The 286,679-nt window shown below is 43.0% G+C and overlaps 8 protein-coding genes and 1 long non-coding RNA gene across 21 annotated transcripts; 7 read left to right on the top strand and 2 right to left on the bottom strand.

Annotated features, from left to right (window-relative positions):
- The first annotated feature begins 66,619 nt into the window (after positions 1-66,619).
- On the top strand, positions 66,620-91,491 carry SLC30A5 (solute carrier family 30 member 5). Of its 2 annotated transcripts, XM_030511875.1 has the most exons (16): positions 66,620-66,822; positions 67,072-67,194; positions 69,816-69,882; positions 71,197-71,282; positions 72,707-72,794; positions 74,376-74,463; positions 78,902-78,978; positions 79,827-79,997; positions 80,630-80,918; positions 81,215-81,423; positions 82,512-82,669; positions 83,436-83,565; positions 85,053-85,278; positions 86,289-86,515; positions 88,187-88,315; positions 88,899-91,491. In XM_030511875.1, the coding sequence occupies exons 1-16, from the start codon at positions 66,749-66,751 to the stop codon at positions 89,067-89,069; spliced, it is 2,313 nt and encodes a 770-aa protein (XP_030367735.1). In that variant the 5' UTR covers positions 66,620-66,748; the 3' UTR covers positions 89,070-91,491. The 2 variants fall into 2 exon arrangements, with proteins under 2 accessions (XP_030367735.1, XP_030367736.1); XM_030511876.1 differs by lacking the exon at positions 67,072-67,194 and having other exon boundaries at positions 66,639-66,822.
- Positions 91,492-92,009: 518 nt separating this feature from the next.
- CCNB1 (cyclin B1) lies at positions 92,010-96,121 on the top strand. 5 transcript variants are annotated; one of them, XM_030511868.1, is made up of 9 exons: positions 92,053-92,098; positions 92,219-92,313; positions 92,684-93,205; positions 93,409-93,591; positions 93,961-94,119; positions 94,514-94,750; positions 95,160-95,300; positions 95,557-95,667; positions 95,911-96,121. In XM_030511868.1, exons 3-9 carry the CDS (start codon positions 92,714-92,716, stop codon positions 96,019-96,021), a joined length of 1,434 nt encoding a protein of 477 aa, XP_030367728.1. In that variant the 5' UTR covers positions 92,053-92,098; positions 92,219-92,313; positions 92,684-92,713; the 3' UTR covers positions 96,022-96,121. The 5 variants fall into 5 exon arrangements, with proteins under 5 accessions (XP_030367727.1, XP_030367728.1, XP_030367726.1 ...); XM_030511867.1 differs by lacking the exon at positions 92,219-92,313 and having other exon boundaries at positions 92,010-92,098; XM_030511866.1 differs by lacking the exons at positions 92,053-92,098; positions 92,219-92,313 and having other exon boundaries at positions 92,425-93,106; positions 93,158-93,205.
- Positions 96,122-96,462: 341 nt separating this feature from the next.
- On the top strand, positions 96,463-103,781 carry CENPH (centromere protein H). The gene is made up of 9 exons (XM_030511873.2): positions 96,463-96,634; positions 96,730-96,785; positions 97,415-97,463; positions 97,986-98,060; positions 98,727-98,783; positions 99,671-99,734; positions 100,021-100,072; positions 101,213-101,370; positions 102,945-103,781. The coding sequence occupies exons 1-9, from the start codon at positions 96,513-96,515 to the stop codon at positions 103,026-103,028; spliced, it is 717 nt and encodes a 238-aa protein (XP_030367733.1). The 5' UTR covers positions 96,463-96,512; the 3' UTR covers positions 103,029-103,781.
- A 52-nt stretch (positions 103,782-103,833) lies between these two features.
- Positions 103,834-107,778, top strand: MRPS36 (mitochondrial ribosomal protein S36). Its single transcript, XM_030511874.1, has 4 exons — positions 103,834-103,980; positions 104,793-104,856; positions 106,200-106,387; positions 107,638-107,778. The coding sequence occupies exons 1-4, from the start codon at positions 103,942-103,944 to the stop codon at positions 107,653-107,655; spliced, it is 309 nt and encodes a 102-aa protein (XP_030367734.1). The 5' UTR covers positions 103,834-103,941; the 3' UTR covers positions 107,656-107,778.
- Positions 107,779-108,251: 473 nt separating this feature from the next.
- Positions 108,252-127,005, top strand: CDK7 (cyclin dependent kinase 7). Of its 2 annotated transcripts, XM_030511871.1 has the most exons (12): positions 108,252-108,446; positions 108,754-108,813; positions 111,417-111,450; positions 113,272-113,339; positions 115,231-115,299; positions 116,865-116,975; positions 118,231-118,349; positions 118,857-118,956; positions 119,806-119,892; positions 121,669-121,818; positions 123,486-123,633; positions 126,828-127,005. In XM_030511871.1, exons 1-12 carry the CDS (start codon positions 108,387-108,389, stop codon positions 126,851-126,853), a joined length of 1,032 nt encoding a protein of 343 aa, XP_030367731.1. In that variant the 5' UTR covers positions 108,252-108,386; the 3' UTR covers positions 126,854-127,005. The 2 variants fall into 2 exon arrangements, with proteins under 2 accessions (XP_030367731.1, XP_030367732.1); XM_030511872.1 differs by lacking the exons at positions 123,486-123,633; positions 126,828-127,005 and adding an exon at positions 125,982-125,993 and having other exon boundaries at positions 108,301-108,446; positions 121,669-121,838.
- Positions 127,006-129,205: 2,200 nt separating this feature from the next.
- Positions 129,206-136,129, bottom strand: LOC115601099. Its single transcript, XR_003989232.1, has 2 exons — positions 135,831-136,129; positions 129,206-130,502 (listed from the first exon to the last, which is right to left on the bottom strand). It is a non-coding gene; the product is annotated as an uncharacterized LOC115601099 (long non-coding RNA).
- Positions 136,130-136,165: 36 nt separating this feature from the next.
- Positions 136,166-178,401, top strand: SERINC5 (serine incorporator 5). 5 transcript variants are annotated; one of them, XM_030511947.1, is made up of 12 exons: positions 136,166-136,340; positions 149,480-149,647; positions 156,522-156,700; positions 157,002-157,084; positions 159,227-159,320; positions 160,919-161,130; positions 161,925-162,020; positions 164,787-164,913; positions 166,568-166,634; positions 170,403-170,442; positions 171,116-171,263; positions 171,585-178,401. In XM_030511947.1, the coding sequence occupies exons 1-12, from the start codon at positions 136,314-136,316 to the stop codon at positions 171,730-171,732; spliced, it is 1,389 nt and encodes a 462-aa protein (XP_030367807.1). In that variant the 5' UTR covers positions 136,166-136,313; the 3' UTR covers positions 171,733-178,401. The 5 variants fall into 5 exon arrangements, with proteins under 5 accessions (XP_030367807.1, XP_030367806.1, XP_030367809.1 ...); XM_030511946.1 differs by lacking the exon at positions 136,166-136,340 and adding an exon at positions 136,754-137,148; XM_030511948.1 differs by lacking the exon at positions 136,166-136,340 and adding an exon at positions 145,936-148,063.
- Positions 178,402-181,766: 3,365 nt separating this feature from the next.
- THBS4 (thrombospondin 4) lies at positions 181,767-219,574 on the bottom strand. The gene is made up of 21 exons (XM_030511944.1): positions 219,376-219,574; positions 215,048-215,295; positions 213,833-213,938; positions 207,093-207,175; positions 206,180-206,231; positions 204,663-204,835; positions 201,459-201,596; positions 200,806-200,883; positions 196,987-197,139; positions 195,527-195,631; positions 195,184-195,291; positions 192,584-192,743; positions 191,778-191,896; positions 190,898-190,950; positions 188,693-188,886; positions 188,230-188,408; positions 187,282-187,330; positions 186,986-187,182; positions 186,285-186,457; positions 183,996-184,135; positions 181,767-181,987 (listed from the first exon to the last, which is right to left on the bottom strand). Exons 1-21 carry the CDS (start codon positions 219,506-219,508, stop codon positions 181,926-181,928), a joined length of 2,703 nt encoding a protein of 900 aa, XP_030367804.1. The 5' UTR covers positions 219,509-219,574; the 3' UTR covers positions 181,767-181,925.
- Positions 219,575-228,775: 9,201 nt separating this feature from the next.
- Positions 228,776-242,917, top strand: MTX3 (metaxin 3). Of its 3 annotated transcripts, XM_030470425.2 has the most exons (9): positions 228,776-229,072; positions 229,591-229,660; positions 231,692-231,768; positions 233,293-233,385; positions 237,646-237,828; positions 237,976-238,052; positions 238,982-239,139; positions 239,505-239,593; positions 240,984-242,917. In XM_030470425.2, exons 1-9 carry the CDS (start codon positions 228,992-228,994, stop codon positions 241,092-241,094), a joined length of 939 nt encoding a protein of 312 aa, XP_030326285.1. In that variant the 5' UTR covers positions 228,776-228,991; the 3' UTR covers positions 241,095-242,917. The 3 variants fall into 3 exon arrangements, with proteins under 3 accessions (XP_030326285.1, XP_030326286.1, XP_030326287.1); XM_030470426.1 differs by lacking the exon at positions 239,505-239,593 and having other exon boundaries at positions 228,938-229,072; positions 240,958-242,917; XM_030470427.1 differs by lacking the exon at positions 239,505-239,593 and having other exon boundaries at positions 228,939-229,072; positions 240,984-241,094.
- The last annotated feature ends 43,762 nt before the right edge of the window (positions 242,918-286,679 follow it).

Below are 286,679 nucleotides of genomic sequence, written 5' to 3'. Positions count from 1 at the left end.
TTCTAGGTAGACACTCTTGCCATTCTCTGTTTAAAAAAGCTCCTATGATCCTTTCAGGTCCTAGCGGGGGAACTGAACCTGCTCCACAAAGGAGACTGCTGCATCTGTCAGTGGCTGGAAAGCTGGGAGGGACATGGCAGACAGTGACGTCACCTAGCCACTTAGACCTAGCGTAATGCCAGCTGGTAGAGTTCTGCATTTTCTCCCCAAAAGTTCCCCTCCCTCTGCACAGCACTTCTCCTCAGTTACAGCCACAGCCTGAGGCAGGAGATGGCACTTGTGCTGACAGCACAGGACAAAGCATGTGGCCATCGTTGTGGCATTTCATCCAGCTCGGAATCACCATGGGGTTCAGCTCTGAGCACAGCGTTCGTTCCTTGCGCCCGAAGCTGCACAGGGCATGCAGGAGGACACAGGAGCGTGGCCAATACTGTTAGTGCAGCCATCTGTTAATGGACCTCCTACTTGCATTAAATGTGCAGGAACTCCACTCTTGACCTCCTGCAAATTTGATTTAAATTGACAAACTAGTTCAAAAGTCACCAGAGTGACTGAGAGAGGCTGAGGCTGCGTAAGTTCTGTCTCCCCATGAAAACGGGGTAAGCCATGGAGGAATGAGACAAAGGGACAGAGAAGAAAGATTTTTCTAGGACATTATAGGTCAAATATATGTATATTCTCGCAACCATTCAGCTAAGCAACATGGGTGAACATTAGTCATCTGGTAGTAAATGGATTCTGACTTCTACGGTGTATAAAAAAAGGTGCTTAAGAAATCCTGAAAATCCAAAGTATGCTCTAAAAAAATCACATTTGGCATCAACTCTGAGACAATAAAATGGAGAAAACAATACTGTGGTACAGGGAAAAAAATGAATGGGGAACATATTTCTGCTTGTAAAATAAACTTGGGCTGTTTCTGAAGTCTCTTTCCATTTCCCAGACCCAGAAATGAACAGAAGGAAAAATATGCAAACTCTAAGAGAACATTTATTTTAAAAATTGTCTGGCTATTTGCTGGAACATCAGAGAACTGAATAGAAAAGTACTGTGTGTCGACTGAAAAAGGAAATGACAAATGAACCAAAGTTATTTTTGGTGGCGTCTGTATGTATAAACAACAATAAAAACAAAGATCTCTAATATCAAAAATAAAATTTATTGTGGTTTACCTTCTGACCCCAATCAAGAAAGCAGACCTGTTTCCTAACTGTTTAGTTAGCCCCACCTGCCAAATAAGTAGGGGACAGATCAAGTTGCAACCATTATAGCATTGCCTGGGAAGGATTATTGTCACATAAAACCAATGGTAAAACAAATACTGACAAGTGGTGATGAGCTTCTGAAAAGCTAGTGTAATTATTTTGCATGCTCTTCCTCGGCAATCAGGTATTTTCTTTTGGAGCTGAACAGCTTCCCTAAGCACTGTACAAACCAAACCACACAACCCACTTGCCTACTGGCTCCCCTCTGCACTTCGTCCCCTCCAGTCTTCCTAGGATGTGGCTGAAGTCACTAAGAATGGCTCAGAGTAAAGACGGAACATGATGAACTTGTTCTTCCATGTACCATGGAGTGAATACATGTTTCCATCTGGCCAGCTCATGACTCCATTCTACAATTTTGGGTTTGAAACTCTTTATGATGATCACAGAAGAAATACTGCACTCCTGTCTCACTCCAGCACCGTGTCTGTCTGAGCCTGCTCTCTCCTGTGCCAACAGACTGAATCTAACGCACCCTTCCACCTTCTTCTGTTTCTCTTCCAGATAACAGGAAAATCTGTCAGCAAGATGGCGTGAAGTCAAGAGCACAGTGGCTTACGTTAGTGTATACATTCTGTGTGCAGGTAACGCACTCTGTGTAAAGTGTTTCAGTATGTTCTTCAGGAAGATGTTTCATCATTAGTTTTCTTTCCTTTCTTTTAAAAAAAAAAGGTAAATAATCTGCTATAGGAGTACCATCACCTGAGGTGTTCTTCAGCCTTCCTCTGTTTATGGCTGGTGTGGATCATTACTCGTAGTAATGATGCTAAAAACTCTTCCATTTCTGAACCAATACTACATCTGACTTCTCGTCATCCAGAGATTATGCCAAATGGTAAATGCAGCAGTGCTGTGGTGGGAAAATCAAGGATCTACAAGGTAGGAAAATCACTAGTAACTAGCCAAAAGAAATGCAATGGACGGAGGTCTACTTAGTGATGGGACTAGTAAATGAAGCTAGGTCAGGTGTGGAGACCCAGACAGCTATTTATACCAGCACTTGTTACAGCGGATGGAAGCAACCAACAAGACAGCCACACACAGGCTGCAGCCAAGACATGAGGGTTTGTACAGACTATTATCAATTCTTGTGATGTGCCTTGTGTAATCCACGTCTCCTCTGCCTGTACAAGCGGCCAAGCTAACCGTGCAAAGAAGATTTTCTAAAGCTCTTGGGGATTTGTGGGGCTTTCTCCAAGTGGCTGAAGCTCATACAAGTCAGAGCCCTGTGTAGCCATAAAGTTCAAGTTGAACATATCAGAGTAAAAGCTTCATACTTTCGGTCTGCAGGTCCTATATCCCACTACGTCTGTCCATGTAACACTCAGCTCCTCACTCCTCCAGCCAGAGTTGAAAAAGAGAGAGGGTCACTGGCAGACATTAGACCAGAGGAAAGTGATTTCATTATGGCATACTTGGATTTAGAGCAGGCAGAGAGAGGATGCACACAGCAGGCTGTAGGAGGAGTATTCAAAGTGTAAAAGCTGGAAAACAGAGAGGAAAACTATGCAACTATCTGGGCTTACAGATTACTCGGGCCAGAAGAAGAAAAGCTGAGTGTGAGAAGCAATACCCTTCTTCTCTTCCCTGCCTGCTGATGCAGTGCTTCTGAGATGTCAATCAGCCAGGAAGCCTGGCCTGGGGAATTGCAGGTGGTTGCTCCTCCCCACACAGGCAAGGATTTCTGGACTCGAGCCTAGCTGAGGCAAGGGAGCAGATGGAAGAAGCTCCTGCCAAAATGAGCACTTGCTGAAGGCTCCCCAGAAAGGGAGTCACAATAGTGGGGAGCTCCAGTGGGTTTTAATGGAGAGTTCAGGGACTAGCTGTAATTCAGTAACTAGTCTGGAGAGAATGACACAGCTCCCTCACCACTGTCCTGTACCACCCTAAACCAGACTTTTCTGATTTCAGTTCAATACTGCAAGTGTTTCTACATGATATAAGATCTTTAAAAACATGTGAACAAAAAAGAAAGTGTTGAGCCAACTTCCTACCCACTAGACATAAATTTCCAGCAAATTTTTTCTATTTCCAAAATTGTTTTCTAGTGTGTTTAGAATCACCTTTAGTGCCCAAAGCTAGTTACTAGTGCCTAAACAACTACTAACATTCATTTGATACACTGGTGTTTAATTAAATGTGTGTATTTCAATGTTCTGCATTTACCACTGTACTTCTGCTGCCAACATCCAGCAGAAATCATCTGGAAAATATGAAAGAAGAATCCCTTACATCTAATGCTTTAAGCTGACAACAGGTTCAGAGTGAACAACTCTTAACACATTGGGATTACTATGCTGCTAATCATAGCTTTTAGGTTTTTTTACACGTCTCTGCCAAAATTATAATTTGCCAAAATTATAATTTTTCCTTTTCCTGATTATTTGACGTTGATGTAGAACTTGGACACCTCTCCAGATGCAGTACCCTGCACTTCCACTGTTGAATTTCAGAAGGTTCCTCTCTGCCCATCTCTCCATCCTGTCCTTCTGAATGACAGTACAGATGACAGTGGCTGAGGTGTCAGCCATTCCTCCAAGTTTTGTATTGTCAGCAAACTTGCTGAGGAGGCACTCAGTCCCTTCATCCAAGTCATTGATGAGTAAGTTAAACAATACTGGACCCAGAATTGACCCCTGAGGGACACCACTGGTTACAGGTCTCCAACTAAACTCTGTGCCACTGATCACAACCATCTGAACTCTGCCATTCAGCCAGCTCTCAATCCTCCTCACCATCCACTCATCCAGCCCACATTTCCTGAGCTTGCTCATGAGGATGTCACAGGAGACAGTGTTGAAAGCCTTGTTGAAGCTCAGGTAAACACCATCCACCACTCTCCCCTCATCAATCCTGCCAGTTGTCCCATCACAGAAGGCAATCAGCTGTGTTAAGCATTACCTTTGGTGAACCCATGCTGACTACTCCTGATCTCCATCTTGTCTTCTACATGCTTAGAGATGGCTTCCAGGATGAGCCATTCCACCACCTTTCCAGGGATGGAGGTGAGGCTGGCTGGCCTGTAGTTCCCAGGGTTCTTTTTTTTGTCCTGTTTGAAGACAGGGGTGATATTTGCTTTCTTCCAGTCCTCAGGCACTTTTTCTGGTTGCCATGACTTTCCAAAGATGACCAAGGGTGGCCTAACCGTGATGTCTGCCAGCTCCCTCAGAACTGTGGGTGCATTTGTCAGGGCCCATGGATTTGTGGGTGTTAAGTTTGTCTAAATGATCTCTAACCTAAGCCTTCTCAACCAAGGGAAAGACTTAATTTCTCCAGATCTTCTCCTTGGTCTCCTGGGTCAGGGATTCCTGAGGGCTGGCCTTGGCATTGAAGACTGAAGCAAAGAAGGCATTCAGTATCTCCTTCTTTTCTACGTCCTCCGTTGCCAGAGTCCCTATTCCATCCAGTAGCAGGCCCATATTTTCCCTGGGTTTCCTTCCATATTTGTGTATTTGGAAAAGTCCTTCTTCTTGTTCTTGACATCGTTAGCCAGATATTTCAAATGGGCCTTTGGCTCTCCTTGTTGTGTTTCTGCATGCTCTGACAACACCACTATATTCATCCAAAGCAGCCTGTCCTTATTTCCACCTCCTGTGTATCTCCTGCTTGTGTTTGAGTTTTGACAGGAGTTCCTCATTTATCCATGCTGGTCTCCTGCCCCCTTTGCTTCATTTTTTGCCCAGGGGAATGCACTGTTCCTGAGCTATCCTTGAATTTTAATCAGCTCTTTTGGAACTTAAACTTATTTAATCTAAGATAAAATGGATGTTTTTAACAGCAAGCTTGATTGCCTATGGAACAATTTATCAAAGACTGCTGTAGATTCTTTATCACTTGAGATCTTTTAAACAAGAATGGAGAGTCTTCTCAAAGTCATACTTTAGCCAAGCATTAAATGCTTCATGCAGAAAGCACTTTGTAGCAAACTACTTTGGATGTCTGTGAGAGGTCTGACCTAGAGATCTGCCATGGTCCCATTTAGTTTCAGGTCTATGAATCCATTAGGTAGAGTGCCCCCAAACTGGATTCAGTGCCATTAAAGATTTACATCAATAGACTCTGAGCCAGGGATTGAGTGCAATCTATCCAAGTCCAAGATGCAGTTAAAACGTGTAAAAAGGCTCTTTTTGACATCTCTAAGTTTCAGATGGCATTATTAGAGGGCGGGTACAGTGCAGCCAGCATGCAGTGACCAGAAATATCACTTCTAGCAAGTATTAGGTGACACTGCCCTCAGACGGTCAAGATGGAGTAGGTAAACACTTCCTAATTTTTAAAATAAAACTTTATGGCAGAGCTTCACAACTGGCTAAATATATTTCAAGTAATGCACTGTAAAGAAGTTTCTCCATTATATATATATGAGGAAAATGGTTATCTCTTTCTCTTCAGCCACCAGTACCCTGAAGTGTGAATATTCCAGCTTAATAAAAATGTAGACCTACAACAAGGGTCAAGGTGGGAGACAGGCAGCCCTATCAGTCTTTCAGCTTCTTGAAATTTTTGCTGAATTCAACCTAGCAGGGAGAACAATGCGCACTACATAATCAGACCTTAAGCTGAAAAAGAACAGGAAGGAAATTAAAAGGAAAAATCCTGCTCAACATAAAACCTTTGTACCATTGCTAAATTTGTCTAGAAAGTTAACATTAGAGAAATTAAATGGGCACTGCAAAGTCCCCCATTAGTTGAGAGAATATGATATTAACATCAGATATAGAATATAATTACATTTTTATAGCACCTTTATGCTCAAGGTGTGAGAGTGCTCTGCACAGTGTGATACGGGGGATGCAGTAATAGGTTATACCACAGCTCAGCAAGACTGAGGGGCACCAGGGAAGCAGTCAAAATAGGCAGGGTGACAGGAGCAGATTGAGGTTTCTTCTGCAGATCTGGTATTTACAGGTTTTTTGCAGATTCTACATTGTCATCCCATAAATAGCAATGCAGTCCCTCAGAGGCACAGCAGTGCAGTGTCTCCTCCCAGGCAGTCCTGCCAGCCACGGGCTTGGGATCAGGGCCCCACAATCACCCTGAGGAGGGCTGGCAGCACTACCGACGGGCAAGGGAAGGGCCCCCACCACCTCAGCTCAGCCACTGACTGTACTGGCAGGATGGCAGCACCTGAACACAGGATGAGCCACGCCACTGATGCTGTTCCAGCTCCAACAGGCAACATGTGTTAGTGATCTTGCCAACCTCTGTGTCCTCAGCTTCTGCTGTCTACCAGAGGGAATAGTTAGATCCCCTTCCTCAGCCCCAGTGGGATAAAACAGGGTTCTGGGCTGTGAGCAATGTGTCGGTAGGCTTTGGGGCCAGGTCCCCAGGGACATCAGAGCTGTGAGCACCCTCAGAAGTCTGATGTAGTGTGACACCAACATTTGGACCGAACACCTGAAGCATACATACAGTGTAGTCTAAGCAAGTGTAGGCTGCAATTCATTTGAGCTAACCTATGGTTGTCCTTCAAGATGGGATGAATTACCCTCCCAGAGGGCTTTCCTGGTCATGTGTGAGCCCTGGTTGAGCAATGCAGACAGAGATGGGATGTCGAAGTTTGGGAAACCGTAGACAGATGAGAATTTGCACACTCCCTCAGCTCCATTTAGGACAGTCTGAGCTAAAAATATAATTCACACTTCCCAAAATAGGGCCCAGAAATTCTTTCACACAGGTAGAAACTCAGAGGGACTCTGCTGAAGACCTGGCATATTTAATTCAGAGTGGGAAGGGTCAGAGACAAGTCCTGAGGGCACATTGCACTGTAGTAAGAAACCACTGTTTTCCCTTCCACACTGGTAAAGAGTCCCTTACTACCTTCCTACTTGTCCAGTCTAAACCAAAAAGATGTTTCAGACCAATCCTCTAAATTTTCATGGAAGGTTTTAATACAAACCCTAGGAGAACCAGGTCCTAAAACCCTTTTCATATATATTCTGAGAAAACAAGCAAATAAAATCTCATCTTCTAGTTAAGCAGATTAACAGTGGAAAACATGGCTGATGGCAGGAAAAACATGCCTCTTTCAAATGCTCTCTATAAGGTCATTCCCATAATCAAAAGAAAACTAATCCGCTTCCACTAGATAATAGGATTCGCTAGCCAGTGATTTTCATAGAATCATAGAATCATAGAATAGTAAGGGTTGGAAAGGACCTTGAGATCATCTAGTTCCAACCCCCCTGCCATGGACAGGGACACCTTGCACTAAACTATGTGGCCCAAGGCTCTGTCCAACCTGGTCTTGAACACCGCCAGGGATGGAGCATCCACAACCTCCCTGGGCAACCCATTCCAGTGCCTCACCGCCCTCACTGTAAAGAACTTCTTCTTTATATCTAATCTAAACTTCCCCTTTTTAAGTTTGAACCCATTACCCCTCGTCCTACCACTACAGCCCCTAAGGAAGAGTCCTTCCCCAGCATCCTTGTAGGCCCCCTTCAGATACTGGAAGGCTGCTATGAGGTCTCCACGCAGCCTTCTCTTCTCCAGGCTGAACAGCCCCAACTCTCTCAGCCTGTCTTCATACCGGAGGTGCTCCAGCCCTCTTATCATCCTCGTGGCCCTCCTCTGGACTCGCTCCAACAGCTCCATGTCCTTTTTATGTTGAGGACACCAGAACTGTACACAGTACTCCAAGTGAGGTCTCACAAGAGCAGAGTAGAGGGGCAGGATCACCTCCTTTGACCTGCTGGTCAGGCTTCTTTTGATGCAGCCCAGGATACGGTTGGCTTTCTGGGCTGCAAGCGCACACTGGTGGCCCATGTTAAGCTTCTCACCAACCAACACCCCCAGTCCTTCTCCACAGGGCTGCTCTGAATGTCTTCTCCACCCAACCTGTAGCAGTGCCTGGGACTGCCCTGACCCAGGTGCAGGACCTTACACTTGGCTTGGTTAAACTTCATAAGGTTGGCATTGTCCCACCTCTCAAGCGTGTCAACGTCCCTCTGGATGATATCCCTTCCCTCCAGCGTATCGATGAACCACACAGCTTGGTGTCGTCAGCAAACTTGCTGAGGGCGCACTCAATCCCACTGTCCATGTCACCGGCAAAGATGTTGAACAGGACCAGTCCCAACACTGATCCGTGAGGGACACCACTCGCTACAGGTTTCCCACTGGATATCGAGCCTTTTATCATGACCCTTTGTGCACGGCCGTCGAGCCAGTTTTTTATCCACTGAGTGGAATTCTACTACCTCAGACAAAGGTTCTCTGAATTCAAAGATGAAAAGTGCCTGAAATTTCAAATTGCTTGAAAAGCATTGATTAGAAAGTGAGGTGGGTGGGGTAGATGGTGAGATAATTTTCCTTTCCTTCCTTTTTCCTCTCTTCTCCTCTCCTCTCTTTTCCTTCCCTTTCCTTTTTAAAGAAGGAAAGTCGTTCCTGAGGGAATAAGGACACTTTTCCATGTAGCCTTCCATTATCACCTGGTGTACACTGGTCTGTCATTTGAAGATTGAGCCAGCCTTTTCCAGCAGACACCTAACAAGTGTTATAAAGACATGACTGCGCGAAAGGTGCTGCAGAGGATATAAATTGTCAGTTTTCATGAGGCCTCGTTTCTGTTGCAGTGGTGCCCGCCTGGGCAGTTGTGTTTTGAAGAAATTCTGGTTTAGACTACAAAAGTTACCAAACTTTCCCAAAGCTAGGCAGATGCCTACAAGCTTTGCTGCAGGGGCACTTCACATAACTCAATTGACCAAAAAATATAAAGGATAAACAGCCTTCTCATTAAAAAGATAAAATGGTTGATTAAACTAAAGAAGCAACTCTGAGTAATTCCAGCTGACTTCCTTTCTGACCTCTATCATCTCTCTGAAATAAAAAGTTCAAGACTGAAGCATCTATTCAGCATTTAGGGCAGAAAAATATTTTCCAATCTTTAAAAATTATAGTATTGGAAAACCCATTCTCCAAAATATGTGAAGTAGAGATAATAGTCTCTCTCCCACAGAAAGATTATGGCAGTGAAACAGTACATTATGTTCCAATGCACTTGAAACCCTGTACCATTAAGAAAACTATTGTCCCTTGCAGAAATTCAGCCCCTTTCCTTAGGTTTTCTCAGGCAGCTCTCTTTCATTCCACCCACCACCACACTTATCACCTCCACCACTGCCATTTAGATACTGTTGGATTTCCTAAACCCAGCGCACACTGGCCAGGCTGCCGTGGTGCTGGTTGGTGCTTACCATTAGAAGATAAGCAACTTAACAGAAACAGCAACACAGGAGCCTGGACTCTGAGGCGCTAAGCATGCATCTATACAGCAGACAGCACTGTCATGATAGATCCTATAAACACACCTAGGGGCAGCTCATTTAGCCAAGCCAGCTCAGGTATTATTGCAAGCAGTGTAACAACAACGTCAAAATGCATTTATTTTTTTTTTGCATTTTTACAAAGCTTTCTGTACTGATCACGTGTTACTTCTTCTTAAGTCCTCAGCTATCTCTTGAATGTGACTATGAAATGTAAAACCAGATTGTAGTTGGTTCCTGTCCCATCAATCTAGTTCAGCAATACTTGCATAAACTAGAGACACCACTAACACTAATGACATTTTACCAGATCCATAGTCATAAAGATAAAAGCAGAATCTGGCCTGTATAAATTGCTTCTTAAAAAAATTGTTATTCCCAAAGTTGGGAATAATGTATTATACTGATTCCAGTGAATTTATTCCAGAGATAGCAAAAACCAGGATCAGTGCCTAGGTCTCCTCTCTTGCAAACTCACCCCACTCTATTCAGAAACCTATTATCCAATGTGTTAATATTTTTTCTTATCTTTTCTTACACTGATGAGAAATTAGAATGGTTTCTCACTCTCCTATCTTTCATAAGTTAACAGCCTGCAATATGGTTTTGTATAGATAGAACACCCAATGCATAGGCAGTAAATTATTCTGAAGCAAATGTTGAAATGTGTTGAAATGTTGAAATGTGGAAGGCTAGTGAAATATATCATGGTTTAGCTTGTAAATTAGTTGAAGCTCTTTAATGTAACCTGTGACAAAATTTGCACTTCCTTGGACTGTGATTGAAGTGTGGTTCTACAGCCCACAGGCTGATCAACACGAAGGAGGAACCCAGCTCTGAAATCTTGAAATGCAGACAGCATCAGTGGGGAAGGAATTGTGTTTTCCAGTATGCCTATGCATTTCTATGAATTTATCCTTCTACCCTATGCTCGTTAGGTTTTTGGTTTTGGATTTGTTTGGGGTTTTTTTCCTTTGTCTTTTCTTTTTTCACTCTACTAAAATGTAACAGTGACACAGGCAGGAAAATTTCTATCATTTTGAAAAGGGGTCAGCTGGTGATAAAAACACCAGGACCTGATACAGACTTATTGAATAAGCCCTTTAGAACAAACCTGGACCAGTGCAATCTTGCCAGCTAGCAGTGGGGCTGGTATTGATTTTATGATCAACGATAGGTAGGTCAACAGGCAGGTGAATACACATGTGAGGAAAAGGTGAAGGAAGAGGAGAAAATAGGAGGTTGTTCCCTGGCTTGGCTAACACCAAACTGCCAACTAGCAAAAGTGGTTGAATCCCAGGTACTTTCTGCACAAGTCTTAAACAAACAGATATCTTCATGGCTATTCCCATAAAAACCCACCTTCATATCTCACAGTCTGCTGGGAGTGAAGTCTGTAGACTCCATATTGGATAATAATAATGGATAATAATAATTATTCTCCGTAATAGGGTGATAACTAGGTCTACTGTAGGTAATATGCATAAGCTCCCTTGGTGACTCCAAACTTGCTTTTAGATGACTGTTCTCTCCTGCTGTGGATGTCATTTTAAAGCAATTTCTGAAATGTTTTCTGCTGGGTACCACAGTTAACAGTGGCAGTTGTAGATAGCAGTAGCTGGGGTAGACACTAACCACCATAGGCTGTGCCTGTACCAGATTATGTGCCCAAAAACCCCCTGTTTAAGACGACTTGTTTTGAAGTAAACGTTATGTTATAAGTTTTAATCATCATCTTTTCATTATATTCACAATGAAGGCTGATGTCAGAGTAGTTGCTCTTCCTAAGGCTGTATTGAGACATCTGATTCATCTATCTTCACTTGACCCAAAAACTAGTACTGATGAAGAAAGCCATAAACCAAGATCTTTGAGCTGCTTCACCCTAATAGAGCTGGTAGCTGATCTTTGATCAAGATTTTTGCCCTTGCCAAATGCAGTGCCGTGGTGAGGGCAAGGCAAAATGCCTTGGCTGTTTAGTTGAGGAGGCTGCCCAACAAGGGCTAAGATTTTTCATTCTTCCCTAATTAGGGAAGGTGAGCTGCAAAATCACCAAAATGGTGTGCTTGCCACCCTCACCTTCTTTCATTGCCCAGAAAGGTCTTTTCCACTGAAAGGATAGGCAAGAGCCTCCCCTCACACTACTGAGGCATCCAAGGGTTCCTTACATCTCAAAGCCTAAAAAGACTTAGCTGTCAGTCTATGCTCAGCTGGACTTTCAGCTAGCACCTACTGTTCTTGTAATTACCTTCTTACAGTGCTCTTGTTTCTAGGGGTTTTACTCAGGCTTGTCAGAAATTTGCCCCAAGTGTACAGACAATTGCTATATGCTATGGCTTTGGAGCCGTAGTCTTGATTCTATTGCAGTGATACATGCCTTTTCTAACCTGAGGACCTTTCAGGTTTGGCTTTTACTGAATAGCCCATTTCTAATTTCTTACGTGAGTGATTGGTTTTCCATCAGATTTCCAAGCACTACTGAAACCGTAGTACATGAGCAGCCTGAGCAGTACCTCAGCAGACATTTACCTAAAATGGGAATAGTATTTTTCGAAGTTTCCAAAAAGAACTTCCGTATTTCAAAGCCACAAGCTCCAAGTGCAGATCAAATGCTTGTAGTCTGATCTCTGCCTCCAAGCACTGCACCACTAGCTCTCACTGGTTTGCAAACTGTTGCAGCACACTGGTGGGCAATATAATATACACGAAAATGAAGGAGCAAAATATATGCAAGGCTTCAGTGTTGGTGCAGAGGGCTGGAAAATACCTTGTATAGTACATAATTTCACTGGAATTTCTGATTTACAGGACATTGGTTCTAATATTGTTGCAGTCATAGTGTTTAATGTACCTGTAGTGGAATTCCAACATTAAAAAATGAAAATCTATGGCTGCTAGACAGGAAAGAGTACCTTACTGCTTTTGGCCAGGCTGATTGTCTTAGGAGATATACCTAGCTGTGCCAGGGACAGAGCCTCCAGGTTCTGACCTGGCAAGCACCTGGTAAGAAAACCTATCATAAGTAAGAGTCCTCTCCATCCAAACCAACACTTAGAAATGCTGTTACAGGCAACAAAAATACTCTTGAAGGACAGCACATATTATTTTAAAAATTTGCCTCTATCCCTTCCTCTTTTTGTATTTAGCAACAGTGAAGCTGTGGTGTCTGCAGGAGGGAGACTTCTTTTTGTGAGATGCAGACCTCTTGGTAGCTCCTCAGGCTAGCCTGTTGATTGAAACTCATTTGTTTTATTTAGGGTCATCTCTGCCTGTGCTGTCTCTTTATGTAGTTCCTTATCTGGCCAGTATTAATTGATGCTGCTCTGTTGTGCTGAGGCTGTTGCTGTATGTCTTCCAAATAAAATTAAAATTCAATAGAGGGATACTTAGAAAGGATTCAAATGACACACTCATTCTGATTATACCATTTCGACTGTTGTAAATGGCCTCGTTTTGGAAAATCAGGCACTATTATCCACCAGCGCGCCATTCCCACAGCCACCTCTTCGACAGGACAGACGATTACAAAGGCTGTGTGAGCCTGCTGGGATGAGGCAGTGCAAAACTGAAAGGCAGAAATAACCATTTCTAAGGATTCCTGTGGATGTGTCTCTCCTCCCCTCACAAATGCACCAAGAGGCAGATAGAAAATGCATGGATGAGCACTCCAGCTCCACCAGCAAACTGTTGGATTTGCAAAATACAGTGCTCTGTTCCAAGCCCCAGTACTCCTGTGTGCTTACCTCAGATCTGCTGCTGTGTATCAGCTGTTTATGAGCATGTATCTCAAGGCCAGGGCTGATTCCTGCCCACTGAGAAGATGAAGCAACAAGGCAGGATTATGGCAGAAGTGTGTCCAGCCTGCTCCTGTGATGGGGACAGCCTTTTCCATGTGGCAAACTCACTAGAGAGGCAAGGATGACTGTAGTCTCACTGACAGCACTGCCTAACACAGCAGACAGTCTGGGCTCTGAAATGCTGCCAAACTGCTGTGCAGATCCATCCCAAACACTTCTGCAGAGAAGACATCTGCATCCCTCCCATCCTCTGTCAGCCTGCAGGTTCTCATATCAAGGACACCTCCGTGTGCTTGCTCAGCTTAGTTTTTAAGCCGTCTTCCTGACCTGGATTTGAAAGCTCATGTGTGACATAAGCAATTTGTATTTTTGTCATTGTCTATAAAAACCTTGTATTTAACTTGAGCCCGATCAGGAACACTTTCTCCTAAGTAAAACCCAGGGATCCCCAGAGGCTCAGCCTGCTTATACCAAAACTAGGGCAAAAAGCTCTTCTTTCCACATCCACTTTGTTGGGTCTCTAAAATACAGTCAGCAATTTTATCTGCCCAAAACTCTAATAAAAAATCTACGGCACTTGGAGTAAAATTCTCCTTTATCCTGGATGTGGACTGAAGAAACAATGTCACAAGTTGCAATGAATATTCAGATACAAAATATCCAAAGGAATGACTTGTGTAGGTTGTTACAATGTGCTTCAAACCATTTAACAGAACAAAGACTTTGGCACAAGATAGCTCTGCATTTTGACAGTATCGCTACTTATCTATTGCATTTGGATTCACCTTCATGTAAAACAGAGAAGCTCAGGCAGCTACAGAAGGGAAAGCAGAGGACCCAGGGCGTTTCACGTAAGTGGTCATCAACCATCTAAGTATCTTTGGTTGAAGCCGCAAAATGTCAATAGCAAATTTTGGAAGGAAAAACCCAACCATTCTGCAGGATCAGGTAAAGGGAGGACTCCAAGACTTATGCTGGGATTAATGAGAGGAATTTGTGCCCCTGCCTGGAGCTCAGCGGTGCCCACAGTGGAGAGGAGACCCCATGCAGCCCCAGAGCCACAACAGGCTGCAGGAGGAAACCTCTGCAAACCACCAGCTCCTCACACACAGGAGCCCACCAGGGGCTTTCTTATCCCAGGGTCACTATTTTGCCCTCTATCACCAAATAATGGGGTGTGTGGGTCTGTGCAGATAAGGAGCTATGTGGACTTTTAGCCAATTAATTTCAGAATTGATTCTCTCTTCTGCTGGCATCCTCTACAGCCAGCAGGGCTCTTCGCTGCAATCCAATGCAATGCACACACCTTTGAAAAATGATGCTTTCAAGCCTGCCCTGTGGTGCAGTAAATTTGAAAGTGCTCTTAATAATAATAAGGATCAACATTGACTTTAATGGTCTTCAAACCCTTCGTGTAATTTCATTAGCTACCCAACACAGATGCAAGCAGGGATGATGTCATACTTGCTCTGAAATCTGAGTCAGGCGCCAGAGATAGAAACCAGTTTTATTGCCTGTAATCAGATTAAAGTTTCTGGCAGCTGGTGATCAATAGGCAATTGCCAGAGTAATCTAGAAATACAAAAGGTTCTCAGAGGAGAGAGATACAGAAGGTGAGGTCAGATTGGGGCAAGGGTCTTGTAGACTGCATACAGAGTTGTGGATGCCATCAAATGCGTGTAAGCACTCTGAACCAGCATGGGCAATTTGGCATTTAATAGCATTCGTGCCAATGCGAGCACCAGAAGACAGTGAAGTTTCACAGCATGGAGCAACCTGTGTTTTCACACTGGTGGTGACTCCCAGATCTGCCCTGATATTGCAACGCCCATTGACATGAATACCTCATGCTGGTACTATACCACCTTCACATGGTCAACCTAACACTTATTTCTGTGCACAAATTCTCTCCTGAGCCAAACTCCAGTTATCTTCCTCCACCTGAAATCGTGAGCACCACTGAAGGTCTGAGTTTATCAGCACCTTACTACAGGCTGCTCCCTTTGCCAAGAATGGGAAAAAGTAGTAGTAACCTTGTGTTATCTGTGGATATAGAGCAATGCCATGACCTCCACCCCACCTTGTAGAACTTAGACCCAATGGATTGAAAAAAAAAAAAAGAAAAATGACAACAGCAGCCAAAGAGAAATTAGGAAGTTGGATAAGTCCATGGTCATTGACTGCTTTAACAAGACTTTTTCAATAAGCTGATAAGATGCAATTACCTCATCATCTGAATATTGCAGCAGTGAAATCAATGCTGGTTAAGGAGGCTGACAATCAGTTGGCCATTCTCTAGATATTTGTGAAAGTCAAGGCAATCCTGTGTAAAACATTGATTCATGCAGAGATATCATTAAAGCACCCTGAACTAGTCCCCTAATGGTTACTGAGAAAATTAATTTATTTCCATTATGGAATTCTGATAAAATCAGATCTCTGAATCTTCTTTTTAGCTGGATTAAGTTGGGATTTTTAGGTGAGAGTTCTTCAGTAATATCAGTGTCAAGCTAGAGGCATTCACACAACACCCAGCACATACTTGCCTAACAGCAAGTTAGGATATAGACCAACTCTCTGGATGGGCTTGTTTTATATGAACATCATAACATCAGTATCTAGTGGGTGATGCTGTACAATGCAATTTTGGCTCTACCTCAATGTGTCTGATTAGTACATAGACCTGCAAACACGTAACAGATTAAAATCAAGGTCACAAATACCCAAATCATCAAAATTATTTGAGTCCTTTTAATATCTTTTGATTGGTAGAAGAGGCAGGCATATTGCATGTCTGATTTCAGCATCCCTGAATGCCTTGTGATTTATGGACACTACAGATGTCAAGCAGGAGAACAGATTGCCATGTGGAATCTCCATCATTCAAGATATCTTCAGAGCAGATTAGACAAACATCTGCCATGAATAACGTGGGCATCATTGCTCCTGTGTTCCAGCCTCTTGAGGCCTCCCAGCTCTACAACCCTAAAAAAGTCCCTGATACTCATTTCATTGTTTTCTGATTGTTTAGAAAGTCTGTCTGGACTTTTATCAGATGTTTAGATAGTAAATCAGTATTAATTAAGTCATAACAATCATACCTAGAATAACATGGATCAATTTTATTTCTGGCATGATGTGACTTCTCTGGAATTATATAAGGAATGAATTTATTTCAGCATTTGGATAATTAATAATCTATCACCGTGTTACATTAATGTGCATATTGAGTTATTCTACCATCATTTAAAACAGTGGCATCACTAATGAGACCATTAACTATAGAGATCAAGTCACATTGGATTCATGTTTTCATTATTTCTATCTAAGGTTAGGTTTTAGCTCAGGCAGTTAATAAATGCCAGGGTGATGCTGGCACAGAAAATATGCACCTCTTAATTTTCATTAAGATGTCATGGAGAATGCTAGTAAACAGACAAATGACTGTTTTGTATTACAGGATCCCACTAGACAGAGGAAAGCTTAAAGGTACATTCTCATTTAGACCATGATACACAGCTGCTTTTCACATATTATTTCTGATATTAGTTGACCTGTACCAATTTCAGGACCTAATTAGGATCTAGTTCTGGAAAACACATCAGCTCCTGCTGAACTTCAAATACACAACTACTGCACTGAAAACAACAGCTGAATTTAAGCTCACACCTGAGCATTTGCAGGATAGATTACCATGGCTCCTCAAGTATGATTACAAATACAAATCTTATCCCAGCTCCCTGACAAATTAACAAGAGCTTTACAACCTTTCCAAGTTGATTTGGTTTGTAAGTGAGTCTGAGGTCAGATAGAGGTGTCCCCCCTGGAAGCTCCATCTCAGACTCATCAAACACCAGATCAGACTGTTACGATATTCTTTAACTTCTGGCTCCTTAAAACTCAAACTTTAAGACTGACAAGGTGAGCTGGAATGCAGAAAAAAATATTGCAAGAGCCTCAGTAAAGTGGAACTTTTGAGTGTAAGCTTTAGAAATTACATCATTTGGGGATGGTTTTGCTACTACGTCTCTACCAAAATGAAGTAGACTTCAAAAGATGAAAGTGACACCTCAGTCCATCATATTATGTGCTAGACCTGCAACATAGAGTCAGATTATAACTAGCTGGGCACCAGGCCTATTCTTCATTGACACTCATATAGGATAAATATTAAGAGATCAAGAACAAAGCACCAGTCAAGATAAAGAACAATCTGACCCCTGCTGCACAGGGTGGTTCTTTAAATATTCAGAATATATCCCAGCAGTGATATCTGGGATGAAGTATTTTCTTGGGTACACCAACGAAAGGAAAGGAAAGGAAAGGAAAAGTGAGCACAGTTGGAAAAATATCCCAAAATAACAGGGGCAGCAGTAGCAACATCTGTATGGTCATTGGTAGTTGTGCGTAAGTTCAGACTCAGACTCCATCCAGTGGTTTGCACCAGCTGTAGCCACACTTTAGACCTGGACTTGTCTCTGGCTCATGCCAGCTCCTTCCACACCATCCTTGGTCCTCTGCCTTCCTACTGCTTTACTCTCCACTAGCAAGGCCATCTAGCCGGCATACCTTCTCCTGTTTCCCTGCCGCACCTAACATCGTATGTTCTCCTGTAGGATAAGAAACACTAGCAAAGAGGTTGAACTGATCTATGTCTAATCTAGAGAGCAGCAGTTCCAACATCAGTCAGTGTGTATCAGGTTGGAAAAGTAGAGAAGACGGCAGTAAGGTGCTTTCCAGGAATTTTTCTTTCCATTCCTGTTTTCCCATTCTTGACCCCTTTTCATGATTCTCATCCCTTTTTCATGACCTCCACTGGTAAAGAATCAACATGAACTCTCACTGACTGGTACCAGGCACATAGGTAGAGACACTGGAAAGAATCATGTTTTCTATATTTTCTTGTCTTGTCACAACTTCTCAGAGCAAGGCACAAGTTGCTTGTTTCCCCAAATCCCATCCTCAGAGACATTTCCCAATGAGATGAGACAGTAGCAGGAAAGTCTTACTAATGAGCAAGCAGATTCTTTACTATTCTTTCTGTATGCTGTACTATAAGTCTACATGGAGAATCATGGACCACTAAAACAGGAAATAAACTGACTTTTCCTTATATCTTCCGTGTGGCTTCACAGGTGGAATAGAAGCTTTATGCAGGGGATGTGGCACAGGCCCCCATGTACCTCAACAGCCCTGCTCCCAGCAAAACAGCAAGAAGACCTGGGGGATGGAACACCCTGTTTGGTGCTCCTGAGATAGAAAGAAACCCTATACAGCCCAGATCAGAAGTGGTTGAGTTGTGCCCTCACCCCATGTTTCCCCTGCACTGCTAGCACAACAGGAACAGAACTTCAACATGGAATGCATATGCCCATCACAGTACTTGGTTAAGTATTTCATTAAGGTATCGGGAAACACTCTCTTGCAGGCAAGGATATGTAACATGCTCATGCCCCAAAGATTTTGCACTCTATACTGGTCTCAACCACTACTGTGTTATAGCTTCCTCAGCAACTGAAACTGAGCATCTTGCAGGGAACTCTCCACAGGCTAAGCATTACATGCATAAACAAATAAGGCCCATGCATTAAATCCCCCTATTTTCAAATGTCACTGAAATAATAATTCTGTAGGTCCTGACTTTGAGTGGATTTAAATCTCATTACATGGATTTAAATCTCATGTAATAACAGAAGTGCTGAGAGGAGGGAGAGGGAAGGGATGAATTTATACTTAACAGATTTATACTTAACAGATATCTTAACAGTCTCTTTCAAGCAACTTTGATGCTTGAAAATACTTCAGGCTTTCATGGAATCCTGATTAATAATTTTTAGGCCTAATTTAAGGGTGCAGAGAACAACTGAGTGTTACTAGTCACACTGTTTACACAGCAAAGTGAAACAGTCCAAAAGCCAGTATCTTGTATACAATTAATTGGCTCATTAACCTCAACCAAGGTCAAATACAAGAACCTAGGTGCATACACTTTCCTTCTTTGTTCCTGCAGAAATGTCTCCTGGGAGAGATTTAAGAGAAAAGGAAAAGATACATGATGAGAGAATACTATTAATAAATAAACCCATGTGAGAAAATATGAGGAAGTGCAATATGTGTGTTAGGGATGGCACATTGATTCCCCTGCTGTGCTGGTGGAGAACATTGAAACACACAGGGTCTGGTATTCCAAAGTAGGTTCAGATAAGCCTTAGAAAACCCTTCCAGGTAAAGTCCTCAGCCTGCTGAAATCACATCAGTTTGTCATCTCGTGGTGCCTGGATCTCACATTCAAATCCCGGGATACTTACTGACTTTTCTCTTGGGAAAACAATAGATGGTCAAGCTGAAAAGCTACAGCAGAACTATGAAGTCACTCTGCATTCTTAGTGACTTCAAGAATTAGGTAGCGATACAACCAGACATGCCTTTTATGCCCAGATTTTCCCCCTATCTAACACAAAAATTGTGATGGAGTCTGTCAGCAGGTAGGTGATCCCACCATCTGTGGAGTTATTCCTGGGTTCACCTCCTGGTCTCATCAGTGGGGCAGAAGCAATTATCTCTCACTATTAGTGTAAATAATTCCACCTGTGGAATGAAAAATCATTTAAAAATTAATACTTCAAATAAGGAATCACTGTAATGAAGTAATTTTGTGTGCTCCAGATGCTCAGACTTTGTTCTGGTGCTTGTATATTCACACAGGGTATTCTGACTGTGCTTTCAGAGCATTCTCTGTAATGGTGCTAAATTCTCTTGGGTGTGGATCACGTTGTTACATCTCACTATGTACAGGAAAGAAAAGACAAGAAAGGAAGTCTGTACTGCAATTTCTGTGCAAACTGGAATTCAAAATGCTGATAGCTGACTCTCAAGAGTATCAGTAAAGTCTAACAGTGATAATTGGACCGTAAATAGCCATTTTGGACATGATTAGAGGCCGCATGTTCAGGTACTGAGTAAGAGGAAAATTGCATGCTTGCGTGGGCTGCTGGATGGGCAGCAGTACTAAGCAGAGCCGCACTTAGCATCATTACAGCAGCCCAAGCAGATTCACAGTCAGTCACTCTCATCCTCCAAAGAAAAGATGGGCTCTGTGCCTAAGGGGCTTTCCATCTTTGACATTTCATGGCATGTGCCATCAGACAGCTCAGGGCAGAGAGTGGGAAGTTTATTAGCAGTGGCTGGAAGAGTTTAGACAGCTGTTGCTTTCCATTGCCTTTCTGAAAGCTTTGAAGCACCAAACTCGTGGAGAACGTTGTCTCCAAAACACTGATCAAGAATGCGGCTGCAGGGAATTCAACTTCAAATACATAAAAGGTTACAGCAAAGAGGAAACAAACTGGCTGTCCCCATGTCTGTGGAGCAGCAGACCAGACAGAGTAGGCGTTCTGCAGCAAGCTGGCTGGATGCAAGCTAGACATTGTGAGAAGCTCTCCAGGAGCGAGGATAGCGAAGCCCTGGAACAACTCACCTGCAAAGACTGCCTGCAAAGCCTCTCATAGAGGAATGTAACACAAAAGTAACCCATCTTAACACAGTGAAAGGAGATGAACTTGAGCTCTTGAGGGTCTTTCCAAACTTGCAAGTTTTCATGTTTCAGGGGTGATAAAACTATATAGATATTAGAGTCACACCATATTAATAGTTACACACATCTTAATGTCAGATCAGAAACAGAAAGTTCATTTCAGAGAAGTTTCCCATAATTAGATTCAGCATATCTCAAATGGCTGCCTACTTGGAAGGATTGTGCTGTACCTCTGCCTCCTAGCATTATGCTGAAACACTCCTTTTCCCTAGTCTCTGTGAAGTCACTAGGTCTCGCCTTCTGTGCTCTTCTGTGTCCATGGAGGCTTCAGCTAGCTTACACCACCAGGGAAAGCAACTTCAAACATTGGCAGGTATCAAGGTATCTGGCAGAGTGTTTTGCATGCACCCTACTCCCCTACAGCTTAACAGAGACACTTCAAAACCCTTCTAGCATCTCTTTTTTATAAGAAACTTTCATCTTTTGATGACAAGTATTGGTGGTCATTATTAAAGTAAATCAAGTGGCAAGTTCCTGGCAAGTACACAGCAAAAATTATTTTGCGGCATAACATACTTGAGACTTCATAAGCAGCTAAAGGCAAGCAAAGAGTCTGGACGGAACATTGTGTCCTACCATAGGACTTAACAAACATAGGAGAAAATGAGCCGTTTGAAGCAAGAAGGACTTTGAGGGAAAGACCAGAGACAGTGCTAATAGGAGTTCCCATAGAGGTCAGGACCAGCACAGGGCATAGCAGCCTTGCTGAGTTTATCACATGCATTTCAGTCTCCTTTAAAGGTTGAAATGATCCTTGACCAGATATTTTTTAAAGAAAATCTTTTTAATTGAGGCAGTTTTTTCCGGTGCTAATGAAAACCCCTTCATGATTAATTCAATATCCTGATATTTGAAGAGCACTGATGTTGTGGTATTATATAGCTATCACAGAAAATTACCACTTCAGGACAGATGGTGCAGTGGTGTTGATGAGTAACAATTAAGCCCAATCATTAAGGGCTCTTCTGCTCATTGAAGACATCCACTGAAGACATGTATATGAAAAGCAGATATGACTTTTTTTCTGCTAGCAATATCCTCAAAGACTTTCTAGAGGACCCTTTTTTATCTTTAGATGAATAATTAGAGGGGCTGTATTTGAGTTATGACTTTTGATTCTCTTTCCTAAGTATTAAATGGGTTTAGAATATTTTTGTGTCTTAACCTAGACTTACAAAGTACTTGTAACCATGAAGACTGATCCATTATATCTCACTGTTAAGTTTCTAGTTTTGAACAACCAGATGAATCAGATCTTTAAAACTTTTTATCCAATGAACTCCACAAAGTCTCAAAGAAGACTGGCCTAACTCCATCCCCAAAAGCTACAAATGTGTTGTTATTTCAGTACAACGTAATTTGGGTAATCTGTAAAGTAAGGTGACTAGCTTGGATGGGTTAATGAACAAGGGCATTTTGTATTTTCTCAATAGAAGAAGAGAAAGATGATTGAAATGTCGAATTAAATGGATAACATTGATTTAATATAGATTGAAATACAGGAAGACCCAACAGTCTCTAAGAGCGGATGGATGACAAGCATCTCTTTACCAAAAGGAAGCTAGCTTGGTGACAGGTCTGACCTCAGCCTGCATCATGCATGGTTGCCTGCATCATGCAAGTCCTTGTTTGTTTTCTCTAACACGCCTCTCAGGTTCTGCCCTCAAGCCACACATGGAGGACCAACAACCCATCCCACTTTCAGCCTGTAGTAATATTCCCTCCATGTGCTGGGTGCCCTGCCTGGCTGGAGCTCTCTGAAGGAAAGGCCTCATGGGAGCAAGGAAAAGAGAGGGCATTGCAATGTAAGGATGTTGCATTCCTTGCTGTGAAATAACCACAAGTGACAGCGGGAGCAATGGTGGAGCTGATCCAAACTCTAAGAAGGTCATTACAGTCCATTCCCTTCACCAGCATCTGCAACAAGCCAGGCAGCTGGAGGGGGCATCCAAGGCAGTCTGGAGAGAGAAATCACTGAATTTGGTTGGGGTGATAGGCTTGAAATCCAGCACATGGACTGAGCACTGAGGCCTTTGGAGACACAGGCTCCAAACAAGACACAGCCAGGAGTCCCCTGGCAAGCCAGACACTACAGTGTTGAAGACTGTAATGTCAGCATGTTATAAACAGACTCATTTAAACAAGTCGTCATCAGAAGACAAAACCTGTTCACACTCTGGGTCAAAAGAGGACAAGCAGAGCACTGCTTGTAGTTGCTAGCACAACCAGTTGCTAGCACATCTTGGAGGGAAGATTAGAGCCTTGAGGTCCTGAGCAGAGATGCTGGTGGGAAGGCCAGGTTCAACTTCAGGCTCTCTACAACCATGTCCCTTTGTGAAAGAGAAAAGTTTAAGTTCAGGGGTTCCTCTGTGCCGTGTGTGCTGGTAATAACACAAAATACTGCTGGAGGAAGCCATACAAGTACAAAGCAGGGTGAAATATGCATTCAGATATTTACAGAGATAGAGCAGAATCACAATTGCTTCATGGATGATAGTGACTCATCCCTAATTTTTTGATGAGAGCCTATAGCCTATGCCAGGATCTTGCTAACCCATTGCCCTCTTCTCCGCAGATAAAAGAACATAGGATACGAAGGGGACAGAAAGCACATGTTCAATGGCTGACTTGTGCCTTGCTATTATCCTCCTCCTTCCTACATAATAACCTCCTCTTCTCTATTTATGTTAACATCTATATTTAATGCTCACTGAAGACTACAGACTTGTGTTTGATGTTCAGCTTAAGACATGATTCATCACAGTTCTCATTTTTAGTAATGGAAAAAGGCTGTGGTAGAAAAAAAACAGATGAGACTGCTTTTCATCTGGGTAGCCATATAACCTTTATGTGAACTTGGAAAGTCATACAAAGAATGGCAGCCTCAGCCTATCGCGGGTGATTCACAAAGTTTCTTGAATGCTGCATGATATCCCCTAGTGGTATCTGATCTCTCCTTCTTTAAAGGACACTTGTTAAAAATATACAGCAAATCACCCATTCCTTGGCCTACCACTTCTGTTGTTTTTGACATGAGATGTAAAAAACATTTTATTGATTATAAAAAGGGGTTTCAAAAACAGATGTTATCATTTCTATGTCTGTAGTCCCAAGAATGAAAAACAAGGAGCTTAGGTCAATTATTAACTTGTTTTTCACGCTCTACCCTGCAGCCAGAGCCACCAATGTTATGAGTCCCAACCAGGTGGCCAGAGGAGAGCATGGCACTCCCTTCCTGGCTACCAAAAACAACCATCTAAGAACAACCTACTGCAGGGTCACCAAATGCAAACAACTGAAGAGCCTTCGATAATGACACTACAAAAAACAGTCTAGTGCTCTTCCTTGTGAGAATAACTGGAGCACCAGATGATTTTGTGTCATGGAATATATGTGATGAGACTCTCCTATACAGTCTCACATGGCAAATGCCAATGTTCTTGGGGTTAAAAATATTCCTATGCATGGAAGCTAGTTGCTAGCTATTATTAAGCCTCAACTTTATAAATCTCTTTGCACAGAAAATAGATTTACCTCCCTCTTATCCAAACTAGCTTATTTCCCTTAAGATAACTAACATCAGCCTGTTAGAGATCAGACATGACTGGGTTAGATGACACTATAATCTAAGAATATAATTTAATGCTAACCTTTAATACCAATGTGAAAGATTGAAATTCCACTGGAATACATGAATTCATTAAACTGAAGTTATTTTCATTCTTCAGAATGAAATGTGTTCTTTAAGGAAATATAAAATAGTATAAATGACCTCCAAATTCACAGTTGTTTTTAGGGATATTGCAGTTTTGTTTGAATTAAAAGCTATTTTAATTTCTGGAAAAGGAAAAGCGTGCATCTTTCACGTCTCTCATTCCTGGCTTCCCCAAAGGAGCTTCAGTCAAAGGGGGTTACAGAGAGCAAGGAACTGAAGGACCTGGCTGAAACCACCACCTGTGTGGTGGCAAAGCCAAACCAGAAGGTGTGGTTTGGAGGCCTGATGTGCTACCCGTGAAAGAGGCAGGTGACTGAGACAGGCTCATCTGACAACCTCTAATCACACCCAGCTGCTTTTGTTCACTCAAAATCGCTCCTTGGGTCCAAAACATCCTGGAGATGCTCTCATGCCAAGGAACTGACAACCAGCTCCCAAACGCAGCTCTTCATGGCAGAGAGATGGAACAGAGCCTCAGCCCTGGCAGCTTGTCATGGTGAAGGCAGAGAGCACACGTGGGTGCTCACCCAGGCACACTGCCTGCCATTGGGAAGGGGCTGTGCCTGGGAGCATGGGGACCTGAACACACAGCCTCCCACCACCTGGGAGCGGTGCCCACACAGCCCAGCCCTCAGACCTCACCACGTGCCCCCCTTACATTGATTTCAAATTTTGCAATGCCCATGGAAGTTCAAGTCCCCATACCACCAGTCTGTGACCACCCCCTATCCATCGCTCGTAGTGGGCAATAAAAGTCATTCTGCACAACATGTAGGCTGTAGTTCCTGGCGTCAGTGCCAGTCCTGGCCACTCCTTTCTCCTTCCTCCCTCTTCTTCCTCCTGCTGGGAGTCCCAGCCCTCACACAGCCCCTCAGCTGCACCAGGTCTGCAGGTTGGTATGGGTACGCCTGGATTGTGGGACCAACCCAAGTGAAGCTGGTTTGTTCTGCTGGGCTGCGTTTTGAAGGCTGGTTTTGTGACTCACTGCTGACCAAGGGAGGCAGGATGAGGAGAGCCGGAGGTCAGTACTGCTTAGTTGGCTCTGCTGCCAAAAGAAAGCCTTATCCAAGTCTACCTCAGTGATAACATCAATTGGTATGTTTGGGACTAGGCGCCTCATGCAACGTTTTAATCTGCACTGCCACTTTACACAGCAACACCAGGGTAGGGGTCCTCTTTGCATGTGTACCCTGTACCTCTGGACTTCTTTCCAAGTAGCATGCCATTTCCCACCTCCTTTCTCTTCTTTCCAGCAGTCATCCTCTGGCTATCACTGCCTGTGTGCCTGACTAGTGGGGCAGGGGACCTGGTGCTCGAGCAAGTGCTGTAAAAAGGCTCAAGAGGGGACCCAGGTGATGCAGGACGACACTGGAATGGCTGTGCTAGAAATCAAGGTGATCACAGGTTTTCCCTTCCATCAGCATGGATATTGCAGCACCACATGAAGGAAAATCTGGCACATGCACCTCAGAAAACCTTCCCCCGGATGTATGAGGAGACTAAAACCAGAAGGGCAGATCAGGTGTAGCTCTGTTTTCCTGCTATCCCCATCCCTCCCCACATCCCTATTAAAAAGCAATGATTGAAACCCATTTTCCTCCTTGTTATTCCTGCATTATAATTGTTTGTAAATGCCATTTTTTCTTTAATTACCCCTTTCTACATATACATGAGGATGATAGGGTAAAGAACAATCCAACATTGCAATTGAATTACAAAGACATTGCACACAGCTGTCCTATTAACTTCATAGCAGTGATGCGTTATAAAATGCAAAGTGTAGAAAAGGGGATAGTAATTTGTTTATAAATATGTTAGTTAGGTGGAGCAAATGCCATATTCTATGAGAAAAGAAAATCACTGATTGCAAAGTGTGCCTTCTAGCATGGATTTCACAGGGCAAAATGTAGTTAATAAAACTACCCTTATGTTTTTTATTACAGCTTTTTAGCATAAATAGCTAATAACCAATTTACATTAATGGTATTGGCACAAATGTAAATTAGGATCTTTTTCTTTGTATTGCTGAAGTGCAATTCTATTGCTAGATGATTGTATTTGGCCATTTCATTAACTGGAGAGATCTAAGAAACAGATACACTTCCAGGGCCTGCCCAAGGAATATTAATATGGAGAAGAAATTGCACCGCACACCTGGTTATAAGCTGGGTTACACAAAGAGCCTGTGTGCTTCCCACACCCAAGCCTGTTTCTCCATCACACACGCTGGCATAGAGAGACCACATATCAAGCAGGCTGGTACTGTCTCAAATCAGGTTTAGAAACAAGGCTGTCCAGTCCCACACTTCATTTCAAGATTTCAGCTGTTTTCCTGTTCGGAGTCACAAGCACCAAGGCCTTGGGAAGCTGCTTGCCACCTGCCCTAACAAAAAGAGAGGTTAGGAAAAGCATGGCAGTAGTCTGGGGTCATTTACTCAAAAGAGTGGGGATTTGCCTCTGCAGGCACAGCAGCTCCATTGGAAAAGGCCAGCCAATATGTCAGAGATGGGGCTGTTCCCCCCAATAGGGCTGTGCTTTCCTCTGAGTGATCCTCAGAGAAGGTCCAGCTCGCCTCTACTAGCAAATACTCTTCCATTCCTGACTGATTCAGAGCACCCTCCTCCTTGCCGTAGTGAAACCATTCTGCAGCTGAGAGGCACGTCTTGAATTTTCTCTGGCATAGTAAATGATATGGAACCTTGAACAGGATTTACACCACCACTTCTCCCCATTCCCCAGGTGATGGCTTTCCCAGTTGACCTAGAAAAAGGGATGGTTGCAACATGATTTTTAACCATTTAGATGGAAGGTGGAGAAAGGGGGCTTTACAGCCTAGTAAATCAGTGTTTCTGCTAGCCAAAGATCAAAGGCAAATTACTGGCAAGGCACACAAAAGCCACAAAATCCCATCTGCTATAGCAATAGAGGTTTTCCATTTCAGGCCTCATTCATCTGGGACCTTTTATATTCACAGGGTCTTTCTTTAGTCATGCTATGTAAGCAGCTACTGTATATATTGAAAGCCAATTTTCCCATACACTTAAGCGTGCTGCTGGAGGAACAGTAAATCATGAATGTATTTCCAATTTCATTACCCTTTATGTGGTATTGATACCAAAGCATCCTTTTCCTTCACCTGCTTGTCTCTTAGATATGGGCTGGAAGAAAAACTTCTTCTCTTTATACCAATTGGTAGTTTCTGGTTTCCTTTCATCAATATAGAAGGTGACAGAGATTTTCTACAGCAAGAGGATTTCAGAAAAGGGATGTATGTGTTGGTTGTGTGTTTTTTCGCTTCTGAGCATGTAATACACTGGGCTAAATTTTGCTGCCATCGGCACCAGTATAACATCTCCAGAAAACCTCTGATGAAGACAAAGTATTTTTTTCCTTTTGAACATGAACGGCCATCTTAAAGAATCATTATGTAAATATACATATATACATCAATCACAGTTCCCTCTCATCCTTTCTATGGGCAATATCATTCTAGCAGATGGTGAGAATTACAGTAGATCTCAGCCTTGTACTTACGCTGCACTGCTATAAATCAGGAATAATTTCATTAAAGTTCATCAAATTCCTCCAATGTAAATGAGGTCAGAAATAGGCTTTGTGACCTCTGTGTCTTCTTGCCCACTACATGCATAGAACGTAATGAACTAAGCAAACATAGTAGGCAAGGTAATGCTATTCCTGTAGCATACAAAATATTAAAAGCAATTAACAACACAAAGATTATGAGATGAGTGTTATGAATGGTCAAGACTTACAAGAAGTAAAAGAGGAGAATCACATCTCAGGAAACCTAGCACCAGGAGACAGAACCCATTATATAAGGTCAGCACCCCAAGCTTGTTCTGGTTTGGTAATTACTTAAAGTAGTTACCATCTGATTGCAATTAGGTGGACTAAGTGAAAGACTTCATGGTTTCACTTCCATTCCTAAGCAACAAGACCAGTGCTCACGTGGCTCTCTTGCATATTATGAGCCATACAATTACCAAATTGAGCTAATTATGATTCATGTTAAACTTACAACATCCAATCCAAATCCCATTACCTGAATACAAATATTCCCAAGGGGTTCCATAGGGTTTGGGTCAGATCTACAATGACAAATGCCAAGTTTGTAGGGCTAAAATGGTCTGACTCCTCGAGCGTAATTTCAGCATAACTCTATTAAAGACAGTGAGGCTACTCTGATTTACAAGAGCCTGAAAGAAGAATTTAACCATTACTGGTTACAACTGGAATACAGTGTGCTTCTCTTTTTATAGCAGCTCTAAATATTCTGGGGGTTTTGGAGTTTTTTTAAACCTAATTATTTTTTCTTTCAACTGGAGTTGTTACGTGTTCTCCTGATGGTTTTTCAGAGGTATGATACCCCATTTAATGAGTTCATTATTTCTTACAGTAAAAATATTGGTTACAACCTACAATAGTGCATGAAAGCTTTTAGTACAGTGTAGCCTTTGAGCCAAATTCAACTCTTACATACACTTCAGTGGGATTCTGTTCTCACTTGACATCAAGTAATGTTGCCTGAGAGGAAATGAGAGAGGGGTTTTGTCAATTATACATGTATAATTTTTACTGAACCAGCTTGAAAGTGACAGAAATAATCATTAATGAAGACTGATGGGAAGAGTCTGGGGTACAGAAATAACTATTTACCATTTTACTTTAAAGGCAAGAATGAGAGGACAAGAAATGAATGATCACAAGAGCTACAACCCGGTACGGAGCAGTGTGTTTAGGAGTATACACCTATTAATAAACTCATATGCCAGTATTTCTGGATTAATAATATCCCAAAGCTTTATGCAGCTGCTGCAGCCTCAGCTCACATTTAATGAGAAGGCACCACCTGCTGCTCTGAAGCACTGAGCGGGTTAAAAAGCTGGGTAAAATTACGTTTGCTTCTCCAGAGGCTGGCTGGTTGAGGGAAGCTTCCCTGTGCTGTTGGTGTCAACATCCCCACAGAGGAACTGCAGGGCACAGCAGCCACCTGCACACCTCCCTGACACACAGGAGTCACTGTATTTTACCGGTAAATAAAGCTGTCTGCAAAGAAAGGGAGTTGTCATTTGTTTTCGAAAGTTAGCTCCTGCAAGGAAAAGGTCCATTTCTTTATCCCTGGGAATAGTGTTATTTGCAAGAAGAGAACACCAAATCAGGCTAGTCTTGCTAGAGAAGCCCTATAGACAGATGAACCTCTGGAGAGGTTTGGCTGCTGATTTGATGCTTCTTACAATCCCCCTGAAGCCTTTAATATCTTGGCGTCATTAGTAGGGGATAAAACTGCATATTCCATAAACCTACCTTAATCTGGCAACTTTTACAAGAGCTAAATTCCCTTTTAAAAAGGTGTTAAAAAAAAGTACCAAGGCACATATTTAATAGCTTGGATTTAATCGGTCAAAATCAAGGGCAAGTACAGAATAGCTATTTAAAAAGATCAAATGGTGTGCGCATCACATCCAGCATAAGTGGGTGCAGTGATATATGGTGCAGTTCAGATTGCCCCATTTTCCCAGAGTCACTGCATTACCAGCACTATATCCTAACTTAACTGCTCTGTAAAAGTGCTTTGGAATAGGGAAGAGCGAGAGGAGCCATATAAAACCAAATTTTTTCCGTTCCATTTAAAAGTTTAAGGCACCAGTAAAAAGAGAATAAATATCACTCCTCACTTTATGCAGATAGGAATATCCATCATGAAATGATTGATAAGCCTTATTCAAAAGGCATCCTTCAGGGTGCTCTCTGTGCTGTCTCACTGACAGATGCAGTGCCATATCCACAAGCCATGTCTGCAAAGGTGGTGGGAAGCTCCCTGCCGGCCTCTTGGTGCCCCGGGTAGGGGCAGCCACCTCTGGGGCAGGCTGCAAGAGGCAGCAAGCCTGCTCCGATGTTTTGTCTGGGGGCCTGGGCATGAGCCCTTACGTGTGTACCAGGGGTGGTGCACATGCCACTTGCCACACCTGGACCATTTCACTTCAGAAAAGGAAACAGGGATGCTCCAGGCTACCCAAGGCATTAGAAAGGATGTGCCAGTAACTGCACTATCTCTGTGTGTTTCACTCCTTGGATGCTTTCTTTAGGAGAAAAAACTCTTGCCTGTGATCTTTACGAATCCAGAGTGTGTGCAGGAACAAATAAATCATCTACAGTAAATTCAGATGCCTGGAGACCTCTTCAGTACCCACTTGCAATACCTGCTGGGAGGAGCGAGGGAAATATTTGGCAGACAGCAACCAATCACTGACAAAGCCAAATGCGCCTCAGGAAGAGGACAGGGCAGGATTTGCACAGAAAGGCAAACAACAGGGTGAAGCTGCCACACCCACACAGATTTAAATACCAACTTGTGGTCCAGAACAACTGCCTGTGCTAGGCATCATTAAAAATTCTGGGAAAGGGACACCTACATTAAATTCCTTACCAAAGAAAAATTACCTCAAGGAGAAAGACACTTCAGCAGCCTCCTCCTGGCACTCAGCTTGCAACCATCACTGAGGAAGCCCTGGTCAGTGCCCCCCACAGCCACCACAGCTGTGAGCCCAGCACCTCCTGCCCACTCTGCTGGGCAGCTCTGCTTTTACCTGCTGGCACTCCAGTCTGCAGTTGGAACATGAAAACACAGTCCCTTGAGGACTGGAGCATCGCCAGCCATGGACATGGCCCCAGATGACCAAACAGCATTTGGGCATAATTGCAAAACGTAAATTACTTACTTACATGAATACCAGACTGAAATTGTGTTGGACTGTGTGTCTGTCTCATCTCTAGCTTCTGCCAAATGCAATGACATTCCCCTTGTGCTAGCCTCAGCAGCCACTGTCACCTCCTCACCAAGGGCAGTGAGCCCATTGGACCTGCACACCGACCTGTCTCACACCTGCACACATGTGGCACAGCCATCAGTCTGTGCTCACCCCGACCAGAAACTTCATTCACATTTCCAACTCTTCCCTTCAGGAAGAACTTTCTGAACAGTTTCACTGATCAGTGACTGATGTGCTGGCCCCTGCTGCATGATTATTAATCTCGTCCTCTAACAGCTAGAGGAGAATGGGTGGAATATTTAAAACAGCTTCTTTTGTGACTGTTTTGTTGCCTGCAGTGTAAATTTTGTTTGCATTGTCCATATGGGGATGTTTATTTCCGAACTTTATTGTTTTCTACCCATCTGTGTATAAGGACAGGTGTAAAAGCAATTTCTTATTCGGTATATACTTATGGATATGTTTCTTAGAAATAAAAGCCATTCAAGAAAGTGACCTCATATATGCCAGTCTCAAAATGGGCTTCACTAAATCACAAACATAACAAGTGTAATTAATAAAGATACCAGACTATTTCTAGAGAAGGCTCCCTTCAAAGGTGGAAGCAGTGCAGCAGCCTCAGCAGACCCACATGCTGAGCTGTCACCTGCAGGGACAGGGCAGTGAGCCTCTGAGGGCACCAGTAAGGTGACAGCACAGCTGCCTGTGGCTGTCACATCTGGCAGAGGGGATGTTTGGGCACCTGGTGAGATCGTTCTTTAGAGATCGTCTCAAAGTAAGGCCCATAACAACTTGGTTTATAAAAAACATTGTGCCAATTTAACATGGACCATCTCTACAGAGTATGCTGGGCAGGATTCATCGCATCTGGCCAAAGAGCAGCTGATTTTGGTCTGACTGAGACATTTTGTTCTGTCTGAGCATCCAATCTCGGTATGAAAACATCAAGTAATAGAAACTCCATCTCCTGCCTCCATGGTTTATTCTAGAAATACCACCCACTAAAAGCTTCAGCCAGTTAGGCCTTTCTCTGCTACATTAAACACTCTTTTAATAGCTACTACTCTCTCCCCACCAAAGTGTTACTCGCCACAAGTAAATCAACTCTCTCATAGATAACACAGATAGCAACGCTTTGATCCCAGATTCTGCATGCACTAAATTGAGGTGAGCCTGGTGGGACCAGCTTCTCCACAACCCTCTTTTGAGAGGATGAAGCCCCTCATGGGGGAATCACTGCCTTAACTTTGCCCAGGTCAATGCTGGTGCCCAAGGTGTCCCATGTGGTAAGAAAGGACAGCAGCCCTTCATCTTTGGTGTATGACTTAGTTTTAATACTTGGTTTACTTACTTGGTTTAAATGAGTGCACTTCTTCTGAGTGTGCTGTTGTCAGCAGTAATTACTAATCCTTGTGGCAACCTCCACTAAACCTTGTAGTGGCATAAAATGTTAAACAGAAGCTATTTTACCTTTGGATCAAGGGTCACTGATAACAATGTTGAATAACATGAGGTTTAGGACAGATTTCAGTATTATAGTCACCCCAACTCTGAAATGTTTCCCCATGGCCAACCACTCTTCCAGACCTGAAGAAAGAAAAGGCAGGTGGATTAGGAGATTTTCATAAACTGTGAAGTCAAACACCTATATGTGCTACAACTTTGCAGCCAGGCCATGCAGGAAAATTTGCCCTCTCATCCAATAAGTGTCTCAGAAAATCTTGGGTAGAAACTATGTTTTCTGAAGCCAGCTCTGGAAGTCAGATGGTTGGGATCATTCAAATTGGTGACCACTTCTGCTGCTTCTCAACAAGGGAGGGGTGAACAAGCGCACCTTTGTTTGCTGCTTCAGGGTCATCAGGAGATAAAAGTGCAGCAAGCAAATATGATGCAATGCACAGAAAATGCCTATGTCTCACACCTATGTCTAAAAATAGTCTAGCAAAAACACACCAAAGCTCTTGTTGCTGCTTGTTGCCTCTAACCACATTTCCTCAGAAGCACAAACATGCAGAAAATACATGTTTCCTTCCACCAAATGGCTCTGTTTGAGAGCTAAGTTTCCAAAGGCAAAAGCACTCACACACTTCCAACTGGAAACACTGCCCAAGGGCTCTGCCAAGTCACACCAGGCCCACAAGGCAGACACATTCATGTGTTATCAGCCTGTTGGTTAAAGCTGACCCTTAATGCTAGAAAGTGCCTCTTCTCACAGTCTTGAAGGAAGGATGGTATAATTGTTACCAGATGATTTAGGATTTCGGATTTCCTGGCCTGTAATAGCTTTGTGATCTTCAACAAGTCACTTAATTCCTTCCTGGCAATTCTTCACTCTATAAAAATTGCAAGGATAAAAATGCTTCCCTATTCATGGCAGGTTGCAAGGATAAACACAGCTTAGATGCTGAAGTGCTGAGATGCTGTAGTAACATACGTGCCATAAAAAGGAAAAGTCTCATGAATACATTGAAGAAGACAGAAAACAGGTAAGACTTCAAGGAACAGCATATGTCAGTCTAGCAGTGTACAGTCAGATGCTTCTACATTTTCTGCATGTCTGCTATGAAGGACTAAAACCATGGCCCACTAGCATCATCTGCTTGCCATCAAAGCAATAGTGCTTAGTCGGCAGCCTCAAAATCTTCAGACAAGATCTTAACAGTGCACTAAAAATTAATAGTGAAACGTTCTTGGTGCCTGCAGCCTGTTACACAGAAGCAACTGTGTACAGGAACTGTTTGCAACAGAACTAACTTTATATCATGACCTCCGATGAAATCTCAAAGTTGGAAAGGTGCCATTGCTGTGGAGGAGACGATTACTCGCTTATCACAAAGGTAAGTCTTTCCGGCAAGTTGTATCTGCTTACCACAATGGCTGGGGCCAAATACCTTACCTCTGGAGGAAGGATAGGGCTTATTTTGAAAGACAAGAGATGCTGTAAGGCCACGGTGTTCTAGCAGCCTGAATGATCCTCATGTAAAATTGGTAATGCTGGTCAAAAGCAACCTGAGCTACACCACGTTGGACCTTTGTGTCCAAAAATGACGTCCGGCTTTAGTTTTGTTACTCATTTACTCAGACATGTTATTCTGAGCCCATAGAGTGCTGTATATAGTCCATCCAGTGCAATACATATAGGCTTGACCTTTACAGTGGAGCTATTCTACAACTTCTCAGATTGCCCTTTCTGCTATGACCTTCACAGGATTGCAATATCGACAGCAAAATTGTTGTGATGGTTGGGAATAAGAGTTGTGTTCTCAAGCAAAATAGTCTGTGACAGCTTACAGTTCCAAAAGATAAATAGAAAGTCTGTAATTAGGGAAAAGAAAAATTCCACAAACCTGTAGCAGAGCTTGGTACAAAGTGGCTTGTAAAACCTTCAATTGGGCTATGGAAAAGGAGGTCTTGAAAGATCCTGGGATAAGCCTAGGAAAACAGACAAAAAAAGTTTTGGGATAAATATGATGACAAAATTGGATGGATTGAATATACAACCAGTGTTAAAAGAAGAGTGTATGAACCAGGAAGAAAAAGGTGAAAAGCAAGAACAGAACTGGTACCCCACAGGTACAAGAATGTCCCTCTAGAAACAACATCAAGCTGTCAGAATTTGATCCAAGTGGAGCAGATCTGTGTGTCCATTGTCATGAACAACAAGAGAAGATAAACACAATGAAGAACAGCACAGAATACTGGGCTGTACAAAGTCAGACACAAACACCTGCATCCAGGCTACTCCTGCAGCTTGATCAGAGCATGGACTGGGTTCCTCTGGACACACTAACCCCATGTTATACACTGCTGTGCAGCAATACTTTTGCCTGTCTTCTGTTTTTATCAGAAAAACACAGGCAAGTATCAGCAAAATAGCACCACCTCTGGAAAAAGTGTTTTTCTTCTGATTCTCTACTCTGCACACAAAAAGACAGTGATATTCTCTTGGGAAGCAGATGTATTTGGATCACATAACTTCTTTTTCTTTCTTTTAAAAAGAAGAGGCACTTAAAACAGGTATAGCATCATTTTAAAATAGATTTATGATCCAGTTTTCCAGTATTCTTTAGGCTTTTATAATTGTTAAACTATGAGAATGGGAGGGATGCTCTGTCCTAAGTAAAGAAAGCTCCTTGCAGGGATCCAGGCACAGCCACGTCTCCTGTCCATGCCCCAAGTTCACGGCTTCTTCCTACCAGAGCACTTCAAAAACACAGAGTTGCCTTAATTTTCAGAACACAGGCTGATAAATGCAGGCAGATGGACCCTAATCCTCATTCACACAATGGTCACAAAAATGCTTACATTTTTCAAGAATTTTAAAGGGTCTTTCAAGGGGGCTCATGTTTAACGTTTGCTGCCTTTCCAGCACACACTGCCATATGGAGCAGTGACTTAACAAGTATAATTTTTTCTCCATAAAGATGTCTTTCTGGATGAGCTTTCCAATCTTCTTGTTGGTGTTTGTGATTGAAAGTGCACTGTCCCCAAACTGCCAGTGTGAATCATTGGAGTTTAATTATCACAACTGTTCTCTCCTCTAAGTAATCTCTGGCTAAACAAGTCAATGTGACAAGTAAAGAAGACAGGAGTTTTTACAGACAGCTTGTATGTATCCAGGTAACGTAGACAATAAGTGCACATATAACGCTTTTAATTTCAGGAAGCTCTGTGGGATCAGATCACGTTCTTCATACTGGAACAGACAAAACATGATGCACAAATCCAAGCACCACTCCTTTGTCTTCAGATGGTTGTTCCAATACAGCACTAACAGGATCTCACCCAAACTCATCCTCATGAGGAAACTCCATTGTGGTTCCTTGGGGCATCCTCAGGGGTCAGCTGGATGTGAATGCCCCATCCACATTGGAACTGATCATGGCAAATCTAACAAAGTACAGATGGTAATGAGGTTCTGCAAGAAAGTCAGCAGTTTGGATCTGTGACCTTGGCAGCCTGAGGTGTTGAATATATCTGCTCAGGCAGTCAAAAGGCAAAAATGCGTACATTTGCTAGAAGTGTAAGCATATTTCCGGTTAATAGGCTGCATTAATGTCTGAAAGTTAAATTACAGTCTTCACACTTTCCCTGCCTTCCTCTGAATACTCAGCTCCATTTGTTCATGTACAGACAAGAGAGATTTTGAATTAATAAATGTGGTATTATGGCATGATCCTTTAAGCAACTGGGAGATGAAAGGCTGATTTTTGTTTGAGTCCTAAGCACACTGATATTGGGGGTAGATTTGGAACCTGATGCAAGGGATTCAGCTGTGCATCTGACATTAAAGCTAATAGGACCCACAAGAAAAACGAAATGACATTCTCTTCCTTGGACAAGAAATTAAATACAGATCATAACTTATTCAAAGAGTTCAAAGTCAATTACTTTTTCAGGTGAAATCAATGGGAAGAACTTTCCATTTCAGCTCATCAGGCTTGCTGCATGCTGAGAAGAGTGACTTTATCTGGGATCTTTATCACCATTTGCTTTTCTTGGTTGTTGGGTTTTCTTCTTTCTTTGACTGCTTGATGATCAGTCTCATAAATAGAACATTCATTTCTTTTCCCAAAGGCAATTCCACTGCTTTCGATAAAGGTCTAGAATTTTGAAAAATCACTGGAATTTTCCTTTGAGACACTGATCCAGTGCAGCACTTTTTTAAGGTGTTAAAGGCAGCAAATTTCACCCCAAATGAGATGCAATCTTCCTGATGAAGCAGAGACCCCTGCACTGTAGCAAAGGTGATGGGCGTTTGTTTGCCCAGAGCTGTCAACCCTGGGCTCCTCTTCCCTTGCAGGAGGGAAGCACCTTTCCATCACAGGAACTCACCGCTTCTGGTGCAGCATGCATCCAAAATGATGGGATGCGCCAAGCAGCCATGAAAGGGCTTGATTTTGGTCATATTGTCCATGGAAATCCAGTGCTTCCAAGCAACAGTGGTGATTATATAGATTGTAGGCTTCTAATAACCATTTTTTTGGCACCAGGCATTATGTTCAGGACAGCCTAGTGGCTTGAAGGCTGTTTTGGGGCATTAGAGACATGAGTTCAGCTCCTGGAGACAAACTGCTCAGCCCATTCTGTGACTCATCCTCTGCCTATGCAAACAGAGCCCTTATCTCGCAGGCATGTCCAGAGAACAATGTAACCCAGAGATTACAGTGCTCTCATTTACACCAGTGCTGAAGACCAGGAAAGCCCCCAGAGCTCCCACTCCCACTGTTCACCCAACAACTGGCCCAGGACTGACCACCACCTCCTAAAGTTCAACACATTTAGGCCTAGTTATATCCTGATGAAGCTTCAACATGTGCTTATATAGCCAAGGTTATAAGAGTCTCTGAGATCACTAGGTGAGTTCTAATGTCATAAAAAAATACAGTGAACCTCACCACTTTTCGCATGTCATAAATAAAAATAATAAAGTGAGATTTTTCCCTGAAATATCAACTTCATTGATAAAATAGAGTCCTGTTGTTTGGCTCCACTTAGGATATAGTTCTACATGTACCAAAAGGATAAAGAGGGCAGAAGTCCTCTGTTTACACTATGAAGGTAAAAAGAATAAACATTGTGATCTGTGCAAACCCTCTGAAAACCCTAGTTTTGCTCTTTATTTTATTCCTGCCCTGTATTTTTAAGAACACAGTTGAAATAACAACTATTTCACCTTCTATGATGGGAAGAATCACTGCATTGCATAAGACATAGAAGAGATGTTAATCTAGAGAGTTCATACAGCTTACTTTCAAACAGATCCATTTGTGACAGTATGTAGTATTTGCCCTGTGTTATCATTAGCATTTACTGTGACAGTGTTGAAGTATCTGGCAAAGGGCCAAAAGCACTGAGTGTTGGGTTTCCACCCAAGGGCTTAGGGTGAGGAAGAGAAAGGAGACCCCATGCCAGCCTCGGTGCCCTGCCTGCTGTGAAGGCAGCAGGCTCAGGAGTGCTGGGGCCAAAGCGTCTTCCCAGGGGCTGCAGGGAACATCCCTGCTCCCACTGCCACCCAACGTGCCTCTTGCTGCTCACTGGGTCACTTGGTTCTGGTGGATGAGCCACTGGCAGCAGCCACCCCTCTCTGACCATCCATGGGACTTGTGCTTTGCAGTCCTGTCCCCAGGATGCTGGCTGGAGCCCGGGTCAGGTTTGAAAGACTTCCCCCCACAATGTGCTTTTCAAAACCCTGTCCTCTATCTCAGCAAAATCTCACAAGCTGCCTCATCGTTGGTGTGTAATGTGCCAGTAGAGCACAGGTCCTATGGCCAAGAGCTGTCCCATGCCTCCCTGAGCTGACCCACATGGAGAAACATACCCCTGGCACACCCAGAGAGCCAGAGCCTAACTTGAGCCCACCTCTGCCCTAAACTCTGGGGACATGGACCGATTCATACCTTCTCTATCCTTTTCTTTATACCTTATGATAACATTATTAAAGGAAAAAAAATACCAAACATAAAAACATAATCATGAGAGAGCCCTCTGCTGGTAAATTTATTTCTGGATTAAGGAGAAACAAAATTTTGGCTTGTGTTGGGTTTCTTCTCTACCCTGTAAGCAGATCCATAATTTATACAAAACAGCATCTTTTCATAACCGCTTAAAGGAACAAAGACATCTGAAAATCTATGTGCTGGGAAGACAGTGGTGAACAAGATCGCAGTTTAGGAAAATGAAGTTAGGACAGTTTGCTGCTGATTTCCTGGGGCAGGTTTAACTATTGAGTTTAAACCCACTGACATTAGAAGTGACATTACAATGTAAGCCAAAGGATGATGCTGTGAGATTTGAGGCTGGGGAGCTGAGAAGGAGAAGATGCACTCCCCATCCCCTGCCTACACACTGAATATCCCCATCCATTGTATATGCGATGAATATCAAGTTCTCATCCAAAGCACAAATCTGGGTTGCCATTTGTGCCACATGGGCTGTCATGCAAGGGTTGGGTATGAGCGTTGCTCTCTCCAGTTGCTGCATTTCGGTCCTCCTACAGCAAATGTACTGGTGTACCAATTCTGCAAGGGCAATACTCTCACATTTAAATATTTAGGATTGAAATAAACCCAGGGGAGAGCAGACAGCCAATTAGGCGTAGGCTGGCAGTGGCATATGGCTGGAAGTCAATCAGTGCAGTGCCTCTCTGTGAGCAGGAAGGATCATACCCCACGGCAGGAAGGCAATCCTTCCTTCCTCACGCAGCTTTATCATAACCTTCCCTGGGACTTTGCCATCAGTTCTGACCATTTGGGTATCCATGATGTACAACACAGAAAAGGAAAAGCATGAAAAAGCACAAGAGAGGGATACTATGCTTTGGGTGTTTCTATTATCTTTCTCCACCAAGACATCCATACTAAGAAATGCCCCCAGCAGTCTTTCCCCACCACTGTCAATGGCCGTGCGCACCATGCCGTGGTGATATCCCCTTGGTTTTGGCCACTAGCCACACGCGGGAGACAGCAGCACATCTGAACAGGACTGCACTGAGAAGGGAGATCGCTCAAAACTACAACGTCGTGAGCCCCTTCGATATTTACAAGTTGCATAAACCCTGAGCACCACGTGTTAGTGTATTGATCTAAAAGCTGCTTGATAACACACAGAGAAATACTGCATTAATGACATATGGCAAGGGAAAATACATCTGGTAGATAATGACAACTTGTTGCAGTTTGAAATAGTGACAAAATGTGATTATCTGAGGTAAAATATGCTACTAATCATTTGGCAAGAGGTCAAGCATACTTCAGCTTCGTGGTTCTCCTACTAAGCCCAACAATAAAAAGCAGAGAGACTGAACTGCGTGATGTTTTTTTTCTCACAAAGATCAGCTTTTTATGTTCATCTATTGGATTTTAAAACAGCCAATTTGGAGAGGGAGCCTTAATAAACTGACCTATTCTCTGCAATGCTGCTTTCGTATTTTTCATCTCTTTCCTAATATAATCAATAGTAAAGGAAAAATTGGGCTGTAAGAAAAATTGCTCATGTGGCCAGTCAATGGTAAGCACTGATATGCTTTAAACGCTTTATTTAACATCTCAGGGAGGGTGTTGCAGCCATCAATGGGGCTGGGGTTAGTTCGCTGTCAGCAGGAGTTACTTCTGTCAGACCACACATCTCTCCCATAACACAAATTCCTCTCTTTTTTTTTTTGTGTGGAAAAAAGAGTGCACTGGGTACAAATTTAGCGACGGTTAACTTCTTTTTGCAGGGAGAGTACAGAATGCTCAATCCTTGCTACAGAGAGACAAGCTAATCCCTGCTTTAGGGAGGGCAGGGCAAAAGAGGCAGAAGTATCAGTAGACCCCAAATGACCCATGTCATGAACATCTATTGCCAATAGGACCGAGGCTAGATACCTCTTCTGATCAGAAAATCATAGAATCATAGAATGAGTTGGGTTGGAAAGGGCCTTAAGCTCATGTAGCTTCAACCCATCTGCTATAGGCAGGGATGCCTCACACTAGACCATGTCACCCAAGGCTCTGTCCAACCTGGCCTTGAGCATTGCCAGTGATGGAGCATTTACCACTTCTTTGGGCAACCTGTTCCAGTGCCTCACCACCCCCACAGTAAAGAACTTCTTCTTACATCTTCCTTATATCATCGTTTCCTGAGCACACCTTCTCCTTCCATGGATTTGTGTAGAGGTCACCAAACCATCAGAAATTAACCCATGACCACCAAAAATCCTGGCCACAGACCATCGCACAGCTTTCTTTGATCCTTCAAGTGGGCATGAGGCTATTTTATATCTCCCAGGAATGCCTGCCACACCTAGCAGAATATGCCCAGCAGGAAAAATACCAAGAGAATCTTTTTACATGTCTATGCTGGGAGCTCAGACATTCATCTAAGTGCCATTTGCAAGTAGTGGACGTCGCTGGGGTTTTTTTAAGTAACCTTCTTCAAAGAATTGCACCACAGACCTCAAAATGGATTTTACTATTATTATTTATTTATTAAAATGTGACATTTGCACTTAAAACAGAGAATACTCTCCAGCTGTCATCTATCTTATGCCAATTCATTATTCATAATCCTGATATTAATTTTTTAGATGTTAAGCTATTGTCCAATAGCTGGTTGTGACACTTTGGAGGAGGGTGGGGAGTAGGAATGAATGCTTCTGAAGTGGACCAGACTCATCATACGGGAATTGCAATTGCAAGTATCCCTCAGCACTCCACAGCTAATATACTCCTCTTCTGCAAGGTGATTTCCCAGACCCAGCACTGCACACCAACAACCTCCTTTGCACCCATTTGTCTGCCATCATGTGTGAAAGAGACATAACTTAAAAAAGCATTAGTTGGTTTCTTCTGTGGAAGGTGGAAAGAGGTACCAAATGACACCAGGCTGGAATCAGGTACTTCCACAACCTTTTAATAGTGCCCTGAGGCATTCAGTTGTGAGCACATTGGGATTTTTATCATTTAAGCGACAGTCAGATCTTAGTAATGTGAGGAGTCAGCTGGGCTGTGGTTTAACTATGTCCCTAGCACTGAGAAACTGGGAGGGTTTCAAGCAAACTCCCGTGGGGCCAGAGGCACTGAGGTCCTGTTCATACGGAGGGTTACTGCATCAGCGTATCTCTCCACTGTATAGGTTGGGGACCTCAGTTCTTTGCCTGAACTGATGCCATCTGAGCTTTCTTTTTCCTTTCACACTTCTAGTGTATGTTCTTGGGCTTATTTTCTGTACAGCTTTCTTTAGTCAGCTCATTCCTAACTATCTATCCACTGCTCCAGGTGACCAAGAAATATCACTGAAATAACCACTCAAGAACAAGGGAGGAGATATTCAAAAGCACAGATAAGCATAAGAGTCTCATTCATGCCTTTGAAAATTCTCCTCTTTAGTATTACAAACATATCTTGAGAAGAATGTCCGATAGTGGCAGCCCATATGGCTAAATACCATATGGTTCAAATCACAAAAGATATACTTGCCAAAGCCAGTGCAGAAGCATCACCGGATTACATCCCAGGTGTTCAGTGCAATCCCCTTGGCACTCTCTGCTTATATACCTTTGCCATATGTCAGACCCTTATGCAGCACCTTTTTCAAAGGGAAGAAATAAAACCTTTTAAAGACTCTGGTGAGACACCCAGAATCACTGTTGTAACACAGCACCCACTTTGTGGTGCCTCTAAAACTACGCAACAAATGCAATATTTGTCTTGCTTTCTCATTCCAGTTTCTACTTGTTCCATGAAATTGAAATCTCAGCTCTACACAAGCTTTGCTCTATAATTCACTCTCCAGTCTCTGTTTAAAACTCACCAGATTCCAGCTATAAACTGCTTCAAGTATCCTGAGAACTTCTGCAAAGCACAATGCAAATTTGAAAAGTTCAAGCCTGGTGCTAATGCAATAAAAGAAGGCAAATATGATTCCAGATATACAGTTGGTGTAATGCCTTTAGGAAGCGCTCCATCAGTTTGATTTAGAAAATGGTTGTATTATGTTAAAACAACTAAATTGGATAAGAGGGAGAGGGATTTGTTGACTTAAATCTTGTCTCTGGGTTCCAAACCCCTCCAAGTTAATGCAAACAAGAAAATACATGCAGAGAGAACTGCCAATTTCCTCTGAGCAGATCTTTTTTCAAGGAAGTAAAAGTCCATATTGGAAATCAATCCATTTGTTTATAAAGCAAGAAACCTCTATTGGAAGTCAGTGGGAAGGAACATTGGAAGCAAACCATCAAATAGCAGACAACAAAGGGAAAAAAAGCCAATAACAGCAACAAAAAAACCCCCAAACTCTATATCCCAAACTTACTGTTTTCAAACAATGATTTTGATTCTGACCTCATCAGCAATAAACCGGGAATAACTTGTCATGTGTCAGCCAAATATCACCAGCTCAAAGCAACCAAAACATAATGGAAGAGCAATCATGCATAGGCCAATAGCTTTAGTAAGGGTCACCATGAACAATCAGCATGGGGAAGAAACAAGGCAGGAACAACCCTAGGCAACCAAAATTCTTTGAATGTTCTGCATGGGCCTGAAATGTTGTGTCCTGGTGGCAGTCTTCAGCCTACCAACTGACACTGACAACTATTCACTTTAATATTTATCCTGCCAGAAGAGTCCTGCCAAACAGTATCAGCCTAGTGGGAACAGGTAGACTTGGTAGGTGATGAAGGATTTGCCTCCATTCTGCTTTCCCCTGTCCCTACAGCTCCCCAGAATCAGGAGAAAGAAAGGCAGGGAGCAGAGCCTGCTGAAGGCACCTTTCCAAGGACAGCTGTAATTTTACCAAACGATTCTTCGAGCCCAGCCTTGCTTGTCCCCAGCCTCCTGCTTAAATAGGTAATTGAATATTGCTTGGCTGAATTAAATAGAAGATCTGGGAAATAAGTGCAGCTTCATGCTGTAGAAATGAAGGGAAAAATTATTGATACATACGTCTGCGTAATGGTAAGCAGCTGTCGAGAAGTAAAAAGAAACAAATCTGAAATAACACTGGTTATGCATCCCCATACAAAATTTTTTCTCTATGACCATTACTGCTCCTTCATCTGTTATGCCATCAGGGAAACATTTGCTAGGTGGTGAATTAACTCATTCAGACTATTCAACGCTTTGATTGCTGAGTGATGTTCAGAGGCTGGTTGGTTACTGTCCTTCTGCCCACCGGCTTGTGTGCCAGACTGGTTACTCACAGCCCTTCGTCCGGACGGACAGTGGTGGCAGTGATGGTGACAACTGCCCATGCTCAGTGTAAGTGTTGCTGCAGGTGAGGGGAACCTCAAGTCATGCACTGAGCACAGGCTTCAGGGAAAGAGAACCATTTTAATGGTTGCCAGTATGGAGGTGCCTGGATCCTAGCCTCAACTCGCCCTTAATTTGAGCCAAGTCGTTAGGCAAACAGATGTGAGGAAGGTAGCCGTAAATCCTAACAGGCAGCATGGTTGCAAAGCTTATTAAGGACAGAGGCTGACAGAAATGGAGAAATCCATGCTTCACCTCCTTTGTGTGCAGAGTGAAGTCACAAGACTGTCTTGCCCTTGCAGCAAAGCCACAGGACCTTGGTCACTGTGGGGATGGGGACTCATCCCTGGGACAGCAGCAGGAGCAAGCCCGCTCCAGCACCTCTGCCTGCCTATGCACCACTGCTCCTTGGCCCATTTCAGCCCTCTCTCCCAGCGGGTGACCTCTCTCACTTCTCCAGAAATACCATGATCTTCTTGGCAGACTGGGCATATAATTTCTCATCCCAGTGGTACATATTAGCACCTGCCCTAGCGCTTGAATAAATCTTCAGCACGTTACTGATCTGTTAAAGAGTAAAATGCTCTTTCCTGCTTGGCACAGTAACAGACTGCCTGACAGCCTTAACACAATCAGATGTGGCCTGTGACCATGTAGACTAGTTCCTACATATCGTTCAAGCATCTAAGTAAGACAGGTGATGCCAACCAGCACCACCTCTTTCATCAAGACAAAATAAAAGGGGGTATGGCAATCCATTTCAAAGAGGCTGATCCCACCTGGGTTTTGATGAAGGAAGGAGCAATTATTGTGAGAAAGCAGAAAACAGCAACAGCTCCTCACCAGCTCATGAGCTTGACATGGGCAAAATAAAGCACAGCAAGAGAGAGGGTCTTTTCATTCTTCAGTCTTCAACAAGGAGGCACACCCTAATAGCAGGGCTCTGGTCCCATGAGACCAGGCATGAACCTAAGGGCCAGAGCTCCTGGGTACTGAACCACTAGAGGAAGGGGTTTATGCATGCAAAAGAAAGCAAGCTGTGTGTCTTTCCTTGGACTTAACTGGTTAAAATCAGGCAATCCGGAACTGCTGTATGACAATGGCATCTCAGATCAGGAGAGGACCCAGATTTCCTCACAGACAGGCTGTGGAAAGTGAAGAAATCAGAGATCAAAAAAATCTCACCCACCATTCAGCCAATATTTTATAAAATAAGAATTCTTCTTTTCTCCTTGAGTCCTCACTGATGCTCTTGCACTGTCAGCTTATATTTTTGTGATCCTTCCCAGGGGACTGAAAGAACCTCATTAGCATTAGATAATTTAGTCTTCTATTACTCTGTTTAAGTTGTGGCTATGACAGCATGAGGGGCACAGGTACAAACTGAAATGTAAAGGAAGAGCTAAGCTCACTGGAGGTCTCACTTGGTGTCTTGCAGAAATCCCAGTGGAGAGGCATCATCTACTGCTACCTTACTGCAAAGGCCCACCACTTAACCCACAGCAATTCATGTTTCATCATGGGTGAAGGAGTTGGTTGAGATGGCATCATCACAACTCCATTTTCACCCCAAGGTGAGCTTAGCCTCTACCAGCACTTGTCCTCAAAGCTTACCCTGTTCCTGAACAGTACCACAATGATGTGGCAGTCTGCTTCTACTCCTGCAATGCCCACAATCAAAAATGTAATGGACATGCCTCTGAGATGTGAAAATGTTACTCCTTCTCCTTGCAAATATCTAGGTCAGCTGTACACTGCAATAACACTCCTGGAAGAAAGGGAAAATATGTTCATCCAAAAACCTCAGGTGCTGGTAAGAGGGGTTTTCATCCTAAAACATCTCACTGCTGCCTCTGCTGCTAGCGAGTCATTGTGGCCCTGCGCATGGCCAGCTTTCACCCTTGATAGTGATTTCTTTTCCCAGGGTCACCTGAAGCAAAATCAGAAATAGGAATAAGACATCCTGACTCCAAATCTTACACTTCAATCATATGCCCACTGCCTCCCTCTTTTGCCTTCGTCAATTTTATACTGTCCTGCTTGCAACAACATTCATGCTGTACAGCACCTCTCCTCCAAATGAACATCAATAGAAGTCACTGCTGGTCTAAAAAAATTAAGCAAACAAATTTTTCAGTAACTCTAACAATTGCTCAGAAAGAACAAAAGCACTACAGATACCTGCACCATGCCAGGTTTCTACAGAAGTAACTGTTGTATCCAGACTGCTCCACTTCCCCTTCCCATTTCTACCGTGAGAAAACAAACTCCTACGTTGCACTTGACTCAAGAGCATATTAAGATCTATCATTCTGTACCTACCTTGGGAAAACTTAAAGGAGGAGTTTAATAGGTGTAACAACTAGTTCTATATATGTATCAGCCAGACCTATGCTGCTGGATAAATGTACCATATTAAAATCCCTGGAGTGATTATGGTAACAGTGGCTTATCTGCATGACATTTGATTAACTGAAAAGGAGCTAAACAAAGAGTGGTTTCTCTCTGGCAACCTGTCCTATTTCCTCCTTGAACAGTAAAGTACTGACAAAAGAAAGCAAAGAGCCCGTTTTTATATACAGCAAGTTCTTGCCAATGCCCTGTACCCGCATCCTGGGCAGCTGCCACCCACTGAGAGTGTGGACAAGGAGATTGCCACCACTGCCGGGAGGGACGGTAGCCTGTGTCCCTGCATCACAATGCACAGCACTGCAGCCACCACACCAGGACCTCCCGGGGACCTTCTGCGGTAAGAGGCACAAGGCAAAAACCAAGTTCCCTCAAAATTAATAGCAAAACTTCTGCTGAATTCAGCCAGGTCAGATCCTAAAACTCCTGTAGCAGACACTTCCATTTCTGACTTCATTTACTGCAATAGCTAGTTAAATTCACTTTAACTACGATTCACACCAGTGGCACATCATGTTGTCCAGCCTGGCACCCCAGCTGAGCCTGGGCACATGATTCACCTCAGGGACAAGGAAGACTGTGCTGGCAGCCTGTGGTGGAAGAGTCAACTCTGAAAGAACACTCATGTCTGTGTGAGACAGGACCGGGAGTGTACAATGGCAGAAAGATAATTAAATTCTCCTTTGAGGAAAAAAAAAAAAGAAGTTCCTTTTCAAAACACTCAAGTGCATGTAACTCACACCTCGGGTTTTTGCTAGAAGTCTGGCCTCAGGTTAAGTGTAATGATGCAAATTAGAAAAACTCTTATTTGGGGAAATTAACTGTGCAACCTCAAAAAATTCCTTCACATTAAAGATGTGTTTCTCTTATAGAACTGAAAAAATCCTCCTTGGATGTTAGGCATCTCAGACATCACATTATTTGCATCAAGATGCGGATAGCAGAACTCCTGATGGTAACCTCACACGGATGTTTCAAGGATTTCTTTTTTCTTTTTTTTTTTCAGTTTTCTATGTGCAAAACCTAATGGCTTGTTTTTCTCTTTTCTCAGAGAGAAAAAATGATCCTGATTCAAAGCAGCACTGAAATACAAGGCTCTGCCAGATGTTACATAAACGATGATGTAATGCTGAAATATTTCATTACACATGCAGCTCTGTTCTTCAGCCCAGCAGTGATTTATTACATTCTGTCAATCCCATTTTATGTACCCACATCATTTTTACATCATTTTTTTTCATGACATTGTTACATTCTCACAGAAGCACATAGAGATAACATCATAACAGTGCAGACAATGAAGTTATCATTTTACAAATAATGTTATTAATAAACAAGTGAGGGGAAAATGGTCTGTGTGAGAGAGTGAAAAGCAAATTTACCTTCGAATAATCTGATGGGGGAAGAGGCCATTGGTCCAATAAGAAAATTGAGTTTGTATCCATTCGGAGCATCTTCTGACTTCATGCAGAATGGTGAGAAAATGTTGTTGTTGCATTTTTTCAGCTTAATCTCACATTCTCTTTGTTTTCCTAATGTGTTCTGTGTGCTGCCAGCTAGATCTCATACACTAGCTGCTTGGTCAGATTCATCAGCAAGTGCAAGAAGACCAAGGCTTAAAATCAGTCTGACCCTGGAATTATCAAGACAAAGCATATATTAGGTTTTTTTCCTGATCATCTATCACGGTTTTTTAGAAAAAGCACATGCAGCAACATCACTTCTTATTGGGAGAAAAAAGAATTCCAGGAACTGTAAGCTGAAAAGCTATGAAGGTTGTGCCAAAATAATGCAGCAGGATACCTAAAAGATGCATTCCTACAGCAATATGGTTAAAGAAAATAACTCTTCTAATAAGCAAGATGCCAAAAATCCTGTTAGAAGACTGAAACAGTGAAGTCCTCTTTTCTAGCAGACAGCCATTAAGCTGCATCATATAAAATGTTGCAATGAGAAGCTGCAGTTAATAATAATTTAAAATTTCCTTCTTCCACAGAGCACAGGGTCAAATTTTGCTTTTGGTATGTCACTAGAAAACCAAAGAAATCTGCTGTTTCAAATGGTGTCTCCTCGTTGTGCATATCCCTGTTTTATGCAATGTCTCTGCAGGTCAGTATTTGTTAAGTCAGCTGTTAAGGTACAGGTCAGCAAAAGACTGAAGTATGTGCTTAATTCTCAGTAATTTCAATGGTTAAGCACATGCTTAGAGATTTGGCTAAACCAAAGCTTCCTTCTCCTGTTCTTTGGGATATGTTTGGGCCCTACTCCAAAACCCATTAAAATTTGTCTGAGGCCACCCACCAACTACACTGCATCTGGGGTTTCACTGCAGAGCACTCAGCCTACTCTAAAATGTCAGTGTTTCAGAGAGACGTGCTTCTACACTTCAAAATAGATGACTGCTTCCCCAGTTTGGATATCAAACACAAGAAGTCCGGAAAGGAAACTGCTTTCTGCCCCAGGACATCTCTGAGTAGATGTCCAGCCCACAGACTACTCTTACTGTCTAAAGCAAGTGAAGAGATAAGCTGGGTTTATTTTGGCTTCCTGCTTGGGTTTCAGATCATTTGTAATTAATCCTCTAGTTGCATTGGTAGGTTGGGACTCACCACCTATGATTGTTTGTGTTCCCCAGCTGTGAGCCTCCCTTTTCTGCCAAAGATAAGCAGAGAGTAGAAGTGGATAAACTTCAACACACCATAATGTTTTTCATCTCTAGTTAACACAAGATCTTGCCAAGCTGAATACTTTTAAAAAACAACACCATTCTGCCTTTATTGTTTGTTTAGTTATGGAGAACCAACCAGCCACAGCACTGCAGTAAGTCATGTCTACTGCCATTACGCAGGTCAGAAGACGGGTGGGTGGACAAGGGGAGGCGGAGAGATGGGAAGGACTTGCCCAAGGCCGCACAGAAGATGAATTTCACAGTCGGAAACAAAGCCAGGTCTGTCCTATTACTGGACCTTACTATTACAGTGAAATGCCAATCGAGAGCTCAGTGTCACCTCTCTTAGGTAACTTCAAGGAAAATATTCACAGGCAGTTTTGTAGGACCAACTTTTTGACTGGCTCATCCAGGGTTTCAGGGGTGCCTCAGCAGCAAGTGAGATGCTGAGCAGCCTGTGGGACTGTTTCTGCATGTTTCTGGCAGGGCAGCACACCCAGCCTGGTTCCAGGCATCCCTCACAGACCCCATCTGCTCTGAGGACATTTCCATGGTTTGGTTAAGAAACAGACATTGCCTTTTTTTGGAGGGGAAGGACTCGGTGTTCAGTTGTCTCACAAAGACCACAATAGCTGACAACACTCCAGCAGCACAACACAGTCATCCTCTCAGCCTTGTTCTGTGTAAGGATATCTGGAAACAGAGAGTTTTTAAGGTACTGTGGCACACATGAGGATATGACCCCTCAGTGGGTGAAGGCTGCTTTTATCTTCTCATCAGAGGAAAAAAAAGTTTATTGTCCAACTAGCCATGAGATTTAAACTGGGGCAAATAGGAGTTTGATTTCTTTTCAGATAAAAAAGATGTTACAAATGAGAATTTTATCTTGCATGGAGGCGTGACAAAGTATGAGACAGAATCCTTCTTGATTACAATCTTCCATCATTTTGATTTTATAATTACTGAATGGAATCAATCAGCTTTCAATTGTTACCTTGGCGAAAGATTAAAACATCATTACTTGTCATACATATTTCACACTTTAGCAAATTTTAATAAACTGAATGCATGAGAAATGGTCGTATTATCTTTCACAGCACTGGGATGTTAATGACATTTCTATTGATTTTAATTCACATTTGTTGGTCAAAATAACTCAGATTCAGGCAAGGCACAGACTTCCATAATCAACACTAACAAATGAAGACTGCTGAGCACTGAAATTACTAAAATGGAACCATTAATCAGAAATATCATAAAATAATTGCCAATGAGCTAGGGAGGTCTTATCTTCCTAACGATCATCCTTTACGGTCTATCGATCTGTTTATAAGGGGTACGTGTTGGTGATCTCTCCATGAGAGCCCTAGAGAAGAGGTAGAGGAGAGCACCACAAAGCGGATGGCACAAGATGAGCAGGGAAGCCATCTCAGACACAGCTGCCCATTAGCCATGACAGCCCTTTTCACAGCCTGGTATTTTGGTGGAAAGCTGGGATGCCTCCTCAGGGATCTGGCCTTAGCTTGCGTTAGGAGAGACCTCTTCCTCTTGGCACTCAGCACCCAGCCCAGCCAGGACAAGCCCTCTGGACCCACCAGCAGTGTCCCTGACAAACCACAGCTGGTGCCGGCAGTAGCTTTTACATCTGCGGTGGTCAATCCCATGACACCATGTATATGACAGGTCTCATTCCTGCTGTGCCAGCCTGTTACATGCAAGGTAGCAATGCCTCTTCCATGAATAAAGTGACGGGGACCATGTTTGGGAGGTTTTTTGTGGGTTCTGAATACCTTTTAAATATAAATTATAAGACAGTCTGCTTCTCTTACCACACACACCGTGAGTAAACCAATACACAAGTTATCCAACTAACCTAAATAATTCCACCTATTAATTAAGACAAGTAGAGATACTTACTACTCAATATTCCTGAAAGTTTTAGAAATATTGTGCAACCAACACTTTTTTTTTTGCTGAATAATGTTTTGTTGTTTGAAATCATATTGGTGCTTTCTCTTCTACTTTTAAGCAAGATTTAATAGCAAGGTGATGTAATTATATTTTGAACTACTCAGACTTCATTACTATTATCAATACATTACAGAACATTTACTAATATACTCTGAAATGCTATAAATAATTAAAACTTAAATACATTTGTTGAATTAATAGACACATCTTGTGATACATTTTCTTCCTTATTCTCCTATGGTCCAATACTGGGATGCTATTAGCCTACAGACCTGCAAGCTTTTAAAAATCAACTCATCTCTAAGCCCTTGAGGATAGACAGCTCTACCAGTAGAGCTAGATGCAGCTTTAAAATTGAGCACATGCAGAAGTGTTTGCAAGTCCAAGATTAGCTTTCCTGCCTACAACTGATCTCCTTGAGCTCCCATGTCACCCAGTGGAATAAGGCAGCTTACCACCCCATATGGCAACCCAATAATATTGTCTCAAGCCTTTATTGTTTTAATGCATGCACTCACAGATATATTTCATCAGGCTCTGAGCACATTAGCAAAACTCTAACTTAGCTGAATTACCAGCTGATCTCTGTGATTCCCACCAGAAATCTTAATTGTCCCTCTTCTCATCGTCACCAAAAATAAATATGGGTGGGTAAGAGTACTATATGTCATGGTTTTAATGTGTGTAATTCAAAAGAGTACACTTATTAGTGCCCTTAAATAGGGTGTGTTTGTTCTACTGGTTCTGTGGGGTTTGTTTCAGAAGTCTCCTGCACAGAAGTATGAATGTATAATTGCATCTCTTTGGCAAATATTAAGACTTAAGACCCAGCTTTACCAGGCATAGAGAATGTACACCTACTGTGGTAACCCTTAGAAACCATGCCCCATCCTGTTACATACACAGCATATGCACACACATGACCATTCAACAGTCCCTGCCCTAAAAAATTGCTAACACATCTGCAATGCATCACGCAATAGCAGATAAAGTGGATTATATATATCATTCACTACAAATCACTTAACTACACAAAGAAAGTGAGATATAAGTACTTAGAAAAAAAACCATGGCATATTTCTTGGTATACTCCTGCTGAAAACAAACGACAAATTCCCTGCATTTCCTCCATTGAAGAAATTATCAGTTACCCCGTGAATCTGCCTCCTCCAAGAACTGTGCTGTGAGCAGAAGCAAGCCAGGGTTTGAGGCTCACTTCTACATTGTACAGTACTGAATGAAATCCAAAGATATCAGGAGGGACAGAGGGGACCTCTTTAGAGTTTGGCACGGATGAGTAGATACTTAGAGATGTGAACTAGAAATGTAAGAAAGCTGCACAAAGCTGCATCAGCTCAGAGTTGACTCTCAAATGTTTTAAAAATATATCAGGTGTAAGCTCATGTCACTGGGTCATGTTACAGGCTTGGGTACCACATTTCAAGGCTGTTCAAGTCAAATTTTACTGATATTCTCCCTCTTCTATCAGACATATCTGCTAGGTTAACTAAGGTATTCCTGTAAGCAGCAGAAACATTGCAAAACCCCAGACTTATTTCAAGATTTAACTCTGCTAAGGGTAAAATACAAATATATATGCCAGGAAAATTTAACTGAGCATGGAGCCATAATGAAGTGAATCACAGAAGCAGCCAGTGTTCTGGACAAGCAACACTAAAAATCAATGGATTGTAAATATTAATCTTCTCCCACTCCAAGATGATAAAACATGCTTCCCTTGTCCCCCTGCACCTCTTCAGAATGAGAGATACAACAACCCTCAAATGCTTAGCAGAAACACATGCTATACAGATATTTTTACGCTTACTTGGTCTTAAAAATCACTATATTACAAGTAAAGCTGCCTGTGCACTTGCCTTCAGTTTGAATCCCCAGGGAAGCTCTCCCAAATAACTTGCTCACATCCTTAAAATCAAGAAATTCCAGCCTCTGAATTTCCTTGGCAATGGGTGAGCAGCCAGCAAAACATGCCCTGGTAGCAGCCAACAGGACTTCACATCCTCACCAGGAAAACCTGGTACCAGGAAAAACAAAACCACACTAACTCGCAAGGAAGCCAGCAGCATTTTTTTTACTGATTATAGTGGATTGGGAACAATCAGGCACTGTCCTTCATATCCAAAAGCACAAGAAAAGACAGTAAGTTTTTATCTTGTTGATGATTTGTTGATTAATGGCTCCAGTCGAGGTCATTTACTGCATATCCAACATGACTGATGCAACACGCTGTGGTAATAATCTCAAATCAGAGGGACATCAAAAATGAGCCTCGAGGACAGAATTCTCCTTTTCCTATTCCCATATAGTGGCCACTTATAAAGCTACAACAAGCCTCAAAGTACACCTTGAGACACCAAATTTAAACATAGCACCCTGACTTGCAAAGTAAAATGAATGTAGAAGAGTCTACTCACTATATGTTTTAGCTTTAGAGGCCTCTTACAGTGTCACATTTAAAATTAAAAAATTATGGCAGTGACACAAAACCAATAAAGCAGATAAATCTGGAGTCGAGGAATCACTCTTACACTGCATCAGTCCCTAAGAGAATAAAGTGTATTGCTAAACTAAAGCCTCATTAAGATGTCACGTACTCTTCCTGTTTTCCTTTCCATGGTCACTGGTTACCAGGGTTTCTCCCTTCTAATCAGTTCCTTTTTAATATCTTGCTCATACTGGGTGAAATATTGGCTCCAGAGGCAGTGTGAGATTTTCCATTTACTTCAGCAGGGCCAAGACCTCATACTCAGATTTTATTGTGCCTGTGGCTTGGTATAACCTTGAGATGCCTATTCTGGCCTGCCCTCTGCACACTACCTGCCCTTCCCACCCTTTGCCCACCAGATATCCCCACAGCTCCATCAGCAGCAAGAAATTCCTACCTTTTACTGAGCACATGGGTCATATACAAACGTGTATGGATATGGATACAGATATGGTTACGCATATGTATGTATATCTCTCATTCCAACGAGGGAAAGATAAAGCATATACACCTAAACTAGAGATTCTGAATATGTGTAGGTCCCACTGCTGTGTGAGCTCACACAGTTATCCTGCCCAAGGATACAGCTGCACAGCCCAGGCCACCTCAGAGCACCAGGACACTGGAAAGGAGCTACCTCCTAGCCCCCAAGTTTTGCCTCCCCTCTGCTCTAAATTAGGTGGGACTGTGGTTCCTGCCGGTCTGATATGACGTCAGGGCCATGGCGACATTCCTGTCCTCCCTTCACTGAGGGTCACAGCTTTCCTGGGGCTCTCACTTCAAGTAGTCCTCTGTTCGTCTGGTCTTGGGGTGACACAGGCAAGTCACCACCATGAGAGGAGAGAGACGCAGGTTTCAGAGCTGGGAACGGGCTGCAGCTGGATAGGACTCTCTCGTAACTCCTTGATTTTGCCCTTCTCTATTATAACCATAACACACTTTTAACATCTTTATAGATGGAAGTGTCGATTCTGCTGTTGTTATGTCTTGTTAAAGAACCTATAAATGCCTTATGACTCAAGGATCTCCAGCCAGAAGAAAAGAGCTTAAAAATGGAACAAAACTGCCATCCATAATTTAAATGGCCAGCTCTCCCATTGAAAAATGCTTTTCAATTTAAACTCTATTAACAGGAAATTAGGAGATCTCCCATCACAGTGTTATTGTTTATTTCAAAATGAAACCTAAGGACATAAAAATACTATCAGCACAAATGTTTGATAGACCCAGAAATAAATTAAACCATTTTATTACATTTTTTTACCCCCAATGTTTATCTTATAGTCTCTGGCAATTTAAATTTAATAGACAAATCTATTAAGAAGGTAGCGTCAATTGAAATTTTGGGCCAACTCCTCATTGCTCTGGACTCAACGACAGAACTGCCATTGGTCTCCATAGGATCAGTATTTAGATAGGGTGTTTGTAGTAACGGTACAGATATGCCAAAAGGGGATGACCCTTGACTATTTACATGACCGATCTTCCACTGGTGTCAAGAGAAGAACACCATAATCATAGAATCATAGAATTACAGAATCAACTTGGTTGGAAAAGACCTTTAAGATCAAGTCCAACCTTTACCCCAGGACTGCCAAGTCCACCACTAAACCATATCACTGTGGGCCTCATCATGTGTAAAACAAAAGTTCCATATGTGCTGTCTGAATTCACATGTTTAAAGTGTATCTAGATACAGATGTAATGTGTATGCATTTTAGGATTAGCACATGCGTACATTTGTGTGTAGCTGTCAGTGCAGCTGTGTGTGTGTGTGTACGTCAGCATAAGTATTTGACAGCACTGCCATGGTGGCAAAGAGAATGTAATGTAAACGGCAAGTTGGCTCTGGGAATTTTGTCTCTGTTAAATAGTTACATGCACAATGTAGGGTTCAGCAAAACAAGTAACTCAGTATTCCAGTATACAGAGTTCTATGTTTTTATTTCCAGAGCAACCAGTAGCCTGAGGCATAGCTTTCAAGTGTCCAAAACTACCTGATCTAGAAAAATGTCAACATCACATGACTTTTCTTCCAGGAAAGATTCTGAAAATTCCTCATTTCAATCTGGCCAGAAATATAGTAACACCAATCTTTCTCATAACACATGAGTTCTTCTGTGGTAACGTCTAAAAATAAGAAGTGTAGAGATGCAAAAAGAAGAACAAAAGGGCTAACTTTAATTTTGCAAACCTCAAGAGAAACACAAACTGTAATGGCACTCACAATTAAAATGTTTCAACTCATTGCAAGACAGCCAAGAAAGCTCCTGGCTTTTTGTTAGTCTGAGTATTGTTTTTTATTTTCATATGAACTGTATTGGCTCAGTCATTCTTTGATCTAGTTTTCATCAAAGTCTGCTTTTCCCATATTGTGTTGTTAGCAAAGAATTTCTACATGTTTACAGTAAAGAAACGTGACTCCTTGCAGGATGAGGCTGCTTGTCTTTCTAGCTCATATCACTTGTCATATGCCCTGAGGGAGTGGTCTCCACGAACCAACAGAACCCGAAAGAGCACCAATAAAACCAGATAATAACAAACAGTGTCAAAACATTTAGGCAAATGGGAAAATGCCCTTCAGGGAGCTACACTTTATAGGAGTGCTCCTGAAGAATAAAACAAGTCTGTAGGATGGGGTTGTCTCTTCCATGACTTCAGCATCAAAATCTGCTCTGTTCCCAGGTTCACTCCCAGCCCTCCTCTCCCTCAGAGCCCAGCTCACAACATTCCCACAACACAGCAGCATGCTGTAAATGAGGTGAGCTTCTCCATGTAGTTCAGCTCCTTGAGTGCCAGGATGCCTGTGTGACCCCAGCCAAACCTGCCCTCAGGTCTGCATATCCACTAAAGAGAGTGAGGGATGGAGAAGCAGCACCAGGAGCCACTGAGCTGCGAGAGTCCGGTTTCCTGCCGCTTTGCTTCTCAGGCTTGGGCTTTCTAATCGAGCACAAACTTCAGGTGAAGCCTTCTTTTATGAGGAACATCTAAAATATCCCTTTCCCATGTAGATTTTCTATGGGGTTCAATAAAGGGTGAACACAGACTGGTGTCAGCCTCTCCAAGGAGCCCTCTGTGGCATCTCTGTTCTTTATCCAGGCTGTCATTTTGATGAAAATTATTTGGAATCAATGCTTCTGCATCTATCTCTAGGTGAAATCAGCCCACAGGTCCATGTGACAGGTGCAAGCATACAGAGGTGCACTCTGATGGCTAAAACAGCCCCTTTTTGTGGGGAAAAGGGGAAAAAAGGATGGGTCTTGGCCATTATTGGTACTGACACCAAACTTCCTAACAGTAACACATACATGTTGCTCTCTCGGTGCTGCAGAAGATATCAAGATCTAAGATGTATTAGTTGTCCCCATTAAATCCCTAGGCTTCTTCTCAGATCCTCTTGTGCAATGTGGCTGCCATCAGAGCTGAAATCTCTCTCTCCTGGCAGCTCAGATGTAAGCCCTGCCATCCCTCCTTGCTCCATCCCTTCTGCAGCTTTAGGGTTCTCCAGAGCTGCATCTCCAGAGGCTATATGGTCAACATACCACCTTGGTGAGGGTGCATCACTCCTCTGACATCCCCTCCTGCAAGAAGGAACCTGCAGCAGCTGCCAGGCTGAAGCCAGTTTTGCACCAGCACCATCCCAGACACATTAGACATGTCTATGGGGTAGATCAAAGGGAGGAACTGGCTTGCTTTGCCTCCCTGGCAGGACATAAGCTGTGCCATCTTGGAAGCGTGTGGCCGTATTAGCCTGATGCTGAGCTGACTAGTATTAACACATGCATGTAGCACGCACTTGCTCTGGCTGAGCCTCTCACCACAGCATGCTCAGGCTGAGCTGCTTGGTGTTCGACCAGCTCTGAGTGCAGTAGAGCTAGCACCATTCCTCCAGCCTGCCCCATGGCTGTGTTTTAATGGCTGTAAGCCTCAAGCTCTCCATGTCATGGCATATTTCAAGTGCTTCCAGCTGCTCCAGAAAGGAGAAAAATGAGCCTTGGTAATAGGCTGCGCTGTAAGGACTCAGACATGACATTGCCCTCAGCTCATAATCCCAGTAATTGTTTATCAGGAGACAGAGAGCAGCTTGATCATCTCCATTATGGACTAACTACTTAGACCAGTGCTTTCGCCTGAATTCTGGTAATCTCCTTCTTCCACACCCCATCTGTCTTTACACTCACTACCAAATCCAGACTTGGCACAATAGGCCACTCCGCTGGTTTCAGTGGATATGCACTTGTGGGTGCCAGTGTCAGATCTTGCTCTTCATCATCCATGACCCTACAGGGCTACCCATCGTCCGCTACTCTCCTAGCACAAACAAAACAACCATTCATGCAGGAGCATCTGCTTCGAGTGAGCTCAGCAATCTCAGGCTGTTCCAATAACCTTGACTAAATCCTTTCTCCTTTGCTAACTCCACCTACTGAAGGAAAGGCCACTTCAAAGGGACGCTCTCACCCTGCATGACACCATGGCATGTTGAGATAATTCAGAGGAGCTATGATAAATGTTCTGACTACTGGCATCAAGAAACAAACAACGGGCTCACAGCAACATAAGATTAAACATGTTTCCACAGTTCTCTGGGGAATTGTCTTGCTGACCATGTCATTTCTTGCTATTTTTTACTGCCTGAAACAGGGAACCTTAGAGATCTGTGTGTGAAATACAGTTGCAGTGCTTTAGACCTCCCCCTAAAAGGTAAGGAAGCTGTGTTAGAAGACGGTTTTCACTTGTCAGGTAAGAAAGGACATGTTTGTAACCTCTACACCACAGGCTCTTCTTGCTCCATTTGAAAGGGAAGCAGTACTGCTTACAAGGGCTAATTCTCGCTGCTGGGAGGGTAATGCTGCACCACTAGCTTGGTGGAGGGAGGCTACACTCAGTCAGGAAAGAACAAGCCTGGGTGGCAAAAGCCAAAAGGATTTGCAGTGAGAGGAAGCAGGGCCTGCCAAGCCATGCAATGCAATGCAAGCCTTGATCCCAGCCACCAGCTGTGCCAAAGAGCCTGGTACTCTGTAGCCCAGCCACGAAAACACTCAGCCTTGCCAAAGAGCAAGTGGGAGCAGATGGAGCAAGCTGAGGAATACAAAAACATGAGCTCAGAGCTGTAGGCAGGACCAGATTATGAAAGAAAAAGAAGCAAGTAATTCACCAGACCACCTCCATCTTCATCCAACTGCTCCTTTCTTTGCAATCCCCCCTACTGCATTTTTTCCTTTGGTTTCCACTTCCATTGCTTCTCCATTGCAAGGACTTACCCCTCAGGTTCCCTTCCTTTCACAACACCAGGACAAGCTACCTCATTTGGCTCCCAGCAACTCCACAAACCTCCCTTCTTGGGAGGCCAGCCAGCCACCCACCATTGCACGCTGCCTCCAGCCCACAAGCTCTCACAGCGTATATTATCTGTGAGTAGTCATGCCGATGAGCTTCCCTGGGGCAAGACCCAAGCCCATACCGCAAGACAGCCCAGCCACGTGTGCCAGAAGCCAAACAAATCATTTCACAAACTCAGTCGGTGCCCAGGCGTGTTCACCCCTTAACTGCCTAGCTAGGCTCACTGCTGCTGGATGTGTGCTTTTCTACCAGCCTGCTTTCCTAGGCGTTGCCTACAGGTCATTTCACTGGTTTTGTGAAATTCATCTCCTCCTAAGATACTTTCACTTGTTGGCCAGCCTTAGCTACTGATGGAGCAGTAGAGGCCCTAGAGACATTCGGTTCCCAGAGTTTTGTGAAAATATGCAGCCAGGTGGAGGAGAGAGACCTACACTGGTGTCCCACTAGGGAAGAGTCTTCAGTACGAGTATGACCCAACTACCAGACAATAGAGAATCCACATAGATTAAGACCATCCTAAATGCCTCAATAGCACAATAAGTTTCATTCAGGCTTAATGAATGATTCAGCAGTTAGAAAGTCATTCTAGACAATCTGCATATCATTAATAGCTATGGTTTTGGCAATAAAAACGTTCCTGTGTTCACAGTGCCGTTTTTCATTTTTCTTGCCACTTCTCCTCACCTTACCTGCTTTCATAATGATATTTTTTAAACCCAAATTACACTTGTACTCAACCCTGTGTTCCAATAGGGGCAAAAATGTATCCCCAGCATAAGTCCTGCTTCTCCATGGACCAGGGCCTGTATTACATCTTGTCAAAACAAGACCTGAGGGATACCAGTATGGATGTTAACAAGTAACAATATGGGAAAAAAGCATGATATATCCCAGGACAACATAAAAGAAAACACCTGCCTGTTCAAGCAATACATATACATAGACACAAGAGCTCAACAATGGTCAGAAACCCTCCACTCTGCCTCCTGATAAAGTAGACCGGCTGTCCCCCAGGGGCCTGCAGTAGAGGAGATGAATGTGTAATGTGAATTCTGCCTTCAATTTCTGGCTTAATTTTAAAATAACTGGAAATAAAACATGAAGAGGAATATCACCCACAGAGAGTAGTCTGAACTCTGCTTTCTATCACTTTCCTACAGCTTCCATTTGTCTCTGTCAGCACTGAGAGCTTTCTGAATATGCCAGTACTATGAGTTATTAACTGGGCCAGGCTTGTTCCCAAGGCTGGGCTTGCCCTCCATCCACGCCATACATCTGCAGTCCTCCACAGCCAGGAGGTCCAAGCACCTACTCATGGGCCATACACAGTTTACAGCAGCACAAAGCCAGATACAGTGAGGCACAGTCTACCAGAACATAGCCCAGATGTAGGGGGTTTAAAGCGTATTTTATTATACTTTTTTAACACATGCCATGGGGCTTGTTTTTTAAGCCCCTGGGCACTATCTGGGGGGAGGCAGGAGGGTAGTGAAGCAGTTCAAAAGGTTTATACCATTTATTGCCTTGATTTCACCATGTTTCCATCATCTCCCCTGTTGCTGTTACCAGCTTTCTTCAATTTTTTACTAGTGCTAGAAAACGTAGGTGGGCTGATGTAAACCAATTATTAATGTTTTTATCTCCGTATCACCCAGGAGCTTGAAGAGGACGATGTTTTTATTGCTAATGTTCAGATGACTGCGGCTTCGTAATTGCTGCCTTCAGTCACACTGGGGAAGGGGGAAATTTGAGGCAAAATGCTGTTGAAAGGGGTTTGCATGGTTCAGCTTCTCAGCAGCATGTGTTTCTTGTTAGTCAGGACTGTCACACAGGAGGGAAGACCATACAAAGTAAAAGCTAACTGAAGCTGCTGTTTTCAGATGGAAAGTTAGCATCATGCATCTGTCTCTACTCACACTTAGCCATGCTTCGTGAGTTTCCTCAAGCAAAATTCACTCTGTCAGCAAAACAGAAAATGTGTTAATTTACATCCTTAGGAAGGAAAGCAGTGAATCATTTCTAACGGTTCAGGTGCTCTGCTCATAGCACCTAATTAATTCTGACAGGAAAGTTGCAAAAAACACTCTGAGACGATTTCTAGTATTTATTTCAGCTTCATTATTAGGTAAGTCATAATGAATGAGATATTGACCTTGTAGCTAGATCACTGGTCTAGGACTGAGGTTCAGTCCCCGACTGGCTCTCTGTGAAGCCGCCTCACTGCACTGGCCCTTGCTGTATGTGTTCCCTCCACTAAACTCTTTAGCAAACCACACGCATGACCCTGGGAGATGGTCAGCTCTCTGCATGCATCACCACCAACAAAGGGCCAAACCCAGAGGCAAGGACATGGCATGGAGGACCAATCTCTGAGGTTTCTTGCTTTTCTTGGGGAAAACCCAGGTCAGACTGCAGACTAATTCTCAGCAGGGCCACACACCTGAGAACAGAGCTATGTGAAAGAGGCTGACTGCCCCGCAGACCAGAGGTGCCAGATCTGGCTAGCTCCCCACCAGTGGCCCCATCTGTGCCGAGCATGGCAGAGCAAAAACCGCAATAGAAAGATGGCAAAGGGGCTGCAGCGAGCACCACTGCTCAGTGCCGACAGCCCGCAGCAAGGAGAGGAGGGAAAACCATTGCCAGGGACCTGTGTTAACGAGTCTGAGTAACAACAGCTGCTTATAGCTAAACAAAAGCTTTCTGATAATGTAAAATTAAACTGACAGGAAGCAACACACATGTTAGAATACAGTCTAGCAGACACTCTACCATTTGTTTTATGTAAATTTGAACAGGCACCATCCTCTGTGACCGGTTCGATAAGGAATACAACATTCATTCCAGCATAGCAACCCTGTGTATGTTTTCTCAACTTTTATTTTCTGCTACATTGACCTCAGCTACAAATTTCCCAGCAAAACACAATAGATGGTTTATGACACATTACAGGAAATCATAAAAGCCTCTAGAGTGACCCTGATTTTCAGGCACTTTCCTGATTTTCTATCAGTTCTTTTCTCCCTTCTCACGCCTGCTACATATTTAATACTGCAGCTTCATAACAGGAAAATGTCATTTTTAAGTCACAATAAAGCTTTCTTGCTATGTAATTTATCTTATAAAAATTACTACAGCAGAAGTTTTTTTTTCACTGTAATTCCACTAGCTTACATAGTGATGTGCATGGATATACAACAGCAGCACAAGAAGAGATGGAGATTCACAGCAATCTAAGTCATGATGTTATTTCAGAGACAGCTGCTCTCCTTTCCACGCATCCTCAGACACCAATCCTGAAAATTTTCTGCAAATTACTGTGGGTCAGTCATGACTGAACTGAAATCCATGAACCGCTGATGTCTGTGCACTTCCCCGTAATGCTCTCTGCTCAGTTGTTCTCTGCTATCTGAAAAATGAAAGAGCAAAGCTTGCATTAGAATCAGAAGGAAGAAATGCAGAAGCCAAGTCCCAGCAAAGCCATTGTCCTCTCATGCCAAATCAGAAAGAGAAGACATGTTCTGCCCCTCCAATTATTTAGTTAATCCCAGTGAGCTTTTCCCGGAACTGTATTTGTGTCGCCATTACTCAATGAATACAAAGCTATTAAGATATTTTCTAAACAAAACTCTTAATAAAAGCACAACTTGGAATAAATGCCCATCGGCAGCACAGCTCGGCCAGAGCTCCCCCACCAGGACATCTGCCACTGTTCTGAGGGTGCTCCCCCGCAGACCCGAGTCCAGAGTGGTCTCCAGATAACCACTCTGCGCCCAGTGTGGTGGCACCCACACACATCATTTCCTTCCACCCAGAAAGAAAATGCTTAATCTTTCTTCACAGACCAAAAGCCCAAACTTGAAATTACTGTAGCTCTTCACTGAGCGCAAATTCTTTTGCTTTGAGGGAGATGGTATTTCGGGGGACTGTTTGGTTGGTTTTTTTTAAATCTACCATAGTTAAGTGTAATCTTGAAACAGGAAAAAGAAACACATCACTTAGAAAATGGCACAGGTTTTTGGTTTTTTTCTTTTTCTGCTTCAATTGCCCCAAGATCTCATTTAGTGGAAAAAATGAAAACAATTATCCTCTCAAACTTCTCTCAGCCTTTCTCTTCCAAGTTTCCCTGGGTCTCACTAGATCACTGCAACAATCAGGTTTATTGTTCCACTATAAATGTTTATACCTGATTTTTTGTCTTGATTTTCTCACCATTTCTGTGCATTTTGCAGGCTTTAGATAAAAGCCTTTTCAAATCTCACCTAAGAACCCCATATCCTCCTATGTATGGCTTTTCTTTAATCATAAAGTCTCTGGCTTTGGGTCTGTTCCTTCTGAGACTTTAGTTTCTCTCTCCTTCAGCTGTCCTTGCAGGCTCCAACCTTGCTATAGTTAACTGTCGTTTGTTTTCACTACTCCATTGAACAATTCTAACCAGTTTCACCAGGTGTTTTTCCTTCTGCAATTCTGTTTTTCAGTCACCTGCCCCCTGATTTACAGCAGGGCAGTAGCCATCTATGCGTGCAGTGGTCCTCCACTTTAATATATGAATACCCACTTCTAATTGCCCTCACACTGACCCCTGGCAGGGTCCAGTAATGTGTATTTTCACAACTAGTCAAGACACAGCATGTTTTCAGACATAATAGAGTTCACATGCTGAAATCAAGACACCTCTTGGCCAAACCAAGTACCACTGCACTAGGCTGACAAGCCAGAGGCAGATTTCCAGTATGTCAAGACCCCATGCAGATCTACACACACACAAGCTCGTGTTCTAGGTACGTACAGGTGAGGCAGGACAGCTAATGTGGCTTAACAAGTGCTGAGGATCCATGCCTGCATCCTCTGGTCTTTGCAACATTGTCATTAAACTCACACCTCTATTTTGTCGTGTTTCTCCCAATTCTGGCCCCAGAAAGCCCTTCTCTGTGCCTCTCTAGCCTTTTCCTCTTTCCCTCTCCGCATGGCTCTTACCCAGCGGGTTGATGCTTAGCCTTAGCCCGCTCCCACTGCACTTGGTCTCCCTACTTGGCTCCCGGGCCGCCCACCCACCCCTGCCTTTAGTTTGCAGTGCTCTCCCTTCTGCTGTTTGCCAACATCTCCATCTCCCGGACACACCGCATATGGCATGCAACTAAACTTTTTTTTCATTTATTTATTTATTTATTTATTGCCCTGGCTTCTAACGTTATTGCCACCTTCTGGTTGATCTATGGGCTTCAGGGAACTTCAAGCTGTGAACTGAAGGCTTTTGGACCTGTGGATTAAACGTTTATGGGGCCTTCACAAGGCGGCTGAAACAGCAGAGCCAGCATGCCTCTTAATAAGTTTATGCTTGCCATGCAGAGAGAGGTCTCCACTTGCAATGGGAACAATTTGCAAGTCTGCAAATAAAATAAAAAATAAAAAAATAAAATTAAAAACAAACCAACCCAACACTTTGATTTCTGACCTGTGAGATTCTGCAATTTTTATTTGCCAGCAGCCACACTCCTCTGGGTTCCCATCCCTACAGTTAAAGTCATCCAAGTTCATTACTCCAAAGAAATCAAAAAGAATGCAGCTGGCCATTGCTGAGACTCACTTAACATAGAAGTGGACTTGAAAGGGCAAGGCAGTATTTACATCCCCCTTCTTCTCACCTCTCCAGTCTCTCCCCTCTGAGACACTTGATCTGTACCCCTTTCCCTGTGCCATTCCTCCCCCACTCTGCCTCCCTTCACATTGATTTCTTTGTCCTGCCTCAGTGCTGACCTAAGGATCAAAACTATGCATTGAGATGTACTGAAGCCAGGGACTTTGATACATGACTAGAAGAAAGCTGCTAGCTCACCATATGGACATGTCCAACCTCCTGCCTCAATTTTCCCATAAGTTTGAACTGGACATGTTTGTCCCCTGTGCTCTTCTGTAGCATCTCCACAAACTGTTACACACTTGGTGTGTCACCCAACACATTGCTCCACTTCACCTGTGAGTGAAGTAATCCCTGTGCAGAGACCCCGCTGGCACACTGGAGGTGGGGTGACACCAACTGGCTGTCAGGCACCTCACTGATAAATACCAAAACTCACCACTGTGGAGGACTTCCCAGATTCGTGACTTAACAGAAAACCCTGAGCAACATAGCGCCTGCATGAAGAAACAGCCATACAATGGCTCTGCAAGCAGGATCAGGCTTGGGTAGAAGCATGGTGATGTTGATGCCTTGTCCAAAAAGTGGTGGCATCAAGGGAAGGAGGATAACTATAAACACTGCCACAGGCAGGAGAACCAATATTTGGTTATTCAAACCAATGAAAGTGTTCGGACAACTCACAAGGCACACGTGCCAAGGTTACAGGCTCATTCGTGGAATCACCAGGCTGCTGGGGGTGGACTCCATTTCGGAAGACAGGTCTTGAACAAAAAATCCTACCCCAGCAAGCTGTGTAAATAAAATTTCACCTAGGAAACTAGGACCATGTCAGACTGCTGAAGTTCAAGGAGGAAAAGAAGAGATACTCGGTGAATGATGCGCAGCAATGGTCCTGAAAAAAAAGTAAAAGACTGGACGTATTTTTGGTGGAAGCACTTACTGGCTTGGAGCTATGAGCAGGGAAATCCTCTCCAGCTGCTTGATCCTGACAGTGGCCAGGACTATAAGGCTTTCTACATAATTCAGTATATATTTAGTATAGTAATTTTTAATAGATGTATTTGCGACTCACAGTGCATGAAGATAGTCTTGTCATATTGTTTTTCTGATGCCAGAACTCACCTTTTTCTCACTGAGAGTTATGGCATTAAGTACTTGCTTGTTAAATTTTATGATAGATGAACACAGAATAATTTTTAATATGGCTAATTAAATTCGGTTCTATTTTCTAAACTAGTAACCCTTCCATACACTGGTTTTCAGAAGAATCAGAAATCCATATAGTAATTCATGGTAAAATTAACATGTCTGATTTTTCCCAGTAGAAAATTGAGTATCAGATGGAACTGCTGACCTCAGTTTTATCATTTTAGGCGCAGTCCTAATTAAAGAATTTCAGAAGTTTTTTTGCCAAGTTTTAAATCTCACTGGGATTTCTACTCCCCAACCTCATTCAGGATTATACTGAACGAGTATATATATACACTCATATATATATACACACCATATATATATGTACTCATATATATACCAGTATAACACATAATAAGACAGGCTTGCATAACAAGAAAAAGCAATTCCACAATTCACTTTCCCTTCTAATGGAAACAAATTGCAAGGCTTTACATATTGACCAACTTCTTCAGATGGAAAGGAAGGGGTGACATAATCCACCGCAGCCAACTCCTGCTACCCCCAGATTCCTCACAGAAAAGTCTCCTGTGAAAATGAGTTACTGGTATATATCGCTTTATTAGTTAGAACGACTGCAGCATATCAGCAGATACTATACAGCCCCCTTCTCAGGGTGCAGGGGGACGGGGGAAAGAGGGAACAGAGGAACACGGAAAAGACGAAACCGGAGAAAGGGAACGCTCCCCCCGCCTCCCGTGCCCCGGAACCGCTTTCCCGTCCCCGCCCCTGCCCCTCAGCCGTGGCATGCGCGGTCCGTCGGCCTACCCCGGTTCCGTGCGGAAGCGGTGGCCGCGGAGGATGCACCGCGCCTGAGTGCTCGCACCCTTCCCGCGCAGCGCCGCGCCCGCCCCGCCCCGTCATGGAGGACAAGTACAGCGGGCAGGCCTTGGCCGGCGGCGGCGTGCTGGGGCCCGTGGATGTGCCTAGCGCCCGGTAACGGCGGCAGCGGGGGTGGAGCGGCCGCTCCGCTGGGTGAGGGGGCCTCGGGCCGGCCCCGCCGAGGGGGGCTACCCGCCGCCGAACGTCTGTCTGGGCAGCGGCGAGCATCGCCCTTCATCCTTGCGCAGCCGGCGGCCTGCCGCTGCCGGGCCGCGGGTGGGGCAGGCCCGGCGGCGGGGCCTGGGCCCGGCGCGGCGGTGAGTGCGTGGCGGCGAGTGCGAGCTGCCCTCTCTCCTGTTGCAGGCTGAGCCGGTACATCGCGCTGCTGTGCTTCACCAAGTGTTTGAAAGCCGTGGGGCTGTTTGAGTCTTACGATCTCCTGAAAGCGGTGCACCTCGTGCAGTTTATCTTTATAGTGCAGCTGGGGTGAGTGTGCAGGGGGGGAAGCCTTGTCCACCGACCTAACAGCATGCCTTGTCCTTGTCAGTATCAAGCTTATACCCTCCATTATGTCGTTATAGCATAATCGAGGAGAAGGCATAGCAGTGGATCCAGTAAATACTCTGCTCATAGCAATGCTTTTCCTTTGTATCTCTGCTCACTATAATTTCATAATCATATCTCAAGCTTAAAGGGACCCGTAAGGAACATCAAGTAAAACCTCCTGCTCCTTGCAGGACTACCTAAAACTAATCCATATAACTAAGAGCATTATCCACCCACTCAGTGAAGAGCGTTTTCCTAATGCCCAACCTGAACTTCCACTGACACAGTTTTAATTCCATTTCCTTATGTCCCATTGCTGGTCACCAGGGAGAGGAGACCAGCACCTCCCCCTCTGCTTCCGCCCTTGAGGCAGCTGTAGGCTGTGATGAGGGCTCCTCTCAGCCTTCTCTCTCTAAGCTGAGCAAGCCAAGTGACCTCAGCTGCTCCTCATAAGTCTTTCCCTCAAGGTCTTTCAACATCTTAGTTGTCCTTCTCCAGACACTCTCTAATAGCATGACATCCTTCTGATATCGAGGCACCCAAAACCACACACAGTACTCGATGTGGGGCTGCACCAGTGCAGTGTAAAGTGCGACAGTCACCACCCTTGACCTGCTTGCTATGATGTGCTTGATGCACCTCAGGCCATTGTTGGCCCTTTTGGCTGCCAGGGCACACTTGACTCACATTCAACTTGCCATCAACCCAGACCTCCAGATTAGGTTTGCTGATGTTACAGAGCTGAGGGCAGTGGCTGATACACCTGAAGGCTGTGCTGCCATGCAGCAGGACCTTGATGGGCTGGAGAACTGGGTGGAGAGAAACCTAATGAGGATCAACAAGGGCAAGTGTAGGGCACTGCACCTGGGGAGGAAGAACCCCAAGGACCAGGACAGGTTGGGGCTGACCTACTGTAGAGCAGTTCAGCTGAGAGGGACCTGGGAGTGTTGGTGGATGCCAGGTTGGCTATGAGCCGGCAGTGTGTCCTTGTGGCCAGGAGGGCCAATAGTATCCTGGGGTGCATCGGGAGGAGTGCGGCTGGCAGGTTGAGGGAGGTGATCCTGGTGAGACCGCATCCGGAGTCCTGTGCCCAGTTCTGGGCTCCTCAGCACAAGAAAGACAAGGTGCTACTGGAGAGAGTCCAGCGAAGGACCACAGGGGTGATCAGAGATCTGGAGCATCTCTCTTATGAGGAGAGACTGCAGGAGCTGGGCCCATTTAGTCGAGAGGAGACTGAGAGGGGATCTCATTAATGCATACAGATATCTCAAAGGTGGATGCCAGGAGGATGGTGCCAGGCGCTTTTCAGTGGTGCCCAGTGACAGGACAAGGAGCAACGGCCATAAACTGAAACACAAGAGGTTTCACCTCAATGAGGAAGAACTTTACACTGAGGGTGGCAGAGCACTGGAACAGGCTGCCCAGGGGCGTTGAATGTGCCGCTCTCTGGAGACATTCAAAACCCACCTGGATGTGTTCCTGTGTAACCTGTGGCCCTGCCTTGGCATGGAAGGTTGGGCTACATGGTCTCAGAGGTACCTTTCATCCCCAACAATTCTGTGATCTTCCATGAGGCTGCTCTCCAGCCTCTCACCCTGCAATTAATACAATATTAACCAGGATTGCCCCACCCCAGATGCAGAATCTGGTGCTTGTTTTTGTTAAATTTCATACAGTTGGTGATTGCCCCTCTCCCTGTCTATGCAGAAATCTCTCTAACTCCTCCTTACCCTCAAGAAACTTCAGTGGTTTTGCTACTATGAAACTGATCACAGTATGACAATACTGATTATTGGAAACTTGGGCATGTCCAAATTTTCTTGAAGGTGTAGAAGAAGAGCTTCCTTTCTGGTAATTTGTATTCCTGTAGAGTTTGTGAGCTTCAACTGCTATTTTTCCTCTGATAGAGACCTGGAGTGTAGAAACTGATAGCCAATATACAGAAACAACCTTTGCAGTCACAATCCTGCTTCATGATTAACTGATAAGATATGGAAGAGCATTTCTCTAATAAACTTGGCAGAGTTGAAACTTCTGTAACATCATTTTTATCTTTTATTTCACATTTGTTTACATTTCAGGCCATCTTCCTTGCATGTTCCCCTCACTTGCATATTCCCAACCACCGTAGACTTTTTCCCCATCACTTGAACTCTGGTTGAGGAACGCAAGGCTGTGTGTTCACATTCCGTATATGAGTAAGATTTTGGGTGTATGTATCTTGCTAATGAAAAACAGTATTATTTCTCCTCAAAACTTCTGAGGTATTTTGATTTTTTAAATCACAGGTAGACTTCTCATTAGCCATTCTCTGAAGAATTTGCCTTTAAAGTTGACCAGAACTGAAGCTCACTTGTCATCACCTTTGTACTCGTATCTGACATACGTAATGCAGCAGGGAAAATAAAACCAGTGAGTGTAGTCAGTGTGTCCTGCTCATGAAAAATGTAGAAGATGTTTTGTAAACTGAGCCTGATGTGAAAGACCTGGTTGTTTTGAACTGCATGAATAAAAAACTGACTACTAATACACTAATAGAGAAAACTTTCTCCTTTTAACAGGTCTGCATTTTTTATGGTTTTGTTTCAAAAACCATTCTCCTCTGGAAAAGTGGTAACCAAGCGTCAGGTGAGTTGGTATATGTAACAGTGATTCACATCTTTGTAGATATTTTTGACAACTTGGCTCTTGCCAAAGTGAAAGCGGAACAGAGGTTACTCCACTTGGAAGATACGGTTGCAATTTTCAGAATGGGTGTAACTAACTTTGTGCCTAGTGCACAATAAAAAACAGTCAGCATTTTAGCTTTTGTCAGTTCCTTTTGGGAGTATTGTAAAAAGATTGGTCCTTGGCTCCATACGAGCATCTGTTTTGAGGACTGGATTTTCAAAAAGAGCTTAGTCTACTTCACTGACTTTGACAGTTGAGGGGGGCAGTTTCTGGACTGCCAGAATGTCAGAGTGCTCCAGTCATGTTCCCTATGCCAAAAGAGTGCTTTCTGCATGGTGCGTTGTGATGAGGGGCTACTCTAACTGCTCTTCAGATCTGTGTTGAGTTCCTAGTATCCTGAGAAGTTAGAGCAGGGGCAGGTTGGAACCTGTTGTTTTGTAAGGAACAATTTTTCTTCACCTGCTTCATACTCATCTTCAGTTTATGTATGCACAAAACCTGATCCATGCATAGTGTTATCAGGGTACATGCTAAGTAGAAGGAATCTGAAGGACAGCCAAATGTCAGCTGCTTTCATGATTAGACACATATGGCAGAATTTTAAAGTGTGAACAGGAATAAATTACATCTTTGATTTGTGTTCAGAAAAATCTGTCCCTTTATAGTTTCACTATTGCTAACATTTTTTAAATTCTGGATTTGAAGATGATGTTTGCCATAGGCACTTTGTCTTGTTTAATGTATTTCCAAAAGGAATTACTTTTCTTCAAAAACTTGCATTTAAAGTTAATAATGTATTTAATAGCTGAATTAGAATATGCTTCCTGAAGAAATTATTTAACTTACGCTTAAATATTTGTAGACTTAAGGTCTTAGTCTCTTTATCTTGGATGTTTGATCTAGTTCTATAAATGTTTATCACATATATAGACAATAGATTACAAAATAACCAGCATCTTTGACAGATAAATGAACTTGATATTTTTTCAGCCTTTTTTCCAGGCTTTTTGTTAAAGAGACCTCAGACTATACTAGAAAATCTACAGCTGTGGTAAAAAAGAAATAAGTAATTCTGGTTCGTAATGTGTCCAAACAAACTTTAGTTGCCTGACAAAGTAAGAAGAAGATAATCATACTCTAAATTCTGCAGAATTTGCAGAGCATATGTTTTACACTCTAATTCTGCAGCTACTCTGCTGAAAGGATGCTAGTAGTGGGATGTTTATTTTGAAATTGTGGAGAAAATTATAATAAAATACCTTTCTCTTGTAGTGGATCAAAATTTTTAAGCATGCTGTTGTGGGATGTATCATTTCACTCTTGTGGTTTTTTGGCCTTACTCTTTGTGGACCACTGAGGTAATTATATATTTACAGTGAAAAATGTTTTCTCTTTTTAAGCTATTTTTTGTGATCTTTCCATGTCTTGCTGCATTGTTTTTTGTTTTCTGTCCATCAGCCCATAAGGCCAGCCTCTTGCTTTACCGTTTGAGGTTTTAAAATACATCTTTACGCTTTTTCCTGTGAACTCTGTTGTGCTTGGGAAAAACTATGTATAATTCTCTGTAGAACTTGTAATTTTCTTCATTCATTCTTGACAGGATGCCAGTGAAATTCTTGATAGTGCTTGAACTACTGATGTGGATGATACAAGAGAACTGGCTGTTATACTGAATGTAGTTTTTGTAATTTCCATAGTCTCATTAATTTAACCCAAATTGTTTATTTAACTGTTTGAAGTCCGTGGCTTGACAGCTGGTGATAGCAGCTTGTATTCCTGTACCAGCTGACTAGTACCAGTTTCTGCATTTGTTGCAGGGCACTTCTTTATCTGGTCATGTGCCTATGCTGTGGTGGAATTGGGTAGCATTAGTGCATAGATATCCTCCTGGTACAATCACTAGTGCTGTTTGCTAGCAGTATTGAGTAACTATTAAAGAATAACATGAGAATTGAAAAAATGAAGGTTAATGTATTAGAAAGCATCTTTCATTAGAGAGAGGCAGGTAAAGCCTTAAATTATACATTTTGTGAAGCTGAGGTTTTAGCCTCAACAAAGGCAAAGACATATCAGAGAATAATAGGTTTTCTTAATACTGTAGTGCCTTTCTGGGTGCTGGCAGTCTTCCCAAACACAACCAGTAACATGGGCCCTAGCAGACTGTATTTGTATGCGGAGAATGGCAGAAACACTTGGTAAACTTGACAGTGATTATTACTTTCATGTTCTGCTCTGGAAAGCTGTCAATATAGCTTGTTAGTTAGCCTTTGCAATCTGAAGGAGATGGTGTGAAAGTTAGAATTTCTAATTTTCAGCAATAAAGAGGTTCTGAGGTTGCATAATCTACTAGACCATCAGCACCTCAATAAACAGCATGTAATACAACAGAACAAGACCTCTCTTTTTCTGGGAACCAGAAACTTTGGTTTAGAGGAGGTATTGTAATAGGAATAACAATTCCATCTTGATCAAGTTAGTATCTTGTTGTGTTGTTAGAAGAAAGTACAATTTAAAGCAGTCTATAAATGAATAATATTAATCTCTCCCTTGAGTTAGGAAGTTCTTGTTTCGTGATATGTCTAGCTGTCCACAGCTAGATCTATTGCTGGTGAAGGCAAATAGATTTGCATTTATCCTTTCAAATTGTTTAAATTTGCTGTTGAAATCACAGGCTAAATCTTTGACTGCTGTGTCATTGAATTTTAGCTGAAATAGTATATATCAAGCTTGTGAGGTAAGCTCCTTGTGACTAGACATAAGTGTTTATTTCACTTTTTTATAGGACATTGTTGCTGTTTGAGCACAGTGATGTGGTTGTGCTGTCACTCCTTAGTGTCTTGTTCACAAGCTCAGGTGGAGGACCAGCAAAGGTATTTAAAAATTTACTTTATCAAATGTAAGAAATACTGAATGCTATAAATTCAAGTACTTCTTTACCTGGAACAGTGTTTGGGATCTGTGTTCATAGAAACTGTGCTTTTTGTAGTTTAATTAGTGAAATAATAAATATGACATTAAGAGAGAAACAGTGGGTGAAGCTGTTGGAGATCTGTGGCACATGCCTGAGAAGTTTTTCTGTTTGGGGAAAAGAATATTGAGAATGATTTTTGCACTTCAGCAGTCTTTGTAATGGGATTTGGGGTTCAAACTGACTAGAGGACATATGCGCATGTAGTGGTCCAGCGCTTTAGGCACTGCAGTCCCACAGTATAGTCTCCATATTCTTGCCTACCCTCTTCAGTGCCAGTAGCTTTTAACATACTTTGTTTTTTAATGCCAGAAGGTTCTCTTAAGTACTTTAATGTCTGCATGAGCCTATATGTGCTGAATACTTGGGCCCAGTCCTTTACGTAATCAGAAATCTGACCTTCTGACATCCTTTGTCTGACTCCCATTACATACAATTTCACAACGTGTTCTCTAACTGTGCCTCATCAGCCCTCAATGGAGTAAGCTTATCCCAGCACCAAGGATTCTTGGCCACTTTCACTCAAAAATTGTGACAGTTGGAGAAAGATGCCTTACGATGTCATATACCCGAGGCTAGAGTACTTGTTGTGTAAGAGAAAGGCTGGCTTTGGTGCTGCCTTAGGCTGGGAGTTTTGAAATCTCTGTCTCATAACTGCTGCTGGAGTCCCCTAATCACTTTTAGGCTGCTCTTAAAGTGAATAGCAGAGTGATCTGCTCTGACACTCCCGCCCCCCTCAAACTGAGATACTGTGGAGATCAGCATGAATTTCTTCATCTAGAAGACAAATTTTTTCTCCAGCCAGTCACCCAAAGGTAGAGCTGCTTTGTCAGTCTGTACCTTAGTGGGCCACACTTGGCAGTTAAGCTGCATGTGTGAGGCAGCAGAAACAAGGGAGTGATACCCCTGTCCTCTGAATATTTCAGCTTTATGAAGTGAACTGTGGCAAAAAGAAGACCGCTGACTTTCTGGAACAAGAATGTGATAGCTATATTTGGCTTCAGAAAATTAATTGTAATATTATTTTTTAGGTGTAGAGCTCAGTGTCGTGCCAAGACGATGACTACCAAAATTGCAGTGTTTTAAGTCAGGGTGGTGAAAGCTCTACAAGCTGGGATTTCGTACTTGCTTCTGTCCCTTCCCCATAAAAGCACTCGCTGCAGAGCTTTGCTTACTCAGAGCCTTTGCACAGTGCTCTAGCCTTTACCTCCCCTAAGACAAAATTCTACAGTTTGTCCACTAGATCTTCTTCACAGCTCCTTGATGCTACAAAATATTAAATCTTTAGGCTTAAGTAGCAGGTTTTTTCTCATGTTTTCTTACAGAACTAAAATACATTTACCTTGATCGGGGGGAAGGGAGGGAAGAAACTGATTTCCCGAATTTTTTTGCATTAAACCGTTACAGCACATTGTAAAAATATTCTGAGTGGTCTTTGTTTGATTTTTGTGTTTGGTTTATTTTGTTTTGTTTTTTTTCACAGACAAGAGGTGCTGCATTTTTCATCATAGCTGTAATCTGCTTACTGCTTTTTGATAATGATGACCTCATGGCTAAAATAGCAGAACATCGTATCCTTTCTTGCTACATGTTAAGAGCAGTTGCCTATTATTACTGGAGCAGGGAGAACATAAAGTTGAATGCACTGAGTTAAATATGCTTGCACATTTCTTGATAGGAATCTTATCTCCTAATAATGTTCTAGCATAAGATCTTACTTTTACATCTAAATATTAGTATTTACAGCCAAATAAATGGCATTGATTACTTTGATAACTTAGAACACCGCTGTAGATTTTAAATCCCTGCCCATTTGCACATACCCACCCATTTAGGATCGCTAGAAACTTTTGATCAGCTCTTTTAATCATAGAATCATAAAATGGTTTGGGTTGGAAAGGACCTTGAGATCATCTATTTTCAGCCCCCTGCGATGGGCAGGGTCTCTTTACCCTAGACCATGTCACCCAAGGCTCTGTCCAACCGGGCCTTGAACACTGCCAGGGATGGAGCATTCACCACTTCTCTGGGCAGCCTGTTCCAATGCCTCACCGCCCTCACAGTAAATTCTTCCTTATATCTAACCTGAACTTCCCCTGTTTAAGTTTAAACCCATTACTCCTTGTCCTATCACTACAGTCCCTGATGAAGAGTCCCTCCCCAGCATCCTTGTGGGCCCCCTTCAGACACTGGAAGGCTGCTATGAGGTCTCCACGCAGCCTTCTCTTCTCCAGGCTGAACAGCCCCAACTTTCTCAGCCTGTCTTCATATGGGATGTGCTTAAGCCCTCTGATCATCCTTGTGGCCCTCCTCTGGACTCGCTCCAACAGCTCCGTGTCCTTCTTATGCTGGGGACACCAGAACTGTACACAGTGCTCCCAAGTGAGGTCTCACAAGGGCAGAGTAGAGGGGCAGGATCACCTCCTTCGACCTGCTGGTCACGCTTCTTTTGATGCAGCCCAGGATACAGTTGGTTTCTGGGCTGCGAGCGCTCACTGAAGCCGGCTCATGTTCAGTTTCTCGTCAGCCAACACCCCCCAGTCCTTCTCCGCAGGACTGCTCTGAATCTCCTCTCCGCCCAGCCTGTATTTGTGCCTGGGATTGCCCTGGCCCAGGTGTAGGACCTTGCACTTGGCTTGGTTGAACTTCATGAGGTTGGCATCGGCCACCTCTCAAGTGTGTCAAGGTCCCTCTGGATGGCATCCCTTCCCTCCAGCGTATCAGCTGAACCACACAGCTTGGTGTCATCAGCAAACTTGCTGAGGGTGCATCAATCCCGCTGCCCATGTCACCAACAAAGATGTTGAACAAGACCAGTCCCAACACCGATCCCTGAGGGACACCACTCATTACTGGTCTCCAACTGGACACTGAGCCATTTACCACAACTCTCTGCGTGTGGCCATCCAGCCAGTTCTTTATCCACTGAGTGGTCCATCCATCAAATTTATGTCTCTCTAGTTTAGAGACAAGGATGTCATGCGGGACAGTGTCAAACGCTTTGCGCAGTCCAGGTAGATGATATCAACTGCTCTGCCCCTGTCCATCAGTTCTGTAGCCCCATCATAGAAGGCCACCAAATTGGTCAGGCAGGATTTGCCGTTAGATCTCAAACCTGATCCTCTCCTGCAGTGGGATCTTCATTCTCACAGTCCGTGCATCTGCCTTCCAAGACCTGAGCGGTGTGGTCAGAGCACTTGCGGGTGAAGACTGAGTCAAAGAAGTCATTGAGAACCTCAGCCTTCTCCAAATCCAGGGTAGCCGGTTCCCCCGTTTCCTTCTGGAGAGAGCCCACGTTGTCCCTAGTCTGTCTTTTGTTAGCGACATACCTATAGAAGCCCTTCCTGTTATCTCTGACATCCCTGGCCAGACTCAACTCTTAACTAGGCCTTAGCTTTCCTGATCTGATCCCTAGCTTCCTGGACAATGTCCTTGTATTCCCCCCAGGCTGCCTGTCCTCGCTTCCACCTTCTGTAAGTTTTTTTCCATCTGAGATTTCTCAGCAGTTCCTTATCCATTCATGGAGGCCTTCTGGCCGCCTTGCCCCATTTCCTTCTTGTCAAGATGCAACACTCCTGTACTTGGAGCAGGTGATCCTTGAATATCAGCCAGCATTCTTGGGCCCCCCTGCCCTCCTAGGGCTTTATCCAGTTTTATCCTTTTTCATTAGAAATTCTAGACATAATGGCTGTAGCCTAAGTGTGTGCAGTAAATGGCTGACAGTCTGGCTGGCAGCCTTTTCTATACATCCAGAAAGATACATAGAATCACAGAATAGTTTGGGTTGGAAGGGAGCTTTAAAGGTCATCTAGTACAACCCCCTGCAGTAAGCCAGGACATCTTCAACTAGATCTGGTTGCTCAGAGCCCCATCCAGCCTGACCTTGAATGTTTTCAGGGATGGGGCATTTACCGCCTTATATCTAGTCTGAATCTCCCCTCTTCTAGTTTAAAGCCATTACCCCTCCTCTTACTGCAACAGGCCCTGGTAAAAAGTCTGTCTCCGTCTTTCTTAGAAGCCACCTTTCAGTATGGAAAGGCCTCTCTAGAGCCTTCTCTTCAGGCTAAAAAAATGGAACCCTCTCAGGCCTTCCCATAGGAGAGGTGCTCCATCCCTCTGATCATTTTTGTGTCCCTCCTCTGGACTTGCCCCAGCAGATCCATGTCCTTCCTGTACTGAGGACACCAGAACTGCACACAATACTCCAAGTGAGGTCTCACAAGAGCAGAGTAGAGGGGCAGAATCGCCACCCTCAGCCTGCTGGTCACGCTCCTTTTGATGCAGCCCAGGACACGGTTGGCTTCCTTGGCTGCAAGCGCACACTGACGGCTCATGTCCAGCTTTTCATCCACCATTACCCTCAAGTCCCTCTCCACAGGGCTGCTCTCAATCCCTTCATCCCACAGCCTGTATTGATACCAGGGGTTGCCCAGACCCAGGTGCAGACCCTTGCACTTGGCCTTGTTGAATCTCCTGAGGTTCACATGGGTTCACTTCTCAAGCCTGTCCTGATCCCTCTGGATGGCATCCTGTCCCTCAGGCGTGTCAACTGTACCACTCAGCTCCGTGTTATTTGCAAATTTGCTGAGGGTGCACTTAATCCCACTGTCTGTGTCACTGGCGAAGAAATTAAACAGTACTGGTCCCAATACGGACCCGTTGGGGACACCACTCACCACTGATCTCCATCCAGACCTTTGAGGTGTTGACCACTACTCTCTGGATGCAGCCATCCAGCCAGTTCATTATCCACTGAAGTCCATCCATTAAATCCATCTCCCCAATTTAGAGAGAAGGATGTTGTGGGGGACCAGGTCAAAGGCCTTACAGAAGTCCACATAAATGAGATCTGTAGCTCTTCCCTTCTCCACTGATGTAGTCACTCCATCACAGAAGGCCACTAGGTTGGTCAGGCAGGACTTGCCCTTGATGAAGCCATGCTGGCTGTCTTGAATCACCTTCCTGTCCTCCATGTGCCTTGGCACAGCTTCTAGAGGATCTGTTCCCTGGTTTTCTCAGGCACAGAGGTGAGGCTGACAGGTTAGTAGTTCCAAGTTCTTTCTACCTTCTTGTAAATGGGTGCAGTGTTTCCGCTTTTCCAGTCTCCAGGGGCTTCTCCTGAGTGACAGGACTTCCCAGATATCACATAGAGAGTCTTAAAGACTGGCTGTGCTTTTGCAAATGTGGTAATCTCAGTTAATCTGCTAGGCTGAAAAGTGATGTGAAGTATCCTGCAGTAGCTCCGACAACAGTGGACGTTAAGCTGCAAAATGGAAGCTGGCTAACGTGCTTTCAAAGCCACTGAGTAAATTGGAAGTAATTCTGAAGTAAGTTTTCAACAGGTCATCTCAACATGGTGAAGCATACTGCCAAAAAGTGGTACATCTAACGATGGGCAGTAAAAACAAACAAGGTGACAGTAAACTTTGTCAAGGAACGATGAAAACATGGAATTAAAGATGCAAATAGTATATTCAGGGATGGTATCGATTAATCCATTAAGTTTTCAGTGAGTAAATTAATTGTTAAAGTGCCCTCTAGTTTTCCCAAAAGCTACTATTATTTTAATATTTGATGCATTGTGTTTGTCAATTACTCTTTGTTTTCCAAAGTTTAAATATTTAGAAACTGGAAAGATTGAATTTTAGACACGTCACTGTTTTAGTGCTTTTTATGAAAATTGATCTAATTTTTAATGCTGTTGAGTATGTTTTTCAAAGTCTGGTTGCCAAAATTAACTTAAATCCTGTACCATGATACTGCTGTGCAGTATTTAACAGTGACTATGGTCTTATGTTTTAAAATATACCCCCTCACATATTTTTAACTACTTATTTTCTGTGGAAATATTTTAATCTTTACTAAATTTTAAGGATCTGACAAACCCTAAAACTCAGTTTGCTTACTTCTGCTTTCTGTGGTCTTATACTACCTTTACCTGTTCTTTGGGTTAAAGGAAAAAAAAAAAGATCATCAAATTAAATTCTTCCTTAACTTTCTTTTGCTTAGCTGAGGGTCATCACGATAGTGCTCTTACCCATGTTCTGTACACAATCATTGCTTTCCTGGGTGTTGCAGATCACAAGGTAAATAACTTGTATTTTAGTAGGTTAATATTTATGTAAGTTTTGTAGGTAACAGTTTCACCAACTCAGAGCTAATCCAAACCTAAATCAAAACCAAGAAGGTCATCATCCCCACCACATATTGGAACTGAACTAGCACTGTAATTTTTACATCCTGATTGATTATGAGCAGCTTCAGTATCACAAGCCAAACCCTAGCTTAGTCTTGTTGATAAAGTGGCTGCATTGAGGACTAAACCAGGGGAAAAAAATGTATATGGAGCAGCTGAGAAAGTATTTATGTAAAAATAAATCAAATGTTAAGAGAGACTGTTTAACTGTGTTTAAAGCAACTGTGAGCTAAGAGAGATGAGATGCTGTGTGTGTATCTTGTGATTCATTTATAGAATAGTTTTGAAAGGAAATATTGTGAAGAAATACGGTATAGTGCGATTAAAGGTAAGTGAATGAAAAGGTTAAGAAAAGCTTAGAGACTAAGGTGATGTGGCACTTTTGGGGTTTGTGTATGCTTCCAACACGTTTTTTAATGATGGAAGATGGAAAACTACATTTCATGTGGTTTTTCTTTTTCCTCGTGTGCTCTTCACTACCAAATCGCTGCTGTTGTATGCGGATTAACGCTATTGAGAGTTTTAAACTTCAAGTCATACCAGGCTGTTGTGAATAGTGCTGAGGTATAACCACATAGGCTGTGCCACTGTTTTTAACTAGAGTAACAATTACAGGAAATAGCCTGTCTTTGGCTTCTGTTGATAAGTTAAGGAAAGCATATTAATCTTTTTTCAGTCACTTTGGAGTGAGGTATTTGGCTCTTAAGAAATGCTAACAGGATCCCTCTGTGTTTCCAGGGAGGAGTACTGCTTCTCGTACTGGCATTGTGCTGTAAGGTTGGTTTTCACATGGCTTCCCGAAAACTGTCTGTAGATGTAGGTGGAGCCAAGCGTCTTCAAGCTTTGTCTCATCTTGTTTCCGTCCTTCTTTTGTCCCCTTGGGTCATTGTCCTCTCTCTGACAACAGAGGTAAGATAGCAAGTACAAAAATAGATCATTCTTTATAATGCTGCTTCTTATGAAGTTCAGTTGAAATCTTTCCTTTAAAATAGCTTTAAAATTACCAAAGTTGCCATCTTTATTTTTGTAGTAAGCTCTGTTTGAATTTTTTCCTCTATATTTTGGTGTATATCTTTGTGATATCTTAATTTCCTTTTTTTGTGTGATAACTTTATTTCATCTTTCTAGCTCAGATACTATATCCTGGATTCATATACTATCATAGCACAAGTATTGACAACTGTATAAATACAGGGCTCTCTTATTCCTGAGGAGTAGATTGTTGTAATTTAAATACATGTTTGCTATGTCTGCATGTTTAGGGGAGAGTATACTTGCAAACGTGGTGTTGCATGTAGCATTGCTTGTAAGCACATGAAAGTATTTAAAATAAGGTACTGTGCTGCATATTAGTTATATGTGTCTCTCTGTATCTGGAATGTTGGTTTTATATGATAAATTGAAAGTATAAAAGTATTTATGTTCTGATGGATTGCTGAAAACATTTGTAATGAAAGTGAACTATATTTAATGCTAGTTAATATACATACAACCACATACAATGGTGAACGACCCTGTTTGAAATGTATTTTTTGTTGCAGAGTAAAGTAGAATCTTGGTCTTCTCTCATCATGCCTTTCATAACAGTCATCTTTTTTGTTGTGATCCTGGATTTCTATGTGGAGTCCATATGCTCTGTCAAGATGGAAGCTTCCACGTGTGCTCGATATGGATCCTTTCTTACTTTCATTAGTGCACTGCTTTTTGGCAACTTTTGGACACATCCAATAACAGACCAGCTTCGAGCTGTGAACAAGCCACCCCACCATGAAAGCACAGAGCATGTTCTTTCTGGAGGGGTGGTAGTGAGTGCTGTCTTCTTCATTTTATGTACGTATTCTTATTTATCTTTTAATAAATCTGTTTTCCATGTGACTGGGGAGCCAGTCAGAAAATGGATGTGTGCAGAATTCCTTTGGATGAAGAATGTAATAGGCCTCTTGTGTTGAGGAAGTGATGATCTAATCTTACATAGCAATAAAATCTAATGATAAACCTCCAGATGAAGTTGACAATTACTTTGCTGCCTGCAAATTTCCTGTAAGCTTTGATTGCTGGTAAAACACGTTATAAAGTAGCTGTGAAGCTTAGAAACAGCAACAAAAACTTCAATACTTTCCTTGCAGCTGCCAATATCCTGTCCTCCCCCTCCAGGAAAGGGCAGAAGGGTACCCTTATTGGCTATTCCCCTGAAGGCACTCCTCTCTATAACTTCATGGGTGATGCATTACAGCAGAGCTCTCAGTCATTACCTCGATTTATTAAGGAGTCACTGAAACAAATCCTTGAGGAGTATGATTCTAGGCAGATCTTCTATTTCTTGTGCCTAAACCTGGTAAGTGCATGGGGTTTTGTTTTCTTATTTTCAAACCGAATCACAGTAGTACATACATAGTACAGTAAGAAGAGTTACTCTTTAAAAGGTTCCCATGATTACTTGTCTTTAAAGTGACCCTTGATAGTGTAGTTTCATCAGATGAAATGTTAAAATAAAATATGATAATCTAAAGGTGAGTGGAAGGTCATTTTGATTTGTTGTCACAGTGCAGCTCTGGTTCTCTGTGTAACTCTTATAGCAGTAAGTAAATACTTGCATGGTGGTACATTTAAGATAGAGGTCTTACCAGCAGATAAGCTGAAACTGATAGGGTCTTCAAGGATGGGGACGTGAAGTAGTAAGTGTGGGATTAGTCAGTGTCATTCTGGAGTAGGATGGTTTTATTTCTAGTTTCTCTCTTTATCAAGTAGGAAAAAATGATTCAGTAAGTAAGATTGATAGGACCTCATTTGCAAAGATCTCTCTTTGTACCTTGGCAATTATCCAGGAAAATAGGGGGAGAAGCTTGAAGTATTCATGATAACTTTAAGGAATTACATTATGGAATATGAAAGATCAGAAAGTTTATAGGCATACCAATTAATAATAGTAAACCATACAGGGAAAATGTATGTATTAAAATTGTTTGCTTGGGTACCCTTCTCAAAACTAATTCTTAAGATTTAAGCAGTCAACTAATGGTCAAGAAAATTCTTACAGCTGTGTAGACAGCACTGTGTTTGCACTAATAATAGACCACATCAGAGTTGTTACATTGTTTAATGACAAAATGCTTAAAATTTTGTGCACACAACATTAGTTTAAAATTCTAAATGAAAACTTAAATTTACTCCTGCAGAGGGTTGTTTCCGTAGGTCTAAGGCTTTTGAGAGGGTGGGTTCAGAAATGTCTCTTCGTAGGCTTGGAATGTGTCACTTACATTTTGTTGGAGGAGAGAGAAAATGTTCTAGAAATACTTTGAACAATACCCTTCAAAACTATGGAGTGTCCTATGAAAAAAGGAGTGTCCTGCTAGCTACCAAGACATCAAACTACAAGTTAATATTCAAGGAGAAAATAAAGCTTTCTTTTTTTTTTCATTTCAGGCTTTCACTTTTGTGGAGCTCTTTTATGGCGTATGGACCAATAGCCTTGGTCTTATTTCTGATGGATTTCACATGCTTTTTGATTGTTCTGCATTAGTGATGGGGCTTTTTGCAGCTCTGATGACAAGATGGAAAGCAACTCGCATTTTTTCCTATGGGTATGTATATTAGGTTCTTAAGGACAATCTGAAAATTATTCTACTTGCTCATTTTCAAAATGCCCTGCTATAAAGAATATTTTGGATGTTTTCATGGTACATGTGTCTGCCGGTGTTTTGCTGTGTTTCTTCTGTTCCATTTGAGTTCGTGCTGTTCCTCCCTTACCCCTGTGAAAGTGTGTCTGCAATGTCATCTTCATTTATCTCTACAAATAAAACTCTATCACTGTTAATATTATTTAGAAATTGTCTTGCTCCATGTATGTATGTATGCCAAACAAAGATACATGTTGAAAGCGTTCTTACTAGGATTTCAATGTTGCTGACATAATCAAAATCTGTACAGTTAAATTGCATAGCAGTCTAGCAGTTTCAAGTCCTGAATGGGCACACGCACATATATTTTATATACTGTCCTGGGTTCAGCTGTAGCAGTCATTTTTCTCCTTCTTAGTAGCTGGTGCCATGCTGTGGTTTTGACTCTAGCCTGAGAACAGTGCTGATAACACACCGATGTTTTTAGTTTTTGCTAAATAATGCTTACTCTGATCAAGGACTTTTCAATCTCATGCTCTGCCAGTGAGGAGGGGCACAAGAAGCCAGGAGGGAGCAGAGACAGGACACCTGACCCTGTGTCTTTGAGGGAAAAAAATCAAAGCCATCTTAATGTTGTATTAAATGTATTGTAACTTTACATATTATCATTTTGAAATTTGTTTAAGAGTACCCATTTTTCACTCTCAAAAGTACATATGTTTGCTTTCAGATATGGACGTGTAGAAATTCTCTCTGGTTTTATTAATGGACTTTTTCTGATGGTAATTGCTTTCTTTGTCTTCATGGAATCAGTGGCCAGACTGGTGGATCCTCCAGACATAGATACAAATATGCTAACTGTAAGTTTCGTCATTCAGATTGAATGTTTTTTGGCAGTTAGTGGTTCATTCGTCTTAATTTAAAAAAAAAAAAAAAGGGAGACTACAGTTGCATACTAAAGAGATCTAAAGTGTGCCTTGACTTTCTGACATACTCTAATTTTAAAATCCAAAATACATCTAGTTTTAAAATACAGAAATAGGTAGGGGTGAATATAATTCAATTATGACAGTTAAATTGACTTTTTTCCTAAGATGTTACAGCTCTAACCTTTTTAGATGGTGGTCTTTCTATAATGAAAGATACTAAGGAAATAATCTGTACAAGACTAAATTTGTTTCTGCTCTTACATATACCAACGCCAGTTATTACAGAAAAGATTTTGTATTAGTCTCTGAGAAACCTCAAAAAGCAGACAGGATTCATAACATTATGGTGGGTGTGTTAGTGTGGCATAGACAATCATGAAGCTGTGTGTAGTTAATTTAACTACACCTGTGTCTCTACCTTTTACAGCCTTTTCAGGGGCTCCCCACTTAAATTCTCAAGCTTCCATACCTTTCTTACAAATGTAATGGCTTATTTTCTTCAATACTTTTTTAATTGAGTTCTGCAAATCCAAGCATTCATTTATCACATTTCCAGCTTCACTTGTTTTGTCTCCCCACACACACACAAGAATTTGTGCTCTCCTGCTGTCTTCGGTAACAAAGATTTTTGTGTAGACACAGTGAGGAATGTACATTGCTGGAATCAAGGCCTGATTTTTCTTTCTTTCTTTTTAATCTTTAATATTTGCTCCATTTTCACTACTGATTTTGTTTCTTGGGGAAAGGTTACCCCCCCCATAAGAGCACAGGTTTGCATAGCAAAGGAGAGGCCTAATTACTCCCGAGTAGGACTTGCTCAACTCCTTTATGAGCTGGTGTTACTCTTACACTTTGCTAGTTTTTCAAGGGAGAGTAGAAAAATAGGCAGAGAGATAAACTGGTACAACTTGACCAGTAAAGCAGTAGTTGGTTTACTCTTCAGCTAAGTACAATTTCAGATTGGTGTGTGTGTCCTAGATATAATATACAATTTTTTTTTTTATTTTTTTTTTAGTTTTTTGCCAATGAAAGCAAAGCAAAGCTTTTATTCAAACCACTTCATCTCTTTTTGAAAGTAAATAAAATCAATCACCGCTTCTTAAAACTAAATTTGCTATCTTGCCCTGATTTGTGAATATTAGGTTTTGCATTCTAGTGGTGGTTATTGGGTGGAGTTTTTGAGAAGGTTAGGAAGAATTGGATCTTTTTGAGAGGAGAAGATGACTCTTTCGAAACCAGCTTGTCTACTGAAAGGAATATGATGAGGAATCCATATTAGAATAATCCTCTGTTTATGTTAATGCTTCCACAGTTTTCCTTAATTAGGTGCACAGTGACTCTGATTACCAGGTTCTAGAAAGTAAACTTGAGTACCTGGGAAGAGAAAGTGAAGTTAATGACTTTTCTCCCTCTCACAGCCAGTCTCTGTTGGAGGACTGATCGTAAACCTTGTTGGTATCTGTGCCTTTAGCCATGCGCACTCCCATGGGGCTTCTCGAGGAGGCTGTCACTCACACGATCACAGCCATTCTCACCATGGGCACAGCCACAGCCATGGGCACGGCCATTCACACAGTGACCATGGGCATGGCCATGGACATTCCCACGGGTCATCTGGAGGAGGCATGAACACCAACATGAGAGGCAAGTACAGATTGTTGGACCATAAATGATATATTTATATGGTGATTTCCAGCAGACTTTGAAGATTTTCAGAATCGGACCCAGTGCTATGCATCATTCCTGAAATCTCTCTCCAGAAGCAATCTGACAGCCATTTATTGTGGTATACTAAATATATATATATACTAAATATATATTGTATATCTATATTTTTTATTTATATATACACTAAATATATATTGTCATTGTCAACATTACTGAATAAGCTTGAAGTCCTTGTTCCTAAGTTCCATTTGGAAATTAAAGTACAAGGTCTCTTATCTATAAAGATACTACCTTGCTTCTAGGTATCATGTGACAGCTGGTTATAAAAACACTGGGAGAAGGGATAAGAAGTAAAAGAACAAATGCAGACCAGCAGTCTAGAATATGCTTCTATTTGTGGCTTAGAAGATGAGGTGGTAAAGATGAAACTGTCTTTTTCAACTCTAAAATCAGAAGCTAACCAAGAAGGGCAATATATATAAAATTGCAGCATAGCTACTTCTTGAAATTTTTTCCCTAGTAGTTAGAAAGTACTTATTTACCAACTGTCTGGCTTATAAAAAACTATAAATGATGAGTTTTTTGTGTAAGCTTGTCAGAGCAAAAGTATTTTAGTGAATAGTCTTATATTCCATTGGTTGTTTTACATCCGAATGCTTCTATACAGAGTTAAATGATGATGCTGTGTAGTACAAGTCACACCAACAATTTCAAGACTGTTCACATTCAGTTTAATCTGCAAATGCCTGCCTAGGTCATTGCACTAGTGAGTAAAGATGGGTGTAAAAATTTTTTACGTTGATTTGTAATTAAGTATTAGAAAAGATGTTTTGTTTATTTTTGCACCAAGTTAGGAAGATAGTTGCCTCTGTTTAGCTTGAGGGGTGTTTATTATCTTTATTAAACCATACTGTGTTTCCTCTATTGAGCATATAGGTACCTTTTAAACAGAACTGTTCAACTTAATCAGTTTATTTTGTTTTCAGGTGTGTTTCTGCATGTGTTAGCAGATACTCTTGGCAGCGTTGGTGTTATTGTATCCACGATATTTATTCAGCAATTTGGATGGCTCATAGCTGATCCGCTCTGCTCTCTTTTTATTGCTACATTGATTTTTCTTAGTGTTATCCCTCTACTGAAAGATGCCTGTCAAGTGCTTTTGTTGAGGGTACCTCCAGAACAGGAGAAAGATCTACATGCTGCTTTAGAAAAGGTCAGAACTACAATTCTAAATGTTTTCATACATCCAGAGCTGTAGCTGCTTTTAATAATTGTTAAACTTGAGCAGTTCAGTATGACAGCCTTTGTTGTCTTACATAACTTCATGTATCGAGTTGTTTTCAATCTATTCTACAGAGATATGACAGGATTGGGAGTTCTGCTGATTAAAGTTGTTTTGTAACTAAAAGAACTTGAACTATTTTTTTGGTTTTATGTGTAGTACTGTGATTTCAGATAAGTATGGTAACAGTGTGGGAAAAGTACTTAGTACTGAGAAAGTAACATAGCAATTCCCAAAAGCCTTCAGTCTTTTAAAGTTGATGTGTACAGTTCAAGCTACAGAATTATATCCTGAGCCTGTAATTGCCTCTTAATTAGTAGAGAGGGACAGGTGTACTTGTCTGCATGAGAACACTTCCAGGAGGATCTGCTCCATGATCTTGCAGGGCAAGAAAGAATAAATGGAAATTGTCTGTGAGAGGCTTGTATAGTGAAACTGAGGCGCAGAGTGGGGTTTCACTTTATGATGAGGGACAACAGCAATTCTGGGAGAGTGAGGAAAAGTAAAATACTTACTGAAAACAATCAAAGAGCAGTTCATTAAAATATAATAGGAAAAGCATTTAAAAAAATACATCGCAGTAAAACAATATGCTTGCTGTAGGTTAACCCCAGCCAGCAGTCAGGCATCCATCCACACAGCCACTTGCTTGCTCCCCACTTTACCACCACCACTGCCAGTGGAACAAGGGAGAAAACAAGAAGAGTCACAGCAAGAAAAATCGGGGAGCAATTTAAACTTAGTTTAATAGGTGAAGTGGGGGGGGGTGAAGCAGTGCACCGAGTTGCACAGCAGACAGTACCCAGGCAATCTCTGAACAACAGCCATCGTGGAAGCCCCAACACCCCCTTCTTCCTCTAGCCCAGTCTGCTGCTGAGCACAGTGTTGCACGGCATGCACTATCCCTCTGGCCAGCCTGGGTCAGCCACCCCAGCTGTGTCCCCAGCCCAGTTCTTGCCCACCCCCAGCCTCCTTGCTGAAGAGCAAGAAAGCCCTGACAGCACCCAAGCGCGGTTCAGCCATAGAGAAAGCACTGTTCAGCCATAGACAAAACACTGGTCTGTTACCAGAACACAAATTCAAAACACTGGGTCTTATTGGCTGTTGTGAAAAAAAGTTCAATCCATCCCACACAGACCAAGTACAAAAATCAATTTTCAAGAAGTGATAGGTTATGGGAAAATAGTATGTCTCTGAATTAAGTCCAGCTATGATAACTAAATAGCTGCTTATCCTGGATAGTGAGGTAACAAATGCCCTAGAAAGAAGTAAATACCCAGCCAGCTTTGTGGTTAATCTGTCCATTGATGTGGCTGGGATCTGTACACTAAATTGTGAGATTGTTTGGGGGTTTTTTCTTATCCTGTTTAGTATTGCACTTTTCTGGGGTTTTCATTTAGTTTTACTTTTAACTTCTAGTCTTTGACAGTAGTAGCAAGGTGACCTTTCAATTCTACATATTTCTGAATATATCTTAGCTGGAAAGCTGCTTTGCTGTACAGCTTTGTTTCCCTGTGAAATATTTGCCACCAATATCCATGTACATACACAAGTTTAAAATGTGTTCTTAAATTAAATGCTGCTAATGTAATTTCTTTACAGATTCAAAAAATAGAGGGAGTCATATCATACAGAGATCCTCATTTTTGGTGTCACTCTGCAAGTGTTGTGGCAGGTACAATACATGTGCAAGTAGTATCAGATGTGATGGAACAGAGAATTGTACAGCAGGTGAGTGCAAGGTTTTTAGACCCTGATGTTTCTAATTTCAGTCATAGACTGAAGTTTGAAGCTGCTGTTGCGATTAACAGATGTGATTGACACCTATTAGTTAATATCTCAGAGCTGGTCTCTAGTGCTGTACTCCCCTTGCCTGCTAGCTTGGAATTAGTTGCATAAAGAGCTATTTGAAAAGGTGGGTTGCTTTTTTTCCTTCTCCTTACAGTTGAAAGTGGTACTACATGTGCTCTGAGAAAAGTAGGTAAGGTGGATTTCATGCTGCAAAACAGGCAGTAAGCAGTAGGGATAGCTGGGTGCTAGTCATGGGCTTAACACTAGCTTACTAGTATCTGTCTGCCTTGGGTTTTTCTTTTCCTTAAAAGGACACTTACTTCCTATGCAAGACCCTGAGAACTACCCATTATGCAGAAGTTGCAGAGGCATACCCTCTGGAGCTAGTCGTCTCTTTCCAGAAAATTGAATTCTTTATGATGATATTTTTCTAATCTACAGTACTTCAGAGCCAGAGTGCTGCAAGTTACTGTGAGATGCATATAAAATGTGATATTAGTGTTAACCATACTGTTCTATTCAGGTTACAGCAATTCTGAAAGATGCTGGTGTAAACAACCTAACTGTCCAAGTGGAAAAGGAAGCTTATTTTCAACACATGTCTGGACTCAGTACCGGATTTCAGGATGTCCTTGCAATGACCCAGCAACTAGAATCGATGAAATACTTCAAAGATGGTACTTATATCATGTGATACAAAGTTGTGTTTGCCAAAGGAGGTGTAAATGGGGAAGCCATACGATTCCATATTCATATTTTTGCCGGGAGATCTTGCACATACATGTACAGGAACAAATGTACTATATATTTGAGATTTTTAAGCATTCTGTCTTTATTAAAATTGCATCAAGATGCTTTTATAAAGGAAATAAGATGGACTTGAATATTTGCTGTATATGTGAAAATAATGCAGATCTTAACTACTGTACTTAGTGTTTATTGAACAGGAGGCTTGCAACTTGTGGATGAGCATGGATATATTCCATACTTCCTCTTAAGTATGGAACATCATGATTATCATTTCATGTTAGCAGTGGAAAATGGAAACTGCAAAATAAATTCCAATTTATATTGGAATGCAGCTGAAAAATACTTTTCTTTCAAACGTAGCATGAAGACTCTGGGTGAAAAACAACGTTTATTATGGGGAGTAAAAACCAACATGAAGTTATGTGGTTTGCACTCTTTGGTAGATAATATAAATACTCAGTTTTTATGTTATATTTCTGCAAACGGATCTGATTTCTAAACTTTATTTTAGTGAGCAAATAGATGTTATAATTGAAAATTTATATCAAATTATGTGTTTTAACGAGAGTAATCTGCAGGTTAACAGCAAGAAATTGGGAGGAGAGAAAGTTGCAGACACTTTTCTGTCTCCTGAGAAGACTCAGAATCAAAAACACACCCTGTAAAATAATTTTTTTGTACTTTCTCTGTGAAAACTGCAAATGCAACAGTTCAAAGCTTAAAGTAATTAATCAGTGACCATCCTAGCACTCAGCTGAACTTCACCTCTTCAACATACATTACTGTGTTGTTGACATGATTTTTTTTCATAATACCGTAGCAGAGCTGCAGGTGTACTGTAGCCAGCTGTACCTTCGAGCATTACCAAAGGAAGCAGTCCAGGTTTGGAATGCTGAACTGTGACAGTAGTCTGGGGCTTGACAGGTTGCAGAAACAAACTATAAATTCAGACTTCTTGCCTGGAAAGAGAAAGAGTGTGTTTAAGAAAGAATTGTGTGTGTTGAGGTCTTCATACTGTGAAGAAAACAAATCTCTGTCTTTAGTGAAAACCTGTCAACTGGGTAATAACATATGTCTTCAGAGGTAGTTGCCCTTATATCTGCTTACAGTCTTCCTGTGCCCCCTTTTCTTCTTGTCTGAAGCCCTTAAATATTTCCCATGGAATTCAGCAAGTCAGTTCAGTGGGTAGTGAGAATGAGTACATCTTTCATCCATGTGCCGCAGCAGTCTTACTTTGTCATACTGGTTTCTTGTTCTGGTATTTAGGATATTTACCTGAGTATCATTATAAAAGCCAGACTTGATGTTAGTGGAATTTAAGGGTAGACTGATGTAGGAATTACATGATCAGACCCACCAGCAGCGCAGTTTGGAATGTCCTTGAGCAATTTGGCTGCTCTTGTTTACACAGACAGTGTAGTTTCTTCCATGACTCTCACACAAACAAGTTTACATTCAATTCTCTTCCTCCGGTGCTGTGTTAAACACTGTCTGCAGTACAGGACTGACTTGAAAAACTGTGCTCAGAAAGTTTCTGGAAGTTGCATTGCTTTTGCATAGAGTGATGAACGTTGACTGCACAAATCACAGTCCCTCATTTCTCAGGGTAGTGCTGCAGAACCAGCAGAGACCCCAATGCTCAAGCCTGTGTTCTTCCAATTCTCACCTTTGGCAGTGGTTCTCCCACCTCACCTCCTCCAGAAGGCTCAGGTCACTTGAATAACAATACTGCAATTACACTCAGCCTGTAAGCAGGGTAATCTTTTGGCTTTGAAAACCATTCTTGAACAAAAAGCTTTAGTTACTGTTTACATGTGCCACTGGTGTTTGCCATGGCGGGACTGGTGCTGGCAGCATTTCACCAAAGCAAGCAGTAGCTCTGTGGGGATAGATAGGTGGTTTCTTCCTACCTTTTCAGTCTTCCTTTTTCAAATCAAGTTAGCATAACATCACTGAAAAGCCTTCATGCTCGACACAACTTCTCTGAGCAAATGCTGATTTCCTACTTCAGCTGCTAGCAACAGGACCACAAACAAATGAAGGTGGCTGGGAGCTCATTGGATAGTCATGGCAGTGAAGATCACCTCATGCCTGGATACTTCACAGGCAAGTGAAAACCTGCATCTTCACTTGCATTCGGTAGCTCTTTCTGTGTGACCCCAGCACATGCACAGTGGTTTTCCAGCTATCCTGACAGAACAACAGCAATGAGCATTGTCTATCTTAAATTCGTTTTAGAAGAGCCTGTATCTGGCAGTAATCCTTCAAAGGAGGGTTTAGGCTTTCCCTCCCTGTGAGATCTATTAGAACTGTGCTCTAAGGGCAGGTTTTCAAATCAGAGGTATAGGCCAACTGATGTACATGTTGTGTGGGGGATGCTGTGGTGGTGGGGGAGTGTTCAGGCCAGTCACTTGGTTTGTGTGCAGACAGTGGCAACAGAACACTTTCAAAGACAAAACAAAGGTTTACAACAAACTGGCAGCAAGCGATCTATGTACCTGTAGCAAGGAAAGAATAAATGTGGTGTTCAGTACTGGTTTACACAGTGCACCTTGACTTTCCTGCTTAAAACACCAGCCGGGATGTACACAGCATGGTAAGAACCCGCCGGTATGAATGCCGCGCTCTGGCTCGCTTCCGGCCGGTGCCTGTACCGGTGCCGGGGCTGGTGCCGGAGCCGGAGCCGGAGCCGGCCCAAGGCAGGACACAGAGACGCGGTTCTGAGCGCCGGGGAGGGCCCGACCTCGGCACAAGGGCGCCCCCGTGAGGGCCGCAGCCCCTCACGCTAGTCGGCACGGGAACGCATTGAGGCGGGGCCGGCGGCAGCCAATAGGAGGCAGAGGCCGGCCAATGAGCGGCGGCGGGCGAGCTCTTTAAATGGGCAGCGGTTGCGGGGAGCCCTCCGCTGCACTCCGCTCCGCGCTGCGGTGCGCGCCGCGCCACTGCCCAGCCATGTCGCAGCGGGTTCTTCGGGTAAGGACAGGCCGGGCCCGGCGGTACATGGTGGGAAGGATGGATGGGTGGATGCTCGCTCTCATGCGAGGGTAGCGATCCCTCTGTGTCTTGCTGCCTCTTTCCCTTCCCTGCGCCCAGAAGCCCTGCGGGCTCGCAGGCAGGTGCGCCGCAGTGGTGCAGCCCTCCTGAGCTCTTCCGCTCGCCCTGGTCCTCTGTCAGCAGGGAAGGTGGAGGTAGGCGGGCGCACGCTTCTCAAGTGCCTCCTCGGTCCCTCCGGGCTCCTCTTCAGTTCTTAGGGTTGGGGGCAGGAGCAGCCGCACAGCCCCCCGGGGTCGCGTCTGTAACCCTCCTGCTTCGCGGGTGTGTGCTCGTGTACCCTGCAGCCCTCCCGCGGCTCCTCTCCTCCAGCACACCAGTTTCGGGATGGGGGGAGGCGGACAGCGCGGCCCGTGCAGCATTCACCCATCCCTCTGCTCCTTATCGCCCGTTTCGGGGGTGCAGCCGTGCAATCCCTCTTCCCTCCGTCTCTGCCCCGTACCCGCTGGCAGGGGGCAGCCGTGCGACCCGGTGCCGCTGACCGCCCGGCCGCCTCTCCCCCCGCAGCGCACCCGGCAGTCAGGCAAGGGTAGCGCGATGCCGGTCCTCAAGCGCTCCGCGACGGTAGCCCGCAATATGAGGCTGCGTCCTCGCACCGCTCTGGTGGACATCGGCAACCGCGTCACCCAGCCGAAGACATGGGGTGCTGCCAGGAAGCTGGCGACGAGTGGGGGCTTGGAGCGGGAGCCGGGCAGCGGGCCCGTGAGCTCCAGCCCCGAGAGAAGAGAAGAGAAGCAAGGTAGCAGGAGGAAGCGGGGAACCGCTCCCACGGAGGAGGTGCTGCCGCCAGCCCCGGAGCCGAAGCGGGGAACCGCTCCCACGGAGGAGGTGCTGCCGCCAGCCCCGGAGCCGAAGCGGGGAACCGCTCCCACGGAGGAGGTGCTGCCGCCAGCCCCGGAGCCGAAGCGGGGAACCGCTCCCACGGAGGAGGTGCTGCCGCCAGCCCCGGAGCCGAAGCGGGGAACCGCTCCCACGGAGGAGGTGCTGCCGCAAGCCCCGGAGCCGAAGCCGGAACCGCAGCCCCAACAGGTACAGCCCAGGGCCGTGCGCCCTCTCCCCCGCCTGGGTCAGTGGCGGGGCCGTGCTGAGCAGGGGCCCTCAGTCATGCCCTCACATAGAGGTCGTGAGCGGCTCAGTGACTTGCTGGGTGCAGCTTACCAAGCTCCTTTGCTTGGCCCGCACTGGGCTGAGGAGGGAGGTGCTGCCTGGGCTGATCCCGAATTTCCTTGCAGCTGGAGTCTCATTCTCCAATCCCCATTGAAATACCTGGATGTGCACCATCAGACGATATGCAGTGTCAGGCTTTTTCTGGTGTCTTGCTTCATGCGGAAAATGTAGTTGCTGAAGATGGTGACGACCCAAACTTCTGCCGTGACTATGCGAAGGACATCTACAAATATCTGAGAGAGCTTGAGGTTGGTAGGAGTAGGTCAGAGCCCAAGGGACATCTCCTGACACTTACACTAAACCTGTCATCATAATTTTGGCTTGGAGCTGGTATTCATTTTCACTCATGAATTTTTCTGAGGCACTAGTAAGTGATCCCCCAACTTAAAATCTAAGATTAAACTGAGCTGATAACATAAACAGATACTGGTTATTAGACCAATACCATACTCTTTCTAGCCCATCTCTAGTAAACAAGGAAACCTTGTGCCCTGTGGCTTACACCTGTAGGTTGTGCCTACACTGAACTCTGATAAGCCATAAGATGCCACAGAGGCTAGATGTTGCAATGCTCTAGCTAAGTGACTAGATTTATTAACCCTATTCCTTCCACACAGGAAAACCACACTGTCAGACCCAAATATCTGGCTGGGCAAGAAATCAATGGGAAAATGCGTGCCATACTAATAGACTGGCTTGTGGAATTACACATGAAGTTCAGACTCCTGCACGACACCTTGTACATGTCAGTTGCCATCACAGATTGCTTCCTGCAGGTGAGTGTCTCTGCCTTGTGTCAGGAAATTCCTTCTTCCCTAAGCAAAAGCACAGGCAGCACTGATCTGTAATACCATACATAGACATGTAACCCTTAACAAAATACACTTGACCAACAAAGGGCATTTTGATGCTGAATTGTATGCACCACAATAACCCCCTCAGCTATGAACAGGGACTTGATGTATCAAAACTGCTTACTCTTCTGCCTGATTTGATCTCAAAGCCTTGCAATACCCCTGCAGGTGGCTGAAAGATATCATGTACAGTTATTCTATATATGCAAGTATGAACATCCTGCCATTGAACAAATCTTACACTGGCTACCTTGAAAGGCTGTGTTCTGAGCTCAGTTCAATGATTCATATAAATCTCTACTGCTTATTACTACAGGACAATGCTGTTTCCAAGAAGATGTTGCCACTGGTTGGCGTCACAGCTATGTTAATTGCCAGCAAATATGAAGAGATATATCCCGTGTGTGTTGCAGACTTTGTCTATATAACTGATGGCGCTTATACAAACAGCCAAATCTGCCAGATGGAGATTCAGATCCTGCAAGCCCTGGAATTTCATCTGAGTCGTCCCCTAGCTTCGCACTTCCTAAGGATGGTATCAGAGGCTGCACAGGTAGAGCTGAGAACGCATGTCAATATAAGCAGCATCTGAAAAATGTGGCAGCTTGTTTAAAAGGTTCAAAACTTGAGTACTACAGGAGTTTAGCAGCTAAGGTTAAGGCCTGTCTCCCATGTAGAAACAGGTCTTGTTTGCTTTCAGTCACATGATCCTAATCCACCCAAAACCAGAGTTAAAATGCCTGCCTGGTACTGCAGGTAACTGCTAGACCACCACTGAGCGGTCTTAGGCTGAGCAGCCTAATACAGCTCAGAACTGCTCTGCAATTAAGCCACTTGAATTTCAAGCCTCTAGCTCTCAAAATGTTTGCTAAGGAAGTATTTCTTCCTGCTTGATTAAACAAAGGCTTGACACGATGCTCTTGCCTCAGAGATAACCAATGCTCAACTCTCTCTTACTGTAGGTAGACAAGAAACAGCATGTTCTGGCCAGATACCTAATGGTGTTGTCCATCGTGGACTATGATATGGTTCATTTCCCTCCATCCAAGACTGCAGCAGCTGCTTGCTGTTTGTCTCTGAAACTCCTCAATGGATGCGAGTGGGTAAGCTGTGCTTGTCACACCACCTAGTTGGGGACTTAGTGTGCCTCTGCACCAGCTTAAAAGGCCAAGTGACCACCTCCTGCTGCCTTGTGGTATTTCAGCATTTGCTTGTCTCCCAGTGGCCCATTACAAAGGGACAGTAATTGTTAACCCTCCTCTGGCAGGCAGGAGACCACAATTGCCCAAGAGAAGATAAAGAAACCACTGTACTTGGGTTGTTCTGGTAAGGTTGTCTAATGATCTCCCTTTCTTTCAGACACAAGCTCTACCATGCCACACATCTTATACTGAGTGTGACCTCCTCCCAGTTATGCAGCACATAGCAAAGAATGTAGTTCTTGTGAACAGGGGCATCACCAAGGAGACGGTAGGAATCATGGTGCAGATGGGGAGTATGTGTGATTAAGTGTCAATGTGTGGTGCTCTGAAGCTGGCTTAGCTGAGCTGCTACTGGCAGACTTCAACTGAAGTTCTTGCCAAAGTGGTGTGAGCCAGCCATGAACTGGTTGCGTGTGCCAGGATGGGCTTGGCTTGACCACCAAAGGCACAGGTAAGCGGGAATACTGTAAGTTTGTGAACAGGGTAAATTTAATCAAACTTACCTCTGCAGGCAATTAAGAACAAATATGCTAGCCCTAAAAACACCAGGATAAGCACCATTGAACAGCTGAACTCACCTATCATCCAGAATCTAGCCCAGTCTCTGAAGAAAAAGCGTTAGCTCCTGTGCAAAATCAGTGCCAAAATTGTTCTTCTAAACCTTTGTACATTATGTATTATTTGTATGTTTTGGGATGTCTAATAAAGCACTTCACCTTCTACTCTGTGTTTTGTAGTAGTACACAACGCTTCCTACAGCTGAGGCAGCGTGGAGGAGGCTGTGAGCAGTGCTGGGGCGGGTGAGCTCCCGTCTGATGCGGTGCCTGCACCAGTCGAACTGCAGCGCAGCTCTGTTACCGCCGTATTTATTCACTGTAGCAGACTTCTGCTAACGACCTGCAGCTTCCTCCCGCAGAAAACGGCTCCGAGAGTATGACCTGCTCCCGGTGACATGGGACAACTCTGCTCTGCCTGCCTCCTTCCACCCGCGCCCGTCCCCGTCACCGCGCCCCGGCTGCACCGAGCCCGCCCCGCCCGCCGCCGCGCGCGGGCTGTCGGGTGTCCCCGCCCCGCGCGTCTGAACTGAGCGCGGGCCGTTTGTTCCGCGCGGCGATGGCGGCGCGGGAGCTGGCGGCGGCGGTGGCGGCGGCGCAGCAGCAGCGGGAGAAGGACAAGGACAAGGACAAGGACGGGGATCAGGTCGTAGCCGCGGTGGACGGCCTCTATCTGCTCCGGTCAGTGCTGGGGGCCGGGTGCCGCGGCGAGGCCCCTTCGGCACCTGCTGCTCGGGGCCGCGGCGCGGGGCCTGACCACTGTCCTTCTGCTGCAGCCTGAGGGAGCAGATAAAGCAGCAGTTCCTGGAGTACAGCGCTGTAGCTGACGCCGGTGAGCTTATCCCTGCTCTGGCTCCCTCCCCTGAACGTCACGTTCTAATATACTTAAATATTTTTAAGTTACCAGAAGCGTTCGTTGCAACAATGAAATGTTGTTGTTGGCCGAGCAGCTCACTTCATTTTCTAGACAGCTGTTGGAGACATGTTTGCTGATAAAGCTGCCATCCGGTTATTGCCCACTGCTCTTTCTCTTCGGTTTCCACTTTCGGCCTCTATGGCAATCAGACAAGTGATGACTGGGTTTAGGAATCCGATCACTGGGGCTGAAGTCTTAACAAAAGTCTGCCTAAATGCTTGGCAGCAATACTGACTTAAGGCGTTTCTTCTTGTTCCCACCGTGTTTCCGCTGCCTGCCTCTTCTTTACTGAACCAGCCAGGCTGTATAGATGGAGCAATGCTGCCAGCCAGCTCTGGCATGTCTAAAAAGTGCTGTAATGGAAATAGAGTGAAGCCTAGTGATTCCTGCCATACAGCTCCCCAATAGTGGAAGAGATGATAAGGTGTAGAGGGAGAATTAAGAAATACTTTGTTAATATAGTCATCAGGCTGCTTTATGCTCTGTAGATTGCATTTAAAAGTCTTTGTTGTGCTTTTTTTGTTAGTGACATTCTTTCTTTGCAGGTACACCAGCTGCTGCTGATGACGCTGCCAGGGAAATGTCTGTGCTGAAGTATGTCATTGGGTGACTTCAAACTTTTGATGCATTTTAAATGAAGAGAAGGGTTAAGAACTGAGTTTGGAGGTTCTCTAGTTACTGCTGCATAGTAAATCTCTGGATTAACTATCACTACTTTGCAGAAGTCTGGTGAAAATAAAGGAAATTAAGGGAAAGTATGGGGAAGAAATATTTTGCTCAGTCTCCTGATGTAGTTTTGTATCTGATGTGGCTTCTCAATTTGCAGTGCTCTTTGCAGATGGCTAGAATTCACCTATATAATTCTACATGCTAAAATACTCCTACCCTTAATAATTTGTGGTTTACAGGAAAAAATCTTTAGACACTTAGAGAGCAAGTTAAAGTTGTGACACTGCTTTTAAATTTTTTAAATTAATATCTTCACAGTGTTTAGGATTCTGTTTTCTTGTGGTTTTTTTGGGGGAGTTTGTTTTTTGAGGTTTTTTTTGTTTGTTTGTTTTTTTATTTTGGTTTTATTTTTTTGTGTGTGTGTTTGGTTTCTTTTTCTTCCTTCAGTGCCATAGAAGATTGCAAAAAAGACATTGAGAAAGAAAAAGCCTCTTTCTGGAACAAGACATTAGCCTTGCAAAGGTAGACTTTTCTTCCTGTTTATTTGGAAGTTTTCTGTTTGTCTGTGCGTACACACATGCTCATATACATAATTCTGATTAAAACAGGATTTCAAAGTGATAGGGGGTGTGGTACAAACGAGTGATTTTAATAATGTTGAACCAGTGGGAATGCAGCGGGAGATACTGGGGGGTGGGGGGGAAAGGGGGAATCAAGTCAAAATGTGTAAACTCAAAGGTTCCGGCAAAATTGTGAAAGTTTGACTGTATAAATCGGTAAACATATTTCTTGGCAGCATTTTACAAATGCATATGAAAAGGTACAAGTTGATAAGCTAAGTGTCACACATCTCCTGTGTTACATGCCTGTTCATTTCAATTCCCACCTTTGCCCAGCTTACCTTCTGCAGACTCTGGGATTAATGGTGTTTTGGTGTGTTTGTCAAGACAGAAAGCAGTTGTCACTCACAAATCATCACTGATACACCTTTTTTGTCCTGAGGGTTAAGCCCCTGTATTTAAGAAGCATGATATTTAAAAGGCACTGAGAATTTTGTATGTATAATCCCAATACTAAAGTAGCTATAAATGGAACCTAGGAAATATATTTTCTGTTACTTGTCTAAATCTATTTCTCCCAGTTTCATGTCAGTTCTCATCAGCTTTGTTTTTTCCCCACACTATGCAGGATCCAGCTTATGGCTGCCGTGAGAGACCAAATGAAGCTAAACGATAATGACTCACAGTAAGATGTTCTTGGGAAAAGGATAGCTGGAAAGGAATGGTCTTTATACAGTTTTATCTGACGTATTCCTACGTTACTGCCTTGTACCTTTTTTAAAAAGCAAGCTTCTTTCTTCTAGTTCTGACTGAATGATATACCATCCACCTTCTAGCTGGCATCTGCATGATCAGAACTGTTATACCCAGGGTGGATTTACATCTGAACTAACCAATCTTTGATTACAGAGATCGTAATTTTTGATTCACTAGTGAGAACTGTTTGTAGTTAGGAGTTTTTTGCCTTTTATACATGAGTCACCTGCATTTATAATAGCTAAGCGTGTATTACAGGCTTATAACAGGGCCTTGGCTCTGCTTTGCTGCCTTCATTAATTTATTGTGTAGAAGTTTAATGTCCTTGAAAAAGAACAGAAAGTTTTGAACATGTTTAGAATCAGCTTTTAATTTCCTGCCCAATATTAACAGGTGCACACATCTGAAGTGTAATATAAGAAATTTAATTTCTGTCAGAAATACAGCTAAAAACACTGCATCGTCATGATGTCTCTGCCCCATGCCAGAATTCAAGAGCTTCAATTCTTAGCCATTCTCAAGTGGCTAGGCTTCCCTGATGCCTTCCAAGCTCTGTGATTTGAAATGTTAGACAGCCTTAACTGAAACTGAGAAACTGGGGGAAGATAATGAGGCTATTTGGCTCCTCCAACAATACTTAGTATAATAACTGTAAAAAAAAAAAAAAAGAAAAAGTATGCAATTTGCAAAAAAAAAAGGGGGGTGGGGGGGAGGGAAATTGGGATTTTCTTGTTTAATCTAAATAACCTTGATGAAAATATTTATGCTGTTGACTCATTAATAGTCTTAATGTATGCAACTGTGTTCCTTCCTTAGACTGCTGCTGAAAACTCTGCAAGACATAGTAAGGCTCAGCCAGGCAGTAGTTGCATATCAACAGGTAAGTGGCAGTCATAGCTTCTGTTGCAGTTGTTCGGGTCCACATGGGCACAAACACAGTTTGAAAGTAATAAGATTGCACCAGTCCTTTGAAGCTAAATGTGTGGCCCAAAGGGTGCAGTGCCTACTGGTGTTAAAATTACTGAAATGATTACTTAAAGTGAGTATATAAGAAAGTCTGTTTCTAGAGCTGCCCTTAATTGCTTTTGTGATTTGAGATAGCATTTTTCAAATTACTTAGGAGCCAAGAGTGTAGGGAATACTTTTTTTTTTTTTTTTCCTTTCAGCAAGCACGTGTAAAGGAACAGAAAGTGACTGACATTAAAAGGCAAAGACTTTGTAAGTGTGTTAGCTATACTGACTTTATGTTTGAATGTACAGTTCATATTTTAAGGTTCCTGTAGCAATATTAATTTACATCTGAAGTAACTGCGAGACACAGGTATAAAACTTCTGGAAAAGAGTAGGAAGTACTGTAAAAATGAGCTGGTGTGTTGTCTACTTGATCATGATACTGACCATTAGAATGGGAGGCACAAAAAGATTCTCAAGGAATGTGGTGGTGTTTTATCATTAGTGTAAGCTCCCCAGGAAATTACACATCATTTAGTAATTTAAATCAGACCTACAACATTTAAAGGATCTTTTTTTGTCAGATTGCACCTTTATGAAATGTTTGCAGAATAGGGGATGGGATTTACTTGCAAAGAACTTTTGTAGTAGTACTTATGTTGGTATTCAGTAGGCTTGTTAAGAGTGGGTCAAATTTAGATCTTCAGAATATGTTGGTTTTTTAATGTTCCTACTGTCATATGACCAGGTTTGTCAAAAGTTTTAACAGTTACTGTTTGTTTCATGCATACAAAGTGGTGTATATGTTGACAGTAATGAAAAAATGCAATGAAGTATCTGTCTTCTTAGAAAAAGTGAACACTCCTAATATCTTCGGAAATAAGGGGAGGAATGCTGTGTCAGCATTCTTTCAATATATGAACTGTCCCTGAATAACTTTATTCAGTCTAGTTTTTAGCCTGGCTTCCTATAAAACACTAGTAATATTCACTGATGTGGTCCACATACCCCTTGTACCACTTTGGTTTCAGTCAAATCTGAAAAAGGGGGAAGGATCTTAAACACCTCTGACTATGAAAGTTGTGACAACTGGAGGTGGGATGTAGAGCAGATGTTCGAATTACGGTCCATGTCTGATGAAAGTAAGAGACAGTATACAAAGTACTTTCTGTTTTGCTAGCAGCCAGGGAAACAATCAATGTACTTTGATAGGAGGTAGCCACAGGATGTGTTGCCTCTTGTGTGAAAGGAGTATGTTGACGTAGACTGGGGGGAAGGGATGGAGTGTGAAGTTAGGGGTATTGCACTGGAAGTGCCTTGGATGTCTGTGAGATAAAAAGCGGATCTTTAGTTCTACTGATCACCTTACTACTCCTTAACACTTAATTTTCCTCATAACGGAAAAAGTATTAAAAGAAGTTGGAAGACAGAAACTAATGCAAATCCATGATATGAACAAACTAAAGGAGGAACAAACAACTGGGAAAATGAAAATGCTGGAAGAGATGCATAATGACTACAAGAAAGAGAAAAACTTAACTACAGTAATTCAAAATCTATTCCAGGTAAGGTGTTTCAGCTTTTAGAAGCAAGATTGCAGTTTTGCATTACAGTCACAATAATTCAGTGTCTGGTAAATGTAACTTCAGGCAATATTCTGTTTTCTAATAACTTTAACGATAGTAATGGAAAAACTGCTCTATGAAAGGAAAACTTTATTGCTTTAAAGGCTGCAAGCATGAAATTGTCACAGGTTTTTTTGAACAATTATTTATGGAGTTTCAAGACAGTCTGTCTTACTCTTTTGTTCCCTTAAAGGTATAAAAATAATGCATTTTCTCAGAGAATATCTGTTACAGCAGTGGCTGTATTTCCTTGTACTGAAAGTCAAGTCACCTCTACACACCCCCAAATCAGTTCCCTTATCTGATGGTTAGGAAAAATAAGTAGGTCTTAATCCCATGATACCACTGAGCCAGGCTGCTGCTCCTCAGTCTGCCCCTTCTGACCACATGTGCTTCTCTGTGTTGCCCACTGAACCCTTGTGAAAGCCTTGGCCTGCAGCCACAGCTCATCTCCAGTTACTTTCTGTGGTGTCTTTTGGTTACCCTTTTGGTATCAGATGCTGCTGACTAGCCTGAATCCACATAGCTGGCTGGCAGGTCATCTGGACTGTGGAGACACACAAAGTGAGGAAGAAAAGCTCATGGTTTGGGATAGGGTGGAAGGGCCTCCTGCAGCATCCTGTGCTCAGAGGGGCGCTCCACTAAAGGTCAGTACGCTGTGTGGCAGTCAGGTACTCTGCCTTTCATTGTGTGGCTTGTCCTGGCTTCCTTCGCCTGGCCCCAAAGATCAGTGACGTAGGTACAAAGATGGGAGGCACAGTGAATTTACACAGTAAATTGTAACTGCAGTGTTCCTGAGTTTATCTGCAAAGAGGTTATGGAATCCCAGTCAAGCATGCACAAAGTTTATTTTAAAAATTTAAACTGGGGAAAAGAGAGAACATATTGGAGGGCTTCAGGTAAAGACAGGATATAATCACGCTGTGAATTTGGATGATCAGAAGAATTTCAAAGACAGAAAAGAGAGCCCCATGGTTTTGTGTTGCATGCTATCTACTACCAGCTTGCATTGATAAACAAGGTTACATCTCAAATTGAGAACAAGAAATTAAACATTTTAGTGGGGTTTAGATTAGATCTCCGGGTTTTGTATTCCTGAGATCTTCTGAGCCATAAGTAAAGCAAATCTTTATTGGTTAACTTCAGTAATTCCCTTTTTCAGTCCAGAATGGCAGGGTGAGAATGTCAACTGTGATATCGTATGTTTGAGGCAAACTTTATATGTTAAAAAATAAATCCTCTAAATTCCTATGTTTAAAATAGGGATAGTGTGCAAGCACCTCTGGGGAGTTCAAAGCACCACTTTTTTTTTTTTTGCCTATACATTGGCAGTAGGATCTAAAATACTTTTCCTCTTTGCCCCATCCCACCTATTTCAAATACTGCTGTGAATTTCAAGGGCTTCCAAATTAAAAATTAAAAACCAGACAGATTTTGAGAGAATTTAGTGGGAATAATAATTTTTCATGGCTTTTTTTTTTTTTTTTTTTTTAACCAATCTTCCTTTCTTACAGGCTATCATAATTGGAAGCAGAGTTAACTGGGCAGAAGATCCATATTTAAAGGCAATTGTTCTACAGCTTGAAAAAAATATCTGAGTCAGGAGAGATGGTGTTTGATTTTTTTTCATATAGTGTATGTAATCAATCTGCTAAACCTGATAAATTAATACACATTATGAACCTTTCTGGAAGCACTTGTTCACTGAAGAGGCTGAGAATGTAGCCACCCAGCTCTTCGAAATGAAATTTAGTTCCTGGTCCATAGCAAATGTTTGAACAGGTAGCATGGCTGATAAAACTATCTGAAAAGACCCTTCGTAGCTATCTTCTCCCAAGTAAAAAAGAATCATCATTGATATATTTCAAGATTTTATGTAAAATTCAGCTTAACCCAGGCCCTGTGGAAAGTTCAAGCTGGAAGAGGAAGTTAAATCTTTGAGGTTTATTTTCCTTTTTTTTAATTATCGCTTTATGTATGCGTTTAGATTTTTATATGCTCTGCTTTACACTGAATGTTTTCTGCTTGTAGCAACTGCTTGTGACTGTGCTATGTGCTGCTTAGTTACAGCTGGGTTTCCAGCATTAGACACAATCCATGCCTGCCATCCCACACAGCAAAATATGCCAACCTGAAGCAAGGTGCAGGTAAAGGGATGACTTCGTGCTAAGCACTAGTTAGACTTTTCTGCTAAAAACCCCCCATCTTTGTTTTATGCTTGACAAACTGAGCACATCATAGCACGTAACATGTTAAAATACGGTCAGTTTTAACTTTGTAAGTGACTTTTAAATTTTCGGAGGATGGACGGGGCGTGTCATGGTCCAATAAAGATAAAACGCTGACTTAGACCTGGTTTCAGTCAATGCTTTACGCCGGGTTTTGCTATGTATTCCGGCACAAGCCTGTGCCCGGGTCCGGGCCCGCTCTGGGCGGAGCCTCCCGCGCTGCGGGCGGGGCCCGGCGCTGCCCCTCAGACGCGCGCGGTGGGGTGCGGCGGCGGGGGTCGCCATGGGCAGTAAGATGGCGGCCGCTGCTAGGGTCGTTCAGGTAACGGCGCTCGCTCATGCGGCCTGCGGGAGGGGTGGTGGGGGCCGGGAGCCCGGCTCTGCTCCGGAGCGGGCCTCGCTTCGTGTCCTGCCGCCGAGGCCTGGGGCGGCCGGGGCCTGAGGAGCCGCCAGAGACGCCGGTGTCCTTGGCGCGGGAGGAGAGGCGGGCGGCAGGGCCCTCTGGTGCCGCCGGTTGTCGGTGCTGGTGCCGGGTTCTGTTACCGAAGGGCTCTTACCTGTGGGGCAGGCGGCACCCGCTGGTGCGGTGTGCGAGAGGGGAGGGCGCTGGCCGGCAGCTCCTTTCTGAGCCATCCGTCTTCAAGGTGAAGGTGAGACGTGGAGTCTGCTGCAGAAGACATGTTTCAAGAAAAAGCAGCGTGGCTTTGGCTACAAGCTTTATAATTTATAGGGCTTTTTCTAATGGAGATTGTCAGTTTTGTCCAGCCAGCTGAACAAACATACAGGCAGAGCACAGCTAGTAATTGCATGTGCTAAAACTTCATATTCGCGTTTGTGTGACAGCGGTAACAGTTTCTGCACACATACACATACAGACTGCAGTGCGAAAAGGAAGAGAACACTTGTTCCTGCTCTTGATATTAGGGTGGAGGAATAACTTTAAAGTTGACATGTCTCCTGCGGTACATACAGAATTTAAATAGGTAGTAAGTGTATCAGTGGTGGTGCAGAAAGCAGCAGGATAGAAGTGGTTGTTCAATACGTTGTATGTTCCATTTTACTATTGTGAAGGTAATGTGTGTCCAGAAGTATATTTTACTCTCATTGTTTCTCCCATACTTTGCCTTGTTCTAGGTAGTCAAGCCACATACTCCGTTAATTAAGTTCCCTGACAGGTTGAGTGGTCCCAGACCTAAAAGTAAGTATTTCAATTGTAGATCAAATCTGCACCACTTTTTTTTTTTTTTTTTTTGCATTAACTTTTATTTAAGAATTGGCACACAATTTTTCTGTTTCAACAATGCAAATCAACTGATTTTGACCAGGGTTTCTGAAGCATGGTTGTTTTAGTTGAAGGCAGCTCTTTGACTCTTCAGACTATACGTGGGAATACACATAATACATACGTGACTTTATTTCTTGGTCAAGACAGATTCAGGAAGATTTCCGGTGTTGTTTTCCCACTTATGTATAAAGTCCCATTTTTCCAAATACTAATATTTGCCTGAAATCATTATGCCCAAGTCAGTTTGTATCTGCAGAAATTATATTGCATTTTCCTCATCTTGTCTTAGTCGTCGTGTGTGCGATCTGCAGTATTAAAACCGTGATTATAGCTGTGTGTTTTAAAAAGTATTTCCTTGTGCTACTAATTAATGCTAAGGAAAAAAATTAATTGCAATCTTTGACATTATTTTTTATACATACATCTATGTTGATACTTACAGGATTCCAAATACTGTTACATTTAAATGTCAAAGTTACATGAGCAATATTTTGTTTTAATACTCCTTTTGAGTCAGCAAAGCATTTGAAACTAAAGTAGGAGACATCTGAAGAAGCTGTTTCAATATTCTCACTTCTTTATAAATGATACCACACCATTACTTGCCACAGTATTATCACGTTTGTGGCTTAGCTTCTTTAATGTGAATTCCCTAAGCCTAGCTCCTGGCCCTCACCTGTGCAGTGCTTCATGTACTCTGTGGTCTCTGCATTCGTTAACATTGATTGTTGATACCTGGTATTTGGTGGTCATTCTGCACATCATTAAAAAATTTGATATGATGCCATTTTAAAATGTTGGAAATGGGTACAACACTGCATCGCATGTTGTAGTATGTTTTTTCACTTGTCTGACTTCACAGTCACAATAAACAAGAAGCATCATCTCAGTGGATCTTAGTTATTTATCTTAGTTATCTTTCTACCTAATTGCCTCCACACACTTAATGCTTTCTCTCTAAGTACAGCTTCCCAGTGAAAAAGCCTGTTATGATATATGCTGATTTATCTTCTGTTCCTGCATCAGTATTTGTGCCACTTGAACATGCGTTCTCCTACTATCAGAATTTTTTCACTATGTCTTGATATATTTAACAAAAATAAAAACATGCTGTGAGAAGTAGAATGTCTAAATCTTTTAAGTATTTGTTACAATGAAGGTAACTGTTAATAACTGGCAATTTTTATTTGCTGCTTATTAATTAATTTTGTAGTACTGTTATATCTGTGTAAATGGTTTTGCAATCTGGGTTTCAGTACAGGAATCTCAACCAGCAAGTGTGCCATCTCTCCATGCTTCAAAAGCACAGGAGTCTCTAGGAGGCAGACCACCACCCTCTGTTAGTAGAGTACAAGGTACACCAGACACTTACGAATTAGCAAGAACCTTACCTCAGAAATACAGAAGGAAACTTATGACAGATGAAGAGATTGGCTATATTCAAGTAAGTTTCATTTATTAGTGTGTATCGTCTGTATGTATGTAGCATTTAGGTTCCTTCTACATCTTTTTCAAACTTTCAGATATTTTACTACCTCATAATTCTTTCTGTGTATGTACTCTGAGCTTCATGGCTTTGATGCACAATACCCAAGCCACAAATTCTTAATACTGAAGGTACCCAACTCTCACTAATTAGTAGCTTGCATATTGCTGAGTAGAGGGATACAGACACAAAACAGACATGCAGATAGCTGCTGATAGTCACAGCCTGCATTAATCACCCTCACTGCAGCTGTTTGTGGCAGCTGTTTTATGTGTATTTTGAATGTGCTGGATGGGAGGACAGGAGTCCATCCTTACAGCACTGAAGGCTGTAAGTCCAGAATACTTCTCAAAATATTTTTTAGAAGTTATTTATTAGTGAGTTAACTCTTGTATTTCTGGTAGTGGAAGCATTTCATTAAACTTGATACAGGTATTTTCTGCAATATTTGCAAATAAGGTATCGTACATGAAAGGCAAGAAAACCTGCTCTGTAACAGTTCTCTACTGCAAACACTGATGCTTAAAAAGGGAGAATGCACAAAATACGAAGAAATTGTGAGATGGTTGTGAGTTTGATATGAACAGAAGCTTGCATAGCTTTGGTAAATAAGGACGCTCTCAGTGTAACCATGTTACTAGAGGAAATGAGTTTTTTGGTGTGTTTGTGGGTAGAGTATGATAATTAGAAATGAATGAGTTGCTTCCCATAGTTATATATTCCTTGATCTCTGGCATAATTTTTCTAACAGTGAGGTAAATCATAAAATAGTTTTGTTGGGAAAATACGAACTGCATACCTTTCTGATTTCTCATAAAGATTGTAATGGCTGACCTTGGCTTTGGTTTTACTTTGGAATAATTTTACTTTGGAAAATAATTCTAAAAGTTATGCTCTTTACTGCTGTGGTCGCCAGAGCTTTCTAAAGTGAGTCAAAGTCAGGTTTCTTTAGAGACGAAGTGGACACAGCTGTAATTGTAGATTGCATGTGCTGATCTTTTTGTATCCTCCCCTGAGAAAAAAATGAGCTGTTAGTGGTGGATGCTGGTATTTGACACTTTGCACGTATTCTTATATAGATTAAAAATCAACATGTACATCAGAAATTAAAACTAGAACAGAGTGTTAGGCTGCAACAGTGCAAAGATTTAATCTCCATTTCCTGTTCTTTTAGTGGAATGTATTTAACTCTTGCTTTTCTTTTACAGCGTGGAGGTCCAGAATAAGTACGGAAGATAGTTCATGAGCCACTGTTGGAGAGTGAAGTATTGTATTCAAAATAAAGACATTTCCTTTAAGATTAAAAGCGATGGTATACCACTAGCTTTAATAAAATCTCGTGCGGCAGGCGGGAAGGCTGACACAGTACACTATATTAATCTGTGATTTAGGAGGGCTTTCTGTTGATGGCTAACTAGCAATTGAGTGTACTTGATGTCCACACCATTAAAATGTTTTCTAATTAGCCATTTGCACACTAGACCATATAACTAAGTCATTTATTTTTCTACTTCAAAAGATGCGGATGTCTCATGAGGACCGATTTTGGGGGGCAGGGAGGGAACGCTGCCGTGTTCTGAGGGGTGGCTGAGCCTTTGCGGCCACTCCCGGCAATGACCTGCCATCAGGCCCGGGTCTGGGAGCACAGTGAAACCGGGGTGCTCCGGCGCCGCGGGGGCTGCTGGCCGCTCCCGAGGACGCTGCGTGTGCTCGGCCGCGGTTGCGGACCGAGCTGCTCCGCTCCCTGCCGGGCGGCCACCATTTCCCTGCGGGTCTGCACTGCGCCTGCGAGGAGGCGGGGCCCGGCGCCACAGGGGCCACTTCCGGCAGCGCTGTGCGCACCCGCTGCCTGCGCGCCTCTCGGGGGCGGGGCCGCTTGTCCGGCCGGAAGCGGTTGGAGTTAAAGGCCCGCGGGAGGCCTCACGGCTGTGACGGCACCGCCGGCTCCGCCGCTGCCATGGATGTGCGCGCCCGCGCCAGGCGCTACGAGAAGCTGGACTTCCTGGGAGAGGGGCAGGTGAGCGGCGCCGGGGCCGCTCGGGGCGGGGCGGCCGGGCGGCACCGAGCGGGCCCCGCCGCTCTACGGGCTGGCCTAGCCCCGGCTCGCCTCCCCCACGGCGCGGCCCCGCTGTGAGGCGGGGGGTGCCGCGGGTGTAAAGCGGAGGTAGCCAAGGCGGCTGGAGAGGTGGGTGGTCTCCGGGCAGCCAGCCGCAGCGGGGCTCCGTGGCCGCCTCCTGAGGGAAGGCGCCAGCAGCTCTGCGGCGGAGGCCGCGCGGCTGGCGGCTCGCCTGCACGGTAGTGACCTGGCTTCTTTCTCCCCTCAGTTTGCTACCGTCTATAAAGCGAAGGATAAGAACACTGACCGAATCGTGGCTATTAAAAAGGTGAGTGTCGGAGTATTTTGCTGTTGTGTGATTGTCCTGGGTTCAGCTGTAACAGTTATTTTTCTCCTTCTTAGCAGCTGGTGCAGTGCTGTGCTTTCAGCTTTAGTCTGAGAACAATGCTGATAACACTGTGCAGTATTTTAGTTTTTGATAAGTAATGCTTACTCTCATCAAGGACTTTTCAGTCTCATGCTCTGCCAGTGAGGAGGGGCACGGGAAGCCAGGAGGGAGCAGAGACAGGACACCAGACCCAAACTAGCCAAAGGGGTATTCCATACCACACCATGTCATGCCCAGTATAGAAACTTGGGGGGAGTCACCTGGAAGGGCAGATCGTTGCTGGGGTCGGGCTGGGTGTTGGTCGGCAGGTGGTGAGCAATTGCATTGTGCATCACTTGTGTTTATTATTTTCTTCTTTCTCCTTTTAGTTTTATATTCTCTCCCCTTGTTATTTCCCTTATCATCATTATTATTGGTGGTAGCAGTAGTGGGTTTGTATTATACCTTAGTTACTGGACTGTTCTTATCTCAACCCGTTGGACTTACATTCTTTCGATTCTCCTCCCCATCCCTCTGGGAGCAGGGGGGGAAGAAGGAGGGGAGTGAGCGAGTGGCTGCGTGGTTCTGGGTTACTGGCTGGGCTTAAACCACAGCAGTCATCAAGTGTCCGGTTGCTCTTGACCTGCCTAATGATCTCTTTTTTTTTTTTTTTTTTTTTTTTTTTTTTTTTTAATTTTTTTTTTTTTCCCCGTTTAGTGGGTAACAGGAGAATATGTATTCTTATTTCTAGAGGGTTTTGTTTAAGTGATGTGGTTAACCTGTCTTCAGTGCCTGTGTCTGAGTTTCTAAAAAGTAATTAAAAGTTACTAAAAGTTTCTAAAAAGTTTGCAACTTGAAATTTGGGATATTTGTTGGATTTCTAAAAATAAAATAAATTAAAACCAACAATAACCAAACCAACAACAGAAAAAAATCCCCAAAACAACAAACCACACACATTTCCAAACTTCAGACTTTGTTAGTCCCTGATAGTGTGCTAGTTTGCACCCCCCCCCCCCCCCCCCCGCAATCTTGCCTCCTGCTGCCCCTGATTTCCTTCAGTCCAGAAATGTTTCCCCTGGTTGAGTTTGTGGTAGGTTTTTTTGACAAAATGATCTTTTAATATACCTGCTAAAATATAAATGTTAAAAATGTATGTTGTCGTAGGGTGTTTTGAAACAAAGAAAGTGACTCAACAGCGCAAGGTACTGTTAAGCAGGTATTCTTTATTAGCGGTGCTGGGATAGCACTGCGGATTCTCCTCCATAAGTGCTCCCGAGTAATAGCTATCAGTACATAGTTTATGTTTTCTTACTTCACACATATACATAAACTTTCCAAGAATTAGTTGGCATGTCCCTCCCCATTCCCAGAACTATTACGGATGCAAGAAGTTCGTTATTTCACGGTCTCTGGTGCCATCTATTGACTTATTAATGGAACTTCAGTCCCTCTGGTGGTGGCTTACTTCCTCAGGTGGTCTTTCCTTCTTCATCACTTGTCCTTTAGTTACCTTTTAGCTTAAGCACGCGCAGTTTCCGTTCTGATTATATAAGCTCCTTGGACTAGTTTCAACATTTGTTGCGATTGTTTCATGTGGACAAAGAGTCTATTTTGTAGTGTGATTACATCCTAATCTAGCAGTGTCGTTACATTTTGCGGGCCTTTCAGTCTTATTTTGCAATATAGTTACATCCTATTCTAGCAATGTGGTTACATTTCACAGGCCTTGCTTGCAATAGATTAGATATGTGAACAGCCAAGTGAATTAAGCGTTTGACATTTACACGATTTAACAGTTTCAATGGAAAAATATTAACATCTTGTTTCAGTTTCAGTCCATACCATCTGAAGAGATTGCAGGAAGTTTTTGTATTAAAAACCAGGTGATTAGCTCTAGTGCTTTTGAGGGATGAAAAATGCACATTGCAGTGCTTTGGTGAGTTAAAGAGCCTGCTTTACTGAGCAAGTTGAACAGTATCAATAGAAGGTAATTTTGTTTGATACACTAATCCCTTTTAGCATTATGGTACTTTACCTGTATGGCTGCTACTGGTAGCACGTTGTGTGAAGCATTCTTGTTTCTATCAGAATATTTTCTTAACTTTCATAATCTGGAAATATCAACGGTAGGGTTCTGGACTTGAAAATTTCGGGATAGTAGATGACTGAGGTAGGACTTTAAGCCAGCTCCAGTTTACAGAGTATGCTGATTTTACTACAATCATTCTAAGACAACTGTCGATTACTTCACTCTCATTTTTCCCTGAGGAGAAGCTCGTTAGTAGTATAATAAAGCTTTGTGGTTACAAGGGATTTTGTGCAGCTAGTTCGCATTATGTCTGTTTTCAGCACCATCATGACTATTGTTAAGCTTTTATAAAAATGCTGTAGAGACAATTACTTTTAAATGAAAAAAACCCAAACCAAAACCAACCCTAGCTGGTAACATGCTTCATGGTACTGAAACTCATTGTGTATTAGAAGAGCAGTGCTAAAGAATGTATCCCCTACTGTTGGGGCAGATGGCTGAACCTTATATAATACGAATCATTTCTTTTCAGATTAAACTAGGACATAGATCAGAAGCTAAAGATGGTGAGTAATAAAACAAATTCTTGCTGCTTTGTTTGCTTCGTTGGTGTAAATTGGTTCATTTTAATAAATTGGTTCATTTTAGTTTCCCACACCATAACTTGGCTGAGAAAAATGAGCTCAACTCATATGTAAGGCTTAGTAGAGAATTGCTTCCCAAACTGCAGGGACAGAAAAAAGCAGCAGAGCTATCTGCATGCCTGGTAGGTGTCTAAATATGAGCATACAACCACTTAGCTTTCTCAGTTTAAGATAAACACAAACAGGAATATATAGCATAGAATAATAATCTTTACAGCACTGAGTTTAGAATACCCTTTGTATTGATGCATGTCTCTGTCTTAAATATTTTAAAACAAATGGGAGTATTTATCTCTGTTTTCAGGTATTTCCTTTGTTCTATTTTTGTGATTTTGATGAGGCAAAGGTTGATAAAAACAACAATCTTATAACTCTTGTCTCTGTGTGGGTTTGTTTTCTGTTGAGAAATTGGGTCTTTAGAATAGTGTCCTTTGATGATGTGCTCTGATTAGCCACATGCCTTTAGGCATGGATATAGCAAGTAAAAACCCAATAATCCCGGTCTTCTCTTACAGCCCGTGTGGTGCAGTAGAATCTTGTATGTGTGTAGGCTGCCATTCTTCAGGCATCCTGCATCAGGTTACCAGCTTCCCAATGAAGAACCTTTGTACTCAACTCTCCAGTTCTGTTCTAAACAGAAAATTTTTAAGAGAAACTGGGCACTCATCCCAGAGTCTCACAGCTGAGCAGACTGCCAGAGAGTTGTGATTCACCTGACCTCCAGCGGGCTCATGTCCTTTAAGGGCAGTCGTTACTTCTCGGCTATACAATGTCTAGCTATAGTTCAAAGATGTTATTAAAAATAATGATCGTATCTGCTTTCCCTGTATTATCTGATAACCTGGCGTACTCTTTTTTTAAAATCTAAGGCTTTGCCTACTCAAAAGCAACCATTGTCAACTTGATTCCAAAATAGGTAATTAAAATTGGTAAAGCAGGGAGTGTAAAGTAGCTTTGCCCAAAACTTTGGTAGAGTCTTATGTTTTGAATTATATCCCAGGTTTAGGGAGAATGGTTTTTCAGCTGATGTGCAGCTGGAACTTCCTGTGCAACATATCACACGTGTTTGCTTGACAATTAGTTTTTGTACAAACCATACATACCAGCATTTTTGAAGGAGGAATTGTTACCCCGCAGGAATCATGGTTTTAATGCAGTGCAGTCAGTATAACTGCCAAATTGCATTGTTCTCCCCTGTGTCCACCAGTTTTTCCTCTATAAAATCTGTCCATTAAAGGATTTAGGCAAGGATGAACAGGTTTTGGCCACTGTATGAATATAGTATATGAATACTGTTTATGCCACAGCATGAATATAGAAAAGCAAACATTATTTATTAAATAATGCTGTGTCAAAAAGAAAAGAGATATATTGACAAGGTTTTTCAGTGTGTCTCCCTCTGGAAGCAAGACGCATTGAAGAATGGTATTTACAAGACCTAACTTTTCCTCTTTGCCAAAGGGGGGACATGTTGCTTCATAATCTAAATCACGTTACTGTGGTGTAGAATTTATTTGCTGTGGAAAAAAGTGTACATTCACTTTTATTCTGCAGAAATCTCACCTATGGCAATACTTGTTATTTAACAGATTGTTGAGTGGTGCGAAAGTTATGTTGTAGTACTAAATTGTCCATGATTAACAGAATGGGAGATTTCTTTAGAACTAATCCAAAGTTTTAAATTTTGTTCTGTCTCTCATCTTTGGGGTTTTTTCTTCCCTTTTTTTTTTTTCCCCAATGTAGGAATCAACAGAACAGCCCTCAGGGAGATAAAATTGTTACAAGAGCTAAGTCATCCAAATATTATTGGCGTAAGTAAAATGAATGCTGCTTCTAGATTCAATCCTCTAATACTTTTGGTACATACTCAGACTGAAATGTAGAATTAGTTGTGTCATGGACATGATACCTCATTTTATTTGAGCTATTTTTTCTAGCCCAAAAGTGGGCAGTAAATCAATTGTTATAGCAAAGGGGGGGAAAAAAAAAGGCAAAACTCAACTGTTTCAATAACAAGGACAAAGTAGTTTTCTTTGAAATCCTATTACTTTTTAGACTGGGGCTATGTGGATATTAATGGTGGCGAGAATTGTGGAAATTTAGATTACCTGATTTTGCATCTCTCTTGATAGACTTGCAAGTGAGTACAGTGGTGGATTTACCTGGTTGCTTGCTTCATATGGAACTGGTGACAGCTTAAAGCAGGCTTTTATAAGCAGTGGTAAAATGGGATTCATGTGGCTTATTAGGTTTTTGTGCTGGTATCTAAAACCTCTGTTGGAAGTAAAGGAACAGGAAAACCTGTACCTTTTCAGTTGCATTTAGGTTGACTTCCAGCTACAGATACCCAGCTGGAGCTAAAGATATTTTAAAATTAGCTAATAGTGATGATTTGAAGGTCTGTCATAAATATTAGACCAAATATGAGTTTTTCAGATACTTTATTTAACTTTACCAGAGTGAAAATATGGTTCTCTTCTGGATTGGGAACTTAATTTCAAAGTGGTTGCTTTAGCTGTCAGAGTTAGAGAATGTGCAAAGAAAGACAACTAAAATGGCAAAGGGGTGGAGCATCTTCTTTATGGAAAAAACTCTCTGATTCCTCACCCTGGAAAGGAGGAGGCTGGGAAGGGGGAGTTCTACAAAACTGAGGTGGTAGGTAAAGTGCATGCAGAACTGATATTTACAGAACTCCACAGTACTAGAAATAAGAGATGCATTTAAAACATATTTGTATCAGGGAGCAGGGACGGTGGAAATTGTGCTGCTTTACACAGCGTATAGTGAATTCCTTGAATGCGTTGCTGCAAGCGTTGTAAAAGCAGATAGCATCAGCAGTTGGAAAAAAGAATTGGAGAAATTTCTGATCAAGGGCTAAGAAGGGTTGTACCTTTCTCAGCAGTCCTGATAAAACTGTTGTGGGTATTAGAAGTGTAAGGTGTTGGCTCACCTGCATAGTATCTCCTGCTACCGTGGTTTCAGCAGGGGCAGAGCATGAGCACAGTCACTGCTGTTATAGACTGTGCAAATTAATTCCTTGCAGTTGGGTAATTCATGTGGTTATCATGCTGAGACTGTGAGGAATGAGCCACACCATGGAGAGCCTATCTTCCTGATCCTGAGGGTAGAGTATCAGGCAGGACGATCTGTTGTTCTTAATTATTGTCTTATCTCAAATAACACTATTGTGTTATCACAAATTAAAACCCCGTTCTGTCATTATGCGCTTCATCCTAAGAGAGGGCCATTTGGATGTTCTCCACAATTTTATTTATCTTAGAAAGCTTGCTACAAAGATGAATGCATGCTAAGAATATCTTTGAAAAAACGTTAGCAAGCCTAACACTTAAAATTTCTAAATACTGCACGCTTACAGGAAGAAGGTACACGGAGCTGAATCCATGGGAAAACTTAGTCTGGTCTCACGAAAGGATAGGAGTTTTGTAGAACAGCAAAGTTTGGGGAGAGGACAAGGTGTTCATTAGATTACCTGTTGTAGCTAACACGGCGAAGTTAATTTTTTAATTTTTTTAATAATGTGAAACTGAATTAAGAAGCTAAACTAAGAATTTTTGTATTGCAAGTTGAAAAATTTAAACCAGTTCAGCAAGCTGAAAATCCACATGCAGACTACAGTGGTGCAGAAATTTAGAAAACTGGAAGTACGAGAGTAGCTTCATCATAATGTATTTGGTTTTACAGCTTCAAGATGCATTTGGACACAAGTCCAATATTAGTTTGGTATTTGATTTTATGGAAACGGATCTAGAGGTAAGATTTTTAAAGACTTTTATTTCCATATCTTCAAATGTTGGGGGGTTTTTTAATACTGTTTAACAAGTTTACGTTTGCCCATGTTAGAAAGGTGACTTACATTGTCAATTGATTACGATCGTGTCTTAAGAGTAGTTTGAATAATTAGACAATTTTTGTGAGTTCTCAGCTGGTAATGCCTTTACTTTTAAATACTTGTCAGCATGATCTTCAGAAAACAGATTGTTTGCTATGTTAGTTTTCTAGTACCTCAGTCATAGAATATGCTCTTAGAGTATAACTGCTAAGCATAATATCATCAAACGTGGCCAAATAAGTGCGATACTAAAGTATACCAAGTGATGAGCTGGTACTAAAGTCACATGCACCTGAACCATTCTTAAAAATGTAATAATGCTAAGTACTTCTAAGACAGTATCTTCATTCTCAAAGACCTTAAGTCAGTTTGGTTTTGTGGAAGTCTTTATATGAGATAGTGTGAGCCAAGTCTTTTCGTTTTGGAAGACGAATGGCAGTTCATGTCAGATCTGTATATGCACACATTATACCTACTCTGGACTGAAATTAATGTAGTTGCTAAGCAGGCTTATTACACATGCTGTTAAGAACTACGGATTACATTTAAAATATTAGAAGAAAACATTGACAGGCTTGCTGAAAGCCAGACAAATGCAAGACTGAAATGGTTAGATCGGTTTTTTGCTGATAGAAGTTAATGAGCAGACTTTCTAGAGGATTCATTCTGTTGACTTAGTAGCTGTGAAACATTTAGAGCTGAAGAGGATAACAGTGAACAAAGAGGAATAAAATACTTCTGTGCTACATAATGGTATGTGCAGCATTTAACTGTGTATTGCGGTATCACTCAGGCCACCATTTCGGTCTGCAGCCTGTTGTGATTGGGCATGTGCTGTGTACATGAAAATTTGTGTAGTCTTAGCTATTTTGTTAAGCCTCCAACAACTTAAAGCTTAGGAAATGCTATTACTGAACTGGACTGTAATATTAATAAGCATGTTGGGGCGTAGTATACTTTCAATTCTATGTTTACATAGAATTTTCATGTTAAAAAGCAAAGAATGTAGAAAACCTAAGTAATTTTTTAAAATGCAGTAAAGTGGTCATACTTCCTATCTTCTTGGAAGTAGAAGAGGTAACCATTGCATTTACAAAGATCAGATGCTTAGGTTGCATGAAAAAAGAAGGAATAAGTGGGAACATAATTTCAACTTTACTGACACATTTACCATTTTTGTGTGTACATCTTTGTCTTGTAAAGCCTGGGTATCAAACTGGAACAGAGATAAAATAATATACTTGCGTTTCCCCCCTATTTTCTCATTTGCCTGTTTTGCAAAGTTCATGTAGGAGTCTGGACTCCCCATTTCAATTTCTGATCTCCAGAATAGACATTTTCCTGGAAAAAAAAGGTGAGAATGGTAGAAAATACATGATTGCCAATTCAAACTTGGTCTTAAAGGATGAAATAACTTTTGATCTGGAAGAATGAAAGTAAGTTAATCTTGCATGGTAAGCCTTACTATCAATCTAACACTTTACAGGTTATTATAAAGGATACTAGTATTGTGTTGACACAGTCTCATATCAAGGCATATATGCTGATGACTCTTCAAGGATTAGAATATTTACATCAGCACTGGATTCTACACAGGGTAAGCATGTACTAAATTGACAGCCTGGATGCTGTAACAAAAGTCACATTTGATGGAATTTGAGTCTAAAGTCTAATGAAGATGGTTTTGAAGTTTGGATGCTGTTAGTCCATAAGCATGCATGCTGTCTGGAGAGATGATAGCAGTGCCAGAAGTGTAAGAATTATTGATGTGGTTATTTAGATGTTTACATAGAAGTGTCTCAAGTTAGATGTGACTTTGATAAGCACTGAAGTGGGTCTGCCTGGGATGGATTGAACTCCTTTCAAAACAGCCTGTAAGATGCGTGGTGTGTGTTGTTTTATTTTTTTATTTGTGCTTGGAACAGTTCTGGTAGCACACTAATGTTTTGTCTGTGGCTGAACCGCGCTTGGGTGCTGTCAGGACTTTCTTGCTCTTCAGCAAGGAGGCTGGGGGTGCGCAAGAACTGGGCTGGGGACACAGCTGGGGTGGCTGACCCAGGCTGGCCAGAGGGATAGTGCATGCCGTGCAACACTGTGCTCAGCAGTAGACTGGGCTAGAGGAAGAAGGGGGTGTTGGGGCTTCCACAGTGGCTGTTGTTCAGAGACTGTCTGGGTACTGTCTGCTGTGGAAGGTGGTGAATGATTTCCATTGCATTGCTTGCTTGCCTTGTTGGTTTTTTCCTCTCTCCTTTACCTGCCATAATATTGCTCCCAGAGTTTTCTCTTTTGCTGCCCTTGTTCTCTCCCCTGTCCTGCTGGGGAGGAGGTGAGAGAAGAAATCAGAATGGAGTGAGCAAATGGCTGTGTGGGTGCATCTTTGCTGGCCAGCCCACTATTACTGTATTAAATTGTATTGCTTCCATGATTTCTACAGTTAATTGAAATATTTGCAAGGTCTTTCTATTATCCATTTGGCAACTATGTTGTTAAGATAGTTAAGGTAGTAAGTTAAGATAGAACTGCTGTTACTTCTTAAAAGCTGAAACCTATTAGGAGGCATTGTTTTGTTGTGGTTTGTTTTGTGGTTTTTTTTTAAAGAAAAACCTCTGCAGCTTAAATATGATAATATTCAAATGGGTGTGTTTCACTGTGATTTTCGTGTATGATTAAATACTTGATTTCCAGGGTTGGTGGGGTTTTTTTAGGGTTTTTTTCTTCATAATGTAGCCTTACAATGGAATCAGTAGCCTGTATATTAGAATACTGTGATAGCACATCTGCCAAGAGGTTCATTACATGCCTGGTTTTTATCAACACTGACAAAAGTCATTCTTTGCTTTGTGTACTGACAGGATCTGAAGCCAAATAATTTGTTGTTAGATGAAAATGGGGTTTTAAAATTGGCTGACTTTGGCCTGGCAAAATCTTTTGGAAGCCCGAACAGAGTTTATACACACCAGGTAGTAACAAGGTAAGACATTCTACTTTTTTCTTATATAGTGATTGTGTAGCTGTTTTGCAGTGTCTCTTGAAATGTGTCATACCAAATCAACATCATGAAAGTTTGACATCCAGCTCATGTGATGTGGCTGCAGTAGCAAGAGCCTCCCAAAGAAACATAAGAAAGCATTGTTTAGCGAAGTGTCTGTAAGAACTGCTACAGCATGCATCCATGGGGTTGTTCTGGTGCATGATGCTCTTTTGAAACATGTGGAAATAATATGTATCTGCCTATGATCCTGGCTTTCAGAGCAAGGCAGCTGTTACTTTGATACTTATGACACTTGGAATCTTCTTTTTGTAGCTATTCACATTACCTACTATGAGACAAAAGCTTGACCCAGTTAAAATATTTACTAATGTTTATGGCATGCTTATTTAAGATACGCTTTAAAAAGCAGGTCTGCAAAATATGTGAAGTATATTTTGCAAATGTATTCCCTTTTGTGATTTTTCCCAAAATGTGTTTTCTTTTCAGGTGGTACCGAGCCCCAGAACTATTGTTTGGTGCTAGAATGTATGGTGTTGGTGTTGATATGTGGGCTGTTGGTTGTATTTTAGCTGAACTGCTTCTTAGGGTAAGTCTTAAAATGTAAGCATTTTGTATTTGCTCTTCAGTGCATTACAACTTTGTGTGGGCTTCCTCTCTCCTGCTAACAGCAGCAGGCAAAGGCAGTTAGGCTATTTTGGAAAGGAAAAAAAGGAGGGAGAAAAAAGCTTCCAAAAGCTTGGTAGCTGTGAGAAAAGTGAAGATTTGGCATAGACTAAGGTTCCATAAGCATCACAGTCATTGGAAGTCTCTGTTCATTACTGCCTCTAATTGCTTATAATTTTGCTTTGGCTACAAAGTCCCTTTTTCCTTGGCATTGGGTACCTGACACGCAAGCTACAAGTTGAACTGGACAAGTAACCCCTTTTCTGTCTTCTGCTTAGTTTAAGTGAGATGTGACACTGATTAGGCAGCTTCTGTCCTAGTGGGTCACTACTCTCCCTCATGCTGTGATCTCATTCCATCAGTCTTAACTGCTGCTTGTGTAATCCAGTTACAATTCACTTTAAATGTTTTGATTATATATAAAACCTAACTTCAGGGAGCAGATGATGGAAAGATCACTGTGACCAATGAACTTTAAACTGGCAAATGAGATGTAAAACCTTTCTTGTGTTTAGTTATTTTACATTAATGTGCTGGTGGTTTAATCTTACAGTTAGCTTTCTGCTATCAAGTCAGTGCCATCAAACCTGGGTTGCAAGAAACCTTCAGAATCTATTTGGACATTGTTAGAAATCCTCAAATATTGTGTATCTTTGCAGGCAGCTGATACACAAAGATGTTTTGCGCTGCAGTTATGAGGCATAGCTTACAGGTTTTCTCTAGAACTGAAATTCAGAAGTTAATTTGGTCAAATTTTGTTGCCGCCTTCTAGGTTCCCTTTTTACCTGGAGACTCTGATCTTGACCAGCTAACAAGGATATTTGAAACACTAGGTACTCCAACAGAAGAACAGTGGCCTGTAAGTTCTTTGGTTTGTCAGACTGATATTAGTTTTACTTGATAACTCTCTGTTTTAGCTTTCGAAATTAAAGAGTGTACCAGAATACTCAAGTAGATTTTCAGAAGGCACCTGCCTGACCTCACAAAGGAGGATAAGCAGCTGAGATTTATTGTTTCTCTTGGTAAATCTTTGGTCAGTATAGCAGTGTTTCTAGCATTAAGCAACAGTAATGAAATTTCTTGGTTACCTTTCTGTGTGCATCCAGTTTCCCATGGATGTAGGTATGAAATTATTGTTGCTGCGTTATGTTTTTGAGATGCTAGATTAATTAGGCTGCTTTAACCTGAAAGCCTTTAATCCCTTTCAGAAGTAGGAACAATTTGTGGGGTCTTAATTTGGTCTGGATAAGTTACAGGTTTGGGATATAGTAGAAACACCAGACCAACAGCTTTAGGGAAAACAGTTTATCTCAGAGTAATGGTACTGTAACAAACACAAATTAGTAATACAATTATCTCTGAGGTGACAATAAATTCAATAATACCAGGTCAAACATAGCGTCAGGGCACACAATGACCTAACCTAACCATAGTTATTAGGCAGACTGACAGGAAGCAGGGCATGGCTTCTTCAGATGGGCAGCTTGGACCAGCCGATGGGCACAGGGGGTCTAGAATTCCTTGATCAGACCATCCTTTTTTGTAATTGAGTTGTGGAAGTGCGCTCTGGACTTCAAGAAGTCATCCCATCCCACCTCTGCTCCTTCTCTGTGCCACTTTTCCTTTGTGTAAATGGTGCTCGAATGCTGTAGTAAGCAATCACCAAATGGAGCTATGGAGAAATACCGTGTAAGGCATTTGTAGCGCCACACAATTCTGTTGTTGCACTGGGATTCTAAATGAAAGGCATGAAGATTTTGCAGTGACAGGTCTGCTTGCTTTGAAGAGGAAGAGTAAAGCTATAGGTGGGGAAAGGAGAGAACAGGAGATACTAGCATGACAGAGATGATGCATTCCCAAATTAATTTGCAAACCCATGCCTTTCAAGAATTGAAAGCCTTATTGTCAGGATTGTTATTGAGCACATTTTCCACTTCAGTGTTAATATTGTATTTTGCTTGGATAAACGTAATGAAGTGTGGTGATTAGAGATTTAAAATACTAAAATATTATATTTGGATAATTGTCTGCTACAAGATAATTTTTATGATAGAATTTGAATACAATGGGATTGATTTCATACCCACAGGAGAAAAAAGCATGCAGTTCATCTGCTGTTGACTGCTTGGTCTGTTTTCTTTCTATCTCCGTACTCGACAGATAAAAAGTTTCAGTTGTGCATTTCAAAATAGTCATGATGATCAGCTAACTTGGAGGAGGAGGACAGTGTATTATTAACTTGGAGAAAATGCAGACTGTCTCTTTTGTGAGTCGTGTCTCTTCCGCCATGTCAGTTCACAAAAGAAAAAAAGTTCTACATCATTTGTCTGCATTCTAAAGTTTTTTCATACTTCCTTTCTTTGTAGCAAGCTTTCCTTTTGGACTGGTCACCACTAAAGCAAGGAAAGGAAAGCACTTAGAAAGGGAATGTGTGAAACAATTGTAACAGTAACTTTTTTTTTCTTTTTTTTTTTTTTTTTTTTTTTAAAGTCTTTAGGACCTACTATTCCTAAGTTAATTTTATTTCAGTGACCAAGAATTAGCAAGGTGTTTTGAAAGATAGTTTGCTTCTGACGGACAGCAGTTCTCTGTGCTGACTTGAAAAACGTATGTTCTGTGTTATACACCTTTCCAGGGAATGACAAGTCTTCCAGATTATGTCACATTTAAGTCTTTTCCTGGAATGCCACTTCACCATATCTTCAGTGCAGCTGGTGATGATTTGCTTGATTTTCTGCAAGGCTTATTCACATTTAATCCTTGCACAAGGCTTACAGCTACTCAGGTATAGTAGATTTGCATTATGTCCTAATGTTTGTTAACCTGCCATTAATATTGGATACAAATGTGCTTTGAAGCTAGTAAGCCAGGTTTGAAATGTAATGTCATATAGCTTTGTCCATGAAATGCTAGAAATATATTTCCATAGAGAGAACTCTGACAGGCCTGAATAATGCTGACTGGCCATCCGTGTTCCAATCCAGAGCAAAGGTAGACAACTAAAATTTGTATGAATCATGGCATTCAGACAGTCATAATATTTGACATTCAAAATTCAGCCACCTAAAGCTTGAAACTGAAGTGTTAACATAGCATGTCTTGTTCCCTGGGTTTGAAAGGTTTTCATCCTTACTTCATCCAGTCTCTTTTTCAATTTCATTTAAACTTTTTTTGGATTCTTTTTTAACATGAAATTCTGCGATGACTTAAACCAGAACTCTGATCTGAATATCCTTTTCCATTATACTTGTGTGAAACTGATCTTGATTTCACTACTCCTTGATGGGAACAAATGAAGGATTTTGAATGAAAACCTTGCAGAATGTTCTAATTCAGAATATTGCATTCTGCTATGAGGAAGATACAGCAGTTGCCAGTTCCAAAACCATATTCTGCCACCTTGTACTGTTAGGAAAGCATGTGAGAAAGAGTTGTCCCCTGAAGGGCAGGATACCCTCATTGCTTGTTAAGCAAGGCAGATCCAAATCCAGGACATTAGTGCACGTATCTTTTTACTAGAAGACTTTTCCAGAGCACATTCAGGTTTTTTTTGGTCACCATCTTTAGGAACTTTCAATATACATTTCTAACTAATTAGTTCTGCTATGCTTGGGACACCTCTGTACTAGTTTGTACATATGAAGTAATTTTACAGGTCATATAGTAGGACAGTAACCTGAATATTAAATGTACATGATTTTTCTAGTCTAGCATTTTTATTGACAACACCGCAGTTTAAGGCAGGAAACAACCTGCACTTGCTGTTTTAGCATAATTTATAGCTGGCATTGAATGCCATGTAACAGACATTAGCAAAAGTAATGATTACCTAAGAGAGAGTTTAGCCTCTTTTCCTTAAACAAAATTTATGGAAGCTCTGGAATTCTGAAATTTTAAAATAGGGTTTGTAATCCCACTACATGAAATTAATCCTGCTCACTTGTGTTTATGCTCTAATTCAAATTAAGTTTTTCTCAGAATTTACAATGAGAAATAGCACAGTTAAAGTTTGGGGAAAGACCTATCTTAAAAGCTAGCAGAACAGCTGGTGTCCAGGTCCTGGATCAGATCAAGACTTTGGATATATTCTAGTCTTTCTTCGTTACTACTTCTTTATCCTCCTGTCCTACCTGGCTATTCAGAATGTAAGCTCTTCAGAGCTAGAAACTTGCTGTTTGTAGAAAGCCACCTGCAGTGTAGACTAGAGTTCTGTTAGGATGTCTGAGCACTAGTCAAAAATAATTCTTTTTTGGCTTACAAATCAAAGTGCTGTGGGTAGTCATTGAGATGACAAAATCTTGTTTTGCCCCAAGGTGACCTTCTAGTATAAAAGTATCCAAGTAGTTTTGAAGTCCCAATTGCAAGTGCTTTATTTCATTGTAACATCTTTATAGATGGTGCTCTGACGCTTTACACTAATTACTTCATGATTTTTCTTCCATTGTCATTAAGGCATTGAAACAGAAGTATTTCAGTAACCGACCAGGACCAACTCCAGGAAATCAGTTGCCAAGACCCAACTGTCCTGGAGAAGCTGTGAAGGAGCAACAAAATGCACTTTTAAATTTAAAAAGAAAAAGAACAGATGGGGTAGATCAAGGTAACCTCTTAATGTTTCACCTGTTTTGAAATAGGAGCTACATGCTCAGAGAAAATGTGATACTTGCAGTGTTTCGGAACAAAAATTCTGAATGGACTACATCCCTGGGCACCAGCACCAGCCAAAGCCTTTTAATGGTTTATGATTTAGGATAAATCATAAACCATAATGGTTTATGATTAAAACCCTAGATTTATGCACTGGGGTGGGAGTGACTTAGTTCTGTCTTCTAACGGAGATACTACAAAAAAAAGTATGTTATGATGCTTAGGAATCTATTTGTTAGGAGAAATATCCAATTCCATTAATTTGTGTAATGGGGTTTGGTACTACCCAGTACCAAAGGCTATTATGGTATCCCACCCCATTTTTTTTCCCTGAGACATCTTACTGAGGTGGAAATAACTTTACATCACTTAAAACAAAAAAAAAGGAGGGGTGTGAGAGAGAGAAACATAGCATGTTATTCTAGCAAATGACAGAATGGTAAAATGTAAATTGGATTCAGAAGACATTTCTGCGCTCTCTTAGAAGTGAAGAAGCAAGTGAAGTGTTAAGACTGCTCTGGGTAAGGAACAGTAAGCACATTTCAGTGACTGTTCTAAAAGGCAAGCCTATTCCCTAACATTTACTTCTATATGGAGCCTCCAGTATTCTTCTAACAAAAAGCTTCCCCTAAGAATAGCTCTGAGCACTCAAGACCTGTATCTGCCATTAAATTACCTAGAATTCCTAGTAGAGGGGCAAATATTGGTTCTTAAACTTGGAGTTGGTCCTCTTAATAGCCAGAATATGATAGATAGCAGCTGTCATGTTAGCATCAGCTTCTTGCTATTGCCAGTATAAGATTGTTTTGATACCAGAGTAATACATTTTTGGAATGTAGATGCTTGCGTGAAAGTGCATGTCCTCTCAAATTCACAGAGGCAGCTACATTATTAGAGTCTAACTTATTTTTTAGGCACTTCTTGTTTCTCTGTCTGTGTCAAATTAAAGAGTAAAATGCATTACTTGACTGTCTTAAGATTCTAATCTCAAAGAAAAATTTAACCAGTTGACTCTGGCTGACCCTAGTACTGTGGTTCAACTGACATGTTGGAATTTGTCAAGTTACCATAACATAGGTAATTCAATTAAGCTTGTTAGGTCCTTTTACAAGGACCATGTGAAGGTCTATGATTAGTGTTTTGGAGTACAAGCGCTAAAATACGCCTTTTAACTAAAGAACAGGAATGAGGAAGAAATGATTCCTTGAATTGTGACTTAATCATCTGAAGTCTTGCACTTGACAATGGGCAGTTTCTAGATCTGTATCAAGCTAGAACAGTAATTGCTTTAATGTCTTTCCAAAAGTCTCATCTTCAGCAAGAGGAAATCAAACTTGTGTGTTAAATGCCAGGAGTTTCGAGATTGGCCATAACAAAGGTGTTTAGGAAGTCAGCATTACTTTTTGAGACATTTGAGTATCAGTATAAAAAGGAATATCATGCAAATGGAAACATAATGGATTTTCTGATGTGAATTTTCCATTATGTTCTGTAACTGCCTTAGCTGAGCTGACAGAATCAGAGGGTCTCAAAGGTAGATCCTCTGCTGCCAACAAATGTTAAAGGAGAGAGCCAATGTTAGAGCTAGCAAACCTGCTACCTTGGATTCCATTTGACATCCTTACATGGTGTTATCATCTAAAGTTAGAATCTGAATATTGCTTTGGAAGAATATCATACAGTGTTTGTTTAAATAAAATTCAAAGCACAGCACATTTTTATTGGTATTAAGAGTGGAAATGTGCAAAAGTAATTTCTAAAAAATAAGTTGGATCCCCTAAATTCTTAGGCTGGCTTGTGCTTGCATCCTATCCAGTACATTCTCTTTCCTTCAGCCCTGTTGAGGTAGCACGCGGGAACTTAGCAGGATGAACTGATTACTGACAGGTACCCTCTTATAAAATGTTGGTACCAGGGGCTGGCTGCCAGGAGAGAAAGATATATGCCATCAGTGTTAAGTGCTGCTTTTCACAAGAACAGACTTCTGTAGCCTGTGGGGGGTGTTCACCAAGCTGCAATGTGCAACAGCTGTACTTCTCAAGAAAGTGTATTTACTGTCAGGAGGAAACTATCATTAGATGGATGACCGCCTGTAAAAAGCGTTAAGCATGCATCATTTTTAGGTCATCACTTATTTCTTATCAGTGAGGTATATGGAGACACTGATGCTAGAATGACATCATTGTGCATCTTCTCCACTCTGGCAAACATTTAATCAAAGGCAGCCCTGCTTCCCAAGGACACCAATTTCTAATCCTATTAATCTGCATTTCTACAGAGTTGTAGTTTCACAAAACAGAGTATAAAGGATACAGCACTAAACTTTTTCCTGAGTTAATGCAGTATAAGGAACCTGTCTAATTTCAGAACCATTCTAGGCTGGTTTGTGGAAAAAAAGCCACAACCTTGTATCGAAGGTTGAGAATTTGTATTGTTTGGGCATTCATTTAAAGTTCAAGGGTGTGATTCAGTGTTCGTGTGTTTTAGAGGAGACCTCTGCCTGTAGGGCAGGTAAAAACTCTTGGATCCTTTCCTAATAAGCTTCTTGTCCATCCCAGAAGGCAGCTATGGTTTATTCTACCTACATTACAAATAAGTAGCATATGAAGAAATGACAGGACAAGATCTGGAATAGAATCAAAAAGTACTGCTGCCCTCATAATCCTTACAGATGATACTAAACAAAGATGTGATTAAACAACAAGGCAGACACTAAAAGGGTTATTACTTCCTGCTGACAGCTTATTGCTGGGTAATGACAGCACCTAAGAAAAATCATTGAGTGTATGTGTGGTGGGGCAGGGTTAAGCCTTAGAACAGCTTGCGTTTCTTAGGTTAAAAAGTACAACTAACTGCCTAGGTTTTTAAACCAACAAAGAGAAATACTTACATGTATCTCAAATGCAGTTAATACAATTACAGAATTTGGGATTCATTTGAAGTATACATACTGATTCAAGTGAGCTTGGATTCTAGCACTCTTTCATAGATTCACTGGGAAAAGTCATCATGTACTACTGCTGCAGCAAACAGCATTAAGCAGCTCAGAGTAGATGCATCTCAGGAATGGTATTAAATGAATACTAAAATCTTGAGGAGGGGGCTGTACTCCTTTAGTTTGGTAACAATGTGATTTATATTTTTCAGGATTACCAAAAAAACTGATTTTTTGATTGCCGTGGATGGTGGATGAAAATAAGTGAAAATGGCTCAAGTCCCAGTCGTTGAAAGAAAGCTGTAGTAGTCATTGGATGGTTATTTTGTAATATTTCAGTATGTAAAATGTGAATTTAATATTTCCTTAATAAAACAGTGGTTTCATTAACCATGCTTTTTTAATTGAAGTTTTTAACCAAGACAAGAAGATTCCTCTCTCTGTTTTGATGTCTTGTTACTTTGACTCGTGCTGTCAAAACTGCTTGATGGCTACATCAAGCCATGGGATTTACACAGCCTAATTCTGCAGAACCTTTATGCCGAATCACGTACTATAACATACAGATGCACACCTTATGGAGGAAAACTACAAATAACACCCTTCTCACCTGAATCTTAGATGTACATATGACTGTCTGCCAGCCCTATAATAAATGTTGGAAAAAATCTATCATTATAAGGGAAGGCAGGTCAGAACTCTGGAAGTAGTATTTGGGTCATCTAAATACTGTTTAATTTGCAACTTGGTTACCTTGTAAGCTTTATCATGCTAATTATGTTTCAGCTTTGACAATCTCTCTTTTATCACATCAACTTACTGAGTGTACAGCTGCTGCAATCTACTTGGCTTCTGCTCAGAACTCCAGCTGTCAAGGATGGTTTGTCTTGAGCCTTCTTGTGTGTGCTTGTGCACACTTGTGCGGACTGGAACATTCAGTGGAATAAAAGAACATCTGAACACCTCTCTTCAGTTAAGACAGTAGTTCTGCCCTTACCAGCTTTTTATTATGAGTTACTGCTCTTTCTTCCTGAAAGGTTAGTACTCTTCTTTGCAAACTCCATGTCTCTTACCTTGAGACTTGATGGAATTTGAGCAACTTCTGTGCATTGTCCTGATAGTGTTTATACAATTAAACATTTGTTTTCTTCTTGCACTTTGTTGCCGTAATGTATAACAAGTACGGAAGGGGAAGTTCACAGTGAGTTTTGCTACATTTATTGTGGCAACAAGGTGCAAGAAAGGGAAGGTGCTGTCTAAAATAAAATTGATTTACTTTTCTCACATATCCTAGGATTAGTTGTGGTGGCATGGAGAACAAGGACAGCTGTCACAGCCTCATCTTGTCTCCTGGTTCTTGACTGGTGACAACACTGCGTAATCTCTACAGTCCTTTTGTTTTGACAAAGAAGGCTCAGAGCCAGATTGAGTTGTAGCATACAGTTGTTGCTTTGCAGTTGATTTACTGACTTACTGCATGAACACTGCTTGCTTAAATCCTACTCAGCTGTTTCGTCTGGTGCATGAATGTTAATGCTCCATGTGATCCATTGCAATGATTCCTTTACAGAGCAGGTTTCACCTGCGACCTTTTAATACTCATTTGCTTCTCTGAGAGAAGGGAGGGATGGTTACAAAAGAGGCTGTAATTAGGCCTTCTTTTCTTTGAATTCCTGTGCTCCGACTTTCATTCCATACTCAACTATGTCAACTGTGTGTCTGAGGTAAAGTATTCTCTCTACAAGACTGTAAAAAAACTCACAGGATAAAACAGGAATAGGTTAGGATGTAGCTTGTCAGGTTGAGATGGAGAAACTTCTCAGAGAGCTAAACGGAGTGCTTTAAGTGCTTTTGGCAGGCTGTGTTTTGACATACACCTTTGCTGATACCCAGTAGTGTGAGAGGCTGGGGAAAAGACATGCATGGCTGCAATGTCTTTTTGGCTCCAAAATACAACACTGCCTAAGAGAACCTTCTGTTGATTCTAATCTTCCCAAGGACCTGCTGAGAATTAGATTTGTTCCTTCTGTATCCCACCACCACTACCAGGAAAGGTCCAGAAGCAGCTCTGTTCTTGCTAGCTTGAGAACTCCACATGGCAAAACTTTGTTCAGTGTGTAATGCAAATTTCTCATTCTCAAGCTTCCCCAAGTACAGCTGTAATAAAATCTTAGTTTTGATGCCACTGAACTAGCCTCGTATAATGTGTGTTCAATTCTAGGTTTTTTGGTTTTGTTTTTTCTATTTGCAAGCAATTTATTCAGAAAATCTTCTATTTATTTCCTTTTAGAAACTCTTAACTCTTTCAAATAAAAGATCAGGGGGTTGTGCATGGGTTTCTGTCTTTTCCTTCCAAAGAATCCACAGGCAGACAGGTCCTGCACAAGTTTTTTTCTAAGAGGCTTGCTGTGGTCAGCTCAGAGGCCATCACTGTTGTGATCATTTCCTGTAGTGCTGTCAGCTCAAATTGTGCCCAGAAACCTTCATACCAACAGCATTCATTACTGTGATAGGAACAGAATGGTACACAGAGAAGAGAGGAGGAGAGCAGGCATATCACTCTACTGATTCAAAGAACTTGCCAACAAAGTTTAAGTTGACAAGCAGGTATTCTTTATTGCAGCTCTGGGAGACACAGGGGATCTTTCCTCCTAATGTGTCCCACCTGAGCGTTAAACAGACTGTGTTTATATTGTTGGTTAACATACATATTCATTGCATTTCCAAGAACCGCTTTACATAGATCTGCACCCATTTCCGCATGCGCACAATAACGTGGTAGTGGTCTTTTGGGACCCTTGGTGCTTGTTTCTTCATCATCTTTGTCTTCATCACTTCGTCCTCTAGTTGAACTTTAGGTTTGGAAAGTCCCGTTGTCATGTCAGCAACCACTAGTCCAGCTCTGGCTGGTTATTGTGAAACATTTACCCAAGATACTTCCTCACTGTCATCTATTACAATAGCCTGCTTTTCCAATGTCATCTAGTGCAAGGCCACAAAGCCTAACTGAATTTAACTGTTTACAAAAGATTTGTACTTCCTTGTCTCATTACTCATAATTAGAAAGTATTAGTGAAATGTGGTATATTGTCTATTACAAGAGATTTGTGCCACTCCGGTAGGGACATTGACAGTTACATTAAGCTGACTTTAATAGGTGGTGTGAGCTGCATGCTTTGGTTTTGGGAAACCTTGAGTTTGGGCTAGGCTGGTAAGCAGTTATCCTCAAAGCATACTTATGCTATCCTGCATGGATTTGCCATCTGTGAATGAATATCTCTCTCTCCAGAAGAAGTTCACGGGCAAAAAATGAAGTACGGCAATCTGGCAATTCTGAAGTCTAGTGCGGGGTTGACAAATCTCAAACCGTCTGTTTCTTACTACTTGAAACTTACCCATGTGTCAGAAGCTTACTCTGATTTTCTCACATCAGCATCCTGAGGAAGTCAGCAGTGCAGAAAGACAGTGCCATCATGTTTTTTATCTTTATACATGATGGTAGAAACAAGTTTTAATCTATCAGATTTAATTGCAGGAGTTGAAATGCTGAACCGCACCAGTTTTCCATGCCACTAGGGGCAGTGTCTGACAGAGGAATAAGGCAGATGGTCGGATATGATAACAACTGTCTGATCTTAACCCAACACTTCTGACTCCGAGAATCACCACTGCCAGCTTGAAGCTCCTTGTAACGATGGAGAACCGGGCTCTCTCTCAGCATGCAGCTTAAGCCTGCTAACCTTCATATTCTTGTAGAACTTCTTTAATTGTCTTTATCTCATAACTCCGGGGCATGCAGTTTTCCTTCCTTCCTTCCATCTGTCATTAACTCCAGTAAGACTTCATGCCTCAAGGCAGCACCAGACTCCTTGCTGCTGGCTGGTTACCTGCGTGTCAGAAACATGTAAATGTGCTGCGAAAAGCTGCTGTCTCTTCTGTTAGCACCACGTTTCCTTAGTGTCACCCGAGTCAAAAGTCTGTGTCAGTTATTTGCAAGGTAAAGGTATTAGCTGTGATTAAGAAACCCAAGACATGCTAGAATAAAATCCTGATTTAGGAGTGAAAAGCAATACTGCACACAGTTGCTGGGAGGTCAGAAAGAATGACATTTATAATTGGCGTTACATGGTATTGCGCTAAAAAGGGTTAGCAATGAGCATGCAAATGCAGCACTTGGAGAGTTCAGTGCAAAGCTGTATAACACTACTCTTCTGTTCTTTGGTAGCAAAAATTAACCTACTCAGAAAGGTCTAATTGGTGTGCTTCCTTAACAGACAATGCAGATTTTAATCCACTTCAAAACTGGAGTGAAAAACAACTAAGCAACCAGTTTATTAAACTATCATTCTCAAAATAAAAGGTGAGGTGTTTGGGGTTTTTAGCAGATTGGCCTGGAAATACCAGCATTGGGGATTTTTTTCATATTAAAATATTCAAATGCTATGAAATGATTTCTTTCAAGTCCGGTAAGTGATTTAAAACATTTAATTTGATCAAAATTAGCCAAATTTGACTACTCAAGTGCATGGCGCTTTTTTTTTTTTTTTTTTTTAAATTTGTTTATTTAGTTTTAGTGTGAATTACAGACCACTAATAAAGATATAGTAGAAGACACCACCATTTAGCATTACGACCAATGTGATATTCTGGAAAGGACAGTTACACATGCGTCTGTCCCCACATGCACCAATGGTCTCTCTTCTCAGCCCCCTCTAGGAAATCTGTAGTTGCAAGTTGCTCTTGCCGTGCACTATCAGATCATTCAGTGCTCTCTTTGCTATTACAGTTGCTCTGAGAGCCTCCCCGCACCTCCACAAACTTGAAGGTGGTCATCCAACTATAGTGGTAACAAATACTGCTATATTTGATATATGCTGTAAGGGATTCCCCCTTGCTTTTTGTCAGTCTACAGCTGGGCTATACTGTGCTGTGGCAGCTGGTCCTGGCATGATTCCTGGATACACTGGCTTTTGGAAGATGTCCAAAGGTCATGGCTTCTGGAAACCTTTGGCTATCTAAGAGGATTTGAGGAGAAGTGGTCCACAATCCAGGTGCTGGTGTATACTTGGAAAAAAAATGAGAAAGTCATGCGTTTATCATGGCCTGCAGCCACCCAGGCTGAGAGACAAGGATGGTCTGATCATGCCTCTACATGGTGCTCCCCTTTACCAGAATACCTTTTCCACAGAAAACCATTCCACAGGAAACCATTCCAGCAAACATCGCAGCAGTCAGGTCATTAGCTGCAAGAGAGGTCTAGCTGGGATCCGAGCTGTGGTTTCCAGAACGTGCGCATGCATGTGCACAGACATTTCCCCTCCTTCCCATAACCACATTTGACTAGTGTCTAATTACTAGGCTCAAGCAAAACAGACCTTTACCTGAAAAGCAATTTCACGTCTTTTGTATTTTAATGGGTATATAAAGTCTAAACTTACACTATAAAAATGAACTAATTTTACGTAAGTGGCCACCACAATGTGTCACAATCTGGTTTTGTTTTCTTTCTGAATGCATTTAGGCTTGGAAAGATTTTCTGTATTTCATTACACCTGAAAAACAGCCAAGTGGTAGATTTCTCCTTCTCACTGGATGCACACTTTTTGTGCTCTTCTTTTTGCTAGTTGGCACAAACTAAAATCCTTTAATTACTGAAAAATCTTGAAATCACAGAACATTGAAAACATCATTCCAAGTTGCAGCTCAATTTCAGAAGATATGAACAAAATGGCATAATTCCTGATATTCTTAACCTAAAATACACTTAGCTGGTTCATACTATGCAAGTACTGAAGAAGCAGAGAGTCCTTTAGCATTCCTGGTAAATTACAGTTTCCCTGTGCTATGCCAAAAAGCTTTCTGCTTCACCACTAACAACTTTTGAGCTCTCTATGGAGGTAGTAACATTGCATTCTTCTCACAGTGAAGGGGGACAGTGAGAACCTCTGCTTCTATTACAGTCGTCCATGCAGAAATGAGTAGGGAATGAGTAAAGTGGGTGCATGTAAAGGTGTAATGCCTGCAAGTGAAACTGCAGTTGGGATCCAAGGGCAGTAATTTTCCTGGTGATCCGAGCAAAGCTGATATGCCATGGTCACGGGTACGCATGCAACTGGGCTGGATACCTTGCAGGCAGAGTTTTGTAGGCTGCGTAAAGGTAAGTGGCTTGAAGGGACATGCTTCTGGGGCTTCAGGTTCTGCTACTCTGCTCTGCTTGCACGCGTGCTGAGTGACAAAGCAGCTTGCTCCCAGGGAAACTGGCTTCTTACCAGGGGGTTTTCTGGCAGGTGCCATGTGGTTACAACTTCTAACCGAGTTCTATCCTTCATGCCTCGCGCTCTGGCACCTGAACTGAGATCAGCGTTTTAACTTGATTCCTGCTTGCCCCTTGGCTGATTTACTTCCTATGGGGCCACTTCTTGCCCCCATTCTGCTTGTCTCTTAAATCCTCGTAAATGTATGTTCATAAAATTCCTTACACAAAGCAAGGCCGAAGCATCTTGCCTTTTTCTGGTGATGCTATGGACTCCCTGTCACTTGAAAGCCCTAAACAGGATTTAGCATCTCTTCAGAGACATCCTGCCAAAATTAATAGTTTGAGGCAGGAATTATGAGTTGAAGATTTCTGGCCAGTGAATCAGATTAGCCTTCTTTGGTTTCAGAATATGTATTTGATGGGTAAACCTTATTCTAAATGCATTGATAGTTAGAGAGTGACAGTTCTTTTCATGCAGTAACAGCTGCTCGTTACTCTGCGGTTAGCCTGCTTCATGCCCGCCAGCAGCACAGCAGGAAAGTTCAAGCCTTTCTGGTGACGAGTTTTTCACTCAAAAAGCCAAGGCGCGCATCCCAGGCCTCTGGGGCGCTAACTGACTGGGAAGTGCATTACAGAGCTCTGCTCTTCAGTGCAGAGGCTGGCATCACTCGTGTTGGTGATAACAGTGCTGGATGGCACTTAACAGGGCTATGTGGAGCAGCGAATTAAAGGTGTTCCCCACCCAGTGAGCGCTCCTTCCTATTGCAGACGTGCTGATGTGTGGTACAGCCACTTAGTGCTCTTCCACCATATCCATATGTCACCTTCACCAGTCTCTCTTTGCAAGACAGTTTCATTTCTATATCAAACGTCAGATTCTCCTTCATGTTTTGAGTTGATTTTGCAGATGTGGAAATTAAGCAAAGCCTGACCAGTCAGCATCTCGTGATTGCGTAAGAAGCTTAGACAAGAAATAGAAGATGACTGCAGTGTGCTGAGTTGTTACTATGCCCTGGTGCTCACGTTCCCATGCCTAACCATGTGCTTCAGGAAGCTGACTATGTTTTGAAGTTAAAAACAGCACTGTTTTTCCATTGCCTGTTTGCTGGCCACACTGCTTTCCTGTCCGTTGTTCACTTCTTGATTCTGTCTCTTCAGCCCCACCTCTGGGGAGAGGAGCTGCAGATCTGAGATGGTGTGCTGAGACTCCAACCTCCAGTCCTGACCTGAGGCTGGGGCTGCTCCTGCTCCTTCAGGGCAGGAGCATCAGCCCCATCAGTGCCTGCACTGCGGCGCGCTGGTGTGGTGTCCTTTGAGCTAAATAACCATCTGCTTGACAGAATTAATCTTGTATCAGTGGTAAATACCCTGTCTCTAGCGGAGTGTGTGCAGATATTAGAGCACCAGTAAAAACAAAGCACATGTCTGCTGTTTACAAACTGTACCCTCAAGGTAACACTCATCTCTTCAGTCCCCAGTATAACACTACATCATCTAACAATGATTCATTGGACGATCCTCTTCCTAAAGCATCAACTTCTAATTTGTTTGCACACACGAGGAATGAGGAAGGGGTTTTACACAATACATACTGCAATTCATACCGATGTACTTTTTGGAAGGTGTAGCTATATTATCTACATGTGTGTACCTGTATGCAGTTTAATGGCTTTTAGCCACACCAAATTCCTAACTATTCGTAGAACTTGTTAAGAACTTGCCAACGAAGTTTAAGTTGACAAGCAGGTATTCTTTATTGCAGTGCTGGGAGACACAGGGGATATCTCCTCCTAATGTGTCTCTTCTAAGCACCAAACAGACCCTGATTATATTGTTACTTAACATACAAATTCATTACATTTCCGGTAAACGTCATACATATTCATTAGTTGTCTGAGGATCGTTCCACGCCCATTTTCGCATGCGCATAACAACGTGGTAGTGGTCTTTGGTGGTCGTTTTGCTTCTTCCAACAATCTTCATCACTTGGCTGTTCCTTGAACTCTTGTTCTGGTAGTGTTTGAAGCACGCGCAGTAGATGAGTGCTTACACCAGCTTAATTGGTTTGGTAACACTGCTGACATAAGTGAGTGATTTCTCCCTGTCCTTCTATTTATCAGTTAACTTCGCTACACCTGAACATCTGCTAGTTTCAGATACTCTTTAGCTACAGTCCTGTTTTGGTTACAATAAATATTGTATGAAGGTCATAAGGTTCTAAAACTATGCCAGCTACAACAATTTATCGCATATAAGGATCCTTATTATGTTCTTTTGGTTGGGCTTTTTAGGTTTGGAAAGTTTTGTTGTTATGTCAGCAACCACTAGTCCGGTTTTGGCTGATTATTATGAAATATTCACCTAAGATACTTTCCATTGCTATTGTTACAGAGCCACCAAGCTTAATGTTACTTAGAACTGAATTTTCATATTTACAAAGGATTATATTTTATTTTGTACTTCCTTGTCTCGCTAAAGTTAAGGCAGTTTAAGACTATAAATAAAGTTCCAAAAAATTATTTTAAATATTAAAGTGCACACACACAGAGGCAAGAGAACAGACAGGATGAGGGAGTCTTTCCATAGAGACCTTCATCTCTTTGGCTTCATCAGCAAAGATACCTACCACAACACAGGAAAACAGGAAATCCTCAACTGCTGCCTAGTGCTACACCTGGGTCCTGGCAACTGATGCTGGAGAGAGTATTTTGGAAGCACTGAGAAAGCTCTCAGCTTCTGCTAGGAAAGCACAGCCCTCAAGCCGCCCTTTGAGCAACCACGACTTTTCAATGAAGGTGTTGGGCTGTTAATGGCCGTGGGGTGCCATAAAGCAGTTTGAACCCGAGGCTGGTGCGCTGCAGTGTTAAATTTGATGCCTGGTGTTTTAAGATCCACCTGTTTATATGCCTTATTCAGCGAATTCATGCAATTCCGATTACTACAAAAGCAGGTGCTTTACCGGGTGTATGAGCAGGCAAGTGATCGCAGCAGCGTCCTTGGGACTGGCACAGCCTGGCGGGGACTGTCCCGCACGGATTCGCTCCGACCGCAACAGCTGCAGACGGAGCAGCCGCTTGTGCCGCCCCGGGAAGCGAAGCGGCCAGGCTCGCCCGCGGCGCACCGGCTGCCGGGCAGGACAGGGTGCGGAGCCCCGGCCGCCCTGGGGGCACCGAGCCCTCCGCCGGCGGCCGCGGGGCCCGGCTCGGGGGCGCGGACCGCAGCAGCACCCGCACGGCGTCCGCCACGCCCGGTGCGGGCGCGGGCCCCCCCGCGGCGCGGGCTGACGACAGCGGAAGCCAGGCAGCGGGGCCGGGCCGAGGGCGTCGCGGTCGGCGGCGGGGCAGAGGCAGTGCCGCTTCGCGCCGTGCCCAGCCCGGCCCAGCCCGGCCCGCTCCCGCATGAGAGAGGCAGCGAGGGGGCCAGGCCGCGCCGCGCCGCCGGCATGTCCGCGCACTGCTGCGCCGGCCAGGTACGGGGCTGGGCCGCGGGAGACCGGCAGGTGCGCGGAGGGAGGTGCGGGACCCGCCAGCCGCACCGCACCGCGCCGGAGCGGGGCATCCCCGGGACATGGCGCAGGGGCCCGGCCCGCGGTGCGGCGGCTGTCGCGGGGAGCCGGCGTATCTCCGGGGTGGTGACGGCCCGCGGCGGGGCACGGAGAGCCCGGGACGGTACGGGTTAGAGCCGGGATCCGCGTCCCTCCGCTGCCCCTCGGCCGCAGCTTGGCGCTCTCCGCGGTGAGGATCGGGGGAGCCGTCCTCCCCGCGCGGTCCGCGCGTTAAACTGGCGCGGGGGACCCGGGTGCCGCGGGGGTGCCTGTCCGTAGAGCCGAGCTGTTCGGGTGCTTCCAGCGGTGCCTTAGCGGAGGGTCCTGGTGAATTCCCTGTGTGTTTCGAGGGGAAGCTGAGCGCTGCCTGCCTCCCCCGGGTGCGCTCGGGCAGCGGAGAGCCGCCTGCGCCGCGCAGTGGGGTGCGGGTGGGACGGGGACACTGCAGCCTGCACTGCGAGGAGCAGCTCCCCGAGGGGTGGCGGATCACTCGGAGGTACGAGCGGCGGTCAGGTAATTGCCACTGGTGCCTGGGAGGTGAGAAGTATAAGAAGTGGAATGGACTTAACATCTCTTTCAGCTGCTGGCTGCCTGGTGCTCCTCAGACCCTTTCACACACTCCTTCAAATCTTGGCTTGTGGAAAGATTCAGCAAGTGCAGGTGCTGGCGGAGAAAGTGAGAGATGAGAACAAGTGGTGATGGAGGGCAGTGCAGGACCTTCCACATCCATGGGGTGAGGAGTCAGTGCTCCACGTCTTACTGTGGTTGCCTGATTTCTTGACTGCATCACCTCGATGGATGAAGGACCATGGACTTGCAGGAGAAGGGCGGTCGTGAGGCCCTGTCCAGACCTCCTCCCTGGTGGCACCCCAGGGAGGGACTCCTGTCCTTGCTAGTTGCCTCTCTAGTGTGATGTTAGACCACATCTCCTACAGGCACTTTATTTTGTGCTTCATTTTCCCAACTCTCCACTTCTGCAGTAGAAACGCATTACTGCATGTGTACTGCTTACTGCCCTTGTCCCATATGCAATGGACTAGCCAGTTAGTATATTCCTGTTGCTTCTCATATTTAAACACTTTGTGGTTCTAAATCTAGTGGTTTCTTCTTTGATCACTCTGCCCACCCTCAGCATGTCATTATTCTCTTGCTTTTGTGTGAACCAACTGGAAGAAAGCCTCGGATCTCTCCTGAAGCTTGAATCCTGGGCTAGCTTTGGTCTTCTGGCTGTGGTTCTTGCAGTTTTCATTGGGCTGGGAGGATTGCTGAGCATGCCTCCACATGCCTGTCCTCCAGGAGCTCCCTCATGCCTTGCCAAGCAGCCCTGGGTGGTCGCAGGGGACAGCAGTAACCAACCGCGTTTGCTGATGTTCCTGTTAGAGCAGGGCGCCTCCCTGCCTGCTGCTTCGCGTCTGTTTTGGCAGCGTGTGAAGCAGCTTCTGGAGCAGCTCACAAAGTGCTGTTAGTGGGTGCTGTTACTGCCGTGGTTCGTGGCCGTTTGCATTTGCATGGCTTTGTTTCGGTGCAGCTCTTGGAGAAGTAAGTTAATGCCAAGAGGATGGAACCGTTGTGAGACTCGTGCAGTGAATGGTATGACTTTAGTGTGACCAAACTTTCAGACATTCTTAAAGCCGCTGCGTAGTAATATCTGATAGTAATGCGCTTTATTGGCACTGATGTGTCACTGTGGAGTCTGTAAATAAACTGAACTCCTCAGTGATGCTGGAGCCAAAGCAAAAGCCCTGAAGTGGATGCAGTCATAGCGCCAAAATTATATAATCCCCCGGGGAGATCTGTTCTGCTGGCTGAAGCACTATTCTTGATGTAAGACTTATCTGTGCTAAGTACAGCATATTGCTAGAGTTACACCAGCAATCTTAGTGTGGGTAACCTTTTTATAGGCTAAGATGATAAATGACATAAAGCACATTTCAATAGCATGCAGCGTAACTTTTGTTAAAAGAAAAATGGTCTGCTTTCATGACTTGATTTATTCCAACCTTGATGAGGGGATGTTTGCTTAACATTAACCAGAAAAACAAAAGGGATAGAAGTTCTTCTTTCTCTCCCAGCCCAACTTCCTCAGGCATTTTATGGATAGTGTTAATCAAGCTGGAAAACTGAGAAGGAATTTGGCCGCTCCTTAAATGTTCCCCTGAAGATGAAGTTAACCCTGTCTCCAGAAATGGAGATGGTATGCTTGAGAAAAGATGGAACTTCATACAAGTCCCGAAAAACAACACTCAGGATGGGTCACTCCTTTTTCCCTAAACTATATTAGTTGAATGGGCTTTATATCACATGGGGTGAGGGTTTTTTATATGAAGTACTTTTGCCCTGTATATATCTTGTATCCGCCTCTGTTTCTGTGGATCTGCTCTCCTAGAACTGCCTGAAAAATTTGGTATTGTCCTTCTGAGCTGTGAAGCTGCAGTTATCCCGTGTGGATGTCTGTAGCTGATATCAGAGTTTTGTTGTGAGTTAACATCACTTGACTATCCATTTTATTCTCCCTGCATAGCGCCAGCAGATTTTCCTAGTGTGAAGTAGGCGCTGAGCAGTCTGTACTTTTGGGTCAAACCCTGCTAAACATCTAGTTGATGGAGCCTGTCTGAATAAATGAATTCAGGTTTCATAGCCCCTATTCCTGTTGTTAAAGGATACAGCGGCAAGCTGCCAAACTTCAATGTACTTCGGTTATGCTGATTTTTGCACTCAAAAATTATTTAAAATAGTCTTAATTAATGTTATTGTGTGACTTGTATCCTTGCCAAGGGGACCCTGGGAACTTGGTTTCAGGGAACTTGGCCATTTATAAATCGTAATTTCTGAAGTTGTCTTTTATCAAGCAGTGTACAACCTTGTTTTGAAGAGAACTGCAATTTTTAGGTTTCTGAGCTGTAATAAGCTTGCTAAGTGTTTCTTCTTTTGCTAGTGTTTCGTTGGTAGGCCTATTTTGAGAATGCAGTGAGAATACAGTTTGGCTTGGGCCTCCACAATGCTTTTGATTACATAAAAACATCTGCTTAAATTGACAGGAAACAGGATTTTACATTTGGCTTTTCTTCAGTAGTTATTCTCAAGAGAATAAAGTTGAGATCATGGTTAAGAAAAGCAGCTGTTGCAGAAACTCTTTATTACAATGAATATGTTTTTTCCAGAGTTAAATAAATGTAATTTAGATAGTCAACATTAATTGCGGGGGGGGGGGAGGGCAGTATGTTGTAACTGGGTTTTTCAAGAAGATGGATTTTTCAATTAGAACTGCTAGCTATCAAAGCCTATAAAGCTATTTCTGAAGGTCTGTTAAATCTTGAGTGCTTTTCTTAATATCACTCTGCACTTCAAAATCATATGATGTAGTAAATACAGTAAGATGTGCTGCAAGTTAGAGTATAAGATTTTTATTTATACCCAGACCTCTTTAGGTTTGGGGTTTTGTTTTTGTTTTTTGTTTTTGTTTTTGTTTTTTTAATAGAAAATAAATGCTTTATTTGTAAGATTGGCTTCAGCCAATCTTACGACTTCTGGGGCTCAAGGCTTTTGAGGCAAGGGAGGGGAGCCCTGCTGTGCGCTCCAGGGCTGCATGCCTCTCTGGTACAGTCTGTTTGCATCTGCAGACCGAGCAGGGTCTTGCAGTCCTGTCCTCATGGTCTCCTCTTTTCATCACATGGTGAAAAGGGTGGCTCTGTCATCCTCGTCCAGGTTTGCGTCCTCTGGGGATGGTGGGACATTAGTGGGTGCATGTGTGTGGTGTGATGTGCTGCAGCGCTGTGGGATGGTTCCTGGCTCCGCTCCATGTGGTGCTCCCCAAAACACATCCTGCCTTTTCAAGCCACTGCCACCACTATTAATCATGACTGAAGAAGCAGCTAGCTGTCTGTGGTCTGTACTGTAGTGCATTCCACTTAAATACAGTTAGGAAAAACAGACTTGGGAAGAACATTTTTCTCTTGTTTGCAGAAACATGGAGGTTTTGTTTTAAATAAATGGCTGCCTGAACAATTGAATTAGCAAAGCCTAGTTTTCTGCAGCTTTGCCCATTGAGTTTGGTATCTTACATCTATTCCCTTTCTAATAAATACTGAACTCGTGTTGCAGCCTTTTCCTTGCTTGGGGCTGAGAGATCATTTTTCTCTGCTAAACCTTTTGCCTATTTTCTAGGAAATTGTAAGAATGTAATATCTTTGAGGCCCCCATCTGCCTGCTGTAGCTGGATAAAATTTGCTGCTGGAGTCAAAAGTGATTAGATGATAGGGAAGAGCAACCAAAAGACAGTGAGATCCTTGAAGTGTTGTATCATTCGACACTTGCGTCACTATGTTGGAATCCTTGCCCTGGCACTGCATAAGAGGCAGAAGAGACTCTGCCTCATTCCAGCAGAAGATAGTTTTTCTCATTCCTGCTTAATCTTCCATTGCTGCATTTTATATATATATATATTTTTTAGCCCTTTTCTCTCACATCCCACAAGTTGGTTGCATTCTGGGTTTAAAGAAACAGCTTAAATATCCATGGGTCCACAGCTGTGGATTGAAGTCAGTATAAGAGTAGGGCCTTCACTTTTAAGGGCAAGGGGATAATTTTCTGAGAAGGATAAGTCCTAGCGCTGCTTTTATTTTAATTTTTGCAAGTGTAGGTATTCCAAGGTGCTTTTGCTGTTACTGAGACTTTTATTACAATGGATGCTCTCGCAGTTGGGGGTGCAAGACATTCTTGTTTTAGGTGAGCCTGAAAGCCTGAGCTATGACTACAGGATAAGCTGAAGGTCTCATATGGAGCTGTCAACTGCTGCTGACTACTGTCATCCCAAATAGCTGCTGAGGCTAGGTGGTGTACTCAACTTAGCCATGTTAAGATGCCTGGACCTTAGGTTGCTTCCAAGGTCCTTCTCATCCTTCTCATACCTGAGTTAATGGCACTTCCATTTCTTTCTCAACTGTGTGGGCTCTAATATGTTTTTACATGTTTATTTCCTGGCCTCCTAGAATTTTAGGCTGTGATCGACCATTCTGCCAACTGAATTTGGCCTACTGCATTGTTCAGGTCACCCAAGAGACAGGCTTCAACATCAGCATGTGCTACAGCATGAGACAGTGAGGGACTGGGGCAGCCAGAGCTGAGGATGACAGTAGTGTTTACCTGTGATAGCATACAGAGGAAGGTGGCCCTATGTTTGTTTTGAAGGGAGTTCTGACACACCCAGCAATCTCATTGTCACTTTAATTAGTGATAACTATGCTGGGACTGATGTGTGCAGTTTAGCAGTTGGAGCTTCCAGCAATTAGAGGTAGCATGTGCTCAAGTATTTAAACATACAAATGTTCACAGTTGGGAAATGAAAAGTTTTGCACTTCTTCCTGTCTAGCACAGGGTTAATCCAAAATTTGTCAACCCGTCATCTCTTTCACTGAGTTTTAACAGCAACCACTCTCAGCATTTTCTGTTAGCTCGCTCAGAAGTGAAGCTGTTGTTCCAGCTATATGCTTTTAAGTCTATGCATACAGATGTTTCATTTGAACTGCTTCTTCACTGCAGTGGTACATGGACTTAAGCAGTTACTGCCCTGCCCTTCAATCTCTGTCCCTGGCTATGCACCACCCTGGCTGTTGCATCTGTGTGTGCCACTCTACCTCTAGAGTCCTAGTCTCAAACATCGGAGCTAACTTGGAGAAAACCTGCTCGCTGTATGAAGTGATGGCCTGAAGTTGTCAGACTTTGCATTGCTGACTTGTCTTTCATCTTGCAGTTGCTCTGTTAGCAGCTCCTCTGCTGTGAAAGACAGAGGTGACTGCAGCACGAGTTGGAATGAGAAAACTGTGAAACATGAAATGACAGGAAAGGACGATTGAACCTGTCACCCAGCAGAGGTTGCTCTCAGTGAAGATTGTCAAAGAATCAATGCAAAGAAGCTTCAGATCAGGTAACTGGTGAAAATAGTGGTCTCTTTTCAGCAGTAACCTGAGAGTATGCTTAAAATTGCTCCCAAAAGCACAGAGGAGTGATTGAAGAACAGGTAGAGCAAAGGGTGCTGTTGAACCAGTGCACTAACAGAGTGTTTGGCTTGCTAGACGCTCTTAAATGTAACCCCCGTGGCATGGCCCCAGTGCAAATAAAACTCACCTTTTCAGTACAGCCGGCTGGCTGCCTGTGCAAGGTGTGTGTGGAGGGCAGGCTGCTTTGGGGGAGAGTCTCACCCCCTCTGTGGCTGCACGCATCAGGGAGAAGAGCCAGGGTTGGGCGCTTAGCAGTGGACCTGATGGTGCTGCTGTGATCTTGTAGGAGAAATTTGAGGGGATGCAGGGAAAAAACCCTAACAATTTAGGTGCTGGGAGGAAAACTCTGAAAATCTTCAAATGAGACTGAGGGTAAATGGTTTGGGTTCCTTCTTTGATGAGCGGGGAGAAAAGACTACATAATTAAACGGCCCTGTAAACTAGTGGAAAAAGCCGCATGAAGAACAGTGCCTAGGAACTGTAGCAGACAAATTAGAAGCTGGGAGGTTTTTTTTCCGGTTTTGATGATAGTTGTAAGTAACCAGGGGGACAGACAGTCCACCTCATACTGCTGTCAAATCCAGATGGTCTATGCTAATGGAAAATAGTTATACTGCTGGGGAGCTGGGTGATGTGATGCATTGCGAGGCTCATGGCAGACTAAACAATTGTCTTGATTTTTCCAAAATCATCAGGAGAGGAGCAGTTGGGCAGTCTTGAATTTAGACATTTTGCAGTGACATTATTGTCTAATGCTGAGCTGAGTCACCGCTTTGTAATGTTTGAGAATGTTGAGTAACGGAGACAGAAGGGAATCCTCCCCAGTTCAGCTAAACTTCAGCTCTGCCGGTGCCTGGCAGCAGCTCGCCTGCAGGTTAGCTCTTGGCGTGGCAGTCCTGGATGCTGCTTTCTCACCTAGGTTCTGTGCTGCTCGGTGCTCTGTGGCAGTTCTGCCCCGCGGTGCAGGGCACAAGCCCTTTGCTTTGGAAATGCGGGGCAGGAAAGCCTCACTGAAAGCAGTGTTTGGGCAGTGGCTAGGCTGGCGTGACTGTGCTCTGAAGCTGGTTTTAATTTTGCACAGTGTGCAGCATGAGGTGCGCTCCCAAAAATAGGTTGTCACTTGGTTAACTGGTATGCTGGTCAGAAAACGTCTTGTCTTAAGCCACATGGTGAGTCTGAGTAGTAAAGCAGCAGCAGTGAAAAGCCAGTTAAGTCAGACAAAGGATAGAATGAAACCTCTTTGGTGAATTTAGTTACTTCACAGGACAAACTACTGTGTGACCATGTGTCTGGTTGAAGAAACCTTTGCAAAATGTGTGTGCGTAACAGTGGTTTCAATAATAGCCTGAGCCCAGCTCCTAACGCTTGGGACACCTGGCATCAGGCATCTTGTTTTCGTGAACCAGTGCACTAACAAAGTGGTTGGCTCTTGCATGAAAATAGAAGTCCAAGGGCTGGTGTTTAGCTGCTTCAGGACGTTTACTCACACAGGGCTGGCTGCTTTGCTTTTCCAGCCTGCTTGGATGCTGCATGTAGCTGTGAGAGTAGATGTTTGGGTGTTTTTGATAGATGTTGCTGTTAGCAGCTCAGTGACCGCATTATCTGCACATTTTAGGGCCCAGATAATGCTGTTATCAAGCAGTGCATGAAAAGCTAAGCTGCTGCAGGCCTCCTGTGAAAAGAAGCTTCAGCAAGGCACATTCCTGTCCTCTGTGGACAGGCCAGAAGGCATGTGGTCTACCAGGTTGCTCAGGCTGGGCAGTCAGTTGGGAGGAAAGAGATGAAACTCTCTTGAGTCTTCCTTTCATTAAAGTATGCACTCTTTTTTTTTTTCAACGCTCTTCTTCCCTTTGATTGTTACCATTTCTGTTGAAGTCTCCCAAAAGGAAGAGTGCTTTGTTGTGATAAGCTTGATACTTCCCTATGGTTTGTATAATTTAAAAATACCATAGGCTGTTTTGGGCAGGGATCCTGAAAATCCTCACTTTGTTTTAATGGCTACGCAAAATATTTTCTGAGACCTCTGAGACTTTTTTGGAAACATATGTGGAAAATACCTTCTAAAAATGTCACTGGCTCTCTAAAAGCAGTAGGCAGGACACATTCACTTCACTTCTCAGTCTTGTATGTAAGTAGTTCTGTGTGTGCTTAACATTACTGTCACACCTCATTCCACTGATCTATCAGATTGGATCACAGCTTGCAAAAATCAAGTCTTGTGTGTGTGCATGTGGCAGATGTTAAGTGTATGTTGGTGGAGTATTCATTGCAGGGAGCTGATAGCTTGTGCTTAAGTTGGTAGGCCTGCTTTTACCTTGTTTTGTTAACTTGTCTAACTCTTGTTAACCATAGGAACTGCAAAGGCTGGCATAGGATGGGACTGTGCAAGTACGTTCAAGCCTGCCTATACTTGTAAAAGTGGTTTGCACAGGTAGGGCTGTTACACAGTCTGCTTGCTTTTCCTTCTCGCTGTGTGGATGTAGAAATCACTGTTCTTCTGCATTGGCAGTAGCCTACTACACTCAAATCGAATGGGGTGGTAGGAAAATGCCACTGAAACATCTGTTCAGAGAATGGTCAAAGCACACAGGACTCCTTTGGGACATCCACCTCTGCTCTCCCCTCCTGCCTCTGCACTGTGCCCTCACTTGAAGTGGTAAAACGGTTTCTGCCATTGTGCAATAAACCAGCAGCTGAGGAGGACTGACACGGCATTTTCTGCACCTTTTTTGTTCATTTTAGCCAGTGGGTTGCTCTGTTTGGTCACCCCCTGCAGCAGAAACAACTGTCAGGGCTATGAAGTGCGATGCCGGGGTAGGAGTGAGTGAGTGAGTGGCCAGCAGAGGAGGAAGGCTGGGGGGAGCAGCGGCTGTGCAGCCAGCACGGCCACCATTAGAAACACCTTTGAGACTGCACTTTGACTCTTTTTTGACAGGAATGCTCACCACGCAGCTTTCCCCAGCTGCTGCTGTGGAACCAGTCAGGTCAGCCTGGCAGTTCACATCATGGCGCAGTCTGCTTTCAAGTACACTAACTAGATTTTCAGGTTTCAGGATCTCGGGCAAGCTGGCGCTGCACCCTCCTTGAGCTCTGAAAGAGTAGCACCGAGCACAGCAGGCAGCTGGTGCACGCTGTGGGTTAGCGTGAGCTGATCCCAAGTATTTGTGGAAAGCATAAATACTTGCGTAGTGCTTGTATTGGTTGTCAGACTATGGTGTTCACATGGAGAGGGGATGTGAAGCTGGGGCGGATGTACTTGCTGCCTGACTTGTGGAAGCCTTTGGATGAGAAAGATGAAGCCAGAAGCTGCTGCAGCAGGATAGACTCCTGCCAGAGCAGCCTGGCCTTCGGATGCCATTGACCTGCACTCGTAGGGACCCTGCCCTTGGAAGGAGCTTTGTAGATACAGACCAGGATTTCCAAGGCCTGCCAAGGGCAGCTATCACAGACCTTGGGTTGCCTGGGTTGTCTCTGTCCTGAAAACTGCTGATGGGTTCCTTCTGCAGAACCCATCCTTTGGAGGAGCTTTTATTTAATGACAAGCTAAACCTGCGAAAGATTTATGACATTAGTTGCTGTTTTTTCACAGCCTGCTTTTTTAACATGGGAAGGATGTGTTACTGGCTTGCACTTCTGCACCAGTGGTTCCTCAGCCCCTGGGCAGGTCCTCTCTGCAGCTGAAAGGCAGGGGCAAGGTGAGATGCGCCATGTCCATGGTAAAGCGGCTGCGTAGTTTAGCTGCATGTTGACTGCAACTTCTTACAGAGAACTTGTTGTGTATGTGGGCTTTGAAGCCTGCCACCCAAAGATAACATCTCTGACACCTCTCGGGTCAGTGGGTTGTGGTCAGCGTCTTACTCTTTGGGACAGAAGCTGTTTTAATTTATTTTTGGGTAACACTTATTTCATGGTGGCCCACTATGGAATGTAGTTAGTCATAACCGGAATTTAAAAAAAGAAAAAAAAGAAAAAAGAAAGAAAAAAGGGGGGAAAAAACCCCAAACCACCCAATTTGGGACTGTGGCTGAATAACCTAACCAACTTTCTGTGGTTTCCATGGCTATTCGAAGTACTTAAAGGAGTGCTGAAAAAAGATGGAGACACTGGTATTTTTCACAAATATTGCCAATGTATAGGGTATGTGCTCAGTATTGGAAACTATCATTAAAGTCTCTCTAAGTAATGTGAAACAATGCATAAATTGAGCTATATATTCTATTTAAGTATTTGTTCCTTTAAATAGCAGCTCCAGGGACCCAGGACTGGAATAGCAGACACTTTGCTGGATGCAGATGAGATTTCACTGGCAGAGCTCTCTAGCGCCTGGCTTAGGAAAATGTTGTTCCCCTTATAAATGCCAAAACTGCATACCTTTTTACTTCTGTACTGTAGTCTTTAACGTTATGGCAAGTGTGGCCAGCAGTTGAAGCTCACTGTGGAATCTTTGGATCTTGCTGATACAGTCTGAAAGGACCTTTAGTCTTAATTTTTTTTTTTAATTTTTTTTATTTCCCTCCCCCACAATTCTGAAATGGATGGATTATGCTTGTCTGGTATGCTTTTGTTTTGAAATGCTCTTATTCCATTTGTTTGCTGAGTCAGTAACTTAGGATAGATTTCTTATTTCTTGGAATTGTATTGGTGCTGTAAAAGTTAACTTAATTTCACTACGTATAAAAAATGAAATTGCCACTCCGCCAGCACTGCCTTCTATTTTGAAAGTATACTTGCATGATGTGCTTATGCACGTAGTACTTTTAATTTCCAGCTTTGATGCCAACACGAGCCCATTCTGCTTATTCCCCACAGTTGGAGTTTTGTGTGTTTTGGGGAGGATTTCTGCTTTGCAGCACCAGCAGTTTTAGCAGCTGTGTGCTTTGAGGCCCCCATCTCTGCTGGCGTGAGATCCAGTGGTGGATGGAGGGAAGGGCAGCATGGGAGCGGGGTTGGACTGTCCCTCTTTCACATCTTCTGCAAACCCAAAAGCTGTTGTCGAGTGAGGCAAGGGCCTGTCTGCCACCCGCTTTCTGCAGGGCTGAAGGCGGGAAAATGGAGCTTGGGTGTTGCAGCAGATAGTCATGGCAAGGAAATGATAAGCTGGGAGTGATTTCAAGATATTTCTTCAAAATGATTTGGGGCTCTCTGATCAACCAGTTTGGCTGTGAGACTCTGTGGTCTTACATCAGATATGTGTGTCTGCAAACAGGTACATGAAACCCCCTTTTCTGGGTGGGACAGTCATTGGTGCTGGAAGAGGAAGTGTCCTGAGAGTAAAAGGCTCACACAAGCCAGCAAAGTGTGTCTGGTTGACTCAAATGTGGCGCTTGTGCATTTTGAATCCCTTGTCAAGGGCTAAGAAAACCCATCCCTCTTGTACAATTGCTTGCTAGACAGCAGGGAATCCTCTGATCCATGGTCCCTCCAACGGCTGAGGGAACACTGGGAAAAAGCATCCTTGGTCTTCTCAAGTCCCTGGCACTGGCCACACACTGCCCCTGTGCTACACACCAGCCACAGTGAGACCCTCAAAAATGGGAGTGCTGAGGGCTCGGGTCGCTCTGGGTTGGCAGCAGTGAGACCTGAAAGAGAGGTTCCCTGCTCCTAGCTGCCTGATGATGTCCAAAAATGCCTCTTGTGGTCTCGGCTGCTGGGGTGAGCACACGAGCCATATGAAGCTGCTGCCTATTGCAAGGACTGGCTTGGCCAAGAACAGTGCTGCCTTATGTATAAAAATAAGGCTTATATTTTTATAGATGACTTTTCTAAATGTAGAAGGCAAGGAAGGTGAATCCAGCTTCTTCGAAAGTTATTTATACCATTAACAGTTAGGGAATAATAAGCATTAAGATAGATCCCTTGCAGGATTTATTCAGTACCTTTTCCCTGTTGAATAAGGCAATTACATGCTTTTTGCTGTGCTTCCTGGTTTTTATCTTGATGGACCCGCAGTTGCAGGTAAAAAAGAACTAAAATACACAAGGAATTCTGTCTCTAATAATGATTAAACATTGGAGACAGTAGCAGTTGAACTGTGATTTGCTATTATTTTCCTTGCAGCTGTGGATTTTTTTTCCTTGCCATCCTGTATGTGGAATCACCATTTTCACCTTTGCAAAGTGTATCTAAATAACTGTGAAGTTGTCTTTCTTCTCTGGCTTTCTTCAGTACAGGATGGTGCCATTGTATTTTGGGTCCTCCAAGCTCAGCTGTCTTTGTTTGCAGCAAGCCCAGTATTTCCAGAGTCTTTCTCTACTGCCCAAAATATTCAGAACTTTTAATGTAGTTTTTTTTTTTTGTTGTTTTGTTTGTTGGTTTGAGTTTGTTTGGCTTTCTTTGTAGCTGTTGTCTGTTTACAAAGTCTTCAGCACAACTATCCCAGAGTGTTGCTGAATGTTTTCCCAAGAGTTCCGCCAGTTTTCCCTCTTCGCTTTGATTTGCTCAAAGTCTTTAGTAGTATAAAAAGTTCTGTAGCAGAAATTACAGAAAAGAAAAAAAAATTTTTTGTTTGTGTGTGTACCAGAAAGGGGACATAAAAAAGATCGTCTGGTTGTGGTGAATTGAAATGGATCTGTACAGCTTCTTTTGAAACAAAGCCTCCAGCTTGTCTTAAAAACAAAATTATTTTGTCTTTATGTTAGAAGTAAACAATTCGGGGGTCTGTTCCCCTCTTGCGCAGATTTGGTTTATCACTACAGAGGAGGGAGTGTGTATTGCAGGAAACAGAGACTTAGCGTTGCAATTCCTGTCCTGCTGGGTGAAACGTGTCAGGACCACGTGTTGCACAGCTATAGTAAAGAGCAGGATAGTAAAGAAATCTGGAGCAGTTCCTCCTCATCCTCCTTACTCTCATCTTTAGCGTGTGGGAAAGCTAGAAACTGACGTGCTTTAACCTATGACTTTTGATAAACAAGACAGTCTGCTTCCACTTAAATGCTGCTCAGCTGGGAGGAGAGGACTTAAGAAATTCTGGAGTTATACAGGAAGTCTCACAGATTCCCTGACTGACTTTTGCAACAGAAACCTAAAGGGGGTGATGGAATGACCTGTGTTATTTGTCTTCCTTTCCAGTTGGCCTGCTGCTGCGGTATTGCCGCTTGTTCCTTGTGCTGCAAATGCTGCCCCAAGATCAAACAGTCAACCAGCACCCGCTTCATGTATGCGCTTTACTTCATGCTGGTGACTATCATCTGTTGTATCATGATGTCAACAACAGTAGCTAATGAAATGAAAACGCACGTAAGTAAGAGAGATGAACCCACTGCTGCCCCTGGGAGGAAATGGGTCTCCTTCCTGTCAGTTCCTCACCTGTTGCGTGTGTTTCACAACATAAAGAGTCAAGGAACACAGGACTAGCAGTCTTCCTCCTCTTTCATTGTGCTGCAGTGAACCCATCCCAGGTTTGCTGCACAGGTAGTGTCACTAAAGCCTGTTAGGGAACATGTTATAGTAGAACAAATCCATTCAGTCCAACTTTGAGTTTGTCTCTGGCAACTTGTTTAGTAGCAGAAGTAGCAAATGAGAAACCAACTGTTCAGGTGTTGCATTTATAATTTTAATTCTGTGTTCTTGGTGCTGTGTGACAGACTACTGCAATGCATAACACTGCAGATCTTTTACAAGGGATTTTCTTAAGTGTGCGTTGAGTCATCTTATTCACATGGTCTGTAACCACAGCAGATATTGTTCATCTCTAATTGTCTTTTTAATTAAAAAGCTTCTAAAGCATGAAAGAGCTGTGGCTAGAACTAGATTTTAAAACTCAAGTTTCTGTCAGAGTCTTAATATAACTTTCCTAAGCTAAATGCTCAGCAGCCTGCTTGCACTTGCACACTGGACCTGATGTACCTCATCTTCGGTTTTGTTTCTTCAGCTGCTCAAGTTGCTCTCAATAGCATAAATCCTTTCTCTCACCCCCTACAAACTACAAGAAGAAAAGTTGTTTTTTAAGTGGAGGGAACAATGGCTGGATTGCTTAATTCTTAAAATTTAGGTTTCTCCACCAAACTCAGCATTGGGCCTGCTTCAAGGCTGCGCTTGCCCTGGAGGTTCAGAAGGCTTCTATCCCCTCGATAGAAGGTTATCTAGTTGTTTTGTGTTACCCTCCCAAGAGCGAGTGCCAGTGGGTACACAGTTAAGGCTGTTTCCTCATTTAACCAGTTGCTGGTCAAGCTTACCTTCTGCGCTTGACTTGCAGTTGTCCGTGAAACGCTTACGTCTGCATCATTCAAGATCCAGAAGCTGGTGGTTGCACCCTATGCCTGCAACACGGATGAACTAGCAGGCTTATGATAGGGCTAGTTTGAGGGTTTCTGTGCTGTGCTGACAGTGACCTTTCTTTCTACCCATTGTACCCTCTTTGTATGTTCTGTCCTAATTTTCTTTCCTTTAATAGTACTTTGCTTGAGTTATCCTACCACCACCTTCTTACCCGTGGCTACCAGAAGTTGCTGACAGCCCTGTAAGAGTAGCCAGTACACACATGATGGTTGCCTGTGAGCTGTGGCTTAAAAACTGCTCAACATGTGCGTGCTGAATTTGCTTGCCAAGAATTACTTTGACTTACTAGATGCTTAGCTTGGCAAAAAAGTGAATAACCCAGGGAATTCAGCTGTGTGGGAGACAAATTACGTGCTCATATCCAAATTTCATAAAGTCATTTTCCATCAGTAGTGTGGTTTTAATGCAGCTTGTATCCCTAACAAAAAATACTCTCTCTTTATCCAACAGAAAAGTGATTCAGGAAGCCTTCAACAACATCCTTTTCAGTATTGCCAAATTTCTTTTCCAGTTCATAGTCTTGAAAGCTCAGTGTGGGAAGAAATAGCACAAAGTAGCTGTTAGTGTGAAGTGGAAGGATAATCACCCTCTTCATTTAGAGCATTTGATGTCTTTGAATGGTAAATGCACCATCTGAAAGCAGGCTTTCTTTATCTGCTCTCTAATTTAATAATTATGTTCAGGGCTGTTAAAAGTTCAAAGACTTCTGAAGCTAATTCAGCCCAGTTGTCATAGAGTGCACCTTGAAAATATTTATTCAGACTAACCAGTCCTCAGTTTCCCCGTGATGAACTGTGTTTTGAAAGTGTTTTGAAAGTGCTGGGAATTTACTGATGCCTTTGCTTTTGGCTGGATTGTGGAGCACTCCTAGGCCCTGAAGCCAGACTGTAAGCACACTGTGCATGATGCTTTCAGGACCTCACTCCCTCTTCCTTGAGAGGAGACAGACTTTTAATTAATTTTAATTAGATTTTTTGTATTTTTTATTAAAATAAAAGATACAGTTTTAGCACAGTCCTCTATGGAGCCATAATCTTGGCAGGGAACCATGTCTCTGCTTTACCAGTTTAGAGTTGAGATACACTGATGTTACGTGAAAGGAATCTCTTCCTTGTCAGTGAGAGGGTTTTTTTGGTTGATTAGCTATAAATTCCCAAGTCTAAAGTAGTTCTAAAAGTATTTATTGTAGCACTTGGTCCTTTGGCGTTATCTTGAGAGGAAGCAACAGTGAACGTACATCTCTTAAGGATGCCTTAAACAGACTTCTAAAAAAATGTCTGTATTTGTTTTGTGGTATTAATCTACCCCCACGTTCATGCATTCTATCTATTAAAACACATTTATGACAGTTTTCCAGACTCTGCAGGTGCCAGCCTGGAGCTGGGGACCTCTCTGTGCCCTGCAACGTGGCTGGAAAAATGAGGCCCTGTCACAGGGGTCTCAGCTTCCACATCCTCACCAAAGCTGGCAGGTAGATGAAACCATGTGTCAGTGGGAGGACACAGTACCTGGTTATGGTTTCAAAACCTTGGTTCCTAGTCTAACCAGCGGGATTTTAAGGAAATCGTATTTTGCGACGAGCCTTAAGAATCGGGCACTTGTCTTTTGTAGGCGGAGTTTTTTCTCTGTTGTTTTCACTGTTCTTCCCTGTCTCCTGAGCTGTTCCTGCACCCATGGGACACCAAGAGAGCCCTAAAGGGTTAAATTCTGAAAAATGTCCAAAGAAACTAAGGCATTTGTGTTTGATTTCTGTGGAAGAAGTAAGAGGCACTGGAGGGGTAGGGAAGGAGTGGGTAGTTTTGACCAGGAAATTCTTTTGAATAGTGGCGTGTAGAGCAGATTTCAGAGGAGCAAGGTTGTGTATCAAGCCAAATGATGGGGTAGAGCATCAATCAAGACATGAGAGCCTTAGTGATGCGGACAGAAACACACAAAAGACCAATATGCAGTTACATGAAATGGTTTAGACACTTGATTCTGTTCCAAAATGAAGCAAAGCAGCATCCAACTTGAAGTGCTTCTATGCCTATATCCATATATAATTTATTTTTTTCCACTAATTCTGGGGTTTTTTTATTCGAAAAGGATTCAAAAGATTAATTGACAGAAGAAAAGGAAGAGAATTGTTTTGGTCTATTGAAGTAGTGTATTGAAGTTTTTTTAATTACATTTTTAATGTTAAACCTGTTTCAAAACTAGCAGTTTATGCTGAAAATATCCAGATCCTACTTAAATAATTGAAGGAAAATTAAGAAAGATGTTTTCAGGAAAACAAAAACCAGTAACAACCAGTTCAGTTTTGTCAAAGCATTTCAGTTCTAGATGGCTTCATGTTCTGGCAGAGCATGGTTTCAGGCTTGTTTCCCTAGCCAGGTTTGTATCTTGGCCCTTAACTGCATTACAATATGCTAAAATCCAAATTTCCTACTGAAAATGGGTTTTTTAAATGCGGATACCCATTGTCTATTTCTGATGAGAATTTAGCCATAGATGCAAGATGGCATGAGTTTTATTCCAATTTTTTTTTGTTTTGTGTTTTTTGTTTTGTGTTTTTCTATTCCATTTCTCAGCCACTCAAGACAGGCAGTTTTAGCTGTGTTTTTGCCCTTGTCTCCCCACCTACACAGATTTTCTTTCATGCTTCCTCTGTTTCTATAATGAAGTTCATCTGCCACATTCTCCCTCTGTTGGATGAGGACATCCGGACGAAAGCAGTCTCATGCTGGCTGTTCAGGCCCATTTCCACACCCTTCTTCCTTCCCGTTCCTTCTCTGATGCCATTTCCTGCGCTCCTGCATTTACATGTTTGGCTGCAGGCAGACCCAAGCTCAGAAGTGACTAAGCCTCAGTCTGGACATTGTGCTGCTGTGTTGGCTTGATTCTTGCACTGCATTTATTTCGGGCGGCTGCAGCTCGCAGTGAGGGGAAAGCAAGCTCAGGGCTGTCTGCCCCTGTTTCTGTAGATGTTGGTATTGTCTCAAAGGGTTTCACTGCGCTGGGAAAATTGCCGACTTTGCTTTGATAACATCATCGTGTGCAGCAAACGAGGCGTTTACATTATCTGAGCGGATACTGAGTTTCTGCAGCAAGAATGCTTTGTCCCCTGCTCAGACGCCAAAAGATTTAGCTTATTATGCTTTTAAAGGTTTAAAGTAAATATTTCACTATATCAGACTTGGCAAATAGTTAATCCATGATTTAACAGCTGGCAAAACTACCCAGCAAATGGGAAGCCTGGTAAATCACACAGGCTGGGCAGGCTGTTCAGCAGCTGAACGTATTTCAGAGACAGAGAACCTAAAAAAACCCAACAAAAAACCCCTCCCCAAAACCCACTCTTTTTTAACTTTTAGTGAAAAGGTCACATAAGCCTTGATAAATTGTTCCCAGCAGTAGATCATCCTTTCACGAAAACATGCCCTTTTTATTACATCAGCCCTTTCGTCCCCAGCATTGTGCTTGTGTTTATTATCTGCTGGGGTCCCCAAGAGTTTGGTTTTATTCTTGTTCTGCTCCTTCAGGATCATGGGTCTCCAAAAAGGGTGTTAAATCCCACAGGACCGTTCCTGTGGCCATCACTTATTACTGCATAGTGTTGTGCATACTACATGATGGCTAAGGTCTTTGTTGCTTCTGTAGGCGCAAGCTGATCTATTGTTCTTCTGAATCCGTCCATTTTCTTTCAGCCAGATCTGTAAAGAAATTACTACTAAATGGAGAAAAGAACATGTAGGGTCAAAAACCCATCTGTGGAAACCTACGCAATTAAAGAAGATGCCCATTTACAGTTACGCAAGGATCTGGTTTTAATTCAGTCCATTAATCAGGTGCCAGGGTATTTTTTTGTTTTGTTCTGTAAGTCTCAAGCAAAATGCTGCTTGGTACCAAGTACAGATCTTGCAGAAATCTGTCTCCTTGGTCATCTATATCAAAAAAATCCCCAATTTTCTCAGAAATATTGTTAGTTCGATATTACACATTTTGTAATCTCTGCTGACTGATGGTTATCATAAGCAAAGAACTGGAAAGCATTAATTGATAGGCCAGTTGCTTTCCCTGGCATTGCTATGGCCTCTTGGCTTGCCCTGGCTTCACTGTGGCATTGATAGGTCTCTTAATTATTCCAGTCAATCCATTTGCTTGTTTTGAATGCTGGCATGTTTGCCCAGTCTGATACTTCATAGCCTTTCAAGACCTGGGAAAAGCATTGCTGCTGCTCCAGGCAATTTCTCAGCATCTCTCTAAAAACTCTTGGATGCAAGTTAGCCACAGCTTCTTGTTTACTGTCCAGCTTCTCACGCGGTGGCTGCTCACCTCTGAGTTACTGAGCTGAAAGAGCATTCTCACAGTGGTCCAGCTTGAATCCGTTCTTGTAACACCATGCAGCTGCTTTGAGACCTGCTTTTCATCTCCTTGCTGGTTCTAGCCCATCAAGGATCAGCTCGGTACTGTAGTTGTGTTTGCTACCCTTAGCACAGCAACCTAACATTGCTGTGAGCTGCTAAACTATTTGCTCTTTTTGGGAAGCTGCTAGGAGGGTTGTTGAGCTCCTGACTGGTTTGGGTTGCTGGCATGTCAGGGGAAGTTGCATACCCTGCTGATAGAAGCAGGCTTTCAGGGCCTAGTGGCTGGAAGCCTGCAGTTTACATGTTTACCCCTTGTTTCCTGCATCTCGGATGGCTTTCTACCCAGCTGGGAACACTGCCCGATCACTTGCTCTTGGGTCCTATTTGTTCTTTCCTGTCCTGGTTTTGTGTACTGACCTGCCTGCTGAAGGAAGGAGTGTCTGCTATTTTTGCTAATTTCTTGGAAATATTCGAGGATGGTGTTGCCCACAGTCTTTGTGTATTTTTCCTAAGCAAAATCTGGCCTGGTTGAATGCTTTCTGAAGTCTGATTCCCATCTCCCTTGCCCAAGTTACTTATTTCTGCATGTTGTGTCCTGGCAGACGTGTCTTCTCGCTCTTCCAGTGACCTGTGCAGGTAGCAGCAGTTAGCTCCAGGGGGTTTGGTGTGCTGTTCGACTGGTCTCACCAGCCTCAGCTGAGATCTGTGGGCATGCAGAGAGGCTTCTTCTTTGAAACCAACAGTGGTTTTCTAATTAAATGCCTGCATTTCTGCACAGCTCAATGGCTCCCTGACTGTGAGGGGGATGTCTACATGGAGGCACCACACAGGACTGAGTCCTGACCACACAGACCTGATTTTTTGAGCACCCAGTATCATGTCTGCCTGGTGAAACTGGAGCCAAAAGGTGCAGCTGTTTGCTTTCCCCTCATGGCAACAGCAGGGCCTCAAAGGCAAATATTTAATGAGTCAACAGAAAGGTGGAATTTTCCTGACTCTCTGTTAATTTAAAACAAAATCAGGGCAGCTGGCACAACTCCCTTTCAGAGGCTGTGATGGAGAGGATGGGGTTGCTGCCCCTGTGCCACTTGGGTGTGCTTCAATCTACATTTCCATGGAGGGCAGCATGAGCCAGAGCTCCCTGCCCTGCAGCCGCATGCATGCCTCTCCTTGATTACTGAAACAATCAAAGTCTTCTGCTGTGAACGATGGGAAGGTGGGAGAGGGTCTCTGGAGTGAGGGCAGTAAAGGAAAGAGTACCCCCAAAGCATGTGGAGGGAGTTGAGACTGAAGGCTCTGGAAGACTCCAGTCCTTTGTGGTTTACATTTCTGTATGTCTCTTGAACCCTTAAATCCAGGCAGAGGGATATCAAGAAAGAAAGATGTTAAATGAAGCCAGTGAAAAGTTGGTGGTGAACAGATGTAGACATGCTTGGTTACAAGGAGCCTTGTGTCCTATCTAACAGCTTGTAACGTGTGCTTTTCAGATTCCCTTCTACAAGCAGATGTGCAAGAGTATTCAGGCGGGTGAGATGTGTGAGAAGTTGGTGGGATACTCTGCGGTGTACAAAGTCTGTTTTGGAATGGCCTGTTTCTTCTTTTTGTTCTTCTTATTCACCATCAAAATTAACAGCAGCAAAAGCTGCCGAGCATACATTCATAATGGGTGAGTATTTGATTGACTGCTTCATTTCCACTTCTCTTTACTGGTTTGCGCTGCCTGCTTTCCAGCTGGATGTAGTACTAAGCAAAAAAAAAAAAAGAAACCAAACCAAAAGTTGAATTTACTGCTTTTGTCAGAAATAATGCAGTCAAGTGAAAACTAACTAAAATGGCAATCAGTCATCAATGGTGTTTTTTTTCTCTTGTTGTTCTTTAAATAGAGATTTCTCATGGTACTTGACTTGAAGACCTCTAATGCCTGTTGTAACCAAATAGATTTCTTTTCCGCCTCTCCTCTTGTCTAGATTCTGGCTGATTAAACTTATACTTCTGGCAGCAATGTGCTCAGGAGCCTTCTTCATTCCTGATCAGGACACTTTCCTCAATGGTACGTCCTTCTTGTTTTGTAATGCTGCTTCATTCTGTACTACCTTGTGAGTGGCTGTAAGGCCTAAAGGTCTGATCAACTTGGAATATTGCCATGTTTCTTCAAGTAAAGTTTGAGGGGAACTCTCTGTCTACAGAGTACATGGTCTTCTCAAGAAAATGCAGTAAAGAGCACATTTTTTTCTGACCAAGAGTGGGCCAAATGGGTAGGTAAAAGTACCATGGCAGTGCTGTCTTGTAGATTAAGAGGCGGGGAGCTGTAATGGCGCACAGGAAATGGTTCTCTCAAGAGCATAGAGCCACATGTTAGTTTGGCTTGCGCAGGTTGCTCTGCTGCAGCGCAGCAGCCGGATTCATGCTGCGCTGTGGAGGTGTTTGCTGCTGGAAACCTGCAATGCTGCAAAAGAATTTGGGGTGTTGTTAGCTTTGAGGCTGGTGGTGTAAATGCGTGAAGGTAAAATTAGACTTTTTGGGGTGTTTTGTGAGTGCTCTGCTGAGGATACTGTGCCTTGAAGCGTTTCCAGTTTTGGAAGGCACCCTGGCACCATACAGGCATGCTGGTACTGGCCCAATGCTTAAATGCCAATTCTGGCAGGACAACTTCTCACAGGCCTCTAGTGGCCTAGGAGCAAAAGTAATCCTGTGATTCCAAGATGAGTTTGTGCTCTTCATTTTCCAGGTACTTGTCAGCCCTTAAGTTGTTGAGTCTGGGCAGGTGGAAAGGGATAGGATCAGTAATTCAAAGGAGTGGTTGTGCATGCTGCCTGCTTTTGCTAAGGGTTGCATGGTTACCTCTGTGTGTGGTTACCTGGTATTTTCAACACCAATCTTGTCTAGCCAGGGTGTTTAAAAGGGGAAGAGGAAGGAGTAACACAGGGGAAGAGAATACAGGGGGCAGACATATTATGCGGACAGTGCTCTGAGAAACTAAGGTAAAAACTGTTTCACATAAACCACTGCTAGGTGTAATTCAGCTTCTTGCTCTTACTAGCTGTTTGTTCGGTCCTGGTTCAGTTAGATGCCCCAGAAGTGAAGGTCTCCTTATCCCTGTTCCTCTCATCTATGAAGTCACGGGATGGCTATATGTTCTTGTCCTTAGTATCTAATCACTGTTTTGGATTAGAAAGATGTACTTGTGCAATGCATTGTACTCATAAGCAAGCGAGACTGCTTATCATCTTTGCAAGAGACCCTTTTCATGGTGAAAAGTCTTCAAGAACTGAAGTGTCTGGGGAAAAGGGAAAGCAGAGCTCTTTGTCTTGGTTAGAATGCTGTTTCTCAAAGGCAGCCTAACCCCGTGTGGAGATACAGCATAACAAGCTTTCTTCCCCAAATTACCTCCTGACTTCTCTCTCTGAAGCTGTAGTCTGCACATCCCACTAAACAGTCAGCCTCTGAATTTGAGTTTTACAGATGGCATCTAAAATCAGCTGCATACCTGGAATCATGTACAGGCTATGCACTGCACAGCAGCACAAGCTGTTTAAGCAACTAAACATTTAAATAGGTATCTGTATTTTCTCAGAGACTTCTGATGTTGTACATAAGAAATCTGTTGTCTGAAGTATCCAAACAGCTACCTAAATACAGTATATGTAGGTGAATGGTTAAGTAGTCAAATAACCTGTCTTAAAACGAGTCAGTGAATACCAAGTGTTCCCGTCTCTTTGGGAGTGGCTCGGGACAGCATTTGTAAATAGATAAGCTCCACCTTTGTTTTTCTGTGGTGCTGGAATCTGGATGGGAAGAAATTGCCCTTTATAGTACTGGGTTACAGTACCTTGCAATTTCAGGATTTAGATTCCTGTGAAATGCCTTCACGCCACCAGTCGCAAATAAAGGTTTCAGTATTTTCTGTCTGAATATAGTAACTCGTAGTCTCCACAAAAATTCTCTAGGTTATGGAAACTCAATAAATGTCCTAACGGGCTTCTTTTGAAAGTGGAGCACATTGCAAGCTGAATTCATGAGGGAGCTAATCTTCAGTTAGCTGAGTTGGCTTTTCAGCTGAAATCTCCTGCTGCATCTGACGGCTTGAGATATTCAAACAGCATTCACGGCTTCACTGCATAGACAGTAATCCCATTTTATCTCAAGGGAAAGGCGACTGCAGTTTGACCTATTTTCTGCCTCTGCTTTGCAGCCTGGCGCTACGTAGGAGCAACAGGAGGTTTCCTTTTCATTGCCATTCAGCTCATCCTGCTCGTTGAGTTCACACACAAATGGAATAAAAATTGGTATGTGTTGGGCAAGTAGTTATTTGCATAACATTATAGTGGACTCCTGAACCTTACATTGCTCGTAACAAGGAATTTAAAAATAGCACGGATGTAATTTTTGAAAGAAGACCCTTTCATTTCAATGTTTAGAGCTGTTCACCTTTGCTTCATCCACTGTCTCCTTCCCCAAATGTTTCCTCTTTATTCACTTCTACTCTGCTGATCTGTTCTTAAATTGAATTGTTCAGCTTCCAATAATCAGTAGCATGTTAGGATGCAAAAGCCTTGAAGTTGTTTTATATTTTATATGAAAACAGATCTGCTAAGAAGCAGTGGTGCAAGAGGATAAAACTGGATTTGCAAAATGTAACAGTGAAACTGTGTACAGTGATATAAACTGGTAAATCCTGCTTTTTTTGTTTCATCTTAATGCGCATCAATTTTTGTTGTTTCTTGACATGAGAAGTGCTACTTTCTCTTCAACTTTTTTCATCTATATATGCAAGATTCCATTATCAACCCACGTATGCCTCATTTTGGTATTGACTTCATCTCTGGTTCAGGCATATTTGCTATTAGCTTCCTAGCTCTTAGCCTCTCATAAATTTAAAATATTTAAATTGTCCTCCCACATATATGCAAGAACTCCTGCCTCCACCTCCATCCTTTCTGTTTCTCATTTCTTTCTCTACAATCCTTTGCAGTCCTTTCTTGTTCCAGTTAGCATGACTGCTGTTAGACTGACTGCTAAGAAAGAGTTTTAGCAAACCTTTGGCTTTGTTAGATACCTCTTTTCAAGGAGGAAGAGGTGAGAACTCCTTATATCACACATATTTTTACTGCTAATTACTGTAGCTGCTTTTCTTTTCTAGCAGCACCATTTAACTTTAGCATTCTCTCCAGTAGATATTCTTTTAAAAATAAGTCATGTTTGCACAAAACAACAATAAGCAAAAAAACCAAAAACCAAACCAAAACCAAAAACCTTCCGTGCACCAAAAAGCCCTTTGTGCCAAAACAGCTTTTTTAGTTGCTACTCCTAAAAAAACAGTGATCTTTGCAAGAGGTGTTTGGAAGGTGAAGAGAAGAATACAAGATGAACCATGCTTTAGTTGAGGGAGATTGATGAGATAGACTCAAACGGAGATGAGGCTTTTTGAACGAAGGGGTGGTAAAACTGTCAAGGTGGTGCAAGGGGCAAAAGAGAGGCTGTGCCAGACAACATGCCTTTGCTGTCCTTGTGTGAAGAGCACCGTTTGCTAGCTGAACGTGCGGCACTCTGAGTTCCCGCTGAAGAAATCCCTGAAGTATTGAGCTGAGATGCGCTGATGGGCTGATCCCAGAGATTGGAAGTTCTAGGAGTCATGCTGGGCTATAATTACAGAAACAGCTGGCCATGATAATACAGAAGATAAACACTAATGCTAAGGAATGTTTACATCTGTTTCATGGGAGGAACTTTGCAAGGGCTTGTGTTGATGTAGTGACCTACGCGTTCCGGGAAAGTAAGCGCTGTCTTTTGTGTTAGAGGATATGAACAATTCAGCTATTTAGAATTTAATTTTTTTGGGAAGGGAAGACGAAGATAAGGTGCTTGTCTCTCTCTCTCTCCGCAGGACTGCAGGTGCAAAGCACAAGCAGATGTGGAATGGTTTGCTTGCTCTGGTCACTCTCATGTTGTACTCCGTTGCTGTGGCAGCCCTGGTTCTCATGGCTCTTTTCTACACACACTCAGAGGGCTGCATGTACAACAAAGTCCTGATTGGTGTTCACGGTGGCCTGTGCCTCTTTGTGTCACTGGTGGCCATATCACCCTGTGTCCAGAATCGTGAGTCCGCTGATCTGTTTCTCCTCTTGGATTTCTGGTGCTGCCACAGGTGTGTGCCTGGAGGCATGAGCCATGTCCAGGCAGAAAGTCTCAAGATAGTTCAGAGCTGGTGCTGCTCTTGCCCCTGTCCTTTATCTACACCATGAAGTGCTGTTGCTGGTCATCAGCTCAACTGCTAAAACTACAGAAGTGTGAGACATTTTGGGTGTGCTATCAGGCAGTCATACCGTGAAGAAAGCTCGTCTGCTGGTAATGTGTTGTGGACCTTACACAACTCTTGCAGTGATAGCAGTTGGGTAATAGCTGTCAAACTCATTCACCATTTACTTTTGACTGCTTGTGATTTACCATCTGTAAAGTTTGGGCCTGGGGGAGTTGACAGCAGTATTTTATGCTTCAGTATATTATATGTGCGCTGTTATTATCTTGCATATATTGGACTTGGAAATAGTAATTTGAGTTACTCCAACACAAAATTTACAGGCAAATAAAACTATCATGGCAGCATGTCAATAGCTTTTGGAAAGCTAGTGCTTTTGGTGAGAATAGAGGGGTGATTCACTACTTACAGGGAATCTTTAATGCCTTTCTAAAACAGCCATCAGAACTAAAGGACACTCTTTTCTCTTTACATGCCAGTGGAAGTGTATCTAAACTGACTTAAAGACATATGAACTGCTTTAAGTAAAACACTTCTGAAAGATACTGGTGTGCTATTCTTTAAAGGATATGGATTTCTTTTTGAGTTGTTAAATTGTCTGTATAAATAACTTATTTTCATCTTTCTTGTAAAGGCCAGCCCCATTCTGGTTTGCTGCAGTCAGGAGTTATCAGCTGCTACGTCATGTACCTCACTTTCTCAGCACTGTCCAGCAAGCCACCAGAAACTAGTAAGTTATCTAATGCTTTATGTAAATTCTTTTAGACATGTATTAAAAGCTAGAATTTAGCAAACACGAATTAAAAAATTCAGGGATATAGGAGTGCTGGTTTTGGTCTGTTCTGGCCTATGGAGAAGAAATTGCAAACACAAAAAATAAATCTGTGCAGCAGAGAAACCATGCAATTGGAACTCTCTGTGTACCTGTTTCCTACCATCAAATTTCCTAGAGTCTTGTAGCCTATTCCTTCTGTGGCAAGTGCATGTTCTCATACAATCTATAATGTCTTTGGTCACATCATCGGAAAGGAGTTGGAACAAATGGCTCTTAGATGCCTCTGGAAGATGCTGTGTAATCGGTTCCATCCAAAACTTTGCTAGGTTCACCAGCAGTTAGTGAGTGCTGGCCATCACAGTGCATACTAAAATCACTTCTAGAATTGGTATGCTAGATAGCTTTAGCTAGGGACTCCTTATGGAGCAAAAACTTGAATACCGCTCGTCTTCCAGTTTGAAAGAAGACATTCTGAGAAAGGTCTTGGAGTTATGTTGCAGTTGTTTGAGATGATGATGTTCGTTGGCAGAGTTACTGTATTCCTCTTGCCTTCTAACCATTGGCATTGCAAACCAGGAGAAGGGAACTCCCGGGAGTTTTAAGTTCTTTATGCTACAAAAAACCAAGAAGACGTTACAAACACAAGTCAAACTTTCCTTTTCCCAGTTAACCATCAGATTCACCTGTTTGGACAGGGAGCATTCTTTTCACTTGAAGACGACTTTTCTGGTTCAAATTAGTAATGCTAACCCCCCCTTCTTTGTTATTGCTCAACTTGAATAGTTGAAACAGTAACTAGAAGAAAACAAGTCTGTTGGCAGGAGAAGTTTTTACAGATGCCTCTTAAGAAGAAAGGGGAGATATGGGAGAAAGAATCTCTCTCAAACTTGTGTAGGCACAGGCACACACAAAAATGTCCTCTAGAGCTAAGAAGGACAGGCAGTATTTAGGTGGAAGATTTATTTACGTACCTTAAGCAGAGTTTACAAATGAATACAGAAGGTAATTTAGAAAGCATCTGAATTACTCACAAGACTTGACACGACATAAAAAGAAAAAAGAAGAGGAAGAAAGTGATGTGTGGTATTAAATCATTGGCCTTGTGTTATTTTGTGCTTGTGACAGACAAAGCCTTCAGCAGTTAAATGAATGCTATGATTCTTCCTCTATGTATTGCAAGTGTGGTTATTGCATTGGTCAGAGTATGCATCAAGCACACTGTCTCAGACCTCCTGAATCAATTGTTCCTCCTTTTCTCAGGTCAGAGAATTCTCATGGCTGTCACCCTCTCTGAGGTGTTCCTTTCTTCCCTGTCTTTGTGATAAGGACTTTCATACTGGCCTGTGCAGCTTTTACACTGGCATGTGCTGGACAATGTGTGGGGTGCTGGCACTTACTAAGATGTCCCATGGCCTGTCACTCAGATTTGCCATGAATTTATCTAATGCTGATTCATTCCTGAAGGAGGGACTTTCAAATAGGCCATCTTGCAATTTGGCCACTTTGTAAACCAGGCCTGAAGTAAATGAAAGCCACAAGTATTTATTTACAATACCCAAAAAGCAGAGTTGTAAATGTCTTAAGAAGGAATGGGCAAACAAAAGGTATCTGAACAGGTGTCTGCTGAACCTGTGCTTATCACAATGTGCCTTAGTTTTTTGGTGCCAGAGTTAGCTAAAAGGCCTGCCACACTAGTGGACCTACCTTGCTGCAGAGGTGTCTCTAATGGGGACTCTGTACATTTCTGGCCCTGGTGTTCCGTAAAGGCTTGTTGTCCCTTCGTTTGCTCCCACCTCCATGCTGTCCCTGCTGTGTGTTGATAAAACTGTTTGTGCAGTTCTGCAGGGACATGCAAAGTCCTCCCTCACCAGGTCAGGAGACTGGCTTTGAGTTTATTTTTAACTGGGGTGTAGCCTTTACTGCATTTTGCCCTCTGCCTCTACAAACAGTTGTGCTATCCCAGTGGAGATGCAGTGTGGCTGCTGGAGGAAAGAGGAGATAGGAACACAGTTTGCCTTAAACAGCATTGGCTCAAAAAGCTCTTGATTTGAAATCAGGTGTAGAGGTCATCTCTGGCTTTGAGGTGATGCTGCAGGCATTGCCCTTGACTTGCCTCTGCCTTGCCTTGATTCCAGACACCAAAAAGCCAGATGCATCTTAGAACATCAAGGACTGAATTAATTTCATTTCAGGGACCTAGAAGTAGTATTTGTTTAGATGTTAAGATAAAATCTTGCCTGTAAGTGCTGCATCTCCTTTTCTTTGGTCCTCTGTATATATGTCTGAGAACAGGGCAACTACACACCACCTTTTTTCACTGAGTATGAATTTCATAGTTGTCCTTAAGGCACCTCTGCTGCCAAAGAAATGTATGGTCTTGTGACTCTACTACCTTGGTCTTATATGTTGTCTTGGATGAAGTGTTGGTAAACTTCCAACTTCCTATTTCATAGTTCACCAGTCTTTTTTCTTGTTTGTCTGCTCTCATCAAACAAGAAATTTAAGTACACTACTTAGCTGCATTTTTGTTTTGCCTGAAACACAGAATATGCCAGGTCAGAGTTACGTATTTTTTTCTGTGTAATCTTTTTAGAAGATAGAAACAACTGAAATATACCAGTGTCTGAATCAATAAAAATACATTGCTGAATACCTCAGTCTGAAGACTACTTTGAAATGAGCTTTGCTAACTGTTCTTTTTGTTTGTTTTCTTTTGTGAAGTCCTGGATGAAAACAATCGGAACATCACAATCTGTGTACCTGAATTTAGCCAAGGCCTGCACAGAGATGAAAACCTGGTTACTGGCCTGGGTACGACCATTTTGTTTGGCTGCATTTTATATTCTTGGTAAGTCTGGGGGTTTGCACTTACCTCACTGTAAATGCAATGTCATGGTCCAACTAGAGAAGGCGTATAGCAGGCCTCATGCAGACAAAGTAACGGGGAGAAACAGAACTGAGCTGGAAGGTTCATATTCTCCCCAGTTTCAGAATGGTTAGATGTTTTAGTCAAAAATGTTCAACAAGATAGTACAACTTTTGAAACAAATACACTTCATTAAAACCAAGTAGAGCAATTTACATCTAGAGGTAGAGGGGAAAAAGTTTTCAGCTGTCCAGGATCTCAAACAGTCTCAGGGTGGTTTGATTCTGTATTTACTCTTTCTGCAAGAAAACCTCTATGCAGTTATGACTGTTCCTTGAGGGTCTTTCAAACTAACAAAACTGTTTGGGAGGGTTTAGGGCTTCCTTTGAACAAGTGTTGAGTACAGTATTGCCATCAGGATTTGCCAGTGATCTCCTTGTCTAGAAAAATCTGTTTGTGCCCATACAGTGGTGATGCTCACCTTGTATTATTGCAGCTCACATCAATAAATTCAGTCATGCTTCAGGACAGGGAGGTGGGGAGTTGCTTTTGATTGAAAGGTGATGTATCGCAAACAACCTGTATTGCTTGTTTTGGCTGTGCAGGTTAGCAAGAGACAGCACTGCCTGTCTGCTGCAGGTTTTTGAGCAGGTTCTGCATCTGAATCAGTCCCCTTCAAAATTCACATACTGAAGCCCCTTTGTAATTTTGAAGTGAAAACTAGACTTTCTGAAGAGGTATATTTGATAGCTACTCTTCTGCTATCAAATATGCATGTGTTCCATTTAATTCTGGTATGAAATATATGCTTATCATGTGTCTAGTTTGCATTAGAACGTTATTTCCAGTGCCTCAGGAAGGTGTTTCAGGAATGCAGACAACTTTTATGTAGCCTGCAGGGGAAGTGCACCATGTAGCTGGGTAGATAAGGAGGCCTTCAAGGGGAATGTTTTGAAGTATTGCTTACTAAGGCTTAACGTGTACAGCAAAGCAGTAACACATCTCCCTGTGGGTAATGGGAAATCTGCATTACACATTCTGAAAGGGGAAGACTGGGCAAGAAATGTTTATTCTCAGAAGAAACTAGAAAGGATTGGGCTCAATGCTCTTAAAGGTCTCTTTCAACCTAAATGATTTTATGATTCCCCCCAGACAACTACAGTCATGCAAGAAAGTGATTTCTGGGAAACGTTGGTAATTTACTTTTGAAATCAAACAGCTGCCAGTGACCTGTTCCTTAGCTGGCAAAGCCTTTACAGAAATGCTGAGCCAAAGTGATGGCTGTAAAGTTAACATAAAAGCATTGGTTGTGCACAGCAGGGGAGATCTCTTTTGAATTGCAAATTGGAGCGTTTAGCTGTTTTCTGCTGTATGATTGTGATGAATTCACAACCTTTCAGGAGTTGACCTACTTTTAAACTCATGATTCAGCCTGAGTTGGCCAGTGGCTGGCTGTGGCTGGTGTATACTCACTCGGAACAAACTTTTCACATGCTTAGTGCTTGATGCCTTATCCAGGCAAATGCTTAGCTTAGGCATGGAAGTAACTATTTATGTTTGCTATGGAGTTGAAAAATTACCCTGTTGGGCTCATACTTGTGCTGAGGGTTTTGACGTTATCTTCTTTTGCTCCTAGTTTGACCTCAACAACACGTGCAAGCTCAGAAGCGCTGAGGGGGATATATGGAACACCCGAAAGTGAAGTGAGTTCTTGCTTCGTCCCGCGAGATTTCTGTGCACACTTCCTCGTGGTTTTCTTGCCATTGTTTTCATGGCTAAGTAATCTATAAGTAGGTGAAAACAAAAGCTTGTTTATAGCATGCAGGTTCTGGTTGCTAGACCAGACCAGACCAGACTATACCCTGAGTCCACACCAGAAAACTTGCTCACATTGGCCCTTCTGCAGGTCTTGCTGGTCCCATGGAGATGCCTTTATGTACTCAAATAATCTGCTGCTCTTGTGGTTTATTTAACATCCTGCTCACTTCCTATAAATTTTCCTCTGCCCCACACAAGCTCATGTCCTCTCATTTAAAGGAAAAGTCTGCTAGGAAGACTCTATCCTAGGAAGACTCTATCCTAGGAAGACTCTATCCTTTTTCTCTATCAGAAAAAGAAGTGGTGGTGTTCCTGAACACTTTCAGTACTGGTTGCCTGTGTTCTCATAGCAACTGAGTGATCCCAAGTTCCTATCTCTTATTTTTATTTCCACACATAAGTACTTCCTTTCTTTTTGCCTGTAATTTCATCCTGGAAAGTTTCTTGTCCCTGTTTTGACAGGACAGGTTTCTTCATTCCACCTGCCTATTTCTTTGGCTGCCTTATCCTGGAAACACCCAGGATACACTGGGAAATGTGTGGTGTTTTGCTGTGTAACAGTTACCTCTTAATTAGGCTTGCTAGTGTCTCTCTTCAAACGTGGATGTGAGTGTGTTTGGAGGATGATTCCGTGGCTCTCTTGCTGTTGGTGTTACTTACATCTGCAGTTTTAACTTCTGTTTTTCAAGTCTTTAATCAGAGTGTATATGAGAATCCAAAAGTGCAGAGGTCTCCGCTAAGCACTTGGTGTTTGCAGTAGCTGGGCAGGAGGAAACAGAACACATTTCAGTGTGGGAGCATTTCTGTTGGAGGAGCTTCCCTCTGGCAGGGCGGTGTGACCGGACCGGGCGCTGGTGCCCGTGCTGCGGAGCTCAGCGCCTGATCCTCCCTCGGAGCGGGCCCTGTGCTGAGGAAGGGCAGGCTGGGCAGGGGGCACCCTTCACGCCTTCCTGCGCCTACCGCAGCCGAGGCCTCACCCGCGGGGCTCGGGGCTGGGAGCGCCCTGTGGCAGGAGCCGCGGTGGGGCTGGGCAGCTGGCACGGCGGGCCCTGGTGTGCCCCCCTCCCCGGAAGGTGCAGCTCCTCCGCCCCAGTGCTTGCCGGCAGCATTATTTCCAGGCCGTTTGGTTCTAAAGAGGGGTTCTAAAGAGCCGCCAAACATAAACATAAAGAAGTGACTGGTGAACAGCAACTAATTGCGCTCCGATTGCCTTCCCTGTTCCAAAGGGCCTTTGTCTCCTGGCCAGGAGCGTGAATGTAGCTCTGCAGTTGCTTGTGGCGTAGGAGGGTCTGTCTGGCTCTGTGCTCAAGACAAACAAGCGTTACAAGGGGCTAGCAGTATGTGTGTCAGCATTACTAATTTCATCACTCTGTGTGTGGACGGACTTAATTGCAACTGATTAAAAGGTTGCAATTAAGTCACATTGCTTCAGCATGTGAGTGCGGCCCGAGGGTTGCTCAGGCTGGTGCTGTAGGTGAGGCTTGGCACAGCAGTAGAAAGAGATGCACAGTAAGGGTTTTATTGAAACTCAGCCAGTCTCTCAAAAAAGAATAAGCTTTTTGGCTTTTCATGAGTTTATGAACCCAGTGAGTACATGTAATTGTGGATACGCAGGGTAAAAACTGCCATTTGATGTTTTCCATTGAATAGTTTACCTTACAGGCTTACTGTCTGATGATTGTGTTATCGTGAAAGTCGGTCAAAGAACTCGGACTCAATTTGGAGCTCTAGAAAGCAGGCATCCTTTATTGCAGCGCTGGACACACAGGGGATCGCTCCTCCTAACATGCATGCATGGCGGTTTAACTGTGAGGTTTTTGTTAGGATAAACATACATATGCATTACTTTTCCAAGAAACCATTAGCATATTCATAATTTTCTTAGAACTCATTATTATAATGTAAACGTTCTATATGCATGCGCACACAGTCTCTGAGGTGGTCGTCAAGGGTCCTCTGGTGGTCTTTGATAGTCTTCCTCACTGTGCCCACTAGATGAACCCCGTTCTTGTGCATGCCCTGTTGTTCCCTGGCTGTTGTTTGTTACTGTTTCTTGAAACTTGCTGATTCCAACATTTTGGTTTACTTTTGTTGGTATAGTGTCCCATGACTTCCTTTTATCTTGTCCAGGCACAATAACTTACTTATTCTTTATCAGGGTGGTTAGAGTTCTCCAGGGTAGGTATCAGTCGGGCATTTTAGGAAAACTTGCAACTGGCCTGTGCCGACCGAGGAGAAAGGCTAGAACACAAAGTATAGAATTACAAGGGTAAATATTTATTCATGCACATGAGGTATCCCAGACAAATGGGGGCATCCCAAACGGTTTACACAGGGTCCTCATACCATCCTCTTTAAGCATTCAGGTGTAGCAGTATTTGACTAATCACAGACACCCACACCACTGGGTGTGGTGCGTTTTACTAGTCATAGTAAAACTTTGCAAAACAACTATGTTTCTGCAGTGTTCTTGTCACTTGTCTATTGGATCCAGACATCCCTGGAGTCAGTCTTGCGATACTTACTTATCTAGGATGCTTGGGAGGGTTTCAAAGATATGTTAGAGGGGCTAGGATGCTGGCATTATCTTCGTTATCCAGGGATATCTTTTATGCTTAATGGACAGCTGTAACCTTCTGAGAAGCAAAGTCCTTCTTTCCAGGGCTGGGCGGTCCTGAGGTTTATTTTGCTTAAGCATGAACAATACCAAACCCTCCAGTAAAACTCCACTACTTGATTACATTGCAGTGTATGCTGTGAACTAATATATGTAAATGAAGTTAATACACTTTCATATTATAAAGCCCAATTGATATAATAGTTAGGGAAGAGAATATTCCTAACAGAGTTCATTGTCTTCATCAGACCGCAACCAAAATAAATCCCAGAGTAGGATTTTATCAGAACAAGTAATGTGGGTGATACACTATAGAAGGTGCTGACTTGCGCTGTGGTCTGGTGCAGAAAATTCACTTATATTTATTGGATGGTCAGCATCCTTTTTCCATTTACATTACCACTCAACACAAGAAGTGTAAATTTCAGCTTTCCTTTTTCTATCAATTAAAAAAATCTTCATTTATATAAAGCAGTAAGGCCAGATTTCTGATTTTACTTAGTCTGCTTGTACTCATTCTGGCTCCTTTTCAGCAAAATCTCACAAAGATAAGTACATTTCTGTCTTACTTACACTTGTGTAGTTGTGATTTCCAACCCATGTGGCAAGGTTTTAAAAGTTTCTTACCCTTTCATTTCAGTAGAGAAATTTTTTATTTAAAAAGCACTTAGGTGCAAGTCTGAAGAAGTAAGCACTCTCTGAACTAGTAATGTGCAACTGCTGTACTGTAGCTGTTCCACCATTTCGTCCTAAGTATTTGCACTTGTGTTTGACCATAAGTTATGTAAAATGGGTAGAGTAATTCTTAAAGAATGGTTAATTTGCTCAAAATCTTACTGAGTAGGTTTTTCCAAAGCTTAGAAACTGTTACAAACTACTTGACAAGTCCTAATTTGGGTTTTGTCCTGGCTGGAAATGCAAACCAGACTTGTCTACGTTAGTGTCTGTAACATAGACATAACAGACCTTCCTTTACCAACTGTTCTGCTTCTTTGCTCTAGCATAACTCTTACCCTTCCTGTTGTCTGTTCCACAGGTAGCTCGTTGCTGCTTTTGCTGCATGCCTGACGGAGATGGTAATTACATTTTCACCACACAATTTACCTCACTTGCGGCTTTCAGACCAAAGCCAAGAGAATAAGGACACAGCTTCACATGGAGAGCTGCTTGTACCGTTGTTCTGTAGCATATAAAACTGAAGCAGCTGAAGTGCTCAAAGTTAGGCTAGGGAAGGAAGCAGGAGATGTAACAATACCATTTTAAAACAACAGGCTAGTTAATAATTTCTTAAAGGACATTTCATTAATGCAATATACACAGAGTAATCACTGCTCTTTGCATGCTTATGGGTGTGACTGCCTGCTAGATTTTTGGCTCAGCAGCTCTGCAGAGATTGTAGTTCAGAAGTGAGTGAGGAAGGAAGTGCCCCATTTACAGACTTGGTACAATCAGGGTTATCAGCTTGGACTTGCTAGAAGAGTATCATACAGGTAGAGTGCTTTAAAGGCCCAAATTCTAAAAGACTAGCTAGTGGGCCAGAAAGCTGATAGAAGGCAAGATTTCAATGGCAGTCCAGTTTCTTTTACTAGAGGCTTAGGTCCATGCCCTGAAAGCAAGCAAGGTGTTGCTCTGTATTCATTCTTTCCTAAATCACAGCACAGATGTTTTGCTGTGTTCTTGGTGAAGCCAGCTGTTGCTTTAATTTCTCATAAAATTTGCAAAATCTTTCTTCTTCCTGTCTCTTACCAGCTGATGCTGAAGAGCACGTTGAAAAAAGGGGAGGCCAGTCTGTGATTTATGACGAGAAGAAAGGCACGGTGTACAGTTATGCCTACTTCCACTTCGTTTTCTTCTTGGCTTCACTCTATGTGATGATGACAGTAACTCACTGGTTCCAGTAAGTGTATTACTCTAAAGCTGAGAATTAATTAGTTGATTAATTAATGGTCCTCTGCACTGAGAAGGGAGATGTGAGCAGAACTTCTGCCATTAGCGTGTCTCCTCTCCTTAAATTAGAAGTTGGAAGAGACATTCCATGTCTTTCCTGGGTGATTCCTGTGCAAGGTCTTGCTCTACAAAGGGCTCCTCTCCTCTGTTTTGTGTCTGGGTTAACCTAGTTGAAGTCTGCGAGCCATTTGGAAAAATAGGGGATGCTGCAGTCTGAGGTACGAATAGTGAGTTTATTACTTTTTTTTTTTTTTTTTTTCCCCCAAAACAGTTATGAAAGTGCTCAGATTGAAAAGTTCTTCACCGGAACCTGGTCCATCTTCTGGATTAAGATGGCCTCCTGTTGGGTTTGTGTCTGCCTGTACTTGTGGACTCTCATTGCTCCACTCTGTTGCCCAACCAGAGAGTTCTCAGTGTGAACACTCAGAAAGTCCTTCTGTGTTTTTATAATTTTTCTTTTTTTTTTTTCCCCACTGTTACAAATATAATACAAGTCATTTTGTAATGAGAAAACACCTATTTCCCCACTTGTCATAAGGTACCAGTTAGTAAGTTTTTAGTCAGACTAAAGACATGATTGAAGACTTTTTTTACCTTTTTTAATTTTCACGAACAAGCATTGCCTAAGGAAACAAATGTCTTCTAAATCTTTGTAACGCTGATGTTTGGAGTGTAGGAAACACAGTTGTTGCATAAACTGAAGTAAGAAAAGGCTTTTCAAATAACTGACAATCTTTCTCTGGCTTCATTGGCAAGAAAAAAAAATCATGGTGCAGATGTATCTTCTTCCTCCCTGTGAATGTTGGATATCTTCTAGCAAATATGCATTCCTTTCCATATTCTTCTATTAACTGTGTCCTTTACAGTTTGCAGTGATGATTTGGACTGCTGTTCTGTACAGCATATAATTCTTGTAAGTATTATCCAGATAATTTTTTCCAAAACCGTAACTAAATACTTCTTTAGAAATAGAGAATATGTAAGAATTTGATTGCCAAAGCATCTACTAAAAATTCTTTATCTAAATATTAAATATATTAAGTTATTGTATACCTAGGTTGAGAAAGGAATGTACCAATGATAATAGAGTATTTATTCTATTATAACTTTTAAAGGCACCTGAATATTTTATGCAATTCAGATCTGATCCAGTGGTTAACAGAAGGGGATTTCTACACAAAAATTCTTAAACTCTGAATTTTGTCCAACTTTGCTTTGCCAGCTCTCCTAAATTGCAAGTTGTATGGAGTGCACCGGGATTTAAGATACGGTACATTCTCTATTCAAGATGTTTGCTGTTCACAAAATGCTAATTACAGGAGCACTGCCAGTTGCTGTCATATTTAAAAGTGGAGTGCTCATTTACTTTTCTACCTTGCTGTTTCAACTTGTGTCTAAAGATCTCCCAGGATCTTCACTTCTGTTTCTGTTACTAATTTTATAATATTTTAAATGCATTGATGGTCAGAAAAGGACTGTTGTGCGTCATCTTCCTTTTCTGCCTGTGTGTTGATTGGATAGTATTCTTTCTAACTGCTGTATTTTTATACTCCTCTGTTGATGTTAGTTTTGCTGTTGGGATGGGATTTAGCCAACCAATCCGTTAATGGAGACTAGACTTGTTTTGGAGACTTTCCATTCCAAGTAGTGGGGTAAGCAGTCAGAAAAAATAAAACCAGAAGACACAAATGTAACAGCAGCTGCTTTAGTACGTATGACTGACTTGACAATATTAAACCTTACAATGTCACTTTTATTGGCTTTAAGCAGACGACGCTGTGGTAGAACAACAGCTCAGATGCCCTAAATGCTGAATAAGGTTGAACCTAGTATGGTTGTCTACATTCCAATGGGGTGAATTTATGACTTAAGTAGTCTTAGAGGTTTTGTCTTCTCTCTCTCTACATATGTATATATATATACACACAATGTGAAATATGCAGGATATAAACAAAATCAACAGATTTAGCAGTTCTTTTTTTGATATATGAAGGAGCCTTAAAATATTCACCCAGTGCTTTCTGCAAAACAAAGAAAAGCACAAAATAGAGGCCAATAAGGTGGCCAAAATATTTGCATGCCTTATTTGATCTGTTGCAATAATTGCTGATGTACACCTGGAGAGTAATCCTAAAGTAACAGATCTCAGTTCTGCTCTTGTTTTCATTACCATTTTTACCTGCCTTGTTACTATGGTTATCTTAAGGCTTCTGTCCTGCTTGGAGCTTGCTAGGGATGCGATCTTCCCAATCCCCTGTACTCTTACCTCAAACAAAATCTACAGGTCTGCAGTCCTGTGTACTTACACCACCTACCCCAGTGATTAGAAGCCTCAAAATACATGTCATGAGATCTGAGGGAAGGAAGAGTATGTCCAGAGGTGACTCCCCTGCTGCTCTTCCTGTTTGTGCCTAGGGGAAAAAAGCAGTTGAAGCTTAGCTTGGCCATGGAGTTAGAAGAGCAACAAATAGCTCTGGAGAGGAAAGCAGGGTTTTTTCCTTTCCTTTTGCTTCTGCTGGGAGGTTCTGATCTTGCCAAGAGCTCTGCTAGCATGGGGGCCTGGTACTATGTCTCTGTCTGCATTTGGAGTCCAGCCACACAATCCTTCTGCAGGAGAAGAGGGCCTTTGTTAATGCATTGTCAATATAGAAGCCTTTATCTGTCTCATCTCTAAGATAAGATAAGAGCTTACGGGCTGTGTGATGATGACTAACAGTTGTCCCACCTAACTCATAGCAGTTATTCTGACAAACAATCTTGATCCAGTGCTAGAGCTGTGAGCTGCAGCTGAGATAGTCCAGGCTCTTGCTCCTCCCTTGGCGAAGGCTTTCCCTAAAGTATAGAGGCTCGCAGGAGTTGCCTTCTATTGCCATGTGTGTTGTACTATGAGAAACTAAGCTTTGTTTTTTTAAATTAGCCATGTTTTATATAACAGAACAATCTGGGCAAGGAGCTCTGCAGAAGGAGGCATGCACTATGTCAGGTTATAAGGCAGGGAATGGTAACTGTTCTCTGGTTCTCATAGCAGTCACAAATGTGGATGACCTTAACATGCATCTTGGCCAATGGATGTTCTTGTTTGCAGAAAGACTTATTTTATGTAGGCGGTATCCGCCTGCATGGGGACTTCCTGCACCTCATTGTGCTCAATTTTTTTATACTTTGTATTTAAGGAAATAGGTTTTGCACGGAGGAAACAGGGTTGTAAGAGTAAAGTCCACAGTGAGGCATAAGTCCATTCTTCTTACACAGCACTTGCCTCACTGAGTTGCTCCTTCATCATTTCCTTCCACTATTGACCTTAAGCATCTAGATCTGCTGGTATAGGTAGGGTGGGAATGGGGCAGTGCCTGACTACACTGCTTTGTCTACTTCTGAGCAAACATTGTGGGAAATCACCCTGAAAATAACTTTGAGGACCTCTTTGTTCATGCTGTGGTCCGAGATCCAGCTGTGTATCTCCAGGTCTTTCTAAGGAATCAGTAACTGGTGGCACCTGGGTGTGCAACACCCCTAGTTCCTCAGTGAGGCACGGCTTCCTGCTGGCCAGGCAAGTGTTACAGCCTTACCATTCACTGTAAAATCTGTACTGTGAACTTCCATGTGCAACTACTTAACAAAATCCTCAGCAAGGGTCGAGGATTCAAATGCCCAGTTTATAGATTCCAACCAACTCACGCAATTGGGCTTTCAAAACCTTCTAAAGAAGTGCCTTCATACCTACTGCCATGATAGCTGGTAATTCAGGTGGCACTGGAACTGGAAAACCTGAACTGAGCCTGTGACTGGGTGATGCTGCCTTGTGCGTTACACTGGTGTGTACAAGACTAAGGCAGGCCCATGGTGCATATGGAAGACCAAAATAATCTGTGCTTGACAAACCTCTTGGGGTGAGACTGTCTCAGATATTACTGCGCAGTGGAAGATGATCTGGGAAAACTCACAAATAGCCCGATGCTTTCGTAAGTAAATGAGTAGCTGTTGCTTACATTTACATTTAAACTGTAAACAGTTAACTTTCTCTCCCCATATCTGAAAGTGCAGGTGTCCGCTCTGCTTGAGGCGGTTAGCTGTGTGGTGTCTATCCTGCCTTGTGCCACAATTGTTCATTGAATTCCCAGAGGTAAGCAATGCAGCATTTCTGGCTCCTAGTATTTTTGGGCTGTGTGAAGTGAGGAAGCTGTTGTTACAAACACAGGAAGACTAGAGAACATGTCCTGTACTAAGTTTCCTCTAGTTGATACTAATGGTATCGTTTAATGGACTCTTGGAGGAGCAGACTGTTGGCACAAGTTAGTTCTGCTGGGAAGGTGAAACAATTTTATTAGCACCTTCCTACTTTTTCAAGTTGTCTGTCCTAAGAAAGGATATTTGGAGCCTCAGTGCTGCACTGCTGTCTGAGACTGGAAAAATTTTAGTTTTTCTCATGAAGGCAATCGAGAGCTGCAATCGTGACTGGTTCTTGTTTGCAGTAAAATCAGTGGGATGGACTCAGAGAGCAAATATCTCAATCCAAATAGCTGGACTAATATGTGAGACCATAAAAACTCATTAAGAATGTTTGGAAAGCAGATGAGTATGCTCGTTTGCTGTTTACCACCTAGTTCCTCAAAGCATGCAGGCAGCCTTTGCAGCTGGATGCCAAGTAAGGAACTCCGTGATCACAAGTTTGTGATACTCTTAGCTTTGTACTTCAAGCGTTTCCATGGGGTTCAAAAAGCTCGTTCTTGCCCAGCTAGTTTGTTAAATCCTGGTTGGGTTCGGCCACTTTCATCTGAAATGGATAATTCAGTGTTGCTCATCTAATGCATAGTACAGAAGGAGGGCTTGTCCCCTCACAGAATCATAAATACTGCATGTCTATTTATTTATTTATTTTGTGTTTTAGCACCTTTTTACAGATCTAGAAGCGCTTTGAGATTGTAAGCTATGCACCTATAAATGCTTCATCAGCCACTGGTGCGGCCATTTCTGGGCTAGAACGTTGGGATTAATGAAGCAACCATTGCACTCGTGAAAAAAAAGTTCTTCTTTAACAGTTCTCTGGTTTTGACCAGTGCATCAGGAAAATTTGGGAGCTCAAGACGGTGCTGCTTGAACTTTGTCTAGCAGCCCACAGTATCATGGGCATCTCTGAAGAGATTGGTAACAGAATAATCTGCTGACTGCTTTTAAAACATGCTATAAAGATTTTATGCTATCAGCTGTTAGGCTTTTCTCCTAAGTAAGTTGCTGAAGCAAGATACCACAAGACTGTACCTATGTAGCTAGATGAGTGAGCTCAAGTCTCCATGCAGGCTTAAGCTAAAACTTTAAGCTACTGTTTTGCTCTCGTCTTTCCTTCTGGGCTTTAGAAGCAATGTCTTTTGCTTGCTGGTTGTCTCTCCTTGTTTTATTTGTGTTTTTCTCCTTTGATTTGTTTTTAAAGGCATTGTAAACCCGCTTCACTCCCATTCTGCTTCCTGTCAAGTGGGATATCTTTGGTGCTAGAAACTAGCAAAGAATTCTTTGCTATGTCTTCTTGATCCTTTTATAGCAGGGCAAACTGCAGTGTTAAAGTCAAGGATCATAGTTTATTATATGGATCACTTTTCCTCTATGAAAACTGCTTCTTTGTTTTTTGAAATGGCCTACAAGTTCTTGTGGGAGGAAAACACATAATCAGTGCCATGACATCTTACTTTGTGTTTTTAATTTTGTAAAAGTAGTTTGAACTGAGCGTTTCACATGACTGTACAATGGAATGCCAGGGGTTGAGTGCTTAGAAAGCTTTGGCTTTTTGTACTTGTAACAGAAGGCATAACTTGGGAACTGGTGTATCTGTGTGTTTTCATCGTCCTGATAGCAGAATGCCCACGTGCCCAAGGATGGGGATAGAATCATAGAATGGTTTGGGTTGGAAAGGACCTTAAGATTGTCTAGTTCCAACCCCCCTGCCATGGGCAGGGACACTTCACTCTAGACCATGTCGCCCAAGGCTCTGTCCAACCTGGCCTTGAGCACTGCCAGGGGTGCAGCCACACTGTGCAGGGTTTGAAGTAGAAACTTAAGGAAACTGGCATGGTGGCTGCTTTCTAATGCCAGATGAAACTCTGTAGGCGTCAAGGGGGGCTTAAATCCAGGTTGGTTTGGTTCGTTTGTTTTTTTAACCAAACCTGTCTTCCACTCATTCCACACCTGTTCAATAACGTTACTTTTTAAAGTTGGAATTTATTTCAGATGCAAGCCCCGTTTGCCAGTCTCCAATAGCTCCCAGTGCTGTAATGTACAGCCATTTGCACAAACTCCTTCAGAGCCACAGTCATCAGCTTTGAGACCATTCCAGCAGCTGAAAGCTTCCAGGGCTTTTGCTCAGCAGAGCTGCGGGGTGCACTGCTGCAGCCACGCTTTTGCCAAAGCAGCCTCGGGGTGAAGCCAACAAGAATTTTGGAAAGCTATGGGGAAATAATATCTTTTAACTCATACCAGGGCTTTACTTCTCCTTTAACTGACACATGTCCAGGTGCTTGGGTGTCACTGGACATCCATACAGGCAGACTTACTTAAGGCGAGGAGCATTGACTTTCAGAGAAAATTGTTCAACTTGCGACATGCAAGATGAGAAAATAGTGACTAAGAACATAAGGGTTCACTGTCTGCTTTTTGTTTACCACGATGAGCAGTGTCCGGTCTGGTATATGCCATGTTCAAAAACTGGATGCAAAGTAGTCAAAATGTAAACACATTTTCTTTGCGATGAGGGGATTTTAATTAGTCTTTTACAAGGGTCTTAATATCTCAAGGGAACTTTTTTGGTGTGTATGTGTGGTTTTATTTTATTAAGCTGTAGCCCAGGGAAGTGGAGGTTTGCTAGTTTATTTAACTTTTTTTGCGAGTTTTTGTGATCTGTAGTAACTGTAACACTTTGACTTTTAAGGATTGGTAAAGATCCCAGAATTTTAAAATCTTAATTGTAAAATAGTCAACAGCTTTGCCTTTTTTAAAGCATGTTAATGGTTTTTATGGACACTTACTTTTGTATACCGAGTGAATGTATTGTTATAGATTTATTGTTTAATGGGCCAATAAAGTTTTTCTTACATTTGAAATGAATTGTTGTGATATATAAAAATTGAAAAGTCAGTTTATTCTAGGAGAAACTTGAGACATATATAAGTATATGAGGTAAGGAGTTGCTGAGGCAGTAATGGTAAACTGGTTGATCATTTTTGTTCACTACATTGGGACATTGTTTAACAAAAAAATGTTGGCCTATAGAATATTACATGTCTTCCCTGTCCATGTTGGTCTTGTATCCCTCCAGAGCATGACCTCATGAGATGACAGGTTGCACAGATTCATCTGTACAATTGAGCTCCGATATGTGTCAGATACCTCTGACAGTACAAACAGAATATTCTCCAGGCCAAAGATAGCTCTGAAGCCCAAACGCTTGTTTGAAACAAGGATCTCTCATTTGTTTTCTCACTTGCCCAGATGGTGTGGTGGGCAGCAGCTGAATATGACACCTAGAGCCGCACCAGGGAAAGTGCTGCACCTCCCTGCACCCTGGTCCCTTGCTTCCTGCCATCCACGTTTGGGCTGTTGCAGAGTCCTGTTTCAGCATGTGCTGGCTGCAGCCTGCCTGCTGGTGCTGGTTGTGCCCATGCCATAGACCCACACCAAGACACGGGCTCCCTGTGGTTATGAGAAGCTGCTGACCAAGTTTCACAGGGTGGAACGGTGGCTGCCATTCTCTGTGCAGCTCTGGTGCATGTAGCTGGCCGGCTCTGCATTTTGACCATGGTGCAAGTGGTTCTCAAGTGGTGCCAAGGGTCTGTGAGAGCAAACAGCCTTTGCTCAGCAGCCTGTCACTGGTGTGCCCACCCCTGCCTCCACCTCACCCTGCCGCACCATGGCAGGATGTTCTCTCCTGGAGTTTCAAACCAGGGGATGGTCTTCAGGGAGCAGAAGCATTTGAAGTGTGTTTGTCGCGGTGTTTGTAGTGTGCAGGAAAGAGTTAACCTGTGATGAGACGTTAGACCCTGGTGCAGGAGCCCCAGGACTCCACAGCTGCCTCTCCCGCTGAGTGCTGCTCTGCTCTGCAGGTCATGGGGGCAAGGGCGAGCTACGTATTCGGTTTGAAAGATGTGGGATTGCAGCATCTTCACTTGCCAGAAGCCACACATGGAGCTACATCTGTGTTGCACAATCATCCAGACAGAGGTGGTGATGCAAGAAGAGCTTGTTTAAACACTTACACACAGGGACTGTGCTGTTTCTGATGGGAAGGTGAAGGGCAGGAGGTTTCCCAAGCCCAGACTATGACCATGGGGCAAATGTTTTGTCTGCAACAGCTGGACGTTGCTCTTCCTGAGCTTGCAGGCTACCCAGCAGTTGGTGTGTCAACACAACAGACAGTGAGCTCTGGCAGCCCGCTGTAATGTCCCAACAGCACCTTCTGAAACGAAGAGCTCGGGCTGCCTGAGCTGCGACTGGTTTCTGTGGCTGCCAGTTGAGAAAGCCAGTGTGTTTTCCATTGTGGGCGGGTTGGAAGCTCACAGCTTCATGCAATTTCCTTTGAGAGCCTATATCTTGCCTTCCAGCCTCCAGTGGCTGTGGCATAGACTGGAAGAGAGCCTGGGAATGGGCAAACTTGAAGGCAGCAAACTGGTGTAGCCAACAGCCGGGGTGCTCCCTCCCAGCCACTGTACCAGGAGGAGAGCCTCCAGCCGCAGGAGGGGACACACTGGGCAGGGGTTCGGAGGCTGCAGGGGTTCCTATGTTTCCTGATGGAGATGATGTGCGCTGCCGTGCTCTGGCCAGCACATGCTGCAGGCAGGGCAGGCTGGGCCAGGCCTGTGGCACCCACTGTGAGGAATGGACCACTTGTGCAAGATGTGCGCACTGCCCCCATGCCCGTGGTGTGTGAGCACAGGATGAGTAACTGCTCCTGCCCAGACTGCACCCAGACCATCCGGAGAGCATTCCTGCCTGGAGAAGGGTGGCTCCATCCAGTGAAATGCAAGTGCATGATACGGAAGACATAAATTTGCTTTATAGTCTGTGTTCTCTTTCATAAACAAACAATACTGCAGTTACAGCCTGTGTTCAGCTAGAAAAAGTTGTTTATTCTCATCTTCTAAGCATAATGTGACACTATGCTCTGTGTTGCTCCAAAACAGCCTTTCAATCCTCAGTTGAAAACCTGGTGAGTGACGCTGGGTTTGGTGAAGCCAGGGAGAAAGGAGGACTGAAACTGGAGGCCCTTTCACAATGAAGTGCTGTGCCAGAGGAGTGCTCCTGCATTGTGCTTTTTGCTGTGTGACTCCGGGATCCCTCATGGAGCAGGTCCCAGGGCTGCACTGCTCCCAGAAGCCTTGGCGATGGTGGACAAGCCCACAGTGAAAACTTTTCCCATAGCCCAAGCCTTTGATAGCACCATAAACCTTACGGGTATTTTTACTGTACCCAGAACCGGACACTTCTTTTTTTTTTACTGTTTTGATGCACTCATCTGACAGTTTAACTCAGCATTTCCCCTGTGCTCTCGCGCTGGGAAGGAGCCATGGCAGCTCATTTTCTCAGGGCTACTTCTGATTTTTAAAACCCTCACTGTACTCCCCCTCTGCTGAAGTATTGTTTCCCATTGTCCTTTTTAAAGTAATTACCCCATAGGCTGCAATATCCTTCTCTTCAGCTGTTCTTGGAGCTTGTCCTCCCTCACTTTCCTAGGACTATTTTGAAGAATGTACTAGAAATCCCCATGGTATCCAACACCTTTTATACTTCACATTACAGCGTGCATTGTGATAGGGTTTTTTTTTTACTATTTGTTTTCCAGTCCTTTCTTAATGGTTGCTAATGGTTAATGCAGTGGTTTGGGCTTTTAAATTGGTGACTTATTTTCATGACTGCAGTACGTGCTGAGAGAGCTCAGCTCTGAGTGGAGACAGTGGGTCAAAGCCTGGCTTTGCATATGTGGATGTTAGTATCATTTTCTCTCTATAGGTGATTCTGCATTTATGTCCATATGTCTTTTTTTTTTTTGTTTAGTCGCATGCAAGTAGTAAGCTGCGAATACAATGCCCCGCAGTCAGCTTTTTTGCTTTAACAGGATGTGACAGTGTTATTCATAGTTTCCTGGGAGTGGGAGGGCAGGGAGGTCTGATGGAGTTCTTAGAGGAGGTCTGCCAAAGGAGTTGAACTGCTCTATAGGAGAGAAAACTCTTTCCTAGCAGGACCGGAAAGGTACTAAGAAGCCCTTGGCTTGGCCAGACTGTTCCCAACCACGTCACGCCTGGCTGCAACCCGTTGTTTCTGACACATTCCAGATAGATAGACAAAATTGCACTGTCTTTCCCATCCTGTTTAACATCGAATCCGAAACTTTTGCTGAGAAACCAAGTATCACTCCATTACATACTGCTCCCTAGATTTTAGGGCAAATTCAAAAACAAGTGAAGCTCCAGGCTGTTTTGTCTCCTTTTTATTTTTACTTTTATACAAAAAAGTCTGACATAGTCACATCAATGAGAACAAGCTGCGATGTGCACTCTGACAACAACAATCATATAAGGATTTAAAATATATTGTTTGATTGTTTGCAATAGCAATGTTAATTTGCTTGTTCTTAAATATCCCCAACTCCAAATTGCTGAGCTTGAAATTCTTGAAAGTCCTCTGGGATGGTGTCTGAAAATAGGAAAATATGCATAAGTTTAGTCTCTTCTGACAAAACCAGGGAGCACTTAAATTAATGAATTATCCCCACACTCTTTTTTTTTTTTAGGTAACGTGCCTTCTCTTTTGTTTACGTGTTTCGAATGAGCAGGGACTGCTCTCGGTTTTAGCTGTACACCACTGTAAAGCACAGGGAGGCTAACTAGGCAGCGCATGCTATGGCACCAGCCCATAATGGAACACTACCAACCTTCAAATTACATTTCCACCCAAAAATTTTGTGGCTTCCACATCTGTATTTTTATTAATAAACGCTGACTGGAAAGGCAGAAAATGTGGTTGTCTTGCTCTGTACCCCAGATACGTCTGTATGTCAGCATCTCTATTTCTCATGGGTCCTAATTCAACTTCCCTGCGATGGTTTCCCATGCCACAAGAAGGGACTGAAACGTTAACCCAAGGACCAATAGCAGCTGGTAGAAGAAAACCACTGCAGCACTGGTGAAGGGAGCTGGAGGTGGGTCAATGTCATAACAGCGACTACAGTTCTGTTGGAAACGTTGAGTTTGAGGGTGCCTTTGCCAGCTCCCGTTGTATCTGGAGAGCTACAGAGCTAACCACAGAGCTAAAGCTGCAGCCCAAGATGGAGCCTCAGCAATGAAGCTCAACTGAGTGACCTCAACTTTATTTTGATCATTTCCACCCTGATGCAGGACAGGTAACTCAAAAAGGAAGTAACTATGGAAATGCACACAGTACATATAGCAAAAAAAGGCAAGTTCTTTGCTTTTTGTTGACCTTTTTTTGAGGCTTGAAAATTCCTTTTAGGCTTTTTCTGCAAATGTAGAACTTCTGAAATGAAAGCAGGATGCCTGGGGACCGCAGAGACTTCTCTGAGTGGGTTTAATCGACCTACTGAAGTGCCTGCAGCAAAGCCACTGCCTGCTCACTGCCAGGACAGTATCTATATGACTTCAGCAGCAGCTTCGAAACGTGATTTCTGGGAAAGCACATATGTCTGGGAAACCACAGACGTAGGAGTCTGTTTTCAGACTCTTATCAAGTAATTTAATTGAAAGCACCTCTGTCTAGAAGTTTCCCTGTTTAACCATGACCTCCAAGCGTTAGCATAAGCGTACTGAGTGCCCAGGAACCAGAGTCCCTCACTGGCACACACCACAGAGCCAGGGTCTGGCTGTGCAGCTGACTGGCTGTGCCCACTGCAGACCTGGGCTTGGCTTCTTGGAACCACAGAAAGCAGACAAACTATTCCAGCTTGGCTGGTAACTTGTTTTCCTAAGGCTGCCTTGGTCAGGTGGGGGTTGATGCTGAGAGGAGTGGGGCAGCCCCTCCAACCCCACTACAACCTAGGTGAACTACTGCTAGGGCAGAAATGCCCTGACATGAACAGCTTCTGTGTGAGTGACCAAGGGTTGAGTTACTCCATATAGTGGGAGATCAGGGCCAAGCTGGGAGGCTCTGACCCCAAGAGGAGTAGGCCAGCATGCTCCCACAGAGTCTGAGAAGGATTCCTCCATGGGACAAAGCACATCTCACGATCTTGTCCTCCCACAGACAAGAGCAACCAGCAAGTACACATGTGACACTGATGCCTGGTGACTGATCCAGTGGCTCTCCAGATTTCTTTCACGCTGTATTTACAGCTCAAGGCATCCTACATGCATGATGGCCTCAGAATGTATATTTTGTGTGTACAGCTCATGGTTGGTTGGTTTTAAATAACGTTTCTAATTCTCTGATGACAGCTATACTACTTAGTTGGCACAATCTCTGCAGCAGAGTGACTGCTTTGGGAGGAGCAGTTGTGAGGTGTTAGTTCCCATCTGGCTGGGCCGCAGCATGCTGCTGGTGTCAGGGGAGGCGTTTCACAGCTGTGAATAACTTGTAAATGAAAAGCAAAGGAAGGGATGCAAAATGGCTTAATCCAGCAGCCACACTACCACACCACTTCATGGTCATTTGCTAGTTGTTAGCTAAAATTATGTAAGAGCAACATTACCATTGCAGCGGTATTTCAGGTTGGACCAAATAATGTTTTCCTGAGAGAAGCAGAAAACTCCAAGCCGTCCTCCACGCATCGTGGTGTCTATGGTTACACCAGAGTCTGCCACTAGGTCAGAGCCTTCATAAAATCTTGCCCTTAATGAAAGCAAACAGAAAGTCTTACATCTTTTCCACAGCTGCAACATTCATAAAAGTAATCTCATTATCTATGGTGACTCCAGCCTTGGACATGCTATCCTTCCTCTTGTCCCAGGGAAGAAAAAGCAGCTAAGATAGCTCCTCTGGAGGCTGGGGACTAGAATAATGCTGCATGCTGTCAAGAGCTGGGCAGGACGGGTGTTTTGGTGGTGTTTGGGTTCTTCTACACAACCTACAACAGCCTTGGAATATTTTTTCCTGTAGTCAGTCAGGCTGAGAGCTTTAACTCTTGAATATTTCCACAGTCAACAGTTATAGGAGAAAGGGAGAACCAGATTAGATCAGTTGAAGAAGGCCAGATGGATATTGTCTCACACAGTTTGAAGCTGAACTTTTTTTTCTTTTTTTTAATAGGCAAATTTTCAAACAAACCATTTTGAATGTTAAACTTGACCGTGAGTTTCTTTAAGAATGTGACTGTGATTAATTCCAGGAACAGCTCTGATGATCCTGCATCTCATTGTTAGACAGCCCACCGGCAAATTCCCAAGCAGCTCTGGGAAGAGCTGTGCCCTGCCAGCTCCCCAGCATGTGCCCTGCACTGCGGGCTTCAGCAGGACTGTGCTGCAGCCAGCTGGGATGCTGCAGCGCTGTCTGCACCGAGTCCTCAGCCTCTGGAGTACTGGGTAAGCAACTTAGAGGATGATGAGCCTGCAGGGCCCTGTTTTGGATGAGGACCCTGACATGCAAGAAAACAGCGAGTGGTGAAGGGAAAGAAGAAAGTTCCTGTGTCTTTTTATAAAATAAGAAAAAACCACCCCCGACAATTCCTGTTATGTTCCTGAGTTTATTTCCTGATTTGCTGAGGCAGTTCAAAAGCATCTGTACAATGAATAGAACTTGTTGTCCTTCAAATTTCTGTGGGAGAGTCTTGGCCCAAGTGACTTTTTCCTATGCTTCCTTGAAGCCTCAGAAAACCTTTGCTAGACTCATTATGGCCTGTGGCATCTGGCCTAAACAGACCACAGCAAGATGTGGACAGAGAGCTGGCAGAGGTTCACTTTAGGCCTGGCTGCCTTTAGTTTCTGAAGGACTGTGACACTGACTTTGCTAGCTTTCCCAGTTGCAGGGGGCATTAATCAGGCTAGCTAGAGAGACTGCAACCACAGGCAGATGTTTGCTTGTGAAGCAGCTTCACAAACAGCTTGGTCTAAGTGGAAGTTGCCACCCAAGATCTATTCACAACTGCCCTGTGGCTGGGACACAGTAATTGACAGAATAAATGTTCTTAATCCACTTTAGCAGAAAGTCAAACATGCTCTTTCCAATTATCACTGAAGATGATGCTCTGCACCAGAAAACTGGAATAATTATAACATCAAGTTACTGCACCTCAGCTACAGGGTGGTGATTTTTTGAAGAACAACTGACTTACCGGTATTTCTGTTCTATTACAATGCTGCAAAACTGAGCTGATGCCAGAGCAGTTTATTTTTTTATGCATTTTAACACTGTCCTTGATCTACAAGTGTAATTCCTGCTGACCTGGATGGTGCAGAGTGAAATGTTTCCTCCTGAGGGGTGAATTTTTTTTGTTTGTTTCAAATAACAAAATAGATAACATGCATTACAAAGCTTTGACAAACTTTCTGAATACGTGCTATGTAATCTCAAATCTATCATGTCAGGATAATCACTGACCTTAGGATCACAACCTTTTAAGTGGACAACTTTTATCTATTCTGTTATCTCAGGATATGTAAATGAACTATCACAATTCCAACAAAAATATTCTAAAGGATCAAAATTAAGAAATTTTGAAATGCATTGTTTTTGAGATCAGTGGCCATCAGTAGCTTGGAAAACAAGGTATTAAAGCCAGAAAAGGGCTTATTAGGGTAGAGCCCCGTTACAACAGCCAGATGGTAGAATACTTAGGTTACAAACAGGCATAACTTGGAATTATGTTTCCTAGGAAAAGTATTGCAGGCTGAATTTCAAAAGTCTAGCCTATTACAAGCCTTCATCAATGTAAAGGTCAAACATCTCACAGATTCTCAGGTTATCATCTGAATTAGGTGTTGAGAAACAACAGTTTAGGCAGACATGTTTCTGTACTCACCATATCTATCCTTTCCTCTCTTACCTGATATAACCGATCTGGGGTCTGTGCTGCAAGAACCAGCGGTAGGAGACTTTGTCTTTCCACCCTACATTTCGGGGGTCCTTCCACAGCAGCCTGACCTGGTCAGTGGTGTCCCCCGTGTGCCAGAGGGAGTTGCGGAGGTGCTCACCAGGGCCCGTCTTGGATTTCACAGCCTGTAGAAATACAATTTGCCAATGCCAATCACAGAGAAATGTGATTTTCAGGAGCTCTAAGTCTTTCTGTAACAGGGAGCAGGTCCGCAGAAGTACCCTCCCTCTTGCTCACATGCCCCTAACTTCTCTTGTATAGCCGGAGCCACTGTTTGCATGGAAAAACAACTAAATACCTGGACCTAGAACAAGGAGGCGGTTTGACCAGCTACAGTCAGAGCACAATGAGAGCAGAGACTAAACCCTCCAGCTGATGAGTAGGGGCAAGGCTGGAGATTAATTTCCTTAACAAATGGTGCTATTTAAAGGGCTGTGCGGCAGCCACCTGACTCATCAGTTTTGTGCCCGTTGCAGGGAGAGAACAGCAGTCAGGCAGAGCAGACGCCATGCAGCGATGGCTTGGGCAATGCACAGCATGACGGCTTAGCCCATGGCAGTCAGATGGTGGGGTGGCACAGCAAACACATGGCAGGATGGCACAGCCAGGCTGTGGTGACTGCTGTGTCACCAGATAGGAGCCACGACCAGTACCTTTAGCTGAATGCCAGGCTCTGCAACAGCTCTGAAGGGAGTCGCTTGCCAGTACGTCTGTTCAGTCTGTTTCCACATTACCACATAAAAGCTAGAGCTGTCTTGATAACCAAAAATAAAGCCAGCGTAGTCATCATCTGTCACGGTGTTCACATGAAAAGTGCCCTCAAAGTCAACGCCGTTAAAAGCTGTGTAACCTGAGGGATACACGTGGGTTAGGAACAAGTTTGCAGAAAATGTGTTCACATGCTCTAAGGTTTTTGCTTTAAAACTTGAATCTCAGAAGAGGTACACACCAACAGCAAGGCCAGGATCGCTGTTCATAGTCTGCACAATTTCCATGCCCTGTAAGAGTAAATTCAGGCTGGTTAGTGTGCGTGATGAGCTGCACCGGGTAAGCCTGGCAGCCCCTTATGGCCTCCATCTAGCACCCCCTCCACTCATCTCCTCCCTTTGCTCACAATATGTCTGTAACACTTGCAGCTCTGAATTAAAATGAGAACTATAATCAAATACTAATGTTTCAGCTGCTTGTGTGCCCTGAGTCCGGAATGATTTGCCTTTCCTACTGCAGAATTTGATTCTGCAAATCACTGAACCAGAACTGGGGGGAGGAGGGATGTCAGAAAGAGGGCTGGGGTGGAAGAGAGCTTTTCCTAGGCTTGGCTCATACAGTTTGATCATGGAATTTGGGATTAAACTGACTGCTAGGACTGGGTTAAGGAAGGTGTCTACATCTCAGCTGGCTTGGCAGCGACTTTGGCAGTAGGAATAAACTGCACATTCCCTGTGACTCAGAACACATTAGCCTCCCGGAGGCTAAAATTTGTTAGTGTAAATAACAGTTACTGGACTCCACCTAGAGTAAATGCCCTGCAATACAGCAGGTCAGACTTTCAACTTTTGGGAAGGATTCATGAAATTGTTTGCTACAGAAATACTTCAATAATGTGACACAAAAGTCTTGTGTTTGCCTTCTTGGCAGCAGCGAAATCCACACAGAAAAAGTCGGGTAGTTATTTTAGATTATTAATTTAGATTACTATTTTAGATTATTAGAAGCACCAAAGCTATCATATGCTAAAAGGAAGTTCCTTCGTTAAAACTCCTGTAAAATAGTCAACCAACCAACAGCTTCTACTTTTCACTTGTTTGCCAGAGGTCCGGCAGTTAAAGAGACAGTTTTACTGTGGCTTTCAAAAGATCTTTCTCAGCTAGGTAAGGAAGACCAGAAGTATTTTTACCTGGTTCAGAACCACCCAGTTGGGATCAATCTGCGCATCCCCTTCTGGGTCCAGCACCACTGTCTGATAGGCCCTGAAGTCTGTCAAGGTGATCTCTGCATTCTCAGGGCACACATCGATCCGATCAATCACTGTATCCTGGTCAAAATCAGACTCACAGATATCCCCAACTCCATCACCTGAATGCATCAGAGAAGTGAAAGGTTTATGGTTTAGCAAGTAGCCACCTCTGAGTGGATCAGGGTGTTTGAGAAGCAGGTGGAGTCTCAATCCTCATGGCTGCAGTGCCTAGGGAGCGGACCTGAGGTCCTCTGCCCGGGCCAAAGGGCCCCTGTGTGCTGGGTTCCCTCCTGGGATTAGTGTATGCAGATGCGGTGACTGTGTTGGATCCTGGTGCATGTGCAGTGCCTGGAGAAGGATGTAGTGCCTAAGCACTGAAATGGCTCCTGAAGGCCCATCTTACCATTATCATCTTCCTGCCCTGGGTTGGGGACCAGCCTGCAATTGTCAGGGCCGGGGGGCAAGAGGTCAGGAATGCCATCATTATCATCATCCTCATCACACTCATCACCCAACCCGTCCTTATCTGTGTCCAGCTGGGAGCTGTTGATGACGGTGGGGCAATTGTCTGTGCTGTCCTGGTGCCCATCGCCATCACTACGAGCACAGAAACAAGAAGAAACGGCATGCCAGCATCAGCTCCTGCCTCTGCATCGGGACAGCATGGGTGCCCTAGTGGGAATTGCACTGGGGGCACCCCAAAGCAGTAAACAGACCAGTGGGGCACCACAACCTGGTGTCACTCAGGTGGCTGAACAGCAAGGAGACAAGCAGCAAACACAGACCATATGATAAGGTAACAGGAATGTAAAGACTAAGCCTGGAGCTATAAAAATACTCAGATAAGGAAAACAAAAAGAAGCCTTACGGGGAGTGGGAAAAGGTATCAGAGCCTAAGGTTTCAGATGACATCCACTCCTAAAGGATGTGTAAGACACATCCAGCAAGTGTAGTGTCACCAACCAAAAGGCACCCAGGAGACAGCAAGTGCTCAACAGCTGGTGTCCCTTGTCAGACATGTTGTCCACAAGTGTCTTGGTGCTCATGAACATACAGGTGTAAGCGTGAATGAGATTTATGGGAGACTCCGCACGAGCACGGGAAATCAGACTGGTTTAAAAACAAGCACCACTTTCCGCCTCCTGCATAGCAAGTTTTGTTGCATTACAGACCCGCAGGGGAGCTGCACAGCGAGAAACAGAGAAGTCTGTAGCTCCCAAGCACACACCCCCAGTATCAGGTAGTGATAGCGAAAAGTCACAAGGAACAGGGACACACACTACAGAAAAGAGTTTGGGAAGTTATGGGGTGGCTGCATTGTTTCTCCATGCCAACAGTTAAGTGCATCAGTGCAAAAAAATGGCCTTGAAGTCACGTGTGTCTTGCACACACACCATAAATAAAATAGTTCCTGATGATAAGCAGGCATGTTTCCTCTCAGTAGCTTTATGCTGAGTAGAGGCAGAGTAGGGGACGTGCAGCCAAACCAGGGCAGTGCTGCAGCTTATAGCTATGCATATTCCCACCTATCTTTCACGGCTTAAGAAAAGTGCTTTAATTTTAGGACAGAGCAACTACTGTTTGCACATTCTTAAGATAAAATGCAATGAGGACCATGCACATACATTTACTGCAAGGTTAACCTCAGGCAGAGCTACAGCATTTCTACCAGGAAATGCTTCATACATATTAGTTAGGCTTGAGGAAAAGAAGAAAACACATCCCTTTTTAAAACAGGAAAAAACCAAGGCCATATCTACTTAAAAGAGCTCCCAGCTGGGGCCCTTTGCAGCTACTGGCCCAAGACTGGGAATGCTCCCTGCAGAGGTCGGGAAGTGGGCTCCCTGCGCTTATTGTCCCAGGCAGCAACACCCACCAACCGCCTGGGGGGTGAGACCTTGCAGCCGCCTGCGGCTGACAAAATGCTATGCCAGCACAGGATTTATCACTTCCCTTTCTTCTTGATTTAAGTGAGGAGAGCAGGGGAGGACTTGTCACCCCTAACGCTGGTTATGCAGACGCCGCTTCCAGCCAGGTGTGAGCAGTTTGTCACGGGACGTGCCCCTGTGAATGCTCAGGGCGTGTAAAGCCACAGAGGAGCCTTCCCACTTTTTCTGTGCTAAAGCAAAGGGGTTTATCTTTTTTTTATTTTACACTTGGTAATAAAATTCTGTTTCTGGAACACTAGGTTCTTACAGAAAAAAATGCAGCCCTTCACTGTGAAATTTCTGCTAAACTGAAAAAGAAAGAAAAGAGGGATGAAAATAAAAGAAAACAGCCTTTTACCTCAGTAAAGCTCTGAGCAGGGCTCTGAGTTTTACAGCCAGAGAACTGCTCTGAATGTCACTTCCACAGGAACTCAGAGGCAGCCTGTGTGAACGTAGGGCTAAAGGTGAAAAGCTCTTAACTGTATTGCTACAGGGAAGTGACCCAACAAGGCTGATGGTTCAAACACTGTTTTCTGAAATAACATCTCTTTGAGGAGGTATTAGAATTAAATCCAGGCTAGTCTGAGGGATTAAAGCTCTCCAGGAAACAGTAGCATTATTCAGCTCAAGACAGGCCTCTCCCCTTCCCTGCTGCTGTTAAAAGCCATAACACAGCATACCTGTCCTGATTGGTATCACAGGAATCTCCAATCAGGTCGTTGTCAATATCTGACTGCAAAAGGAAACAGTGAAAGTTCCAATATCAGCTGCTGAGAGCATCTATTAAAATGGCAGTATTAAACCAAAACACAACTAAATCAAATGCAATTAAAATAAAAGCATGGAAAAACATTTGTTTTACAAAACATATTTTCTTGTTTGCATTTTTCATCTATTTAACCAAAAAGACATTTTATTTAAAGGAAGAAGAAAAAAACAAAACCAACAGACAATAAGTAAACAGGGTTAAACTTGATTAGAGCAGTTCAAGCAAGTTGAGTAGTTCAAGCAAAATTCTTCAACTACTGGAAATAAGTATCCCTCATTTCTAACCACAGTTGATGTCTTCAGCAGCTTTGAAAATTTACCATGTTTCTATAAAGTTTCCAGCATTTTTTGTTAGTCACAAGGGGCTTAATCAGAATTCAAAACATATGAAAAGTCTCACTGACTTCTCACCTAGGAGCAACGAAAAGTTTTACTAAATAAGGACACTGAGATTTTGTCCTAAATAAAGAAATATCAAGTGTAACTAAATCACACCACTGCGTTGAGTCTGGCATTGGACTCTGTGGGACTGGAGCATGCCCATGTTTCAGAGCATGCCAGTAGAAGATACTGTCAAGGCAAAGGTGCTAATGACATCCCAAGCTATGAGAATACACCTGGTACCTCCCCTTTCCCATTGTCAGGAGAGTTTGAAGCTCCATAAAACTTTCCTGAATACCTACTGTTAAAAAGGTAAACACCCTGCATGAGCTGCTTCATTCTCTTGCTTCTTTTTCAACCTCAAAAGTACCTCTCCCTAAATGAGGGTACTTTTTCCTTCTGCCTGCTAACCTGATTTGGGTTGCTGATTGTAGGGCAGCTGTCACAGGCGTCACCAACACCATCATTATCTGTGTCCTCCTGGTCTTGATTGGGGATCCTCTGACAATTATCCAAAAGGTTCTTAATACCTAGCGAAAAGCGGACTGGATGTTAGTTAAAAACAATTCCTTTATTTGTTACTGGACAACATAAACATCAAGAACAGTAAAGACACTATTCCTTTTCAGCACCTACTTCATCTTGCAATGATATTGTAAGCCTGCGCAGCAGATTCTTCTTATGTGTGCATCTACTCACTTAATAGAAGTTAGAAACATCTTGCCAAAGAACAGCTTTCAACCCTATCACACACACTTCATTAATTATATAAAATTCATTCTATCCTGTTCCTGTTTCACAGCTTAGAGGATGAGACGTTTCACCTTTGTTATTACGTTTGAAGGGCTGTGATTTTTCTTCCTTCTTTCAAGCCTCCTACAGCAATGAAAATTATGTGGCTCTTGGGCATCTGGGATAGGCAGCAGCTGGGTACTCTGGGACATGTTTGTACCTTTAAGGAATTACTGAATGACTAATGACCTTAACTTACACATAAACCATGGCTAGGTTTATCTGTTACAGTGTTTGGGGCTTCCAATGAAGGCTGAAAGTTATATATTAATGTAAATGAAAAGGATTCCAAACACAGGTTTCATGAAGAAAGACAATGTGTTACATGACACTTAGCAGCTGGTGACAGGAAAACTCCTAACACACAGCACATTCTGGGCAAGTTTCAAGAACATCAGAGCAGCTGGAAGTGAAGAATTACTAACCATCTCCATCCATGTCATCATCACAAGCATCTCCTTTCCCATCACCATCTGTGTCCCTCTGGTCATTATTCAGAACATTGCGGCAGTTGTCACAAGCATCTCCAAAGATATCTTGGTCGCTGTTTCTCTGATTAACATTGGGAACCAAGACACAGTTATCCTGCAAGAGACACAGATCCAAAACAGGCATGAACCGGGTCCCAAATACTTAATTTCCACTTTAGTGGATTTATATAACTCTTACATTATTTCTACTTTCACAAAAAATGATTACTGTGAGCAGTTTATATTTTATGTAAATATTGCTGATGACACCAAGCTGTGTGGTTCGGTTGATACACTGGAGGGAAGGGATGCCATCCAGAGGGACCTTGACATGCTTGAGAGGTGGCCAATGCCAACATCATGAAGTTCAACCAAGCCAAGTGTAAGGTCCTACACCTGGGTCGGGGCAATCCCAGGCACAGCTACAGGCTGGGCAGAGAAGAGATTCAGGGCAGTCCTGCGGAGAAGTACTTGGGGGTGTTGGTTGAAGAGAAACTGAACATGAGCCAGCTTCAGTGTGCGCTCGCAGCCCAGAAAGCCAATCGTATCCTGGGCTGCATCAAAAGCAGTGTGACCAGCAGGTGAAGGAGGTGATCCTGCCCCTCTACTCTGCTCTTGTGAGACCCCACTTGGAGCACTGTGTGCAGTGCTGGTGTCCCCAGCATAAGAAGGACATGGAGCTGTTGGAGCTGTTGGAGCAACTCCAGAGGAGGCCATGAGGATGATAAGAGGGCTGGAGCACCTCCTGTATGAAGACAGGCTGAGAAAGTTGGGGCTGTTCAGCCTGGAGAAGAGAAGGCTGCGTGGACACCTCATAGCAGCCTTCCAGTGTCTGAAGGGGGCCTACAGGGATGCTGGAGAGGGACCCTTCATCAGGGACTGTAGTGGTAGGACAAGGGGGAATGGGTTCAAACTTAAACAGGGGAAGTTTAGGTTAGATATAGGGAAGACATTCTTTACTATGTGGGTGGTGAGGCACTGGAACAGGAACATCCCTGGAAGTGTTCAAGACCAGGCTGTACAGAGCCTTGAGCGACATGGTCTAGGGTATGGCAACCCTGCATATGGCAGGGGGTTGGAACTAGATGATCTTAAGGTCCTTTCCAACCCAAACCAATTGATGATTGTACAATTAGCTCTAGATCAGGTTTCGTGTGTCCCTTAAAGCTCTCCTTTGAACCATACTGTGAGAACTCTAAACATAAACATGCAGATTGTAAGGCTTTAATGATAACTTTGACTTCTGATTCTCATTTTGTATCCATCCATAGTGAGTAACTGAGTAACTGGTTTGGTGCCCTGGCTTCCTTACATGGTCCTTCTCAAAAGCCGAAATTCACGGACCCTGACAGGATTTGTCAGATGCTCTCACTGAAAGGCCATTGCCCCCTTCTGGTAGAAACCCAAACCAAAGCTGAAACACTTGGAAAACCATGACTTTCTGACGCAAAAATGTACAAGTTGTTCTGGTAGGTTTTTGTTTGTTTTTCTCTCTCTCGTTTTGTTTTTTGTCGAATTTTTTTGTTTGTTTTGTTTTTGTTTGGGATTTTTTTTTTTTTTGGTCAAACAAGCTGCTATTTACTCTCTTAAGACCATCCAGATACACATAGAGAAGGCTTTACTTCAAACTGGCGTAAACTTTCCCTTGCTGTCTAGCACACCCATGACCTCATCCTCTTGCACACAAGGAGACAGAACACAGATTACCAACCATACAGAAGTTACTGGTTGCAAAGGTGCTGAAACTGCAGATAGATTTACAGTTAAAGGAGGATTTAACATCTTTCCTTGTAGAACATTAATAAAACCAGTTGCTTCAAGCTACCTGAATTTAGGCTTGGCCTCTGTGGCAGAACAGCCTGGGACAGACCTTCTGTGACTGCCAGTCTGCCCTAGCTCCACAGGGACGTTTGTAATCTGAGTAGAGTGTTCTCTTTGTCTGTCTTGGAAGTGCATTAAGCAATACCACAGAAGGATCTTAATGCAGAACAACAGTGGGCTTGTGAAGATAGGGGGTATACACAGAAGAGCTTTTATGGTCTAAATTTAACTGCTGATATATTCTGAAGTAGTTTACCCACATGGAAATCTCTTTCACTTTTAGAACATGACTCAAAGCTTTTTTCAAGCTATTGGCAAGACACCCATTAATTTATGTGGGGTTTGGATCCCTCGTGGAATACGATGCCAGATAAACCTACTCTTTAAAAAGACACTAATGCAAGTAATGTTCCTGAAGGCCATGCTATGGGAAAATGGTGACAAGGACACAAGTTCTGTATGCAAAAAGCTCTAGAATTCAATGGTAAAATATAATAATGGAGCATACCCTAGTGGGATTTAAGGCTCTGTGAGACAGCCTGGGTTTTTTAGGTCCTACAATAGTGAGCATTCTATAAAAGAAAAAGACAGGATTTAGACACCTGCTTGCAGTGATGGTATGGGATAATCACTGGCAAATAGTAGTGAGCCATAATTCAAAATCACTGACTATTGCAGTAGTGTGAAATCCTGCTGTTTGCACAGACCCCCACACCCGGATCTATACACAGCACCTGCTCATTGGAAATGCCATCCCCATCTGCGTCATCGTCACAGGCATCTCCAATCCCATCACCATCGGCGTCTTCTTGCCCAGAGTTTGGGACAAATCTGCAATTGTCCTAGACATAAAATGAGACTTGTCTAGTGTTCCATGGGTAAACTGGATGCCTTCGTAATTTCAATTACTTTTTCTATTATTGTGTTAATTAATCAATTAATCAGATTTAAAACAATTTAGCCAGATAAATTCAATTCCTTGAAAAAAGGTTAGTACATCTAGTCATGTTTCTTCCATTCTTCCTCTTTACCCTTCCATGCTCTGAATTATTATAAGATTAAGAAAGAATTTCTTACTTTTCTGCAGTTTTCAGCAGAGCATGAGAGTTCTTCGTTAGGGTAGCCATCAATGTCAACATCTTTTCCGCAAATATAACCATCACCAGCCCAGCCAATGCCACACTATCAATAAAACACCATGATAGTACTACCAAAAGGTTAATGAGTCACTGTAGCAATATTCAAGAAGGAAACCCCACATCAGTCTTGAAAACACGAATGTACAAAAGGCATGGACTGTTCCTGAAGTGCAGTGAGGTACACTTCACCATCTTGCAATGTGGAAAGAAAATTTTTGTTTCAAGCTTTCTATACCTAGACACAGCTAGAAAGAGCCAAGACTTGACGCTAAATGGAATGTGTGTCTGCAACACAATGGTTTCAGTGGAAGCTATAGATTTCTTTTAGACACTGACTAGGAATGAATTTTGGTTCTTCACCTGCATGTGGAGAAAAAGAAAAGAGGGGACCTAGGCAGAATATGCAGCTAGTAGTCAGTAAGGGGCCCATGGCTAGATGGGATGGCTGTGTTTTGTTCAGTATCTCAAGAATACATCTGCAACTAGAGGAAGTTTTAAGATAGAACTGCACTGACAGTTACTAAATTTGCATCAGCAAAGCAAGTGCATTTGCATGCAAGTTTCTCCTAGCCAATTAAATTGGTACTGTTTAAAAGTAATGCTTAATTTGTGTTGTAACTAAAGATACAGACATAGAAGTGCATGTCAAACTCTGTCCTCCCCTGAAAATGAGGGCTTGCCTAACACAAGTTTCTAGCTATCTTACCATTACAGTATGGACTTAAAATATCCTAGATTCTTTTTGAAACAGATGTACTTAAAAATGAGACCAAAACAAGTGCCAGCAAAAGCATGCACTGTATCCAAATTTAGGACACAGGATTAGTCTCTAGTTTCTCCTTGCAAGCTGGAAAAACTAAGTAATATACTTCAGTTAGACTCTTACAATGGAAGTTAATGTGCCACTTGGTGCTCCTCTGCTTCCATGGCTGTAAAGCACAGTACAGCCTACCTACGCCTAGAATCTGTGGTCTTGGTCTCACTTGGAAAAACATCATCTCTGTCAGCAGGCAAGTACAGGCACACTACGTACGCAGACAGGATCCCACAGCTATGCAGCTGAGCACCAGGATTGGAATTTGTCCTTGTGATGTCTTCTGTAGAGTGACACTCAACAGTCCTTTCTGAGGAGACTACAGAAAGTCTATAAAAGCCATTCTCAAAAGATCTAACTGGACAGACACAGTAAATACGGTAAATGAGTATGGCTGCCTTACAGACATGCTGCAAGAAGAAAGCAATTGCAAGATAGACTTAGCCTGGTTATTTTCATAGCTGGTGTGGGCTAGTATGCCCAGTTAACGATCTAGTTAAAATACCCAACACAAAATTTTTCTCAGTTCCAGCCTAAAATGGGGGTATTTTTCACTGTACAAAAGCATGAATTTATGAACTCACAATACATGTCACCTCTCCTCTCCTTTCCTCAATACAACGGGCATGGACACTGCACGGATTGAGGGCTCGATTTCTGCAGCTTCTTTCAGCCTGACATCCCCTGATTTGGTCTCCTGTGTATCCTGGTTTGCACTGGCCACAGTGGTAAGACCCCTGTAAGAACAAAAAGTTACTAGCCAGCCCTTTAACAGGACTTTTCTTCTAAAGCAAGCATGTGAGCAAGATTCATGCCACACTGCTTATGCTGTGCAAGTGTAGTTTTTCATCCACTGAGGCCTCCTTGCACTGTGAACAAACTATTTCTTACATGAAAATCAGGATTGGCTCCCACAGTGCAAGCTGAAAAATATGCTCAACTGTTGCCTTTTAGATGAGTCTTTTGTGAAGCCAGAGAAAAGTCATGTAGCAGCAAAATCTTCTTCATGATGCCTTGTCCCTGCCAGCATCACTCTGAGCTGTTCCCAGGTAGCCAAAACGTTGTGTAAAATTGTAAGCAGCACCTGTTTGATCAGACTGGATGCTCTTATTTCAGTGTAAAGCAGACCCACCAGTTTTTTCTAAACTCAACTGGGCACAACGTTTAATCAATGAGAGACAAGAAAGTTCAGCATGTCTTTGCCCCATTTTTTTTTTTTTAACTTCTATCTTTTTAAGCCAATTTGAGTTAAATCTTGTTCTTCGGAAAACAATTCAGGAGTTGAAGACACAGTCATCCTCATTTACACTGCAACAAGAACATCCATGTCACCTTTTCCAGTGGTTTACCTAGATGCATATATATTTATATTTTATATTATGCCAGTCTCTTGTGTAAACAAACCCAAAGGAACTAAGCCAAGGAAGTGTGTGCTGGGATGATCACCATATGAGATACAGTTGGATAAATGCTGGTAGGAAGGAGTCTTCTTTTGACCCCTAATGTTGCTTTTGTCTCAAAAAAAAAAAAAAACCCCACCAAAACTCACACTTTTATAGATTTGTAAGCCATGACACAAAAGTTAATTGAAAACAATTTTCTTTTCTTATAAAGAATAATTATTTTTGACATGCCGAGGAACAGAAACAGATCTCTGACAAACTTGTGCATCCATCCCGTTGTAAAATTGAGGCGCTTTTCACACCTTCACTCTTCCCATACAAAGCTTGTAAGAGGAACTGTCAGGATTGTCCTAGTCAGCCATCGCAGAGATATACATTTACTAACCATCTGGGTATTATTTTTGTCCTATGTTCCTAGCTTCATTCCAAACTAATTCTGTGCTGTCTGCATACTTTCAGGCTGAAGATATACAGATGTCTGAAGAGTAAAATAATCACTGGGCTATGCAAATGGTATGGCCTATATAAAACATACCAGCCTGTGCACTTTCTCCTAATGGATGCCAGGCTAGTATCTTCTGGAGTCTGCTGAATTTACTCAGTATATTCTGTCCTATATCAAGCCCTGGTATGCATTAAAATAGCGTTTAAGGCAGCACTTCCAGACCAAACTGTTTCTAAAGGGAGACAGGAGTAAGAAACCCACACTGCTGTTTTGACAGATGGCAGGCCACTTGTTGCCCTTTGCAAACAGGTCCTGATGACTTCCTGAAGAGGACTACTTATGTCTAGTCATGCAGTAAGATATAACATGTGACAGAAATGTTCTAGATATTAAAAACCCCAAACTAAAAACCACACAAAAAAACCAAACCACAAACCATACTGAACATTGAAAATGGTCTTAGAAAAACAAGGTTATTCACAAGGAAAGCAATCATTTCAAACACTACTGGTAGCCTCAACAATACTTAGCTGCACAAAGGACCACCTTTACACCCACAGGATACTTTTAAAACCTTTCCCTTGTAATGGAGAAAGCCTGCTTTGTGCACGCAGCTATAGCAGAACAGTATTTACAGCGGCATAAGTGGCACATATGGGACAACCAGGTGATCAGGCCCAGTCAGCATGGGTTTATGAAGGGCAGATCCTGCTTGACCAACCTGATCTCCTTCTATGACAAGGTGACCGCACAGTGGATGAAGAAAAGGCTATGACTGTTGTTCACCTGGACTTAGCAAATCCTTTGACACCATTTCCCAGAGCATTCTTCTGGATAAACCGGCTGCTCATGGCTTGAATGGGTCTGCTCTTCACTGAATAAAAAACTGCCTGGATGGCTGGGCCCAAAGAGTGGACGTGAATGGAGTTAAATCCACTCAGCAGCCAGTCACAAGTGGTGTTCCCCAGGGCTGAGTACTGGGGCCAGTTCTGTTTAATGTCTTTATTTGATAGTAAATCAAAGTAATCAAAGTCTTTTCTTTGATGTGGATTAGAGGATCAAGTTCACTCTCAGCATGTTGCAGACACCACCAAGTTGGGTAGGCGTGGTGATCTGCTGGAGGGTAGGAAGCTCTGCAGAAGGATCTGGGCAGGTTGCATCGATGGGCTGTGGCCAATGGTATGAGGTTCAGCAAGGCAAAGGGCTTGCTGCGCTTGGGCCACAACAACCCCATGCAATGCTCCAGGCTTGGGGCAGAGTGGCTGGAAAGCTGCTCATGGAAAAGGACCTGGGGGTGCTGATTGACGGAGGTGAACATGAGCCAGCTTGTGCCCAGGCAGCCAAGAAGGCCAACGGCATCCTGGCCTGTATCAGCAATAGTGTGGCCAGCAGGGCCAGGGCAGTGCTCATCCCCCTGCACTGGGCACTGGTGAGGCCGCACCTCAAATATTGTGTTCAGTTCTGGGACCCTCGCTGCAAGAGAGACATTGAGGTGCTGAAGCAGGTCCAGAGAAGGGCAACAAAGCTGCTGAAGGGTCTGGAGCACAAGGGTGTTGAGGAGCGGCTGAGGGAACTGGGGTTGTTTAGCCTGGAGAAAAGGAGGCTCAGGGGAGACCTTCTCTCTTCCTACAGCTACCTGAAAGGAGGTTCTAATGAGGTGTCAAGAGATAGGACAAGAGGAAATGTCCTCAAGTTGTGCCAGGGGAGATTTCAACTGGGTATTAGGAAAGATTTCTTCACCAAAAGGGCTGTCAAGCACTGGAACAGGCTGCCCAGGGAAGTGGTTGAGTCACCATCTCTAGAGCTATATAAAAGATATGCAAATGTGGCACTTGTGGACATGGTTTAGTGGTGGACTTGGCAGTGTTAGGTAAATGGTTGGACTTGCTGATCTTAAGGGTCTTTTCCAACCTAAATGATTCTATGATTCTGCGATTCTAAGTGAAAGGTCCAACTTGCTTCATAGCATTAAAAGGTTCTTTTGGAGCCTAACATCTTTCAAACCTTTCAAAGCATAGCAGTTTCTACTTCTGCTATAGTGGCTCTCCTAGACTAAATACCTATGGGTATTAAAAGTGTTGTACCAATTGCAGCTCTCCTCCTCTCTATACTTATTTAGAAAGATACCTGGTACTCTATAAATACCCTAACAAAGTGAAGACGTTACTCCTATAAAAAGAGCACCTAGGAGAACAGCTTAGTGCAGCAGTTCCCAAGCGGGAAGAGGGGAAACAAAGATTTAATCTTTCAAAGGAGATTCCTTGCAATAACATACTCATAAACACACATAACTGGATGCTGTGGAGAGAAGAGTCCCTGATATTCCTCAGGGAAATCGATAAGGATACAGCTCAAATGGACATGTTAATGATAAATAAAGTATTGGGGTTTTTTTATTAATAGACAGGAAAAGAGGAAAGGATTCTTTGGTTTAGATGAGGCCAACAAACAAACTGTATTATTCAGCTCATCAATCAGAGCCATAAATCCAATCCTAACCTCAAGGAATTTTAGAACAGTCAATTTTTTAAAGCCACAAATGAAAAGGTGCTTACCAAAGTGTTTATGCAATGGGAATTTGGAACGCAGAGTCCAAGTCCACCATTCTGACACTCATCAATATCTAAGCAGACCTAGCAATAAAACAAATCATCATGTAACAGGAAAAACGTCAATCTGAGATGGAAGTCTCAAGAAAAGCCACTGAAATTTAAGTCTAGAAAAGAGTCATAGACTCTCCTGAAATCATACTCAGAATGGCACAGACATACCCATAGGCTAACCTTGCAATGGATCTCTGTGATACAGAAAATTTCAAACTTAGTACGGGCTTCTGGTTTGCTCACAAGAGCTAGACAATTGTAGGGCACTACAGAAACATGCAAAAAATGACAGTAAAATAGGCCTTTTCTATCACACTCTTCCTAGTTCAAAGCCAATTTACAGATATCAACAGAGTGTCCTTGATCAGAAATACCTATGAAGATAATGACATTTTTTCTTGTTTCTATACCAGTCCTGAGTATTAGATTCTTAATACTCCCATTAAAGCCAAGCAAACACAGATCTTCTGATTGAAACACTGAGCTCTGCCTAACTGCACAAGGCATTTATGGAATGACTGAAGTATAAATAAAGTACAACACAAATGCATTAATATAAACCAGCAACTTGCAATGGTGGTTGCCACACGGACGCTGCCACTCACCTGCTTATTGCTCTTGGCATAGCTGAGGCCTATTCCTTGCACGGTTTGTCCTGTATATCCTGGGGGACAAGACTCACATCGGAAACCTGGAGAAGTGTTCACACATCGCACTCCAGGGAAGCAAGGGTTGTAACGACACTGCAAAGAAAAAATGAACCGAGCACATATTTGTGCTTCAGTAACATCCAGACCCCGACTATGTGCACAGACCTCTCAGTCAAAGGCATCGCTACATGCAATGTCTGTATGTCTTCTGTTCAGAACTGGCTTACAGAGGAACAGGCTCTGCAGGTATTTCTGACCCCAGTAAGTCTTCAGCTATCTGTAATTCAAGTAACATTTGCAATCTTGTATTATAGCCTGTAGTTGATGCCCTAAGCTCTGATCCCCAATCCTTCCTTTTGCTTGGTAGGTTCAGCTCCCTTGGAGGCTGAGAGCCCTCCGAAGGGTCCAGACCACAGTATCAGGACAGCTGTATAACTCCAACCCACTAAATGATCCTCCAGTTGTGTTTTGTGTACACAAAAGTGGCAGCAGCATCCCCCCTCGTTTAAATTTGGGCAAATCTCATAGCCAGAAGTAACCCACACATGAGCCAGATGAGCATGGATGTGCCAGTGGCACCTACACATTTCTAGACTGGAGGCCCACAGACAACCCTTGGTACTTCTCCCAAAATCCCACATGCTCACAGCATCACCTTTGGCCTGAAGGCACCACTCACTTCACTGCATCATGCAGTTTTACAGAACAGCATGACTCATTTCACTGGTCTTGGGGGTGCCAGCTCGGGAAACCACATCGCACATTGCTGCCTCTCCATGCTAGGTAATATTTGTAAGGGTACTGAAAACTTCAACATGCCATCATACTATGCATGGCTCAAAGACAACAGTAAATAAGAAACATGAGAAAGAAACAGAAAAGAGCTTTAAAATGCCTTTTTCTCCCCTCCTTGATCACTAACAGAAAAACATCTGCAAGATGGAGGGAGAGCAAACCAGAAGAAACCCTTCTACAACCTACATACAACTTGTAGCCAAACACACACACAAAGGAGCAAGAAAAGATATGTTTAATTTCAAAGCATGTTTGAGGAAAAGATCTGTTAGAAGTAGGCCCACAACTACCATAAGGAAAACGTAAAACCTAGGACAGACATTTTGTGCTCCTTATTTGCTGTGGATTTTTTATTGTAGGCAGCAGAGGGCACTCAAGTTACACCAGCCACAGAGCAGAGCTGCAGCTCCCAAGATACAGGATATGAAAGCAAGGTCTTCAAACTGGTAATGAATAAGGGAGCATATTGCAGAGATGCTAAAAGCCTCAGAAAAGATGATGGCAGCTCTGAGTGAGGCATCTTCTAGATTTTTCTTTATCAGAATTTGTATATGAGCTTCTTTTTAAATGCCAGTTACGAGGAAGTATAGAAATAGTTTATTCAGTAGAAAGGTGCTCTCCCAGAAGATTTCTAAAAAGCTTTCAAAAATAAAAGAAAAAATTACTTCATAGTCTCAGCTAACTCAGGAAAAAAAAATATGACACATCCTCTCTTATTAGACAATGAAAATGAAAAGCTGTTGCCATTTATTACCTCTTTCCCCCCCTGTGCAACCATAAGTGAAAATCCAGCTGTTAAAAGAGATATTTACTGGTGAAAAAACCCACACCAGATTCGGTGACATTTTAGTAGCAGTGTTCATGTAAAGATCTCATATGAGAAAACCATGTCACTACAGACCAGTCTCGATTTGTTTTCCTACCACTGCTGTCATGAGTAGAGTTGCTCCAACCCTGAAAATGGCAGGGAGATTAGAACCATGCTCTGCCTTGCTCTGGGTATGGCTCAGGAGGTGGAAACTATCTGTACTGGTGGGCTCCAGCTAGGCTGGCTTGGGACTCTCACCATGGTTATCTGTGACATGAGACTCACACCACAGCTCTTTCAGCTTCACCTCTCACATTCACATTTCAGGGCTTCACCTCCATTTTTTGCACCTTCTGTTGCAGCAGACACAGTCCATGTCATGTGAGGCAAAACAAAAGACAGCGCCTACAACTCAGGAAACTGCCACACTCAACCCACTTACTCTCCCCAGTGTTTTTCACAGACAGATACAAGTTGGACACATTGCATCCTTTCTGCTGATGGCCTACAGGAGGAAGTAAACCAAAAGAGCAGTCAAAGCACATCTCCTGTTGACTGGGAAGGAGAAAAAAGGAATTGCTTTTGCTGTTCTACATCTTTAGACAGCTACGTTGGTAGTACTGTGTTCTCCGCAGGCACAGTTAATGACTTAATTCTCCTGGTTCCCTGGTCTACTACATCCAGGTGTTTTTCCAGAAAAATCACTAAAGAGCAATGGCAAAAATCATCATACAGAAAAAAATGTGGTGAAGCTGGAAGTGGTTTTGTTGTTTGTGTTCCGAGTGTCACATTCCAATTAACACAGATTTTATTTAATTGCTTAAGATATTGTCAATTTATTAACTCAGTCCTCAGTACAAGCAAGGTCTGACTTTCTAACACATAACACAAGGAAAAAAAAAACCTAGATTTAAGTCAACATTATCAGCTTTCAACACAACCATAAAGAAGAAAAAGCAACAATAACAATAAATGTTTATTTTCTTTCACGGACTTTTAACACAAGGCTGAAAAACATTGCTCCAGTCTGGGTTGAAGAGAAGACTTTGGTCTCCAAGGCTGGTTCAGAAGCGCTACAATTTAAAGAAACAAAGCCCATATTGATAAGAAGGGCTTCTGCAGCCTTGTAACAAAAGCTGCTGCATCTTCTGGGGAATAGAAACAACTACGTCAAAAGCTTGTTTTGTTTGGGTTTTTGGGGGGCTTTGGGGAGTTTTTGCCTTTTTTGGCTTTTTTTTGGTTGAGTTTTTTTGGTTTGGGGGTTTTTTTTGGGTTTTTTCCCAAACTTTAAGGTCCTTTAAGTGACTTCTCAACTCACCAGGGTATATCAAGTTTTCGTACATATAACCTCCATAAAGTTGCAGCAACAGCAAAATAAGAGGTGGAATCAAATCAGAATGAATTAATATTCACTGTGCAAGCAGTCAGCAAATGCTGAAGACAGCAAGCATCGGCAACCCATTGATATGTATGAAACAGTTGCTTTTTATCTTATTTTTTTTGCCCCTCCCCCTCCTTTTTTTCTTTTTTAAATTCAGTGAAAGTCACTATTTTACCTCATCAATATCTGAGCAGGTAACTCCATTTCCTGTGAGTCCTTCAGGGCAGGGGCCACACTGAAATCCCTCTGCTGTCTCCATGCACCTGACTCCCCTGAAGCAGGAATTAACGTCGCATTTGGGTTTACTGCGCCTAGGAAGCTGAGTTGGAAAGTTCACAGTTCCCAAACCTTTAATGCAGAAAGAACAACAGTTTCAGCGATTGAAAGAAACATCCTTCATGGCTTTCAGCTGGCAAGCACTCTGAAGAGAACCCCAGGACGCCGCGCAGCAGGGGCTTCGTGTTCCTGCACCGCGCTGCTACCAGTTGTGCTGTGGCTGAAGAGACTTCCTGCAGGGAATGGCCCAGGAGCTTGCTGTGTCCCCGGACAGGGGAAATTAAGGCTATTTTGTTAGATCCACGTGCTTCTCCTGGCTACACATGGGAGCCCTCCTGCCAGGTTAGTCCCAGCACAGATCTGCTTCTGGCTGTGGGGAGGAAATTCTGAAACTCTCAGACAGCACAAGGGACCCATGTGTCATAGTACAACACATTTCTCTGGCTAAATTGGCACCACTACCACTTCATAAGAAAAACAGTGCCATGACTTTTGAAGCGCGCATCTGACAGTCTACGAGTAAGAAGAATAAAGAAGCAGCAGCTGGCAGCCCACAAACACACAGCAGGACATGCAAGTACACTGGCTTTGGCGCACAAAGACCAGCCCCAGAGAAGAACAGTTTTCCTGAGACTCTGCCAGGTGCTGAATCTTGGTACTCATGCACGCAGGCCTTAAAGACTTTTTCTTTGTCACTTACACATAAAGGTTAATCTGTCTGGAGCTCAACTTGAGTTCTGATGATGCTGACAGATTGGGAGCAGAAATAAACTAAAAGGCTTGATAAGTTTAAAGCCTTTCATCCCACCCAGTGAGAGGGTATTCTGGTTTTTATACTGATTGCATGTATGTCCTGATTGTCAGTCGTGGAGGAGGTCCATGCAGTGGCATTTCGGAAAGTGTTTATTGCTTCTATTTAGTGAAAAGATGGAGACCATGTTTTGGATCTCCCTGCTGTTCATCAGTGACTGCCTACTCAGAATCAGATGACTTTCAGGTGGACTGCATAGGACCTTCCTCGGACTGGCAACACCAGCTAGAGCAGAACATGATTCCTCCCTCGTCCTCCTACTAAGATTGTTCATGAGATTCCTGGTAGGCATTGTCTCCCTCCGCAGGAACATGTGGCACAGGTTTGTGGCAGAGCAAGAACTGACAGTACAGGGCGAGTGGTACTGCTCGGTTTAGTGGGGGTTTATTCCCTGCTAGATGATTACCAGGTCTATGGAAACTGAAAGCTTTTCCTCTAATGAAAATCTATTATAAATTTGTGTCCAATACATCTAAAACACTGAACATAACATTTTTAAGAGTACTTCTTAGAAACCACATAAAGCTGATGCAATCAATACTAGTTTTTAAATGACTGTACATCTCATCTGATTGCCTTTTACTGGGAAAAACAGGAATACTTACCACATGCTTGGCACTCAGCTATGGTATTTCTCAGAAAAGTTGTTTCTTTGACCTTGAGGATATGGAAAAATAAATGTTATTTGTATACAGGCAAGTTAGTTTGCGCCTGGCTGCCAGAAGAGCCATTATCACTCATCAGGGACTGTAGCAATAGGACAAGGCATAACGGGTTCAAACTAAGATAGGGGAAGTTCTGGTTAGATGTAAGGAAGAAGTTCTTTACTGTGAGGGTGGTGAGGCACTGGAATGGGTTGCCCAAAGAAGTGGTAAATGCTCCATCCCTGGCAGTGCTCAAGGCCAGGTTGGACAGAGCCTTGGGTGACATGGTTTAGCATGAGGTGTCCCTGCCCATGGCAGGGGGGTTGGAACTAGATGATCTTAAGGTCCTTTCCAATCCTAACTATTCTATGATTCTATGATTTCTTCCCCAAGATATCACTCCAACCATGCAATATAGATAGTCTATCTTGAAATAGATGTTCTTTATATCATAAAATTAAGGGCAGTGATAATGGTAGCTGTACTTCAGTTCAGCCATCATCAACAGACCTTTAGGAACGACATAATTAACTAAAGGCTTGTGCCGCTATGTTCTGATACCCACAAGCAAGTGAAACAAATATAATTTCAGTTCTGATAGATCTACCTCTATCTAAAAGCAGGCGAGGATGGTTACTCTAGTTCCTCTCCACTTAAGACATGAGATTTGCTGTATCTGAATAAGCACTCCTACATTCAGTGATCCTCCACAGCGATCACAAGGTACCAGGACCTAAACGGTTATTTCTCCTGACTGTGTCATACCTCTGAGGCAGTGAACTCTACACAGGAGTTTATTGCTTATGTGAATTCTTCTCTGACTATCAAAAGTGGCAAGCTTGGGATATTTCACACTGAAGCTTTTATACAGTACCTGTTGCCTGAGAAGGTCTTTCACATCTCCCAGTATTTGGTTCATCTGCATCATCTGACCCATCAGCTGCCTATTAAAATCACCTGCAGGGAAACAGCAATGAAAAAGAGTGCACACAACTCTCCCTTATTTGCCATGATAATTTTGAGATACAAGATGGAAACACCATGAAGAGCCAAGGAGGGCACACATTACTGTTACTTAAGCCCTGTACGAATCCTTAGAGCAAACACAGTATCTATTTCCAATTTTTATAGTGATTTGCATACTCAAGGCTTTTCTGGACTGAACTCCACTGTATATCACAGAAACGGGCAAAGCAGAAACCTCCCCATGGAGAGAAAACCAGTCTGTTTTTTCTACCATTATTTCAGTGGCAAGGCTCTCTAGTACGGCCTAACACCACTGGCAACTAATGCCACCAATGCTACTGGTTCCCTCCAGGCCTGCAACCAGCAACCTTAAGTGAAACCTTAGGATTTCAAGTTTTTCATGATAACCCATCTGGGGCACGAGGGCAAGGTGGGCATGAAGTATCTGTGGATAAATGGGAAGTCACCCTCCATAAGCGTATTCCATGTCACCATAACTGATTCCTGCATACTTTCAAAGTGAAGTTACCCAGCTTTCTGAGCAACCTCACTGTGCAGCTCCGATCATGCACCAAGAGTGCTTGCTCTGATGAAAACAGTCCTTTTAAGACCTGCAATTGGCTTTTCTTCCAAGAGGCAGCTCATCACACTGTACACACATTTCATGGCTGCCTTTGCTTCTAGGGGGTGCAGAGTTTGCATGGATTCACAACATGCTATGAATTCACATCAAAGCCAGTTCTCAATAACAAGCAACAAATTAAAGACCTCCAAGACAAGACCAAAAGTCACATCTGTCCATGAGCCAAGATCATGTGAGACTCCCGCCTGTTAACTGAAACATTAGTTTTGACCGAGTGACAGAAGAGAAGCAGAGAGCATGGTTAGTACATGAGCTTGCAGCACCTTCTGTTTGTAGCTCACTGCTGAGCTTGTAGCTCTCTTGAGCAGCCATTTGTTTACTTCTCTAAGTCTCTATGTCAAAACAAATTTCAAAATATATGCTCTTTTGCATTCTAATCAGGCAGGGTATTTTGATATTACGCCCAATGGCTTCAGGGAGGTTTACTGACGTGTCACTTTTGCGAGTACTGAAAAATTATATGAAAAACACTTTTCTTTATGTTTACCTCACTGTTTCAAACTTCAAAGCATGTCTCGTGGGAATTATCCCACTCCTAACATACTAAGTTTCCTTTATTTCAGATTTTCTCATCAAAACACTGAGTAAGTTTAAAAACTCGTGAACCACCTGTTCCACAACCTGCCTCTGTTCTAGACCCAACCTTGTCTTATCTTTATTTCGGAGAAAGGCACAGGAACTTAGTATCATGGGTATTTCACAATCCCATACTGGAACTTGGCACACAGGCTGTTGGGACAGATGCTAGGGTCTGTTCTTGCTTTGCTTGCTGTTTGCTGGGGTTGGTTGTTTTTTTTTTTTGGGGGGGGGGGGGGTTGGTTTGTGTATGTGTGTGGTTTTTTGTTTCTTTGCTTTGTCTGCAGTATAGACTCATAGTATGGTTTGGGTTTGAAGAGACCTTTAAAGGTAATCTAGTCCAACCCCTTTGCCATTGCAAGGACATGTTTCACTAGGTCAAGCTGCTCACAGCCCAGTCCAACCTGACTTTGAACGCCTTCACTGGCGACTTCGCTGGCCACCACGTTCCAGCTCAGGGACCTTGGCTTTAGAGAGGCCACAAGCTCCACTGCACAGCTAATTGGTCAAGGCAGGGCAAATGCACAAACACTAGCTTGTGTAATTGCAGGCCACAGTGAAATGCCTCACAGATACTTCTAGCTCTCTTGGGAACAATACTGGTTCAAGTACCCTCCTTGCCCCCATCTGGCAAAGTCAGAGTCCTGAAGTGTCATTCAAGACAAGAGAACAGTTTCCTGTCAGCCTATAATCCTCCACCAAAGAAGCTACATACAGCAGTTGCACATGGAACTACAAAGAAGCAGGTTCAAAGTAAGCAGAAGGAGGTATCTTCTCAGACATGATGAATTTCTTACCAGGAGACATTCTTGACCAAGCATTCAAAACTCACTGGACAGACTCATGGAACAAAACACACAGAGTAGGTTTAAATCCAGCCGGTAACTGAGTACCATGCAGCCACTCACTCACCCCCTACTTCCCACCTCCCTGGGCAGGATGGGGAGAAGAACTGAAAGAATGTAAAACCAGTGGGTTGAGATAAGAACAGTTTAGTAACTAAAGCAGAATGTAATACTAACACTACTAAGGGAAAACTAAAAGGTGAAAGGAAAAAACCCAATAAACACACGTGATACACAATACAATTGCTCACCTCCTGCCGACCAACACCCAGCCCGACCTGAGCAACAATCAGTCCCTTCCAGGTGACTCCCCCCAGTTTCTATACTGGGCATGACGTGCTGTGGTATGGAATACCCCTTTGGCCAGTTTGGGTCAGGTGTCCTGTCTCTGCTCCCTCCCGGCTTCCCATGCCCCCCCCTCACTGGCAGAGCATGAGACTGAAAAGTCCGTGATCAGGGTAAGCACTACTGAGCAACAACTAAAAACATTGGTGTGTTATCGGCATTGTTCTCAGACTAAAGCTGAAACACAGCACTGCACCAGCTGCTAGGAAAAAAATTGACCAGGACAAGCACAAAACACAAAGACTCCACCTCTGAGGGAGGGCTCTGTATACTGTGAAATGCTGGAAAACAGGAAAGCATTCAGGGAAAAAACACACTATAACTCCACTCTTACTTCTTGCCCTTGGGTCTATATTGGCATACTCTCTAACAGTAGCTAGGTTAAAAGAACCTTTGGTCTGGTGCAACATAGCTATGTTTTTTAAACTATGTCAGACTCAGGTACCCTAAGTGAACTAGATGGCCTCCAAAGATCCCTTTTGACCTGAATGATCTTATGATGATGACTACATACAGCATATTAATCTCATTTACCAAATGAGCATCCACAACTTCTCCGGGCAACCTGTTCCACTGCCTCACCACCCTCATAGCAAAAGAATTTCTTCCTAATGTCTAATCTAAATCTTTCATCTGTCAGCTTAAAACCATTCCCCCTTGACCTGCCACTATATGCTCTCGTAAAATGTCCCTCTCCAGATTTCTTGTCAGCCTCACTTAGGTACTAGAAGGCTGTTATAAGGTCTCCCCTGAGCCTTCTCTTCTGAAGGCTGAGCAAACCCAACTCTCTCAACCCCTTCACAGGAGAAGTGCTCCAGCCCTCTGAGCCTCTTCATGGCCTCCTCTGAACTTACTCAAGCAGGTCCATGCCCCTCTTGTGTCGTGGGCCCCAGAGCTGAACTCAGTACTGCAGGTGGGCTCTCACGAGAATGGAGTACAGGGGGAGAATCACCCCTCTTGACCTGCTGCTCACACTTCTTTTGATGCAGCCCAGCATACAGTTGGCTTTCTGGGATGTGAGCACACACTGCTGGGTCATGTTGAGCTTCTTAGCAACCAGCACCCCCAAATCCTTCTCCTCAGGGCTGCCCAGCCTGCAGTTGTGCTTGGGATTGCCCTGACCCAGGCACAGGATCTTGCTCTTGGCCTTGTTGAACTTCATAAGGTTTTCACTGGCCCACCTCTCCAGCCTGTCCAGGTCCCTCTGGATGACACTTCTCTCCAGCGTGCCGACTCCACCACACAGCTTGCTGTCATCAGCAAACTTGCTGAGGGCGCACTCAATCCCACTGCCTATGTCGCCAACAAAGATGTTGAACAGGATCAGTCCCAACACCAACCCCTGAGGGACACCCCTTGTCACTGGTCTCCACTTGGACATTGAGCCACTGACCACAACTCTCTGAGTCTGGCCATCCTTATCCACCGAGTGGTCCGTCTGTCAAATCCACACCTTTCCAATTCAGAGACAAGGATGCCGTGTGGGGCAGTGTCAGATGCTTTGCACAAGTCCACGCAGATTATCAGTCGCTCTTCCCTTATCCACCAATGTTGTGGCCCCATCACAGAACGCCACCAGATTTGTCACAGGAGTTTCCCTTAGTAAGGCCATGTTGGCTGTCAGCAATCACGCCCTTATTGTCCATCTGCCATAGCATAGTTTCTAGGAGGATCTGCTCCCTGACCTTGCCAGGCACCAAGCTGAGTCTGACTGCCCTGTAGTTCCCTGGGTCTTCCTTTTTCCCCCTTTTTAAAAGTGGGGGTTATGTTTCCTCTTTTCCAGCCAGCAGGAACTTCGCCTCACTGCCACGACTTCTCAAGTATGATAGATAATGGCTTGGCAACTTCATCTGCCAGTTCCCTCAGGACCCATGGATGTCTCTCATCAGGTCCAATGGACCTGTGCACCTTCAGGTTCCGCTGATGGTCTCAAACCTGATCTTCTCCTACAATAGGCTGCTCTTCACTCTCTCAATCTCTGCCTTTGCCTTCTGCAACTTGGGCAGTGTGACTGGAGCTCTTGCCAGTGAAGATAAAGCAAAAAAGTCATTGAGTACTTCAGCCTTCTCCATGTCCCGGGTAATCAGGTCTCCCGTTTCCTTCCAGAGAAGGCCCACACTTTCTGACGTCTTCCTTTTATCCCCGGTGTACCTGTAGAATTTTTTCTTCTTGTCCTTAACACGGAGAAGTTTTCCCTAATGTCCCTGGTCAGATTTAATTCTGCCAGGGCTTTAGCTTTCCTAACCTGATCCCTGGCTGCTCAGACAATTTCTCTGTCTTCCTCCCAGGCTACCTGTCCTTACATCCTCTGTAGGCTTCCTTTTATGTGCTTGAGTTTGTCCAGGAGCTTTTGTTCATCCACACAGGCCTCCTCCTGTTTTCGCCTGACTTCCTCTTTGTTGGGATGCATCATCACTGAGCTTGCAGGAGGTGATCCTTGAGTACTAACCAGCTTTCTTGGGCCCTTCTTCCCTTCAGGGCTTTCCCAAGTATTTTCCAATTAATATGAAAACACATGATTTTACCAAGATACTTAGGTCTCATATCCCTATACAGCTAAGCATTTGCATTCCAGCTTTTTCTGGCTCAAGGCAAATTGTGGTTATCTGATATATTGCCCCTGTAAAAGGACACCATGAAGCAAATACAAAGTGCAACGCAGCTGAATTAATATTGCTGTTGGAACATTTGCGCCTTCCCTTTGGTGGATTTGACTATGTAGACTTTGAATATATTCATGCAGGTTGTTTTATTATTATTATTAATATGATACTAATTCTACTTGCAGGTAATAAGCAACTGAATTTGAGAGGCTCAGCCAGGCGGAGGCAGCCAGGGAGAGATAATATGTCTCTGTGTTGCTACCATTTGTATTATTGATTAATGAGCAAAAAGTTACAAATGAGAAAGCTGCAAGTCTGCAACCTGGAAACCTCATTCGCAGAGCTGTGAGTTTCTCCAGGAGCAAACACTGAATTGCCCTTCCTTTCTATGTGCAAATGCCTGTTGATTTAGGGGAAAAAGAGAAACCTTTGATGACAAAACTCTATTTTTTGCCTGTGTGTATATATATATGTGTGTGTGTGTGAACGAGCAAGAAAACAGAAGCACATGCAATTGAGGATTTAAATAATTAAAGCGCAAAACAGATTCTGTTACCGCTGCACACCACTGACTCCTACATTCATATAATATACTCAGGATGCTCTCATATAAAATTTGTGTATCTTGCCTCTATTCTAATCGAAAGTAGCAATGCTGCAGGGTTGCGTTTGGGGGGGCAGGAAATGGCATGAGAGAGAGAACTTCACATGGAACCTATTTCAAACCTGGAATCACTTTTCCCCCCACTAGTTGTCACATGTTAACATACTGCATGCATAGTGTGAACCCACTCTTCTCCCTCACACCCACAGCAGAAAGGCAGACCAACAGGGACTAGGAAGGAGTACAGATGGGGCAGTCTAGCCCAGGTTTACTGGGTTGAGAGGTTAGAGAGCACCCTTGCCCATCACAGAGGATTTCACCCAGCTCCTGGGGAGCCGCAGAAATCCCAGTACCTTTCAGCTCCTTCCTTTCCTCCCTGTTCCCAGCTCAGTCTCCATAATGCTCAGCACAGGCAGAAAAGGAATTTGTTTTGGAGCAGATTTCCAGTCCAGCAGGTGACACAAGCCTTGGCTAACTTGCAGCAGGGCTAGTGCCTGCCTTGTGATGGCTTTCTCCTCCTGCTCTCATGGGCTATGTAGCTGTAGCACCAACACACTCTGCAGTCTCCTCTGTCCTTCTTCATGCCCAATTCCTTCCCTCTCTGGTATACTCCAATGATCAACAAAAAGTGAATACTGGCCACTGTACTGTACATTGACAGGTCTTGCTACTCTGTCTATCTAACTATTTTCATAAAGCCTGTAGCAGCGTACCACATTTAGGACTATTTCCTACCTGCAATTTGAATACTTAAAATATTATTAAATTGACACAAACAGATCATGATCACAAAAGGCTGTCTCTAAATTAGGCTAAAAAGCCTCTTTTAATCATTAAGACTCCTCCTTCACTAGGAACACTCCTCATTGCTTTATCACCAGTGATAGTGACTTTTTTCTCCAAACTGAGCTATTTCTAAAACATTTACAGGATATTATCATGGCTGTAGTTCCACAATTTTAGTATTCATCACATTAGCTTCTTGCACTGGTATCCTAAGGAACAATTCAAACTCCTGGTTGCAGGCCTTACCTGTGTACTGAGGAACAGGTTCAATTTGTTGAAGAAAACAATCCTGCAGGTTCCCCACTTGGGCAAGTGTTCCTCCAGTTACTAGCTTCAGCTCATCTAGTGCCTCCTGGAGTCATGAGAAAAACAGAGCTCACAATTCTGGGACAATGGAAAAAATGTGAAATATCAGACAAAGTAAATAATTTTTTTAGAGAGGTTGTCCATTTCCTGAGCATGCAGGGCTCCTACACCATCCCTTTCAGGACCACCCATCACCATCTGAATTGTAACAGAATTCCTAATCTCTGCCTTGCAGATTTTCACATAGCTGTGGTTTTATTTTGAACTATTTGTTTTACTATTTGGATTCATAAGATCTCACACACCAGGAAGTTCACATATTTTTATATTCGTGACATAGAAGAATGATTTTTTTTGTTGTTGTTGTTGAACTGAATCCAACGGGGTCTTTCCCTCGCCACTCTCAAATAGGTTTACATTCATGTCAGGAACATGGGCACCTTAGCAATTCTCCATATAAACAAGCTCATTTCCAAGCCCGAAACGAAACAAAGCAATGGGGCAACCTGGGGGCAGCATGCCTTCGCACCTTCTAATGCATATTTTGCATCAACAACGATGGAACCTGTTTGTAGAAGATACTGTTTACCTCAGACTGTTTATATAGAGCTGACAGGAAGCTATGTGAACCTCAAACAGAGAAAGAAAAGCTATTGTAGTCAAACAGATGGGGATCGGACCCTTACACCATCTCCCTCTTCTCTTGCCTTTTTAGTCCATGTGGCTTATCATGAAGAGGAAAGCCATGTCGCAAAGCCAAGGGTTGCTTAGCCATGTTGCAAAGCCAAGGGTTGCTTATAGTGAACAGCTATAAGAAGCTGATGAAGAGCTGCCATTACTGCATCAGGTAAGTCCCTGCAAAAGGTTCAATCCCAAGAAACCTAGCCTGAAGTAAGAGAGGCAGTAACTTAGTTTTTTTAATAAGCTAAAAATTGTGTTTAAAACAAATAGCATAACTGTTACAGGGTTCAATGAAACTAAGATTTCACCTGCTTTATATGGAACTTATATTTATTTCACAAGTTAATACTCAGGTTACTGAAGCACACTGTACAAAGCTTGGCCACTGCATGGGCTGAGGTCTGGAGACAATGATCCAGAGGATCCCAGGTGATCCCTTTAAGCATTTGGCCTGCTCCCAGTTTTCCTACTTACCTGTGGCTTCTCCTGGAAAGTGCGCAACTCTACCACCGCCAATATCTGAGACAGTGCTGAAAATGCTTTGGGCAGGTCCTGAATGGCACCTACTTGCAGGCAGTCCAGATACAACTCTATTGTGCTTGATCCCTGCTGCAGGCCACTCAGCCACAAGATGACAGCATGGGGTTTCCCATCAGCCAGCTGGACGTTGCTAAAGATCACTGAATTCAACCTCCCATCACTCTTCAGATAGCGCAGCACCACTAGTACAAAATACACAGAAGGACTATCAGAGGGTAGCAGATAACCCAAGGTTGATCAACGAAGGTCATGTGGGAATCTGCAGTTCTTCTGGTATTTTTCCACATCAGCTTTTGTAAATGCATTCCATATGAAGATATAAACGGTAATAATAAATGAGACACTGACTTTCAGAGCAGGATTACCAGGAATCTTGTGTGACTCCCCATCTTTAAAGCATTGCTGCCTGCAGACTGTGTTTCACTGCTCTGTCCTGGCCTCTCTAACTGGCTTAGCCAATGTCACTTTACAGGCCAAAATGTGCTAAAATACAAGTGCTAAAGCAAAGGGTGTAATGGACACCTTGCAGTCAGCACTTTGATATCTGATAGACCTAGAAATTCTCTGTAGCAGAAACTTACAACTAGAAAAATCAGTTACAGTGATGCATATTGCATTGAGTGAGGCCATCTGACAGTGTATTCAAAGGCAGCATTAAAGAAACCAAAGGAAGCATGAGTCCAAGCCGGTAACCAGCAGTTCTCTGCAACAAATAGTAAAACCAAAATATAATGCAGAGAAGACATATTCCACCCTTAGAGATGACTAAGCCCCTTCTCAACTATTCTTTAAGCCATTAGTGAAGGATCTACTTGATAATTCACACAAAAGATTTTCATTTTATGAAGTAAAATTCACCTTCAAAAAAACACAACAGCAAACAAAAACTCTTACTGCGTAATACTGAAGAAATGTCTCTTTCCTAAGGAAATTGAATCAGTAAGCCAGGATCTGCAAGCTAAATCTCTTAGACCAGCTAGCTAGTTCTCTCTACAAAATCTCTCCCTGGCTCTCCTAATGCATATCTTCTGAAGCAATGAGCTGAGCGCATCTAGAGAGTACATAACTGCTCTACAGTGTTAGTCAGACCTTGTTTCAAAGATCCCACTGATCACCAGCCTGTATGTCCCTTATTTCCTCATGAAAAGTTATGTGCATTGAGGAGTCAAGCTGCACAGATGCTGGGCACCTGAACAGTTAAGTACTGGCTCTTGTGAATATCTGTTAGAAGTCCACAGAGGGCTGCTACTGTTGCATCAAGGGAGAGCTCATAAATACTCTGACCTTCACGAAACACCTACATTAACATGAGGTCAACTAAAAATTGTGTATATAGTGAAGGGGAAAACTCTTTACTAGCTTCAGAGCTAATTAACACCGACTGAACTCATCCCATTTCTATTCATTCAACAAATTATCTTTCCATCTCTCAACTACTAATGTACCCTTTTTGATGCTGCAATACCTCTGTTTGTCGGTGACCTTCTGAGTTACTGAGTACATGTTCCCTACTATTTTTCTAATTGTTCAGCCTAATGATTAAAAGAATTCAGATTTATACCAGCATGAACAGGTCACGGTATGCCTCCATCCTTAGAGTCTACACTAGTGCTAATATCCCAGCAGCTGTGATCAATACCAGGAATGTTTTCACTGCTGTCTATGTCAAAACACTGCCAGAGCTGAGATTTCCACCAAGATGCATGAGGTCACCTGTAACTTGCTAAAAAGTAGTGTTTCTTGGCAACTTCAAAGATCTGGCAGGACAGAGTACATTGCAGGCATTACATTTGTGTGAATATTATGCACGCCTGGCCACATGAAAGCAAGGTCTTTGGATCTTGGCCCTACATTCAGAGTGACCAAACACAGCAGTATGCTAGAGAAAGAAAGAGAAGATGGTGGCAGACAGAATGGACCCTGCTAGAACAGTTTCGGGACAAGGAGCAGTCTGGCTTGGTAGGTGGATCAAATACTCCTTCCTCAGGCAGAGCCAAATATCCATCTGGTAAACTAGAGTAGGCTTTCGAAGGGAGATTTTGCTGGACCACAGCCTCTGCCTCTGTAAGATTTAACTCATCCAAGCCCCTGCATTATGTGTTTGCTGCTATGATATTCTACACTGACATTCATTAGAGTAAGTGGCTCACCTGTACTGTTTAAGAAACAGATTTTCAATGAAACTAGTAATCCTGCAAATAAATGGGAACTGTTTCACAGAATTGTTGTTACATCACTTATGCACTTACTGCTGTTTGTTCCATAACCAAATCATTCAAAAAAACCCCACCGATGCTATTTGCCTCTGAAAAGTACATTGGTCTAACCAAAACAAGCTAAGCAGTTTCCCAGTAATTCAGATCTGTGCTTTAAAAACATTTAGGCGCTATGAACATTTTACTATCAGACCACAACAAAAACAGAACAAATCATTTGGAACACAGCTCTCAATGTGGCACTTTTAAAGGATAACTAAGGACTGCTTTGGGCTACTTAGATCAGAACTGGGTGCATAAGTGGAAATACCATGCAGAAGAAGCACTATGCATATACGCACCCTTCCAAAACCATAGATATTTAGACCCTGCATTTTGCTAAGACACCAACATTGCCTGACCACTTAAGTGAGGATCTGTGGTCTGGAGAGGATCACAAACAGCTCCCACACCCCATACTTTCAGCTCACACAACGATCTCCTGGATGCAGTTTAACTTACTGTATAAAGTAGCCATATGGGACACTTGACACTTCCAGAGAAGTCACATGTGTAACCACCACCTACTACTCGCAAACTGCCACACACCTTCAACAAGGTGCACTGAAGTAATAAGGAGGCAAAGAGACCTTTACAACTGGTAGGTTACAGATCTTCCCCATCTACTCAACACTGGTCACTGACAGGACAAGTTCCTTCATGTTGTTGCCTATCTATATGCCACCATCCTGTCACAGACACTTCTCAAATACAACACTAACACACTGAGGACAAAACCAAAGGAAACCACCTAACCTTCCCCCAGGAAGTCTCTTTAGTCTGTTAGTTAAAGCATATCAGCAACAATCAGGTAGGCAGGAATTCCTGAAAATCAAAAAAAGAGTTTGATGTATTCACAATTGTATGGATACAGACATATGTGTGCACACTTATGCAGTCCTATATATAAAATTCACACATATAATTTTGTGTGTATGAGACGGCAGGCGGGGAGAGAGAGGATGTATGTGTGATCGACTATTTCTTTACCAATTAGGTAAAGAAACCCAACACACACATAGGACAAATGTTCTTATTCCCCAAGCTCAGAAAGATTTTGGCAGACCTGATGAAACTACCAGTGTTTTCTCTAACTCATTCCCCTACATTTCCCAAGCAAAAGGTGTGCTTTTCCTCAGCACACAGAATTATTTTCCTATGTATAAACTAAAATTTATCAGTAGAGTTTCTCAGTATATTGTACTTAGCTGCCTGCTTACAACATTTGCAGCAGCAAATTATCATGGCAGTAGTGAAGTCAATAGAGCAACTCTAATTTGCATAATTCACCAATTTTTCACTGAACCTTAAAATTGCAATATATCCTAGGTCTGGTCTAGACAGCAATGAAAGCTCTCCATATGTAAAAGTCTGCCGAAGTTCCTACTCTGATTCCTGATTAACTGATTTCAGTAAGAGAAGAACACACACTTTAATTCACCCAGTAAGTGCTAGGAATGTTTGTCTTGCTTAGTCACATCTAACCTCCAGGGTCAGCAGAACAAGAACCTGCCTTTCATATGCATGAGGCAGCATGTGCGTGTCCCCCTCACATTCCTTAGTAATAAGAACCAGTGATTGTCCCAAAGGGGAAAAGAAAAAAAGGGAAGTAAAAAAAAAAACAAACCGGAAACCACAAACCAAAAAACAAATCACCAAAAAAAATCCCCAAACTGACTCCTTTCTCCATACTCCATTTTTTAACTCTTCTCAGGATTGTTCAGAGCATTTCCAAAGCAGAGTGGAGATACCAGGTGATTGTCAGGTTAGCTTCCCTTGGCCAGGAAAGAGCAGCATCCAGCAAGAGGAAGGAAAGAGAAGGGGAGTGAGAAGGGATGTAACCAACACTTTCATCATGCCGCCTAAGTGATGACAGCATGCAACAGGAATGACTCAAGCACAAAGGTTAATCACACAGTTTTCAACATCCATCTGTGACACACCAATAACTATGGATCCAACGCTAGTTTTCCCCTGCATACTTCATACATACTTCAAACAACTCACCTTTATTCATTCGTCCCATTACTGTAAATTCAAAATACTTGCTGTTGTCAGCTGACGAATACAGGCCAAATACGGTGGCTGTGCTCTTCGGCTGCAGTTGGAACGATGAGAGCAAGTACACATCATTCAGCATAGGATCACTAAGTGCTTGTTGCAAGAACTTTGTTACCACTCTCTCATTGGAATACGGAAGAAGATCAAAAACTGAAAAATAAGCAAGTTTCAACAGCAATTTAAAAATAAAAACGACCAAAGAAGAATGCAGTCTGAAGCCAACCACTGCAGACTGCACACTCTTCACTATTTCCATATGGATATTTTAAAATGAACCCAAGTTGTCCTACCTAAAATAAACAATATGAAAACAAAAATTAATAACATTAATGCTATCTTTAAAAATCAGCTAGTCCAATCCCCTGCCATTAGCAGGGACATCTAAAGCAACCTGATCTAGTGAAAAATGTCCCTGCACATGGCAGGGGCATTGGACTAGATGATGTTTAAAGGTCCCTTCCAACAAAAACTATTCTAGGATTCTGCCAAAATATCATACAGATTTTGTTGCAATGGATCATCTTTTAGCAACTGGGGTTTTTTGGGTTTTTTTGGTTTTGTTTTTTTAAAAACAGGAATTATTGCTAAGTTACTAATATAGAAATACCTATTCTTCTGTATCTTGCAGTACACAGCATTTTCAGGTAGATCTATAATATTTTTCTCTCCTGAGGATGCACCTCAGCAGAAAGCTTTTCAACCTATTTCTGCTATCATAATCAGAAACTTGTGTTCACATTCCAATTAGACTGAGGATCCAGCATCAAAAAAATTCAGATTTCCAGTGTACTTATCCTAAGAATCATTTTGATGACATCTACAGTGCACCATTATAATTCTGAAAAGCCAAGTAAGCAATATTGATGTTCATAACCTCCTTCTCACTTCACTGACTTCTAACAAGCTATATTATATAAATAAGACTTATCATTTCCTTCTGGCACAGATAACAAAGAAAGACAGAACTGACCAAAAAAAAAAAAAAAAAAAAAAAATCGAAAAAACCCCTTGAACACATAGTGAAAGCCATTTCAAATTTTCCTTGCAATTTCCGCACAATGCATCAGCAAAGAGTATTATGACATATATATGACATTATGCTCATACATATGTCAGCTACCCCCCCTTACAGCACTGAAACACGAACTGGGGATCTCCTCAGCGTTCCTAAATCCATGATGTCTCCAAACTCCATAAACTATTTCACTAGGTTTCTTGATAATCTCCTAGTTCAACCTACTATTACTAAAGAAGTGTATATATTATACCCTTCCAATAAAGTCTGATGAATGACTATGCACAAGTGTTATTTAAATATAATGGCCCATTTAGCTACTGTATGCTGCTGCCACTCCACAGGCCTATTATAGCTGGGCCATATTTTTCTCCTACACCAGCAGAATACTGTAGAGCTGCGACTGGAGAAGAGCCCTGAACACCAGGCAGACAGCAAAAGCACATGACGGCACACTGTGCCTTACCATGATTGAAGAGTGTGGTTGTGCCACTTCAGTTTTCCAGGCCAAAAAACAGTGGACCTTTGGAGAGGAGTCCTTTCTGCCCAGCATGACCTGAAAGCTGTCTTCATCAACTAAGATGATGGGGTCATCCTACCCCCAGTGTTTCCGTATGCTACAAGCAGGAGGAGACTGAAGAGCGCTCAGGACAATCCCACAGGCACACAGACCTACACTCAGCCATGGGGTATACCTTTATATTAGGCCCTGGGATCACGCTGCTTCCACTGCTCATTCTGGAGCATCCATTCATTTAGATAATAATGTAATTTCCAAAAATGAAGATATTTTTCCCTTCATCTCAGGAAATACACTGAATACAGATCATCACTTAAGTCTACACTTGGATTGGGTCCAAGGATGCCATGACTCTATGGATACATTTCAGGACACATTACAAAAAGAATCAGGCCCTTAATTTGCATGCACTTGTAATACTGTAGTCAAACAACTAAGAAACACGTATCTAAGATGGATCTGGTCAAAGAACTTCTCTTTCAATCAGTTCAGATTTACAGCATCCCGGGACAACTGCTGCTCTCACTGAAAGCAGCGACCCAGATAGCAGAGGCAAAAGGCTGGGCATTTCACCATGTTCATGGTACAGAGAGCAAAGAAATTGCCCAAGCAAGGGATTGAATGCAACCCACAACTGTGTACAACATCATTTTGCAGGTAATAATTATTCATAAAACAGAACTGTATCTTCTCAGCTGGAGTACCGCAATACCATACTTATGTCTCAGACAGCATAAAATATAGCTATACTTTTTATCTAGTCCTTCTAGATCTGTTGGCAGATTTTATATCAATTTCTGTGAGACTAATTAATCCCTGCTACAGTCAAACACTTAAAAATAATTGAGAGATATTACAAAAGTAATGACTAAACACTGGCAAATGCCTGTCTAATCTTATGGAAAACATTTGCTGCAATTTGCATATTGAAACCAATGCTGAAATTGGTTTGGTAGTTGTGTTCTATAAAGCACATTGCTTCAACCGGATCCTTCAGCACCGTGTTATGGAACCCTCTCTTGGGATATCTTTGCTGACTGGCATGTAGATGCAGTCCATGTAAGGATCCATCCTTAGTGTAAATTACACACATGCTAGCAAAAGTGGCTAGCAGAAGAGCAATAGGGTTATGAAAACTAATTTCATACCCTCAGTAGAGTTGGCAAAGAGACAGCTCTTAGACCATACAGAGATGCTTGTTTGGAAGGAACAAGATAAAAAAAGATTCGCAAGGATTTCAGATTCAATCTTTAGAAGAATCTCACCTTTCTCCCTTTGTCTCTCTGGAACGCTACACTTAAAAAAATGGATAGAAAAGGACTGCCAATGCTGTAAGGCACAAGCAGCTGTTTTCAATCCATGCAGAGAGAGCAAAGACTCAGGCATGCCTCGGAGCACAAGTATGCATATCCACGGGGCTAAAAAGAGCCTACTCGTGAGACTGACCAGGAATTCTCTCCCTCACCTGCTTCCTGCGGTTTTTAGAAGGGAGCTGCTTACCTTCCTATGAAAATGCTAACAAGGGATCAGCTACACCTTGAGACAGTGGCAAACCACTCTCTGGAGATCTGCTCAAAAAGGCTAGCCCTTCAGATGGGAGCTAAAAGACAGGACATAAAGCCCTAAGAGAAGGAGGCACAGAAGAGGGAAATTAGTGGCACAGAAGAGAATGGAGTTCAAAATAAAAGACTCTTCTTTCCCTTAATCCTGCTGCCATGTCACACCAGCTTTCTGAGACCCTCCAAGGTTCCTGTCTGCTCACAGCTAACCATAATTGTAAACATAAACACCGTTCAGCACTTTTCAAGGTAACTAATGATGGCTCAGGCAGCTGAAGTGAAACCCTAACTCCACTGCAACGGCTTGTGATGACTGTGACAAGGTGAATACCTTACATGCTGAGAGCGGCATCTTTCACAGGCCACTGACCCTTACAAGCTGGAGATCTGCCTCAGTTGTTTGGGGTTTTTTTTAAGTGTGGCAATACCCTACTTCTCAATATAACAATTTTCTGAGATGTTTTTACATCAAGAAGGACTTTAACAGACGCTTTTGGTAATACAGGTAAATTAATCCGATTGGCTGTCTTTTAGATCTGCTTCACTTAAATAAGGAATGACCGATTAAAACGTCAAAGATCATTTCATAAGACAATGGAGGGGTTAAAAACGCACAGAGAAGCCGATTTTTAAGGCTCCGGGAGCGGCATCAAGTTACACTAACTGCTGCATTTGGTAGCTGAGCTGCTTCCAGTCAGAAGCGACTGCTGGATAGCAATACCGCATACTTTATGCATGCTCTAAAATAAAAACTTACTACGTGCATAGTATTACCAAAGTAATTCTGGATTTGGATGGTAACCGTTTTCTTGTGCACTTTATGAAGGAGTTTTCCAAGGAGTTGTCACAGCTTAGCAACTCGCCTCTCGAGAGAACTTGAAACTGAAGAAGGGCTCTTCAGACATTCGACACACCTACCAGCACCTCTGCTGCTTATTTCGAAGGGGTGGCTGATGGAGCGGCTACATCACCGCCCCCTCTGGCTCCCACCTGCGGCCGAGCCAGGGGGCCGGGGCAGCGGGCGGCTCCCGAGCGCTCTCCGCGCCCCGCCGGCCAGCACGGACCCGGCTGCCCGCGACGGCGACGGCTGCGGCTGTGCACGTGCCCGCGGAGCTGGCGACTCCCCAGCGCCTTCCCTGCCGGCACAGGGCTTCCGGCCGGGGCGACGGGGCACCGCAAACCCAGAGCCGTCCTGGATGAAGGAGGGGACAGTCAAGGGTGCTAACGGGAGGGAAGCAGGGTCGGCAGGGTCCTTACCTCGGGGGGCGGGCGAGGCGGCGCGGCCCGGGCACAGCTGCAGGGCGAGGGACAGGAGTAGCAGGGCGGCACCGCGCCCGCACCCCATGATGCGCTGGCCGAGGAGCGCGGCGGAGGACGGCAGGCCTTCTGGTCGGGGCACCCCCGTTTAAGAGCGGCGGCCCCGGGTCCGGGGAGGGACGGCGGCGGGCGGCAGGCCATTGGCCGGGGCTTCCCCGGCCCCCTGGGCGGGCGGGGTAGGGTCGCGCCGCGCCGGGGACAAGGCGGTGGTCCAAAAGGCGGGGAACAGTCGGTGGCTGCGCTCGGAACGACCGGCATTGGCGGGGGTCTCAGTGCCCGGGCAGAGCCGGAGATCAAAGTGTGATAGAATGATCTGTGTTGGAAGGGACCTTAAAGATTCATCTAGTTCCAAGCCCCACTGCCACGGGCAGGGACACCTTCCGCTAGCACAGGTTGCTCAAAGCCCCATCCGCTGGCCTTAAACACTTCCAGGAATGGGGCAGCCACAGCTTCTCTGGGCAACCTGTTCCAGTATCTCATCACCCTCAGAGTCTTGCTGAGGTCCAGCAAAATGACTGTCTGTCGGGATCCTGACTGGAGTCTGCCCGTTAAGGAGCCCTGGAAACTGAAGCATATTTAATGGCATTGAATTCAAAACAGGTGGGGATGAATTGGTGTGTAGGCTTGGTCTGGGTTGGAGTTTAACTCTTCCACTTTTCCTTATGCAAGAGTGTCACCAAAAGGGGCCGTGCAGACTGCACACTGGGGCAGGCTGGGCTTCTAGAAGACTGACTGGCAAAGTGAGGATTGTCTTATCTGCTCCTCCATTTCACTATGAAAGCTCAGGAGCATTGGGAGAGCTCAACCTGACGGGGTTGAGGCTATTGGAAAAGGTTGCTTGTCTTAACAAACCCCCAAACCTGATGACTTTACCAAAGTCAATTTTTTAAAAGACTTCTACTTTCAACTACAACAGTTTTCAGTATTGTGTGTGCCTCCAGGGTGTCATTATCCCACTGTTTCCCCTCCAGTCCAGAAAATTCTAGCCTCTGCATCGCTGATGTTTAGAAAGGATGGGAGAAAGGGAGCAAGTAAGCGCATGAGCAAGCCCCTTTGGGGCTGAGCAGTGCCACCAGTATCTTCATGCCCACATGAAACCACCCATCAGGCAGCTCCCCTGCTCACAGGAGGAGTCTTCCACACGACCATATGGCAGCAGAAGGGCTGCAAGGTGCTTCTGCCACTCAGCAGCTGACAGCACGTAGTGGGCTTCCCAACCTGCTGCATCACCCTCTTTGTCCTGTGCCTCTCTGTGTGCCTCAGCCCTGCAGACTCTGTCACATCAGAAGAAACCCAGGAAGCCATGGTTGGTCCCCTTGCAGTTTGCTACCTACCCAGCACACAGTTGCAACAGCTGTAACTGTCTGATATTATTTACATCATAAAAAGAAAGGCAACAATAGGAGGGAAATTTTATGTTCGGTGAGAAAAGTAGTGTTGATTAATGTTCAGTCGCATCAGGCTTGGCGTATACAGCTAACAAGCACCACGGAGATCAGCCCTTGGGGGGCTCATTGTGTGGAAGGCAAGAAACAGCACGCTACAGGGCAGGGGCAGCACAGCACACTGGAGGCTCTGCCTCCACACAGAGCACGAGGGCGGGCCAATGCAGCTGTGATGAGATTTCCAAATACCTCCTGCTGGACCACACTCACAAGCGCTGTAGTTGCCTGCCCTGCTTGGTATATACCCTGTATGACACCCTACTTCTTATATTCTCTGTGTAACACAGACCCACTCCTTCAGTTACTTATTCCTTCCCCTGCCCATTGCCAGGCTGGACGGTGCTCCCTGGTATCCAGTGTCTCCCAGCACACAGCTATTCCTCTTCCTCACGCTGCTGCTCTTCCACATACATGTCCGCGCACTCAACAGGAAATGCCTTGGTTCCACTTCTACTATCTTTGCCCCTGCAGTGGTGACAGGATGACATGGTGGTGTCATTAGGCTGACAAGAGAGCTGCACAGTGGAGTGAGAAAAACAGTGCAGCAAAACAGAGCAGCAGGTGCTGAGTGCTATGGGCAAGGAGAAGGAGGGCAGCTGAAAGGGGGTAAAGCAGGAGGCAAGGGTGTGGAACAAAAAAGGAAGGAAGAACTTAGAGTGCCACAAGCTCCCTAGAAGCTTGTGTCTCAGTTCAGAACTCCTCCCCAGCCTAAAGGATGGAGGTGGCACAGATGCTGCAGAGGTTAATACGTGGAGCTAGAGCAGTGTTGATGTTGCTTTACTATCTTTAAGGATATTTAAGGAGAAGACCTGCATCACCAAAGAGCATTCTTTGAAAACAGAGGCTTAAATGCCCAACACAAAAATATCTGCAAAATCATCACAGTTACGTATTAAAGCATTTACTAAGCAGACCAAAAAAAACCAAAGGGGGATAAAAAGATAGTAAAGTGTTTTGCTTTCACCTATCTAAGAGAACACTATCAATTTTTTCAACCATTCTGTCATTTGAGTTTATCAAAACAGAAATATTTTATTTAAAAAAAAGTCAAAAATATTTGTTAAATAATTATAATAATTTTTCACTTCTCGTTTAACTACAGAGAAGTCTCTTGCACTGGTGCTTATCAACCTTATGGGAGGAGGAGGATGTTTGTAGTATTTTATGCATTGGTTAGTGTTAGATTTCTGAGGGTCATATTCTGGTTTTGCTCTATATCTGCTTATTCTTTATGCTTATTCACCAAGAATGCACATGGAAGCAATATGGGCAAGTACAGCATGCTGCAGAATACAATATAACAGAAGGGAATCAGTTCACAGTGTCTGTAAACAGAAGCTTAAGTGCATGGTTAGATAACTTAGCTAGTATACATACAGCTCACTGCAGTTTTTCCAGTTTTCATTTCTGTGATGAGTTTTATTATTGGAGAATGTTACAGACATACTCCTGAAAGGAATTTTGTGTTCAAGCACAACCTTCTTTAAAGAATTTTCACAAAGTATAATGTTTATATGCTGTCTGGAAGGGGCTATTTGACCTTCTAATTGTCATTTTCAATAAAAACAATGGAATAGTAGCTGTTATCTTCTCACTCTTGTGTATTATCTGAAGTACATACTCCAGCTTAACTTACTGGAGGTTAGTATCTTGGATACGAATCAAAATGTGATTATTAAGGCATTTTGTTTTTAAAGAGACTTTCATAAAGCCAGTAACATTTTGTAAGGAAGTTTCTTACAGAAATATATATGACTTTAATTTTATATGTAGGATCCACAGGTAACCTCAACTGTTAAAATATTTTTCCTGCTTACTTTACATAAATCAGTAAAATTCTAAGCATGCAGAATACAGAGAAGCTGCCAACATCACAGAATTTGCTTTGCAGAAGTGCCCATGACATGCTCAAACTCCAAGTAATGGGGTAGGGGAAGTAGAAAGGAATCCCTGCTGCTTAATTCAGCTTTCATATTTTGCTCCTAATATGAATCAGGAGACTCACTGTTTTTATGGAATTATATGGATGATTAAAAATCAGGACTAATGGGCAAGAGTCCATGAAGATATAGAGTCTTAGTTAATGCAAGCAAAATATCAGCTCTAAATCACATCCTTCCATGTTTGTATCAACACTTCTGGGATTGATCCTGCCATGTTTTCATAAAAATTTTGTAGAACACAGGGGTTTCAAACATGGGTGTCAGAAGAAATTTTGCTTTTTCAGACACACAGATTGGATTTAAGCTCTACTTTTTCAAGTCAAGGCATATATCCATTCTCAATGCACCTATTAACTTTTCATTTACACTAATAGGAATTCCACTCAGGCAACCAAGAGGAAAAAGTTCCTGAAGAGCTTTCGGATGGGGGAGGGAAGATGCAGATTGCCTTCCATCTTTGCTCTGGGCTCCAGAACAGCACAGAGATGAATTGGGCCCTAAGGCAATGCAAAGAAAGTTTACTCTTCCATTTACTTCCCAAGCCTTCTTGCAGCCTGCCTAAGAAGATCCTGCCAGCTCATCCTCCTTGTAGAAACAGATGATTGGGATCATGGCTGTTCACTGTTCAGAACCACCCTTGCACACCCCTGTGAGGGGATCGGGCCAAAGCATAGTATTTAGAGACAATGACTAGAAGTTAGCTGGTCTCTGTAGGGCAGGAAAGAGAAGAAAGGTATCCTTAAGACTATGTACCTTAAGTACTTCTTTACAGGGAGAAATGTAGCTGTTAAACAAAACAAAAACAAACAAAAAAAAGTGATTTTTTTTTTGGGGGGGGGTGTTGGTTTTTTGTTTGGTGTTCTTTTTTTTTTCCTACTGTTAACATTGCCAGTGGTGTGGTTTTTTCTGAGGAAAAAAATGCGTACGTGTTTCCTCTCCCCTGCTCCTTATAAACTGGAGCAGAATGATCTCAAGATCTGTGTTGTAGATTTCTATCATGAGTTTCTGCCACAAAATTCATGCAGATCTGAAGCCACAGATCTGGGGCAGGGAGGGGGGGCAGATGAAGCTTTGACCTTGTTCTCATCTCTTCATACATAGAAGACATGAATAAGGGTGGTCTGCGCAGGTTTTTTTTTAAGTCAATTGTGTGGGAAGGATGGAAACATTTTACTTGATGTAATATATAGACATGCTCTGGCATGTCTGCACCAACGCTGAAATGAAACAGCTGACAATTTGATGCCTCTAATGGTCCACAGCAAGAAACCACACTAAAAAGGTTATCATTATAACCTGGTTAAAACTGGTACCATATGATCAGAATTCCTAATTTTCAAATCCAAACTGCTGGCGACTGGTCTTCACATTTGCTCGAAAGCCACAATTTTCGCCCTTTCGGAAAGTCACAGCTTCGTGTGTAGTAACGGAGCCAGACAGCTGGGTTCAAGCAACGCGGCAGCCGGAGCCGCCGAGTAAACCGATGGCGCCCCAGGGCAGGCGGCGTCTCCTCACAGCGAAACGGCTTGGAGCCGCCGACGCCCCTAGCCCCAGCGACGCCTCCAGCGGCCTCGCCCTCGGGCCTCGGCAGCCGGCGGCAGCGATCGGGAAGGTGCGAACACCGTGACCGCTGCCTGCCGGCCGCATAGCCCCTGCCCACCCGGCGCCGTGTCCTTCCCCGGGACTCGGCCGGGGGCGCTCCGGTGTCGCCATGCGAGGGCAGCAGCGCCGCGCTTGCCGGGCTGGCGCGGACGGCGGACAAGATGGCGGCTCCCATGGAGCTGAGCTGCTGGGGAGGCGACTGGGGGCTGCCGTCCCTGCACCCGGAGTCTCTAACCGTCATGGTAACGGCTGCCGGCCGCCACCCGCCCCGGGAGGGAAGCAGGGAGGGAGGGAGGGAGGGAGAGACGGCGCCCCGGGACTCGCCTGCCGCCGGCACGGCTGGCCGCGGGACTCTTCCTCCCGGCAGAGGCGGCGCCGCGGGGCGCGCCCGCCCTCGTCGCCGTAGGCCGGGTCTTGTGCCGGGCGAGGGGCCGCCGCTACCGCCGTCCTCGGCCGGGAGTAGGTGGGGGGTGAGGGCGGATGGGCCCGCGGTGGGGCCTGGCGGGGCGGCGCGGCCGCGGCGTCCCGGGCTGCTGCCCTTTCTGAGGGCATCGCGCCTTGCCGGGGGCTGCCTGGCCTCGGCCTTGGCGGCCGGCATTGCCTGGGAGTGCATCAGGGCACTGGCGACCGGCTAGAAGCAACGGTCGTGTTGTGCTTCGCGTCGGTCGTCAGGGCCCGCAGCTGCTTAACACAACTCCTAAAGTGCTGCCTTACACTTCTCTTACACACCGGACTTACTTACCCTCAATCTTTATTGCAGGCTTATGCCAAATTTTCTGGTGCTCCCCTGACAGTGAATACTATAACTAACTCATGGAGAGCTCACAAAGGTACCATGCTTGAGTTCTTTATTCTTTTAAACATAGCCAGGTTATAAATGTGGGTTCCACGTTCTGTGTTCTTCCAGCATTTGGTTTGGTTTTGTGTTCAAGGGTGTAACCTGGCCTGGTGAAGGCTGCCTGCTTTCACCACACATCAATAAATGACTGCAGGATCAAGTGTGATGAATCTGTGGTAATAAAGTAAAGGAAGACAAAGTGCCTCAAAGGACACTTTATTAAAATGGGTATGGGTGAAGCAGCGGGCAATCAACAAAGCAGTGGTGCCAAGGACATACCTGTTCCTGTCAGCAGTCTGAATTGTTGGTATAATGAAAACAAATTCTTAAGCTTTTTGCACCGTGCCTATTTATGATGGTAGTAACTAGACTTGTGTATGGAAATAGCGTTATCTAATTAAAGAATTATACATAATTTAATGGGCTGGTACAGCTGGAAGTGGAATGTGATCCTCAAAGAGTATAAACTTGCACCAGCTGGGATGTTTAGTACTGTGCTGAGATAGAGAGGAAGACTCAGAAAAGGTGACTAACAACCTAGTTACTGGGGAAGTTGAAGATCAGGTATCAGAGAGGACTTCTTTGTGTCAGATACTGCTACGTATTGCTAATGTTTGCTCGGCACTGTCTTGGTGTATTCCAGAGAGGTAAAATCACTGCAGGGTTAAAGTACTCTGTCATTTACACTTACCACATTATCAGTTTAGGTGTTACTATATCCATGCAGAAGTAGTGCCTTTGGCTCTTGCTTTTAAGCTTACTGTTTTCTGTTAGCAGAAAATACCAAGAACTAGCTGGGTGTACTTGCCAAATACTTAATAGCCAGAACACATAACATCCGTTAAGAAAAAGATCCAAATAGTAAGTGTTGCTGATAATTGTTGCTTTAACAGTATTTAGCAGCACAGCCATGTGGCAGTTACGTTGTGAATGTGCTATAAGATAAGCCCTGTTACAGAGATTTTACAACCTACAGTCTTTGATCCTGCAATCTGATGAGTAACGTCTGGCCAGTAGGCTTCTGGCAGAAGGGGAGTACTTGGTTCATGGTTATGCAGTGGTAGCGTGGGCAGTGGTTCTAGCAAGGCTAGAGTACTGTGTGCAGTTCTGGTGTCCCCAGCATAAGAAGGACATGGAGCTCTTGGAGCAAGTCCAGAGGAGGGCCACGAGGATGATAAGAGGGCTGGAGCACCTCCCGTATGAAGACAGGCTGAGAGAGTTGGGGCTGTTCAGCCTGGAGAAGAGGAGGCTGCGTGGAGACCTCATAGCAGCCTTCCAGTATCTGAAGGGGGCCTACAAGGATGCTGGGGAGGGACTCTTCATGAGGGACTGTAGCCATAGGATAACGGGTAATGGATTCAAACTTAAACCGAGGAGATTCAGGTTAGATATAAGGAAGAAGTTCTTTACTGTGAGGGTGGTGAGGCACTGGAACAGGTTGCCCAAAGAAGTGGTAAATGCTCCATCCCTGGCAGTGTTCAAGGCCAGGTTGGATGGGGTTTTAGGTGATATGGTCTAGTGTGATTTGACCCTGCCCATTGCAGGGAGGTTGGAACTAGATGATCTTAAGATCCTTTCCAATCCAAACCATACTATGATTCTATAATTTAGAGAGGAATGGCGGGGAAAAATAGGAGTAGAAGGAAGGAGAGGCCCGAAGGTGAGTGAGTTGAGAGCGCAGTTGGACTGGATTAGAATTTTTATCTTAAGATGAACATCTGAAATCCAGACAAGTAGCCTGGTTCTCAAAGTATCAGTGATTTATCAGAAGACATTGGTTTCAGTCTGATTTGACATGGGCTCTTTCTTAAGTGTTGTTATTAATGAAGGCCTTAATGCCCTAAATGTATTTGTGACCTTGGCAGAACTCCCCTACTAGGTAAAGCTTAGTTTATGCTTACATGTTAGTAAGATCAGAACATGCTATGGAGAAGAGGAAATTAAATGAAGTGACTTGATTGCTTTCTAATTAAGTTAGAACTAATACATATAAATTTTTGACTGTATTATTTATGCCTTCTAGGGGATGTGCCAGTCCTCATATCAGAAGACGTTGTTATTTCTCAGCCAGCAAAAATACTAAACTTCTTAAGAAAGCAGGTAGGTCTCTTCCAAAAGGTTTGTTCTCTTTGCCTCATAGTGGCTCTTCATGTCCCCCATATACAATGATACAGGCTTCTGAAAACTTGGAACTCAGTTCAGACCCAGAGCTTTCCTGTTACTCATACATGCATGAGAATTGCAAAATGGTGGATTGTTGTTTGAAAGTTTGATGGTTAGTTATGTGAAAGATATAAAAATAGGCACAAGAAAAATATTCATTGAAAAGGACAACAAATTTGCCTTAATTGAACAGTTTCTCACTGAGCACCCTGCTCCTAATTATAACGCTTTTAACATCATTACGACTTTGCAGACTTAGGATATCACAGTTTAGGAAGTGTGGTCTTAACTGCTTAAATGGATAATCATCTGTGAGTGCTCTTTTTTTTAAAGGATAATACGGCGTTGGTTTTAATCTACATAGTTTTTCTATAGCCTGTAGTGTAAAAATGTCTGCAAGCATTTCTTGATGCACATCATGTTCTCGCGTACTCAACTCTTGCTTGCCTTTTGCAGATCTCTTCATGTTTTATTCACAAAGAATAAAGCTATGATTTCTTCTTTGACAGAGTATAAAGATGTCTAGTAAAGCATTGCATCATCTTTTATTTCTAAGATCGTCTTCCAGCTCACTATTCTGCTTTTATATTAGAAATTCAGTTCCTGCCTAGTCAAGATTTAAAGTGAAACTTTAAATCTTTGGGTAGAAAAGCAGAATTTGAAACCTGCCTATCTGAGGTGGGATTTTAGACAGTTGTTTTAAAATTCAGAAGTTTCATAGTAATTTGAATACCAAAGATTCATTAATGTTAGGAAAAATCCCCTCCTTGACTTAAAGGTTAAGAATAATATGCTGGCATTTCAGATATCTAAGGGCCAGCACTGACCATTTGTTGCTAAATTGACTAAGTGCATCTCCCCCTAAAAAACCTTACCAACTCTTTAAATATACCTTAAGAGGATCCAGTGTCAGAATTAAAAGCTCCATCAGCTGCAGCTGCATTAATTTAGCTGTGCATTTGGTCTCTTATATTGTTAGCATCCAATTTCTCAACTTTTAAAATGGTAATTAAAAGCAAAAGATGAGAATACATGCCTTTTTTATGCTTACTCCAGCTTAAGTGCCAGATGCTTCTTCAAAAATAAAGATGAGGACTTTCCAGAGATTTGCTACATCCCTAAGTACTGAAAAAATGCCTCTGTATCACTGGACAGTTGCTTGGAAAGCAGTGGGAAGGAGGCATAAGAGTTATTTTGGGAATAGGAGGGCCCAAAAATCTAAGAATGGGGATGCAGAAAAGGGAGATGCAAGGAAGTTTGACATAGCTGGCCTGAAGAAGAAAGGAAATTCTAGTGAGTGCATGATTTTTGTCCTGAAAAATGTTGTTATATTTGCTGACTTGATACCTGTTAAGTTTAAAACAACTTCGGGTTGCACTGTTCATCTTTTTGGAAAGTTCCCTGTAACACTCTTTGTAGTATATAATTTGTATTTATTTTTATTTTCCTTTTTGTTTTTAGAAATACAATGCTGATTACAAATTGTCTGCAAAGCAAGGGGCTGATACATTAGCATATATTGCACTACTTGAAGAGAAGCTGCTTCCTGCTCTGGTAAGTATTGATAAATACTTTAATGGTCAGAATTTTTGGAAGTGAATGCTACAGGAAGTGCCCGCTGTGAGAGACATTGAAGTCTCTCAGCTAAAGTCCCTGTTTAGAATTAGTGCAATTTTGGAAATACTGCCTAGCAACTTCTGTAAAGGAAAGAAGAGTGTATTTCATGGAAGCATAGAATGGTTTGGGTTGGAAAGAACCTTAAAGACCATCTAGTTCCTACCCTCCTGCCACAGGCAGGGATGCCTTACACTAGACCGGGTTGCTTAAGGCCTGTCAAACACTGCTCCTTGGGCAGCCTGTTCCAGTGCCTCACTGCTCTCTGTCGTGGTTTAAGCCCAACCGATAACTTAGAACCACGCAGTCGCTCGCTTGCTTCCCCCTCTTCTTCCCTTACCCCTGCTCCCAGAGGGATGGGGACGAGAATTGAAAGAATGTAAATCCCATGGGTTGAGATAAGAACAGTCCAGTAACTAAGGTATAATACAAACCCACTACTACTACCACCAGTAATAATAATGATAAGGGAAGTAACAAGGGGAGAGAATATGAAGGTAAAAGAGGAAAAGGAAAAGAAAACAATAAACACAAGTGGTGCACAGTACAACTGCTCACCTCCCGCCGACCGACACCCAGCCCGACCCCAGCAGCAACCCCAGCAGCCTCCCGGGTGACTCCCCCCAGTTTCTGTACTGGGCATGACGTGCTGTGGTATGGAATACCCCTTTGGCCAGTTTGGGTCAGGTGTCCTGTCTCTGCTCCCTCCTGGCTTGTTACACCCCTCCTCACTGGCAGAGCATGAGAAACTGAAAAGTCCTTTATTGGAGCAAGCGCTCCTGAGCAACAGCTAAACCATCAGTGTGTTATCAGCGTTGTTCTCAGATTAAAGCTGAAAACACAACGCTGCACCAGCTACTAAGGAGGAGAAAAATAACTCTTACAGCTGAACCCAGTACACCGTCACAGTAAAGAACTTCTTCCTTACACCTAACCTGAATCTCCTCGTTTTAAGTTTGAACCCATTACCCCTTGTGCTATGGCTACAGTCCTTAATGAAGAGTCCCTCCCCAACATCCTTATAGGCCCCCCTCAGACCCTGGAAGGCTGTTATGAGGTCTCCATGCAGCTTCTCTTCTCCTGGCTGAACAGCCCCGATTTTCTCAACCTGTCTTCATACAGGATGTGGTCCAGCGCCCTGATCATCCTTGTGGCCCTCCTCTGGACTTGCTCCAACAGCTCCATGTCCTTCTTATGCTGGGGACACAGAGCTGCACACAGTACTCCCAAGTGGGGTCTCATGAGAGCAGAGTAGAGGGGCAGGATCACCTCCTTTGACCTGCTGGTCCTGCTCCTTTTGATGCAGCACAGTTTACAGTTGGCTTTCTGGGCTGCAAGCGCACACTGCTGAATCATGTTGTCTTGTCAACCAGTATCCCCAAGTCCTTCTCCGCAGGGCTGCTCTGAATCTCTTCTCTGCCCAACCTGTAGCTGTGCCTGGGATTGCCATGACCCAGGTGTAGGACCTTGTACTTGGCTTGGTTAAACTTCATGAGGTTGGCATTGGCCACCTCACAAGCGTGTCAAGGTCCTTCTGGATGGCATCCCTTCCCTCCAGCATATCAACTGAACCACACAGCTTGGTGTCATCAGCAAACTTGCTGAGGGCACATCAGTCCCACTGTCCATGTCGCTGACAAGGATGTTGAACAAGACAGGTCCCAACCCCGATCCCTGAGGAACACCACTCGCTACTGGTCTCCAAATGGACATTGAGCCGCTGACCACAACTGTCTGCGTGCAGCCATCCAGCCAATTCTTTATCCCCGGGGTGATCCATCCATCAGATTTATGTCTCTCCAGTTTAGAGACAAGGATGTTGTGCGGGACAGTGTCAGACGCTTTGCACAGGTCCAGGTAGACGACATCAACTGCTCTGCCCCTGTCCATCAGTTCCATAGCCCCATCATAGAAGGCCACCAAATTGGTCAGGCAGAATTTCCCCTTAGTGAAACCATGTTGGCTGTCACCAACCACATCATTGTTTTCATGCGCCCCAGCATGGTTTCCAGGAGAATCTGCTCCAAGATTTTGCCAGGCACAAAGGTGAGACTGACTGGTCTGTAGCTTCCTGGGTCTTCCATTTTCCCCTTCTTGAAAATGGGGGTTATATTACCCTTCTTCCAGTCATCAGGAACTTCACCTGACTGCCATGATTTTTCAAATATGAAGGACAGTGGCTTAGCCAACTTCATTCGCCAGCTCCTTCAGGACCCACAGATGGATTTCATCAGGTCTCATGGGCTTGTGCATGTTCAGGTTCCGAAGATGATCTCGAATCTGATCCTCTCCTGCAGTGGGATCTTCATTCTCACAGTCCCTGCATCTGCCTTCCAAGACTTGGGTGGTGTGGTCAGAGCACTTGCCGGTGAAGACTGAGTCGAAGTCATTGAGAACCTCAGCCTTCTCCAAATCCAGGATAGCCAGTTCTCCTGTTTCCTTCTGGAGAGGCCCCATCCCTAGACTTTCTTTTGGTGGCAACATACCTATAGAAGCCCTTCCTGTTATCCCTGACATCCCTGGCCAGACTCAACTCTAACAAGGGCTTAGCTTTCCCAACCTGATCCCTAGCTTCCCAGACAATGTCCCTGTTTTCCTCTCAGGCTGCCTGTCCTTGCTTCCACCTTCTGTAAGTTTTTTTCCATCTGAGTTTTCTCAGCAGTTCCTTATCTGTTCATGGAGGCCTCCTTGCCTTCTTGCCCCATTTCCTTTATTGTCAGGATGCAACGCTCCTGAGGTCGGAGCAGGTGATCCTTGAACATCAACCAGCATTCTTGGGCCCCCCTGCCCTCTAAGGCTTTATCCAGTAGGACCCTACTGAGCAGGTTCCTGAAGAGGCTGAAGTCTGCACTCTCGAAGTGCAGGGCAGTGAGATTACTGCATGCCCTTCTCACTGCCCTGGTGATCTCAAACTTCACCGTCTCGTGATCACTGCTACCAAGGCTGCCCTGGAGCATCACATTCCCCACCGGTCCCTCCCTGTTGGTGAGCACAAGGTCAAGCGTGGCACCTCTCCTTGTTGGCTCCTGTATCACTTGCATGAGTATCATGTAGTTCCAGCCCCCCTGCCACAGGCAGGGACACCTTCCACTAGACCAGGTTGCTCCAAGCCCCATGCAGCCTGGCCTTGAACACTGCCAGGGATGGGGCAGCCACAGCTTCTCTGGTCACCCTGTGCCAGTGTCTCACCACCCTCACAGTGAAGATGTTTTTCCAGATATCTAATCTAGGTCTACCCTGTTTCAGCTTGAAGCCGTTCCCCCTTGTCCTGTCTCTACATGCTCTTGTAAAAAGTCCTTCTCCAGATTTCCTGTAGGCCCCTTTAGGTACTGAAAGGCTGCTCTGAGGTCTCCCCGGAGCCTTCTGTTCTCCAGGCTGAACAAGCCCAGCTCTCTCAGCCTGTCTTCATAGCAGAGGTGCTCCAGCCATCGAATCATCTTCATGGCCTCCTCTGGACTTGCTCAAGTATCCTGAAAGCAGCTTATTGTTGTTTCTTTTTCACTTGGCTGGTCTTAAAAAGGTGTGTTATGTCTGATGTGGGGTGCACAACTGTTTAAGCCTTTTGAACAGTTCGTTAGAACTTTTGAGAAATCAAAATAATTTCATTTCTCATTTCTAAATAACACATGGCCACATGCCGTCACCAATTTAGTGTAAGTATATTACAGCTATAAAAATCCCCAGACGTCGGATCTCTTGGATGACTTTGGCTTCAGTTGTACAGGAAGAAATATTCTGACCACATGATACCATAGGCTAGCCTCTTCAGCTGACCTGCGAGGTTGCAAGTCACCATTTATAATGTTTTAAGATTTGTATAAAATTAAAAAATACTATAAAAACTTCAACCTGATCTTGTATGCCTGCAACATTTTTTGTAATATATTTTCTATGTATAGTGTGTGTGCGTGTGAGTGTGGATATGTACACATACATAAACATGAGTGTGTATGTAATTTTATGCATGTGTATATAGGCCTGTAATATCTTCGTTGTTTTTCTTTAGGTGGAAGGTAGCTGTTGTCTTAATTTTATACTCCTACACTTAGAGTATAGTCTTTTATAGAGCCTGATTGCTTTAAATTATAGTAATTCCTGGTGCTCCTGCTTCTGTGACAGAGGTCTTGCACATCAAACTTTTAAGAAATGTCTACTTTTTTTACTCAAATTCCAGTCACATTTTTCCTTGTGTTGATACAGCTGCACACTTTCTGGGTTGATGCTGAAAATTACTGCAGTGTGACAAAACCATGGTTTGCCTCAAGGATTGCCTTCCCACTGAGTTTGTATCTGCCTGGAAAGATGTCCAGGGAAGCGCTGAACAGGATTTTGCTGACAAGGGGAGGGCCTCCACTCTACAGTCTCGCTGAAGTGGAAGCACAAGTATGTGTTGTGTAGTAAAGAATTTGTAAGTTGATGCTGTCAAAGACAAGAACTGAAACAGTCTAGCACACTGTCAAATGATGAATGATGCTATGCATAGTAGCCTTGCTAAACCTAGGGCTCTTAGACAGTTTTGTGTCTTATCAGATATACAGGGATGCCAAGGAGTGCCTAAATCTCCTGTCGAAGAGATTGGGAACATCTCAGTTTTTCTTTGGAGATACGTGAGTGTGTTTTTTTGTTTTGTTTTGTTCTGTTGTTTGTATTTTGGTTTTGAGGGTTTTGTTTCTTTTTAATGACTAATAAAACAGGTACCACATGACTGTGTGAACACAATTTTTTTTTTTGTTTTGGGTTTTTTTAATCTGTCAGAATGTAAAAAGTGCTGCACGGTAGTTTCACATCTCACACTCTGCTTTACAGATAAATCTGAATAAATAAACAGGTCACTAACAAGACATTTGGAGTAAGGCAATGTGGTGTCTCCCTTATCCTGAATTTTTCCAGAGAGGCAGACTACAGCTGCTAAGAAAATGTGGGGTGCTTGATGAGTTAGTGTTGCACTAAGGAATGCTTTTCTAGCCTCTGAATGTCACCTCCTGTGCTTGTATGTAGAAAAACTGCTTTAAGCCTGGGGTGTTACCAGCACCTTCATGGGAGGAGGGTGTATGTCTGGGAACACCCCTCTTTCTGTGGGGCGTCCACAGAGCAGGAAACAGATATTGCCAATGACATAGTGCAAACAGTTCCTAAAAATGATGATCTGTTCCTTTAGCCAGTGAAGTTGGACCACTTTGTGAGAGAGGATCCTGGTCCGCTGGCATACGGTTTGGCTTTTATAGTGCAGAAATGTGATTTAGAGTGGCTTATCAGCGTGACAGCATGACTGGATTTTAATGCTGAAGTTACCGTTTCAGCTTGCCAGCATGTCTCTGGTTCAGAGGTGGTGAAATCAGTAGATCATCTGTACATTTACCAGATTGATTTGAAATCAAAGCATTTAACAGATTTATGTGAAAAGATGGAATGCTGGAAAAGCTGACTCTCTTCTGTCCTAAGTTGTGTTTGACATACACAGAAAACGGTTATGTTGTAGCAGTCTCAATGTCTTAACTTCAGTCACTTTGGTTTTTCGTTTTGTCGCTGTTCTTAGGCCTACCACCTTGGATGCCTTTGTGTTTGGTTTCCTTGCACCAATTTATAAAGTGTGCTTCCCCAGAGTGCATCTACAAGAGCATTTGAAACAGCTTCCCAATCTGTGTCGATTCTGTGATGATATTTTAACTTGCTACTTCAGGTTAACTGCCTCAGGTAAGCTTTGTTTATTTTCCTCTTTTTGTCATCTATAGCCTTGTTTGGATTAGGACTCCAGTATTCCATCCGAGAACCAAGGCAGAATTAGATTTTATGTAGTTTATGCTAGAGCTTCTGTGGGGAGATGAGGTAGAGAGGCTTCTGAAGTTGTGCTATGTCAAGCATTGGTAAAAATGCACATGTATGCTGTGGCTTATGCTTAGTACTCCTGGTTTTCTCACATGGAATGGCTTTTAGACTTAAATTCTTGTTTGCGTAAAAATACTGCATGAACTTTCTCTCCAATGTGGGTTTATTTTTAAGGGTTTAAAAGCTTTTCTAAATACCTTTTCACTCTTCATCTTTCTGCCTTCACTCTCCAGGCCATTCTCCAGCTGGACAGGATACAGCAGATGCTAATCTGCAGAAACTCACACAGCTTGTAAATAAGGAATCCAACTTGATTGAAAAGGTTACGTTTGCTTCAGTCTCTAATTTTCCCGCTTCGTTGTGGTTACTTGTTCACAGATACTCTTGCGTGGCAAATGCAACTGTATGGTGGACATTTTATTTTTACTGCTTCTTTTCTAAATGAGTTACTTTGTGTAGAGAGGCAGGAAGAATTATGTCATTTGAAAATAATAATGAAGCCTTGTACTTCAAAAGTATTTTCATTACAATCAAAAGCATTATCTTGCAAGTGTGCATACGAACAAAAGGGTGTCTTTCTGCAAGTACATTCCAGGAAAGAAATCAAATGTATTGATCAATATCCAGAAATGGCCCTTCAAGTTAAGACCAGTTGCTGGCTCTCCTTGCTCTCAGCTGAACGCTGTAGTCACTAACATACAGTCACTCTTTCTTCTGCTTATTCTACATCCAGCTTTTATTTCGTTATATTCTTTGTCTCTAAGGCTGCGTCACTCAGCACCTATCCAAAGCTATACAACTCATGTGAAAAATACTTGTAAAGAATTAGTCTTCTGATGCAGACAGAACACTTTAACTAGAAGGATAGAAGGCATTTCTTCCCAAAAAAGACCAGAGTAGGAAATAGATCATTAACTATGAACAGCTTCTGTAGCTTTAGGTATGGATTGTATCTACTCTTGAGGTATTGAAGTAGCTGTGGAAGTTTTAAAGACTCCTATCTTGAGGAAGTGGGATGGACTAGACAACCTCTGGAGATCTACCCTGTGCTGTCTTCTGTAATTCTCTTTATTCTGTAGTAACTAGACTCTCTTTGCTACCACATTACACACAGGGCCTTAGATTGATTTCCTATGAAAATGTAAAATCTTTATATTTCAGACATTAATTTTAACATGTCTTTGAAAAGGTCTTATCACAAGTACTTTATTAAATACTTTTTGAAATCAGTAACTAATCTAAATTCACCCAGCGCCTCCAGAACATTTCTAATTTGAAAAAGATTTGTTCTTGCAAGGTGCTGAACATGCCAAATCATCCATTGATATTACCAGTTTGACTTTTGATCAGCTTGCTTTTTTTTTTTTCAAATGCTGCTGCATTTGGCTATTGTACAAAATTGAAATTTTGCTCTCTTAGAAGAAGTTAGCAGTGTTGCTTTCTTCAGTAATGCTGACAAAATTATTTGAGCAGAAGCAACCTATTTGCCCTTTGGGTTTGATGCGCCATATGCTTGTGGAATGAATAGTTGCTTTAACACAAGCATATCTTTGGGAGTGGAAAGGAAGCAAGGTGTCAGTTTTAGCTGGGCCTGGAGTAATGGGAAAAAAATACCCCAAACCAGCATTAATGATAGCAGCGCTGACAAACAGGCAATTGTATAATCTGTATTCTACTGTTTGCCAGATCCGGCTCTCATTATTTCTCTGCAGATGGACGACAACCTTCGTAAGAGTCCCCAGCATCCTCCTCGAAAGCTGAAGACGCTCAAGCTTGCTGCAGGTGGAGAAGAAAGCAGTCTATTGAACCGTTTGTCACCTTGACAACTTTTGTTGCTCATACACCTGTGTTTGCCTTCAACTCTTCTGAGCGCCACAGTAAATTTTTTCACATGAATGTCATTTCGTAAGGGAAGAATCTGCTTATGGGTACAGTAGCTGGGAAGAAATAGAGCTTTACAATCTCCTATCTACCTGCTCTTTTAAGAAATTGCATAGTTCAGGCTGACCACACACTAAGCTGAGGCTAAAGTAAACAAGAGGCTTATTCTTGCAGATGTTAAAGTGGTTTTGTACAGCATATTTTTGCCTTTAGCCTAGCAGAAATGTTGACCCAAAGTTTAAATTCCACTTGCAGAATGTTCACCATTATTTTATTTTGTGGCTTTTGATTTTACTGTAATCATGTTACTATATGTGAATGGATATACTCTTGTATCTGTCTGAGAATTACAAAGTCCAGTTGCAAAATCATTGAAAAAACTGGGGGGGGGGGGGGGGGGAAATGTTGCTCTTTGTGGCAGCCAAGAAATGAAAAGCAATGGGAGGAAGTTAAATATTTTTATTGTACATTCGTGAACACTTCTGTGTTTTAAGGTTGGTTGTATTTTTGAAAACATTATCATGTTGTACTTTGAGGGGGATTGTTGGAAAGTGCGTGCAATGTGGGAGTACAGTGATGTACAGTACGAACATTTCACAAGTACCTGGTATTAGTCCTGAGTGAAACAGGCTTAGCCTGTGCACAAGGTAATGCCGAATGCTGCAGAACTGTTAAGTGAGAATTAGAGAGGACCAGTATTGAGATGGAGAGATTTGATTTTGTCCTGTCAGGATAAGAGACTTGACTAGCAAACACGCTGTGGCTCTGGATTGAAAGGGACTGATTAGGGCTTTATGAGAAAGTTGATGTAGGCTTTTAAGTTTATCACAAATGCCTCATATTAGTTTTGTCTTAATTTTTATAAGCACTACAGTTCATTCAAAAACTAGAATAAAAAACATCTAAATTTTTTGTTGTTTGACAGTCTAGTTCAGAGTTCTTTTATCTCTGCAAACTGTAATACATTGCAGTGCATAGATCTTCTGTTCTAATTAAGGGACTTATGTCTCATTACATATTCTCTTAGCAGCAGCCTTGCCAGTTCTAGAGACCCAAGCAATTCCTTTACAAGGGAGATGCTGTCATTCTCTACTGGCAACGTGCTGGCAGATGCTTCATGAGTGGGTGAAGTATCTGCCAGATACGAATTAATCAAGGAGATCGGCCAAAATGGCAGTTCTGGGGATACAGAATTCCCATATCTGTATGTATGGGATGACTGGTTTTTTTTCCTTTTTTCAGGTCAAATCGAAATAGTCTTTAAGCTTCCCTTCAGCTACTAGTCATGTTTGAGATATATAGATAAATTATTTCCTATTTATATAGACAAGACTGTAGATTGTGTACATACTGTACTTTCAGACTTGATATGTAAGGAATGTAATATCTTTAACATTTCTTAATTATAATTGATATGTTGGGTTTCTAAAGAGCACTTTAAAATAATGTTTCTGCTCCATGCTCTTACTGGAGTATTTGTTTCAGTGATTTGAAATTAATCTAGCTCATACTCATGACAGTTGTATAAACCAACAGTCCACTACATCTGAAAGTAAGTCAGACTTTTAGAATTTTTACTGCTTGTATCTTGACAAGGTTTAAATGCGATCAAGTCACAAGGCTTTTCAAAATCTTTTAATTTCTAAACATGGCTACAGAAAACATGCCTTAGTTTGTTGCTTTTGTGAATACGTACACTCAGTCTCTAAAATCTCTTTGTAGAAAGGTCATTGTTCCAGAATTAAAATTTTGGATTTTTTGTGGAGTTTCGGTAGTGGTTTTTATGGAAATGGTGTCAGGGTTTTGGAACACTTTTCTTTTTCCTTATGAAAAGGTTTATTAAATTTTAATCACAGCTTTTCAGTAGCAATCTTTTCTTTCAACAGCTGCTTGGGGGGGGGGGGGGGGGTTGTGTGGGGAAGCACAGGTTTTGTAATCTTTCCATTGTCCTGCTGCTACCAGGGCAGCTGATGGGCCTCCTCTTCCCTGCCCTCCTCCCGGAAGGTGATGATGTCTGGGAACAGGTTATTACCTCTAGAGCAACTCCAGCCTGCCATGCTTTCCCAATGGAGGTGACTGCCAACTGTAAGTGGGCTCAACTGCTCCAGAGGTTGCAAATTTAACACACCTATGCCCAGGCAAACTTGCAGTGGAAGTGTGTGTAGGGCTAATCTGTGTCTTTCTGTCAGCTGGCTGTAGGAACATGTCTATTCCAGAAGAAATACGATGAAAAATGTTACGAATGAATTGCTGCAAATATGGTATATTTAGCATTTCCAAGTCAGCTTTAAAATGTCTTTTCCCCTTCTAAAAACATTGTTGCATTAGGCTTTTATAAACACTTCAACATTGCGAAATCACATCACTTTTGCTAATGCAGCTTAAACTCCATCAAGAAAAACACCCAGTTGTATTTGATTCCTGGTTAAAATGGTTTCCAGACTCACTTGAGTAGCTTTCTTCTCTCTCTTGGTATTATTCTTGGCATTGCAGTAGGAACCATTCACAGTGCTGGGTATTCTTCATACAGAAAGGTGGACCAGCTTTTTACAGTGGCCTGGCAAACTATGCTGTGGCTCAAATCTGGCTGGGTGCGCTGTTGGCAACAAGTTGTCCAATCCCTAACACGCTTAAAGACTCTGTTGACTAACAAGACACTGCATTAAAAAAATGTACTGTTTCACAGTACAAATGTCCAGTTTCACAGATCCTTTCAGTCTGTTGTTAGTGGTTAGCCTGATTCAGCTAAAGGCTCCATAATCCTGCTTAGTGCTAACCAGAGCCAGTGAGTTGATGGATTTTGGTTTGCTTGCTAGAGCACTGATTCAGGATCAGGCTGTTCAGCATGGCACGTGGTATTAAAGAGCCGCACAGAGGGTTAAACTGGTCAAATCCCAAAGCACACAGCCCAGAGCTTTCCACTTGCTCAGCCTTAACTGTGCCAGTGGAAAAGCCACTCCCCTCCACGTGGCTGCCTCAGGCATTTTAGCCACCGTGGGTGCTCTGGCCCATGTTGTTGGGAGCTGCCAGGCGTGTGATTGCTGAGCAGCAGCTTGAAGCAGCTTCAGTGCATTAAGCACTTGCCCCCAAAGTGGGTTAGAGAGCACCCATGGGGCAGCTTTGCCTACAGAGCTTGGGAGTAAGAAGCTGGGGAAGTGGCTGAGCATGGGCAGGTTTCTGGGTGAGAGGCTGTTGTCCCAGCTCAGCCGCTTGGCAGGCATATGCCCACGTGCTGTCTGGCGTATAGGCCTCCTGTTAGCACTGACGTTCTGCGTCTGTGGGAGACCCAGCCATTCAGGGATGATGATGATGATGTGGGGCTTGATGTTCTGGTAGCACCTCGTGCCCTGGATCTGGGCAGCAGAGCAGAAGCCAAGCTCCCCTGTCCAGGTCTACTCCTTGCACTGGGGAAGCCTGCCCAGCAAGGGGAGGGCCAGGGGCAGCCTGTTACGGAGCAGAGCTCCATATCAGAGGTAGCTGCTGGGAAGGCAGGTGAGGCTTTGTACCGCCTCAGGGATGTGTTAAAGCAAAGAAGGAAAGAAGGAGGTCCAGGAGGTATTCCCTGTACCACACTGGTTTACTGTTTATGCCCGGACTAAAGCTCTCAGGAACAGATCCCAGGTGCCACATGAAATCAGATCAGGTTGGAATCAGAAGCTGGGAAGGAAAAGGAAAGAAAAGATTAGCAAGGGAAAGGCATCAGGGGCATCTGCTTTCACCGTCACTGACCTGTTGCCTGAGAGACTTATCAGTATCACAGTACTTGGGACCGTGAAAGACTTCCTCACTAAGTGTGATGGACTGCTCTTGTGGGCAAAAGGTGGGGAAAATCCAATGACTTGCTGCAGGTTTTATAAAGAAAAAACAAACAAAAAAAGGAAAATTACTTGTAATCTGCTAGGCCAGTGTGGCCTAGTGCAAGATTGAGCAAGCAAGATTTACTGAGTTTCATTAAAAGCTAAGCTGAGACCAGCAATTAGTGGAGGACAGCTTTAGTTCCACGGCAAGTAAGGTCTTGCAGTAAATCAGCCTATGGCACAAAATGTTCCTAAGCATTGTTCATCTCCCTTTTGCTCATTCCCTCATTAAAACTGCGTGGGGTATTTTTCATCATGAACGTCAATGTTCCAATTTTTTCCAATGTTGAAGTATTGCATGCGTGGTCTGTTGGTGATTTACTGTTATCAAGATACAGAATGTATCTGGTCCTTCAGTTTACTAAGAGTTCAGAGAAATTGCATGCCTTGGGTATCAAGTGGCTCATTAAGTAGAAGCAGTCCCTGTGTGAGCAATTCAGTACTCAGCTCAAATTTGCCAAGCCATTTTGACAAGGGTGGCCAGGCAGCCTGCCGGTTCATACAAACACTTCAAGGGTTTTGTTTCCAAGAGTGTAGAGGTGAAAGAGGGACAAGGAAGTGCGAGTTTCTGCAAAGCTACAACTTACCAAAAGCATCCCGGTGGAGGGGGGAGTCCAGCTCCACTCACATTGTCATTTGCTACAGTGAATGATCATTTATCAGTCTCTACCAGCCAGTTTACTGTTGGCACAACAGCAGCTGTGCAGGTGGTAACAGTCATGTTGGGAGCTGTCCTCGACTGGAGGAATGGGCTGTTGTCCTTACTGTGCAGCAAACAGGGTCCTTGTGTCTGCCCTCTTAACCTTGGTGCACCACTCTCGTTTGACGTCTGTGTGGCTGTTATCACCTACCCATGCTCTTGTCTAGTTTTGGCACTTGCAATTATTCTTATTTAGGTAATTATTTCAAACAAATGTGGCTGATTTTCTTTTCCCTATGCATTTTAGTTGTTTTTATTTTAAATCTTAAGTCTCCTTCTCCAACCTTTTTCCATTCTTGCAGACAGTTATTTCAACTTACATTTAACTTTCACTTGAATGTCATAGCATTAGAGAGTCAGATGCTGAAGGAAAAGTTTTTAGGTTTTCATATGGGCTCCAGCTATATGTTGTCTTGGTGTTCTGAGAATTATTAAAAGCACACACACAAAAAAAAAGAAAAACAATTTTTTCTTCTCACTGTTAAAAGGCAAGACCAATATTTGGTTAAACTGGGCTGCGTACGTTCAGGTCAGGACTTCCCAGTGAGTTTTGCTCTTAGTTGTGGCCACAGTGAGAAACATCTCAAGAAATTCCTTCCATGGGGAAGAGGAAGGGCTGCAGCACCTCCGTGGCCGGTGACATGTTCTGCTGAAACTGTTGCTGTTGGAAATGCAAATTTTTGAAAACTATATGTTTTACAAAAAAATGTACTGTTTTATATAGGAAAGATTGCTCATACCCACATAGGAATCTGGGGGGAGAAAGGAGGTGGAAGGGGACTGATGGATACAGAACAGGCACAAATTTGCCTGGAATAGCTGATTCCCCCTCCCTGATTACGTGGGAGAGGGATTTCAGCTCTCTCTGAATGAAAGAAAGTGAGAACTCATTTTGGCTGCTCCACAGACCTAGTCAAGTGTCTGAGCCAGTGGATTAGTAGTTTTTCTGCAGTGGGCAGAGATACCTTATTTTTCACAAAAATCCTTGAGAGGTCCTCTTTCCTCAGCGCAGGATATGAAAAACTCAGAAATCCCTCTGACTTCCACAGGATAAGAAAGCAGTTTCCCATCTGTTCTATTTGCCTCCTTATTTCAGCTGAGCCAGGTACCTGTCTCCACGGAGGGAAGACTAAGTGTTGAAGTGCTGTTGGCAGTTGGTGGCACCCAATGTAGAGAACATAGCAACGGAGTGACATGCTCAGAAGGACTGAAGCAGGCAAGATGCTTAATGTTTTTCTGCTGAACTATGTTTTGTGGGAGTCACGGTGCCCGCTAGATGCCACCTCCAGCAATGGGCAGTTCTTGAGAGCAATCTCCAAGAGCTTCGTGCTGTTTGCAGTCCTGGCCAGTAGGCATCAAATGCTACCACAGAGTCCAGGGAGAACAAGGTCAGCTGGGATTACAGTCCCCCAGTGAAAGACATCGGAAAGAGTAGGGCATTACCCTCATTACTCCTAATATTGCCATCTCAGCTTTCTCTCAGGCCAGCTTTCGGTCACCTGGCATAGAAGGCCGCTGGCATGTCTTGACACCGGCATGGTGCCAGTTTGCTCTCCTGAAGTCTCACCAGTCTGCAGAAGACCGAACCTAAATCTGCCAGCTGCCCATGCAATTGCTTATCGGCTTTGGTTTGGGAAGTTCCATCACCTGTGAGGATGCTCCCATCACTGCTTTTACAGCTTTTGTCCTGGGATTTAATGACCAGTTGGCAATAGGACAGTAGGCAAAAACAGATGCCCTGTCTTTTTCTTTAGGCATCAGAAATTCACCCATAGCCATGACATGTGCTGACTCTGAACCAAGCCTGATGCAGAACTGAAATGAGAGAAACTGGGATATCAGTGACAGAAAAATGGGGGCCTCTTTTAGTGACTATGTAGTTGACAAAGGAAAACAGTTGAAGAAGAGTCCATGGCGATTTTAGGGCCTTTTATTTAAGGGTCAGTGTAGACTTTGTTAGGAGGTTTTGCCAACTTTTTTTATTGTTTTCCCTTTTATCAAGATGGTATCAGCCCTCTGCACTGACTATTACCAATGCTTGTTAGCTGGGTTTCTGAGTAGGCCAGATTCCTGGAAGAAGGCTCCTAGATGTTGGCTGACTCATAGGGTTGCAGGAGAGGTGGGTGTTCCTGAGACATAGGAGAGGCTGCTTTCCAGAGCTTGGTTAAAGCACACACCAAGTTTATACAGTGATTTGTAGGTGGAAAACCTTTGCAAAGTATGAGTTTGCTGTTTTATGTGGCAAAGGAAGATTTCCTTACCTCCTCCACAGTAAGGGCACATGTAGAAAAGTCCTGCCCGCATCTGTATAAGACTGCATTTTCCATGCTTAAGTTTCCAACTCACAGTTCTGTCACCCCAAATCTTTGCATGCCTGTTGGTTTCTTGTGCTTGGCAAACTCTGATGTAAAAGAAACATCAGTTTTGAGAGGTGCTTTGTTCACCATCTAAGTAAGAAAATTGTCCTCTGGCACAGAGGGAAGTGTCATGTTTCCTGTATCACAAGAGAAAGCACCTGGAGAAAGCAACATTAAGGGTCAGAATGACATCTTCTCTCTGAGTTGTCAGACTGGATGAAGAGTTTTCCACAGCCTTAGCACCTACATTGTTTCACTCCTCTGCTGCTCTGTTGAAGCATTACTGAAGCTGTGTGTTGCCACAAGGGAGCTGGTACAGAACAAAACCAGACCACATCTCTTCCAAAAAACATTTGAATGGAATAAACTAGGCTATGCTCCTGGAAGTTACCCACAGGATGCAAACCAACTGATTTTCATTAAGCAATTAGCTGCTAGTTCTTAACAACAATAGTGATATCTTTTGCGTTCTCTTTCAGTCAGTTCAGTGTGGTCTGAGGTTTTAATAACTTTCTTGTGTGTTTTCAGTGTTGATAGCACTACCTTCACTGTAGGCTTACCAGATGTCTCCCTGCTGTTTGGTTTGAGATAATTCCTACAAAAGTTTAGATAATTTAACATATGAAGGTGACACACCCTGGAAAGAATTGATAGAGACATTTTTAATCAATACAAATGCATTTAATTTGCCTACTTGTTTGTTCTGATGGCATCTGGGGCAGATATATTAACTTGTTCCCACTTTCTCCTCTCCCATATTTTTACAAAAATCTTTCCTGATGCACTTTTGCAGAAGCCTCTGGTGCTGTCACATGTCAAACATCAACACTGAATAGATAGGATAGCTTGGCCTGGCATAAGCATTTATACCCTTGTGCTCCTCAGGTCTTCACACATTTTCAGCACCTTCCCAATTACTTGGTAGCTGAATTCTGGAAGAAGTTACTGGTAACTTCAGGTACATCACAGGAAGGTACCCACAGTGCCTGGCGGGGTGTTGCCTTTTGGAAGGAGAATAGGATATTTTCCTAGGGTCTCCTTTGCCATATGGATGAGGATACAGTGAACTAAGTATTTTTACAAAGAAATGGATGCACTTTTCTAATTTCAATCCCAGAACAAAATTACACGACTTCTGACATCACTCATCAGGTATATGAGGAAAGTTTATTGAAAGAGGCAATGTTTTTTCTTGTAACTGCAGCTTATGATATTATCCTTACAAAATTGTATGCACTTAGAACTTACCTGCATTGTTTCTAATTGTGTTTTAGTCTCTCCTCACTAATGCACTTGTACAGTGAAGCAAGACAAAGAAGAGTCTTTAGTGCTTAGTTATGTCTATCTAAGCCGAGCTGTAGGCTGGGCAATCATAGAATTATAGAATGGTTTGGGTTGAAAGGGACGTTAAGGATCATTTCATTCCACCTCCGCTGCCACAGGCAGGGACGCCTTCCACTAGACCAGGTTACTCCAAGCCTTGTTCAACCTGGCCTTGAACACTGCCAGAGAGGGGGCAGCCACAACCTCTCTGGGCAACCCGTGCCAGTGTCTCACTACCTTCACTGGGAAGAACTTCTTCCTAAAGTTTCATCTAAATCTCCCCTCTGTCATCTTAAAATAATTCCCCCTTGTCCTGTCCCTTGTAAAAAGTCCCTCTCCAGATTTCTTGTCAGCCCCTTTAGGTACTGGAAGGCTGTTATAAGGTCTCCCTGGAGCCTTCTCTTCCCCAGACTGAACAAGCCCAACTCTCTCAGCCTGTCTCCATACAGGAGAGGTGCTCCCGTCCTATGAAAGGCATGGAACAGCAAAAAGAAAGACATGGAGTAGCAAGCAGCATGTCCACAAAGTCAGAGAATGGATCCTGCATGCTGACCTAGTAGCACGTTCATCACTTACAGACTGTAATCCATGGGTCTGTAATCCCACTGCCTGACTTTTCAAAGGTGTGCTATAGGACCTCATGCTGAAAGTGTATTCTTTTTCAAATACTTTGGCACAAGACAAAGGTATTCAGAGTACTGGAAAGTAGAGTTGAAGTTTTGGTTGATTCCTCAAAAGAGCAATCAGGTAGATATTCTAAAACATGTGTTCTCTGTTTGTTGAACCAACACAGTAATTTATTTACCACAGAAAATTTAATGGTAAGAATTACCTGGGGCTTTTGACAAAATGATTCAGAGAAACAACAGAATTATTTCTTGATAGAAGCATTTATCTTGTTACTTCATAATGATTTAATACTCACCCTTTGAGTTTCTTTGAATAACGTTAGTTGTGATAGAGCATAAGTGAATGTTATTTTCTGCGGTGTCCAAACCTCTTCCTTCATGGAAAACTGAACATAATCGCAACTGTCTTCCTGAGGAGTCAAGCATATGAGGCAGAGCTGTGGGATTTTTTTCTAGTAGGTATTTTAAAGTACTTAGGGCTTTGGAAAGAAGAGGAGAACTTCAGTTGCTGTGGAAGTGCCAAGCCTGACAATGCCTTGTCACAACAACTAGTCTCAGTTCTCGGCAAGGCTTGAGCAGAGTCACTGCAGATTTTTCCAGGAAACAAAATGCTGCCTGTCACAATATGAGCAGTAAATTCATTTCGATTCTGTTCAGATTCCAGAAATCAAGTTCTCAGTCATATTAAAATTCAACACTTACTTAACAAAGATTTACTGCATGTTAATGTCATGTTGTTATGTATGTTTACTGTACATTAACTGTATGTTAATGATCCAGTTATCAGGCCCCATGCTTTGTGTCCTAAAAGTTAACCAGAGTGCCTCAATGTTTCAATACTGACTCAGAAGATAAAACTTCTTTTCTCTTGAATCATTAGCTCTATAAACAACGAGTATTCCATCCATAGGACATTTTACAGCTACTAACACCTGTGGTTTAGTTTAAAAAAATTGCAGTGTAATGGTTGTGTAAGAAAGCCTATTTGCAACTTAAAGGCCATTGCACCATTTCTCTCTAAATTTCAAATTTAAAACTCCATTTGTGGCATGGATGCTCTTAGCTAGTGGTATTTATTTAACATGAAACCTTTTTCTCCAGTACAATACTCCTACAGACTAGTGAAAGAGAACCTATACCTGATATTTAATGACTCGTGGTGATCTCTGAGCAGACCTGTTTGAGCTATTAAATGAGTCACTATACTGATTTTTACAGCAGCATAATGAAGCTCTTTCACATTTCCAGGTATCAAGAGGAAGTTACAAAAATATTTCACTTGCAAGGAAGAGTGTTCTACTCATTAGACCTTTCACTTTGGACAAACAGGAAAGAAAATTTCTAGTTTGTAGAACTGTATGTTCTACTGACTGTTGATCACTGCTGATATACAGATCCTGCTGGACTTGAAAAAATACACCTAGAAATGAAATAGGCTTATAAATCATACAACAAAACAGACCTTCTTGTTGGCTTGCACTTACATGTAGTTGAAGAAGATGGGGTCCTATATTTCCTTATCAATTAGAGCTTTGTAAATCTTGACCAGCATCTCTCTCACACTGTCTTGCACAAAGAAAGTAAGAGCTGTATAAAGTTTAACTATTGTCCAAAAGCAGAAACACCAAAGATACTTTTTCAGTTGCATCAAAGAACCAGTATGAGAATAAAATTACTGAATAACAGAATGCTTTGGATTGGAAGGGACCTTAAAACTCATCCAGTTCCAACCCCTCTGCCATGGGTAGGGACACCTTCCACTAGACCGGGCAGCTCAAAGCCACATCCAACCTGGCCTTGAACACTGCCAGGGATTGGGCAGCCACAGCTTCTCTGGGCAACATGTTCCAGTACCTCACCAACCTCCCATTGGCTGCTCTCAATCTAGTCTCTGCCCAGACTGTATTTGTGTTTGGGACTGAGGTTGGCATTGGCCACCTCTTCGGCCTGTCCAGGTCCCTCTGGATGACATTCCTTCCCTCCAGCGTATCAACTGCACCACACAGCTTGGTGTCGTCGGCAGACTTGCTGAGGGCGCATCAATCCCACTGCCCATGTCACTGACAAAGATGTTGAACAGGATCGGTCTCAACACCAACCCCTGAGGGACACCCCTTGTCACTGGTCTCCACTTGGACATTGAGCCACTGACCACAACTCTCTGCATGTGGCCATCCAGCCTGTTTTTTATCCACCAAGTGGTCCATCTGTCAAATCCACGCCTTTCCAATTTAGAGACAAGGATGCCGTGTGGGGCAGTGTCAGATGCTTTGCACAAGTCCACGCAGATTATCAGTCGCTCTTCCCTTATCCACCAATGTTGTGGCCCCATCACAGAACGCCACCAGATTTGTCACAGGAGTTTCCCTTAGTAAGGCCATGTTGGCTGTCAGCAATCACGCCCTTATTGTCCATCTGCCATAGCATAGTTTCTAGGAGGATCTGCTCCCTGACCTTGCCAGGCACCAAGCTGAGTCTGACTGCCCTGTAGTTCCCTGGGTCTTCCTTTTTCCCCCTTTTTAAAAGTGGGGGTTATGTTTCCTCTTTTCCAGCCAGCAGGAACTTCGCCTCACTGCCACGACTTCTCAAGTATGATAGATAATGGCTTGGCAACTTCATCTGCCAGTTCCCTCAGGACCCATGGATGTCTCTCATCAGGTCCAATGGACCTGTGCACCTTCAGGTTCCGCTGATGGTCTCAAACCTGATCTTCTCCTACAATAGGCTGCTCTTCACTCTCTCAATCTCTGCCTTTGCCTTCTGCAACTTGGGCAGTGTGACTGGAGCTCTTGCCAGTGAAGATAAAGCAAAAAAGTCATTGAGTACTTCAGCCTTCTCCATGTCCCGGGTAATCAGGTCTCCCGTTTCCTTCCAGAGAAGGCCCACACTTTCTGACGTCTTCCTTTTATCCCCGGTGTACCTGTAGAATTTTTTCTTCTTGTCCTTAACACGGAGAAGTTTTCCCTAATGTCCCTGGTCAGATTTAATTCTGCCAGGGCTTTAGCTTTCCTAACCTGATCCCTGGCTGCTCAGACAATTTCTCTGTCTTCCTCCCAGGCTACCTGTCCTTACATCCTCTGTAGGCTTCCTTTTATGTGCTTGAGTTTGTCCAGGAGCTTTTGTTCATCCACACAGGCCTCCTCCTGTTTTCGCCTGACTTCCTCTTTGTTGGGATGCATCATCACTGAGCTTGCAGGAGGTGATCCTTGAGTACTAACCAGCTTTCTTGGGCCCTTCTTCCCTTCAGGGCTTCATCCCATGGTACCCCACCATGCAGGTTCCTGAAGAGGCCAAAGTCCACTCTGCTGAGGTCCACGGTAGCAAGTTTGCTGTGCACCCTCCTTGCTGCTCTCAGGATCTTGAACCCTGCCATTTCATGGTCACTGCAGCCAAGGCTTCCCTTCAGCCTCACATTCCCCACCAGCCTTTCCCTGTTGGTGAGAACAAGGTCCAGCATAGCCCCCTTCCTAGTGGCTTCCTCTGTCACTTGGAGAAGGGAGTTACCAACAACACATTCCAGGAACCTCCTGGATTGCTTATGCCCTGCTGTGTTGTCCCTCCAATAGATGTTGGGATGGTTGAAGCCCCCCGTGAGGACCACGGCTTGTGAATGTGAGGCTGCACCTATCTGTCTATAGAGGGCCTCATTCACTTGGTTATCCTGGTTGGGCAGCCTGTTCTTCCCATTACATCTCCCTCTGTGCTCAGTGTTAACAAAAAAAGCACTCCAAATAGAGTCACCAGCAACTTTTTAAGAGTCTTCTCTATCTGCAGGGTGAAAGGAACTAAAGATTAATTTTGTAGTCACCGGTATTGGTAAATAGCCTAACATGAAAATTAAAGTATCTGCTCTAGACATGGCACTCTTTTATCTATGATGTCAGCTGTTTAGCTGTGATCTTAAATACTGTGTAGAATAATGTAGTATCTTTATAAAACTGTATTTCCTTAGGCTTTTCCCCCACAGCCACCACTAACTTAATTAATGCAGTTGGCAGGGACTAGCAGGAGCTGATTATACTTAACCTCTATAAACATTTGCAGCATGCAGGGTGCCTACTCCTCTTTGAACCACTTGTAAAACTTGGATAGTAAACCATCTGTTCTTAGTGTTTTCCCAGGGTGCAAATGTGATCCAGGAAAAACAGAATGTTTTGCTAACTGTAAACCAGATACCACAATGGTGATCAGACTCCTGTTTCCTTTGATGGCTTCAGAGTCTTTAAATATGAATCACTTAAACACATGATGACAGTAACATGTATGCAAAAAGCATTAAAGCCAAAAAATAAAGGCTTATTAGAACTGATGCTTCTGTTCAGGAGTAACAATTGGAGAGCACTACTTCATTATGCACTCATTATTGTGTTCCTCCAAGAAAAGACGTTACACAGATGTCTCTGAAAAAGGGGTGTTTTAGATACCTCAGTTAAATTTAAAGGTTCTGTCTGAGCAGGCACTTGCTGTGCCGTGGCACTGCTTGTGGCTCCTTCCTCCATAGAAGCATCCTGAGTTTGCTTGTTACATAGCTCTGAGAAGGCAGAAGAGGTGTCCAGTGCTCAGGCTTGATGTGAGCAGTGCCACGACTGCTGCCTCAGTGCCCAGATGTGCCCACAGCTGGTGGTGAGCATGCTTTGCAGGGGACACGGCAGTCCCGCTCAGGGAAATGTCTGTAGCAGGATGCCCAAGCCTGTAGGGAAAGAGAGGAAGGGGCCCTTGGGGGCAGAGGCTGCCTGCTCATTGTTTCCAGGTGGAGACTGTTCCCTGCAGGGTCATTTAAAGGGAACCCAAGGCCTGGACATTGCCTGCAGCTGGAGCAGGAGCACTGTGGTATCACCCTGCCTGCTCTGGCACTCTAGGTCACTCTTCTCTTGTTCCTCCAGGCCTGAAGCCAGTCTGCAGCCTCCGAGGCCAGGGTGGTCAGACTGTGGCACAGAGCACCACCACAGCATTGGTTGGAAGGGACTGCTGGAGGGTTCTTGTCCCTCCCCACTCAGAGCAGGGCTGTTGCTAGGTTGGAGCAAGATGTGTCCAGCCAAGTCCCACAAAACTTCCAATGAAGTGGCTCCCCACTGTCTCTGGTGAGCTGCCCCCCAGGGAAAGGAGGCTCTCCCTGTGTGCCATTTGAACCCCTACAGGAAGACCATTTGGGGTGTTTATCTCTTCCTGTTGAGTTTCCCAAGTCTGTGGGCTGAAATTCACTGCTATATTTTCTTTCTACTCTGCTTCCCAACCTACATGCACGCAAAAAAAAATGCAAGCAAAAACTCCATCCAAAGAAGCACCTCGAGTGTTAGAGGATAAGTGGGCATATATAAGCAAGCGCAATTTCTCCTTCAAAAGATCATCATAATAGGTTTTTCCCAGAACCTTTTCAGGGTTTGGTACGCAGAAGAGCATGCTACAGAGAAGAGAGGGTGAGCTGAGGATTTTATTTCAGTTAGTAATACCAGATTTGAAAGCTCTACAGAACAAGGAGAAAAATCCTTGTTTAAGTGGTACATAATCAAAGCATTAATAAGCCTTCACAATGCTGGGAGATAATACATATGGTACATTATTCAGCACAACAGCTTATTTGAGTGTGCAACATATGCCAAGCAAGATGACATCAGATCTCAAGAATCTACATTGCACATTGCTAAGCTGATAACCATGACAGTTCTGAAAAGTGGGAGGAAAAGGATAAATAGAGTTTTGAGCAGAGGGTGGCAAATGAATTTCAACAACTGGAACATGAAAACAAAAAAGTTTACTTCGTGAAATAAGGAAACTCAAGTAGCTGGGAAGGAGTCTGTCCTCTTGGGGTGTCAGAAAATTGCAGACATCTAGATTGAGGTTTGGCCACTGTTGCAGAGGCTAAGCTGTGGGTTTAACTGTCCTGTTTTCAACGGAGAGAGATCTCATTTCTTATGGTTAGCATAAGCATGAATAATCTTTCAAAGAACTAAACATTTACTATTAATAACATGTTGGAGTTACTATAAATTTCTGTCGTGAGCTACTAGTATATTCAGTAGGACAGTATAAGCCCTACGCTATGTATTACAATGAAGTTTTTTCTGGTTTTGCTGGCTTGCTCCCTTCAGCACATATTGGTTTGTCATTGCAACCCCAGTAGTGATGGTAATAGCTACCACTGAAGTGGATCCAAGTATATGCTACATAACACCCTTTCACCCACCACTGGGTACAAAATAAAGGAATTGTTCAAGTGTATGAAGTAACTATTTAAATCATATTTGAACATGAAATAAAAACCATGCTGTAGCCAACTGAAACAGCATGGAAAATATGTAGAGTTAGATGGTAACTGCCTGAATTGGAGTCCAGCCAGTAAATCCAAGCTAGCATCCTGACGCAAAAGCTTTACTAGACACTCACTCCTACAGAGAGAAAGGCACTCCTGAAATAGGAACAGCAATAAATGGTGAGGACTTCTCTTTCATGCCTTATGTCAAAGACCTGCAGCATACTCCAATCACACTCTTTCAAAGTGGACTTTGCTTAGCCAGCCACTGCCACCACAAGTTGCAGCTTGAGGTAGTCCTTGGAGGGCTGTCATCCAAACACCATCCTGCTTCATTGGCAAGAGATGACAAATGATGGGGTGGTTGCTGTTGACATAAGAGTTACTACATTGCACAGATGCAGTCCGGCTGAAATAGTCTGAAACTCTAGCAGATCCCACTCTGACGACAGGCTAGGTGGAGGCACTGCCTTGAGGAGCACTGCCCAAGGAAGTCTCTATGTGGCAGGCATGGCTGCACTCACATGAAAAATGCTGGTTGAAAGCCAGTGCAGAGCTCCTCAGGCAGTCATGCTCTGCTGTTTATTAAGCACTGAGCTTCTCCTTTTGTTGGAGCAGCTCTGGCAGGTGAGAGTAAACCAATGAGCTCAGCAGGTCAGACCAGCATGTCCCAGAGGCAACCTTGGACAATCACATTGTCCATAATGGTCATCACATTACTCCCTGGAAATGACAAAGACCAGGATGAACCTGGACTTTCCTCACACTGAAATGCTGAACATAGGTATGATAGCTCAGGTTCACACACTGGCTTCATGACAATAGTGGGACTCCCACATGGTGAAACATGGGCCAGCATGTCTATGTCCAGCCTGCTAACTATTGTGGGGCCATGCTGAGCACATGGCTGAGATCTTTCCTAATGTGGGGTTTTAGATGCTGTTGCCTCTTAGATATTATTTCAGTTTCATCTCATCTCTATTCTAATTTTCATCTCGCATTGGCAGTGGAGACATCTAAATGATGGTGGCATGTGATGGTGACACACACAGATGGTATTCATGGCCCTGAAAACCCAATATCAACCTCCCAGTGCGCCTGAGAGCCACAAGACACACACCACATACAGCAGGGAGCTGAGGTATGGTTAAGTGACTGGCAGAGAGAGGATGACAAAGGCTTATTGCTTAATTATAGGCTGGGGCTGTGCACACAGCTGCATCCCAGGCTGTGGGACACTGGAGTCCTTCCTGCTGCAGATCAGGCCACCCAACCACTGCGCACCAGCGCACGTCCATGGGACCAAGCCTCCTGTTTGCACAGCTGTTCCTCCAGAGATGTGGCCAGCCTTCTCTGCCTCACAGCATTTGAAAACCAGCATGACGAGCTCTCACAAACTAGCAGCTAAAATTCACTGGTTTCACACATTTTTGCACAGTGGAATTCCTCCCAAGAGAGGAAAATCAGTGGCTCTAAATCTTGTCCCTTCTTTGCTCCCTTGGCTTCTCAGTTTGTCTCCCTGCTTCTAGTAATGGTCACGTCAGGGAAATGGAAAAGAGACATCACCTTCTAGATAGCACAGGGGATAAAAACAAACCCAAAACCAAATGCAGGGTTCATGCTCCACTTCAGAGTGCTGCCTTCCCTGTGACTGCTGGTGAGGCCTCCGAAAGCGTACAGAGAGCGCAGCAACATGTCACATATTCTCCTTAGGGACAGTGTGTCTTCCTGGCTGAGAATCAGATGAAAGAGTAATCTTTTTCTGAGCTGTTTCCAGAAAAGCCCAGTTCACTCCAGCACTGACCTAGCTGTCTACTCAGCTTTGCTGGTCTGTGCCCAGAATGTGCACTGTTCACTGCAGAGCTCTGTTCCATGATCTGGGTGGCACTGTGGTATCAGAAAGGCTTGGGTGACACTGTGACTTGCAGGAGGATGCATTTCATGAGTTTTCAGGTTGGGAGTTTAGGCATATTTTGATTGATTTTATTCTCTTCAGCAATTGCTATTCTGACCAATTGAGCAGAGAACTCCATCCTCCCTGTATCAGACCTCTGCTGGGAGATCAAACAGGACCCCAGTCACCCTTTTCCGTGCAGACTGGTGGTAAATAAGCATTTAACAGTGGTCTGTGGGCCTACTGATGTTCTTTGGGGGATGTTTTGGTCCACAGTATCAGCAAGCATTTCACACTCTTGGCACATGCTTGCAGGATGCTGGGCTCAAACTCACTTGAGGCTAACTGTACTCTGGTGGGAAATGATGAAGACGACTGGTGTGGTTTAGAGGTAACTCAGCTTACAGACTCAAAAAAAGAGAGGAAAAAGTGCAATAGAAACTATTAAGGAAAGAAATAGAGGAAGAATTTATCATCAAGTGGAAAGGCAAATTCTTGAGGAATTCTTGAGGAATACAGGAAATTGTATTCGTACTGCAGTCCTGTGGAAACCAGAGATATTTCAGAGCAACTAGAAGTTTCACTTGTTATTTATTTAAATACCAGTAGTGCTTTTCTTATGCCTGTTACCCAGCCAAGAAAAAAGAACAACTGATACCACGCTTGAAGCTGACAGTGCCCAGCTTTCCAGGGGCTCCTGGCAAGTATGTTGAATTCATAGAACCATAGAACGGTTTCGGTTGGAAGGGACCTTAAAGATCATCTAGTTCCAACCCTCCTGCCACAGGTAGGGAAAATTCTCTGATGTCTACCTGGTCGTTTCTTCACACTGTTGGAGAAATCTCCACAGAGGGGTTCTGGAGGCTCTCCTGTTCGCATGGGCTGCCCTGTTCTGTGGACAGGAGTGGGGTTCGTCCTATGGGACGAGTTGGTTATGTCGGACAGCCTTTTCCCTCCAGGTGGAGACAGTGACCAGCTTTGAGTTTGGTTTTTTTTCCCCCCAACTGGTTCCAGGGACAAAATGTTGATGTTGTACCTGCATTTCTGCCCGCTCTGAAAAAGCAGATGTGCTTTTTCAGATGAGCAGAGCTGATTGTTGTATAAACACTCAGCATTTTATAACAAAAACACCCTTTGCTTCTTCCTAAACAAAACCACTCAGCTGTGTCCCTGCCGCAGGCAAGAACATCAAACTTCTCAAACATCAGCACTTTTTGAACTTTTGGAAAGTTAACACCAACTGAAAACGCAACCAAAGTGTTTTTGTAAGGTGATCTTAAGTATATGCCTTAGCATTATAAGCCCTTACCATTTCTCTGACAAAAATATAAGCCAGTATTCATTTGGAGAAACATGTTTTTCAAGCTAGCTAGCTTGATGGGATACTGAACTAAGAAAAGGAAAAATCTATTTTTTTCCCAAGGCAGAATTGCTTTGGACACCATTGCAGAGAGTTTATAAACTGTGGAGCTAGTGAGTCCTTCAGCAGCAAAGGAAGATGGGGTGACAGGTGTCCTGGTGGTGTCCTGCCCTGCCCGGCTGCGACTGCAGGGCCGCACAGCAGCCACCTCTCTGAGCCCAGCACATTACTCCATCCCCAACCCAGAGTTCCCCATTCCCTCCTACAGCAGAGATGCTCTGTCTCTTGCCAGAAAACAGTCTGGAAGTGGCAGGGTTTGTCCTGCTGTCCATCGCCCTGCAGGGCATGGTGGGGCCGAGGCATCAGTGCTACGGCAATTTCACTGCCCCCTCCTACAAGCCTTCTCTCTAGGGCTTTAGATCAGTTGTACTGTACCTAGAAGAGAGTAAAACCTATTGCAAATTCAGTGTGCTGGGCTTGACCAACTGTGGATTTAAAATATGAGCAGATGGAGAAAACCTTCATATTTACTTCTAATTACTTCTCACGTTGTTAAAACCCTCCATAGAAAGCTAAACTAGAAGAAATGGTGAGAAACATGAGATTTTAGATTTTACAAGGCACAAAAAGCCTCCCCAGTCAACATGGTTATACAACAGTCTTTTCTATTTACCTCAGCATTTAAGGATTATCACCCCTGGAGCTAACCAACTGCTCTATGACCCCGCAGTTTGGAAACTGCTACAATAAGAAGACACACATATACCTCTGTACAGTGTCACCTACACTGGGCCATGTACTACTCTGTTGTACTTGGATTTCTTATCATCTCTCTGTGCTGTACATCATTGGACAGTACTGCACCTCAAGAGTTTCCCCATTATGAAATGGGCCAAAAAATAGCAAGAGAGTGTTGTCACATACTCGAGATTTCTTTGTTTTGTTTTTATCCTTGAAAAATGTGATATTCAAGGTCCCAATCTTTGCTGATGGGCCTCACCCCCCAGACTTCTTAAGTCAATCCAAAACTACTGGTAATGGTTTAAACTCATCTTCGGATACCAATTGCTTATTGTCCTGCTCCTGACCTGGTTATTTTACCTTAGCACAGCCATTATTCTCACCACAGGTTTTGCTTACCTTACTGAGATTAAGTGCCAGGCAGTGCATTACTACCCGAGAGCCGTACTGCAAATGACATACATGGTTGATATGGGAACGTATGCTACAGTTCTTACTGGCACCAGAGATAAGGTTCCCCTTGAGTGCAATAGGAATGGGTCATCAGACCCAGGGACTATAATTTGCTACAACTTTGTGTCCTGCCTAATGTTAAAGGGTCCCAGCCTACCAGACATTCAAGGCACCATTGCCATGAATAATACTGCAGCAGCAGGAGTTTCTGATTAAATGAGACACATCCCAAAACAGGTAAGAGTTTGTAGTGGTCTCAGAGTCGTCAGGTGGCAATGACCATCCCTCCAATAGCTGGTGCCATGCAGCCCAACTGGTCTCAGGATACCTCTTTCAACATCCCCCCCCTCATGCCATCGACAGAGGGGAGGGGGAAGGCTGTGCCAGTTATAACAGCTACTCTCAGTGTGAGGAGCAGTGGGATTTTCTTTGTGTTAGCATCCCTTCATCCGTGCTTATAAAGTGTTCTTTCTGGATTTACAGGATAACCTGGCAAACGTGTGCCAATACTGTATGTTAAGTGGCAAATGTTGTCCATTTTGGGATACCAATGTCCTTGGCTTATTGAGATCGTCACTGAAAAAATATTCCCATTACCTTGCTTTGGAAAAAGCTCACTTTCATTCTCCACCGTTTAACTCCTGTCAACATATACAGTGTAAAAGCCTTGTGGTTTAACACAGCTATTTTAATATTGATTCAACATATGTCAGCTGGGACTGGATCTCTCCCCAGTTCATCTATTTGCCTGTCTTATCCATCTGTCTATAAATCTAATTTGCTACGCAGACATTTCATTCCAATATGGTCTTAATATATACTATGGGAACATCCTTTGCTGATCCATCCTCCAAGCAGAGAACAGCACTTAGGTTTTCAAAAGGGTTGGCAGCCAACAGGGCAAATGATAAATAACAATAGAGGATCACAGATGAACCAGTACCTAAACACAAGAAAAATTTAAGAACAGCTTTCTTAAATCTCAGCAGAAATGTGGATGCGCGACATTCTGGGTTTGGCTGTTAAAACGGCCTTGTATGTATTTGCATTCAAACTGTTGCAGTCTTTAATATGTTGTGAAGGTAGACACAACAACAAAAAATGAGGATAGAGCATATGACAACACCTTCCTGACTAGATTTCTCCATTGTTTGTTTTATTTGCTTAATAGCTCATTACGCAGAATAAAGAGTGAGTTTTCAAAGCCATAGATTTAGTTACCCAATCACTGTAGATTTAAGAGGCAGAGATTTAATAAATGCCTGGGCAGCATTCTTCAAGCATAACACCCAGAGATTTGAATTAAAAAAAAAGCTATATCAAGAGCTGGGCAAAAATATTTCTAAGAGTTAATAAACCAAATTATAACATTAACCTATACAGTATGAACTGTTCTATAAGAGTGAAACTATTTTAAGAAATGAGAATGTGATATATTCCTCCTTCCCCCTTCCTGGAATTAAAATTATCAGGTTATTTTTGAAACATTAAAATAAAAAAACAGCTCTTAAAATTGGTTTTGCCATAAACAGTACCAGTTCAGATCTATCCCTTTTATTACAAATAAAGTTATCATAGTATAACCCCAAGATCTACCACACATCTTCGCACATATAGCCTCTCCAGCATTTGTTGATAGAAAAAGGAGCAAAATGTGCCTGTTAGTCTACAGGCTTTAATTAGCTCAGATGAACAGCACATCCACAGGATCATTTTAAACATACAGGAATAGTAGGTTTCTGAAAGAAGCAAACCAGTGATGACATTTGGATGAATTCTGATGAGAACTCTCTGGGAGCTGAACAGGCTGGAGAAAGTTCATATAGCTTGTTCTGCTTTCCACAGTTCTTACACTCATGCCGATACTAATTAATTCCTTTGGTAGTCAAAAGGCAAATGAGAAAAGACATTGAGGTATATTTTACAGACTTTAATTCTGCAGTGCTTTTAGTATCTTAAAAAATACAGCATTGCTGAATGCAGAATGGCCTTTGAGTGTCTAACACGCTGCTGAGGCTATGCCAGTTGCAGAGATGGGCTTGGATGTTGTTAGCACAGCAGTCACAGCAACCTAGGGCTTACTAAAGAGCCTGGGTGAGCACGGCAGTGATGAGCCCATACAGATAGCAGCTGGGGCTAACTGGTTAGCTATCTTCAAACATGTTCCCATGCACCTGCAGAGGAAGCTCAAATGCTTCAGCTGTGTAAGGTGGCCATCCCTGTGTCCATGCACTGCCTCCTGTGGACTGCATGGGGGAGAGCACCAAGGAGAGGCTCTGGAGCAGATCCCACATTCAGTGCAATCCAAAGCACCCTCTTCTCCATCTGCATTACTATGCACTGTCCTCTTTTGTAACAGTCCTGATACTCAGTCAAAATGGCAGCAGCTACAGGAGAGAGAGAAAAAAGGGAAGGAAGGAGCTGAAGAGTAGTCACCCTCCCTGCTGTTCCTGGACTGAATAACTAATACACTTTTTATATTCTATCACATTGCCTGTTAGCAGCACAGATGGTAAAAAATACCCCCGAATGCAAAGGAGTGCAAAATAAAGATATAACCATGTGGAACCTAGACAGGCTGACTGTGTGGGGTAAGCAAACACAGTACATTTGAATACAGCTAAATGGCAAATCATCCATTGAAGACTGGAAAGCATAGTGTAGGTTTGCAGGATAAGGGAAGTCATCCCAGCGGCTTGAAGAAGGACGTGGGGTCATGACAAATATTTAGCTAACCACAATCTTCCTGTGTGACATGGGGCCACAAGTGCTAAAGGAGAATGTGAAAATGGGCCTGCATCCAGTGCAGAGAAGTTGCCATATGTATGTCTTTGACACTGGTGCCAAGTCCTGGACTGCTCAGGTGACTCCTGATGCCTGCAGTTCAAGAAGGATGCTGGTGAATTAGAGGCTGCCAGAGCAGAGCTAGGACTGGTTGACAGATCAGAAAATGCTTTCTAGTAAAGACTGCTAGAGCTCAAATCTGTGCAGCTTAGAAAAAAAAGGGGGTTTTGGATGTTCTTCATGACAGTCTAAGAATACTTGTAAGGGCACAGAAATAGGTTGTTAATTTTCATTGTTCTGACAGAGAACGATATAGACAGATTGAATAGCCAGATACTGAGATATGATAAAGTCAGCTAGAAATACAGCACTGAGTTCTTAATAGGGAGAATATTTAGGTTTTGGGACCTCTGCAGTGTTGCAGTGGTTCCACCTCCACAGAAATTGTAAAATGGAGAGTCCTGGTTTTCTAACTGGTCTGCCGCAATGCAAGCTGAAATTAATTCAGGTTGCTTATCTGACCTGAGTTTTAGAAAAGCTCAGACTGGATGATCACAGCATGTCTTCTGCGCTTTCAGCACTGAGATACTGAGCTTCCCTGGCCCAGCTTTCTTGAGGCTACAGCTCATCTACATGCACTAGGCCACTTGGTCCTGGAAGTAAGCCACTCAAGGGATCTGGCCTACAAATAAGGGAGAAATCAAAAGGTTTCAGTGCCTGAAATTAGATATTGCTATTGTCTGTAGCAGCATGCAACTTGTTTGCTAATGAGCTCATTAATCCTTCACTCTCTGAAGATCTTGTCTTTCAGCGCAGAATAAAAGCTTTTCTCCCAGGAGATTTCTTCCTCGGCTGCTTTTCTTTCCCAGGAGCTAAGGTGAAACCCATGTAGAAAGGTGTTGTGTTTTGAGTCAGGAGTTTGGCATTTGTTGAATAGGGCAGCTACGGCATTCCCTCAACATCCCAAGTCATAGTAACACTGGATAATTTCTGATCTTAGCCCCTGAAAGCTTCACTTTGCTTAGAGTGGGTGGCTGCTGAAACTGTTCAGCAGTTGGAGGGGAGCTGAATCTTATTGGTGAGATTGTGCTCCTGCTCTTGCTTCCTAACCCTGAAACTTGGATGGATCACAACATCTGTTATGGGGCCCTAGAGCAGGTGATGCAGGAGTAAAGCCGCGTGCGTTATGGACACCGCTATTTTTTCTGCTGCTTCAAGCCTTTGAGAGGAATCCACATGAATATTTCTAAAGCCCCCATTAGGATTAGTTTTTACATCTGGCCTATTCATGCTGCTGCATTCTTGTTGCCTCCTTTTTGAGGGACTCCAGAGGCCAGAGGACTGGAGTCTAGTGGTGGGAGTGAGACCATAGTCTGTATAGGCGCAGGAACTCCACAGGGACAGGGCAGATCTGCTGAAGATCGAACACTGGGAGATAAACCCCTTACCTATGTTTCTGTGGGCAAACCTGACGCGATGGCTTTGCTACTCCCCAACAACATACTTGTGTTTCCCTGAAGGGGAGGTTTTGGCTCTAGATTTGGGGTGTGGGAAGGAAAACAGTTGCACTGCTCTGATCGGGAAGAACTCACCAGTAAAGGTCTGATCTTTACATTAGGGTGGAGGTGGGACTGAGAGGCAGTGGGGAGGAGAGAAAACCTCAACTATTTTGATATGTTAAAGGTGGCAGGTGCCTATTTTCTAACACTGTTACACAACCATTTTGCATATCCCTTTTCTCCTGGCCCTCAACATATGGGAAGAACATTATTTCTTCCTTTTTTTAAAACAGATGGAGGCTGCTGGTCGCCACAGCTCTGTTGACAGTCAGTTCACTATTTGGAACATACATGGACTTGGTAAAATATATTCCTCTTATGAACTGGCTAATCTTTGAAACGTAAGTTTCCTGAGTTTCCGGCACCATCTTCAAAGAAAACAGTCAGTGCTTTTTTCCACGCTTTTAACAAATGCTCTGGAAGTCAAATAACTCATAAAACAGGAAATTAAATGAATTGCTGCAAAATCCTGCAGATGATTCTAATTTTGTTTTTACAGCTAATAAAGGTATCATGTTTTTATACAAAACCATAGAATAACTACGCTGCTGGAATTTTTTTCTGCATATGATTTATTTACTTACACTATACTTAGTGCCAGAGTCCTTTGACTGTAATCTTTATTAATAATAAAGAAATAAAACGAAATAAAGAAATAAAAAGAAAACAGGTATCCTTCACATAAGGTCTTTGCAGCATATGTCTCACAAGGACTTCACCATGACACTCTCTGGAAGCTTTCCAACTTACCAGTGAGATCTTTTGAGCTCAGTGGTCAAGAAATAGGGTTCTACACACATACCAGCAGAAACAGGGGCAGTTTTTAAATAAAGACAGGCCCAGTGATGATTCACAGAAGATTAAGGACAGATCTTCTTAAAGAATGAAGGAAGCTCTGCTAACAGATTGAAAGTATTACTACTTGCTGTACCACTCCGACATTTCTGTTCACCGAAAATGATCGGCATACCTCTGCTGCCCTGAAAACAGCAGATGGCACAGTGTGCCTGTTCCTCTGTTGGGAATGTTGGTCTCAACCCAGGCAGGTATCATCACAAAAGCGGTCGTAAACTGCTTCATATCCTGGCTGAAGCTCCAGCAGAGAAGTTTACATCCACCTCTGGATGTAAACAACAAATGAACCAACCTGAATTGTGGCTTCCTACTGGCATACCCCTCCAATTTAATTTTCAGTTGTTTTTCTTAGAAGAGACTTCTCCAGGCCTAGCACCTTCCATAAGTATCAAGAATTTGTGGCTTCTTAAAGAATATAAAATTCTGCTCAGTATTTTGTGAAAACAAGTACCAGTGAGATTCCCAGAGTGGGGTTGTATTGGCATTACTGTGTGATAATGGGACTACACTTCATGAGAAACCCGCCATATGGTATGCTTTGAAAGTCTTCACCCCCAAGCTAACCTGATACCTCCTGGCAGGTGCAGAGATTTGTAACAGAAATATTACAATTCTAAGATGAAGTGAAAATATGTGTGTGAAAGCATGAGAAAAAACCCAACAGAACAAGTGTTAGAAGAATGGCCTGTGCTCATAACCAAGGACATGACTGTAAGAGATAAAGCCAGTAAACACAGAGGAATGTGTTGTTTACCAAGACCAGATAGATAGCCTGTGCTCTGATAAAGCCACGCTCTGGAGCCAGGAGGAATGACAACAGAAGTACACTCTGGTGCACTTGCCGTTCTTCTTCAGCTCTCCCAACAGGACAACAGACCACAGCTGCACAGATAACAAAAACTTGGAAAGAAAACAGTGAGGAAAATTTCCTATATGTCTTGCTGCTTTGGAATATGTGTTTGTGAGAGTGTCAGTGGGTATAGGCAATTTACACAGAGATTTGTAAAATAAAATCTTATGCCTCTTTCATAGGGTCTTGTGCTTAGTCTTGCCACACTAATTTCCTACACAGACAGTAAACAACACTTTAATTTACAACTGGGAACTTCACCTAAAAGAGCCCAACCCTGAAGCTTTGAAACGAGATACTTGCCTTTCTCAACATTAGTTCTCAAGAAACAATAACTGACAAACACTGTTATACCCAGGGGCCATGGCAGCTAGCTCCCACCTGCAAGACATTTTGATTGTTGATTGAGAAGGATGACAGAAGGTGGGTTAAATAAAAAAAAGGCATATTTGCACTTTCAAAATGTCATCAGTCAAATGGCAGTCTAGACCTGTAACTCCAAAGATGTAAATCAATGCCCGTTTGGGAGCTCAGGGCACACAGTTCTTCTCTTTCACCTATTAAGAAATTATCAGAAGCAGTCAGAAGGAAAACTCCCTGCTGTTCCTGACCTGGAAAGAATGCTGGGGCTGAAATGCTATTGCCTGAGGTGCCAACACAAATAGCTAGAAGGAAAAGTCAACTCCACAGCATGAAGGGGTGGGAGAAGGGAAAGAATGGAGTAGGTTACCACAGTAGCAGTGAAAAGATTCAACACCACAGGGTTCTGTTCCAGTACTTAATGAAAATGGCTTCTGAATGAAGTGAGAATAAACAAAGTGCCAGAAATCAAGCTTTACGCTTGATATGTCTCATTACTAGCTGGAAGGTACAAAGGCACAGAGAAAGTGTTTATAAAGAAATGGGAAAAGTGCCCATACTTCAGAAAAATAAGTAGAAATGTCTTTGCTAACTGTGAGGCAGGTAGTCTGAAGGAAGCGAGTAGTAGTAAAAGGGGGAGCTTGCCCTGGGGCCTGGCTTTCTTAGTGCTGAGGTGTGTGCAGAGCAAGTGCTTTGAATCTGGGTACAGGACAGAGGCAGCTGTAATGAAGACCCTACAAAAGGTGAGGTCTGTCAGATTACTAGAAAAGCACGGAGTAGCTCACTGGAAGACAGAGTGAATCAAAGCAGACAAAATAGATCCCAAGTAAGGGTGATAAGAGCGTCATTCCTGAGATCACTGCTGAATTGCAGAACTCCTCAGGAGAAGTGGCATCTATAGCTTGACATCTGCAATATTCTTTTTATATTCAAAGCAATGCTCATGCCAGCTGGATTATAACGAGAAACCTGGAAACTGTTCAAAGATGAACCTCAGCCCATGACTGGAATGACTTGGGGTCACATTCCTTGGTAGCTGGAGGGGCTACCTTGAATCAAGGATGATTCAAAACCTTTGGCAAGCTGCAAACGCAAGATGCATGCTAGGTCTGAACAAAGTCTGTACGGATTTAACTGGACCATTGAAACAGAATGGAGGTTTTGTATTGTCTATTTGGCACAAATCTCACTTGCATACAATATCAGTGTGTCACATGGGCTTCAGAAACTCTTCAAAGGAGGGCAAGTCTAACACCACGGAAGGACTGAACCTCTGTTTGTGTGATTTTAGGTAACGGAAACCATCGCATTCATAACATGCAGTTAGAAGACAATTGAAGACACTCATCAAGAATTATGTGAAAGAAATGCACATCATCCAGAAAAGCCAGCTACTATTCTTATGGCCTATGACTGGTACATGAAGAGAAGAGCACACCCAAAACGGGTGAAACCTGAAATGTGAAACCACTAAAGTGTGTCAGAACTGGTGCAGTCCCCCATGATACACACTTCTAGAAGAATATAATGATTAAGCTCATCTCAGATAGTTTCTTGAAAGAACACCCAGAAATGCCTGTGAGGATTTCTCCTGACTACATCCTGCAAGCTGTATTTGATGTCATTTGCAAGCCCACATCCACTGTAGCAAGTGTCACTAGTTCTGCTGTTGGTCAGTGCAATACAAGCTATGCAGATATGAGTGGAAGCCTGGACCGAATTGTCCAGCTGGTTATCTGGCACTAAATATTTAGGCAAAGAATATTTAGGGATCATAGAGCTACCTGTGAGATACTTGCTAAGCCAGTGTAGATTCTCAGTATCTTCACCGGCACAATAGGTCACAAGTACCTTGTAGCTTGAATAGATAGGAACTGAATAGACTAAGAAGCTGTGATTCTCTCACAGTATTTTCTTCTAACCCACAAGTAAATGAGCTGCCAGAGAGTGAAATGCATGTCCATATTACAAGAAGAAACAACAATAGTTCAGAGACTTCATCTTGCTTACCAGAACAACCCTTTTATATCAGACATCATTACATGGCCAGCTCAGTAGCTATAGGCTGAAAAGATCAGAACAATGTGCTACACAGTTTTAGGGGAAAACCTGATCCTGCCATAGGTAGTCCTATATAAAGCACATGGGGCTGAGAGACACCAAACCTGCAAAGATTTAGGCATGGTCATTTTTAACTGTCAGATGGCAGAATATGACCTACCCAGGCTTAAACAAATTATGATGAAAGCCTGGATCATCAAAAAGTACTACACAGCACTGGTTAAGAGCTGCTCACAGGGAACACGCCTAACTGAACTACAGCTGAGCATGCAATATGCAAGCTGAGGAGGAATTTTCTGATGAAATACTTTCTCTCAAAACCTGCCCACTTCAGAGTAGCCAAGAACTTGCTGGTCTGAGCTTGCAATAGGAATTGCAATATGGTAGTTCAGTTGCCTGTTCTTAACAACAGCAACATCATTGAATGGTATCAACTGGAAAGGACGTCTGAAGGTCATCTGGTCCAACACTTTGCTCTAACTCCATCAGTTCTCTTCCCTGGACTTACCAATCGTATTTGCTTAATGCTGTTTGAATTTCTGCTAACAATTAAGTATCAGAGTCCCAGGGACTGGGACTTTAGAGATATGGCTGGACTCAGGAACTACTGGTTGGTTTTGTGTGGATGAGACAATATTTTTTTCCTGCCCAAAGCTCTTAGTCTCACCCCAGTTTGGAGGAGGATTACCATCGAAACCTTTAAGAAATCCTTGTGTCTTCCCAGGAGCACAATGTCTAATAGGAACAGAGTAAATCTTCACCTGGCTGTAAACATAACTGAATGTATCTCATCAACAGCTTTATGGGCTTGTTGCAGGGAAGATTTGAGAATACTTTCAGAGACTGTAATGAGACACCTTCAGAAGATAAAAAAGTGGTGAAAATATTCCTGTCACATTACATCTCAATGATGGGTGAGGCTGGCGATTCATGGTAAGCATTACACTATTTTAAAACAGCAGTTCCAGTTAAAGACTGCTCACTGTCTTCACAAGTCTCGCAAGTGACCACTGAATGAGATTAGCTCCACTGCTATGGCAGAGGGCACTCAAACGCCTTCCTCATGGAGCAGGCCTCTGTTTGGGACAGATGCAGACAAAAACCAGTCTCCAGGCTCTGTGTCCTCACCTTTGCCACAGTGTGTCCTGCAACCCACAGATACCCACATTTTATCTGACTAAGACCTTTGCTCTGCACCAGAACCCTTAGGGATTTTCTTGTTTTCCTGCAAGCCCATCGGATGTGCCCATTTCTAGAGCCTCTATCCAGGTTCAGGTTCTTCTGAATGAGACATCTGTTGAGGGGTGAAGACCTGACTCAGAGGAACGCACAGAATGGTGTTCAGATGACCTTCCCAGGGATTATCTTCTTGAGAGATACAGAACCAATACTGTATGTCCAAAATGGTCATTATCCCTGGGCTGTTGTAAGTTTACATATCATTATTGGAGTCAATTCTCATCTTGGTAAATCAGAACAGCATTTGGGTTAAAATATTTTAAAGGCATTAATATCAATATGCTATGACAGGAACTGAATCTCTAGTGGTAAGTTTTAAAAATAGCAAATCTGCAAAGTAAAGACTCATGACAACTGGAAAAGACCAGAGCAGAATTAACTGCACCCATGGTTTGCAATAAAATCCCATTGTGGATATCAGACATCCGCAGTCATTATCAACAAGTAGGACATATTATGGCTAAACTTCTCAGCAAATTCCAGACCACATTCTTGGTAATCTCCCAGTTTTTCCACTAGGAGGAATAAATAAATCAATAAAGCCTACGGATCTGAGAGGATATCCAGATATAAAATTGCAATTTCTATTGCTTTAAGCCTGAAAGATGATACATATTTTTCTAGCATGTTGTAGTATCTGGAATTCTCACTGGTGATCATTCTGGCACAGCCTTTTGTGGGACATGCTTTATTTGCTGCCAGACTGCCACAATGAGGTTTCAGCTATATAAATGTGATGAAATTTAGCCTTTTCATGCATCCATTACCAGTAAGAAGGCAGAACCTGACCTCACGAGGAATTCCTGCATATTCTTACTATAGAGTCTCTTGACCATTCTGGCCCTTTCTCAACTCTAGCACAAAAGCTGTTTGAGGAATACATTAAGTGCAACAAAAGTTCATTCTCCCTTATCTTTCTGATACCCTTTGTAGGCCTAACAAATCTGAATTGCTGAAAAATTTCCATTTCTCAGTCCTTCCACTTCTCCTTAACAACCAGTTCAAACTACCTCAATAAAAATTGAGACCAATTGCTACTGTACACAAAACTCATTTGTCTTGTAGGCCCAGAATAACACCCTACTTCTCTATTTGCCCAGATGTATCTTTTTCCAACACTTACTTTTCTTCTCTCTCTCACAGCTTATAAATCCAGGCCATTGATTTCTCTTATGTTTATACCTTCTGTGTAGTATAAAACAGCTGAAACACTAGCACATTACATTTTTAAGGTGTATGACCAGATGGTATTCAATATGGTTAGAAGCAAAGGACAAAGGCAGGAAATCCAACTAACAACTAGTTGTTGGCTGAGGGAAGGTAACATTCTTGCAGGCAGCAAAGTTAAAGATGGCACAGAGCTTGAGTTTGCTGTAGCATTCCTAAAGAGAAAGGCTTGCTCAAAATGCCCTCAAAAAGTGGAATAAAAATGGTTGGAATCTAGACACTGAATGCGTTCATATCTGTCCTAAATTGACAACAAATACAAGATGCTGATCTTAACACTGCTAGGCATGCTTAACTCTTACACAGTTTCTAGACAATGTAAGTCTGGGCTGGTGCCCTTTTCATGGCACAAAGGTTTGCAAGAACTTTGAGTTTTCAGGCTCAGGTTTTCCCTGTTCATGCTCAGAAAATAGCTACCCAGCAGACAACACTTCCTGCTGACCATGACACAGAGAAAGAGATCGGGTCGTCATTTTGAACATTTTGGCTCTGCTAGGCTGGTGTCAGAAGCAACAGGCCCTTCAGATGGATGCTTATTGCTGGTTGTTTGAAAAGGGGAACTGAAATTCTCCTGTTCTGTTAATTGCAATTTATGGTCAGAATATTCTTCTTTCATGGATGGTGAAATGAAGCTCAGAACCCCACAACAACTCCTTAGATCAAGCAGATGGGTAACAGCTAAAAGAGCTGACATGGCAAAGGAAGTCTACATGATCCCATTTCTCTATTCCTGCTTTTGCTTGATTTAGGTGGATGTGACAGACTAAGGGCAAACCACAGCAGGATCCTAAGCAGAATGGGGTTTTGCATCAGGAGAGTGTTTTTCTTGGCACAAAGCAGTCAAGAAAGAAAGAAAAAAAATAATTAGAGCCTGCAAAGGGAATGCATTTCTGCAGCAGTACAGAGAAGCGGTGAAACTCCCCTCTCTCCATGGGTGCAAGGAGAAGCTTATAGGAGCCCTGTTGCTTGCAGAACTTTGCCAGACCACAGGGGCAAAAAGAGGACCACTTCTAGGTTTTAGCAAGGAGCCAGGGACAGTCTAATCCACTACAACAGCAGTACAAGAAGTTAGTTAAAACAGAGTACTCACAAGCTAATCAGACTACTGCTTTGGGCTAAGCATGCTTACTGTGACACTATCCCACTTCCTCACCAACCCTTCACCAGGCAGTTTCTCCTTGTTTGCTCACTAGAGAGACCCACCCAAGAAGTGTGTCTTCTCGGGTGACTGCACTGGGAGCTAGTGGAGTTCAAGCGCATGTGCTCTTCCATCCTCGCTGCTGTTCTTGGTTCAGCTATTCATTGCGTGGTATGGGATATAGAAGCATTGATACATTCAAATTGCTCTCCAAAAGCAAGAACTATCCATACATTGTGCTACTATGCACATGCAAATGATTATCCGGTCATATCAAGTATAGTTTAGCCATCCAGGTTGTTTACGGCTAGGCTTCAAAGACTGCTCTACTGGGCAGGGGATATTCAGTGATCTCTAGAACCAGTTATTTAGTTTGACTACTACAAACTTTCGAACTGTAATGAGAGAGCTGTTTGAGGCTGCTGCATCCCCACGCTTCATGAATTTCTAGCTCACAGTGACTTGTACTATGTATTATGAAGGTCAGTCATTTGGGAATACATACAAAGAGGAAACACTTTGTAACTTTCTGCAAGCCCAGGAGTATTACCAGACTAAGAACATCAGATTTCTCCACTAAGGTACAGACCTCCCCACTGATGGCTCATAGGAAGCCTCAGGTGTTGCTCTGGCAAATACTGGCTTCCAAGAAAGAAATCAGAGTTCTTTTCTGCAACAGCTCAGTAATGAAGAGCACAAGAAAATACTTGGTAAACACATTATTCATGTAGAGGAAACAGCTTTTTCACAGTTCTGGGAAAAGAAATTCTTTACTCTAATTTTGATGTTGGAGTCTGAAGACAATCACTCTAACATAGTTCCTTTTTATCATCATAATAATATGCTTTCCTTTCATAGTGCTTATTTTTCTCCCTGGTAGATATGACATATTATGCTCTTGGGTTCCTTTAAGAACTCTTTCTCTTTCAGCGCTGGTTTCAAGAACCATTCATTTTTATCCTGTCCTCACTTTACTGCTTTAGCATTTGTACCACTTTAGCATTCCATCTATTTTAATTGAAATCTTACCCAATCCAATAAGGGCTGTTTTCTCCCTGTTTAGACTGATGATGTGGCAGGATTAGAATCTCATCTGGGCTGCTATAGGGTGTCTTGGTGGGAGAGCTGGAGAGATTTAAGTTAGTGTTAAATCTCTGCAAGAAGAAAATGTTCCAAAGCCATGCAGATTGCTCACAGTGCTTCCTACTCCAAACATCCTCACTCCCACTGGAAAGAAAAGCAGCACAGAAAGGTGGCAGTGCTCATAAGCTATGTGACTAGAGCAGGATCTTCTCAGAGGAATAGCTTCTGAGCAGCCTCTGGCTTCACCATTAATAAAAGTAAAGCTAAAAGTGGGCCCTGGCTGATATGGCATGAGGACTTTCCTCCTTGATTTTTCATAACTGGTATAAAATCTCAGTTTTGTGGCCCAGCAGCCAAAGCTGGTGCCAAATATGCAGGAGAGGAGCTTTTCTACCTTGTCTCAGGGTTGAGGCAAGCTAAAGAGCTGGCATGTGAGGACCAGAGACCAGGAGCCTCCAGGAGTCTGCAGCATCATCAGGGCTGGGAGACAAACAAAAGATACAAGCCCTGGCGTTCTCATTTAGCACTGCCCCATTAAGCAGTATTCTTTGCTAAAAATAGCACCAACCTCATGTAGCTGGCCTTGGGAGGTATTTCAGTTAGAACCTTTTCTCAAGTAAGTGAAGAAAGCAGGGGGTTAGAAAGTGCCCAGTACAGGCAACACTAAAGTAAAAAAAAAAAGGTGTTGGTGTGATTTAAGCTGGGGAACAACAAATAAATAAATAAGTGCAATAGAGAGCATTCACTTTTTTTTTTTTTTCCCTATTTTTCAACTGTTTCTCCAGAATAGCAGCTTTGTGAAAGAGACGTTTTTGTAAAGGGCTTGTTGTATATTGTACATGTGCAAGAGTGTTGTCTGAAGATACCCAAACTGAGGATCTGAAAGTATCCTGACAGAGGAGCTGTACTGAGGTTTTTCAAATACCATGGTGCTCAAGTCAGGATCTGGTCCCCAGAGCACCTACCGTTCTTACTTGGAGGCTTAGCTCAGGTCTCTGTTACTGTTTATTCTGCTCTTCTGAACTGCCTAATATCCTAAGACTTTAACCCAGTTAATGGTTATTGTATTTGTATAACATATATAAATATATATGTATATATGTGAAAGAAAATATTTCTTCTTCAAGTATACCCATAAAAAACTAGTTGACTTCTTAACTCCAATGTGACATTGGGTAACTAAAGTACCTACTTCAGTTACTCTGGATACTCAGGTACCCAGCATACTGATGTAGTAGTCTGTAGTAGAAGCATCTGTCTCTTCTCTCCGGTTGAGTTTCCAAATGATCGAACATCCTGCATATAGTAGATTCGGATTCCTTGAAGCCAATCTTCTCTTTTCTAGATGGATGTGAAGCATTACTTTAGGCCCTAAGAAACAGTCCTTGCATAAGGACCTTCATCCCACAGAACAGAGTTACAATATGTCCCAAGCCAGACACTCGTGGATGAGTTTGAACTTGGCCTCTTCCAGGTGAACAAGGGGTTATCTTAATACACTACTTTGTTAACTTGATAGTGCCTTTTCACTTTTTTTCCCCTGAGGAGTGCTTTTTTCCCCCTTAGTCTTCTTGGGATCTCCACTTATCTTCATGTTAAGGTGCAAGCTTCTTAAACTACTTGTGATACCTGCACTCCCCAACTTTTGAAATGTCCCATTTTGAACAGAAAATTAATGCGTTCAGTAAATAAAATCATTTTGCCTTCTGGGCAGAATATATTTAAAAAACCCCACACTGCTTATTGTTATTCCTTCTTAATATTTTTTCCCAAAAGAAAACTGCAGTAACATTCCAGGTCCACATCTGTCAGGCATTTACACAGATCAGAACCATGTCATGGAACATTCAGCTGTTGAAAAAACTTGATTTCTAAGTTTTCCTAATGTGTTAAGGCATTAGCTGATATAAAAAACTTTCTACAGAACATGGACACAATCAATTACACCATCAGTAAAAACAAACATCTTTTTTTCAGTCAAATCAAATGAGTCAAGGCAACTCCACTCATTTCTGCTTAATAAGGATCCCAAATTGTTTGTGCAAGTATACTGCTTTTGTCTTAAATCCGATCAGTGCAAATAGGCAGAAACCAATTAACAGTTTATTAGTGTGTTAAGGTGTTAGTAATTCTTATTATATAATGAATCAATGTTTCTGTGTTAGCCTTCAGTCACTGATTAAGCAACACACTTAAACACAGACTTAACTCCAATTATGGGAACAGTTCTCTGAAGTTAAGCATGTGTTCAGGCGTGTAAATTATAAAATGCATGTCATGTTCAGCATAAGAGCTATCAAACAAAAGGCACTCTGAAGCAAGATAAAATTCAAGCTGACATGTCTCCTACTGATGTAGCTTTTCAAAAGGTACAGATACTTCCATTTCTGTTCCTGTCCCCACCAGTATGTTGCTAGGTTTTGGTAAGTCAATCCAGGATAGCCTTGCGGGGAGAGCAGCAAAGGAATTGCTGCAGGTCCTAGAGCAGATTGTTAGGTAGCAGTGCAAAGCACACAATGCAACTGTAGGAGAAGGGACATGCCGAAGTCTCACATCTGCTTGGAGCCCCTTGCACTGCCATTGTGGCTTTGAGCCATCCATATGTGAGACTACGCTGAGCAAAGAGTGCCCTAAGCCTGTAGAATGGTAAGGCACGAACAGGGTACTCTGCGAAGAGCTCTGTATGGAGATGAGCAGTATATACTTCCCACTGAGGTTTCAGGCCTCCAGCCCATGGAGAAGACAAGCAGAGCTGAGCGGTGCCTATGGAGCAGTCATGACTCTGGTCAACACCAGGCTAAGCCAGGTGATTTCAAGCTGACCCAGCAGAGTTCAGCACCACCCAGCAGCGGTGGCAGGGTCTGCGGTATGGTCAGTCCTGACATAGGCAGCACGATTGCCTATAGAGTTTCTGTATTGCCACAATAGCAGCTTGCCTACATCCATACCCCTGAAGCGGGGATTCAGGCAGCGATTCGGAGTTGAGAACAATGGCATCACCTTGCTTTTCTCCCCAGAAAAGAAGAGCCAACATGTTTCACCTCTCTGAGGTTATTAATTCTGGCAAGTTTTATCCTAAATGCAATAGCAAACATTTAAAGAAGGGTAACATTTGCTGTATCAGAGAGTTTTACTGCCTGCCATTATAGCACTTCTATTTCTTGTGGCTGTCCCATATTGTACCAATCAGTGGCCTACAAAACAGTACCAGATTCATGAAGTACGGTAAACTCACTGCTTTAAAAGCCTCGAACTTGACAGAAATCCTCATGTGAGCAGAATAATGCATTTTGAACCAAATAACTAATTTTAAGCATGCTTTTCTTATGTCAGTTAAAGGTAGTACCTATTAGAGACAAAAAAAAAAATTAAACTAAAGAGGGTACAACTCTTATCCAGTACTTTTTCTTTGTCATGTTCATGTCGGCTCTATTTCCTGACATTTTGGGGTGGGTGAATTTGACTCTATTACTGCATCCTCTGGAGAATTCGTGACCTAACTGATGTTCTTACCAAGAGGTAAAAACAGGATGACTAAGATCAAAAGTGATTTCCTCTGTGTTACTGCTGAAGGCAATATTTATTGAATCATTCATTTTTAGAAGAGGGAGGAGAGAAAGAAAAATCCTTTGCCCCTTAAATCTGTGGACAGTGTTTTTTACACCTAATGAGCAGGACATGATACAGAGGACCACAGAGCTCATCGTCATGTTACCTCCTCACTGTGCTGTGAAGCCTCTGAAGGCACTCAAGCACGACGCTGCTCCCCATGCAAACCAAGAGGTTGAAGCACACAGATGCCTGTGCCCCTCAGATCCTCTGAGTCTGGCCTCTTGCCCATGCTTCTGACATTTCTACACCTCTTCCACCTTGTCTCCCAATCCTACTGAAATGAGAGGAATACAGTTAACACACTCACTGGCTCCATCTGTTGGGTTAGCAGTCTGTCTATTAGTAACCCATAGGTGATCTAGCTTCATGCTACCATGGTGCACCTCTGGTGTCTTCCACCCTAGAAATGCCCCCGAGTGGTAGGAGGTGATGCTGGATGGGTGAAGCTCTTTACACACTTCTTGGGAGCCTGCACCTTGTAGGAGCCGTAGAAATGCTGATGATGGCTCTGTGTCTCACAAACAGTGCAACTTCATCATTTTGCACCAGTGTTTGCCCTCCAGAAATGCCACTGACAACGACAGCGTTTCAGTGGAAACATCTCATCTCAGCCACATGAGTATTCCTTTTATTCCACTATCATCAGCACCGTCTGGTTTTGCAGGACAACCAAAGCAAAAAATTCTTGCCAAAGGCACTTTTGTTTTTTGACTGTCCCATGATGTGAGTACTCAAGCAGTAATCACAAGGATCTCTTCACCAGATCCATGGTTCTTCTTGCTACTAGCTCTCTGCGCTGAGCAGCATGCTGTAGAAACACAAGTGTATGCAAGGGCAGGTTCAGTGCCTACTGCCTGTACTGGTGGCATAGAAAAACTTGCCACTTTCCTTTCTCATTAGCAGACCAAAATTATCATAGGCACCTTGTAAGTATGGGTTTTATTTGTTTGTTTGCTTGCTTGTTTTTTCCCAGACAATTGTTTTTCTTTCATGGGCTCAAATCAGTTTCTTCTTTGACAGTAAAATAAAAAATCAGTAAGATGTTTATTAAATCTACAGCTGGTAAGAAGCATTGCAAGGGCTGATAGGCATTGCTATTTTGGGGTCCTGCAACATTTTGTGAGATATGGCTTTCTCAGGAGCTGGTCTGGGAGTCTGGAAGTTTCTCTTACACCATGCAAGGAACTAGGGAACATCTCAAAGCTCAGTAGTATTTAATAAAAGTGTGAAGAGTGCTTTTAGAGTTTGCTGACTCTGATGTGGATACACAGCAAAACTAGAGGAAAACAACCTCGTCTAAACAAGCCTCAAGAGCTCACCAGACCATGAACCACAATCATACAAGTCTCTGCCTTTGGCAGAAAATGTGACATTATGGACAATATACCAGAACTGTTAATTTTATTTTTCATCAGTTCTGGAAAGTGTTTGGGTGTTAGAGCAGTACACAGCAGGCTAAGATGCAATGCTGAGTCTATCTCAGCTACCTAGGAAAATGAGGTGGGATTAATTTTTACACAAACATTCACATCGCAGTTACTTGTAACTTGTTTTCACGTAAGTAATCAATATACTCTTAGAGGAACTTGCACAGCCTCTCTCGAACACCTATCTTACTGCCTAAATTAAGGATGTAGGCTTGGGCTCATACCCTCCTATCTTTAATCAGCTGCCTGAGGCAATAAGGCTGGGGATACAAGTGCTCTTTGACTCAGTAAAGGGACTGGGTGCAACCTGCAGAGGACAAGTGGGTCCAGCTGAAAGCTGAATCATCTTCTCAGCTGCCACTTCTCTCCACTCACCCCACACATATCTCTGGGCAAACTCAGTTCTAATTTAGGCATCTTGGTCAAGTGGGCCATATAGCTCTGTACAGACAGTGGTGTTGATGCATCCATGGACATGCCTTTAAGTGCTTGGCCTCAAGTTTTGGGATCAGTGCCACTAATTTGTGTCTAAGTCTTAACCATTACTATGCATTAAATCTGCCAGATGCAAGTCAATATATTCACTTGCTAACAATCTCCTGTATTGATATTGACAAGACTACCCTATGGCCTCCTTAAGTATACACAAATATTTAAATATATACAAAAATAAGAAGCTTTTTAAATTTTTTTTTAAATATTTTAAAAATAAGAAGCTTTAAGAAGAAGGAAACTGGATCCTATATTACTGTGTCCAAGTCTCTGTCCTGAGCCCAAGTATGCCCAGAGGCTGCAGCACTGAACTTGAGATTTCACAGCACTGTAGTATGAGGACTGAAGAGGCTTAGGGCACTTTTTGAAGCAGCAGAGCAACAAAAGGTTGCAGAAATGTCCCACAGGTTGATTCAGAGCATCCAGGTGAGAAGCTTCACCATCTTCGCTGAATTGACAGCCTACTCCAAGGGAGAAGCATGGCTTTAATCTGGGTGAATGTTCTTCCCAATTTGTTCACGTCTCTAGAGTGCCCGTTTGTCATACAAACTTTTTTTTAATTTTTTTTTTTTCTCTCTCATGCTCTTTGATCTGTAAAGGATAGAAAGTCCTTAACTGTAGGGCCCCACTTCAGCTATTTCCTACCCGTGGATATGTATGGTATGACATTTAAAGATGCAAGCTTTTATGTGCATGCTTATGTGGATGGAAAGTCAGTGGCTAGGTTGAGACACACCTGGAACTCTGTCCCTGCTCTGAGCCCATTTTCTGCCTACATCCTTTCTCCTTTTTGGTTCTCCCCAGATGACTTCACTCTGATATTATTTTTGGTTTTTAATGTCTTTCCTCCTCTTCCATGCACTCTTCCTTTCATTCACCTGTTTCTTCTGTAAGCTCCCTGAACACCTTTGTTTCTCACACAGAGGTGGCAGCATAGAAGTTGCTTGTCTATTTTTATTTCCATTTTGATTTTTTTTTTTTTTTCTTGGCGTGTTTTTTGGGTTTTTGGTGGGATTTTTTTTTTTTTTTCCTTTGGTAGTGTGGTGTTTTTTTGGTTTTTTTTTTTTTGGTCCTCTCTCCAGTATGTGTTTTTCTTCTTTCAGTTCCCCCTTCTGAATCACTTTTCTGTTTTGGTCTTTGCAGAACCATTATCCTCTGAATTGTCTTTGCTCTTGACTATTCAACACCCTCTGGGCTGACTCAGCCCAGGCTGTGTGGGAACTGATTGGGAATGAATCAGCAGCTCAGTGCTCAGAAGGGAATTAACAATCTATTTACTCTCAGATGATTCCTGTCTCTCCACCTCCATCTCCAGTGACCATTTTCCAAATAAAACTATTTATAATCCTCAGATATATGAACAGGCAGAGTGCTAGAGAGTGGCTGCAAAAGTTGCGTTAAGGCAGTAGGTGGCTGAAACCATTAAAAGTTTCAAGTGGCAATAGGGACTAAAATTAGTCCAAGTGGAGAGAAGATTATTAGCTAGGAGACTTAAGGGTCCTACGCAGCAGGTGGTCTGTTTCCAGAAATCAAAATGTTCTAAAACCCAGAAAATATCTTTCACATTCAAGTGCTATTTTTATTCAACTCCAATTACAAAAATGGTCTTCCCTCATGCAGAGGTACCACAAAGCAGTAACAGATACAAGTACGTATAGAGGGTGGGAACTTCTGTAGTATACAGGAACTTTTTGTGACAATGTTTTGAAGTATGGCTTCTGAATACTTCATCTCCAGCACCTTCTCAGAAAGAAAAGGCCCTTTTCAGACATGTACTTGAAGCAGCCAAAGGATGAAAACCATGAACAGAACACACAGAACCTATTCTTCAGCAGAGCCAGTTTCCTCTACCTTTGCCTCTAGGGAAATGCTCTTGTTAATTGGATAATTCCTAATTATTTTTCATAGTTTAATATTATTGTACTGCCTGCTGTTCCTAGTTCACAGGATTTGTGAACATGTAGGAATATACTGTCTACTGTTGACCAGGGGATAAACCAGGGGGTAGTCTGTTAAAGTCAGGTCTTACAAAGCCATGAAGGGGATATAAGTGATTAGAGGACTGATTCTGCAGAGGAGCTGAAGTCTATACAAAGCACTGTAAAGACCAAGAAAGAACAAAGTGAAAAGGTGAAGTTACACATAGGTAGAACATGGTTTTATAGATCAGAGGACTTACTCTGCAGAGGAGATGGAACAGTTTCTGAATGGCTGTTTCTGGAATGGCTGCAGTCTGAATTTGACAGATGACCCTCTAGATAAAACTGTGAGGTCATTCCCTTGTTTGTAATGCAATTGGAATGAACTTGTTCCGTTTTGTTCCCTTTTAAAATCACTGTGATCAGTGGCTCAGAAGCAATCAGAAAAAGCAGAGCCTTGTAATTTCCCTGATTTTTTTAGGCTTAGAGAACAGAATGATCACCCATGAAAAACGCTTCTTGAAAATTCAACAAGACTCTTGCGCTTTACACTCTGTGCTTTGCCTCAGTTGAACACGTGTCCATGGCTGACCGGTAATTACAGTACTGCCAAATGAAAAACATTGAAGGGACAGTACAAAACACAATACCAAAGCTGGAACAGAAAGCATTTGCTTTGAGGAAGCATCCTTTGATTTGCAAGATGAAGGGGCCAAACCCTTATTTAGGAGGAAATGCCTTAAAATATTCTTCTTCTGGCATCTGGTAAACATTACGTTTTTAACCAGTTCAATCTGAAATGGACTTTGAATATTAGTTCTAAAAGCAGCCCTCCTTGTTAATACACCATCACAGACCTGCCACAAAAGAATCGCAAGAGACCAAGACAGCATAAATTGTTAATAATCCAATTACTTGAAATAAAAATGAAGCACAGGAGAACCACTTGCTTGGCTTCCACTTTCAAAATGACTCCCAATTGATTAGAAAGCAACTTAAGAGAGCTGTGAATACAGAAGAAAAAGAAGACAAGATGGTTCTGGTTTTTGATAAATTTTCTTGTCCCCACCAAGGCAGGTAATAGATTGACTTCAAGAAATATTTAGTGAGAGTTGAAGGAATTACTGGTCCTTCAGTTATCACTTGTGCAATCTTGGCAGGGAGCAGAGGAAAAGAAATACTAGTTTTTTAAAGCAAACTAATTTCTTACAAGTCAAACCCATTTTAATGGCTTTTATATTTCAGAGCCTAATGTTTTAGTTAACAACAGCTGAGCTTTACAGAGCAGTCTCTGAAGAAAAACAATTCTGCTGTTTAGAATCACACTGACCTGCTAAGCAAATATCTGGAGGGCTGAAAATAGAATATATTTTAGGGGAAAGAAAATAAGAGATCTTACTATTTGCCTTTTCTTCTTCACTGCTTTACTTGAGGAACAATCCCATTACAAACATCAAATCGTCTAGCTATTGCACAGTTAGGTTATTAATAAAAATATGTCCTAAGAGAGCTGGCTAAGGTTTCCAACTGACAGTACGTTTCAGTGTCACATGATGTGATTTTGTTGCACACTGGTTATAGACAAAAAAGAACAACCTGAAAAGAAGGAACTCTGAATTAAAAAACAGAGCAGTTTTGTCTTTTCTCTGCTGACAGAACCACTAAGGGATGGGTATTTCCACTCAACAGAAAAATCAATTGATTAGCCTTTCAGCTGCTCATGGTCCCAGTGCAGTGGGAGCAGGATACAGACTCCTTCTAGGCTCCTTTCTTCTGCCTGAACATTTTTTTTGAGGACCATCTGTTCTGCATATCAAATTCATAAGAGAAAAATCTTTTCAGTTTTAGAACTTTAAATCACTTTATTTCCCTCTTCCATTTCCTTAGTCTTCTTGTTAGTTCTAATTTTAAACATATATTTGATATTAAAATTCAGAGAATATATTCAAGTGGGGAGTTGTGTGGCCAGTTAGAGAGACTGTATACACTTAAGAGTTTAAGAATACACCTTTGGACTTCAGTGCTTGTTCTGTTTTGGCTTGCTGCAGCCATAGCAGAAGTACAAGTGTGGTGGGGGCAGTTTACAAAATCCCACACAGAGGTCTTCCGAGGCCCACTGTCTCAGGTCCAGGTGGGAGGCAGGGATGTGTGTAGCTGTATGTGAAACCAACTAAGAAGCAGCAAATACCTGCATAACGTTTTACTGGGGCTAAAGGTTCAGCCTAGGCAGTACAAATATGAATCCATCATCTCTTCCAAAGGGCTGAAATTCCATCAGCACAGAGCCTGGCCTGGTTTTTCTGGAACATTTAACAACAAGTAGCATAAGAGAAAACTGAAATGGAGAAATAAATCAGAACTCCACTGGCGGTAGCTGCTGCTGCCTAGAAAGTACAAGGGACAGAAAAGAAAAAGACGTTTAGGCTGTGCAGAGGGGAAAGGACAGCATCATGAAGACTAAAACATCTTCTTATTCACCTGCAGCGTTGGGGCATAAAAGAGTAGACTGCCAGATGGCTCATCCCAAGCCTAGGGAAGATGTGCTATGTTCCACACCAAGATCACCAACCCCATGAAATGGCAGAGTAATTGCGAGGTCACTTCTCATCATGCTATCTTTCAGCAAAGGAATGAATTTTTTTTCCCAAAGTGATGATCAGGAGTGACTCAGACTGCCTGGTATTTAAACGATACTGGGAAGCTGGCCTCTGAAGACGCTAATGACTTCAGTCATTAACATAGTGAAGGTATTTTTTGCTACTGTTTCTGGCATGCATTCAGAAACTTTACCATACCACCAAAAATCTGCTCAGAGTGGACTTTCAGATGACAGCAGCTGGAACCAACCAAAACCTGTTAGAGACTTGCTTAACAGGAGCAATTCCTTGCATCCCGTTCACAAGCACTGTCCTTGGCTAGGTGGATCTGGATACTGACAAATTCTTCAGATCTTTCAGTCTGTATCTAGCACAAAAGAGGGTGTGGCTGACATGGTCTTCTCTGCATGATTTTCCTTCTGGAACTGTCACATAGTGTCTTCTCTTTCATATCACTGCATGCTTTTCAGGTCAGTGAATGATCACTGCTGTCTTCTGACAGAGAATGATATAAACTAATTGTGCAAGTGCACATCACTGTGACATGCACAGGACCACACTACGACTTTTGCACCACAAAAAAATAATAAAAAAAATAAAAAGAAAAAATAAAAAACCCCATGTCTAGCACAGGTAGGTGCCCTGGGTGCCACAAACAGAAGAGTGCTATTGGCAGTGCACTGTTGTATCACACTCCCAAGACTGCAGCACAGGTAAAGGAAATAGAATATCACTGGAATATCATCTTGTGTCTAATTCCAACTGTCTGGTACTGATGGCATCTGGCCACAAGGCTTCTTTATTTTATGTGAAGGATCAGGCTGGTCCAAGAGTAGCAAAGTCCAATACGAGGTGTAAAATTATCTTTCCCTCTCCCAGTTCTATACAGAGCACTGTTATGAGAGCATAAAAGTGGATGGACTGCCAGTGAGCTATCTAGTTTTACCTTTCAATACCACTGAAAGGATATTCCTCCTGTAATCTCTGCTAAAGTTCTTTTTCCAAAACCATATAGTTTCAGCTGAGCAATATTTTTGTACTAGTTCTTGATACGGCACACTGGAAAGGAAAACAATTTTGCCCTGTTTACTTGCAAATATGTTTTGCTCAGCCTTTAGAGGAAAACAAAAGATAAACACAGCACAGTTGTCTTAACTGAAGGCCATATTTGAACAAAATTTAATTTCTCAACACCCATCAGACGTAATAACATCTTTTAAAACAATAACACCATAGGGCTGGGATCCTTCAAACTCCTTATCAGATGAAGAAAAACAGACACTCCAGTGGGAAAAGTAACGATACACCTAATCTTGGGTCCTGACTATGCTTCCATGCATTTCAAGGCTTCTGTTCTTGCAATACATTGCCCCCTTATGGACAATAGGTGACCAGGGACATCAACAAAATGGATTCTTGAAAAATCCCTATTATTTACAAATTATTTATTGGAAAAATAAGTGTTTCTCATCTCCAAAAGACCCAGGTGGAAGAAGGATTACTGTAACAAGTAGGAAGAGAAGGCCAGGAGAGTTGTTGTGAGTCCACTGTTATTCCAGAGCAACTTTAATAGTTTGAATGCTGGAACAATAGCCTATGCAAAAGGCTGGTGGCAGTCACAGTGCACAAGGCTGTTGGAAGACAGAAGTGGAGCCCAAAACGACCCTAACAACAGGAAGACGGTGAAAATCCTGAAGAACAAGAACAAATACTCTGAACTTAGGTAAGAATATATAGTTACACATGCACAGGGTGGGAAAAATTTGTTTTGCAGCAGTATTTCAGCAATGGTTCTCTAGCCAAACAACACTGTTCTATTGGACAAAAGACGAACATCTTGTGGGGGTAAATAAATGTAAGAAAGACTTAAGGAAAAAACCTCTTCTTGACTCCATACTAGATGAACTCTATTTCTTATATTAGGGAGAAATTCTTGTATTATGGCAGAAAAAAAACCTCAACCAAACAAAAAAATACAGAACTACAAAAAGAGCAGAGTGGTTGGAGAGCATCTAGAGAAGGAAAAGTCATTGTTCAGAGGTGTGGAAAATATAACTTTTGAGAAAATAGAATAAAAATTGATTTTAGGCAAAGATTGAGCAGAGACAGAACAATGTAAAATGGTATCTGCAAACTGGAAGGAAATAGATGGTTTTACATGCCACTTGTGAGAAAGGTTAGTGCTTATCTCATAGCAAGGAACATTTACATTTTGCAGAAGTTAAAATCTGGAGCCACAAGGAATACCAAGTACCAGATTGCTTGTCAGAGAGGTTACAGAATTTAAAATCTTATTGGACAAGAAAACCTCCCGGAGCAAAGTGATGATGAATTCTGCACACCAGCCTTCAAGACTGTGGGCCTAAAAATAGCTCCAAAATGTCGCCACAGAGACCATATAAGATGCTGGTTAAGACTGCCTCAATATTTGTAGAAGGAATTCCAAGGCAGCTTCTCAATATTTACAGAAAGGACCCTAAGAAGTGTTAGAGCAAAGTAAATCACACATCAGAATGGACCTATCAAAGGATAATGAAAATGGCAGAAAAAATGAGAAGTGTAAGATGAGTTAGTTAGGATGTTATCAGAGATTCAGGGCCAGTTTTTAACATAAAGAACATCTGAACCACAGCTGAGAAGCACATTTTTAACTTTTGTCTCCTCTTCATATACAGTGTCTTGTTATCGTGGCAGGGAAAGAGCACTAGAAGATCAGTAGATGCTAAACCTTGTGGAGCAGGTCTCCTATGGTAATTTTAC

The sequence above is a fragment of the Strigops habroptila genome, chromosome Z (genome assembly GCF_004027225.2).
Source record: "Strigops habroptila isolate Jane chromosome Z, bStrHab1.2.pri, whole genome shotgun sequence".
NCBI classification, from domain to species: domain Eukaryota; kingdom Metazoa; phylum Chordata; class Aves; order Psittaciformes; family Psittacidae; genus Strigops; species Strigops habroptila.
Note: the sequence above shows the minus strand (reverse complement) of the source record. Positions and strands in the feature narration are given on the sequence as shown.

Coding starts and splice junctions, on each gene's coding strand:
- MTX3 (XM_030470425.2), top strand. CDS start 228,992: ATGGCGGCTCCCATGGAGCTGAGCTGCTGGGGAGGCGACTGGGGGCTG. Junction 238,053..238,981: donor CAGTTTTTCTTTGGAGATAC/GTGAGTGTGTTT, acceptor CGCTGTTCTTAG/GCCTACCACCTTGGATGCCT. Junction 239,594..240,983: donor AATCCAACTTGATTGAAAAG/GTTACGTTTGCT, acceptor ATTTCTCTGCAG/ATGGACGACAACCTTCGTAA.
- CDK7 (XM_030511871.1), top strand. CDS start 108,387: ATGGATGTGCGCGCCCGCGCCAGGCGCTACGAGAAGCTGGACTTCCTG. Junction 111,451..113,271: donor TAGATCAGAAGCTAAAGATG/GTGAGTAATAAA, acceptor TCCCCAATGTAG/GAATCAACAGAACAGCCCTC. Junction 121,819..123,485: donor CAAGGCTTACAGCTACTCAG/GTATAGTAGATT, acceptor ATTGTCATTAAG/GCATTGAAACAGAAGTATTT.
- MRPS36 (XM_030511874.1), top strand. CDS start 103,942: ATGGGCAGTAAGATGGCGGCCGCTGCTAGGGTCGTTCAG. Junction 103,981..104,792: donor CCGCTGCTAGGGTCGTTCAG/GTAACGGCGCTC, acceptor GCCTTGTTCTAG/GTAGTCAAGCCACATACTCC. Junction 104,857..106,199: donor GAGTGGTCCCAGACCTAAAA/GTAAGTATTTCA, acceptor TCTGGGTTTCAG/TACAGGAATCTCAACCAGCA.
- THBS4 (XM_030511944.1), bottom strand. CDS start 219,508: ATGCTGAATGATGTGTACTTGCTCTCATCGTTCCAACTGCAGCCGAAG. Junction 207,176..213,832: donor ACCTGTTCCTCAGTACACAG/GTAAGGCCTGCA, acceptor GTTTCCCTGCAG/GTGATTTTAATAGGCAGCTG. Junction 191,897..192,583: donor TGATGACATGGATGGAGATG/GTTAGTAATTCT, acceptor GCTTTTCGCTAG/GTATTAAGAACCTTTTGGAT.
- CCNB1 (XM_030511864.1), top strand. CDS start 92,504: ATGGGGGGAGGCGGACAGCGCGGCCCGTGCAGCATTCACCCATCCCTC. Junction 93,206..93,408: donor CGGAACCGCAGCCCCAACAG/GTACAGCCCAGG, acceptor ATTTCCTTGCAG/CTGGAGTCTCATTCTCCAAT. Junction 94,751..95,159: donor TGGTATCAGAGGCTGCACAG/GTAGAGCTGAGA, acceptor CTCTTACTGTAG/GTAGACAAGAAACAGCATGT.
- CENPH (XM_030511873.2), top strand. CDS start 96,513: ATGGCGGCGCGGGAGCTGGCGGCGGCGGTGGCGGCGGCGCAGCAGCAG. Junction 97,464..97,985: donor AGGGAAATGTCTGTGCTGAA/GTATGTCATTGG, acceptor TTCTTCCTTCAG/TGCCATAGAAGATTGCAAAA. Junction 101,371..102,944: donor TAATTCAAAATCTATTCCAG/GTAAGGTGTTTC, acceptor CCTTTCTTACAG/GCTATCATAATTGGAAGCAG.
- SERINC5 (XM_030511946.1), top strand. CDS start 137,098: ATGAGAACAAGTGGTGATGGAGGGCAGTGCAGGACCTTCCACATCCAT. Junction 156,701..157,001: donor CGAGCATACATTCATAATGG/GTGAGTATTTGA, acceptor CCTCTTGTCTAG/ATTCTGGCTGATTAAACTTA. Junction 166,635..170,402: donor ATGGAACACCCGAAAGTGAA/GTGAGTTCTTGC, acceptor TCTGTTCCACAG/GTAGCTCGTTGCTGCTTTTG.
- SLC30A5 (XM_030511875.1), top strand. CDS start 66,749: ATGGAGGACAAGTACAGCGGGCAGGCCTTGGCCGGCGGCGGCGTGCTG. Junction 66,823..67,071: donor GTGGATGTGCCTAGCGCCCG/GTAACGGCGGCA, acceptor CTCCTGTTGCAG/GCTGAGCCGGTACATCGCGC. Junction 79,998..80,629: donor TCCTCTCTCTGACAACAGAG/GTAAGATAGCAA, acceptor TTTTTGTTGCAG/AGTAAAGTAGAATCTTGGTC.